The sequence below is a fragment of the Colius striatus genome, chromosome 10 (genome assembly GCF_028858725.1).
Source record: "Colius striatus isolate bColStr4 chromosome 10, bColStr4.1.hap1, whole genome shotgun sequence".
Taxonomy (NCBI): domain Eukaryota; kingdom Metazoa; phylum Chordata; class Aves; order Coliiformes; family Coliidae; genus Colius; species Colius striatus.
In genome coordinates, this window is record NC_084768.1 from 5,731,081 (window position 1) to 6,019,438 (window position 288,358).

A 288,358-nucleotide genomic window follows, 5' to 3' on the forward strand; every position below is an offset into this window, starting at 1 on the left:
GCCCATCTTTAAACTACAACATATCCCTCAGCACCTCATCTATGAATCTTTTGAATATCTCCAGGGATAGTGACTTCACTACCTCCCTGGGCAGCCCATTCCAATGCTGAATAACTCTCATAGTAAAAATGTTCTTCCTAATCTCCTCAGCAAAACACTGCTCTAATTTATACCCACAAAGTAGCTTACTTTGAATAGGAAGGTTTTGCTGTAAAAGATTAATTTATTAAATAGTAATTCATACTCTCTTAAAATTCTTAATTTCTGTGATGTTGGCAGAGATTTTTAAGAATTGTACCTATAAAAGCAATTCAGTAGCATGGCAGTTGACCACCTCTTTCAAATAGTCATTCCAACAACAAAGACATACTACTAGAATCATCTCATTCCTAACAGCACGAGCATCCACAGCTTCTCACCGGCAGACTGCAGGATATGCACGAGGAGATAAAAGATTAGGGAAGTGTTCAAGGAATTTCAGAGATTAAGAAAACTGTGCTTATTTTAAATTTTCAACAGCAGCAGATGAGACCCAGGTCAGGCTATTCAATCACAGTTCAGAAAATAAATTGCTTAATTTTCAAAAGCTTTCCATATTGATTTAACTTTGCTCTCGCTGAAGTCAGGGGGAACTACTAACAGGTTTTAGCGTGAGAGTCAGATGAGCCTTGAGCAACTTTACAAATCTGATCTTCCAACACTGCCACCTTCACCATTGCTTAATATACATTATATTCAAGTACACATGTACACAGTGTTTCTTGCTTTCTCTTCATGTCACCCAAAATGCACACATGAATGCACTCACAAACACAACAACCGAAACCAAAATTGTAAGTATTCATGTGATTTCTACTTGTGTGAGTTTCTCCTATTCAGGAAAACCAAAAGCAAAAAAAACCAAAAAGAAAAAACCTACCATGTACACAGTACACTAATCTATTTCAACTACTTCATAGGTAGTCCAGCAAACTTTGTAATTATGGATTTCTGAAAGCACAAAGCTCTACATACGTATCTGCCCCAGAACACTGTTTATAGTTCCACCACTTGGAATGACACCATTCAATAACCCAAAAGAACACATTTGTTTTAAAATAGGTACAGTGATGACTAAGCTGTCAGCGAAGGTAAGCAGTTACATTTATGTATTCCAGCACTGCTGATGAGGTAAGACACACTGTTCAGAGCGAAGTCCCTATCCTGACTGCTAACTGACTTGTCTCATGCTGGGATCTACACTCAACTCTCTGATTCTGAAAAGACATAAATATAATTCTATATAAACATATCAAGGGGCTCTGAGAAAAGGAAAATGCTGTGTGTAAAAAGCAGGCACTTCTGTAAAAAATCCAAACCAGCCACCTCTGCAGGATGCTATTGCTAGAGAATGAAGGCACTGCCCTCTTACAATCCCTCACAGCAAAAAGTCACTTAAAAAAATATCATACATTTCAGGCAATCAGTATCTACTGACCACTCCAGGCAAATCTCTCAACCTCTCAATTCCTTCAAAACTTGTAACACTTAGGGACACGTAGAGCTCCATTTGCCAAACACTCCCTTGACTGATTTGCTGGGGTCTGCATCTCAGAGTACAAGTTTCTGAGAATAGGCCCCCTCTCTGTCCCCTTTCTGTACTGTGTCACACTCCTCAGGCAGTCTTCATCTCTCCCTTTCCCTATTACTCTCAGAGAAGAGCATAAATTAGAATTGCTGCTTTTACCATCAAGAGCCAGGCCAGACCACCAGACTCTCCGACTTTTCATACATGCATGTCTTTCCCGGTTTTAAGGTTACTCATTGTATAATTGCAAAGCCACCTAACATGAAGGTTTTGACAATACAGTTCTTTTGGGAAGAGCAGAAAAGCCTCACTTACATATATACAGATGTGTACCTTCATGCAGGTGTGTGCACATGTATACACACACAGACACTGAAAATTCATCTCCCTTTCCCTTTCCTGAAGCTCTTTCTGGGCTTTGTTCTCACGGGTAAGTTCTCTCTCAGCTACACACTTTCCAATAGCAAACAATTTCTCTCTTACAGTTCACACTCATTTTTTGGAAATGTCTTCTCCTCTTTTCCCCTCCAAACCAGTTGCTTGTCCCTGGCAGGCTGCACAACAAATTTCCTTCCTCAAATCTTTCCAGTTGAAGTTCTTCATTTGCTCACTAAAACATCCTTTAAAGGAGTTTCTATAACTTTTCTCTTTATAACCTCCAGTCACCTTTCCACTGCTGCCCTTACAAGGGCCTCAGTCTCCAGCACATAAATTGAAAAACAATTGGGGTTTGTATATTTTATATACACAGATTATGCAAGTAACTTTTCAGTAATAATTTTCCAGTAATATCTCACTGTTCACAGTTTTTTTAGGTTTGCAGAGAAATTGGTTTGATGACACTCAGCCTCATGACTATATGCACTTGTCCAAGCACTGCCAGAGTCAACTGCCAGACTACAGCACTCTAAGAGAAATCCAAAGGAAATGTATGTAGTTTTCAGGTTTCTCCAGGACCGTCCTTTGTGTGACAGAAGCTTTTATGTTAACTCCCAGATATTTCCAGCAAGCATTTAACACTGATTTTGCTTACACAGGCAATATCCTGTTAAAGCAAGAGAATCAAAAGACCCTCTCTAGACAGACTAAGCTTTGATTAATCCTGGGTAGTTCCTCAGAGGTTAGAAACTCAGCCAAACACGTGATTTTGAAATTAGAATTGTACAACAAGATTAAAAAGAGGCATGCTATGCTAATATGAGAAAAAAAGATGTTAGAAAAGATACAGTGGGATTTTTTAAGGTCTAAAACAGAAGTTTAATTTAGGATTTCAGAGGTCAATATATCATAGTATGTGAGATAAGTTCAATTTATTGCTAAGATCAATTGGAGCTTAAAATGCTACATAGACATTTTTTGATATTGGATATGATGTTTGAAGTAGGTGTATTACTCATCATACTATGGATAAGTAAACTGAGGCGAAGGAGTTCACGTTCTTGGCTGAAATCACACAGCATTAAGCAAAGCCTACTTTAAAAAACATAAAGTACTTCACTTAGAAATTATTGTTGATGAAAATCAAGTACCTAATTATAATCAAGTAGTAACAAGTTAAACTGTCACAAGAGAGTAAAAATGAGAAACACACTGAAACCTGCGGGGCTGTTTTCTGGATGCAATGTATATGGGCTTGGAGTGCTTTCCAAATTATAAACTGTCATTAAGGCATTCTCTAAAATCAGGAAATACATCTTACAGTATCTTATTTGCCCAGTGCAGTCATCCCATCCCATGAAACTAAGATACCTGTTTATGTACATCCTGTCATGTTGCAATGCTTTTTTACCAGTTGAAGTAAAACTTCTTCATGAAATCCTGCAATTCTTTACAGAATCACAGAATAGTCAGGGTTGGAAGGAACCTCTAGAGATTATCTGGTCCAACCTCTTGCTAAAGCAAGTTCACTTGATCAAGTCACACAGGAATGTGTCCAGGAGAGTTTTGAAAACCTCCAGAGACAGAGACTCCACAGCCACTCTAGGTCAATATTTATTCTTCAAACATGAACTTTCACTGTAGACCCAATCCTGCAAGGTACTGAGTGCCCTCAGTTGCCATTTTACATTCACTTTGGTTTAGAAACTCATTACAATGTCATATTTGACTAAGAAATGTCTCGTGATGAATTATAAATTTATTTACAATAACAAAGCTCAAAAGGAAAAAAGCAAAACAAGTGAAAATCAGTGTAGATTCTGACACACAGGGCACTAGCAGTCTTTTTCATTTCACTGCACTGATGGAAAACGGTCTAAAGAAATCAAAAGAAAGACAATATGAGTCTCTCAGTTGAAAGTTCTGCACTATCAGGTCATTTATTTCCTTCTGAAATTGCCAGACTGACAACAAAATCTCTAAAGCTGGTAAATGTTAAGGGAAAGGAAGAATGTTGGGTTTTTTTCTTTGACAGTTGTGTAGTATGTAGGCATAAAGGGAACAGTGGACATGAATATTTTCAATGACAAACTGTATGAACAGTGAAGAAGTCAAATGTCTTTAATGCAAAGTCAAAATTTAAAAAGCTAGGTGATTTAAGAGTGAAAAAAGTGTGTAGGCACATACTGTGAACACAATTCCTCCCACTATATTACATCACTACATGTAAGAAGTTTAGCAGGAGTGCTTAGTGATTGTGACATTGGCATTATTTTCCTGTTTTGGTGCTGAATGTGTCATCACCTCTACAAATCAGAAGAATTAGCTATTACTACAAAGGGTGTTTACATTCTAATACAATGAAAAAGAAGCCTTGAAGGCTCATCCAATTAAAATAGAGTATGGGTTAATTAATTTTCAAGGTTAGAAGGCATCACTAGACGATTTTATCTGACCTCTTACATAACAGAAGCCTTAAAATGTCACCTGGTTCTCCTTGCAGGAGTCAAATGACAAAACACTACTGCCTGAGTGCACATCTGCCCCTATTCTTCAGAACTGTACTTCCAAAGATGTACAGAAAAATGTGTGTGATCAAAACAGGAAAATGAAAGGTTTTAATCTAAAAGGTAGTATCTCCTCTGTTTAGAGCAAAACACCATTTTTTTGGTACAAGTAACTCTGTAGCCAGCACTAACTAGACCACTTATTATTGTATCCTGTCCAATTTCTCATCCAAAATGGCAAGTGGTATCCAACATACACTGAGAGCCCAAGGATACAAGAATTAGAGCTGCAGTGTCTCTAGTGCAATGATTCTTGTTATGCAGTATTTGGGATTTGCTCCATTACAGAGAAACAGATTTACCGCAATTTGTGGACATTCATTCAGGCTTCAAGCAGCAGGTAAGTCAGCCCAGCCAGTGATCCATCACAGTATTTATTATACTAACAGAACGATCTTTCAGGTATTGTTCATGTGGATTTACTGACAGGAAGAACAAAAAGTAGTGTTGGAAGAACAAAGCTGACAGAAGGCCTGAGAGCAAACGTCCCCTTATGTTAATCAGGATGCCATAAATGTGAGCATTTTTGGCTGGTGCAACTTGTCTTGGTTAGCAAAAGGACAATGTTAAGATCTTTTTTTTTCCTTTTTCTCCATTCTAAGGTTCAGCACTAGTCTAACTTCAGAATTTCAAGACTGGCAAAGTTAAGTAGATTGGTATGCCTCCTACCAAATGACTTTATACAGACTCACAGCAAACACCCACACTTTAATGGTGGGAGTGGGAGGAACCAAATGTCAAAAAACTACAGGTCATGTACAGTTTTCAGTACAAAAACCTCCAGCTAATGCAACTGCTGACTAAAGAGAATAGTTTGAGACATATTTTTCTCAAGAACATTCAAATGGTCTACAATGGAGTTTTCCACGTTGCATATATTCAAGTACTTGTTTTATGTTTAGTATTTGATGTCAACAGTAGATTGTTTTGAGATGCACCTTAATTATATGAATAGTAAATATGATTGATGAAACTGATTCAAAATTCTATAATTAGGATGTGGGGGAGTTAACTGTTAAATTATTATAAATGTTAAGGACAAAATGTTACTAGAGTTCTATAAGCAAAATAGTTCTTCAGGAATGAAGAAGGTATGAGGGCTGACATTAAATCAATTAAGAACAGTAGGAATGGTAGGGAGTTTCAACATTTACACTAAATGTGTTAGAGAACTCTAAAGAAATCAAAGTGAATTAAATGTTATTTTAAATGCAGCATAACTTTGCACTTCTACCTTAAGCAGTGTGGAAAGCTAACTTTCCCTTTTAGCATGACAGGTAGAATTGTCACTTCGACCATGAAGCCATTAAATCAGTTTTTAAAAAGTATTTTGTAGATTCCATAACACTAGCATTCTAGAGAATCTTCCAGTGCCTTTTCACTGGCTAAAACTGCACTACCTGACCTTCTGATTAATGGCCCTGCCTCTTGCCTGTCATACTAACATAGAGTTTGGGGAATAGTTAGGAATCATCTGGAAGCAATATAATTTCTGCCTTTGTCTTCTTTTCTGGACGCTAATGGCTTTTAGTCAGTCTTCTTCACTCAATGTATGACACATGTAGCCACTCAATTTTAGTTGTCCATTACCTTCAAGCATTATGACAAGAACAAAGCAACTTAAAGAAGTTGAGTTCAGTTACATGTATTCCATTTCTACAAATCCTTTGTTTATAAGGTGCTGTTTTCTATTGTTACTAATGTTTATGTGAGTGCAACAGTATCTGTTACTAAGTAAAAGAGGCTGCTTAAACAAATATAAAAGGCCACAAGACCTGTGGATTCAACATTAATTGTACTGTTCAGTTGCTCTATGCATTTCTGATTTTTTTCCTACAGGTTATTTACTTTTTTAAGCAAGAACTGTGAAAGAAAAAAATCAACGACTATATAAAACCACAGTTGGAGGTCTGAAGTCTAAGGCCTAAGCACAGTACTTGATATTGCTTCCTGAAGATTATGCAAGAACAGACTATAGATAGCACTTGTAAGCAGAAAGTAATACATACATTTCCATGGATATTTCCAGGATCACTGATATAAACTACTAGAGGAATTAGATTCTATTAGGAAAAGTAACACCTGTAGTCCTTTTAAACAATATGTTTCCTCTTTAAATATTTATCACTGAGATGCAAATAAAACATCTGTAATATTCTGTAGAAATAATGTGTATTGGATGGCTTTTAGAAACATCTTTGACTGTAGTAACATTTTATTCAGTTGTACCAACCTGACCTCTGGTCAATGTCTGTACTAAGGCTACATTACAAAGTGTTTTGATTCTGTTTTTATTCCTCATATCATTTTATAGAAATAAGAAATCTCTCATCTCTCCTGATTAGGAGAACAATGAAATAGGAAGTCTCTAGGTACGACTAACCAATTCTTGTTGGAGCTTCTCTAGCCAGGCAATACAGTAAGGTTCTCTTTGAATTTAGGGGACACTTAAGTCTATAAGGGAAATGTGTTTCATTCTGAATGAACTGTACTTTGTGTGACTGGGCTCTGGTTGAGGGAAACAGCAATTTGCCTCTTCCCTAGTCAAGTTCTCCCAGGTCCAGCCATGCCTGTGAAATGATACTTGTAGCTATGCTTTTCTGTGTTAGCCAATGATGAGATGTTCTATCCTACGCTGTGGGGACACACATAGAGCCTAAAACCAGAGGAATGCTTATATTCTACCTGAAGATGGAATTTGCATTGGGTTTCAGGACACAGTGGTTTGTATTACCTGATACTTCCAGATGTACTTGAGTCATCTTCTTTGATTTCTTACCTTGGGCCAGACCAGGAGTAATGAGTATGCTCCATTCTGCAGGACATCTTTTCTTCCATTCCCAAAAGCCTAAAATCATTGAAGACCTCACTTCAGCTGGGCAAGACAATGAATAAAACAAACTTTGCTCATAAATAATACAAAACCTTGACAACAAGAATGTATCTTACCAATCTGAACTATCTAGCCATACTGCAGTATCCCATACAAAAGAGGCACCTTTCATTAAGGCACTAAAACTATATTTCACACAGCATGCTTTTAAACTCGTATCCATCTCAAACCACAAACTTGCAGTACTTGAAACAGAATGATTCTCCACTATTTATGTCTCTATCAGACAAGGAACATCAAGAGACACCTTATTTCTGAAAAAGACTAAACCTACAGGTAGCAACTTTTGTGTTGCGTTATATTTTCTCCATATTCCTTCCTGTCAGCCCTTCATCAAAACACCTCCCCACAGAGGGTGATAGGAAGTGCAGCAGTACAACATTAGCTTTGCTTTTCAATGAACAATTATCTCCTTCAGATGTATGTGTCTAAAGACACATTCAATAAAAAGTCCCTACTTTTCTCCTGAGTGCTGTCCTTTCTCTCTCCATTCTCTCAGATTCAAAATCTCCAATCATAATTGGGATAGAGAAGGAACCACTGGGTGTGTAAGCCTCTAAAGAAGAAACCTGTCCTCTCTGATACTTAAGGCTTCTCTGTTAATCTGAATCCAACAGACCAAATAAAGATGCTATCATAGAATCATAGAATGGTAGGGGTTGGAAGGGACCTTTAGAGATCATCTAGTCCAACCCCGCTGCAGAAGCAGGTTCACCTACATCAGGTCGCACAGGAACATGTCCAGGCGGGTCTTGAAGACCTCCAAGGAAGGAGACTCCACAACCCCTCTGGGCAGCCTGTGCCAGGGCTCCCTCACTCATAGTGAAATAGTTTTTTCTTATATTTAAGTGGAACTTTTTGTGTTCCAGCTTCATCCCATCACTCCTTGTCCTGTTGCTATCTACTACAGAAAAAAGGGATGTCCCAACCTCCTGACACCCACCCTTTAGATATTTATAAATGTTAATAAGATCCCCCCTCAGTCTCCTCTTCTCCAGACTAAACAGCCCCAGGTCCCGCAGCCTTTCCTCGTATGAAAGATGTTCCATTCCCCTGATCATCTTGGTAGCCCTGTGCTGGACTCTCTCCAGCACTTCTCTGTCCCTCTTGACCTGAGGAGCCCAGAACTGGACACAGGACTCCAGATGAGGCCTCACCAGGGCAGAGTAGAGAGGGAGCAGAACCTCCCTTGACCTGCTGGCCACACTCTTCTTGATGCATCCCAGGATGCCATTGGCCTTCTTGGCCACGAGGGCACATTGCTGGCTCATCTTTAGCTTATTACCAATCATTATCAATGCTAGGTGCATTTCAGCCAAGGCTCTGCATTCAAAGCAAGTTACTGTCTGTTCAGCTGCACTGTGCAAAGTTGTTGGTAGAACTGGACATAGGATAGTGGTATCTGTGACAGATCAGAAAAAAACCCCAAAACTTGCCATATACTGTCATGGTTTAGGCCTATCAGGGAACAAAAGACCACGATTAGCCTCAAGTACCAAAGACCTGAGAATTGCAAAGGGCAGGGAGGGCTGAATTGCCGCTTATGGTCCTGGACAAAACAGAGCAGGCTACTCGGCTTGGGGAAGAAAACAGAGAATAACTTAATCCAACACCAACTAAAGCATAGCCATAAAACCCCAAAACATAACCAACACAAAACAACACAGAATGGCACAAAGATGAAGAGCACAACCAGCCCTTTAAGACCACCTTCTCCCCACCTCTTCCCAGGCTCAGAACCCTGATCCCAGGGAGGGTCTTTACCTCCTCCCCCGCTGAACGGCTCAGGAGGGCAGGGAATGGGGGTTTCAGTCAGTCTGTTCCTGATGGTTTCTGCCGTTTGTCTCTCCTCAGGGCAGGTGGCTCCACACCAGTCCTCCCTGCACCTCCGTGGGGTCCCTCACACACCCGGCAGCCCTGCACGGGCAGCTCCAATGTGCGTTCATCCCAAAGGCTGCAGCTCCTCTCTGCCTCTCGTGTGGGGCTGCTCTGGGGCCCGCAGGCTCCAGCACGGCCTCTGCCGTGGCCGCCTCCTCACAGTTTCTCGCCCGTCCAGGTGCCCTCACCCGGAGCTGCTGGTGGCTCTCAGCCCTGCCATTGCCCTACATGGGTTGCAGGGGCACAGCTGCGTTCTTACCACAGGTTGCAGAGGGTCTCTGGTCTGGTGCTCCTCCTTCCTTCCTCCTTCTCTGCGGGGTTCGTGTGGTCACCTCCATCTTGTACCAGTCTCACACCTTCCCCAGCACTTCCAATTCCCGCCCTTAAGTAGTGATCGCAGGCCCCAGATTGGCCCAGCCCGGCCGGAAGTGGGTCAGAACCCAAGAGCCGGGGGAGAGTCTAAGAAGTCTTTACCAGGTCTTCACTGCAACCCGCTCCCCCTGTTACCAAGCAAAAGCTGCTCTTCCCAAAACCATGACACATACCCAAGGCACTGCCAGTCAAGTGAAAGTGCTCAGGTTCATCCAGACAAATACCTCAGGTGCCCTGAAGTCAGGGGAATGGTGGGTGGAAGATTATCCAAAATCTTATATGCCAGTTATTTGTCTTTATGAATACAGTTTTGTGGATGAATTTGGAACTATAGGTTCAGATATCAAAATAACACACAGAAATAGCCCTGTACAAGCAGTTATCACACAATGTGGTTTTATCCTCTTCCTGATGATGAATACGCTTGCCTGCAAAACCCCATGGCAATGTTCACTTGCAACATAAGTTAATCACACAGGCTAACAACAGGAGGTAAGTTTAAGTTCTGAGTATGTTATAGCAATAAAAAAATAATCAGTATGAATCTCTAAAGTTGGCTGCAGCGTCCCCATGGATTCTTACTGTTCAAGTTGCTGCTTCACTCCCACTTTATAGCAATCCAGTAAGAACTATCATCACCTGAATCATTCTGACACCCTATTTCCACGGATACTGCCTGCCTCTCCCTCTGTCCCAAATGCATTAGTCTGTTCCCTCAAGCAGATTGCTGCCACCTGAGCAAGATTTAGCTTACACAGGCCCACATAATTGCGACAGAGTTAATTTTAGACTGCTAAAGAAAGGCTATACATGATTGTCTATGTAACCATAACCAGCTCAACCACCTACAAAAGGCTAAAACCTGGCACTATTTGCCCAGCTTGTTTTTGTTGTTATTGTAAAACCTATAACACCCATTTCCAGCTTGAACCATATAAGAAACATCTATGTAAGAATCTGAAAATGCACAAGCTTTTTAAGTCACTGTTTCTAAAATATGGGACAGAATCAATCCCCCATTGTCACCTCTCTTTCCTCTTTACACAGTGTGCCTACATGGCTCACGAAAACACTTCATTATATTCACAGACCATGTAGCTATGCATTAATGCTAGCTTTGTCCTTCAGTGCAAAATCATTTCTTCTGACATGTGTGTCTTAGAACTCATAACAGAGACATCTGAAAACTGTGATTCATTTTAAAAATTTCATTCAAGAATCTGTGGCAAAATGAGTTTTCAAATTGCTTTGTGCAACGTCCACTGCTTTGTGCCTCCTACAGCCCTGGGTCACCAACAAGGGATTATACTAAAGGTTACTTCTTCTTCTGAATGTTGCTAGACAATTTCCATTTATGGCACACTAAATTTCAAGGTAAAAGGCATTTCATTCTTAAGGTTATTTACATGCTTAAATGCCTTTAAAAATTCCAGCCATTAAATATATGAAAAGGAATTGTTAAAAAATCCCAAGCTCAAACCAAAAACCCCAAGGGTATGTGCATGTGTCGGGTTGGGGGTATTAAAAATGCAGTAAGCTACTGAGCATTTTTTAAAGCAAAATGCTTTCTCATAACCCTTGAGAACTATATACTTGTGTATGTGTATCCCCACACAGACATACACAGTGAAATTAAGGCAGCTTGCCCTCATCTGCTCTGGTGCAGCTCTTTTCTAATACAATAATTGAGGTCACGTAATAGAAGGAAATCACACTAGCAGAGATAGATGACTCCTGTTCAGATGATTTTGGAAAGTGAGGGAGAAATAGAAAGGAGAATTACAGTGTAATGACAGAAATCAGTTTTTATGTGAAAAATTGGATGATGGATTCATATGACACGAGTCTTACCCAAAATCACCCTGTAACATTGGAAGGCGTCTACATTATATGTTGAAGGAGAAGATAGTTGTAGTGAGAGTCATTGATATCAAATGTAGAGAGGAGAAATAAGACAAGAAAATGAAAAAAAAAAAAAAGAGAAAGATACAAGTCTTTGAAAATATATACAACAAGTTGATGACAGAACTAGCTGGGTTGTGTCCCTCCCAACCCTTAAGATTCTGTGATTCTGTGATCCCGTGAACAAGTAACCTTCAGCATAAAATGCTGGGCAATGTAAGATAAAACCAAAATATGTTGAGAAATTTCCTAGTTTACCAAAAACTAACAAACACTGTGGATACCATGCAAAGTAAATAGCATTAGACAGATGAACAATGAAACTTCTTGTTCTAGTAATGTAAAACATCTTACCATAAGTGTTCCTAACAGTGTCATTTAGCATGAACTGCGGGGCTCAAGAAAAGCTGAATGGAACAACAGTAAGGTTGTCTATAACCTAACTGTAGCTAAAAAAATAGCTGGTGACATTTCCTTCTGATTAGACAGTGTCTGCATAAATTAAAGAAATATGATTATGTCAGGAACTACACAATAATGAAACTGATTTTCATATACCGTGAAGCACACTGGTACTATTTACTATGAATTAAGGTACATAAAAACTTTGCTTACTCTTGTTTTGCACCCAGCACGCAGTGTATACCAACCTGTCCAACTTCACATAGTAACCAATTGTGACTATTACAATCCATATAATTTATCAGATTTTTTTTTTTAAAAATTAAATCCAAGCAACACCTTTCCATATGGCCAATTAGTGAAGTCATAAAATGCAGCAAATATATGATGCTGTATTGAACATCTGTGCTGGTTATCCTATGGGAATTTTTAATAAAGGACCAAACAGCATATTGATGTTAATTCTATGTTACCGGGACTTTAAATAAAAAACTAAAATAAATAGCATCCATTAAACTGATCATACTGTTGTAACTCAAATTGTGTTTATTATGCTAATGGAACATGAAATTAAGAAAAAGACCTTTATGCCAGTGGAATTAATTAATGAGCTTTATGAAGGCATTGGGATGTAATTTATTTCTAGATAAGTAAGTCTAATTTGCAGTTCCATGGGTCTCTGCAATGCTGATTGTAATAGTTATTCCTGCAGATGTGCTGCTCACAGCATGTCTTTCCATTAGAACTGAACACCTCATTATATAAACTGTACCTAATTAAACATAATACAGTGGTGACTTGTTAAACTGGCCTTTTTAAGTCAGCAGCTGCCTAAGCTAATAATACCGTACACAAGATTTATATCATCTACCATATAATACTGATATTAAAATATACTGCCCAAGGGATTGACAACTAATTTACCAGTATGTAACAGGTACACTTCAGATTCTGCAATGGAGATTAAAGACTACTAGTCTATAAAAATCAAATGAATTAAAGTCTATTTGGAGTTCTAAATAATTATGAAAGTTTTTTAATAACTCTGTTCTTTTAACAGGTTATTTTTAAAACCATCAGCAGAGAATAATGCTTTTCCTATGTTATTTCTCCATATCTGATGGGGTGTTTTTCTTACGTGGTCTGAATTATTCCAATACTTGAAGACAATTAGGTAGGTGCAGACTCATTTTGTTGCAGGCAAAACAAAATGAGAAACTGCCAAGACAGATACGGTTACTTCTTTAACTTTGCAAGTTTGATTCTATGGCTATTACGTTCATGTCCTTTCCACCAACACATAGACATATCTCATATTCAAAACATGACAGTCTGTCCCCATGAAGTCTGACTATTTTGGTTAGAAAATGAGGTAAAAAAATATACTGACAACAGATTGATTTTTCTCATGAGATAAGATAGGAATATTTGAAAACTACACAAGAGTATTTTGGATGAACAATGCTTGCTCATGAAAACCTTGGATTCTGTATACACCCTGGGGTTTAAGATTTGTTTTCTGTTTCTCTCCAGGCTGAATCAACTGCCACTTTATGATCTAACGTAGACTGGCATTACTTTTGCTCTTCCTATTTTCCCAGTCTCTGTATGAAACAGATATGTTTTTCTCATAGGTATATGAGTGGAATGGCACAGCTATCCCTTTTCCCTCAGAAGCTTGTGATTACTCCTTTCCTCCTTGCTCAAGTATGCAAAACTGGCTCATCTTCCAGCAGCTCTTGCTCTACCCCACAACTGAACCATATGAAGACCTGTAAGCAGCCTTTCAAACTGCAGCCACCTCTCCTCTGAACAAAGAAATTGAGGCTCAAATTCTAAATATCTTTTCACATATGTCATTCCAAGCAATAAATTTAAAACCATACATAAATTTAGTCAAATATTTGAGCCCATTGATGTCCAGTATCAAGACTCAAGTTCAAAGTTATGAAACATCAACACATTTCCTCAATAAGCAGTTAAAGTTCCCAACAATATTCACTCTCTTGCACAGCCTTTTCTTGCACAAAGATGTTAGAAAACACACACAAAAAAAAGGAAATATGGTCATATCATTTGAAGCCCATCACTTTGTTTGGATTCTCTTCAAGTTTTGGAGGAAAAGATTCAGAATCACATCAGATTTGCTCCGAGCCACTTTCCCTGTCTTACTGAACACATAACAAAAAGACAGCATTCTTAAATTGACCGTTGCTTTATCTTTGTTTTCAGTAAGCTGTGACAATTGAAACACAATCCTCTTCTAAAGACTGCTGCTCTGATAGCAACCTCTGTCACTCTCATAAACCTTAATATCTGCAGCGTCATACTTTACTTTTAAGGTTTCTCAGTAAAGACAGTTTGACAGGCATTCTCCTCTTCTTGCCAGAAACCCTATATCATTCTGGACTGTAGTGTGAAATACATGAATCACTGCAAATTAAGGTAAAATTACAGTTTGTGCTAGAGTTACAGATTCAGAGAAGAGAAATCTGTCCTGTCTTAAAGTAACAAAAACATGTGCAATTTAACTTTATTGGCAGAAAATGAAGAGCAGGTTTCCAGACTGAAACACCTTGTACAGAACCAGCCTATCCTACCATCACAGAGGGGGTTCCTGGGGTGGAGCTGATAGTATGCTTGAAGGAGCACAGCACTCCAGGATAAAGAATAAACTAGGTATTTGTATAGAAACCTGTGATTAGAAGTAAAACCTCTACGGGAAATAATTTCATGTGTAGAAATTGTTCCATAATCACTCTGTTTGAACTCCGTCTTTACCAAGGCTGCATTTTAATTTCCTGGATGTCACCATTTACTTCATACTTTCAAAAGAGTCCTCCAACTCTCATCAAAAGTATTTAATTCTTGCTTGGGATCTTTATTGTTAAATCCTTTATTATAAAATCCCTGTACTAAAACAACTATCTTTAAAATAAAGGAACCTGTTTCAATTCAATAACTGAGCTCTCTTTTTTCACAGAAGTCCCATTTAAATTGCTTCACTATCTCTCAGTAATCAAATATTAAATGTAACATAACAGCAACATAATTTGCTGCGAGAGTAAAATTTAGCAGAATCAATCAACAATAAGAAAAAAACAAGAGCTCATGAGCACCACGGGTCCATTATAATTATTAATTTTAATTAAAGTATTCCAGATACACATTAATTTTCTTTGCTCACTACTTTTATTGTTTGACTAGCCTTGAAATGGGAACTACGGCACTTTGAAAAATGGGTCGAAAGACTCTCTTGTTTCACAACAGATTGAGTAGTTACGTCTCCATCCTCTGCTAAAATGTAGTAACAAATCACAGCTAAACTCCCCCATGACTCACCACAGATATTCTCTGCCTCTTAAAGCAACATTGAACTAGGAAAACATTTTCTCTGTACCTCCATCAAGGAAGCAGAAATGTCACCAAAGGTTTAATGTGATCTGAAGAACTGACCACGTATCGTCTTGAATTTGAAAAGCATTTTCAAAAGTGATGTTATTTTAACATTCGTAATCTTTGTTAGTGTCTCGAAAAAACCCTGTCACCACACTCCCCAACTACATACCGAGTTAAAAAACACTAAAGACAAACAAAAATCAGAAAAAATAGACCACAAACTTCTTCAATGAGATCACAAGAAGGTTTATGCATTTCAGTTAAACTTCAACTACCTTACAGAAGCAGATCACAGTCTCTTACTCTGCCTGGGTCTGGTCAAAAAAAGTAAAAATTACTTAGTGAAATTAAATATCTAATCTAGATAATGTGATGCTTACATGAGCTGAGCTTCTAAAACCTGAGAAAGTGACTCACGACAAGTCTGATCTTGTAGGTACCTGAGAAGACTGGCTTGAAAGTTACACTGCCTGTTTAACTTCTTTCTTTTATAGTTAAGTAGTACTATACACACAAGCAGATATCCTCAAAGCATAATAAAGATCTTAGACCATCACTTACAGCTGATCATCAACCTCCCTGTGAGATGAAGGAGGGCAAACAACTGGGATCATTCAAACAAAGTCTCTCTGAAACATTCCTCCCTGGAGGAAACTAAAAATATGCAATAACATGATGAGTGGTGAAAAAATTACCACGTATTAGAGACCCCACAAAAAGACAGTTATTTCAGCCAGTTGCTGCTACCACAAAGCAAAAAAAAACCTGTTGGATGAAAGAAAATGTTACTATGAAATTACTCATATATTTCCTCTCAAACTGAATGCAGAAGTTTATTGCCTGCTCCACTGAAGAAGAATTTATTCATAGATGTTCTAAAACTTTAATCTTCTTCTTGGAATTCTTGAATATATACAAAAAGACTGTTAAAAACTCATTACACATACCATCAACTGAAAAATCAGTATTACATGGTACAGCACATCTTTTTGCAAATAACTCCACAAAACCTGCCTGGGCGAGACAAAAACTCCCTGTCCAAGCTCAGGGTAATCGAAAAACAGAAGAAAAGTTCCATTCACTAATGCCTTGCACTATCACCAAGAGGACATTCATTTTTTTAAGTTCTGAAAAATAATGAAGCCCTTTTTTTCTATGAATATAAGCCTGTTATTTGGAGTTCATTTTGTTGCCAGAATTCAGATACTGTAATGCTGGGAGGTCACACACACACTTTGGCAGAACAAAACTGACGGGTTTGTTAATTGCAGACAAAGTTCCAGCACTAGTATCTTCTCAATTTTAACACATTGGGCTTCATTCCCCGCGTGTATACCTTAAAGAACACTAATGAAGCATTGTGTATAATTCAGATAGTTGCTTCTATTGGCATCAAGGACAGAAATCTACCCTGACTTCAATGTAAACAGAATCAAACCCTTCATGTGCGTATTAAATAAGGCAGACGTTTCTGTCTCAATCTTTCCTGCACACGTGCTTTCGATGCCACAAAGGAGATAAGACGATCTGATAAAAGTAATAGATGGAAGTACACTATTATCCATACCATCTCCATTATAAGATAGAAAAAACTCTTGTAGTGTCTGTATGTGTTACCATAAGCTGCAGTGAAAGTTGACCTGGCTTCTAGAGGACGGTTTTTTAAGCAGGATGCTGTTGCAGTTTTCAATGACATATTTTTCTACGACATTTCTCATGCCACGAAGGACTAAGTAGGTCTGCAAAACACAACGTAAATACAGCATCAGAATCTTATCCCCCAGCCACTAGCTATGAAGCAAATGTTTCAATATTGTTTTCTATATAAATATGAATAAGTAATCTCCTCATATTTTTAAGACATATTATTATTATTGTCATCATTGTCATTGTCACTGTCACTAAATAGAAGCATTACTTTCCTCTCTTGGGAGGCTCCAACACAGAATCCTTCTACAATATATTTTAAAAGCACTGGTATTTTGACTTAGATTTCTCTAGCTTCAGAAGCAAATTCTCATAGCACCAGGGTGAAAAACAGTAAAAAATCCACAGAATGAAGCACAGCTTCCTCACTGAAGGAGTATCCCTGTTCAGGAGGTCACAGATCCACAGTGAGCTATACAAGGGTGTATTTTGCACACCCAGAAGGCCTTCGTGGAGAAGACATGTAGGTTGTTCTCACCCAGATGGCATCTCAGGAGCATGCTACATGGGGTAAACCTAGAATAATCATATAACATTGTTTTCAAGGCCCAGAGCACACACTACTGAACTGCAATTTGAGACATTAGGAACTGCATTGGAGTAGTGCTACAAGACCTCAGTTAGGCATGTGTGATGGGCTCTGCAGAGTTTAAACCCCACAGAGAAGGACTTACATAGGTGGGGGAAAGGAATGCTACTGACTCTAGAAACAAGGGAATCAAGTCAGAAAGGATTTTGGCAGAAAACTACTGGATTATTACCCTGTGTGAAGGAATCCCAAGCCAACCAGATCCCAAAATAACACTTCTCCTTGCCAAACACCTCCTAGTCTCTGGCCTGCATCAATTACTGGAACACACACTGTAGTACTGAACAGCACTGGTGTCAGCCAAGTTATTCTTCCTGAAACTCATACCATCAGGAACTCAACATATAAGTTAAGGGAAGGACAGTTAGTGGGAAAAGGTAAGAGAAAAAAATGCAAGGAAGCCTTTGATTCCTCCTCTCTCTGCATAGTGGGCCAGACTCTCAGCTAATGCATAGCCTCATTTTCCCATTCATACCTATTGAGCTCTGATATTTTGTACAACTGCTGCATTTAATAGCAGTACTAAAGACAAATTTGTAGGCCCAGCCTTAGCACCTTCCAGACTCATACATGCATGTAATGTGATGAAAGGGCATAGAGCTGCCCATATTTCTACCCTCTGCCCAACCGTACAACTACTTCATCCACTCATAAGCTGAAGATTTGCTCCAGTCAACAAGTTAGGTATCAGGCTTAATGACTGAGTCTTTGTAGAAGAGCTCATTTAAATCTAGTAGTGAACACACAAATTCTGACCTTCGGTGAGAAAAAAGGAATGCATATTTGTGCTCCGTTTAGCTTTTACTGGTTTCCCACCTCTTAATACTCTTTCTGTCTTACTCCAAATTTTTAACTTTTGAATAACTACATTTGCAGCTCTGCTAATTTTGCTGCTCTGGGAACACAGCAAAATCTGGCTGCCACAACTGTGGTTCTTTTGTGTTCAAAACTGCATCACTTATGTATTTAAAAATACATACGATATTTATAAAGCCTACTCAAAACATTACCAAATTGTCCCATTTTCATGTTTTCATGACAATTTATATGTTTTCCATATGGGCAAGTGCCGACAATATGATACAAGCTTAATGGAACAAATTGTGGTTTCTCTTTATTGTCTTGGCATCAAAAATCCACACTTGCATAAAAATAACTCTCTCCACTATTTTCCAGGGATGATTTTTCATTAATGCAATATTAAGTGCTGCTCGCTCTCTCATTTGACTTGAAAACATGCCAGATATTTTCACTGCTCACCTTACCGCTGTATCTGGGAGCATTACAAATCTACAGAGAAAAAAACCAAGCAGCTGATATCCAGAAAGTGTAGAATTATTCAGATGAGTTTTCTATAACCTACCATGAGCTCCACAAAAGACTCGGGTTTGGGAGGGGAAAAATGCCTCACTCTTTCTATCTCCAGGTAGACAGAATTCATCCCTTCTACACTGCCCTTCTGTTTTCTCCCTCCAACTTTCCAGAAGGAAGAGTTAATGCCTGCAAGCATTAGGAGAAGGCTGTGTGCTAAGACACTAAGGCTGAAAAAGCTGTCAGTAAATTATTTCCTTAAAAGTTCTCAAAGACTCCAATGTGGCACTGAAAAGAGCTATTATTCCTATATTCCAACAGCATATGTACTTCAGCCATCTCCACCCGGTCTCTGCTGCCTCCTTCTCCCTACCTTACTGCAGAGTTGCTCTTTCCTTCTACTTTTCTCCTCCTCCAATTACTGCAGTCCTAATGTAGAGAAAGCTTTCCCTGACCTGAAGGTCCTCAGTGGGCAGTCAGATGAGCTAGCTTTCTCTTCATTTAATCTAGCTCCTACACACACTTCACAACATGACAGACATGTCAAATGAGCCATCCGCCGAGTCACTGACAGCAGTTTCTGGGCATAAGAGAGGCAGCTGATGGAGAGGAGATTGTTGGAGGGAGTCAGGAAGACAGGAAGCCATAGGTAATATCATGAGTGCCCTGCTGAAAACTGACAGCTTAATGGGCATGATACTGCTGGTTATTTTACGTACTCAAGTCTTGGTCCTGAATAATATACTTACTACTGAGAAGTTAAAGTGGAAAATAGATTTTTCCGGAGTTAATAACAAAGGCTAATGCTACAGAAGTTGTGGTTAACAGGCACCACCTCAGTCCCAGCCTAAAATGTTTTACTTCCTAAGAGCTGAATGTTGATGAAAGTTGCTGTGCTCATGGAACAAAACCAAGTTAATTCATCCACAGAAAAAGCAGTTGGCATGATATACAAACCTTCTCCTGGATGCTTCTCTCCAAGATAGGCATCGGGCAATCTGTTTAAGAAGTAGGTTTAAAATATAGCTGACTCAGGCATTCTCTGAACGAGCTTCCTATTAACTAACTAGAGATATTCAGCCACCAATTGGCACTATGAGGAGAAGAAAGCAGCACTTCCACCAACTTGTCTCTTTTGAGGTGACTCACTCCAGTGACATCGTTGTCCCTAGCCATACATGCACTTCCATTTGTAACTCTCACATCTGATGGGAAAAAATCTGCAGTGAGCACTAGAAAAGTGCATGGATTGTCACTTCCTTTTTTAGCAAGGCTTATTTTTCATCAATTAAGTGGGAAATGCACTTCAAGACAGTCTTATTGCCTCTGTACACCACCACATCATCCCATGCTCACAGCAAAATGACACTTCCATGAATGTAAATGTGAATGTAGCTTCAGCACAAGTTTCCATTGTTGGCATTCTGCAACTTATTGTATTCTGTTTATTTTGGCTCAAATTTTCTTCACCCATTGTCTTCATTTTCTTCATTTCATTACATTTCCGTTAAAGGAGCTTGTGGCTGAGGTCTAAGAAAGTTCAGCTAACAATTACTTTCATCTTGTTCCTTAGCAGGGTTCTTAAGGGTAGATCTCTCAGTGGCATTTATAAGATGAGCATTAAAAGGAAATAAAATGAGCTTCAGAGGATCAGAGTCTAACAATGACTTCTGTTGGTTTACTTCTGGATTGTTTTCATATTAGGTAGAGTATACATATATAGTCTAATTAGGACAAATTCTCTGCTTGCTTATGATCTCATCCTTTGCAAAATTGCCACACTAGGCTATAAATCAACCTGATGGTCACACGTAGTGTGGAATATCTCTCACCAATTAAGCAAGAGTTTTGGAAAAGCTCTGGATCCAAAAGTTGACATAATTAAAATTTTGGCACAGAGCTGAATATTCTCTATTAAGATGCACAGAGTAGTAGGCTATATTCTGCAGTGGTTCATTTATCACTTAAGCAGAGTCTTGATTAAACACCTGTCTGTTCTCCTTACGTGTCAACAGCTTGTATTTCAAGCAACTGATTGCTCGGTAAGATGGAGAAAGTTTGCAAGCAGGAAGCTGCTGAGTCTATTCTGTGAAATATAATAGAATTACTGGAATTAGGTAAACTTCCTGGAAGCTGTGTAATGGAATCCACTGCAACCACCACCTATAGCCTGAAGTCTTAAAGCTTAACAAAATCACTCATTTGGTCAAACAGCAAGTTGTCATCAGGCTATGGAAGTCTCCTACTTTTTCATGCACCATCAAAATCCATGCAGTTTGATTTTAAATTTTCATTTTAGTTCTTCATGATCAAAGTGATTTAATAGTCACAAAAATCATTAACCAAATAACCTTTTTTAATTGTGTTGCAATAAGATGAAATGCTACAGAATATTGACCACTGTTCAAACACTTTCCTAAGGAATTTTGATGCCTGGATGGACAAATGGGATTTTTTCCTCATAAGGAAATTAACACGTAGAAGAAATCTGTTTAGATATAAAATGAAAACAGCTATTTTCACTGCTTATTCAGGCCGAATTAGTAGCGTTAACACTCTCAGGGTAACCTGACCTGTAAACTACACCAAATGGAATTCCTGGCTTTTCACAAACAATTTGCAAATGAGTTTTTCCACATTACTGCTTATATATTTAATCAATTTCAGTTATGTCATAAGCTTCAAATGCTCTTTTTCTTCTGGAAGTTCTCTGCATTTTACCCTTAAAACTTGTTTTGCAGCTAAAACATTTATGTCAAAAAGTACTGATATATATGGTCACCAACTTTATGTGCCATATGCTACACATTTTATAAAATAGAACCACAGCACATGTATTAAAAAAACAACACTTAACAAACAGACAATATACGTATTTTCAGGAATGACAATAGATTGTGGTCACATCACTTTAATTCTTACCAGAAATTCACAGAATCACAGAATGGTAGGGGTTGGAGGGGACCTTTAGAGGTCATCTAGTCCAACCCCCCTGCAGAGGCAGGGTCACCTAGATCAGGTTGCATAGGAACATGTCCAGGCTGGTCTTGAAGACCTCCAAGGAAGGAGCCTCCACAACCCCTCTGGGCAGCCTGTGCCAGGGCTCCCTCACCTCACACTGAAAGAGTTTTTTCTTATATTTAAGTGGAACTTTTTGTGTTCCAGCTTCATCCCATCACCCCTTGTCCTGTTGCTAGATACAACAGAAAAGAGGGATGCTTATTAAGAAAATAAGCCAGAATAAAATCCCAAGTTTTAACAACTTCCCTACAGAAAGCTTCCAAGAGCCAAAGGATGCACTATGTTTAGGATTTGGAATTTAAACTGTTCCCTTCCAACTCTATTTTCTTTCAACAGATGTATTTGAGGTATACAAACACTGACAGTCTAGACTCATTTTTACATAAATTTGATTTTTCTACCGTAATTATTGTTTATATTGTACATCATTTAGGTATGATTATGTTATATTTAAGTATTCCTAAATTAATTCACATTAATCTAGTTACCTAAATTACAGCTGAAAAATTATTTTAATGTGACATCCTGTTAATTTTTTCCTTTGGTTCTTCAGCTCTGCATCCCTGGGGCAATACAACCATATCCCATCTAATGCAGGAGTTTCAAAGCTCCAACTCAGTATACAAAAAGGATTGTAGGAATTGCCATACACAATCAGAGGAATTTAGCCTAACAGCCTGTCTCTTGCAGGGAAGATGTTCCAGAGGAAAGTGGAAGAAACCCAGCAGTAGGCAGTAACAAAATATAACTTGCAATGCAGACACAATGGAAACAATGATTTTAAGGACAGATAATACAAGAATAGAGATTAAAAAAAGAAAAACTAAAGCAACAATCATAGAAACATAGAAGGGTAGGGATTGGAAGGGACCTTTAGAGATCATCCAATCCCGCTGCAGAAGCAGGGTCACCTAGATCAGGTCGCATAGGAACATGTCCAGGTGGGTCTTGAAGACCTCCAAGGAAGGAGCCTCCACAACCCCTCTGGGCAGCCTGTGCCAGGGCTCCCTCACCTCACAGTTAAATAGTTTTTTCTTATATTTAAGTGGAACTTTTTGTGTTCCAGCTTCATCCCATTACCCCTTGTCCTGTTAGATACAACAGAAAAAAGGGATGTCCCAACAGGATGCTTCTTTTACATTAGTTTTCATTCCAGTGATTCTTGATACACATCTGATATTCCAGCATGGGCTACAACTAAAATGACTTTTCAGGACATGGCTATGAGCAAGAGAGAAAAATGTGCATTTATTCTATATTGTGCTATTTAAATAGCGCTCTCCAAGTGGCCTGCAAATTTACATTTGGGGGAAATATTTGTCTTTGCTTATACTAGCTTAAATGAGTAGTAAGTCTGATTGTACTGCCTCTGGTTTAAAAGGGAAAGTAGAAATCAGCCATTATGCACCTTAGGACATACCTGCACAGTATGTGATCCACACAGAAGCTAATCATCTTCATCAACAACTGAATTGCAGAAATCTGAGAGTCTGTGTATAGAGAAAGCCCTGACAAAACCACAGTTGCAGAAGCCTCACTTCTCTTACCCTATCTAATGTAGAGTATTCCACTAGGGCTGAAAAGCCTGATTTTTTCTGCCCTCTCTAGACAAGCCTTCAACCCACACAAATCTGAGAAAAGAGACCTTGCATCCCCTTCACTGAAAACTTTCATAATAGTCCTCTTTCCTATCTTCCACGAGAGGTCCCTGCATAAGTGAAGCTACTTACTGAAGAAGGTTTGAAGTGAGCTTCCACAAAAAGCACAGATCTTTTGCAAACCTGCACCAAATCCCACAGAAAAGGGGAAGGTCTCCTTGAAGCACATGACACCAAGCCTTCTAGCACTGACAGGACAGAAACTCCACATAATAGAATTTTTTCAGAAAGCAATGTCACATGACTCAGCCCTGAAACCCAAACTCTTTTGAGCTCTACACCTTTTGCTTGTAGTTTACAGCACAGTCTAATTACATAATCACTTATTTGTCAATACATTTTTCCCACAAACTCAGGGACAGATGTAATACCACATAATATTTTTCATTGCCATAATTACACAGTATGTCTCCACTGACAGACTTTTATGTGATTAAATTCTCATCTCTCTTCAGCAAATAGTTTATTCTTTTAGTCAGCAGTCACATACTACAGACTATTTTTTTTAACCAGTTGCCTTAAGTTCCATTTCAAGATGAGATTTTACTTTGAAGTTAACTTAGCTGTATACACAGGTATCCTACAAATGCAAGTCACATCTCACAATGTTCTTAAGCTTGTTATGTGTCTGACAAGTAGAAAAACTATGCAACAACAGTGGCCAAAAAATATATATTTCTCAAATGTTTTCTCAGTTCTTGGAAACAAAAAAATACATCAAGAACAGATGGGGCTTTGAGCAACCTAGTGGAAGGCAGGGGTGTTGGAACTAGATGGTCTTTAAGGTCCCTATGATTCTATGATTCTGTAATTCTGCATCCAGATCATCAAACAAGCTTGAACATACCTGCAATGTAGAATAAACCTGTGAAGTAAACCAGCTGTGACTTATGGAATTATTCACTAGACAGTAGTCTGATGTTGTTGGATGAGCAAATCCATGTTTTGCTTCTAACCACAAGAATAGGACACAGACCAGTGGTTAGAGATTGTAGACATGAATGCAGATTTGGCTCATGTACATTGAAATCTGAGACAGATAATTGATTTGCATCTCTGGCATATACAAAGTGTTCAACATATACATATGTCTCTGGCATATACAAAGTGTTCAACAGCACAAAATGCAACATTATCTGTAGTGATATGATAATTGTGCTTCAGAAACTGTAGCTGACAATGTAGTCAAGAGTTGCCTCTTATGGGGATTTTATAAGTGTGACATTTCTTACCCTTTGAATACTTAACCTTACTCTCACTAGATGCTTTTACCATCAGGACTGTCGAAGGAATGTGCAGAAGAAAATAAAGTAGAAAAGAGTAGCACTGAAAACAATACTGTCTAACAAATTAATTAAAGCTGTACAATATTGATTGTAAGAAATGCATTGTTTTGCCATCTCCAGAAAACAGACTCAGAATATACAATAATAAACAGAATATTCCCATAAGTAGAGCTTTATTTATAGTGTATGTGAGAAAAGACTAACAAACCAGAGCTCTTCCTTATTGCAAAAGGAAAGTAAGGAAGGTGATCCTTTTCTTCCCTTTATATCTTTCTTGTAGAAATGAATAACAACCGACTTGCCTTTCCAATATCTTGTCTCACCTTCTTTAAGAAGCAGCGAGTTTGAGCTTCAAGTCAGGACAGATAATGTACTAGTTACTATACTCATTACTGTAGCCAAAGCTGATTTAAGTTTCTCTTTTCAATTTCTGTTTTAAAAGGCATATTCATACACTCACAGTATTTATATGGCTCAGACTCAGAATACATTCACTAGCTGGAGTTATTCTAATAGCTCCTTCCTCTCAAGGAAAGTTACTGCTTTTTTTAACTGAAATTTTACTTATGGAGTTCCTGAATTCTGCTCCCAGTTATCCCGTTTCTGCCTGATAGAAAAAAGCTGAACCTCCAGGGGAAAATGCTCTTAACTCAAGAGGCAAAAGAAAGGAGAAGTTCACTGAGAACAGATTCAGTTCTGAAATTAGGAATGTCAGTTCAAGATTTAAAAAAACCCCAAAATGTGTTGTCTTGAGATATGGTCTTCCTCTGTACGTAAGACAAGTAACTTTGAGAAACTGTTTCACTGTACCACATATGGGGCCCTGTAGGGCTTTTTCGAATGAAAGGAAAAGATAGTAGTGTGATCTGCAGGGGTGTCAACAAGAGTCTAATCAGACAACATTGGGGCTGCAGAAAGTAGGCACCTAACTACAGACCCATTACTACAAATGATGACAAACAGACAGAAAGAGCTTGGTTTAATGGTCAGACCTTAAAGTGAACTTGTAAGATCTATATGCAATAAAAAGCCTTTAATGCTTGTGCAGTGAAGAAGTTGATAAGAGAATCAGTGATATACAAGGGAATATGGAATACCACAGTGCTATTATAGTGTAGGTATTTCTAACAGGAATACTACCTTAATGACTTCTTTGTAGATGTTTTATAATGTAATCCATCACTGGAACACACGTGTGCATGACACATACAGTGTCATCCCTAAAAACAGGTTTAATCAGACACGTAGGCCATAAAGACTGGTGGAGCTTTGGCGTCTCTCACCTTTACACGGCTTTCTGTGACTGTGAGCACCTCAACATTTTTATAAATCTGGTCTAAGTCTACTGGAACACATGGACTGATTCCTAGAGGAAAGAATCCAGCTATCACACGTGTAGTTTCTTGTAAAAAGCATTTACTCCATCTCTTTCTAAACAAATGCAGTTCTGAAATATATCATACATGGGCACTTTAGATTAATAAACCTTTCTTTATCACTTCTCAAAAAACTCTGATCCCTTTTCCAAATAGAGAATATTTTTAAAAAATGGAAACCAAATCTTTGGAGCCCCATACACTTCAAAACATGAGTACCCTTAAAGCATTAAAGCTTAATCTCCCAGATCTGTAAAAACAAACATATTGCCTTAATAAATATTTTCAGTTGTGTGCCATGGAGAGTCTGCTGGCAGGCTCGTGATCCTTTACACCAAGAAAACATAACACAAAACTCTAGGGAAACAGAAATATACCAGTGCTGGACACACACTTGGAGGTGCTCACAAGTCTAGTGCAGATTGTAAAAGGTGTCTAAAGGAAATTGTTCCATTTATTACTTCTTATTTAAAAAGCAGTATATATGTTTGCTCAGAGCCTGGGAACCAAAGAACATATGTGTAGGTAAGGCAGAAGACTGAATGTTCCTCATCTGGCAGAATTTACCCACCCTCTTCACTGAAATCAAAGCACGGATGTTGACACACCCTTGAGTTGGTAATTAATCTTACTATAGATTCTTGTAATACCTGAGACATCACAGGATAGAATGTTGGTATAATAGTTCTAAATTGCTAGTACTTTGGATGGATTTTCTATTAAATATGACTACAGAAACTGGCTTAAAGTATCCTTCATCTAACATATATTATATCTAACACTATTCTTACAGGTTCAACCACAAACAGCAATTCAGATTTTTGTTTCCCACTGAGTAGAAGGGTAAAGGATCAAAACTTCAAAAGTGACCAATGGCATGAGATTATGAGTTCAAGTCATCATAAAGACACCTGATCACCTTTGAAAACCTAGAACAGACACCCAAATCACCTTCCACTCTTGAAAAAATACCTTGCTCTCTGAAATGACAAGACAACGAGCTTGATCCTGGTGGTCACATCACAAGAATAACGTAGAGAAAAATAATGAAGGTACTGAGGTGCCCATGTGAGGTAGATAATGTAACAGACAATGAAAAGGACAGAGTCCCACCGCTATTCGTATGCATTGACCAGTTTTGCCTTTGTGCTTTAACAGGGGACAGGCACAAGCTACATTGAGTGAATGACAGAAAGTTGCACTACCCACCACTCAATAGGTAAGAAGGGCTGTCTTGGAGCAATGGTGCACAAAAAAAACCCTTTGCTACTGCTCCTCCATATGTAGCTTCTTGCAGTGAAGTTAGAATGCATCTTTTTATACAAGCCGTGTTACAAGATAATTTCACCTAAAGAATAAACTCGTAAAAAATGCTCTTAAAAAAATGCCTGATCTATGTTTTCAGCCCACATAGATATTAAACCTAGTTTCCTAGACCCTGAAAAGCTAATTATGCATTCAATTAGAGTTTCTTAATAAAGATTAAAACTCTGAAGTCTATTACAAGCCCATATTTAATTCAACTGCCATTTTATCCATGCCATGAAAGTGTGAGTGGTAACAATGAATATAAATTATAATATATGCCATAGAGTGAATGCTATTTGTCCAAGTACGTTACTATAAAGAATTAAATTTTGCTATCGGTTCCATAATCTAGTTAAAATTGGTATTCTTTATTTGGTCTTTCAATGTAGTCCAATTTCCTACTTTGAAAAACAAATTCTAGGGAATAAAGAAAAGAGATTAATTTATCATTAAGACTCTGCTTAATTGAAGTCAATTCCGAACAAACTTGAATTCAATTTCTGCTCATTAAATTGAATGTGCTCTGCGTTTCTCTCTGCATTGCTTTGAGCAAGCAGCTGAGAACAAGGGACTAACATCAAAATTATTAAATTGAGGAGATTTTATTTGGTCTTCACATGCCAGAGCCGCTTTGATGAGGAGCTGTTTTGGCACTGAAAGGAAACGAGAGCAGCTGGAGGAAAAATCAAATGAAACTAAGCCTCGGAAAATTGAAGAAAACGCAAGCTTAATAATATTTAATAATTAAATTTCCACAAACAATAGCGGCAAATGAAGTAATCTGCAAAGTCTGTGAACTCATTTGCATAATTGATGCCGGTCCCCTGTAAATGAATAATGAAGATAATAAAAGATGTTGCTAAAAATGGGCACAATAACAGCAAATTTCATCAAGCCGCGCGCTCTGATTAATCTGCTCTTGCAAATCAGCAGCGAGAGGGGGACGCGTGATTGCCCGCGCCGCGGCCGGCACCAGGCGGCAGCCCGAGCCCCAGCCCGGCCCGGCCCAGCCGCAGAGGGTCACTTCCACAGCCTGCGCCCATGCAGAGAGCCATGGGCAAACACTGGGCTCGAAGCTGTGGTGAGACCCAGCCAGCCGGCCATGGACACCGCTTGTGCGGAGAGCCGCATGCTCTGCCCCTGCAGTGGGTTGTTACAGAGCTCAGCCTTTCCGGCTGCTCTGAGCTACCTTCCCGCCAGCCCCAGCCGTAACCTAGGAATGGTCTGCCTGGCTGTGCATCTGTTGTTGCCAGGTAGGGCCTTCAAAGCTGGAGGTCTGGCTGGGGCAGCCTGCAGCTTCTTAGTCTATCAGTTGTACCAGCGCTCATTGATTCGTAAGCATAAAACTGGCCATACATGTAACCATTAAACCTTCATCCCCTCATGGCTGAAGAGCGTGTAGCCCAGCACTGCTCAAGTCAGCTTCTGCTCTACACAGATGAAGAGTTAAGTGGCACAGCTGTGAACTGCTGGCCAAGTTGTAAGCTGTCTCAAATGTTGTTAGCCATAAAATAATACTTCAAACTTAATACTTGATTTACCCTGATTTAGCTACTACCACAAGGGTCCCACTCTGCAGATTTCACTGGTATTAATTAGTGGTTTTCACACGACTGGGATTTTCCTCAGATTGAAAAAAAAAAGATGAGAAACCAGTTATGCTGCTTCCTGAAGCTGATGCGTAGGCTGGCAGTAGACACTATGCACTGGAAACAGGAAAGTATTTCAAACAGTGATATCTTTTTACAATACAGATACTCCATATTTTTAAGCATTTAGAAAGAACTGTTTAGAAATAAATACTTGTTAGGATTAGTCATAGGAATATGTACGGGATCAAGCCCCAAGCTGTTAATCTGTAGATATAATTTAATATTTATTCTGTTGCCTTGAACAAGTGATCTCTCAGGCCACCAAACAATTGAGCTGAATGAGAACTTTTCACTCTATGTAATATCTAAGCATTTTATAGCAAAGGTATAAGATATTCTCTATTTTATCTCTGTTATTTGCTCAAATTATACATCCATTTTAACAACAACAATTTGTTTGACATTAGGGGCATGTATTTTACTACAGAACAGAAACTTCAGTACTAGACACGCCAAAGAAAAGCCTTTTATATCAGTCTAGTGAAAGTAAAAATAAAAAAGCCCCATTATTTTCTTGTGTTTATGGTCATTTGCAAGTTGCAGTTCAACCTAATTTGGTGAGCTTTAACCCATAGCACACCATCTTACTCCTTTAAACATAAAGGAGAAGAGCTGTCTGCCCTTTCTGGCAAATACATCCCTTTCATTTTTCCTTTTGCACTGATACAAACAAGTGTTTAAATCCAGTTATTATGTTTGTGTACAACACTACACAAACATGCAATACAGTGTGATATACCATAATTCACACAAACACAGCATGGGCAAACTGCATTCAGTACATACAAAAGCAGTTAAGCCATTCAGCCTAGAATGAGCAGCTTTTTCGTGAGCTTGACAAGGAGGGCAATAACCAAGCTTATGATACCAGCAGACCTGGACGGCTAAAAAAAGGTTTGATTGTTTTATTAGGTACATAGGGAATTCTTTTATTAGTGAAATAGATTTGATGCCACTATATGGAATACAAATCCATATTGGGCAGCTGGGGGGGATAGCTTTTAATCATATCTTCTTTTTTTTCTAATAATTGAGGAATAACTCAGTTCCCAGCCTAAATCAGGGCAGCCTTTGAGCTGCTACACATTCAGTAACTTTGTCTTTGAACCTAAGGATCCTCCTTTTGGCTGTGGATAGCTGAAGAACAACATCCTATGGCTGTAAGCACTAAACAGCCTAGAGCCAAAGGAAGTACTGAGGCACATAAACCAGCTTTATATTAACCAAGATTCCTCCTGCTAAACAGTACAAAGACCATGGAACAAGATTGAGGATCCTCAGTCTAACAGGTTTGTAAACCTAGGAGTCAAAGATGCTACTAATAAGGGAGACCACATTTAAAAAAAACAAAAACAAAACCAGAAAAGCCCAACATATGAATGGATTCCATTTCTGATGGAAGTGATATATTTGGGGAGAAAGCTAGCTATTATAACGAGCTGGGTTAATTATGTGAGTTTCAAGCAGATAACCCACAACTAGAATTATATTCAGACTTAAAGTGACAGTTGAAAGAGTTATGATTTAGCTTAATTCCCTTAACTTGGTGAAATTTTGAGTCACCAAAAGGACATGATGACTGCCAAGAGAGACGTGAAATAATGGAAGGGCCAAAATGATGAGAAGACAAAGCCGTGTGTTGTCATTTGCAGAATATGCATTATTAAATTCAAAGTGAAGATCATGGAAAGAACAGCACAAGTGTTGCATTCTGGGGGATGTTAAGAGTTGAGCTTTAGTAGTAGAATTATGAGGTGATTGTCCTGAGTGATAGCTATGAGAAGGAGGAAAGAGGCCACAGGCACTCAGAGTCACTGTCAACTACTAAGAGCATTCATGCAGGATATAGGATAAAGACAAAGGAGGACTTAAATGTGTGTCTAGATGCCAGGTAAAAGTATATTTCCATCTCTTAAATAAGTCAGCCTCATTTAAGAGATGAGATTTCAGATTTCAACATCAACAGTCATTCTTATTCCAAAAGCATATCCCAAAGATCCATGATGATTCAGTCATCAGAGCTAATGCCTGAACCTGTATTTCTCAGGACAGAAGTCTGCATTTCTTTGCAGCTGGCACAAGTCTCCATCCTTTCCATCACAGTCCAGTCTAGAAATTACTTTTCCTACACAAAAATATTCAAAACTGGCAAATACAATGCTTTCTCATCAATGATCATCTTCTGATAAAATATATTCTCAAATAGTTCTACTGTACAGTTACGTTGTAATGTCTAGTTAAAGGGGAATTAATAGTGGTTTCACAATAAAAGGTCTTTGAAAAAAGTAGTAATTCCACTGATCAAAGTTGGTGCAATTCTGATTTACACAGAGCCCAGACATATAGGTGCATCACTTGTCACAGTCACAGAAAGGTAGAAGAACTAAAATCAAAAGGCAGGGTTTTTTTAAACCTTTTTGGTTTGATAAAAGAGTCATAAGGAGGATTTACTGGAATTCTTAATAGGTAAATTTTACACTTTGGATATCAGGCTACAAATTGGCATATAGGACTCTACCAAGAATTTAATAATTATCTTGTATATCAGTTTGGGGAAAGGTTTCATTCAGTCATTTAAATAAGTGCAAAATAAAATACAGCTTGATGGCTTGCAGAAATTGTTATGCTTACATAGCAAAATTCTGATGTTAAAAATATACATTTGCCAGTAGTTAAACCCTGGTACTACATGCTGGTGATTCAATCACCCACTCCAGAATTTCTGCAGCACAGCAACAGAACTTGCATGTAGGGGTTTAACACATTTTTCAAAAGCAGGTGACACCAAAAGAACTGGTTCAAAGAGAACCTTCAAGCTGGAGGAGCACTAGTGTGAGGTTCTGAAGGAAAGGCAGAGAGCTGTGCCAATTTGCATGAAAAAAAAAGGTCAAACGAATTAGCAAATTAATGACAAGATTCTCCCCATTTTGTCTTTCGTCACTGCCAGATGGACCTCTCTCGCAGCCAAGGCCCGACAGTGGGATGCAATGTGTGACAGATTCAGAATTATTTCTATAGCCTCACTATCACGATTCATTATTTTGTGTAAAATACATTCAACGGTAAAGCTGAGCGAGCGTCAGTGTGTGTGAAACGAGTGTATTAGGGGCTGGCTGCAGTGACATTCCTTGTGATGTGGAAAGTTTGAAAATTATGTTAACAGGCTTCAACAACACCCTTTGCAAGCAGAACAAATGGAAGTTGTGTGGGACAGCAGGCACAGATTTTAAAAATCAAGACACTGATGTTTGATTTAAGGAGTGGTATTTGCAGTTTTCAGATAATCCTATGGGTTCACATAAAACTGATTTTATTCTGAAGAATCATCTTTTTGAGCGCTATCATTGTTACTCTGTTACAAGTCAATATCAAAAAACATCTTTGTCTGATGGTAGGACTGGGAATAGTTATTTAATCCAGTCCAGTCCAGTGACTCTGGTACATTAACTCAAGACCTGACCTTTGTTGATCAATTAAAAAGACCCTGTATCAGATGCAAGTGTTGTGATTGCTTTTAATACCCTACAGAAATCTTAGTCACTAAAAAAAAGATTCTAGTGTGCTATTCTCAGCATATTTCAGTGTGGGTATTTTTTATCTTTAAACATGAACAACCATGTTTTTCATTACTCACATTTCCATACAAAATATTGTTTAGCTCCCACCTCAATGAAACTGAGACTGGTGCGGTATCTGGGCAAACCTATGATCTAAAAAGGCAAGAACAGCTTTTATTAATATCTGTATTTTCTTTCCCTCCTTTTCCCTCTCCTCCTCCTTGTGATTCTTAGGATGCCTATACATTTCATGTTCTGTTCAACGTTCAAGTATGGCATCTACATAGACTCCATCCAGAGAGCATCCTGAAATATAGATCTTCAGCACATGCCTGTTTTGTCTCCCAGTGTTCCAAAGAAAGACTGACAGAATTTAGTAACTCCTGCAGGGAATTCTTCCACTTAAATTTCACTTGATCCTCACTGGCATCTTTCAGGTAGAAATCACTGAATTGATTTCTGCAATCACTGAATGGGTCTTGTGGGTTTTATCTGCATAGCCACTCAGTACATCTGGCCAAGGTCTTCATAGGCTAAGTCAACACGGGAAGTTGTGTTAGACCTTTTTGTGCCTTCTTTTGTACTCTTCAGCTGCTACATTTCTCTGTACAGTCGTAGTTAACTTGTCAATGTAATTTCTACGAAACCAGTTTTCATTGATCACTCGTACTGTTTATTTTCATTGCATCTTCAAATTGTACGTGATGGTGTTCCATGCTAACTGGCCCTGAAAACCACAAACTTCAGCTAAGTGTTCTTAAAAAGAAAAATTAAAAACTGATTGGCCAATGGAACTTCCACCATACTTTTGGGACAGATTTCTTCCTGTGGGAGATGTCTTTTCAAACCTTATATCATTACACTGTCTAGGTTGAGCTTTGTTGGAATTTTCATAGTTAAAATATTTATTTTTCTTTTTTATTTGCTACTTTCCAGCTTTTACTTGGACAGTAACAGAGAAGACAGGTAAAAAGGTGTCGCATAAACTTCTGACTAGGGCTTAAAGATTGATGGAAGTTATCACTAGAGATTGTATTTCATCCAACAAGTGTCGTAACAAGGACTATGGCTCATACCATCATGTATTTAGTCATAGCTGGCAACATTTGGTTATGTAACATGACTTTTCTTCGAGTAAAGAAGGAGATTTATTGTCATGCTATACCAACTTTCATATAACTGCAAGTAGCAATGTGCAATTAAAACAATCTTATTGGAAAGTTGTTGTTGAAGGGCTATTTTGCCAAAAAGTTAAACTTGCCATTTAATTGTACTAACAGTATTATATAGAATGAAGAAAATCCAAGGCAGAAACCTTTATCCAGAAATAGTCCTGTCACTACAAAACATTAGATTCTGGAACAATTTTCTCTATCTTGTCCAGCGTCTATTAATTCTAGGTGACACTTCCTCAGAGGGACAACATTAGACATTCACTTGTATGATCTTCACCTTGTATGAAGAGAATGAATAAAAAATGAAGTTCTCCACTATGAACTATTCCAGACTAGCTGTTTTCATTTTAAAAACTGTTTCTTTTACTTTGACAGTCTGAAGGTTAAATTACCTCTTCTGTTCTTCTACTGCTAAGCTAGTGGGAAGACTTGGAGCATACTGCTGCCTCTTAAGATGGTAAAAGGAGATGGGCCGTAGCCCAAAGGTTAATACTATTAAATGTCTAAATCATAGACTCATCAATAACTTTCTGACCAGTGAACTTTTTTCTATCAAGAGTGTAAAAGAATATGATATTTCCAGAGTTCCTGGAAATAAAAATTAATTAAGATGCTCTTCGAAAATCAACATTTTTAGTGATATATTTTGAATGCCGTGCAATGTTTCCTATGCCTTCCACACCACCTGACTACATCCCTCCAGTGCACATACTGTTCCAGAGGCAGAGACAGACAGGATTTATGTTCTTGTATGCTTTTAAGAATTTGATCTCCCTATTGGATTAACTGTCATTGCCTAAACAGAAGATGAGGTTTTCACCATCCCAACTATGAAAAAATGCGTTCAAGTGTATTGGTCATGTATATCCTTTTGTCCTTCTCAATAACAAACTGTAAGTAGAATTTAGGCTGTTTCTGCACCACAGATTTTGTAATTGCCTCCTCCACATCATTAAGCGAATCTTAACTGAATCCACATGGAAGGAGAATTCTGTAAACAGGGAGGATTTTTTTAACAAGTTGAAGTTACCAGGCATTTAGCTGAGACTACCAGGATCTTTGTGGGGAATTGCACGTGTCACTGCAGTCATATCACAAAATACATACATTGTAGTGGGCAGCTACGTCAGGAGAGACATACCAGCTTTTTCTAGAATAAACTTGTAAAGCAGACCAGTACTGGAGATCCTTGCTACTAGTTCATGCAGAAGTGAGTTCATAGCCTTTTGAATTATTTGTTCAGTCCGCTTGCTGATAAACCACAGCCTCTTTATTCTACTGTTTTATGCCTCATTGTTCAAAATTTACTTGCATATCGTGAAAGGCTGCTATATTAAAACTAAATGTAAATCTTAAATACACAAAACCCTATCAACTATATGCAGAAATCTTTTGAAAGTATATCTTTAGTTGGATACTCAGGCTGTCTTTAATTTATGCAAAGATAGCCTATAGCTAAAAGCTTTGTATATTTGTTTCCCTATGGTATTAGTATTCAAAAAATAGGACATTCTTTCAAGGGCATCTTATAAAAGCAGAACTATAATTTATATACCAAATTAAAGCTCATAGAAAATGTGTGCACTGAGGTATAGATTAACATATTTAATTTCAGTATTACCTGCAAACCTATTTTTTCCCATGCAGTGCTCTAATTAGCCATATAAAATCAAGTCTGTATATTGTAAGTAATTATTTTAGTAGGAGTAGAAAGAGAATCTGGATTAAATATATGGTAAGAGATAATATCTTATGAAAATTAATATACTCATTTGTATCAAGAAAAATGTGTTCTAGCTAAATTTTATAAGATAGTTTGGAGTTCAAAAATATCACTTGTGTAGAAGTTGTAGTTTTATAGTTACTAAGATGTTAGAGGGTGGAACTGCTTTTAAGTTCCTTATTAATGTGCCAGTGTTCATTCTTTGAAATCTACAGATTGTCACTAACTACTAATGCCACTTCATATTGTGAAAATGCTCTTATTATGAATATTCACTCCCCCTACAGTCAAATGTGTAAACTGTTAGTAACTCTGTATGTTAAGTTTTTCCTCCATAACTTAAATGCATATATCATACTTCACATTTTTACTTTTCTAACTATTCACTTGAGAGAATTAAATGACAGTCAAATTCAAAATGCAATTTTTGTTTCATCAGAATCTAAAAGTAATCCTATAAACAGTAATATTTTCTTTCCCATTTTACCCTCAAAAATTCTGAAAGCTAAATATGAAAATTATGTTTAAGTAATGAGAAAACAAAAAATGATCATGTGATAATGAACTTCAGCTGTCTCCTCCTAATGCACTTTCCAACTGTGATGGGATTCAGACAGCACAAACCATTTTCTAGCAGTAAGAGCATTTAGCTTATCAAGTTGCTGTAATTCAAAATTTTACACTCAATTTCAATTGTAGAGTCAGCAATGTATGCCATAGTTAAGTTCACTTTACAAAAAGGGTAACAGACCCAGACATTTCCTCCTCCTCCTCCCTGATCTCAGGATATCCCATGAAGACCAATACTAACCACATCGAAGTCTGATGCCTGTATAACCATCTGTGCCCTCCAAGAAACTTTTGCCCATTTCTTGGCACAGAAGTTGCTGTCTGACATAGCTGCCTTATACCTCCACTCTGCCCTGGGAGAATGATAGCAAGAAATGTTGTTACTTGGAAGGGCCCACAAAAAGGAGCAAGCAGATAAAAAGCCTTTTAGAAGAGGCACAAAAAAAGTGATTTATATTTTTGCCTTCCTGCCTCCAGCAATCACACAAGAGTAGCTAATGTGCAAGAAACTTCCTATACCTAGAACTATGAAGAAAAGCTTTCCCATTCTATGAAAATTCAAAACTTTTAAATGGTTTAATGTTTCATATCTGGAAACCAGTGACTGCTACAAAAATATACCGTGCACACAAGCATGTTCTAGTTCTTCCTTTAGTGTTCTTTCACATCCCAGTTGAGGGTCCTGGCCACTTGGCAGTCTGAGATAAGTTCTCAAACTTCCCACTGAAGCTTTTTCATCTTGTATAAACAGAAAACTTTCATAGAATGAATCTGTACTTTGATAGAATATCAACTACTGGCCAGTCTTAAGCAGCTGTTTTCAATACATCCGTGCATACATATATATATAAACTTATTTTATATATATATACACACACACACAAGCAGGGAAAACACATTCATGAATGTATAAACACACATATATACACATATGCAGGTATTCCTATGGGACAGTTGGATTTGGACAAGTCATCATCTCTAGTGAAATTCATTCTGTTTCACAAATCCCAAATGGTTTCTCCAACTCTAGGAGGAATAATTTCCAATCCTCTATATTAAAGTGCACAAGTAAATGTGAATAAAATATTTTTATTTAAAACTTCCCATAACATTGTAGGACAAATTGGCAACATGGGCTCAACCCAACCTCTAGAAATGTGTGGAGGAACTTCAGATGTGACAGCTAAACCATGCACTCAACATAAAGTGCAGTAGGAGTGACAGAAAAAGTGGCAGGCAAATTAAAGAGCTACCTGTGTTTTAGCAATTTTTGGTGACAGCATTTTAAAAGTTTGCTAGGCAATTGCTCTAAAATGACAGTGTGCTGCTCAGTGGGTACTGCACTGAGTACATAAAAGAACTTGTCAATAGCTATTTCAATAGGGACTTTCAAACTCAGAGGAACGTTAGTACACATCATTACATGATGAAAATATTAAATTCTTTCAGCTTTCACAGATGGAATTTTTCTGCTGAGTCAATTTTGCTAATTATCTCTGACATTTATGGTTATGGCATTAAAGTTACCTACTGCAGAGATGGTTCATTTCTACATGTTAGTTACTAGTGTGAGTCAACACGTATATTGTCAAAAGCAAAAAGCTAAGTATCCAAATACAGAGAACTTTAAGACCCAGTGATGCAGTTTCACATTTAATTTTCCTTCCTCATTTTCTCCAACTAAGTCCACCTTTTAGGGCACTTTAAAGAAATTATTTCCATGTAGTATTTTAAATGCATTTTCATCTTATTGTAATAGAAATTATGATAAGTGTGAGTCGTGAGTCCTTTGTTTCAAAGGAAAATTGCTTACAAAGCAAATAAAAATATGGTAATGTAACAGGAAATGTTCAAGTAATGTTACTAAAATATATTTTGCATCTGCTCTATATGACTTACCTTCTGGGTGTTTTTCTGTACATATTTGGTCAGAACTAATGTCATACCATTTTAGTATTTTGGAATATACCCTTGCATGAGGAGTTTAAAGATTCTCTGTATATTTCAGTGAAAATGGAATAAAGCCTAATATGGAATGGAATAAATTCCAAATGGAATAAAGTCCAGTGACTTTAACAATTACTACCTTAATCTTCCCAGCTAAAGTGACTAGTGGCATTTTTTTTCACATTAGCATGGATGATGAGGTGTTAGAATAAGACTTATCCAAACTTAAGTTTCTATCAGAATTATTTGAGTGATTTTAATGCCTGTGGTAAAAAATTTTAAACCCGGATAAACTCTGCTGACAGAGGGTCAAGAGACAGAATAATGCCGTTTTTCACTTCCATGTCACTAGTGTAAACCCATTCTCCTTTAGTGCTGTCCAAAAATTACCATTGCTGTAAGCTGGCCTATGTGAAGTTACTAATAAGAACCCAACACTAAAACAGATGGAAGAGAATCTGAGCTATACAAAACTATAGAATTTTTTTAGATGCTGAAAAGACTGTTTATGAGCCATCCAAGACTTTGTTCTATCCTACCAAACACATGAAATTTTAGGATGTAAATGTGGGGGGAAAAATAAATACCATTCAAGATGACTTCCTATCAACCACCTCAAGTATTTCAGATTGTGCTCTTTACCCAGTCCTTCATATAGATTTGCACTTTGCATCATCTCTTAACTCGTGTTTGTTTGCTTGACCTTACATTCTGCTACTGCAGAACAGAGTGAATTGGGGAGCCTACTGCCAGTCATATGTATTTTCAAAATTTCTTAAATATTTCTAGTTTTTAAAAGCAACATACTGGGGTAGTACTGGTGGAGCTAAAGTCAGTTTGTTGTATTTTGAAACGAAAGTGTTTTTCAGATCAACGCAATACATACCACTTCCTGTAATTATATACAGGCTATAGCTGGAATGAACAGCTGCCCCACACTAGTACGTGCTCAAACACAGGCTCAAATTAGTTTCTGCACTCAGACATGAAATACATGGGGAAGACATTGACTACAGCACTGGGTGTGATTTCGCTGATAAAGTCCACATTGGAACTCCAGTGCATTGGCTGCAGCATGGCACAAAGACCTGGATCTACCTACCTCAATCCCTGCCCTCTGTCTACAGACATTGCACTGTTGAGGAGTAGTTCGCAGTCTCTCTTGCACCATTCACAAAATATATCAAATTTTGCACCTTAAGATCGTCTTTCACTTCAAAAAACCAGTTTTATTCAGAGACTGCAACATCTAGATTCACTACAAATTAATACAGTCATCTGAAGCCCAGGTGTCCATTAGATCCTGCAAATCAATATTCAGGAGGTGTGGTATTCTGTTAAAAAGGTAACCTTAAAATATTTATGAAAATCTGACTTCAAAATTGTTGGGGTTTGAGCTACATAATGTCATTAGATTTTGACAAGTAGTTATATGCATAATTCAAACAGAACTCTAAACATCTGAATGGTTGATAGCTTTACCCTATTCGAGTATTCAAAGTCATCCTCATTGATTTTGTAAGAGAATGACCAAAGCGCAGAACACAGCAAAGAAATGGTGTGCTTTTTGAAATGATACAAGGGTTATAAAGCAACTGACAAAGTGATGCATATCAGTGCACATAAAATGTGTGTTTTGAAGATTTGTACCGTCTCTTAAATCACACACATAGCGAGTGAAATAATCAAAAGCAACCGTACAGAATTTAGATAATATTGACATTAAGCTGTGTGGCAGCTACTACATGCATTATGAAGTAAACCTAAACCTACAACACTAAGAAAATTCAGCAGGAAGAAAAAGGTTCTCTCCAATGAGTGAAGAAAAATTTGCAATAGACATTTCTCACTGAGTTAACTCCTCCCTAGTTACAACAGTCCAACTGAAGTCTAAAGAATGGCTTTTGTAACACATGGGCTCAGTCTACATTCAGGCAAAACTCCCAGCAAAATAAATGGGAATCTCTCCTATGGCTCTGATTATGAAAATGCTTCCACATGTGCCTAGCTTCAGGCTTAAGTAGTCCAGTTGAAGTCCAGAGGACCACACGCTTAAAATTGATCCCACATAAATTAGTGCGCTCAGAGCTAAGAGAGAGAGCACAAAACTGAGCCTTACATGAACAATGGCTCAGTTTCCAAGAGGAATTGCTTACAAAAACTTACATTAAGATTGCAATGTATAAGTCCTCTAGTCTCCTTTGAAAATCACTTCATTTGCCCCAGCTATTTCCTAAATAGTTCAGGGTTTCTGTGAACCAAGCAAAAAAGAGAACAGATATCCTCACTGACTTAACTGTTAACTCATGCACTATGTGAGTAGTTTTGATTCAGAGCAAGTTTCACACTCTATCAATAAATATCTAATATCATAACACTAGACTCGTGTTCATTAGTGCTTTAGTCAACGGGGACATTTGTTTGAAATGGCAACACACTATCACTTAGGAGGGAAAAGATCATTTTGTGACAAGCAAATTATTGCTGTATCTCATTATGTGTTATGTTCCTTTGCTGAGTTAAGATATACCGATTGCAAAGTTGTAATCATCATAATGTCATCAAGACGTTGCTTATATTTGAACACGATATGAGCTCACCGCCAGAAGAGCACATCATCACCTACCAGCCTGGAGAACATGGAAGATGCTGCTCTACAGGGACTCACGCAGAGAAAAAATAGTACCTACTAACACAACCTACTAGGAGATATATTTAGTAATTTGTTCCCAGGAGCTTGTGATTTTACAATTGAAAAGTGGAATATTTTGAGTCTCTGAGCCTGCAAGGAAAGGTATCAGCTTTATCCAGTAATGCAGTCTGTCTACAGCATCTTATTATGTGATAGCCAGTATCTGACAAAATTATACAAAGCTGCAAGCCTGAACCAGTTATACTAGACCATTTTGCTTGACTCTCATAGCGGAAAAGGCCATTATACCCATTTGGACCCCTTTTACTGATAGCCAGCTAAGTCTTCGTTTAATGAAAAATTATACCTCCTGATGAACAAGTCTTTGGATGGAACAGAATTGTCTCTTATAAACAGAAGTGTCACAAAGGGTTCAGTCTCCTACATTTAATGAACTCTCTCACATTAGGAGATATAGTATCTAATATATATAAATTTGGGGAAATTTCTTCTCATGTGTCTTACTGAAATGGGAGTTCTTCAGATATGGCTGGCTAGAAGGTGTTTCTATATAGATTACAAGACAGTGCCATATGACAGAAAGTATTTCTGTTGTTAAACCTTCCTCATAGAACTGCAAGTTCTTTTGTGACGTGAGAAAAAAAGGGTTTTCATCTGCCCCCTCAATGCCCTTAAAACACCCACAGATATGGTGACACAGAACTGCACAGCGATCCCTGGGACCTCACAGATCGCTATGAAAGGAAGAAATGTGCTCTCTTCTTGCCAAGACTACTGACTCCAGCAGTTGTGAAAGCTGACAATTTTTGCATTACCCCTTCTACTACACAATAAAATAACGTAACACATCCTGAAGAGTAAGCACCGTTTTCCTGTGCCCAGAACACCACAAGCATTTCAGTTACACCGGATCCAAAGACAGGTGAATCATTTCTTTCCTGCAGATCCTAATACAGTTTTCTTCATTTCTGACTAGCCAGGAGAAATCTGGCTCCAAAAATACTGTATCAAATGTTCATAATTGGACTGATCTAAGCAACCTTTCTTTTAGCCTGATGATTTACATGGCTTGCATCTGCAAATACTTTTCTACATACACTTCAATTGCAATTAGTTAAGTTCCATTTTTACTTTTTTTGGTCTTCAAATTATGTTTTAGTTCATCTATCTATATCAAATGATCAAACAGAAATTTTATGATTTTTTAACTACAAATAAAATCGTCAGTTACTGCTGTGTTGAGCAATCATTCAGCCACACACCTAAATGATGGTATTCCAATAGCAGTGCCCTAGACAGTCTCATCTAATTACAGATCCTTGCCTTTTAGGTTTTCTCCCCCCCTCAGTTACACCTGTGGAAATTTTATCACAAAGTAAAATGAAGAAACCCAGAATTACTAATTTGTTCCTAGATATTTCTCCAGCACTAACAAAACAGTTTCCAATGATGAAGTAGAAGAGCATATTGCCATTGTAAAAGTGGAACCAGCACTTATTTTTCCTTGAATATTTCCTCAGAAGTAAAAACAAAATAGGAAGGAAAGAACTGAAAAAATTAGGCTCTTTTCTTCTGAAGAGGAAAATATTTTTAAAGTCCATATAAAACTTTCACTAAAGGAATCTAGAAATGAGAGGAATGTTTTTTCATCAGGCCTGCACAGAAATTTGAGTGCAATTATCAATACTTTGCAATTAATTTCTGCTATTCTTTCTCCCATAAAAGCAGTGATGCACACCTATAGGGAAGAATCAAAGCATTCTTTAGATGGGCAAGTCTATAAAATCCTGCACTTACTCTCTAGTACCGAACCAGCCATGTTGGTATCGTCTTATTCAGCAAGAAATTCTTAGAAACGTCTTTGCTCGATGCTAAGGAGCAATGATAGTTCCATCTGACCAAAAGCAGTTCTGAACATCGGCTGAGAGTTCAGATGATCAAAAAAGCAATTCTCTGTCCCCATGCTCTACTGACTGTACTAGTCTTGTATGGGATTTTGTTGGACCCATACCGAAGAAGACAGAAACTTGGCACCGCAGACTTTAGATTAGGAATTCTGACATTCTCTCTTTCTTCTGACATGGGTAAAATAAAACATAAGTAATATCAATACTCTGCTGTCAGGCATTTTGAATGGAACAAAATCAGTAAAAAAAAAAAATCAGTTTTTTCACCCTGATATACTGCACTAACAAAGGAACTCCTCCTCATTTACATCACACTACATGAATGAAAAACTGGTATCATATATCTCAAAATGTCGCCTAATATTTGTTTTAGAATCAGAGATTAGAACACAAATATTTTTAATGAAATCTAAAAATAGAAGAGTGAATTTAAGCATCTACTTCATTAAGAACTAAACCTTCAAGGCTGAAAGACATGTCATTTCTGGGAGATTCCAAAGGAATCTAAATTTTTCACCAGAATTTTAGCATCATAGGAAAATATGACAGTAGTACATAATGATACCATGATACATGATATTATATACTGTCAGACAAGTTGGACAAATTACATCTGCTACTGAATAGATGTGGAAAGAGTCTGTATTAGAAAACTTCCTGCTGGGTCACAAACATACATCAGTAATGGTTTGTTTTCAGCACAAGAAAAATTGTCATTGTCATATTCCAAAGTGAGTGTAAATTGTTTTATTATAAACTCCCTGTTGGTCCCTGTTTAACTGAGAAATCATTCAATCTGAATTTATCTTCTCTCTGCATGGAATTGCTGTGTGTTGGTATCACCAAACTCTGCCTCAATAATAAAAACAGTATTCCCTTAAAAGAGAGACTGCATTCTTGATCTTAAGCAACCTTACATTAACTCTCACTTTGCCTCCACGTATTTTGATTTGCAATCCAAGGCTCTCAATGTGATTCTTGTTATTGACTCACAAGACAATCGCTACAAACTTCCACCACATTTGACAATTAGACTTTTATATTTCATGTGTATGTATATTAATATATAAATTCAAAAAACATAAAACTATTCACTATTTACATTTTATATTTCCTGTAGCTTCAATAGACAGAAAATCCTAGTCCAGATAAGCAACAAAAAATGTGCCTATTCCTGCTATCCTCCATTTAAATCACTTTTTAAATTTAATTTCCAAATAACCTGACCTGCTTAAACAACATGTCTTAAATGTACACAAAACAAGTATGTAGGCTTTGTGGCTCTCCTTTGCATGTTTTATTCTTCCAGCACAGTTTTAGCATCTCACGGAAACAAGGTAAGTGACAAAGACTCAAAGAGAACCATGAAACAACCACTCAGCCATCACAAAGGCTCTATTTAGCATGAGGTCTTATTGTTGTCTCCAGAAGCTCCACCAAAGAAGGGTCTGTTGAGGATGTAATTTTTCATTCTTAGTGCCATGAAATGTCAACGTGAAGCAAAATCAAGTCCACAAACTCTGCCACAAACTGCTCTATTAGGTCAACAACAGCACATCTGAGGAAAGCAAATTAATCTGAGCCCCAAGTAAATACTTACCTGCTAAAGATTATAAGTGTTATATTAGCATTTATTTGTATTGGAAATATTCTCAGCTTTGCTTTTGTATGTAAACATCTGTCCACACTCACAAGGGGACACAGTTATTTCAAAACAAAATAGGAAGATTTCTTCATTTTCCTTAATTGGCAACTACAAACGAGGCATCAGACAACACTTCCTACCCACTAATTTAACCTCTGAGGGATAGGAATATATTTTCTATTTTACCACTCTTCACTGGAAACCTGGAGCAATTTGTATATTTTCTTTAAAAAAGGAGGTTGAAAGTCAGGATGCTACTAGAAAATAAAGTGATTCAGTCCTTCCTGTATCCAGCTTCTCCACATTCTCACTCCTCAAAGTGGCAGCCAGCTCAAACACTGTGATCTGCAGGGGCAAACCAAACCAAGAGACAGGTGATGTCTCAGAAGAAATCAGGAAGGTAGAATTACTTCCCTAATTATGCTGATCAAGGGCATCCTTAAAGCATATAATTAATTCCTCTTTTACAGGAGTTTCCAGAAGAGGAAAACTAAGGGCAGGCACAGTAGAAGGGTGACTCCTTCCTTTTGTTACCATTTTTGGGTTTTTTTTAAATAAAGAAGCTACTGTTTACTGGGTGGAAAAGACAGCAGACCCTCCAAATCTCTTTTTATAATGGACTTTTTCCAGTTCCACTTACACACTAAGATTTTTTCCTTATCTGGAGAAAGTAGAAGCTACAAGTGGTGAAAAATGATAGTTTATTTCCAGGTAACTGTGACATCTGGTTCCAAATTAAGAAGGAAGTTTGCCTATTATTTTTCTGCATTATGCAGGATTTTAGGCAGTTATCTGGAAAGCAGGTGTTACAACATGGCTTATACTCAGCTCAAACTGAATAAGGGTTATTTCCTATGACAAGAATGAGAACCTGAGTTCACCACTGTCCTTTTACCTGAGTGCTCTTTTGCAGTTCAACATCCTGTGGTGGAAAAGCTGTGAGTGTTCCTGAAGCAGTCTGCTGCTCTTCACTGGCAGCTAGTATGTCCCAGAGTAGGTCCCAGCTAGTCTAGCTGTGGCTAATTTAAGAAGTCACAGGTGCAGCAATAATCTAGCAGCAGGAACTGAGTCATTGTTGATATTCTTTTGGATATAGGACTGCAGCTACTGGCTGATATCTGTCTTGGGTATGAACTTCCATCAGATCCTAGAAGATGAGGTAAATTTTCAGCAGGGACCTCAGAAGAGGGAGAGAAAATTTAGCTGTACTGTGAAATTTGGACATGTGTGGTATACTGTATTATTCTGGAGTTTCTCTAGCATAAAATGAGATAATGAGTATTTGTAATGAAAAGCAGAGGCAAGTATTCCTGCTCCTGGCTTGTCTTTCCTATGGGGAAAAGCGATATGTGAAATATTGTCAGATAGTTCGCTGTAGCTGCTTGATATCTGTTTATTAGAACCCATTGACGTAACTAGGAAGCATAAACATTACATTTGCCAATAAAACCATTGCTACAGAAAAGCACACATCATCACAGTTATTGTCTTCAAAAGGGTATGTTCAGGAGAGACTTACATTAGGCTGATCAATAATTTGTGAGGTTTCTGTTAAAAAAAATCAGTGTCTCGTGATATTCCAGCATAACTTTCATCTTCCTTTGGATGAGCATCTAAAAATGAAAGAAGAAATGATGCACTCAAATATAAGAGCCTTACAGAAAAAATAATTTCTATTAATCCAAGTCAAGAGCAATAAGTACACACACAACAAGTGCATCCAAGATGTGGTAGAATCTCACCTATTCCAGTGCTTCCAAAATCAGAAACCTCTTAATGAAGTGGAACTGTATAATTTGGCTGCAAAAAATGAGTGTTCACCTTGTGAGCGTACTGGTTTTGACTAGGACAGAGTTAATTTACTTCACAGTAGCTGGCATGAGCCTATGTTTTGGATCTGTGCTGAAAATGGCGTTGATGTTTTAGTTCTTGCTGAGCAGTTCTTGCACAGTGTCAAGGCCTTTTCTGATCCTCACACACACATTGGGACAGCTGACCCCAACTAACCAAAGGGATATTCCATACTATAAGGGATCATGCTCAGCCTATAAAGCTGAAGGAAGAAGAAGGCGGAGCATTCAGAGTGATGGTGTTTGTCTTCCTAAGTAACTGTTATACATGATGGAGCCCCACAGTCCTGGAGATGGCTGAACACCCGCCCATGGGCAGGGGGGAATTCTGTGTTTCACTCTGTGCATACGGCTTCTGCTTTACCTATCAAACTGTCTTGATCTCAACCCACAAGTTTTCTCACTTTTACTCTTCTGACTCTCTCCTCCATTCCATCAGTGGATGGTTGGTGCTTAGTTGCCAGTTGTTAAAATGACAGTGAAAAAAGCAGCACAAAGATCCCCACTAAAGGGGAGATTAGAGCTGGAGAATGCACCCTAGAAAACCAATACAGGTAAAATAAGAATAAAAAAGAACCAGCACACATTTGATCTCTGACAACTTTTGAAAAAGGACTAGTTGAGAAGAACAAAGGAGAAGAAATAAAAACAAAGCTTGTCTTCTGACATTTCTCTGTCAAGACCAGAAAAACGCAAATAGGAAAGGAAAAGCAATAGCTGAGGGTGATGTGAACACACTAACTGGCAGGCTGCAGAGTGAGTAACTGAAGTGACTTACAAGGTGAACAAATTCTGAGTGCCAGGAGAAATTACTTGTATGTTAATCATTCACAATCTGGGAAAGAATTAAAGCACCTACTCACTTCTCAATGGTCATCGTTTCTGGGGTTTACTGTGGTGGGAATATTATTATAGACATGGAAAAGCGTGAAAAAGTGTTAAAAAACAAATTTCCTGTCTCAAGTTCATTATGATCATTGTTCAACTAACACGAAGGTCTAACTAGAAAAGTTATACACCTAAATCTCTCGTTCCAGTTCAAAATTCAGATAGTCAATCTATTTCTTGCTATCTGTACATTTAAAAAAAAACCCCACATTTGGAATGAAAAATATCCTTAAAGGCAAGTTTAATGTCATGCTTTTTAGGGCCTTTTTTCTCCCATCTCCAACTTTCTATTTCTAGCTGTTTGTTACTGCATATCTGTAGTGCACTATAAACACTGGCGGGGAGGTGATGGGGGGGTGAAGGGGTTTGGAAAGGGCATCTGGTTCAAGGTTAAGATGAGATAAAGCCATAACTTGCTTTAGTCTTATCTATGTCTCATCTCAACTGTGCGATATGATCCTCTCTTCTTGTTGAGCTTCATTATCTGATTTTGATACTGTGTATCAGCTGACAGGCTTCATTGTTGAGCTTTATTGTTGAAACCACAGCAGCTTCAAAAGTTGGCTGCAATAAAGTATGGACAAATATTTAGGAAACCTAAGGAAATTGGGAAATCATTTTACTGAGTAGTTTTATGGTAACTATTTGATGACAATTAGGAGTCTTATAAATCGGCTTTTTGTAATAAAACAATTATTCTCAGTGAAATGAAGGTTTCTGTAAGCTCCGGTTCGTTCTTACCAACATCATACAAGTTTTATGTTAATACAGGCTATTAAATGGACTCTGCTGTTTGAAGTGCCCAATGAAACATTTTCAAAAGTAACCAAGTGGAGAAACAACATGAGCACAAGTTCAGGCTGGAAAAATCAGCAGCAGAAGAAAAGGCTTTAGGGCCTTTAAGGCAGCCAATCCTGTCTTTAGAGGAGGAGATGGCTAAAAATGTGGAGTGGGGTTTGATAAGATTTCAGCTGAATTCTGGAACTAATAGGTAGTGATAGTATTCCAGTGACCAAATTTCAAGAGGCTTTCAAGAGTTTCAGCTTTGTCCCACTTCAGTACAAAAGCAGTTACATCGATTCCAGAATACTTTTTGCTTCTTGCATCACAGAAACAGCTAACAACTGCTCTCCCATTGATTAAAGCTTCGAGCTTCAGCTGGAACAGGTCTGGAGGTGCTTACATCTAGTTTTATACTTCAGTGACTACTGTGCCTCAGTAAAGAAGGGCTACAGTTCGGATTTCAATCCCCTTCTAGTCTTGTGCCATTAAAGAAATCCTTGTTTTCTCTCTCCCACTAACCATTCTAAAATATCTTCTCCTAAGCACATGTGTTTGTTTATGAGAACACCTTCAAAGAGTTGAAATTTTGTGTTCAGAACAAAGGACGCTGCATATACCAGTAGATTCCACTTAACGTTGCTTCTACAGCACCTGACATGCTTTGTCAGAGCTTCTGATTTATAAAACTTACCAGAGGACAACCATGGGCCCAGAAATACCCTGAATATAAAATCTTGCTTCTGTCTGATTTGGTTTATACAATTTCTTTTGATTAAGCCTTATGAAGGTGCAGTGAGGCCTTCACTACAAATGTTATGCACCATGCAATCCAGCTGAAACGATTCTATCATTCTATGCAAAATCCGTAGGGTTTGTTATTCCACTACCCTTTTGATGGCAAAAATAGATTTTCCTAAAACAAGACTAAAAATTTTTTATGGTTTATCCCCTGCTCTGCTTTTCATTCAGCACCTAAACAGATATTCAAGGTAATTCAAAGCTTAACTCCACACATTACGAAAACTACCATTTAAAATTAATTTATGTTTAAAATGACCTATAAAACCTCTCTTCTAAACCTCAGTTGAGATATCAGTTGCTTGAATATATTCAACACATTCTAGCAGAATCCTATCACCTCTCCTGTTCTTATTTAATTAGGAATTGCTTTTGCCAGCCACAGGAGAATCAGAAGAGCTTTCTTTTGAGTTATTCACAAAGTGGTAAAATAACACACGCAGATAGAGCAGCTGACAATATAAGCAGGGTCAGTATTAGGACAAACTGGCCCAAAAGAGCAGCTTTTGGCATAATTTTAATCAGTCCTTGGGTGCATGAAATGTCATGGAGTTTCATATGAAATGAAATTATCCCTTTCTCTTAGCTTATTTCTGTTCCAACTAATCCTCTAACTCTTTATTAAACATTATCTTTACCATCTGCTCTGGGTGAATGTCCAACACCTTGCACAAGAACTCTGGGCTGATTGGTTTTATGGGCAACATGATCTGAGTTTTATGCACGTACTTAGGATTATGTCAAGGACAAAGAGGATGAATAATCCATTAACTATAATAAGCAAGAACCCATATCAGTGCAGCTAGAACATGTGTTACGTTTCAAAAGCAAAAGATGAATTAGAGATATGTGAATCATAAAATACCCATAAGCCAGGACCTTCTCTGTACTAGCCCATCATTTCCATACATACACACTCCACCAAACAGCATTTCTGGAAGTGATGTTTCAGTCTTGATGAGTCAGACTTTTTAGTGCTGCAATGGCATTTCCAAGCCTACAACATGCAAAGAAATAGTTCTGCTGAATTGGACGTTTCCTCTAACATGGAACAGATGGTAGCAAAATATCATGCACAGGTCTTTCAACCACATCTATATTGTCAATAATAGGATACTCTATTTTCATTCTTTTTGTAAGTCTCTAAAATAAATCATCAAAGGACAGCTACTGCTTAAAGTCCCAGCCTAAAATTGTATATTTTTAAAAGTAATTGTCAAAGTTTAGTCAAATGCTGCTATCAGTTAGTTCCAGTTATTGCTTCCACTCTCTGATATCACTATTAATCATAATGTTTAGTATAATGTGTGTCATCCTACCATGACCTCGTTTGCTGCAAAACACATCATTGTAAGAGTTTGGTTCCATGCTCACAACACTTAATGTACTCACCTCTTTCACCTTTATGTATCTGTTGCAATAATTTGTCTCCCTTTGGCTAAACTTTCAGACCAAAGTATTTACCCTCTTTTCCACTATAAAGGTTTACGATCCCATAATGAACAACAATTATGATGGTACCTGGTCACAGTGTGTATACTAATGACAGCAAATATCAGGACAACATGTTTTTATTCATCTTGCAGAAGGTTTGCACCAGGTATCTTTGCAGTACACTCTAAGATGTAATGACAGACCACTCCTCTAAACATTTTCAGCAATTTGTAGAGAATCCTTTGATAATATACTTGAAGTATACTTCACTGCTATATAATTTTAAACATGAAAGCAAAGATCAAGGCTTTCTACTGGACTAAGTCATCTGGATTCTGTTGATTTCACTAGAACTATGTTAATTTAAGCCAACAGTGGGATCTATATAGTTTTATAGTCAGTGACACAGTAAGGACTCTGAGAAAGGATATGCTGCTACAGACTATGAGAGCTGTCCACCTGAGAACTTTGACTAGCAACAGAATGCTGCATTAAACCCTGGTATTCAAACCTCAGTACTCTAGATGCTTCAGCTGATCAGGGACCTTGACTTCTTTACCTGCTCCTCTAGTACCACTAAGGGCAAAACAAGTAAGAGAATCACTGAAACTTTCTGCCACATACCATGCTCCAGACCAGGGCCCTCATAGCATATTGGATTAGAGGGAGATCAGATTAGACACTACTCATTTATTGTAAGAGAACCTACTCAAGTTGCAGACCTTAATCTAAATCTCAAGTGTGCTAGGCAGTAGGTTAAAATCTACACAGTAGTATGTGTTCTTGATAAACTTATTTTTCTGAACTTCAATACTAGTAACCAGCTTAGAAGGACACCTTACTAACTAAAAAAAAAAAGAATAATGGAGCTGAAAGACCCCAAAATAGCATTACATTACATGGCAAATAATAATCTAGTATCTAGCCACAGGCAGCATCCACTGGTAGCAATAGGTAGGCAAGGTAGGTTCCAGACACCAGATGCAACATTGAATTTTCCTCTCTCACTTTTCCTCTGCAGGAGTCCTCCACCCAGCAATAAAACAAAGATTCACATTCTACTTCATATCAAACAAGCACAAGCACAGAAGCCCTGGAGAGTGAAGAAGAAAGTGAAGGGGAATGGTATAAAGAGTGCTTCTATAGGCATTTCTAGCTGAGATCCCAGCCTCTAACTGTCATGACATTTTTGCCCCTGTCAGAACCACACTTGATTACTTTGAATTAGTTTAAACTTGCAGCCTCTCATTCTCAGATTTAAACAGCCAGTTCTTTCTGCAGTTAAATCTATTTTATTTTGGAATTCTTCTGTTTCACAGAAATATGTATGTGCCAGTGGAATAAATATGACATAATACAGCACATATTCTGGGTGTTGTTTACATTGCTGAAGTTAAATATGTTTATGTACAGAATTTCTCATGTAAATAATAAGCTGCATAACGTGCACATTCTTCTTTAACTATTCTTTGTGAATCCATCCAATCAGGCTATAAACACCAGTAAGAAATGAAAGTTTTCCAAATAAAGGTATATATAATATTCAGAGTAAATACCATTTAAGATAGGATACTTCTACTCCTGAGTAGACAGAAAAATAAGTTCCAAAACCTTAAGTCTGCTCAGAGGTCTGGGCCATTTACCAGAAGGCACTCCTATCAGCTTCCACCCTAACCACTGACCTTCAGAGGGTCTTCAAAAAGTACAGAATGGATGATTTTTTTGTTCCTGCTAATACTTCAATTGAACCTCTTCATATGGAAGAAATCAAAATGACTTTTCAGGTGTGCCTGTTGAAGAATGTCAATCCAAGGGAATTTTTTTAAGATGGACTTAGTATTAATTCTTATCTAAGAAAGTGTCTCCCTCTTGCTCTGAATCATGTACACACATACATGGACAATTTACCTAGGGCAGAAGGAGAGTGAGACATGTAACCTTCTCCAAAATAAAAACTTTGAAAGTATAAAAAGAGAGAAGCAAAACAGTAATGTAAAATTTTAAGGGAAAGAAAAGATTTTATACACATCTAACTGTTAGCATGAGTAATTCACAAAATGGATTTGGTTTAGGTTACCAGCTTTTATCCAGATTATCCAGACTATCAGCATCTGGTTTAATTCTCCTATGTAACCATCTGTAGTAATGTCACATGAAGGATTAGCCTTATCTGACATTTGTAATGAATATATGGATGGAAGAAGAGAATGGAGTGTGAAATGGAGTAAATTGTTAAAACATAAAATCAGGTGAAAACAGATCTTTATTTGCTGATTCTGATAAAAACTGTGGGGTTTTTTGACTTTCCAAGCATTAGCACATGTATTAAAAAAACAATGTATCATCCTCATTGATTTTTTTAAAAGAAAAGCAGGAAAAAAAAGATAATTTTTCTATTTGACCTTTTAAACATCACTAGAACATTAAATAAAAATGAAGCCTAATTCTCCATGTTTAGTTATGACAGATGGGTGTGATCACAAAAACATCAAAGGCAGGCTTATCCTAATCCTGTAAAGTGGTAAGTGCCTCCTGAAAGGTCCTGAGTGCCTTCTAATCCTACTGAGGACAGACTGCAAGTACATCAAGAGGTAATGGGAGTAAGTAACAAGGGTAATAGTGGGCTTTCCTGTCCATAGGAGGAACAATATGTATCAGAAAGATCTGATATGTTAGGAAATAACCTGATTTATCTAAACATAGACATCAGAAAGTGGGAAGATGTGTGTTTATTTTCCACTCTCTGTGAGCTTATATCATACGTACAGCATGGCCTTAGGCACAGAGCATGACGCTCCATCTCAGGAGGTTTCCCTTCCAGGCACTGTTATTTGCACATTATTGCACAGTGCCTCAGGCCAGTATCTTTACCTCTTGGCACCAGTGTCTTCTTTCCACAAACACTGAAATCAAAATGCCCTCTTCTCAAGAGATAGTGAAGTTGTGCAAAAGTGACAAGACGTAAGACTCTATTACCATAATTAGTTTTAATACATCAGAATGTATGATGAAAAAGTCATTTTTTGAAGCAGAAAGAAAAACTCAAATCCTAAGAAATGTTTTGATCTGGTGGTTCTCCCTTTGGGTGCAATTAAATATTCAGGATAGAGAAAATAAGAATAAAGGATCCTATAAACTTGGGGCAGGTAGCACCACCTTTGGAAGAAAAATTAAATTGGAATGACTGTCAATTAGGTCAAGTTTACCAAGAAAAATCTTGTCATTGGAAGATGGGGAGGTGAAAGGTTTAAAGAGAGATTGGGCTGAGCATTTTGAGGCTAGATGATATGAGAAGGTAGTAAATAGCAATGCAGGGGAGTGTAGCAGCTAAACAAACAAGGCACATTATGACAATGCCAACCACTCCTCAGTTTAAAACAAGTCACACAGCAGAAGTACCTTGTGCAAAATCACAGACAATATGTAGGGTAGCTTAAGAACTAAGCCTCAGATAGTTTTATCTCACCTGAATGAACTCTAGGATCATTCTTATTGGACATATAAGGCATGGATATCTTATTTCCTTTGGTGAAATTCAGGCCACAATTAATAGCTGATGTTCAAAAAGGCTTCTTCATACATGTATTCGTAGATGTCACATGTCCATGAGGTAGCTCAACACCTTTTTTTTCAGATATGCAGATTCTGCTGTTACCAGGCAGAATATGTCACTAATGACTACATTTAATAAATTTGTGTGAGACATATTTATAGCACATGCTGTATTGGCACCATTGCCCAGTACTGCATGCAATTACTTTGTTGTTGCTGTTGTTGCTGAGGGCCAAGCTCTAACAAATTAAATTCAGAGAAGGGAAATAGGCTTATATGCAAATGGAATTAAATGCTGACACAAGGATAAACCAGCACTGGATTTAGGCAGGGCTCTCCCCCTGACTTTTTAACCAATGACTAGATTTAAATTGAGCAGACAGATTCATCTTTGATTTAACTCTACTGTAATCAATGGAGCTGCAGCAGGGATGAATCTGGAGCAGTATGTTTTTGACAGTTTTCATGCCATGGCTTTCCAGAATGAAGTAGGTGAAACAGAATTGGGATTTTTTGCTTACAATTTACAAAATTATTTCCCCATCCCCAAATCCCTACATCAAGCAAATTAGTTAGTGATAAAAATGGATCAAGTAGGCAGCTGCATGCCAAACACCAACTGCTGACCACAGGCTCCATACCCACAAACCAAAGCCAAAATATTCGACCTACCTGTGTTCCAGAAGGAACTGCCTAATGGTGTAAGTACGGCTGGATAACTGCATGGTTTCTCTTCAATATCACTTCCACTGTATAAAAGGAATGAAATACATTTAATGTTTTGTAATATTAGTATCACAAAGAAATAATTGCTGAATTTAGAAAACTATGTTCTTTGGTGACCTCTAGAAGACCTAGAAAAAATAATGACTGTTGGTCTAACCAATTAAACAAGATCAATATTTCAGTCAACTTTTAGAACCTTTGGTTGCATTTTGTGCCTTTTTTACATGAGTGCTCCTTGACATGGTTTCTGTTCTTACCTGTGTCCACTGGCACTTCTGGAACCAATAAATTGTTTACCAAAATGCTTTGTAAATTAATGTAGGACCAAAGGATACTGGCAACATGCACCCTATACAGAACTAATGAGGAATGAGGGATCATTGCTCATACCAATCTGATAGACCCTGATTTTTTTGGCACCTTGCTTTTTGGCACCTAATCCTCTTGACTTTTCTCTTTCTAGTTTTTCATGCTACTTTTCAGCTGACAGCTTGTTGCTCATTCATTTACTCATGAGCCCTTTTTTTGGTTTTGAGGATCCTTTATTCAATGGGAAGTTCAGAGGATTTACAGTTTGTTATTCCACGCAGTCACTTCTCTGTATTAAAGCCATCAAATGATCCAGAGAACTTCTGTAGAGGCATGAAGTTTTACCCATATTGTGACAGTTTTCACTCTTACATTACTGTCTCTCACATAAAGTTCTAGCTTCTGTTTGACAGTAGACATATAGTGTTATTTTAGGTAACTGCTAATGGTCAACCACCTATATTTGAGGGAAGCACAACAGACTTCTTATGGGCTCCTAGGATGTCACCATCAGCCAAAGTTTGCAGATGGTCTGGCTGGAATACTACAGTAGTAAAGTGCTTTTTACTTCGAGGCCCACAGAGCCTCTGTGTCCAAAATAGGTAATTAAGAGAAGTCTATTGTCAAGAACTAACTTTATGAATTGAAAATACTTGTTAACTGCTACAGCAGAGTAATTCTCAGATGCAGAGTATAGGGACTATAGGTTCTGTAGGTAAAGAAAGCAAAGCAGATACATTTCAAAAAGCAAAGTAATTTCAAAGCAAGAGTCACTTCACATCAAATTGCCTTACATAAAAACAAGAGGTAAGAATCAAACAAGACAAATACCTAGGATTGCACTTAAATTGATGGAATTACTGATCTTTGTTTACATTTGCTGTTCTGTAGCAAATCACTAGGGACATGGCAGAACAGTGCTTATCAGCAGTGTCACACTAAGCAAAGATATAGCCTTTGCTAGAATCAGGTCTGAGGCACATATAAACAGTTCTTTCCTCAAACATATGCATTTCCTTCCCACCCATCAAAAAAAACCTAAAAAACCCAAGAGTTACACATTTTGCGTAATCAGAATTGCTTTGGCAACATGCAGCCTTATCAAAATATGAACAACCAAGAGAATTACTGTGCTATCGTGTATTTTAATGAGAAGCTAGTTCCAAAACAAAGAAATAAGTAAAAGTTTAGCTAAGCTATGATGACATAAGCTAATAAAAAGTGAGGAAACAAACCACTTCATATTATACATCCAGCTTTAAAAAGACAGATAAAAATACTATCTTTGCAAGCACATAAGTGTATAACTTGAATTAAATAAAGAAACTTGAATTAAACTGTATCACTTCAATTAAGATTTTGCAGTTCAGCTACTAGTGCCTTCTAGAACAGGAAGCTTGAAAGCCTGAGCATTCCCCTTTTTTCAGTCAGGAAAGGTTTCAAGTTTTTGCCCCATTCATATTTTTTACCATCATCCCATCATTGATAGTTTGTTCATTTCAAAACACTGAAAATGCTCCATCTAAAGAAAACCTTTTTTAGATGTTACAAACTGTATTATAATACTTCTAAGTTTTCACCATGGAAACTACAGTAATTTTCAAGTAATACAACTTTATTAATACTTTCTGGGGTTCTAGTTCTAAACGTTTTGTTGTCTTCAGTGATTCAGTATAATCTGGTAGCAGCATATCCTAGAGTATCCATTCTTCTTATGTGAAGATAGCAGACTTAGAGATGGTAACAAGGATTAGCATGAACTCAAGAGTCTAAGCACAATTAAGGTTTGTCTGTTACTTAAGAAGTCAAATTTGCATTAAACTGTCCCTTTCAATATTACTAATATTAGAGAAAAAGTTTTCAACTCAAGCATTAGAAGCCTAACTTCCTTTCTAGAAGCCTTTCTTCTTTCAACAGAAGAAGAACAAAGAGCATTTGAAAGAAAGAAAATTGCATCAGGCCTTATATCTGGCCAAAAAAATCTCGCTGGGTTACTATCAGCCTCACCGAGTAAAATTAACAGCTTGCTTGAAACTTCAAGGTAAGTAGACCATCAATTTTTAGAGCTCTCTTCTACACTAGCTTTGAATTTCTCTTTTTTGCTACCAAAATACCCAAATCGATTTGTAACTTCAAGACTGTTATTCTCCATGTGTTTCTGATGTGTGCAAGGAATCACTTTCAAAACCAGTAAGGGCACTCAAACTGAAAAAAGACTGTCTGTATAAAGAGTTAATCGGTTCACAGATGTCTTACAGAGTTTTGTGTTGAAGCAATAAATAAATAAACCAAAGGTATTTAGTATTCTTTAAAATGCCTTTCAGCTCAGCAGCATGACAGGCTGCTGTTGGGAGGGATCTCTCGGTTGCTCTGCTGTACTGCAACACGAATCCATACTGGGCTGAGGCGAGTGGCAGCTCCCTGTGCCAACCCCTTCGGCTGGCAGAGCTGGCTAATCACAGTCACAGCTCTTGATGGTGCTCAGATGGACACATCTTGTACTCAGAATACACCCTCTTCGGTCTTCCCCGAGGCTAGAACTTTATCTCAGTCTCTCACTCAAACTAAAGGATGTTTGCCAAAGACAGTTTGGGGAAGGAAGTAGTAAAAAAGGGAGTCAGAAAAGAGTCTTGTTATACAAAACAAACAAACAAAAAAAAGGAGGGCATTCAAAATATTCAAGCCTGTGATCATCATAGTCATCAAATGAATATCCAAAATTGAACTAAAAATGGGTTGATTGTGAGAAACTGCGGTGAGCAGCCGCAACATAGAAAAAACAAACACAAGTAAAAGGAATCATTCAAACACAGAATCTGAGAACCATTCAGCAACAGCATTCTACCACCATCCAATATGATGAAATACCCAGATCACAAATGCATAGTCCAAACAGCAGAGGGGGGAAGCAAGTTACATTTTCAACTCAAGATGAATCGTTGGATGGCACTGAACTCAGAAATGGGAGAGTCTGGTTGCTATTTGCTGGATTCTGTCTGACCTGTTATGAAATCTGAAGGGGTCACTACTTGATTCTCTGCCTCAGTACGCTCCATTCCTACTCCCAACTCTGGTGAGCTACAGAAGGTATGGATTCCTTCTCACAGTGGGCACATCTATGTCGAAAATGTTCCCAGACTAGCTTTATTCTCACTGGCCTGCTCAGCTGCCCTGAGTGCTTATTAAAAGGAGTCTTTAGTCATCCCAATAAGCACTCAGGATGTCTGGCAGATTTTTGCATCCTGTGCTATAGTCCATATTTCCTGTCAAAGTCCCCTGATAAAGTTTTTCAGCTGTGCCAACCAGTTCTTCACTCCCACCACTTAATTACAGCGCACAAGCCACTTCGTATAGGTGGCAGCACCTGGATCCCAACTGGGTCTCTTAAGATACCACTTCACAATACATAAAACTATGTGCTGCTGAAATACAAGCAACATTTGTGGCACTAACAATTTGTTAAAAGCCCTGCTTTTCTTCAAATTTGGTGTCTAGAAGCATTTCCTGCGATTCCTAGCAATCCATACCCCATCTGCCTAGAGTGTGGATCCCTGCAGTTAGTGTACTGAGCAGTCAAAGTGTTACTCTGTGCCCTCTACACCAGTCCCTGCAGCACAGACCCCTACAGGTAGCAGATGTCGCCTCCTTCTGCAAGCACTGCAACTGCCCCTGCACAGGTGGTAGGTCAATGCCAACAATATGATGCATATTTCTTGTGCTGAGGGGAACTGCATCTTTCAGGAATTATATCAGGCTCTGGCAAAAAATATAATACAGCTAGGGAGAACATATTTCAATATGAGTGAGCTAATTATAATTTTGGCTCCTAAAGCTTTCTAACAGCCAAAATATAAAGTCCAGCTGGCATGTCCTTCCGCCTGCCTGAAGGAAATAATCCCAATTTATAGCATAATCAAAAATCATGTTTCCATATTTTTGGGGTTTTATAAGTTACTGCCAATACGTCAGCCTATGGAAAAGCCTCAGCTTGCTTTCCAAGTGATGGAGTGCCAGGAAGAAAAAGTTTCAATGTATACACATTTTACTGCCTCTACATTGGTCTAAAAAGCATACAGGATTGCCTGGCTGGAAGTGAGGGGAAACGAAATATTAGTCAAGTAAGGACTCTGTGAACCACATAACCCTGTGCAATTAAGGGGCCATTGTTAATTTTCAGATTGCCATAAAAAAACATTGGAGAATTTGAGACAATTCAAAAACCAATTACAATAGAATGAAGAGGGGATTGGGTAATCAGCTGAAATGAAATCCAGCTCACAGAAACAAGATGTCGCAGGAAACCAGGCCTGAAATATGCTGGGAGAATAAAAAGCATATGGAACTGAGCAACAGTGCACACACAGTCTTTTAAGGACCAAGGTTATTTGGTATGAAGGCAGAAAACTGTGTTTTGCTAAGTATCCTGGGCCTTATTTATTCGTTTCAGTCTTTTATACACTAAAAACACTGAAACTAACACAGATGTACAGGGAAGCAGCTGTACGGTTTTCACTATGTATGTAGTAATAAATAAATAAGTATCTCTCAGAAAAAATATTATAGCACCACTTGCCCTGATAGAGCATTTTCAGTACACACCTGCAAGGGCAGATAAATTCTTCTATATCTCATAACCAAAACGCTGCACCACAAGCAGCAGTTTGTGATGATCAAAATGGCATTCATATCTCTATTTTTAAGTGATGTTTCTTTAGAGACATAATTAGGATTTTGATTACCCATGCACCAATGTAAACTAAATGCAACATATGAGGTTTTATTCACAAAAGGTAAGGCAACAGTCTTACAAACTTTATCAAAATGAAAAAGCCTCAAATAATCAACAACATTGGCCCTTTACATATGTAAGAAGTTTACCTAGTAACCCTAAATGACTTAAAGCCTAGACATGCCACCTTGATTAGCAATCTTGCAAACCAAGGACAGGAAACCACATTTACTCTCAGGCTAACAGTCATCTTGTGAGACCCATAGTACCTGAAGTGTTATAAAGCTCAACATTGGTTCCTGTCTCAGATTAGAAGTCAAATAGGATATGCCTACTGCCTTCTGTGGTGCACTGTGACTTAAATGCAATTTTCTTCACCACACTCACACACTCTACATTTGTATATTCAGGAATTCAATTTCCCGCAGTTTAAGTCAATACTTGTCCAAGCCATGCTGTCTGACATCAGCATCTAGATGGAGAGGACTTTGCTAGCTAAGTGCCTAAAGAAACTGATAGCTTCATCCATTTCTGCAGCTGCAGAAATTCTGTAACACTCTCTCAGAAGTTCAAAAATGTGCAAACTTAAGGCATGTTTTGGATGGCAACAAAGACAGAATGGAAACCTGCCTCTACACACACTGCCTGCTGCTTCAGCCTTTGCCCTTTATAACACCAAACACTTCAACTGATCCCTGTGCCTCTGATCACTATTTCTTGACCTCCTAATTAAACGTGTTACTACATTATTATGACATATATGTATAATGTGTATTTACGACAGATACCTCTGTTATAACGGTGAAGTACCTATCAGTCTCCCAGTGTTAATACCTGGCAACTACAGCCAGAACCCTGATCTTATTCCAGATCCGTGAGGATTTCCTCTTATCAGTTAAATACAAAATTCCTTACATCTTTATACCTTGACTGTTGAGCTATCTTAACTACAGGTCCTTTTGAGATAACACTTCTTTGATAGGGATCAAGTTTGTGGCCAACCAAAGCTGAGGAATAACAAGCATTCAGGGACAGGAATCGTACGGCAAATTTCTTGATAAGATCATATAAGTGAGGGCTACCAGCAGAGTGTAGCAGAGAAAACAGCCTCCTGTGTCCAGAGAAAGAAAATACCAGGCTACTGAGCTATATTTAGGGGCAGTGGCAAGGATAGGGGAAGACAGAATGTTCAAAAAGCCATCACTGTCACATGGTAGGAAGGAGTGGACTGGTTTCCATTTGGACAACAGCACCAACTGGAAAAACCACCAGAGGTTTAGCTCAGATAAGCTCTTGAGGGAGGATACAGTTTTCCAGGTCTGGGGCTGCAGGGATTGCCAAAGTTCCCTCCCTGGGGCTGGGGCAGATGGAGGCAGTGTCCTTGCTTGCAGCCATGAGCTGGCAGCATGTCTGGCAGTGAAGACAGACCATATCATCTTGGACTGTATTAACAGCATAATCAGCAGTAGACTGAGGGAAGGGAATAGAGACTCATCACTTGTTGGACCACATCTGTATGATTGTATTTTGTTTTGGTATCTCTGCCACTAGAAAGACACTGATAAACTGGTGAGGCACCAACACGGTCAGGGGCAGAATACATATGTAAACATATATGTTCTATTTAAATATATAGATATGAGAATAACATGGAGGGTAACTTACTGCATAGAAATTGCAATAAGCCTTTCACGACTCACAAGTGTGTAGGCTAGAAAAACATATAGTGATATGGTTGATGTACATTTTCATATGTTTCTCTAGGTGGGGTTTGGGGCTTTTTTTCGTTAGTTAGAAACAGGATACCAGGCTAAACAGACCTTTAATGTGATTCAATATGAAGCTTTTTATAAAGATTCTTTTCAGCTGTTGCAGTAACATGCTAAGTTTACTATCTCAAATATTCTCACAGTGTAACTGAAAAGAATATCAATAATTTTGAAGGGTTGGGATTAGCTCCTGTTTTCCATAAGGAAAGTATGACAAGATGTGCGATAAGAGAATCGATCTGGAGACATGGTCCGCAAAAATCTGAGAACTACCAAATCACTAAGTACTCAAAATTGTGTGCAAAATATGAATAAAATATTGATTTCATTAAAAATGTTAAGGACTATTTAATTCATCAACATTTTATATGTTTGCATATTTATTTCCAAATTTGCATATCTGTTTGCATATATCTTGTAAAGCTGAATGTTAATTATACTTTAAAATCACGTATAAATTGTAACCAAGAATGTCGTACGAATTTTGGAAATAAGAGACGTGCTCAAGTACCATTAATTATAAACTGCCATTTAGAGCACACTGGAGCAGACCTCATATTGAAAAAATATTGAGCACTTGACAAATAAAAAAGCAGCAAGAGTTATTAACTGGTCTAGCTGATTAAATGGCGTCTCCTACAAGCATAGTACAGAATTTTTTTCCCCTCCTCCTCCCTCCAGAGCATGGCTTACTTTTACTCAGGAAAGACAGCTGACAGTTTGCCAGCCAAGAGAAATACTGATATATACTGCAAGAATGATACACTGGTTTATCCTTTCTGTTTAGGGCAGATTTCTTTTCAAAGTTTTCTTCATATATAAGTGGCAGTTAATAATATGTAACAATAGAGAAATCGTGGACTAGTGTTAAATGAGGTGAGTTGATGTGATTTTATTACATGCTAATTGGATTTGTGAAGTGGTTCTAAGTATTTTAAAGAGCATTTACCCAAGGCCAAATCTCCAGCAGCTTCCAAAAACCTGGACTTGCTAAATATACAAGATGTGATGTTGTCACTATCACTTAAAGTGGCAATTAGAGACAGTCAAATTTCTAATAGTTTTAGGTATAAATCCAAGGTCAAGCACATCAGTAATCATTTAGAGCTAGGAGTTTCCTAAAAAACAGTTCCTTAAGAATATTGCCAAAGTATTATTTGCTCTTCTTAATTTGGGGAAGATAAGTAGGAGATCCACTAATATTGAAAGAGCAAGATTCAAACTTACAGTTTGGACAGAGAAGGCTTTGCAAGTTTATTACTGCAAATCAGCGTTGCTGTCCTTAACAGTTCACCGACAGAGAAAGGTAAAAATCCACACCTTCCTCTGCTCACTCCAAACCTGACATCTTAATTTATGAGAAGTTGAGTTTCCAATGATCCATCTGCTACGGAAAGTATATAAGCAGAGATGCAAACTCTGATGTGTCTTGTTCTGCTAGCTTTGCCTCAAGGTTGGTAACTTCAGTGCAAGGAGCGGAATGCTAGCCAGGAGCAGTGAAGTCTCAAAGTTGTGCATGCACTGTGCAAAAAGGACTACTTCCATCAGTTTTACTGATGTCACACATACATATTGAACTTGGCCTGCACAGGTCTAGTCTAACATTGGCATGTTATCAGCCATTCATGCACATTGGTCAAGCAATGCAACTTTCTTCAAATCCACAGAAACTTGTCTGCGTTATTTATAATTCCCATTAGAAATATAAATCACAACAGTGAGAGGGAAAGCCAAGGGATGCACCAGAGAAATACAGTTCTGTGGTTACCACTGTTTGAAAGTTTGATGACAGGAAAATAGCTCAGGAGCAGCCACTTTACACACATAAAACTCTCATTTAATTCTGTGTTCTATGAGACATCTATTCTCCTCACACATCCCTTCTTGAGCCTAAGCAAGTGGTTTTATTAGAGGAAAGACATACTCCAGCACAGATGACTATGGTTAACATTTAACCTTGCTTCTACCACCGTGCACCACTGCTCACACTTGCAGAGCTGAATTAGATGTGCGCTTTTAATAGTTGTGGATTTGTGGTATAATATATCAGTGGTAAAAAAATCAGGATCGACTTTCTTGCTCTCTGCAGGAAATGAATGTGAAACATCTGTGAGCTTTTCCTTTCAAATTTTCTAATTTCTTATTTTTTTCTTTCCTTTTTCACAAAATAGAAGAAGTGCCCTAATTGCTGTGACCTTTCATAAAATCACACACCAATATTTCTCACAGTAACTGATTCTTGGCTTTGGTTCTTTCTCCTGTATCATCCACCTAAGTATTTAAAAAACAAAATAAAACAAATAAAACAACAAAACATCCCCCCAAAAAAGCCTAAAAGCATAAATGAACAAAGTGTACTTTTGTCAATATGGCTCTGAGTTTTTAGTGAACAATAATTTCGTCCTGAGGTCAGCTATGTTTATGTAGTTGTGTGTGCAAAGTTAAGCAAGACAGTAAAGTGCAGACCTTGGAGAACAGTTTCTGAAATTGGCAACAAGCACAGCATTAAGCATGGCTGTATGGATTAAAAACTGCCACCACAGTTAAAAATGTAATGACTAACCTATCAGCCATGTGATGCTTTTCTTCCAATGCCCATGTCCTTCACCTACAACCATGGAACACTTCTTTTGAAAACAGGGAAAACCGAAAGGGTGTTTCTGCTTCTTGAAACTAAGACATTCCTACAGATAAAGAAAGGAACCTGACAGGGGCCTGTAAATTTCACAGCTGTAGTTTTCAATTGTAATGAGAAGCTATAGAGAATGAATTGTTATGGCATTGGATAGGAAACAAATGATTCTTCCTCCCAACAGACTACAGTCTAACAGTAACAAAATGCCATGGAAGGTACTAGTGACTATTAGATAACCCATCTGTTGATAATAGGAGCATTTTGCAGTTCCTGTAATACAAGGATATCATACCCATGTTTTGTTACATAGGGTCTAGAGCTAGATCTTTTTGTTTTAAGAACTAAGATCCAAATCACAGAATCACAGAATGGTCAGGGTTGGAAGGAGGGTTGTAATGATCACCTAGTCCAACCCTCCTGCTCAAGCAGGTCCACCTAGATCAGGTCACTCAGAAACGTGTCCAGGCAGGTTTTGAAAACTTCCAGAGAAGGACACTCCACACCCTCCCTGGGCAGCCTGTGCCAGGGCTCCCTCACCTGAAGAAGTAAGGAAGTTTTTCCTTAAGTTTAAGCAGAACTTGTGTTCCAGCTTTTGTCCATTACCCTTAGTCCTATCACTGGACACTAGAGAAAAAAAGTGTTGCCCCATCCTCTTGACATACACCTTTTAAATACTTGTAAGTATTAATGATATCCCCCCTCAGTCTCCTTTGCCCAGGCTGAACACTCCCAACTCCTGCAGCCTTTCCTCATAAGAAAGATGCTCCAGTCCCCTGATCATCTTGTAGCCCTGTGCTGGACACTCTGTCCCTCTTGAGCTGAGGAGCCCAGAACTGGACACAGGATTCCAGATGAGGCCTCACCAGGGCAAAGTAGAGGGGGAGTAAAACCTCCCTTGACCTGCTGCCCACACTCTTCTTGATGCATCCCAGGCTGCCATTGGCCGCCTTGGCCAAGAGGGCACATTGCTGGCTCATGGTTAGTTTATTAACAATCAGCACTCCCAGGTCTCTCCACAGAGCTGCTCTCCAGCAGGTCACCCCCAGACTGTACTGGTGCATGGGGTTGTTCCTTCCGAGGTGCACTTGTCCTCATTGAGCCTCATGAGGTTCCACTCTACCCAACTCTCAAGTCAGTCGAGATCCTGCTGAATGGCAGCACAGCCTCTGGTGAATCAGCCAGTGCTCCCAGTTTGGTGTCACCAGGGAACTTGCTGAAGGTACACTCTGTCCTCTCATTCAGGTCGTTGTTGAAGATGTTGAATCAGACTGGCCCCAGAACCGATCCCTGTAGAACCAAATGCAAGCCTTTGTTCCAAAATTGACAACTGCAGGGATAAGCTAAAATCCTGACTCAGTGCAAGGCACTGCTCAAACTCTAGTATCACTTTAGGTTTTTAAGTAGAGAATCTCTTTCGCTGACCTTTCGTGACTATAATTATCTGTTTTGGTAAACCTGGAAGTAATATGGCACAATGATCTAAAAGGATTGCAACCTATACTAAACTAATATAAATCAAACTTTAATTTCCTCTGCTCCTTTACATGGTTTGCTACTTTGCCATACACCAGCAATCGTATCAAATTTGAGACTTGGTAACTAATGTGTAGCTGGAAGTGGTATTAGTTAATAATGGTTTAGAATGTTCATATAGTATTTCACAGTTTGTGTTATCTTAAGTGTAGGTAGGTAATTCTCTAAGGTCAGATAACAACCATTGTAGTTTGGCATATCTAAGACCTGAAGGACTGACAGAGGTGAGCTAATGTCTTACTAAAATATTTGATTAATTATCCTCTTAAGTGTTTTAGCAGGGAAAAAAAGCTTAGCTTACTTAGCTGAAAGCAGGATACTTGCAGTCATCACTTCTTCATTTATGCAAAAAGTACAAATACCAGTGTTGGTGATTTTCACATGTAGCATACCTGTGGCTGGAAATTAGCTCCTGTCCTGTGCTTTCAGGTACTCTACAATGTGTCTCCTAGTCCTAGTTCCTCTAAAGTTGCAAAAAAGACCATGGGCCTTAAAAGATAGTCCATCAACTTTTGGACCAGCCTGCTGGCTGCAGTTGTAGCCATGAGAAAAAGTGACCTCAAGGAGAGTTTTCTGAATTGCTTCCATTTTACAAGGGAGCTCTCTGAACATAAGAATGATCCACAGAGGCAAAAAAAGGGGATGTGCCCTTTTTCTGGTTTGATATATTTTACAGATGCCAAGAAGATGTTGTTTTATGAGACATTTATGAGCTTATTTTTTTTCTTTTTGAAATACAAGGGAGACCAGGTTTTGCTCAGTGCTAATTAGAGGGGATGAAAGCACTGAATCTTTGTTATTTTTTTCTCATAACTGTTGTTGCTTAGTATTTGAGGCATACTGAATATACTTTTGTTATGTTTGTTATAAAAGACAATATTTTATGTAGTGTATTATCAATCCTGCTCCCTTCCATGAATTCTGCCTGGAAAAGTAAAATATATAGACAGTTTGTGGTGGCAGCCCAGCTTTTCCTGCACTCTGACATGCATTGAAAGCACTAAATTAACAAAAACTCCTTCAATAATGTCAAGATAGTCTGTAATCTTGAATAGCTTGATTTCTGCAACTATCAGGCTAATGTAAGTGTGATAATACTACTTCATCCTCAAATACCCTCTTCTATAGTGTGTAAGCAGTGAAGTCAGGATTGAAAAGGAAAGGCTGTATGGCCATTTTAACAATCCTCTTGCCTGCTTTCTATCTAAGTGTCAGATTTTCAATGGTCATCGAAACTCTCACTGCAGAGCCCATCCAAAACTCAGTAGCAATCACCTGCTATGCTAAACTTTGAGTTCTTTAAACTGACATATATGTCATTCTAATGTGACATTAAAATGAGGTTTATGGAGAGAGGGAGGATGTGGGCAACAGAAACCATTCACAAGTTGGATACAATAAATTTTGTACACAGGGTTCACAGACTAGGAGAAATTCCTATGGACAGATGTGCTCTAAGTAATCCGATCAAGGAAGGGGCAGAATCAATGTCGCTGTGTGTTTATTATCAGAACAAAGTCTTAACTACACAGTAAGAAGTTTTCCTTCTTTTCTTTTCCAATATTGAAACGTCCAGTTTGATGAAGATAAAGCCAATGCTACTGGCTTATTCAAAGATCAGTTGTACTAATAGAAAAGGCAAGAGTTATCTTGCTTTGAGAAGTGCCTGTGCAATATGTGACACCAGAGAGAGCACAGAGCTCAATGACACTCGTGCTTGTAGGATCGCTTAATTTAGCTGTGAAATATGAACACATTTATGGCTTTGTAATTCAGTTTTCAGATGAGTTTAGCAAGCTAACTGTATACACAGCCTCATTTTCAAACTTGCCAACTTAATTAAAAGGAACAGAAAATGAAGATTGTTTCCTTAATGCAAGACACTTTTTCTACAAGGATCGGTATATGAACGTCAATGTACCTATAGATAGCCAAAAGCATCTGTCCTTCGAGAACCGCAGCTGCACCTCGGGGTCCCCCGGAGACCTTTCTCATCTCCCCACCGTCGCCACTGGGGGGCGCTGAGCCGGCGCGCCTGACCGGGCGGCAGCGCCCCCGCGCCTCCCGCGGACCCTCCGGTGCCCGGTGCACGTGTCTCCATCACTCTGTGCTCAAGCACCTCAAACTTCACGGTGAAGCTGCAGCAACGCAAGTAAGTAAGTACTACATCTCACACAGAAACGTGGCTGCCATTTGGTGGTGCCACAGCCACGCTAGAGGCACTCACTACAGGGATACCTGCCTAGCTGTCCCGTGAATGTGACAGGGATGTGCATTGTACCAACACAAATTGTGACCCACAGAAGAGATTACAGCAGCAGTTTTGCCAGTGTAACTTCATGTACACAAAACTCCTACTGTCATAAAGCACAGATCATACTGCCCGTTACCCTGGCTTTCCTAGTTGTTACAAGTGACAGCAGTAGTGTGCTTTAAGATATTACACTGTGGGTATTTACAGGGGCAAAAGCTTCCTATCACTTAAAGCTTGGCTTCCCTGACCACTCATCACATGTGGCTCCGAGGCATCAGCACTTCTCATCTTGGTGGAAGGCAACCAGAGGCAGTTTCCTCACCTGTCCACCTTGTGAACAAGGACCAGAACATTTATTCCTGCCTCTTCAACACAGGCAAGATGAGTGCATTAGCATCTTTTAAGTGGCTGAAATAAAGCTCAGAGTTCAAAGTGCTGGATCTTTCCTAAGCATGCATAACCTGGACACTCAGTATACAAGGCAAATGTAGGTCTATAAGCATGGATTACATAAGGGTAGCTTGGCACTGGGGCAAGGCTAGTTAAACACTGAAATCTGCCTACAGAAACTGTAAACTCTTCAATACTGATAAATTCTGTCTGGCATATCATAGGCTTTAACTGACTCTGTGCTGGAGCAGGGGGACCGGTTGAGACAGGCTCTTCTCAATGACATCCAATGATAGGACAAGGGGCAACGGGTATAATTTGGAACATAAGAGGTTCCAAAGAAATACAAGGAAAAATTTCTTCACTGTGAGGGTGAGGGAGCACTGGAACAGGCTGCCCAGGTGGGCTGTGGAGTCTTCTCTGGAGACATTCAAAACCTACCTGGATGAGTTCCTGTGACACCTCCTCCACAAGGTCTTGCTCTGGCAGGGGAGTTAGGCTAAATGATCTTTTGAGGACCCTTCCAGCCCTTGAGATTCTGTGACTCTGTAATGCTGCAACATTCCTTCATCCCATATTGCAACGTCTTTGTGGCTACCTCCCTCTCAGCAGAGGAAAAACACAGGGAAATACAGACTGCAGCAAGTGACTCATTAAACTGTCAGTAGATGCCCTGTATTAAATTTTATGTATGAGATTCTTCATAATTTCATGGGTGCTGCTTTAAGAAAAAAAAACACAGTGAACTTTCATAGTGCTGTGGGAAGCAAAGTTGAACAGCATATCAGCAGTTATAGTACTGCATATGGACTTTTGCTTCCTCTTGGGAGTTGTTTTCTTCAGAAACAAAGCTGATTCCTATTTTCCACTTTGCCGATAGCTCTGTTTCTGCATCGTTTGTACTGCGGTAGGGACTATTGTTCACTCTTCCCTTTCTCCCCCATCCCTACATACCCCCACATTTCCTCTTTTCCAGAACAGAAGCTTTTTCCAATTACTTACAGAATTTCACAAAATTATAGTAGCTATCCTTATATAGTGATTAAAATCATGGACTAATTAGTTCCAAAACATACTTTCAATAGGGAAAGTATAATTGTTACCCAGGAGCTATGTCTCTACCAACTTTGCATTTAATCTCAAAACAGTCATGAGAGAAAAGCTGCTGGGGGAGAGGGGCTGCCATACCCAGTTTTGGTTGTGCTACCTGGGGTAAAAAACTATTTTATTTCAGAGGATTACTTCTGCAAGGATTCCAGAATCCAAATTTACTACAAGTTCTGGTTACCTTCACATATTCCCAGCTACTGTCTTACGGAACTACCATTTGGGATTTAGTTCACAGTCTGCAAGCAGTAATGACAGAAAATCAAGACAGGGCAGGCTACTACAGCTTAGCTATCAGACTCCTTGAAAACACACTATAACCTTTAGAAAAACAAGCTTCCAATAAACACAAGAAGCAAGTTCCAGTCTACGATCAAGAATTCTCTTATCTCTCAACCCTGGTTCACAGGCTAATGAGACTACTTTGAGAAAACTGTCTTTTAAGTGTCTCCCCTTTACCCTTTCCAGAATTGTGCAGGCTGTATGGCTCATTACATGTTTCTCTTAATACTGCCTAGCCCCAGCCACAATCTGCCTGCTTGCTCCCTGAGTGCAGGAACTCCTCACATCAAAGACAGAGAAGCACAGGCCATTTCAAGAAGGACAAGGTGGCAAAGCTGACTGACTCTACTGGGAGCAATTGTTATAGTTTAAGGGAAGACTACTCAGGAAGTCTGGAAGATGTAATTCCTGGGAGAAGGTAGTTCAGTGCTGGCTATAAGTGCCAATATAAACTATATGTAAGATTATTGTCATAATTTTTAAATTAAGAGCTATATGGTCAATCAAATTAAGAGCTACATGGACAATCTTTTAGCCTTTGCCCTCTCCCAAAGTCGGTATTTTGTTGTTTTCAAAGCTTCGCATCGACACAGTGCCGACCAAAGGCAAACACTACAAAATACAAGAACAGACCCAGCAGGTCACTTTGCACAACAAAAACAGAATGCAGAAGTGCTACAATGCCATGTACAACATTTCCAGGGCTAAGTAAAAAAGAAGACCATTTTAGACTCGGTGAATTCTCCTTAGCCTAGAAAAGGGAACAGATTCAGGCTCAAGCACTGGAAGAAAAATAGTGTCATAGAGTATTACATGAAAAAAATGCCTTAGCTAAACTCTGTAGCATTCTGTAAATGAAGATTGAATGAACAATTGCCAGCACCTGAACACTGAAAATGACTGTCTTTTGTTACAATCTCTTAAGAAAACAGCACACGAAACTGGAGGCAGATTTTTTTTTAATGTTTTATGATCTATTAGCTTGGTTTAAAACATCTAGATGCACACAGAGAACAGGAGTGGAGCACTTGAGTGATATGAGTGAGTTGTGGGGCACTGCACTACAAATCACACACAGAGACACAAACTGATCTGTGATTAGCACAGGAAGTGGAACAGCCCTTGATAATCAAGGCTCAAAATAGGATCAGACAAAGGCCAGAGCTCTTCTTTCCAGCAACAACCTTCTTAGGCAAAGCACCTCCAGTCCCCACCATTTCTACATTTACTTTTATTGATTATGCCTTTCTCTTTGAACAATAATTTTTCAAACAGTATGGTACAACTTAATTAGTACTGACTGCAAGCCTAGTCGAACTGCCAGTGAATCCTACAAAAGGATTTTCCATTTATATTAAATGGAGCTGCAGTAGGCCTCAATGGGCCAAATTTGCAGAGAGCACATCCCTGGTAAATATGGTCAACTTGAAAACAGTGGCACTGCTCATAGAAGTGATGATAATTTTGTAGAAGTAACATTCATAGGAAGGAAAGTGCTCTGTTGATAGCTTTTGTGGCACAAAATCACCTCAGCAAAAAAAGAATAAGGCTGTATATACTGAAGTTGACAAAAAAGACAAAAATATACCTTTCCAAAGAAAAGTAAGCAACTTTCCCTAAAGAGTGTCTTTGGATACCTTCTTATCACACAGTAGTTTCACTCAGCAGTTTCAATCATCTATCCAGCATGAAAATAAGTGTTATTCATTTCATAATGATTTGTGATGGCTCTGAAACAATAAAGAAAACACACAAATTACACCAATGCAATAAAGACTTGATTATGCAACTGCTTTGCCTATTTCACTGCAGCAACAAGGAAGCAAATAGAGACTGAAAGGAACACAATTTAGCAGTCACGCTGCAAAAGAATATTCTCTTGTGTTACTGGTTCAGCTACTTATAATAAATAACTTTGGTAAATCATTGTTATTAGGGGGACCTTATTTAACAAGCTACATCACAATGATCCTGAGACTAGTTTCGTGACTGTGCTCCAGGTCCAGATTTTCAAGATGGAAGTGTTTTGCTCTCAAAAGACAACAGAGTACTTTTACAAAAAGTATTAATTTTTAAGGAATCATCAATTCCATTTTTTTTCAGAATTATTATTTTGAAGTAATCTTTCCTACCTACCTTCCAAGTGAGAATAATTAAGCATATTAGAATTCACAAATATATTTTAACATCAACAGAGCCAACAGAAATTAAGTACAGCCTTAAACATGGGGCTTTTTCCTAAACTGACATCTTCCATTTTCAGATTAAGAAAAGAACAGATTAAGAACATCAATAATTATATTGCAGGCAGTTTTCAGAGTGTATATACAAGACATTCTACACAAAGCATGGCAATGTAATCATAGAATGGTAGGGGTTAAAAGTGACCTTTAAAGATCATCTAGTCTAACGCCATAATATACTTAGTTACTTCTTTTTTCCTGCTGTGGCAAGAAGACACTAACAATGCTGTTTATGGGGATGACAGGAGACAAAAGGTACCTTCTATTCACCTACACAAAATCTAAATTTAAGAGGTTTCTCTTCCCTTGTTCCTTTTCCTCAGAGCTATGGACCTTCCCACACCACTGTGGATGAGAATTCACCTTTAAAGTTTGAATCATTAATGCTGCTTGAAGCATCATTAAGTCATCCTTCACACCCTCTGGGCTGCATCAGAAGGGGTCATGGAGTACTGGTGCTGGCCCAGTGACAGCATGGCGAGCAGCCAGTCATTCTGCTATGGACTGGAGGGGGTTCCGGAGAGAATTTTAGAGTTCTTCCTTATTTCCGTCTCTCTCACAGCCCAAGATCTCCTGCAGAGTTTGCATGTACAGCCTACGGATACAAAAGCCTACACTCCTCTTGCTGTATTTTTTATGTTGTTGACTAACAGTTGTTTGCGCACTGAAAGCTTTCATAGAGTAACCAAACCAGCAGTAAGGTTTTCTTTATAGTTTCATGTATCTTAAGTGAGTGAACTTCTTTTGGACAAATCATGTCACAGGTGACTCCACAGATTTGGTAATTTAAGGTAATTCCTGATTTCCTTGCAAGCTAAGAAAAACAAATATAGGAATGAATCATACTATCTTGTCTAAGATCCCTTTTTAAGAGGAAAATAATCTTCTTTGTTACAGCTTCCTGTACTTTAACAGTTTTACCAATGAATTACCGGATTTGGTTCTGAAGGGTTCTTCAGCAAGGCTTGGAAAATTTGGACATACAGTAGGAAATAAAACCAAGTTACACAGGGCTTCCAAGAAAATAAATTAATCAGAGCTTGTATATAAGAGAAATAGGCAATATGGGTTAAGAAGGAAAAAAAAAACAAGCACTTTGGCATGGTACAACAGAAGTAGGGAATATCACCAATACATCACTCGCTCATGTATAAAGATCCATATGTAAAAGCTCACCCACAAACACACAACACACAAAAATGCATAGTTCTTTGAGAAATGGACTTTATATAATCTGATAGAAAAACTTTACTGCAGCACACTTGAAATAGATTTAAAATTATTGCCTCACTTTGAACATTTCCTGAAATGCACTGTAATATCAGTACAAAGCTGACAGCATCAATCAGGAATCTTCAGAGATGCTTCATTTGATTTTTCAGAGAGATGAGAAAGCAACAAAGTGACCGGACCAAACAATTCCAGATACTTACAGTCCATTAATCAATTTGAAATGAACTCCCTTTGTCTGCAGCTATAATGGCTTAAAAGACATTTCCTAAACAAATAGCTAATATTTTCCTTTCTATTACAACTGATCAAATTCTGAGACTTATCTAAGAATTTTTTAAAAAACACCAAACAAGAGCAGTATTGTTTTACTGAAGAGCATGCTCACAAATAAGAGATCATGGTTACAGAGGTTCAAATAAAGCTTATTTTTTTAAATTCCATCTGACCTTGGATTTGACAAAACTGTACACGGGTCAAGATTATGAAAGGGCTTCCATTAAGTGAAGTTATCTAAGTATTGTTCAGACATGTTTTTCAGGATGAAATACTAGCTGAAGTTTGTGTTTACTTCATCACTTTAACCTTGCTATTTGCACAGCAGATGTCTTCTTCACAAGACTGCAGAAGCTATTGACTATAAATCTTGATAAGATAAGCTGTTCATTCCTTGCTTGTCAGAGCACTCTAAGAAGTCATATAAAAGAAAACAATTACTGAACTGAGGCAAATACTAAATGCTGATCCTAGAGTTCTCATGGGGACTTCAATAGGACTTCTGTCCAAGTAAACCCAGCAGAATTAGAACCATGCTAAGAAAGTGTTCTGGTTTAGCAAGGAGCAGCTTTTGGCTTAGTAACAGGGGGAGCGGGTTGCAGTGAAGACCCGGTAAAGAGCTTGCGGACCCTCCCCCGGCTCCTGGGTTCACACCCACCTCCGGCCCGGGTGGGCCAATCTGGCGCCTCTGCCATCACTATTTAGGGGACGGGAATTTGAAATGCGAGGCAGGAGGTGTATGGGTGATACAAGATGGAGGCGACCACGCGGACCCTTCAGCCAGAGGAGGAAGGAAGGAGGAGCAGTAGACCGGAGACCCTCCTGCAGGCCGTGGCGAGAATGCAAGCTGTGCCCCTGAAACCTGTGGAGATCCGTGGCAGGACTGAGAGCCACCAGCAGCTCCATGTGAGTGAGCCCGGATGGGCGAGGGACTGTGTGGGGAGACGGCCATGGCCCAGGCCGTGCTGGAGAGCCTGCACATCGCAGAGCAGCCCCACACGAGAAGCAGAGAGGAGCTGCAGCCTTTGGAATGGGTGCACGTCGGAGCAGCCCGTGCAGGGCTGCTGTGTGTGTGTTACCCTACGGACTCGCAGGGAGGGCTGGTGTGGAGTTCACCCGTCCTGAGGATGGACAGACGGCAGAAGCTATTGGGAGCAGACTGACTGAGACCTCCACTGCCTGCCCCCCCGAACCGTTCAGGGGGGGACAGGGTAAAAACCCCGGGATCAGGGCTCTGAGCCCGGGAAGAGGGGAGGTGTGGCAAGAAGGTGTTCTTAAAAAGGCTGGTTGGACTTTCCATTGATGTATTACTCTGTGTTCTTTCGTTTTGGTTATGTTTTGGTGGTTTTTTTGGGGGTATGTTTTAGTTGATGTTGCATTAAATTATTTTCTGTTTTCTTCCCCAAACCGAGTAGCCTGGTCTGTTTTGTCCTGAACCTTAAGCGGCGATTAAGCCCTCCCTGCCCTCGAGCAATTCTCAGCCTCTTCGGTACTTGAGGCTAATCGTGGCCTTTGTTCCCTGATGGGCCTAAACCACGACAGAAAGTCATTGTACAAAACTCAATTCATTTGTGAAATTTAATTCCTAAGAATGCCAAAACTGCAGTTATCATTTATTCTAATTGTCACCATTTCTGAAATCTCAATACATAAAAAGCAGAATAAATGAGCACAGTAATTCAGCTACCTCTTTTATCCTTGCATCTACCTGTTCAGCCATCAGTGACACAACATGTAGCTAAAGCAAGAGTGAACAAGCCTGTATTCCCCATCCTATGAGGGAAGACAGTAGCCATGACTGCCAAATCAATAGTTTAAATTAACAAAAGCTTCCACTGAGTGCTTTCCACTATTTTTGGAAATAGTTTTGGAAAGCAGGTTCCATCCAACTTTCTGCTTTACCAAGTTGACTAAGGAAGGTTTTTTCCATGTACAAAAATAACACCAAACCAATGCAAGAAGAAGGATCGAGGGCTCAGACCTCCTAATAAGAAGAGAAAGGTATCAAAAATACACAGCAGATGGTATTTTGGACACATTGGTCTTCACCATAATGATTAAAAACCTACAGAAGGTGGACTGCCTTGCAGAAGTGGGAAGATTGTTCCTTCAGTTGGAGAGTTATTAACATGTTCAGAGCAAAGTTTCTAACTGATCCAAAAAGAGTTTGGCATTTTTTAATTTAAATTAGTTGCCTTCAGAGAACTCACTATAAGGAGAAAAGTCTAATGGATTTAATCTCTGTCCACAAGGTGAAACAGAAAACCACTACTCCTGTTATTTCAATTGTCTTCTACAAATGAACCTTCTAAAAATACAAACCTAATTTTGCTTTTACTTACGTGACGTTAATGAGCTGCTCCTGAACTTTCTGAAGTTGATAAGCAGTCAGGCTATTTTTTAGAGCAAAATTGACTTTCTGTGGGATAGTAATTCACTAATGCTAAGCATCAAGAGATGCATTGTGATTCAAGTTCTTTTTTATAAGATGCCGTGCTTTGGGTTACAATATTCTACAGCCTTTAGACATCTGGGAATTTCAGAACAAACAGAAAAGTTACCTGCAATCCCACCTTAAAAGAAGACCTAATGGATAAAATAACAAAATAATTGGCCAATCACACAAGAATGCCATATGATAGTACCACCCTTAAAGTATATGTACATAGGGACAGGCTTCAAAAAACAACATTAGAATTACATATGCTGTTCAGATAATTTGTGTACACTCAGTTCAATAAACTGCACTTACTCAATTCTTACAGAGGATTTTGCACTGGCAAGACCACAGTCACCACTTGTGTTGCAGGTCAGTCTTCTTTGCCTGCATGCTGTTGTCAAAGCCTTTGAAAAAGCAGTTTCCCTACTGCACTTTCTGAATTAAACAGAAGTTACAAAAGTATGCAAACTCTACTACATCCCCTTAATACTTAATTGGCTATTGAATCAGACAGTGAAACCAAGCAAGATAATATCACTGATTGAACTGATCTGCTTGGATTGTTATTTATCACATTGTTCTCCAAGTGACTGCAGAGACTCAGAACACATAATGAAGAGAGCTATTCTTTGGTTTCTTAGAATCAAAGTTCAACAGATCTGCTGCTGATTTTTTTAGCTCCCCCTCTCAACTATTCCAAATTGCTTTTACAGTAAACTAATTCTCATTCATTTTTGTCAAGACTTCATTTTTACTAAGTTAGAAAAGCATGGTGTATGCTTTCAGAAACCTCAGGGTCCACAGTTTTCCATATTCTCATATAAGTGATAGACCCTAACATCTGTATGACCCAAATATTGTTTTGTAACTGCCACACACAATAAAGCACTTGTTTTGAGGGCATTTCAAAGTCACTTCTTCCATACAAGAGAAGAAAATAGTCACAAGATCAGATATGTAACTTTCTGAGAACAGGAAGTTAAATAGTGACAATGTGGGCAAGCCACAGAATTAGGTCTGCAACCAGAAAGCATTCATAATAGATCTAATAATGGCAGACTAAATAAACGTGATGGTGCACATGAAATTCATGGTGCAGACCTATTTGCAGGAGAACATGCACAGAAGTAAGTAATTTCTGTCTTGCAGCAAATAAACATGACATAACAACTCTAAAGGAGACACATTTTAAATTGAGTTAAACATCATCTATCTATACTTCATAGCAAAACATCACATTAGCCTTAGCAAACAATCTCATTGATAAAAAATCATATGCATTACTTCTATTTCTCTGTAAGTTAGATGCAGTTCCTTTAACCTTGTTGGACTGCTACACTGCCTCCCGGTACAGTTTTTGTAATATATCATGAGGCTGTTACCTGTTAACAGATACAAGATCATACGATTCAGATGCATCCGCCTTCCAGACTCATAAATTGTTCAAACACAATCATTCTCAGCTTGTAACGTGGATTTGCACAAGATGTACTGATATGTATAGAGCTGTATTTGTATACATTTCTCTGCCTCAGTTCCCAGAGGCTTTTATTGAGGCCTTTAGTCAGAGGTTAAATCCCACCTCTTGCATGTTGCTGGCACCATATATAGACTTTTTCCAGTGAAGTGTTATTAAATAGGATCTATGTGCTTCAGAAGTACATTCTTTCTCTCTGTTGGAGCCTCATCTGACAAGCACTGTTTTCTCCCCATCTCTAGCACACACACATATTTGTTAAAACAGTAAATTATTTTCATGCAAGTGAGTTGGTATCTTTTTCCAGAGATTTGGATACTTCCTATAGCATATTCACTTCACTGACTTAATTCAGATGTTAATGCTTGTAGATAATACTTCTCCAAACCAGATACACTTCCATGATCTTCCATGACCTAAAAAGCAGACTGAATATGCTATTTTAGTAGACTTTTGCCTCATTGCAATCCCTTTTTATTTTCTACTCCAAATCAGTTGGCATGTTGTTGGGGGGGCTAATCAGTAGCCAGCTGAATATGAGGCAGCAGTGTGCCCAGGTGGCAAACAAGGCCAATGGCATCAGAAGTAGTGTGACCAACAGGACCAAAGAAGTGAATGTCCCCATGTACTTGGCGTTGGTGAGGCCACACCTCAAATGCTGTGTTCAGTTCTGGGCCCCTCACTAGAAGGACATTTTGGTGTTGAAGCATGTCCAGAGGAGGTAACAAAGCTGGTGAAGGGTCTGGAGAACAAGTTTTATGAAGAGCAGCTGAGAGACCTGAGGAGGCTGAGAGGAGATATGATCTTTCTCTACAACCACCTGAAGGGCAGCTGTAGTGAGGTGGCTGTCAATCTCTCCAGTAATATATGACAGGACACAAGGAAATGAGCTCAAGTTGCAGCTGGGATGTTTAGACTGGACATTAGGAAGAATTTTTTCACCACGAGGGCTATTAAGGATTGGAACGGGCTGCCCAGAGAGGTGGTGGAGTCACCATCCCTGGAGATATTTAAAAGACACATAGTTGAGCTGCTGAGGGATATGGTTTTGCTTGGTTTGGTTTGGTTTGGTGATGGATCTGGCAGCATCAGGTGAGTGGTTAGACTCGATGATCTTAAAGGTCGTTTCCAACCATAATGATTCTACAATTCTATGAACCCACTTCCTACTTACATTTCTACCTTGGGACAATAGGACAAAATTCAGTTTAGAGAATCCATTTGGGTTTTTTTAAAGGCAATTGAAAAATCCAAGAGTCCCAAAAGCCACTAAAGTTTTCCTAATCTGCCTGGTTCCCCAGCCGTCTGTCTGTCAAGTCTGACAATAACTGCTGTGACACAAGTCTGCTAAAGAAATAGAACACCACAAACAGCCTGTTTAATGAACTAGTGGGAAGCTCAGATTAGCAATAAACATGGGAAGTGTGAGAAGTCTTGGCAAAAGCCAGTGAAAGTGCCACTTTTCTGCTCTGTACTTGAGCACTCCTTTTTATTGGATACGTTCACAATGGAGCAGGGAAATTCAGAACTTCTACATGTGGATTCATAGGTGTATGTCAATGTGATTCTACCTGTCCCAAAGAAAGAATGCTTTATTCTGATTCAGATGCTCTTCTTCTAAAATTTTCATTCATAACTTCATGGAAACCTGAATGCAGACATGGAGAGCTTGCTGGACTGGAAATACTCCTTTCAACGTGGACTTCTGCCTTGGTGGCGGTAAATCTGGAAAGGAGCACCAAAATAGTCCATGATCTGTATTGCAGTCACAGGGGAGATGTAATGGAAATTATTTCAGATTACCTACAATATTGGAACTGAAATTGTTCCCAAAGTCCACACACTATCAGAGGTTAAAAACCAAAGAAAAAACAAAATCAAAACAGAGTAAAACAATTGAGTAGAACGCTTTTTATCTGTCAGTATGGAAACAGATGTAAAACAAATAGTCTCAAAAACCCTGGAGTGTTCACTACTGTAGGATACACTTAAAAAAGCTAGAAATATAAACTATGAAAAATCATCCCTTACAGCTGAGTTCCTCACCCACAGGAAAAAGCTGAATTGTTTCTTCACCACCTCCAAGAAGATACCTTACCATGACCAGAACAATTTTATCATAATTTTTTTTCCTAGGAAGAACTGTGTGTCAAACTGAGGAAACTGGCATTGATTAGCTGAACCATAAGCCATTTGCCATGAATCTCTAACATTGCCCAGCAATTCGCTCCAGAGCATAGAGATCTACATTTGTAGCATACAAAACCAAAAACTTGTCAATTGAATCTTGATAATAAAAGAAAGTTGGGTACTTTTTAAAATGAGATGTAGGTAAAATGGAGTAACATATGGCTAGACAATATTATGAAAAGCCATTATTTCAAAATAAATATAGACTGATTGCCAAAGCAGCCAGGGCAAGAGCCTAACCCCTCTCAAAATTACAATAAGCATTAACTCCTTTCAAACCAGTTACAAGCAAAGATGAATCCTTCCAAATCAGTCTCCCTTCCCAATAAAGACATTGTTCAGAAATACTAAAAACATGCAATTGTGTAGGTCAACTGATCTTTAATAGACAGGGTACATACTGAAATTAGCAACACTAACCAAATTCATGTAAAGTTACTGTAAAGGGATCACACAATTTCAAGTGACAAAATGGATGAACGACATTATTCTAGACTAAACTGTCCTTGGAATGTGTATTTAAAAGTACTTCAAACATTGTAATCATTGAAACAGCACTCTTTCTTTTCTCACCTTTGCACTTCAGTAGACACTCCCCTGCGTTTAACCTTGAAAGTCACCAGTTTAAAACAAAAAATAGTCACTGGTACGTCTCCGTTTCCCCAGTCCAACAGAAGGAGCTGCAAGAGTCAAGGCTTTTTGTTCCATTTTCTCAGTACTGCTGTAGATGCCAGTACCAGGGAAGGAACTCAGCCACAGCAACACCGATAAAGATGATCTCCAAGAACCACATTCTTCAGAAAGAATAACCCAAAATTCATCAGGGATTAGAAGAACGCAGGGTACACCTAACTGGCTTCATTGTCTAAGAAGGCCTCAGTTATATCAGAACCATGGAAGATAAAAAACATCATTCCAGTTCACAGCAACATTGTTTGCTCATGCACTGTTATCAGGATGTGCTACCTTGTATTTCAAACCCTGTATTTCAATACTCTATTTCAAACCCTTCAAATTAAAGACAAAAGTGTAACAGCTGAGGTTGAAATGCATGCTGCAAGGAAACTTTTGCTATCATGTAGGGAAGTTATGTGATATTTAATGGGTTCATTTGCCTGGGAAAGAACAATAGGGACAGTGATCTGCAATTTTAAATGACCAGTCGAATTGGGGAAAGGAAGTTTTGACAGGTGCACTACTGGAAAAGTAGTTTATATTCTATTATGCAAGTGAATAACAGTCTTGGAATAAAATGCAACTCTTGTAGTGTTATAGAACAATTTCTTAAGATAGAAGTATTCAGATATAAAATGAGAAGTAGTGAGAATTTGCCAGGAAATTAAAGATGTATAAATTATTTATATAGCACATTAATTAAACCTTAAAAATGAGTGACAAGAGTAAAGGATAGAGAGTCAGCACATCTGTTGTTCTCAAGAACAGGCATCTTTTTCTTTCTTTTAATCCAACACTTAACATTTAGTTTTAAACTATTGTAGTTCTTCTCCTTGCTTTTAATTTTTAAATATTTTTGGGTCTCTGCAGGACTTCAGCTGCTGGTTGCACAGTTTCGTCTCCACTCAGAAAATGAAAAACATAGTGTGCAATGAACCTGAAATGGATTCGTGATCATTCATTCTTCAGTGACTGAGTTCCCTTTAAAGCCAGCTGCACAAGGGATCACAGCAGTGGGCAGAGGGAAACACGTAAGCTTCCTCAACACCTCCCTTCTTTTTCATCAGAATGTCTTTTCAAGGTGTGCACATGAAGATGGCATCACAGATGTCTGGATTAAACCCTTCCTTTAACTTTTTTCCATTTGAATTTTCTCCGTATTTTCATTTGACTGGGGAACACAGGGGTTTTGCCTTCACTGGCATAAGAATTTCAATTGCTTACAAAGTATACTGACATTAACAAAGCATCCAGTTAGTTCATTATTAGTATGAAACGTACGGTATCAATGCACGTTAAGGTTCTACCTGCAACAGAAATTCATCTCATGTTAGAATGTGAGGTACATCACTTGTACTCAGTACACGATTCCCTGTGAATTTTCACCCTTTGACAAAGCAGCAGAGACTGTACTTTTATTATATTAGTTATTTACTACTAACAGCATCTCTTTTTCCCTCACAGCCCCAAGGAGGGCTCAAATCAAAGGTATTAAGGCACTAAGACCAAGTTCTCAAAAGCAGCCCACACACTTGGACACATAACCTTGCTTCTGTTGAAGTAAACAGTAAAAATCCCTAGAACTAACTGGAATGAAAATCCAGGTTTGTAGCTTGGCACACGTGGAGTTCCCTTGGCAGAGGAATTCCCATGGGAAAAAAGAAGAATTCTTAGATTCTTAAAAGGAATGATCATTACTAAAGGTTCATAGTCAGTAAAGAAAAACTATCACTTTTAGGAGTTTGCCACTAGATGGAGCAATTTAATATTAAAATTAACATTTTAAAGCAAAACCTCTTGAATCAACTTTTGGATCTTTCACTAATACACTTCTCCCATTACCATTTTTTTAACGCTAAGGACACTTAAACATACTGTGTCCTTGCAGATTATGGAGCTAAGAAGTTCCATATGCATAAACACAAATGTTTCTATAGTTTACCTGTATTACATCAAAGACTGGAAATAGTAAACTGCAATTCTAAGGCACTTTAGCCAAACTGTCAATTTCATTTATCCACCAATCTACATCACATAATTTTGAGAAGCATTAAGAAATATTACGCTGTTTATCTGAGAGTTATGCTCTCTATTCACCACAGACACCACAACTTTTGCCAGCAAAGATTACTCCAAACCAGAAGCCTTAGGCTAAGATTCAGGGTAGACTTCACTATTATATATTTAGAACTCTTCTACATTTTAATATCAAAACTGAGAATTAAGAAGATTTTGTGCTGGCACATGAGAAAAAGAGATGACTTCATTACCCTGAGTCCCAATTTACATCAGTTGTACCTCAGATCCCTGTAGAGCTATAGTGCCTTCTGCAAGTGCAAGACCAAAAGTTGAACCTATGTCTACTTAAATTTCAAATGTTAATTTCAAGCAACAATTTACAGTCACTGCTATCCAAAATACTTCCTGGTAACATCCATCTGTACCTCATAAAGGTGACGTGTATGTTTAAAAAACAAACAAAACAACAGTGTTGTTGCTGAAAGTAGCTCTGAGGCACCAAAGGAAGTAAATCCTCAATGATTACATGGGTCTTACAATCCTTCTTAAATACTGGATTTGCTGGGAAAAGCAGAAGCAACAGAGTTAAGGACAGCTCACAAATGGCAACCCCCAACTGACCTCAGCTTCACTTTTTTCTTTTAAATGACTTCTGTTGTATTCTTATGAAATGTTTAGAATTTTGGAGTATGATTTGATAATCTGAATGTTATGAAAACAAATGATAACATACTGTCTGCTGTGTCTTGAGTCTCCGTGCCTTCTAATAGAGTATATAACATTAGCCTGCCTTTTATAGGACTTCTCTAATGTAAATCAACTTCTACCTGCATAGCAGGTATAAATAAAAACTGGATTTACTGTTGTGTTTAGGTCCATAGTGAAAATACATGCTTTTAGTGTACAGATGTGGTGCTTTCTTCCAATAATTGTTATTATTAACAATTGTGACTAATAAAAAATCCCAAACTTTAAGCTCTTAAGGTGTTTGTGCACTTCTCTCCTACAGAATTTGACCCTAGTTCCAACATTACTGAAGATACATCATTGACACGTCCCCATCATCTCCATCATTATTATGATCCCATTCAACTCGGGTCCAATCAAGCTAAGCTCTCCTACCTCAACCATATAGTCTTTAAGGACACTTAAGTTCACGACTGGCCTGCTATACAGAACTCAGGATAGAGAGAAAGAATATAAGATAGGAGGAGGGTAAATTTTATTATTTTATTTTTAACTTAGTACATTTCATTTCCATGCTTTGCTCCATCGCTGTACTTCTTCCAGTGAAGTGGAGGGGAGTGTGGAGTTTAAGTTGTGTGCAGGGAACAGACAGAAGAAAACAAAGAGCTAGTCAAGAGGGAAAGAATGACAGTATGCTGAATAAGACATTCCATTAGAGACATTTCTACCATTTGTGTAAAAGCTGCCTTCATTACAACTAATATGTCAACATTGCAGCAAGCAAAGAGGTAAATGAATGTAAAGAAAATCCAGGTTATCACTTTTCAAGTATCAAGCCAGTACACTTTAGCCCTCTCCTCCATTAACTCCACCTCAGTGTTTCCCTCTGTCTCAACTGTTCCTTGACAGCACAGATAAAGAAAACAGATCAAGGCTCCAAAACATTTTTCAAAATGTTCTTCAGTAGTTTCTACCCTCCTTTTTCTTACAAAGAAGAAAAAAGTCCACTAACTGCAAACTACCTGCTAGGCAGCAAAAAACTTGAAAGCAGTTTATATTTCTACTAGGATATTTCCTTATGGTCAGTATAATGAATGGTTCAAATCCAAGGTGATAATGATAGTGTGGGATTTCACCAAAAGCCTTTCAAGGCACTTTGAAGCTACTTAAACCAAATTAATTCAGCTCAGTCCTTTAGACATCCAATGTTCACTCTGTAACACAAAAACAGGCTACAAAAAGCAAACCACTGTTTAAAAGAAAATGTATTACACTTTAAAAAAATCACTGATATCTATGTATCTAAGCAAATTAAGACATGCACAAGAACTTAATTGTTGCTGCTCTTTGAGACACACCTAATCATTTCACTTTTCAGTCAGAAAAGCCAATCCACAGTTAACTTTGCAACCAGTCTCCAGTACAGGAATCTCACCTAAGTCTTTCTACACTGTGTAGGCAAACTGAGAATGCCAGCAGATTTATTCACACCAAAAGAAAATGCCTTTGAAGATCTTGAAGACACTTGAAAGTTAAAAAAGCATCCCAAACAGAACTGTGAAATTAACTTCTCTGCTTAACTCTATTACAGCCATCCTACTCCAAAGGCGGAGTAGAAATAAAAACAAAAGAAAGCAAGAAGGGAAAGAAGAGAGATACTACTCTTATTTCCTCACTTACACTTAAATACCATTTTATTAAGTGGAATACACTGTAACAAGCAATCTCTGAACCACGGAGCTCAAAAGCAGTAGAACTTGAAACAATGCAATGTGAAGCTTCACTAAATTACATGAGAGCAAGTTTGTTTGCCATAACATGAGAATAAAAGAATTGGGGGTGGGGCAAGACAGCGAGTGAAGAGTAGGAAGAGAGAAAGAACATTTTTGTTAACAACACTAACATTTTTTTGAACGTCTTTCTCTCAGCATAATTTGATGCAATTGTCATTTTCTCTGAAAGTTGTTAGGCACTCTCCTCTCCTGGCAATGTCAGTCCCAGCAGAGCAAGGAGAATGCAATTAGAGCTAGCTATAAACCTGCCTGGTAACTCTCTAGTTTCAAGTGTTCATTAGATGAAGATAGATCTGCCCTTTTAATTCAGAGACATTGCATACTAAGTACAAGTTAATAACTACTTAGGACTTCAATCCCTGACAGAGTTACATATGCAGGCTACTGTCTCAGAGGAGATAAAGACGTTGGGAGAAAAGACAGCCTTCAAGTTAATCATGACCAAAAATCATTACCATCTAAGACTGAGTGTCTGATGAAGTCTGTTTCAGGATCACTTGACATAGTTGTTTATAATGTCCACAAACATATTAGAGCTAAAGAAAACTTTGATGTACGGACATTACATCACCAGACACGGCACTGCGGCTGTACATGTTATCAGGCAGAGGATTAGTTCCCATTTCTGACAGCCTTTGCTGTAGATTTCAAAATAACAAATTAAAATTGGTTGAGAGAAGTACACGAGTCACACACATTAACTTCCACAACACAGAGTGAGACCAGTCTGTTGGCACCATGATTCAGAGGAGAACGGACGCAATCTTCCGCCTTTTGCACACCCTGCTGGGAGCTGCTAGCAAATATGCAGTCCAGCATTGCTGGCAGCAATGCACTTTCCACAGGCAGCTCAAATCTCACCTTAGAAGCATGCAACAGATATCCTTGCAGCAGCCTTTCCAGCACATATCTCCTACTTAGGTAGGTTTCTCTGGGGATGCCCATGTCTGTCTCATCCTTTGCAACACATTTTCCTCTCCACTAAATGCAGACTGTGACTTCAGCTATGTTGTGACTCTTAAAATGTTTATTTTATATTTGCAAAGCCTTCTGTAGGAATTTCACTTTTGTAGAATCATGGAAAGTTGCACTCTAAAGGTGCATGTGAAAATCTTTCCATTATCTCCAGAGCTCCAATTTTCTAGTGTCTATTCAAGGCAACTTTAAGTCACAGCCACCTATCTTTCTTCAGAATAGAGCAATATATTTTGAATCACTCTTGAGTACATTTTGCTTTGTTTTTGTAATGAACTAAGGTACTTTCCATCAGCCACCATTTGAATCAATGTGCTTGCAAATGACAGAAATAAAGCAATGAAATCAGGAACCATCCAAAGGTACAGTTAACTTGCTTGTACTGATCTCTTATCTACATTCATAGAAAATAGAGTCTTGATGTTACCAATGCTGTACCAGGCCCTGTTCACTTCTGTGGATTCAATGAAATCACAAGAGTCCATCTGTGCAGAGCTCACTGCAGAAACAACATGGAGTATGTTAAGCTTGATCCTATAATCAAGTTTAATTAGAATCACTGGGACTTAGCATAGGTGTAAAGATCCATCATGTTGATCCACTTGTAGGATCATAGCCTTAATGTAAAGACATAAAGCATTTCATTATTACTTCAAATAATCCAAGTTGATCTCCTTTAAAGAAATGAGGTCTGATCTCACAGCTGCTTCTGCACAGGTAGGACACTTCCTCTCCACAGGGTTCCACTGATATTAACTGGCATAAGGCAGATTTTCCCTTGTAAGAGACTGAGGGAAAAGAAGGAGAGGAGGCAATAACAGGAATGAACCTCCTTCCCCTGGAGCACTCTCTTCTCACTGACTGCAGGCCTTCCCAGGGCCCAGAATTAATAAAACAGATACTGAGATAAGGTTTGTTGTACTCTGCTCCTAGTAACATCTGTCTACTGGGCTGGGTGATAATAAGCCTGCATCTAGCCTTGGGTAATAGTATGTAAACACAGAAGACAAATTTTAACTAGAAAGTGTGCAGCAATTGCTAGCAGGGTTATGATTACATCACAGTAATCCACTCAAAAGTTACATGATTAGCCATGTAATTAAAAGAGTAATAAAGGAATAGCTTAAGAATACGCAAAATTGGAAGGCACCAGAAGAGCTAAATAACTTACATTGTCATTTTAGTTTTCTGTTTATGACAAGTCACCATCTTGTCCTCTTCACTGTCAGCGATACATCAGAAAAAGCCCCAGAGAGCTCTCATGCTTTCTCACAGAAGCCTTTTCTTACATGGAATTCCCTTTAAGAAAGCTGAGCAAAAGGTTGGTATTAACTTCTAAGAAATACTGTGGAAGAAGTGAGTTTTCAAGAAAGGAATTTATATTCTGGAGTTAAATACATTAAAATGATCCACACATTTGACTTTTCTCCTGTTCAGTATTTTCTTTAATAAACACTATCTCCTGTTCCATGTTTTCTTTAATAAACTCTATCAGGTTGCTGGTCTAAGATTATTTAATTTTTTTAATATCAAAGTTCAACACAGTCTAAACACATTTATTTCTAAATCTCTTGCAAGAAGCTCTTCAAAGTAAAGCTTTCTTCTACACCCACAGTGATTTGAGAAGCAAAACAGGAAGATGAAAAGTACTATTCTTCATTAACATACTATTTTTTCAACATCTCCAGGCTGAAGTAAACAAACAAACAAGGCAAAGACATTCTCCTCTATTTCCTGTGCCCCATAGCTCCAGGATTTCACAGTTTTCAGATGATCCAACCCAGAAGGCCAACTATGGCAATACAAGACTAACACTGTCATGTCTGGAACTCAGAGAGAATAAGTGGTTACCTTATAAAAATCTGTTGTGTTGTGCGTTTTGGTTTTATTTAACTCATGTTGGAGCTACATTTGTTCAACATATTTGTCTTTACTCCTAAGTAAAAGAAGTTAAAGAAAAGGTTATTCCAAAGTAGACTAGAACTGTGAATTTCAACATTCTCACTTTATGAGAGAAAGAAGCATTTCCTTTAACAGGTTTCAATATTACTTGATTTTTTTTTTCTCCACCATCAAAAAAGTCACCAACTCCTTGAGCTTGTTCTGTGCTTAAAAAAGTGATGGGATGGCCTAGTATTGCTGTCCTCACTCACCTACTAACATAACACATGTAGAATGGTATCTAATTTCTTCCTTCCAAGGAGTTTCACTTCACCTCTATACCCAAGCATGTCTCTACACTCTTGTCCCTCTAGAATACATCACTAATTTAAGCTTCTGGTTAATGTTGCTTAAGTAAAAACTTTTTCCTGGTAAGAGTCCTGCTGGTAGTTCGTGCAATAATACAATAATTAACACCTATCTAGTGTTCCTCACAACAACATACACTTCACCAAGTGAAGACAAGCTCTTCATTAGATGATAAACAAGATTAGTTAGATCTATTAAAGAAAACCAACAACAACAAAAAAAAAACCACCTAGATTTTGCTTACAATATCCTGGATATTTTTCTAGAGTTCTGTACTATGCTCAAGGGTTCACAAGGTGTACTTTGCACCACTTGAAACACTGAAAGTCTCAGCTGCTTACTTTTACAAGTCTTTGGGACAAAGACTTTACTAACACAACCTGAAGAAGAGAAATAATGAAAGGCACTGCCAATGTTACTGACATCCCTTTCATTCAGTTTGCTTTCCTAGCATGCTAGTAGAGTGTAGGGAATGAGCTAACAAAATAACGGCTGAAGAAACAGCGTTCAGATATTTTAAGGCATGGGCTGAATTCAGGATTCCATATAATGCTGAATTTTTGAGCCTCGTATACTTAACTGCCTTCTGTTTTGAGACTCACTCAGAATGTTCTCTCTTGCTCAGTAACTCACTGTCACAGTAGTTAAATGTAGAGCTACAGTTGTCCAGCACTGCCTGTATTTTCTAGACTCTGGAGGAAGAACAGTTACCTACAAGAGATAGAACTAGGTTAATGTTTTTTCTCAAACCGGTTACTCTTTAGATTCCTGTAACACTACACTTCTGTCAAAGAATCTAGGACTTAGCTCTTCCAAGTTGTGTAAATAACATTGGGAATACGAAAAAGATTACAGGCCCTTTCTTGACAGGGATAACAATATGTTTCAGGCAACACTCAGTACGGCGGCTAGGTTAAGCATGAACTGAAGTCAGCTGTTTGTTTTAGACTCTCAAAGCCTAACTAACTTTGTTGATACCCATTCATATATTTACAGATTTTTCTCTAGGGCACGATTTGTGTTTTCCTCTGACCACATCTAATAAAACAGACATGCTAGCACATTGACTTTTACTCCTCTGCAATGTGAGCAGGTGAGGAGCTTCAGTAATGGATCACATCCACCGCTGACAAGTACACAGAGTTACTAAGTCACAGTAACCCAGTCAGTCCTGATAACTTCTCTATATCCTTAAACATCCATTCTCAAAAACAGTTTAATTTTAAATATACTTCAGCATCACTCTATCATGTACAAGATGAGAAATTACTGTTTAAATGTCTTTGTGCCACTCACCTCCACTTTTTCCACAAAATGTCCAAAATCACACAACGCTCCACAAGTAAAGCCAATTCATGCCTTTTGACACATGCTGCACAACTAAGACTACTTCATACAACTGACAGCAAAGCTGTGCTAGCATAAACTTTACTGGACAAGGTGAAACTGACAAAAGTTTGGCCAGGAAGTTTGGTGAGGAGTAACTAAGACTCCTCTACACAGCCTTTTTTACAATTGAGTTATATGAATGAAATTCTTCTCAATAACCAAGTTATTTAGAACCAAGGAATTTACAGTGACTACAGAAGGTGTATGCTTCAAAAATTTTACCCCAGTTCTATGCCAGTTCCTGATACAATTTAACGTAACGTACAATTTAGGTTCAGATGTAACACATTTCTTTGTGATATCTAAGACACGTTCCCCTCACTGGCTGCTGTCATGTACTAATGCAGCAGCAAACAGCAATTACATTAATCTTGCATTAAAAAACTCTGTTAACCCCAGATTTATGACTTTTCAATATTCAAAATAATGACTGTTACAGCAACTGGCAGGTAAAGTTTTCCTCCTCTCTGCTTTTACTTTTTTTCTCCCAGCCTGTAATTGTCTGCCACACAGAACAAGAATTAAGCCATTGGCTTCAGGCAGACTAAGTCTATATGTAGATTTGTGTATATGCAAAATTATGAACTATATCAATGTATCTACTTCAGGCATAAGTTAGTGAAAAACTCTCATTCCTGTAAAGACGTGCACCGTTACCTTAGAGTTATCTTATTATTTCTTTTATATGAAATTAACTGTGTGTGCATGTTCAGAAACTTATTTTATACTGCATGACAGTACTTCAGATTGTCTGCTTTGTTTGGTGCTCAACAGTGGAACATACTTCCACTTCTTATACAGAACACTTTAAATGTTTCAAATTTGCTAGCAATAGCAGTGGTAATTAAATGTTTACCTCTCCTATTCCTTTTTTCCTCAAAACAGAACAAAAAAGACCCCCAATCCTCCAAAAGTTAAACTTGTGGTTCTAGAGCAAACAGACCACTATTGGCCTGTAGCCACATAGGGATGCACTAGCATAAACCGAACAAACACTGACACTTGCATGAAGATGAATCCATCAAAAATGTCTCACCTCATCCCAGTTTGACATGGACTGTACAGATAAAATCAGCAGTTTTAATTGCTTCCACACATTGTTTTGCAGGAATTCAATTAGCCTAATGTAAAACCCAATATTAAGGTGGGAAAAGAATGTATGGTGTGTACATGCTAGCCAATAGAAAGCACAGGTGAAAAAAAACCTTAAACGGCCACAGGCAGGAAACTGAGAATAAACGCTACTGTCACATGCTGCCAAGAGGGAAGAGAAACCATTTCCTCCCAGACACTCAAAGTGACTTTGAAGCTCTCAGCAGCTTATTATTCTGCAGACTAACTGTGCAGTGCCAACCCCCCACAAAACACACCAAGCGGCCCACGTAGGTATGTTTTGCCCTTTAAAACTATGAAGAACGGTATTAACAGCCCCCACTCACCACAACCTCCTGGGCCACTGCTCCCGGTCCCCGGGGCGGCAGGTGGCTGCCCTCTCTCCGGACGCCTGAGACAAGCGTGACCTTTCCTGAGCTAGCTGCTTTTGCTAACAAACTCCCAGGTGGCTTCACCTGTCTCCTAGGTCTGGCGGAGCCGAAACCAGTAGCCCCTAACACCAGGGATGCGCCATGCGCCACACGCCCCCCTCCTCTCCTCTCCTCTCCCCTCCCCTCCCCTCCCCTCCCCTCCCCACCCCACCACACGAGAAAACGACGGGACTCGCGGCGCCGGGGCTTTACAGAAAGGGAAAAGGCCCCTAGGGGAGGACGGCGAGGTAGGAGAGAGGGAGGGAGGTGGCGTGGAGCTGACAGGGCCGAAGGGGAGCGCTGCCCGTCGCGCTGCCGGCTGCCCGCGGGGGGCGGAGCGGGGCCGGAGCAGGCCGCCCGCTGCCTCCGGGGAGCCCGCTCTTCCTCCCCACACAGCGTCACGTGCTCCGGGAGCCGCAAAGCGGCCAGGCTTTTGCGACAGGGTGACAGCCAAATGGTGCGACATCCGCGGCAGCCGCAGGAGCAGCAGCCGCGGCGGCCGAGCGCTGCCAGGGCCGAGCGCCGCGCCTGGGCGGGGGAGCGCACCGCGGCCCGGCGGGGACCGCTCCGCACCGCGCCCCGGCGCGACCTCCATGAGAGGAAGGGGGGCGGCGGCGTCCCCTCCCGCATCCCCCTGCCTGCTCCCCCCGCCTCCGATGCGCCCTTAGTCCCGGCCCCGGTCCCGCCTCCCTCGCTCCCCTCCCCGCCGGCGGCGGCGGCAGCAGCAGAAGCGTCCAGGTGCGGACTTCAAACCCCAGCGCAATGGCGTCCAACGCGGCCGAGAGGGAGATCCTCTTCACCGAGCTCCAGGTAAGCGGCGGCGGCGTCCCTCGGGGCGCCGCCCAGCCCCGCGCCGCTTCCCCTCCCTCTCGGGGAGGATGGAGCCGCCGCCGCGCCCCGCCGCCCCCTGCCCGCCGCTCGGCGCCCACCCCGCCCCGCGGCCGCGTCGGGGGGGGGGGGGGGGGTAGCGGAAGCCCGTGCCCACCCCAGGCCTCTTCCCGCCGCTCTCCCCCGGGAGCGGAGGCGCCGCCGCCCGGTCGTGGCCCCACCCCCGCTGCCGGCCGCGACCCGCTTTTGTCTGCGCTCGGCTCCCTCCTTCCCCGCGCCCAGCAGCCGCGTCCCTCCGGTGGGGCCTGCCCGGGGCTGCGCCCCCGGCCGCGGCCCCGCCGCCCAGAAAGCGCCCTCCAGCAGCGCGGGGGTTGCCCGCTCCCGCCGGCGGAGCCGCTGCGATGGCCGGTAGTTCTCACCCCCCGCTACCGCCGCCCAGGCACGGTGCTCGTCAGGGCCGCGGCCGTAGGGACTCCCGGTAGCCACCCCACTGCCTGCGTCAGGGTCAGGCAAAGAGCTTTTCTCCTCTACATCGCACCGCGCAAGAATCGGGGCAGCTTCCTCTATGTAGGCCTTGAACCGAGAGCCTGTGAAGAAGAAAAAATGGTTTGACTGACGTTATTTGTCTCGCCGAAAAAGTTCTTGTCGTTACAAAAATCACCCACCAAAACAGAAAACCAAAGCCAAACAACAAACAATTCCCCGGCACCGTAAAAGCTGAAAACTCATGTGTTTGTTGTTTTCATCCCGGCAAGTTGCCCTTGTCTATGCAACTGTTACTTTCCTGCTTGTCAGCTGCAGGGTTAGGTGCGATCCTAGAGCTCCCCTTTTTGTGCTCATCTTTAAATGTCAGCTCAACCTGCTAGCTCTTCCACTTCCTTGTCCAGAAGAAAGCTTGGTACTTTTTTTTTCCCTTTTCTTCTGTTTTTTTTTTGTTTCACATATACAGCACTAAATCTATCCAAGTTGTTTTGGTTAACCAGGCAAAGAATGTGTCTCTGAATTTATTAGTTGGACAATTAGCCAAAGTAAGAAGTCCATAAATGGAAAGATTGAATTTAACACTCAACTAGAAATTAGAATGGCATGCTTTAAAAAGGAGAAATAAAATTTCCTGTATGCTGTTAAGTTTTCCTGTAATTTAAAATGTTAGCCATCAGCTCACTTGAGTAACAAAGGAAAAGGTGGCACAAGAGAGGTGTAGCAGCCTACTTAGTATCGTAGCACATGAGGTGGCTGAAGGCTAAGAATCCATCTAAAATGCTGAACTTTAATCAGTGGCTCATAAGTGTCTAGGAAGAATTGCTATGTTAATACAAACTTGATACGATGATATATAAGCTGGTAAACCTGTTTGAAGTGGTTGAGCTGTGTGAATAAGTAACTACGGTAGTGTTACAGGTAAGCTAAATGGAAGCAGAATTTTTGTAGAGGTACTGAGAGTAGCATTCATATTAAATTGAACAGAAGAGTGTCTTGGATTTTTTGCTTGTTGAGACTGATTTGTTGTTGGGGTTAGAGAGGTTTCATGTTGATTACTTTTTCCTTGGAAGATGAGGGTGACAGTTGTATTAATTTTTTACTATTAATTTTTTGGTTTACTACTGATTTTTTTAGATTCTTTGATTGCACCGTCTCTTCCATTCTCTGTGCTAACTTCTGTATCAATATAGTTCCTTGGGCAAGACACAAGGGTTATGAAGTTGATGTGGAGATCTTAGTTGGGTTTAAGCTAACTTTTAGGTGTTTTTAAGTGGAACTTCCATATCAGGAAGAATCACTGTAAAGGTGGTGAGTTCTTTTGCAGTGACATGTGTTAGCAGTGGAATATAAAGGCATCAACTTCATTTTTCTAGGGAATTCTTCAAATTATTCTTCTTATAACTGTATCTAAAAGTTTCTTTAGAGTCATGTTCCCAAAGTAAAGGGAACTACGGCGAAGTGTGAGACAACGCCATTTTGCTCATGTTTCTTCAGGATGAAACTTCCTCAATCTAAAGAACTGTAACTTAAAAAGTGCTTATACGTAAAATGAGCCTTTACTTGCCTATTGCAGTCTTGCACAGAAAGATGAGGAAGTTGTAGAATACATGTTTAAAGGTTGAAAGTGTCACGTAGTTGGGCTGCTCTAGATCATGAGCAATAGGTGGTTTAGGTGTTTCGCTAAATGAAAACCTACTGAAAACAAGCTAAACCCAGTGTTAATCCTAGACTTCATCCTTGGAATGGGTGGAACCTAAAACATCAGTCAGTGATCAATATTGCTTACTGACATCATATGTTCTGCACTTGGTTATGATAGCCCTGCATACTCCAGCATGCTGTAAGTAGGTATCTGTTAGGTTTGGGTCAAGCTGAGAAAAGTGGATCAGTAGTCATGAATCAACTGAGCTCTCCTGATACAAAGACTGGCAAACTTTCACAGCTACTAACAGGAAGTTAAGAGGGTTCTGAGAAAATATGAAAAACAAAAGGGCAAAATAGCCAACAGCTAAGAAGAAAGTGCTAAAACATAGATGTGGTATGTGTACTTGTTTCAGAGTGTACTGGGTTTCATTAAATGGGCCTTAGACCACAGTTCTCACACTGATAGTTCCATATTTTTTTAAGGATGGCTTTAAACACCTCTGCTAGCAAATATCCACTAGACATTTCTGTCCATTTTTTTCGACAAAATATTTTCTCCATTCATCTGTATCTTACTTTAAACATCTGACAGACAGTTAATAGGACATGGAAAGTATACCTTACTTCCAAATTTTTCACCTAAGTTTGTTCAAAGTGAAAAATGTAACACTCAGTCTTCAGTAGTTAGCAAATGTATGGTACAAAATAAACCTGACAGTGAACAAACCCTCTTTGTTAGCTTATTCTGTTTCTTAGATTCACCAGAAAAATTACCTGATTAACAAAGACTGAAAAATGCCATCAAGCCAGCTTACCTTTTTACCTCCTTTTATCTCCAGTACAGGTTCTTTTGTGGGAGAGGGAAGGATATTGGATAAGAATCAGTATTGCTGATGTTGCCTTCCCTTCCAAAATTCTGCTGTCCTTCTTTAGGCTTGCATCCTTTTAGAACTTTTTCTAACAGATAAACTACCCTCTCCAGTGCTTGCTTTCAGGTTAATTGCACAGTCTTTAACTCTTTGCTTCCTGGTGGAAGTGACAACTCTGTTTCCTCATAAAATTAAGCTTTAACTTACGATGCTGTAGACTGTTAAATAAGACATCCATGAGATAAAATCTTTTAAGTTTTATATGAAAAAGATGATGTGTTTTGGGGTTTTTAATCATTTTTTAAAACATTTTTCTGGAGGTAGTTTGGGGTAAGAGAAATTATTACTTAAAGTAGTTACATGAAGCTATTATGTATACAAAGTGATTGCACTTTTGTGCTTCTAGGTGTTCTCTATGACTTTTTTTTCTAGACAGCAATCTAAATGTTTTAAACTTTAGCCTTTTCTTAGTAACATTACAGGATTTATTTTAAGAAACATTTTGGTTCACTCAAAGTTGTGCTTCTAAAACAATAGATGTTTAATGCTGGAAAGAAACCTCACCAATATATTACTTGACTTTATTCACTTAAATGAAGTTATTTGGTCAAGACAGAATTCAGGTTATTCCCTGAAGTAAACAGGCACATAAAAGACTCGTTTGCTTCAAATGGGAGTGTTAAAGGCTCTACTTGGAATGAGTTTTTTCAGACTGTTCCATATATTTCTAAAATTACAAAATATTGGTGAAAATATCCTTATTTCTGTATTGGTCAGAATAAGAGATTTCTTTTTAAAATGGATATTTTCTCCTAATGGAAGCCTTAGTCATCTGATTCCCTAAGATGCTGTACTCGGGCATCTTGAAGCATAAATTTCATTAGAAAGTCATGTTTAAAGGCTGTTGGAGCTTTTTTTAAAGTAGTGATGATCAGTAGCACAACTGAAGTACGTGTAAATTACACTTACACGGTGGCACATCTGATATAGTTTTTAGTTTGTTTTATTTTTCCATTTCATATCTGGGACAAGAGTATTCATAAAATTAACATAACTCAAAAGTGCTCAGTATTTTGTGAGAATTATAAATGTTGGACACCTGAATCTTAGTTTACACAACTGTGTTTTGTATATAAATGTATAAAGTCATGTGCTTGTACCTAGCCACGTTGGTTTAAACTACTAAGCAGGACTCGGAAGACCTGCATTTCATTTGTGACTGCTCTCAACTAGGTGACATTAGGCAGATGACTTTGCTTACTCATGTCTCAGTTTCCTCATCTTTAGGATAGAGGTAATGATGCTTGCTTTTCTAGAGATAAAAAGTGCTGGGTATTTATTATTAGCCATGATCAAGTGCCTAAGGACACCTTAAAAAGGTACAAGTAACCTAATTAATCTGTTTTGAACAGGCGTTGTAATTAGACTGAACACTCAGCGGTAAGACTGCTTTCAAATACTGTTCAGCTAGGACAGATTAGCCTCAAATAATTTTGAATTACTCTTGTTTCCTCAGAACATGAAAATATCACATTCAAGTGAAAATATTTTGAACTACTCTACTGCAGATTAGACATGAAAATGTGTTTACAGCAACTTAGGACTTCTCGAGTCCCTACAAATGCTTCCAGAACAGATGGATTTAGGGAGGCACTTCAGCTTCTTTTTCTATTTGTGGATATATATTGCTCTTTAAACAATACTCTGTTCAAAACTTGTGTTAATAAAATATACATCCTGTTCTCAGTGAAACACAGTCCTTAAAATACCTTTCAGTAGGTGCAGGGGTGGGAGTTTTGGTTTTGTTTTGATTTGGGTTTTTTTCCATCTTCTGAATCCTGTCAGTCTGCTTGTAAACATAGGAACTTGTATGTGATGTAAACTTGTATGCATTTGACTGAATTTTCATCGGAGCAGATGTTGTTTTAACTCAAATTATTAGTGATGGCTACTAGAAAAGTCTAGTTATAGTATGTGTAATAGCTCTACTGGAACAGTTTTATATATTGTGAATGGTCATTCATTACAATGTAACCTAAAGTCTGCAGTAGAATAGCTAGATAAACATGTCCTTTACATTGGGAAATGGTGATTTAAGGGCTTAATGGTGGGATTAAGGATCTCTTCCTCACTGTCTCGGTGCTTTGCTGAATTAGAGACTAAGGCATTACATGGCTTCTAATTACATTCAGAGCAACAAAGCCTTATGTTGTGTTATATGCAGCATGAGGGTCTCTGCTTTTTGGTTTTGTTTTTTTCTAGAAATCACCTTGTACAACTGGTACAGCTTGGTTCGTTAGGCTTTTTGGTTTGTTTTCTCTGCGTGGATCCAGTAAGTGAATGGATTCAGGAACAGACTGAGCTGAGGCATCTCTCATAAGATACGGCTCTGTAGCAGTACTTCGAAGCTTTGATTATTAATGCTTGGTCTGCAGTTCCTGGCACAAGCAAAATAGCTTCTTTGCTAGTGTTTTGGGGTTTCAGCAGGGAGGGTGTTTATTTTAAAATAAATTAGATTTATGTTGTAGTATCTGATCTGTGATTTCTTTTACTTTGAGATACTATTTGAAAGTACTACATGGAAAGAGAAACCAGTGGTTAACAAAATGCTTTAAGCCTGTCTTTATGGTAACATTGTATCTTAGTTTGTTTATTTAAACTGCAACATTGTAATTATGTCACACTGACACCAGTGCACAGGATTTTTGTTACCAGCATTTTACATTTACTGTTTACTTACTGTTTGACTGCACACTGCTAAGTTGGGCTACCTGCGTGGCAGCCTGAGCATGCATCCTATGGAGCAAAGTTCTGCTCTGTGGGTTTTCTCGTGGTGATTTGTGGGGCATTTTCCTGAACCTTCGGGAGTTCCGTGGCTTTGTGTCAAACTAACGGTTTTGTGTTATCCATCAAATGCCAGTGCAACTTCTGGCAACTGCTGATGAGGAGGTAGGGCTGAGTTCTGTGGTGAGAAGGTACTGTAATATGAACAAGATGGTAGTAGTGTGCAATTGCAGGCTTATGTTCAGCTAAATGGACCAGCTCTGCTGGGAATTCTGCTGCTGTTGTACTGTAAGCAGTAGAAGAGGCTGAAATGAATCTATTCAGGCTCATGCATTTGACTTGACAAATAAGGTGAGTTGAGAGAGTTCATGTGATCAGTTACTATGGCTCAGTTATGAGACCACCAACTGTGGCTACCCACAGTTCTGATCTGATCTGATTTTTAAGAGTAGGCCACACCTTCTGTTGTTCTTTGTTAAGTACAGAAGCAGTTTCCTATACTCAGTATCAACATTATGCCTCCTTTGGCTGTAGTTTCGCTTTGCTATTACAGTGGTGTGCAGAGCGCTTCATGATTAGATGTACCATGATGGTAAAACTGTGCTCTTACCCATATAGTTTGTTACTTCTCCTAGACAACCAGGGGAAAAAAAACAGGCCTATTAGCATAAGTGTATTTTGCTAAGACAACTGTATCTATTCTAGAGGTCTAATAAAAGGTTATTTTATTATAAATTACATATATAGCTATCGGGTACCAAATGAGAAATGATTGACTGGGAAGGGCTGGGCTGTGAAAGGTTACTCTATGCTGGATTTTCCCATTCTTTTATTTTTTTTTGTGCCATAAAGAAGGGTTGATATGTGGCAGGACCCAGGGAGGGTTTACTTTGGTCCATTATGCAAATCAGGAAAACTGAGCTATGTTGGTAAACACCTTAATGTGGACATGGCTAAATTAGTTAACTCTGCCTCCAGTTCCTCTAGATTTCTTTAAGCCTTATTTTCTTTATTGGAGATATACTGGGTTTTAATTACTTCAAATAAGTACACATCATAGAGCTTGAATCAAAAGCCTGTAATATCTGTTTTATGTCTTTAATAGTACTCTGGTGCTGAAGCAAACTGTTTTTTCAAACATTTGCTATCCTGCAACATGGTAGCAAGGCTTCTAGAGTTTAAGTTTCCTTTAAACACAAGAACATGTTAACCTCAAAAGGAAAGAAGTGCAACCAATTCTATTTCAATTGAGAAGCTCAGGGCTTTCCGCTAACTTTCCACAATTGTTATTAGAGTGTCACAAAATACAATAAGCAGCAGATCTATAGCTAGGAGAAGGCATAATTAAGTCTGCAATACCAAGGTGCTAATAGTTTTTGTCACAGTTCTGAGATAAATCACAGGAATAATGTGAGGCTCTGTCTGATAGTGTGTTAGAAACAGATCAGGCCAGAAAAGAGAATTTTTCATTTGGATTACTGCTAGTAGTCATTTTCTGAGTTAGAGCTGGGCCTTAAACACAGAGAACATTGTTCAACTCTGGAAATGTAAGTGCTAATATACCCTTTTGTTATCTCATGAAAGTTAATACTCAAAGCATTACTACCATGTACTATTTCTTTATGAAATTTAAAAATGTGTGCATGAACGTCATAAATACATAGGTGACAACTTTCTATGTACTCTCATTTGTTAGAGGATAGAGATAGAGCATTAAAAGGAATGAGAGCTAATATTAGGTGTAGTTGTTATTTAACCAGTTTAGAAATAGTACTTGAAAATAATTGTGGTGAATAGCTGTTCTGAAGTTATTTTTCAATCTATCCATATGTAAATATCTTTTTCATATATTAACTTCACACAGCTTTTGAGGAGAAATTGAAAGTTAATCATTAAAAGAAGCAGAAAAAGAAAAGGAGGGGCTTTTAAGGCCCAAGCACAAACTGGCTATACTTAAACAGGAAATAATGATATGGTTTAGTATGTTACTGGTGCTACAATTTGCTCATAAACTTAGGAACTTTAGTCAGAAGTATATTCAGTTTAGATTTTTTAGTTGCGGATCACAAAGACACAAGGTAGGTCTGTGATGTAAATTAAGGACAGAAAAATTCTACTTGGTTCATTGACCATACCATGTGCTGGAACTGGGCTTTGGCCATACAGATTTGAGGCTGTTCTTGAAAGGTATCCAACTTTGTCAGATGGTGCTGCTACTGAAAACAAACGTGTGGTTTGTTGTGTTGCTTTACATTTGCACAGACATCTATATGGTGATCAGATTTTATTGTTAGTCTTGTTTTGGTGGGTTTTACCCTCTCCAACTTAGTATTCAACCAGATTGGGTTCATAATTGAGTCCACTATGTGGCTATGTAAAGATTTGTTCTGGCAAATATCGGTGAATGGTCTAGGGCAGGAACAAACTTTAGGGAAGAATAGCACTGCTGGTTCTTTACAGTGCATTTTTTTTGCCTTTAATGCTGATTTCTGCAGTAAAATGTCAGATTACAGGCTGAGACTTGCTCTCATATATGTGGCTTTGAGCAAGGGACTGTGAAGAGAGTCCAGTTCTTCTGCAGATGAATATACAGGTGACGAGCAATCCATGCACTATCTGTGGCAATGTTTTTCTGGCTTCACATCCTTCAAGTGGCAGATCTCTCAATGCACCATGTGATGGTAAAATTCTGTTTGTCTGAGAAAGCATTGAACATGGAACTGGCTTGGACATCATGCATGGGTGGAAGAAGTAGTTTCATTTAGTTTGATGTCAAAGGTTGAGAACAGTGTTACGGTTTTGTAGCAGTACTCCAGGCAAATATGGGGATATGGCCACAACTGTCTTTGTTAGCTTTCTGAAGTCACTGTTAAAACCTTTTACATGCTTGAGGCAAGGAGTAATTTTGAAAAATGTTACTTCTCTAAGTTGGATAAAAGAAAAAGCAAGTATACAGTTGAAACAGATAGGATCCAGTTTTGGAGTGAAGCCAATTTACTGTGCAAATTACGCTATAAAATTACTGCTCATAAATATACCGCAGAGTGTGAGATATTACAGTTTGATATGAGTACTTGTGTCAGTTATAGAAATCTTATAGAGTAGTTCAATAACTGTGAGCTATTTGAATATGTAGTAGGGAAAAAACCCAAACAATGGTGAGTTGAAGGTTTGTAATACCAGAATGCCCCTTAATGGTCACGGGAGTATCAATTAAAGCACCACTTAGAGGACTTCCAACTACTGTGTAGAGGACTGATGATGTACTTCAGAGGTCTAGCCAGATTAGGTGGAGAGAGGAGGGCCTGAAAATGTGGTACAGAAATAACAAGTTTGAGTTAAAGTGATTAGTGTTTTCAGAGTTCAAATTTTGTTGAATTCCTTTTCAGAATTATTAAATCTTCTCCTTGTACACATCCAACAAACTCTGGGTGTATTATCTTCTTAACTTGGCATACTTTTCTTTGTAAATTTGTGCTGCTGTGGTGAAGGATTATCTTTAGAATTTACAAGGAGAGTGGTTTTGATGATTTGGTGTGTTCCAAAACTCTCTACTACAAACAACTGGCCTGTTTGTGTAAGGTAGGCGAGAAACTTCATGTCACCCATTAGACAAATGGGAAAAAAATTGCTTAGTTTCATTCTTCTGCCTACCATTCTTGTTTCTCTTCTGCAGGGGGAACATAACTCCTCTTATGATGGATTTTAGGACTTGCACTGCTAACATCACTGAAGTTAATAGATAAGGGATTGAAATTGCTCTTCATCATTGTTATCCATATTATATTATGTCTTGGATTTTTAAGTAACCTAAGTCCAAAAGTCTCCAAAACTATTGTTGAGAATTTAGGAGGAATGCAAATTGGCAATGTATCCTTTTGCTTTTTACAAGCATAATATGTAAAACCATTCACTGCTTTTCTCCTTTGTGTGTTTATGTATATGGGAAGGCTTTGCAAAAGAATTAAGTGTAATGTGTTGTAAGAGGATGTTTCCTTTATAGACAGCTCTGCATATGGCATGACAAGATTATTTGTCTCCTAATTCTCATATAGGCTAAAATTATAAGACAAATGATGATAAGGAAATGTCAACTTTTCTTAAAAACAGAAGACAAAAGCACATTATTAACCTCTGAAGTTGTAAGCATGAATGCTGCTGACAACCTGTCTGCAGCAAGTGCAGAACTACATGGGCATGAGAAGGTGGTGGGGAGACAGAACACGGTAAATGAGATTCTAGCAGAAGAGTGTAAAAGATAGTTTTCCGTAACCCAGAGTGAGGGAAGGGTTTCAAAGACTTGTATTGGAAAGTACCAAAATAAGCATACTACGTATCTAGAGAGCATTTTAAAATCAGCAAGGCCTTTTTGTAGGATGTTCTAAACTTAGCGGCAGCAGTAGGAAAGTAAAAGTACTGTAAATCGTACATGCCTGACAACTAGTGTAGCATTCTTGAACTGCTGCCCATTTAGGACTCTGCAATCTCCTTTAATGGAAGCATGTTTTCTTCAATATTTGAGTTTGTTTGTTGCTTATTTATAAGCTCATATGCAGCTGTTTTTTTAGGCCAAGAACGACTGGATGTTAAAAGTTATCATTTGCAAATGATAATGTCTGTATTATTAGAGATTCTCAGAAAGATCTAGAATTTGTGTCTTTGATCTCTCCTTTCCTGAATAGATAGAAACATATCATTTTGGAATTCAAAACCAATAGTACTTTAGCTTTAGAACAAAATAATTTCTTTCAGAGGGTTTTTTAATTGTTGTTCTTTACTTCTTTATTCATGCCAGTTAGCCTGAGTCAATCTAAGAATTCCATCCATTGAGAGGAAAACATAATCAGTTCTAACTATTCATCTTTATCCAGTTTGTTCAAACATCATTCCTCGTCACATAAGGCACTTCACAAAGTAATATGTAAATCTGACTTTTTTCCTTTCCGTTTGGTATGTGTGCTTTTCAAATGCAATTATCATCTGTGGCAAAGTACATGATACTCATCAGCAGCTAATTTTTGTTTTGGGGGGCAAACTTATCTTGCGTTCTGCCCTTTGTTGTAACATACTGTAAAATGCAGAAAATTTATTATTGTTAATTTAAATTATTCAGAAATTGATGTTTACCTGTGTTAGGATTAAGAGAGTGAATGAATGTATTCTCAAGCTTTAAACTAATTCTAACATTTCAATCCATAGTTTCTGAAGTGCAGGAGGAAAAAAAATCAGTCTGCTATAGTGTGTATTTAGATCATCTTCAGTTTTTCAGGTTAGCAGTCAGCACTAATATTAAAGGGCTCTTTTCTGAAGTGTTTCTTTTTGATAGGACTCAGTGACACAGTCAAGGCAGCAGCTGCCATACACGTGGGTATTGGTTTCTTTAACTCCAATTTGATTCTTGAACCAGATGACCTGGGGTATGAAAGGCAGGCAAGGGAGATGCAAGTGGTCTCTAATTTTTGTAACTCTTTGCTTTCTGTAATAGACAATATTGTTTTATGGACTCAAAAGTAAGATTTCCTTTCCTTCGCATTTGTCTGTCTTCCCATTTATTCTATTTATTTGAATTAATTTAGTTCCAATTTAAGGTTTATACAGTACTTCAAACAAAGAGATTTTTTTAAAACTTAACTACAGGCATCTGTATTCTGAATTTATTCACATACATAATTGAATTCTTGTTGATTTCTATCTAGCATGTACTATTTTGTGCAGATTTCTTTCACTAATTTTTGTCTTGCGCTTTACTAACCATATATATTGGAAATGTCAGATGTTTCTAATTACTTTTATGAATTTTCCCCACTGTTATAAAATAAGCTGTCTACTGTCCTGAAGTATTAAGGAGTGTCTTTATCATATAGCAATGAATATACTTGAAGCTTAGTACCATGGTCAAGTAAATCTAGGAATCCCTGCAAGTCTTGAGTTACAACAGCAATGAGCATTTTGGTGGCATATACAGGGAACAGTCAGGGATGTCACTTCCTCCCTCAAGGACAGCAAAGAAAGGAAGAGCTGCCTGTGATCTGATATCTTCAGGAACTGGGGAGAACCTGTGTCTAGGCAAAAGCACAGGCTGTACCCCAGAATGTGTATAATAATGCTGATTCAGTGTGTCCTGGATAGGTCAAACAGTGGGAAGAGTGTGAAAAAGAAGCCAGCAATACTCAGAAAGGTCAGAGAAGTGTACAGTTAAGAGGATGCTTGCCTGAACTATATATAGTATCTTATTTTGGAAGATGGTGTGGACAGATTGAGACTGTACTTTATTTTTGTATAGTTACTTTTTTTATTACAGAGTCTGCTGCTTCTTTTTCTCCTATTTCTTGCCATCTTTAATAGAATGCTTGAGACCCTCAAAAAACACACACTCCCCTCACCCATCAACGAATTTTCAGACAAAAGTTAGTTTGTAAATTTTTGTCTCCTGCAGATGACATGCTTTAGATTAGCTAGCTCATTATAGAGGAATACATATTTAGATACTCCTGGGAGTGCAACAGGTTAAACTTCAACCATAAATAGTTTTTGACTGCAGTAATTTCTTTCTTTAGCTTAAAGGCGTTCTTCATGAAGGTTTTGCTGAATGTCACATCTAGAATGTTTTCTGCAGCTGTTGGTTATTAATAAGGCAGAATATTCTACTTCCATTTAACATATTTTTCATGCTGCTGTTTTGATTACTAACTAAAGTACTTCTAAACTGAAATTAAGTGGGAATTTTTTAGCCTCGAAGACAAATGTCTTGAAAGTCATATCAAAATTGCTTATATTGGAATATTTACAACAAATATTCCTAGAATATTTTTTAAAATCTTAAGGGTGTGTTAAAACTGTGTATATATTCCCTAAAAATAGGATGAGGCTTATAATATCAAAAAATGGATCAATTTAGGATAAGTAGAAGTACCGTGTTTAAGATTCCATTTGTATGATTGATACTGGAAAATGCATAGAATATGTGTGTAATCTTATCCATGCTGAAAAAGAAAGATCATTGAAATCACTAACAAATATGCCTTGTTGTGGGCTTTCTGAGTACTCAGCAGTATAAAAAGCCAAATATCATTCCCCTACTTTAATGCAGTTGTAAGGTGAGAACTCTGCCATTATTATGTAAACTTGGGTTTATAGCTTATCCTTTAAGACTTATGTTTATAGACACATCTGTACACTATGTATTGGAAAGCTGTTGTTTTATGCTGCTTTATTTCTGTTTTGTTACAAGTCTCATTGGTTATTTGGATAACTGATGTTTCCTATTTCAATTTAGCTAGTGTTGAAACTGCACTGATAACAAAAGCTAGATGGAAGAGATTCCTACACATATATATATGAGAAATAGCCAGCAGCTTACTTAAAAAATAGTACTGAGACTGAACATAAAGAGTAAAACTTGTTAAGTGAGCATTAGGAAATCCTTCAGCTAAAATCCTAGATTTTTATTCTTGCTGGCAGCTTCATATAAATATCAGAGGTTTATATTGGGTCATAAGAAGGTAGATTTGGATTACTATACTGCAGGTCAATGGGGGATCAGGGCTTCTAAAAACTAAGAAAATGTGGAAAGTTTTTAAAACCAAAGCTTTAATCAGATTTGTATTTTTTAAATGTAAATGTATTAGGAATTTTCTGTAGTCCACATAATCAGTAAGTGAGTTCACCTGCCTCTTTTTCATTGCTATTGCATACAAAGCAGTTAAGTTAGGAAATATTTTTTTGCTTGTTTCTGTTTCTTTGTAACTTGTCTAATACCTAGGGAAATCTTAATAAGAAAATGGACGTTAGGAGCCAGAGAGAAATTTTCTACCATATTTTATGGGTCAGAGAAAGAAGGATTGCAAAAACACTAATCAAATGCATCACAGCATACATCAGTGATGCTCTGTAAAAGTCTCAGACAAATGGAGATGTGAAGTAATACTTCTATAAATAACTCTGTATTCATCCATAAACTTTTAGTGGAGAGGCTTGGAATGAGATATCTGCTTCTCTGCAAGTGGAATTTTGGGTGTGGCAATACTTATCCCCAGTAGTGAAAAGTGTGTTGGTTTTTTGTTATTTTGTTGTTGTTGGTTTTTTTTAACTGACACAACTGTAAAGATAAGGACAGGATTTAAAGATACTTTTCCATCCTTCTTTTGCTGCTGAAGCTGACAACAGGAGCAGCATTTCGAGCTAGTTGGAGTATAAGGATGTGAATGTAAGTAACTTCAGATATAATAGACAAAACTGCTTTGAAAGAGTTCGCAATTCTAGACTATAAAGACATAGTTCCTTGGTATAAACATAGCAAACATATCCTTTCCTGTAATAATGGGTTCAGCTACCAACCTGAGGAACCCATAAGCTGGGGTGAAAGTACTGTTACAGAGTCCTAGAAAGCAAAAAAATCTGCTTCCTCCACCAAGATCTAGTATTTAGCCACTTGGCCTTTTGCCTCATAAAACAGATGTTAGTATTATCTCTGATATGTGTTGTTGCATTTATAATGTACAAAATAGTTGGCTGCTAAAGATGATGGCTTAATTAGAGTGGAATGTAGACTCTCAGCTCTTACATTAGTTTTGCAATGCCTAAAAATAGCTCTTGTAAAATATAGTAATGTTAAATGGACTGATGGTTGTCTGTGCTGAAAGCTGGAGCTGCCTGAAATGAATTTTTCAAATCATATTTATCCCTCCCAGAAACTGAGTTTCTTGTACATTCTCTCACTTTTGTGCTTTTCAGGTTAGTGTATTATTCTTTAACAGTGTTCCAGCACATGTATGTGTGATCAAGACATTCATGTTTACTAGCTGAAAGTATCTTTTACATCATTTCAATTATTTGAGATTTTTAACCTACACTGAAAGAACAGAGAAGTCTCAAATTGTGATGACTTGGTTTTGTAGTAAGGTGTTTTAGCATTCTTCTCTTGTAGTTCAGTTAGAATGTGTACCACTTGTTATGTTTTACCACTTACAGATGTGACAATAGCTGGTACTGTAATTTATGGATGAGCAGAATTGTCAATCTGTTGCATTATCTGTGATAGATAATAATACCTTTTAATTAGATAAGATAGCTATTATCTATTTCATTCTTTATCATCATAGAAGAAAACCAGCTTACAAATGGGAGTAGACCTGTTTGGCATTAACTGTTAATAACTGGGGTTTGGGTTCCTTGTGGTTTTATTTCTAAGTTATTATTATTTCTAATTTATTAAATTTCTGCCGGTGAAGAAGTTTTAACCACACATGTTTATATTGCTGTTAATATTACTGCCATTAAAAATGCATAGTTGCAATGTCAGCTTTACATTAAAGTTAAGTGTATTTTTTGGATACATACTCAACAAGGTGTCACCTTTGTACAGTGTGCATTGTGTTTGAGGAGGAGTTATCAAAGTCGTAAGGCGTGATTGTGACTCATGTCTGTTGACTGACCTTTTTACCTTTGGTAGAAGAGATTGTCAAATTGAGTGTCATACCCTGTAGCTTGGATAATATGGTAGTAGTATTTTTTTCTAGCATCCTGAGCTGTATGTGTGATATTATTCTGTTATGAGTGTTAGAAAAGGAGGTTTAATATTTTATATTATAAAAACAGTAAGTATTTGTATTGGGGCAGTATAAAATTATACTGACTTTCTGTAGCAGCAGAAATGCTTTATTTTGGATGTTTGCATTAACACATGCTTTAACAGATAGCTTACAAGTCATGTTTTGTTTGAGGAAGGGGGAGAATATTTCTCTCTTGTGGACAGATCACTAGTTTCTGTATTACTTGTACTTAGAGGAAAATTCTCCACACAGCATTTGCGTGACCTTAGCTTTATCTTAAGTAGTTTTGTTTATTTAGTAAGTTGTGTTGGAATTAAAGCATTTCAGAGCAGCAAAACTATTGCTCGCACCAAACTTGAGCTAAATGTAACTACAGAGGAATCAATCAAATTAAACCAAGACAAGTCTAGTGATAAGAATTTCTCTCAGAAAAAAACGTGGTTTACTGGCTAGCAGTAATTCAAAATAAATGTCTTTACTTCTAAAGGAAATGGATACCATGCATACCTATATGTAGGTTTTGGCAAGAAAATGGAAATACACACTTTCTTTCTAAAGTACATGCCGTATATATCCAAGAAATAATTCTAGGCCATTAGAAGGAAGTTGTTTATATGTCTACATGGTTCAGAAAATTATGGATGTTCCTATGAAGAAAACAATAACTCCATGTTTATTTGAAAGTGCTTAAAATAATAAACAAATAAAACAACCCAAAACCCACCAAAACATTAATAGCTTTCAATGCTTATTTTTGCTATCGATTTTGAACTTTTAGGATTTTTCTTTCAAAGCAGCCTCAGAGTCACACACAGATAGTAATTTCTCCACTATTTACCAGTCTTCACATTTTTATTTGTGTGATGGGATCTTAAGAATTTTTCCCCAGTGTGTCTGAAGAGAAGGCTAAATTTTCCAGATCAAATTTGGAAAACCAAAACAAGTTTGTATGTGGAATTCCTGTGTTGGCAGTAGGAGATATGACATACATCCACGCCTACTTTCACTGCACGGTCGAGTACATTAAATGTACTGCTCCAGTTTGGAATCTGTGACTAAGGGAAATATTTTCTTAAAATACATTGTGCTGCTTTGAACTTGGTTGTCTTTTGTTTATTGAATTGTCATTTAATCCACATGGTTTTCATACAATCATAGAATAGAGTTGGAAGGGACCTTTAGAGATCATCTAGTCCAACCCCCCTGCAAAAGCAGGTCAACCTAGATCAGGTCACAAAGTTTTCCTCATCTCTTAAACTGCAGTGTGTGTATTTATCACCTTATGAATACATACTATGATACCATTACAGGAACGAGATGAGACATTAATGTTTCAGTGCTTCTACTGCATGCATCTAGGTGAGGTTGCATTTTAGGGGGTATTACTTCAGTCTTCTTGGCACAGTTTTATGATACGTCATTATTGGAGATCCTTCCAGCATGCAGTGTGGTATTAACAGTTCATAAAATCTTTTCCGCTGCATCTTGAAAGAGCTTGTTTATATTGTGACATTTAATAGAGCTGCTTCTACTGTGTGTGGTCTGCTTGAAATCCTATTAATTAGGTAAAATGCAGTTTTCTTACGAGTATGTATTCTGCTGCTTTATCTTGTTGTACTAATTCAGTTAATGTAGCACAACTGATAATCCTTAGTACTTCACATGCACTTAAGAAACTAAATTAAAACTAAAGCAGCAAGGTCTTACAGAGAATGGAGGAGTGACATTGTTGCAGGCATGTTTTCATACACTGTTCTTGTCCCTGGACACATGTAAACAGAAGTTGTGACAGCAGGCACCATTCATTGTAACAGGGATTTGTACTGTTTCTTTTGCACAGCTGAAACTGGAGAGGGTAAGGTTTGTTTCCACTGTGCTGGGCTCCATTGGAATTTTTTGGCTGGGAGTAGGGACTTGAAGTAAGAGATAAAAGTTCGGAAAATGCTGAAGTGTCAGTATCATGCCTGTTGCCAGAATATCTAGTCACACTTCCTGGATACTGTAGCCATCTGGTGATCTCAGATTCAGGTGTTCATTGCCTGTGCTGTGCCATAGCCTCTGACAAGTCCTCACAATCATGAGAAAGGTGATAGTGGGGATTTTCTTTTAATGTCATGTTTCTTTGTAAGCTTCCTTGCAGATCCTTCTCCTAGCATAAAACCATCAGGAGCTGTTACAATGAGAAGCAGATGAAGGCAGCATTTCTTAAAATATTTTCCTTCCCTTCCATGCCAAGGAAATCTTTCTCCTGTGCCCCTTTCTATATGTTGGCACAACACTACACAAACACAACTTTCAGTTCTTCAAGCAAGCCTGTGCTGCTGTTGGAGCACCTTTTGGGGACCATGCTCTTTGCATTAGTAGATGCTGGCCTAATCAGGGATTGTTTGTGGCTGGCAACCTAGATGTTAGCAAGGAATCCCCAGGGGATTTTGTTACCTGTTTAGGAGGTGCAATGTTGTGGCTGAGGCAGGCCACACAGTTTTTCATACAGGTGTTGTAGGACCAAGTGGTGCAGCCCAGCAGCTATTGCATGATTAAAAGCAAACATTCCTTCTGCAGTGTTCACTGGGGCAACAGCTGAAACTGGGAGAGAGGGGCAGAGGAGACCAGCTGGTTGAGGATTGCAGGTTAATCATGCTTATTCTAAGGAACACTTTTTTTTTTCATCTGTTTCATCTCTTTGAGATGCAGCCAGGCACTCACTGTTTGCACACAGGAACCGAGCCTCATTTCACCAGTGTCCTACTTGAATTCATCCACGTATAATGCAGTGCACTATGGATATTTGTGCCTTAAACAGCCTTTTGCAAAGCAGGGAGCTGTGACTTAGATTAAATTTAAATCCTGATTTGCAACATGTTAGCACAGCAAACTAATGCCAAAATCTATTAAGCCTCCAAAGTTTTTTTTTGTTCTTGACGTTTTGTGGGTGCTGAGATCTTGACCACAATCACATTTGCTTCTGGGCAGAAGGAAATAGTCCATGTAGTTCCAGTAATCCAGACAAGCCGACACATCTGGTTTTATGAATGACTTTAGGGGAGAAGGGAAGTTTGCAGTTGATTAACATTGTTCTTAAAATCAAAGACTGGTGTAGTTTCAGGAATTACTATAGAGAGCTTCAGGGACCTTGGCAATCAGCTCAGAAAAAACAACATTTTTTTTCTTAAAAGATTATTCAGAAGATTATACTGAGAGACTTGACAAATACAAATATATACTTGCAGCTCTTAAAAATGAAATGAAAAATGTTTTGTATTTCTGGAGTATATTAACTTTTTAAGTATACCTGATATCCTATTTTTATATTGAAATTAGTATGCTTATCTTAAACAGCCAAGCATTTTTTTTACTATACTTGTCAAATAGATTTACTTATTGTGTCTACTACTGTCCATTGAAATAGATGCTAAAATTCAAGAGCACATAAAAATGAATGTTAATAGCTTTAGGAAGAAATATACATAATTTTGCTGTGAGTTTTGATATGGTGTTTGTGCGTGAGAATTCATCGTCTGCTAAGCATGCTGTAGTGTAAAGCTCAACTTACCTTTCTATAACAATTCCTACCAGAAATCAGCGATCTAAATTCTTGCCCTATTCTATATTCTCTGTGGTGAGTACATGGAGTAACATAATGCAGCTCTACTGTGCTCTTAGGTGCAAGTCTTTGGGAGTTACTCATGCCCAGGATTTAGCATTATATTTTTCTTCTAAGAGGCTGCAATTTGAGCATCTAATTTTGATTTGGAACTCATTTAGTTTACGCAGGTTAAGCAGATTCTCTGATATGTTCAACTTCACACTACTCTCTTTTATTCAGCAGTATCTTTTCTGTTGTTAAGCAATTTAGATGTTTTCTTCTTAAATGGGAGTTTGGTTCTAAATGCAGTATGGCAAGGCACCTGCTTCACCAATTATTTGGCTCAGAATTGACCTGAGGAAAAAGTATGGGAGCCCCATGGGTTTTCCTGAAAAACATTAGTACCCTCTTGCACCACATCAGCCAGAACAGACTCTGTGTATTATTAAAAGGCATACTCAGACCACTAGCCATTATTTTCAGCAATTATACTTAAAACATTTCCCAGGAGTACAGAAATTGAAGACTGGCATCTTGAATTCATCTGTGTAAATAGATAGTCTTTGAGCTAGCAATCAAAGTGAGGTTGAGTCATGAGGCTGTTGCAGTAGGAAAGAGATATATGTGGGTTCTTTTTTCTCTTTTTTTTTTTAACAGTGTTATCTAATTTGTGGTTCTTCAAAGTTTATTGTAGTAAACGCAGCTTCAGTTTCATTACATGCTGAAATGTTTCAGAAATCTCCAGTCTGGCTCATAAACGTGTATTTTTAAACATGCATTTTCCCATTGCAAACAAGTATGCGCTGCTTCCTCTAATTGTGTTCCACACAGCCCAGCAGCAGGTTGTTGGGAGCATCGCTGGGTGTCTGCTGCCCTTTGCTACTGCTGGGACGAATAAGTAGGTCACAGGCAGCCGCTGTGGCAGAAGGATGCTATGCCGAGTGGTCTGCTCCCAGGACCACCCAACAACGATTGGCTCCTCTCTTAACCAGCAGTCAAAACGCTACCAGAATGAAAAAGAAACTCGGAGTAACTGGCTGCCTATTCTTTTGTCTCAGGTTTTAGTGAAGCGAGGCCTGGTCTCTGTTTTGCCAGCAGGAGTGGTTTAGTCATTATCTGCTTCAGAGCATTTCCACTCTTAAGATATTTTATGTTAAATGATTTTGGGAAGGAGAGTAGAGGAAGTGGCTGTGCAAAGTCCATTGATGTTTCCTTGGCTTAGAGGACTTGAACGATTCTTCTGTCTTTGCACCCTGCAAAGGAAAGGACCTGGCCCCCACCTCCAACCATTGTTTCTTTTAATGTACTTAATTTTCAGGTTGAGGGGACAAAACAGGTACCTCTGAATGGATGTGAGGCTCAACCTGGGAGGGACTTTATCCAAGTGGGGAAAATATCTTTTTGAAAGAATATGCAACTCTAACAAAAGACTTGAAATAGGTTGTTGTCAAATAAAGCTGGAATAGCCTGTGTTTTAAGTCCCTTCTTAGTTTAAAAGCAGAGTTAGAGCATCTTGAGAGGTGCTTTTCATAATGGAAAAAAACCCCACCTCACTTCCCTCCCTCCACTATTAGGCGTCCCATCTGATTGCCTCTGTCTTGGCATTATCTCTGCTTTAAAATGGAGCTTTCTTGAGGCTGCTCATCTTTCCAGCATGAGGATCCATCTCAAGCCTTCTTTGCATCCCAGCAGCAAAACACGTCAGCACGGGAGCAGAACAACTGTGCTTGCAGAACACGTTTTTGCTCTGTACTTACAGTGACCTTCAGGGTTACTGAGTGCACAGTGGCCTCCTTGGAAGACTGTTTATTTCAGTGACCTTTGTGACAGGTCTAGGTAACTGGGTGACAGGATACTTTTAGTTCAAAAGTATAATTAACTCTGAATTGCAAAAGACAGAGTATCATCCTTAGCTTTTGGGGATAGTTAAAGATGCATACTTAAACACATAAGCAGAGCGACCAACTTCCAGTTAGCATCCAAACCCATTGGATTCTTAGGTGGCTCAGAAGCAGATTTAAGAGAACATCTCTATATCCTGAAACCCTGAAGTCCAGGGACAAAGCTGCTGCTGCGACTGTTCAACCTGAGGAGAACTTTAATCGCTGAAAATGTGGAATGCAAATTAGTAATGATCATGGAGACTTAATTTCATTGAAGCCTTTTTAGAAGCTCTATATCTGGAGCAAAGGTTCCAAAAAGCTAGTTATGGAAGAACATAACATCCCTTTAACAGGTGGGATGTAATGCTTGTAGAGGCGTGAAAACCTCACCAGTAACAAGATACGTTATTGTTTCATAGACAAACAATTAGCTGAAGTCTCTTTGGGAAACCCTAGTCAAGAAAATGTCTAAATTATTTATATTTTAATTACATTGTTCTGTTTGACAAGTGGCATAATTTTGGCATACTTAGGTGTTACTGGAATAAGGAATAAAGGTTTTCTTTTGGTTTGGGGGATGTTTGTTGTTTGCATTTGGGGTTTGTTTTTTTACATTTACCACTTGTCTTTCTGTTGTGATCTTTGACAAGTAATACCATGCTTTGAAGGAGGTAGATGATGAGATTATGTCTAGGAAGCTTACAGAACAAGTGCAAAAAGATTGTGATTTTAAAATGCACACTTTTTTATTTACAAACACAGTTTTGATCTCTTGTTTTTAAAGGCTAAGTAGTAGTATGCTAATCTTGCAGCTTTTTTTTTACATTGTAAATTTTTATGTGTTAGACAATTAGGAAAATCACAGATGTGAGTGGTGTTATGGATATGAACCTTTATACTGGCTGCTCATCACTATTGATTATTCCGAAAAGAAAGTTCAATCTTTTTTATATGCCTATATATGGAAACAATGTCCTGTATTTCCCAGCAAAACTATTAATAGCCTCTGCAATTCTTAATAAATTATTTATTTTAATCTGCATTAACAGAAATTTGCTGTGAGAATCACTAATGCATTCTAAGTATAAACTTAAGTGACTTCTTCCGCTTCCATTTCTTAACTCACATGGTCATTTCTGAATTGCTTACTTGTTCTGTTTTTCAGAAACAGACAATTTCTGAGGCAAGATGATGATTCTAACCACTTTTAATGCTTAGGAATCTTTGAGTTGCTGATTTTTTTTGTCCTAGAGATAACAACTACGGGTAGAAGTGATTTAATAAGAGGGGTTTAAAGATGATGTAGTAAAATTGTAGTTCAGTAGTAGATTTGATCTTGCATGTGGAAGGCAGTGCTGCTGGATTGTGTGCAGGTTGAAATAGTTTGACAAGCCATATCTGTTGAACTCTATGGCTCAGGCACAACCTTCGTGATCCTCAATTCCCCATTTTCTTTGAAAATAAGGCACTGTGGACTGTATCTAGAAATCATGTGTTCTGAAACATTCTTGCAGTTTGTTAGCCTGATGCTTTGCTGCTTGAACTCCTTCCTCGATGTTTTCTTTTACTGTTTCCTCTGCTGTACTGTTGGTGTTTCCAAGAGCAAATGGTGATGGCCACTAATTTTACATATAAAACTTTCAAAATTTAATCATTCCTTCAAATACCTTACTGTCCACCAAACTATTTCATTAGTCTGACCAATGTCTTTATTGGTTTTAAGAAAATTTACTGGAATTTGGTGTATTTACAAATCAGGCCACATGAATATATCTGGAATTACAATGGGGTCAGATTCCAGCTTCAGGAAAGCCCTTTGATCTTCATTCACTCGGCTGTAGCACAGACTTCTTATGAGTCCATGTATAAGACACACAGGAATTCTTATTACATATGTGTTTAATTGTATTTGTACTTTATTGATGCACCAGCCCTTTGTACTCCTACTATGTAAACGTACACTAGGCACAAGCGTGACCTTGTACGTACTGGTGGTCTGAAGACTCTTCATCCCCTGTTCCCTTGCTACACCAACTTCATAACTGCAACTTCTTCATTTCAAGCTAGCTTGCCTGCACAAGATAGTAAGACTTCTTAAATTATTGTGATTTTTTTTTTTTAAGTGAAAGGCTTTACTGGAGGGATTTTTTAAAAAAAGTCTAGCAAGGTTATTTTTCAGTAACATCTTGACAAACCTTTAGAAAGATGTCAGCATTTCTTTAAGCATTTGCAAACATCACAAAGGGGTTTTAAACTTTTTTTTTACAATCCTTAAAAGGAACCTGTTCTAATGAATGTATAAAAACTCATCATAGATAACAGTTGTTAGAAGTTAGTCTTATTTCATATATTCATTTGGTCTATTAAAACACACAATTAAATCTAGAAAACTGTAAAAATGAGTCATTAGCTCTGAGGCATATAACTGCCAGGCAAGCAGCTGTGACAAATCCAGAAGTATTAAAATTTCTTGGTGTTAAAAATAGGCATAGTAAAGATGTCACAAAATTTTAAATAATTCTGTTGTAAAATAGAGCTCTAGTTAACATGTAATGTCTTGTGAGGTTGTTGCTTCAGGCCAACATGAGTGTAGACCCGTGGTTAGTAAATGGTCTTACAAAGTGAATATTTAATATACAGAGGCCAAAAGCCTAGTCATTTTAAGTGTGCAGCATGTGTTGTCAAGAAACTGTATTTCCTGTTAGTTACATTACTATTTTTGTTTCTAGGGAGATGCCAAAAGTCTTCTAGCCTCTGAGAACGTGAGCACTGGCCAAAAGTTGGACTTCTCGGATACAATGGTACAGCAGAAGCTGGATGAAATAAAGGACCAAATCAAGCGGGAAATAAGGAAGGAACTTAAAATCAAGGAGGGAGCAGAGAACCTGAGGAAGGTCACAACAGATAAAAAGAACTTGGCCTATGTGGACAACATTTTGAAAAAATCCAATAAGAAGTTAGAAGATTTGCATCATAAGTTACAGGAGTTAAATGCACACATTGTTGTAACGGATCCAGAAGATGTTGCAGGTACCAAACATTACTGTGAAATCAATTTTTCCTTTTAGCTTAGATAAGCTGTATCGCATTTCACTTGAAAAGCTTGCTCTGGGAATGAGCAAATCCATAGCTGGTGAGTTTATTACTATGTGTGCCTGTTTGTTTTGATTCACAAAGAAGTGTCCAGTCCCTTTGAGTTTTGAATTGTTTACTGGGGAGCACTGTATTTTACAGACTACTTGATGATGCTCTAAAGACAAATTTAACATGTACCAGTTCTTCACTTTCAGTTATTACTATATTAATTGTTTTTCAATCCCTGTAGTATTTCACAATAGCCTTTCACTGTAAAAAAGCAAATTTGAGTAGTTATTTATTTTTTAAAACTCAAATCTGACTTTCAAAACCTGATTTTCTGTTACACTGTTTATCTCACTAACTTACCACACATTTCTTCCCGTAGCAATGCTTTGTCAAGTCTTCAGGCTTTTTCACAGTGAAGCTACCATTTTAAAGACTTTGAAATTGTTTTCCCAGAATCACAGAGTGATTGTAATTAATGGTTTTAATTAGTATTTTCTCAGGCGTGGCAGTGAGTCAATACTAATTTTTAATGTATTTTTAAAAAATACCAGGCTTGGTATTTTAAGGTGGAATGTAGTGAAAGTAAACAGTCCTTTTGCAGCTTTGTGGTATAACTTGGGAGATAGTGCCAGCTTGGTGATTTCACGTTGCACAGGCTCTTTTTGGCAAAAAGTTAATAAATGTACACAAGCTGTTGGAAGTGTGTGTGCAGTGAATGCCAAGCCTTAAAATGCTTGTGCAGTAGAATAAAAGGTCGCAACATCCTTGTGAAGAAAGGTTGGTCACAGTGAGAGTTTAGGAAAATGCTGGCAGGTAGGTGATGTCAGCAATTTGTCCTGTATGGGCCTGTGACATGCTGCAGAAGTGTTAAAGTATCCGTGGTGGCCTGCTCAATATTCTCTGAATTCTCTACCTTTTTTGCTTTTGGCCTTGCCGAGACGCAAGGAGCAGAGGATAGCTGGAAGTAGTGAAGCAAAGTAGTTGCTGCAGCGTGAAATGGGAATGAATGCAATAATACATGCTTCATAGATAGATAGCAATTGGCTTTTTAGTAGGCGTGAGGCATTCTGTTCCATGTTGGCTAGGGTTTATGAAACCTTGCTTCAGTTGTTGACAGCAGTGTGGCTTTTAAAGGGACAGATAGAGTGGAGCAGAAAGAAAGTTGTTTACAAACTGTGTATAGACAGAACATAAAAATCTGTGTGGACATAAATTTGTGAAGTTCATTTAGCAGTAGACCTTGAAAAGTGGACGAGCATGGAATGCTCTTGTTGGAATGCCCCCTTCCAGTATAGCATTTTAAAATGAGTTTATGAGCAATATTTTCCTTGTGTACGACTCAGGAAATGCAGTAGGCCCTAAGAAAGCATTTACTACTTCTAAAGAGATGATTTGGGTACAAAGATTTAAATAATGTTGTTGGTTCTTAGTGCACTGCTGAAAGGGTCAGCAGTGTTCAGTACTTTTGTGAATAACTGTTAGAAGCCAGGCTCGTCTTGTGTTGTGTTCAAATACCAGAGACTCCATGAAAGGATTAAAGGATAAAAGATAAAGCTTTATAAACTCGTGCTTTTCTACCTGCTTTTGATGCATGCTAAACTTCATACTATGTTTTCATTTCTAATCCATTTTAAGTGTTAGTGGTAGATAGCTTTTACAGTCTTACTTGATAATTGAAATAGACAAGAAAAACACTTACTGATGCTGTTAAGTCTTTGTTCTCTGTATAGTGTCACATCAAGTATTCTTATATAAAGCCCATTTTAATAGAGTAAATTGCATAACCTCTGGGGGGAAAAAAAAGAGTAGTCTATAACTCTTTTTAGATCAAAGATCTGAAAGGAGCCACCCTCCAAACTTAAATGTTTGAGATCATTTTTTATGCTGTTTGCTTTGTAATTTACTTGCCTGTCTCCTTCCTCATTCACGGTCATGGAGGAAAAACACTATCAGTAAATAGTCTGTCTTGAGAGTGCAAGTCATCTAGGTGGTAGTCTGATTTTTCTTAATACTTGAAGACTTAGGTTTGACTTAAGGTATTAGTGAGCTTAGCCTTTACAAAATAAGGTTAGAAATATAAAATTCTGATTATATAACATGCCAACTGTGTGAGTGTGTGTATACACACATAACATTCAGCAAATGCATAGATATATAGCCTGAATGGTCACTGCCATCTGACAGAAGATGGAGAGGTCACAGGTCTGTGGAGAAGTCACAAATATCTCACTTTGGGAGTTTTTACTTCTGCTTGGGATCAGCAGTGAATTTAGTAACCATTTACTGATGAGTTACTGAGCTCTCCAAGTAGGTGCATTGTTCCAAGAGATGAGCTTTGTTCTCAGTTACAGCTTACTACTTTATCTCATGTTTGATCTTTTTCTGGTCAGTTAGTGACAAACAATTTAAAACAGAGAAGGAAACATATAGGAAATTGTTAGACTGTACAGAGCATGAATGCTGAAAATAAGGTAGAGAGTGTTCAAGAGCTGCAGGAATCAAAGTATGTGTTCTCTTTATGTACTTCAATGTTTTTTTCAGGGGTGGACCTATATTTTTTCCCCTGTCTTCTGAAGTATAGTTTGTAGGTTTTTGCAGGTTCTAAGTAGCTAAGTCAGGACTGAGATCCACTGAGAAGTAACACTGAGGAAATCATTGCCTACAGGATGATGATCCTTTTGACCCATCAGAGCTGAACTCTGGAGATTTTTAGAGTATGAAAGCTGAAAGCTTTTTTTGTTTTTATGGACATTTCTTTGTCCATAATGCTATAGGAAGTTACTTGCACAACTATTTGAAGAATTGGTCAAAAAGCTGTATTGCTGAATGTGAGGGTAGATTTCGCAGTGGATGTATGCTACAGAGGCTACTTTGAACGTAACATAGGTTTACATTATGAGGTCCCTCGTGAATCTAGATTTGGTTTAGAGGTAGGACTTTGTACCCACACCTGCCCTTATCATGCAGTCTATTAGTCATACTAAGACATGGTGTTTAAAACTTTTTTAGGTCAGAACTTAAGCAAAGCAGAGTGCAGCAATACGAAATGAGTAAGACAAGCCTGGTGACCATTACTGATGACAAATGAGAGTTTTATTTTAATGTGTAGCGTGGGGATGATTACTTCAGTTTTAGAGATGAAGGAATTTTGTATCTCAAACATACTTCTTCACAGCAGCACAGATTAATATTCTTTTCATGTGCCTATAAAATAGCAGTAGAGAGTGGGAGTTTTAATATGACTCAGTGAGGTGTAGGATTGAAATAACTTACCTACAGCAAGTCACTGATTTAATTAGGGATATAGTTGATATGTAGGATATATATAAATTGGGAAATTAATCCATTCGGTGGAGCTGACGTAAAGGTGAATAAGGAGATGAGGTGATAGAAAAACCTTTGAGGAAATTGAGGAGACTGGATAAAACATGGAGAACAGGAAATCAAAAGGACAAGTTCATGGCTCTTCTTCTATTCCCCTAACTGAGTTCTAAGCTGCCCCCTCTACATCAAATTTGTCTGTAGATGTCATGCAAAATAAATTGTTTTGTTTAAGAATGACTTCCTGACAGGGGAATGAGAGAGATTGTTTTGGAGATCTCTTTGTCCCTACAACTGACTGTCAGACACCAAAGTGCCCACATATGACCAAGGACTGGAAACTGGTAGAGATAGCAACCAGATCGGTAAAGATAGTGACTTTTTAGACAGCAAACTCCACCTACAAGGCTCATATCCATAGGAATTTTGTGGTAATTTTGGGGAGCCTTAAGCAGAAAAACATTACTGAAACAATTTGAAACAATCTGCTGTCACTTGTTTAGTATTTAAGATTAGACAAAATTCCAATTCCAAATCAGAATTCATTGAACTTCAGAAGTTTCCAGGAGGTGAGTGCTGGATGCTCTCTGAGTGCAGAGAACTGTCCAGTGCTGCCTTGGGTTTGCTGATGACTTCGTTTAAGTGCTGATGCAACTATCTGACTCTGAGAAAGGCCTTGTGACCCCTCTTGTTCTGCTCTCTAGCAATGCCTAAACAGGCATCACAGGTATTTATATTGGGTATGATACTGATGAGGCTAACTGCAATTAAATAGACTCAAATAAGATTAAAAGTAACTATTTACCAAAGGCCACTTGCTGCTGATGAGTAGCTTAGCAGCATGCTGCAGAACCATCCGGGAACCCAAATTCAGAAAGCTACATGGGATCCTAGATTGCACACCAGTCGACTACAGTCATGTCACCACTCTAACAAATATCATTTTGACAAGAGTGCTGGTAAAAGGCAATTTAAAAGCAAGGAGCTCTTGCTAGTGAGCACTATACAAACTCAAACTGAAAAGACTTTCAGAAGAGCAAAGATCACAGTTAAGATAAACATTTTGAACTGGAAACTGCCATTGTCCTGATGTAATGCAGACATTTAAAAATTCAGTTAAACCCTCACTAGTAACTTATTTTAAGTCTTGTGAGTATATTTTCATAAAAACAGGATATTGCAAGGGTGGGGGAAGCAGTACTGCAGCTTTTCCAGCAGTCTGGATGTATGGTAACAAGCTGCACAAAATTTGTTAGTGTAAAGCAATAACACTCATAGTTGTTCAGCAAAAATAACATCTTAGTTACATTAAATTAAGGCAAGTTCACTTGAAATGCATCTGTTACTTCACTTAATATTCATTTTCAAGAAGAAAATGGCTGGGGCACTAATCTATAGCCCAGGAAAGCTACCGGTGTCCCATGCAAAGCTGGGATTTGAATGCATCCAAAATGGCAAGTCTTGTACTGTTCATATTTACCAACAAATGCGGCAAACAGGAGACTCTTATGTTCCCCAGTCCCTACATACCTACTTGAGTGAAATATCAATTTGGGATGAGTACTTAACTCTTGTTCAAGTTGAAGCAAATACATAACTCTCATTGTTTGCAATTATCTGCGTGAATTTATTACTTATATGAATTATGAAGATGAGTAAATGTCTCCAGGTGAGGTTTGTGTCCCTCTGTATAGTACTTTACACAAATACGGATCAGAGATAACTAGTCATTGATTACAACTTCAGTAAACATTACAAAGAGAGAGGGAAACAGCTGATATAGGTGTAGCTTGTAGTGCTGCTGCTCAGATTGTCAGTGCTTTCCATAATAGGACCAGTTTGGCTGGCTGCTTTAAAACCTTAATCTGAATTCTGCTATAAGAAGCTGCCCCAGGCTGCATGCTAAATTGCAGTGGGGTCAGAAGGGAGAAGGAATCACTTGGAAGCCATTTATGAAAAGCTGTTGGTAATTTTTTTGTCTTAAAGATTTCTTTTTGTTTCTTTTTAAGAAGCCATGTTTGGGAGTTCAGTGAGAGGCTATTATGCCTAAAGGCAAAAAATTATTTCTGCTGGGAAGAAAAGTTTCCTTTGCTGCTGTTTACTACCAAAGCATGTAGTAGAACCATTTAAACTAAATGGTAGAGAGTGGTTTAGGTCCTAAGTACAGACCAACTCTTGAGATGACCCAGGTACGTGATGTGGTTGCACCTTCACAGTGCAGACACGCAAAGGAAGATAATAACAATGGCCTGGGCAACCTGAACCATGGTATCTTTAATTAGTCCTTGACTGGCAACTTGTGTGTTGTTTTAATGCAAAGGAAGTCTGCTTGTGTGCATCTATAAAAGTTGTGAAAACAGACTTGAGGAGTCCCACAGTCTTCTCAGGGATCATCAGAAGGTTGGGTCTTTAAGTAAGTGGCAGAGGCCTGCGTCTAAATCTAAAGTTGGTAAATATTCATTTATATGATTAATCTACTCTACAAGGAGACTTGACACTATGACTTTCAAGTTTCACGTTTGTTCTCATTTTGAGTAGATTATTAGGTGAAGGTTAGCTCAATGTGAAGACATAAGTGAGAGGAAAGCACATTGTTAATCCTTGCTTGATTAATAACAGATTTAAGGTAAAGCTGTTCAAGTGCAGTTTCGTGTAAAAAGCAAGCCAAAACATCGAGGAGAGAATGAACAACAAACCAGATGAGGAATAACACAGCCTTTTGGGGGTAGCTTGTTTGGGTTTTTATAAACATCTGGTATTTTCTGTACAGCCTTTATGGTAAGAGTCTTGAAGCAGCTTGAAGGGTGAATTAGCAGAAGAGGAAATTGAAAATTTTCCTTACTTGCAATCTGTATGTAGCCTCAGCAAAGATGGCAAATCAGGAGGAAATTACACAGCAAACTGGAAAGTAAAATGCATTACATCTCCAAAATTAGTCGTCAGAAGCTTCTGCAGAAGAAACATGAAATGTCAGCTCAGACATTTCTTCCCCATGACACCTCTAATTAATAATTTGTAATTTCCTAGTGTAATGCCCATGTTTTCTAACAATTGAGGGTTTTGGGAACTTGATCCATCATCCTAGTTTTAATTCAAGGAAAATGAATTAAAATTGGGCAAAAAAAGACTGTACTGTTGGTATTGGGTAAATGTTGTCTTATGGGAAATAAACTGATGTCACTTTCCTGTAAGAAAGATGTCCTTTCAGTTGTTAGGGTAGAAGAAATCAACAATAAAAGAACACAATTACAGTGGACATAATTTATCCTCTTTTACAAAACATTTGAAAGAGAAGCCATTGGGACTGTTAGGGAAGATAGTTAGCTAAAGGGACAGCCATGCAGGAAATAGTTAAGTACTAGGAAATAGTCCAGTGGCCACTTATTTTCAGTTCAATACAAGCTCATGTCGCAGAAGCTGAAATATAAACCAGTAATTAATAAACTTTTCTGGAGGAGGACAAAAAGTTAAGGATAATTTGATTGATAAAACTAACTTGCATTCCATTAAATTAATCCAATGTAGTTGATTTGAACACAATATTGTCAAACAAACAAACTTTATCCTTCCCACAGATCTCAGTTGTTCAATAACCTGTCTATTATCCAGTTATCCGAAGGTTCTGTTGTGATTCCAGAGCAAAAATAATTCAGCTTTACAGCTAAGGGAAAGGCTCATTTTATCTAGTCTTAATTTTGACATGTGTCTGCAGTGTTCACACTAGAATCAGTAAGGATCTGCTTAATATTTGTATTTAGACCATGCTCATTGATATTGAGTATTATCATCCAAGCTTGTGTTTAAGGTACTTAGGTGTAAAATCAGGAGTGTAAGAAAGCTTAATGCAAAACTGCATGTTTTAATTCATTCAAGAAATTCAAGAAGAAATAAATCCCCTTTGAAGTGAAAATAGACCTTGCAGCAAACCTGCCTACTTTGCCCCTCCCGGAAATGATTCATGTGAATTAGGACATGTGTAGGAGTCACTAGGCTTTCATGAAGCTTTTCATGTTAAGGCGCATTTGCAGTGCTATTGCAAAGTAGCTCTGGACAGGAGGGTCGTTCTTAAGTACGATGTTCCAGCTTTGTTCAGACTGTAACTTAATAGAATGGTGTTTTTGATGGGAGAGGTTTGGGTTTTGGTTTTTTCTGTGGTGTGGTATTTTTGGCTGTGACTTTTTTTTCCTACACACATTACATCTTACCTTTAATTCACAGACTGTCCTAGAACTCCCGATACTCCAAATAGCGATCCTCGTTTTTCTACTAACAACAGATTGATGGCCTTAAAGAAGCAATTGGATATAGAACTGAAAGTGAAACAAGGAGCAGAAAACATGATACAGATGTACTCAAATGGCTCTTCAAAGGTAAGGCTTTAAAGAACATGAAATGGCTGTGGGTTTTCATATTGATGTGGTGTGAATGTACAACGTGTAAACAGTGTGCAATTTCAGTATTTTTCGTTTGGGAGATCTTTTTGTTATGTCAAATCTGCTACAAAGTGCTATACTATTTGTTGTTGTGGTTTGATACCAAATCAAGGGATTGTTTTATCAATTTGTCCACATGCAGTTCAACCTAAATAACAAATCCGGCTTACTAAATTTAGTACATCTAGTAATCTTTGATCATGTGTGATTCTCTTAGCAGCAAAGCTTGGTATGACACTGACCAGGATCTGATGCTTTTCCTAGCTCCACTAAAAAAAAAATCTATTAGTTTAAAGTTGTAATGTGCATGATTATACAAAAGGCAGTGTTGCCAGGAATGCTTCTGAAATGATTATCGGATTGTAGTTGGTGGTGGTAAAAAGATTTGGACCAAATATTTCTTTTAATATGTATAGTATTCCAGTAGATCTGTTACAATCTGCATTAGTGCACATGCATATAAAATATACAAAAAATACTCTTGTTTTTTTCTGCAGAAGCATCATATTTTACAGGAAACATCTGATAGCATCAAACTGAAATTCATTAGTTACTCATTACCCATTCCTTCAATTTACTAAATCATTATGGAGATGAATTTCCAAACTAAGGGGAAACACAGGCATAGATCTAACAAATAGTATGTAATAGCTTGGTTAGATGTTTCTGTGTGTAGACAATAGTAAATCAAATAGAAATGTTTTAAGTTCTTAACTGACTGAGCCAACACTTAACTAGGTCAATGACCTTGTTAAAAAAGTACTTGACCTGAAGAGTAAGTATCTATGAATTGTATTGCTACCCCTTATAATTGATACTAAGCAGAAAGTGGTGCAGAGGAGTTTTGTGTTTCTGAGTGAATTTCTGCTGAGGACTGGTGGAGAGGCAGATTACTCTGTTTTTGCCTACTGGATGACTTTCTTTGTAGCGTAGTAAAATTACAGCAAATGTTGTTCACTCGCAGAAGAATGAGTTTAGACTAGATGTAGGTGCCATCAAGCTCGTTCTGTCCCAGCAGTCTATCTGTTAATCCAGCTAGTACTTTGGTAGCCTTATCTGAAAGTGACCTGTAACCTACTAGCCTGGGGCAGATGGAAGAAATATCTGGAGTGCGCCTTATGACTAAGGGCCTGGGAATGCTGTCCATGCACCACAGTCCCTCAGCTCCTGGAAACCCTGGAGTCTAAATCCTCTGGGGCCATATACTTAACATCAGGTACACTTAAAAATAATAATCAGCTGACCCAAATGGATCTAAAGATATACATGAATTATGTTCCTAATAAACCCTCAGTAAGTAACCTTATAACAGCCTGAAAAAACTTAACTAAGCACTCAGGCTATAATATTAGACGTTGTTAGCAGGCTTTGATCAGACTAGGTAGAAAGGGTAAATTCTGGCTTGCTTTAGGATTGAGGCATGTAATTAAAATTGATGATTGAATCTTGTATTTGCAATTGGTAAATGCTTAAATGAGCCTACCAGATTGGGTGCATATAGTAACTGGGCTGGGGAGAGCAAGCTGCAAAACACGAAAGCATCACCAGCTGCCTCACCAAACAGGATGGAAATGGTGCGTATTTGTTCTCTCATGTCCTTCATACTCGGTACTGAGTTAACTTGGCAGGTTTAAACTGTAGGATTGAGCTTAGGTTTTAAAAAGCAGAGCTTAAAACAACTCGGGTATATGGATGAGGTAGGCAAAATGGGCAAAAAAATCCCACTTGCAATTCTTTTAAAAAGTAGTTGCAAGACCCTCTTTAAAACATATTGAACTCTTGTATGGCCTTTATTGAAATGTACTATATCATTTAATTTCCATTTTGTTGTAAAAATTTCGTATCTTATTTTGATGGAGGAAGGTCATCATTTGTTTCTTAAAAATTAAAAAGCATTCTGTTAGTGGCAATAACACTGTCATCTCATGGGAAGGTTTTCCCTTTGTGCTTAACTCTACTGGCTTCGGTAACATTCAGCTCAACCTGTTCGTACTTAAGTGTTTCTGAGACTTGGATCATCTTTCTTTGGACTTGTGTGGATTCTCTGTGATCCCACAACAGCTTTGCAGATCCATGTTACAGGCACTGTCAGCTCTTTACTCAAGAGATGCCTTGAAATACGTTGTATTCAACCTCCAACACTAAAAGAGCTGCTGAGTATAACACATCCATTCTGATTCTGAAGATGGGATTTGCTCTCTCTTGAAAACATAAAGATCTCTCTATAATCCCAAATTGACTCTATTATACAAGTTGAAGGGCTGATGTTGCCCCTAAGCAAACAAATACATTGCAGTAGGGATATGAGGGACAATCAAGAGCAGCAAGATCAAAAACAAGATCAAAGTAAAGGTACAGACAAATAAACAGCATATTTATACATTAGAATGATGTATGGCTAAGATTTAATACAGGATTCTAGAGTTGCACGTAATCTGTTACTTAGGTCCTGTACTTTGCTGTCACAGTGGTTGTTTCAAAAGTTGACATTTGTATTTGAGAGGGCATTTCTTCAGGAAATTCAGTGTTCTCATTAAAGGATTGGACAGCTAACTTGGAATCTGAATATGAAAACTAGTGGTGTCTCTCTGAAATGTTGATTAATACTTAAAACCAAGGGTTCTGAGACTATGGTATGTTGAGAGGGCAAAACTTCTCCCCAAAGCCAAAGCCTTTTTCTGTGTATATCGTGATGTATCTACCCTGCAGAGCATAGGGCAACATGGAAATATCTGAGTAGCAGGTTAGGCAGGAGGTCATAGAGGAGCCTGATGAGGGTAAATGTTTTTTCTCACAGTATACTCCATGGTGTCAGTATTTCTAGCTCTGGGTATCTGCACTGTGCTGCAGTTCTTTGTCTTGGTTGTGGTAAGGGAAAGAATTTAATTTCTTTAACCTTAAATAATTGATACTTCATTATAAAATTAAAAATATAGGTATAAACCATGTCAGTGGGAAAGTAACTTATTAATGAGCTTATTGAGTGGCCACAAAATTAGTTAACCAAAATACCCTTTGGGGTATAACAAGTGTGATACTCATCTACAATGACTACTATTAATTACTGTGATTGATTAGTACTGCACAGCCAGGACAAATAGGCTGCCTTAAATTTTATTATACTCCTTTTTTTTTGTTCTTAGTGCAAGTCAGATCACCTTTAAGTTGTCTGGTAATTCCCAGAACACATATAGGAGGCCATGTAGCAGCCATAGAAGCATATGCACAGTTTCACACCCAAGAAACATTTGGTAATCCATGGTAAATCAGATCTCCAGGAGCTGGGGGACAAAAAATAGTATACCTGAGAAATGTATGGCTGGCTGGCTGCACTCCTGACAGTGAAATGCTATTATCAGGTAGTTTGAAAGTTCATCTTCTGAAGTGTTCTCTTCTAAATTGCTTCTTGCATTACTGCTTCTGAAAGCAAAAATTGTTTAGATTAGTTTATTTAGGTGAAAAGTCTTGTACTTCAGGTTGCTGATGAATTGTGCTCTTGAAGTAACACTTGTATGTTATGTATTTATGCAAAAAAATCTTCAGCTTTGATTTGTTCAGGGAAACATTCCACAGACTTCCAGTGTGCTGTGTAAGATAACTTCATCTTTCTAATTTCAAGATTGAAAATCAGCTCAAGTGTGTATCAGCATAATGATTGTTGTATGACCTTAGTTTAGCACATTTGTTAAGAGTTTTCATTCTCATGATAAACTTCAGTCACTCTACATAGGGTGGAGATATTTTGCACTTCATATCTTGTCCTTTCTTTAGTATCAGCTTACAAAACATTGATCCACACAGGTAATGTTGCTGGACCATGCCTCCTTTTTTCAGCTTTAATCAGATACACTTGCCAAAGGAGTGGCTCATAGTCTTTAATCAACCAGAATATGCCTCTGTCCTAACTTAATTTCAACTAATATCCTAATGTGATTAGTTGAGTTGTTCTGCTATACCAAATGAACCACAGAGATTTGTTTCTTCTTCCTAAAGCATGTGGGTTTTGAAGCTTTTTTATGTGTTTTGCTGCATGAGGAGTTTATGTTTCTGACCTGTTTGTTTGTTTGTTTTAATAGGATCGAAAACTTCTTGCCACAGCTCAGCAGATGCTCCAGGACAGCAAAACAAAAATAGAAGTTATAAGGATGCAGATTCTCCAGGCAGTCCAGACCAACGAGTTGGCTTTTGATAATGGTGATGGAGTAGAAAAGAAATATGAATCCTTAATGTCAAAATGCTGTGTTGATATGTGCCCTTATGGACACAGAGTTGTCATAAATTTCTGGTGAAAATGTTACACCAAGCTTGCATGAACCAAAAATAGTAGGAGACTAGGCACACCATTGTGTCTGTTAGCATGCCAAATGCATCTGACTTGGAGCAAACTACCTTAAGCATAATGGAGAGAAATACAAACTCTTTTCATCATCCTTTTTATACCTTATGCAGTCTGCTTTTGCTTTGTGGTCTTCAGTCTCCCTTCATGCATGCTTGTTTTTGTCTTTGCAATAAGTAGTAATTTTCTTTAAAGCCTAAAGTTTTTTCACTGTCCCAAAAACCAGCCAAAAAGTCTAACACAGGTACAAAGCCTGCCTGTCATACTTTAAAAGATTGGCCTTATTATTAATGGGACACAGATGGAAGCTAATTTTAGCTGTCTTTTTGGGATATTTAGGCTAGATTCAGTAGTAAACTATTGCTTATAAAGCAACAAAATCGTTGTTTTTAAAATGACTAGAAGTACTCATGCTACCTTTCTGAAGTAATTTTACACTTGCATTTCTTTGGAAATCTTTTCTTTTTTAAATACCCTTGAGCTCCAATAGCATGAGTGCCCTATAAAATTGTGGGCATATGAGTACATCTCTAAGTTTTGAGCTTGATACGTTTCTGAGCGTTGAGGTTGTATAACAATGCTTGCAGTCAGGGCCTGGATATATCCTAGCTCATGAAAAACTTGTGTGTGTGTTGTTTTTGTGGGATGTGGGAGGGTTGGTTTTCTTTAGGTTTTTATTCAAGCTAGAAAGGCCTTTGAAATGCCTTTTTTCTGTTCCCACTACTCTCAGAGCTTTAAACAGAAAGGAATATATCCAGGAAACTTTCCAATTCTTTTTAGGAAACCTCAACACTGTAAGAAGTGGCCATTGGAATGGTTAACCCAAACCATTGGGGAAGGCAGTGTATGGGACCTCTTATACTCTGTGTGGTGGCAGAAGCCAGGTTCTCTGGGATTTGTATGAAGGAGAATTATCAGAAGCCAATCAGAGATCTGCTCAGCTCCTGGGCAGTTTAAAAGACAAATCCTCAGAGCATGGTTCAGAAATGTGGACGCCTCACAACCTCCTTCTTGCCAGCTGAATAATGTTTGGGAGATTTGGCTTTTGCCCCTTACTTCCCTGAAGACACATTCTTTGTCTTGCATCCTCTAGCAATTATTGCCAGTCAAGGGGTAGGATCTGTTTATTGGATTGAGGCCCTGATCAATTACTTCTGCCTTCAGATGCAGATGCTTTTACTGTTGCTTTTACTATGTGCTGTAAGGTTTTATTTGAACTCCAGAATGTGCATCTCTCACACTGTTTCTTTATCTTTCCTTTTTCCCTCCTCTCTGGGGTTGGCATTGGTATGGGGGAGGGGTTAGCAGTAAAGAAATTAAACATGGGTGTGATCTTCAATGCAGATTGTTTGGTTTTATCTCTTTGCAGCAAAGCCCGTGATAAGCCCCCTGGAACTCCGAATGGAAGAGTTGCGGCATCATTTTAGGATAGAGTATGCTGTAGCAGAAGGTGCAAAGAATGTGATGAAATTACTTGGATCTGGGAAAGTTACGGACAGAAAGGCACTTTCAGAAGTAATTTATGTCATTACAGCTTCTTATCCTTTCGGTTTTTCCTTGGAAGAACATTAAAAAGCAATTGAACGATTTCCTCTTTTGTTTTTATTATTTTTAAAAGGCACAAGCAAGATTTAATGAATCAAGCCAGAAGTTGGACCTCTTGAAGTATTCACTGGAACAGAGATTGAGTGAACTTCCTAAAAACCATCCCAAAAGCAGTATTATTATAGAGGAGCTTTCATTGGTGTCTTCACCCACGTTAAGTCCTCGTCAAAGTGTAATATCTACTCAAAACCAGTATAGCACACTGTCCAAACCAGCAGCTTTAACAGGTATGATTTGTGGAGCTTTTTGTTATCATTTTATTAAATGGTTTAAAACAAGTCTTTAATGCCAATTTCATTTCTTTCTGGACATATTTCGTTGTTGTTCTTTTCCTAGACAAAGGCATTTCAAATTTCCAAGTGGCTATGCACCCCAAAAAGTGCAGATAGGTTTCTTTGGTTTCTTTATTGACCTTTTTATAATCCTGTAGGTGATGTTCACTATGGTACAATATTACTAACATTTACTTAATGCCTTTCATCATTGGATTACCACATTTTAAATGTAGGTGAGTATCATTATCCCTGTTTTAGAGATGGGGAAATCGAGGTGCAGAAGGGTTAAGTGGCTTGTCCTGGTCATACAAGTCAGTGGCAGAGCTGGAGATAGGCACTCAGCTTTACTCCCAGTCCCTGTTTTACCCACTGGACCACTCTGGCTTCCTAGAAGGTGAGATTTACTCTACTAAAACACACATCATATTTCTAAAGTAAAGAGGCAGATCCTGCCAAACGTGCATGGAACTGCTGAAGCCACTGTTGATTAGCATGAATTGCTTTCCCTGCAACTAAACATGGAGATATTTTTTTAGAGACTTAGCCTACTGTGAGGGAACAGCACAGTTTTGATGTAAGTAGGAGACTTTGGGAACTTCTCCTAGTTTGGGTTCACCTGGAACTGTTGTCCTTCATCAGAAGTAAACTGTTGCAAGAGATGAGCCATGCTTTACCAAAGCTCTGAAACATTTGCCTCCCAGTGTTTTTAGTGAAAAGCAAATGCTTTTGACTACTTGAGGGTATGTTGCTTTACTGAATTTATTTAATAAATGGTCACATAAAAATCACTAGTACAAATGGGTTTGGTGTTTTTGATTTGTTTCCTAAAACATTTTACATGTAACTATTCAACCATGAACAGAGGAAGTGTATTGCCAAAAAAACCCTGCAGTTCAAATGTTACTGCAGTGATACATGTCTAACTGAAACCAGGACTTAGTTTTGAAGTGCTGTGTGGTTATATTTGAAAACAAAAAGAGGAACCCTTCTGCTGAGCTGAAATAATAAAACTAGGTGAGTCTAGTTGTCTTCCATTTTGGTTCAGGAAGGGTAAAAAGCATCAGGACCTCAGCTGAGAGGGGAGCTTTTTATATCATATGGAATCACAAATGGTCAGTGACCATGGGCAGGAAGTAGAGTGCCTTGGTTTTAAAACAGCTTTTTCTTGTTTTTCCTGTAATACATAATCGTGGGTCAGATACATTCCAGTGACAGATTACCCCTCTTTAAACATGATTTGCTGACACATATGAACACCTTCTGACAGGAATTATCAAAATGGAGCTACAGCCTCGTGAAGCTCTTCATAGTTTCACTTTCATATTGGCTACAGAAAGAGTCTGTGTACTGAGCTGGGTTTAAATGAAAGGTGTCTTTGTGTTTTGCCTCTAACACTTTGGGGAAAAATAAATCAGTGCTGCTGTCATACTTTAAGGACATCAATAGAACTTTCTGGTGTGCATCCAGTCCTTATACAAGATTAGAGCCTTTCTGCTTATTTCCTTTTTGTTTTCACCTTCTTTTTTTTCTTAATCCTGAACAGAGTTTGGGAATGGAGGGTTCTCTTTTAACCTGTTTTGGGCACCAGTAGCATCTTCATAGCCTTAGCCATAGGCCAGCAGCCTTCATAGCTTAATGCTTAGCTGGCACTTCGGGCTGTTACTTCCCTCCAGGATGAGGTTTCTTCTCACAGTAGTTTCTTGCTGTCTGTTCTGTGGGCTAGAGTGTTGCCAGAGCATTTTTAGGCCACGTCTGACTTAAGTTTCTGTTACAAAAGAGTACTTTTAAGTTTCACATTTGCTGTCAAAAGAACACGGCGTTCGGGAGCTGCAGTTCTTGCTGTGACTGTAGGATTATGAACAGGCTAACAGTTAATTTTGTTAGTGTCAAGGGTGTCACAGTTTTGCAGATGCTATCTTGTGCAGGATGAGGTAAGCCTACCATTCTTGTAGCCATTTGTGGTATTCAGATGTTTCTGTGCTGCTGGAGGAAACTCTTAAATTAGAACAGCAGCCTTTATCCATCATTTGGTTAAAGATGTAGATTTTGAAGAGCAGCTTCTCAGCTCAGCTTTTATTGATCCAAATTCAGTCAAGTCAGAACAATTCAGTGATTTCAAACTATGTACTAACCCACGTTCTACTTCAGCATGCAGCAGGCAAGTGTGATTTCTGAATGTACCTTAAACAAATCTATAGTTGCAACAGTCAGTGTGTTCATTTTCATACTGGATGCATCATTTGGTAATTAATTGGTTATATAAAACTTGTGAAGTCTCTGCAAGGGCCATCGTTTCAATCAGAAACTTCAGATTTGTCATCCTAAAAAAATGCCGTTGCTTACAACTGCAGTCAGCTGGGTTCTCAAGTGAAGAAAACAGAGGTACTGCCATGATACAGAACAGACATTCATTTTGTGTTATTTTGGTGAACTGTTGCTCCTTCTAGAAGGTCGAGTCTCACGTGTTTCTCTTCCAGTGCTTATTTTCCCTCTATTTGTCTGTCTTGTCATTTGATTTCGTCTGATATTTGTTAATACCCTGTGGGGTTCAGAGTGTGGATTACTGCCATGAATTCATCATTAGTCATCCACTTTGCTTACTGAGACTAGAAATCTTTGACAAATGATGGTGTGTTTTGTTCTAGGTACCCTGGAAGTTAGGCTAATGGGCTGCCAGGATATTTTGGAAAATGTCCCTGGCCGATCAAAAGCCACATCAATTACGCTGCCTGGATGGAGTCCAAATGAAGCCAGAGCATCTTTCATGGCCAGAACCAGTAAAACTAAAACTGGGATGAGTAGAAACCTGAAAACTGATGACTTGTCCAGTTCAGTATACTCTTCTTTTTATGCATATCTGTTTACATTCTAACATACATGCTGTGTTCTGTAACTTAAAGTACTAAACTGATTTGAAGCCTTGAATTTATGTGTTTCTCCAGCTGTGAAGTTGTTTCAAAAAAGCAAAAACCAAACAGCCAAGAGAAACACAACCACACTATTATACACATAAGAACCAATTAAATCTGAGATTACTTTTTTAAGGGAAACTTACTGAAGATTTTCTTGTTTGTGGAAAATCCTCTTAAAGATTTAAGCTCTTTGTGTGCTTTACTTACAGATGAAGTCTGTGCTGTACTGAAGCTGGATAACACTGTGGTTGGTCAAACCAGCTGGAAACCTATTTCCAATCAGTCATGGGATCAGAAATTTACACTGGAACTAGACAGGGTAAATGTGGCCTTACTTCATTGACAGCCATTGTAGATTCTTTAGATTAATTCTATGTTGCTTTTATTCTTTTTCCTCTTGTTGTGACTATGTTCAGGTTTCATAAGTGTAATGGCCCCCATCCTTAACAAAGTGAGCTCCCTGGGGTTAAGCTGTTACACTGGCCTGGCATTCCAGAAATGTTACCTTTTCTGACCTACAAACTGACATAATATTTTTCTCCAAGGTCTGCCACTTAGCATCTTATTTGGCTGTGATAGGTGGCACTTAAATGTTTACTAGGATGATAACTTCTCATTATTAGTAAATTCTAAGATCAGATAGAGTTTGAATATTTTGTTAAAGCTGTGTCACAGAATTTTTGTAGTGCTGCTGTGAGATGTTCTCATGTGAAGCTTATCAGGAGTGATACGTTGATTCACTAATAGTTCTTGCCCAGAACTTAGTTTCTTGGAGAACGCAAATATTGAAATGATATTTTATGTTTCTTTCTTGCCATCTTTTGAAGAGTTCCAATATATATTTGAAACAAACAACAGGGGGGTGGGGGAAGCCATCTTCCTGTTTTTGCTCTCTTGCTGCCTCGCCCCACCCCTCTGAGCCCCAAACCAGATCCCTTCCATCTCGGAAGGAAGCAGTTTTAGCAGTTTTAGACCTGCAGGTAGAGAAATTCAGATTCTAGTTAGCAGTAGTGCACAACAAAAGCCCTAAAGTGTGGATGATTCTCAGATTAAGACTAGAACCAAGTCAAAAATTAGTAGTTGCTCCTACCTAGTTGCTCTAGTATGTGTCGTGTTCCCCATTTAAGAACTCAATATTAGATGCATTTTGGTGCCAGAAAAGGACCTTGCTTCTGTGCATCCTTCCGTATTTGAAATGCACAGCCCACACCTCATAGGTTGAGGCTTTTTATCTCTTGCTTTTTCTTAACTTTTGTTTCTTTTAAAACCTACAGCATCATAAAAGGACAGTAAATTGGTGCATGCTGGTAGGAATAAGTGATGCTAACTTCACTTGCTAACACACAATGCTGCTGTTCTGTTGTGTCACAGGATTCTTCATGTTTTGTAGCAAGTGTATGAGACACTCTAAGAATATATAAATCCTACAATGTAGAGCAGTAGTTCTTGTTAGTTTAAAAGTTTTGGCCCCTCTTCATGACCATGTTACAAAAACTATGTACTTCTAGAGGTGCTGTAGAAAGTCTTAGGTCCTGATGCATATGCAGGTACTGAAGTGTCCCCCCAGCAGCCATGAAATGCAATTGCTGCTTGTAAATAACATGGAAACCTCGTGAAGTTGAGGTTTCTAAACACAACTAAAAATCGGAGCTTGACAACTAGTCAAGAGCAGATCTTGAACTAGCACTGTTGATAGACTGGCTCAGAAAGTCTGGTGACTGTGACTCCTACTCTTGGGTGAATTTTACACATATGCTTTTATTTGGGTGCTGGTGATCACATCTGAGCTGCAGGGAAACACTGCAGGTGTCCTAGTGAAAGCTTGCTCACTACAGCTAGTTAGCCCTGGAACTCTTCTAAAGCAACAGCTCTCATCTTGATCCTTGGGTTGCTAGATCTTAGGATTGTACAGCAGTAACTGTCAGAGCAATTAACAATTTCCTGTGTGTATGTTTCTTGTTGTAGTCACGTGAATTAGAAATCTCAGTTTATTGGCGTGACTGGAGGTCTTTGTGTGCAGTAAAGTTTCTGAGGTTGGAAGATTTCCTGGATAACCAACGGCATGGCATGTGTCTCTATCTTGAACCCCAGGGCACTCTGTTTGCAGAGGTAAGAATGTCCCTTTGAAACACTCTTGAGCACACGTGCAGGTATTATATTGCAGAATAGCTGAAGAAGCTTTTCTTAACTTTGAAGAATGCATTTTATACTGAGACTTGAATTGTAACACACATTATTTGAACCACAGGTTACATTTTTTAATCCAGTCATTGAAAGAAGACCAAAACTCCAGAGGCAGAAGAAAATTTTTTCAAAGCAGCAAGGTAATTGCTTGATACAAACATGTAAAGTGTAAAAACTCAACAGATCTGTGACGTCTTTTGTACAGACACCTAGTATGTGCCTGTGAATAAAGCCGTTGATAGTAAAGGATTTGCCATAACAGCAGTGGCACAGGCTGCCCAGAGGGGTTGTGGAGGCTCCTTCTTTGGGGGTCTTCAGGACCCACCTGGACATGCTCCTGTGCGACCTGATCTAGGTGAACCTGCTTCTGCAGGGGGGTTGGACTAGATGATCTCTAAAGGTCCCTTCCAACCCCTACCATTCTATGATAACATTTACAAACGCTTTGGTTTATAATCCCTTAGTATGCATAGGATTTAATAGCAAATCATGAGGAATTGCTAAGGAATGGGACAAATTCAGTTTCTTCTTCATAAACTACAAGCTGATTAATATGAATTTTTTAATTATAGCTTTGGTAATAAGGAAATTACTTGCACTCTATTTTCTTTTTTCACAATATCCACAGGCAAAACATTTCTCAGAGCTCCTCAAATGAATATTAATATTGCCACTTGGGGAAGGCTGGTAAGAAGAGCAATTCCTACAGTAAATCACTCTGGCACCTTCAGCCCTCAAGCACCAGTGCCTGTGGTTACTGTGCCAGTGGCTGATGCTCGCCTTCCTGAACTAACACTGCCAGCCAGGTAGGTGACAGCTACAATGTTTAAGTACTTTTCATAGCAAGAGTAGCAGGAAGATGCTTCTGTATGTAATGTGTGTTCAATCTGTTTCTTCTGCAAGACTGTGGACCTTTCAGTGCTTTAATTTTGGATATCCATTTTATATGCACATACGAGATTTGTTTTGGGAGAAGCCTACATAAAGTGCCATTTTAAGTTTGTTTTCATACTATTAAAACAGTCCCTGCTGTTCACTGAGGAGTTCTTTGTTTTCTTGACAGTGACTCTCCTGTAGCCAAATTGGATTTTGAACTTGAGCCTGAGCCTCCACCTGCTCCACCCCGTGCATCTTCCCTTGGGGAAATATGTGACTCTTCCTCTGAGATAAAGGTTCCTGAACCATCTCAGGCAAGTAACTTTTGACAATTTGGGGCTATACAGTTTAACAAGGTTATAATATTGGCATCCTCATTATTAATTTCTTCCCTCATGTTTCATCACATGATTCCTCAACAGACTGCTCCAATTCCTCTTAGTGGCAAACTGTTTCCATGGTCGGTGTGTTTTAACTCTTTGTCATTATCATTGGTTCCACAGAAAAAAAACAAAAGCCCAAAATCATTGGAGTGTTCAGGAGACAATGAGTTTACTAACAAAGAGCAGAATGACTGGAGCAATAGGTTTCATCAATCTGTTAAAATCTTACTTATCTGTATCATCCTAAGGTGTATATCATTTTAGCTTAGGTAATTCTTCTGTTAAGAGTTTCACGTGCTTACAGTAAAATTCCTGCCTCCATTTGCCTTGACAGTCAGTTATAAATTCTTTTTCTTCACAGGATGAAGTAACAGCTTTTGATTTTGAAAATGGCAGAAACAATATTGTCCCAAAACTCCAGCCTGAAATAATCTGTGAGCCTGATGCTCCCCATTCAGACATAAAATACACCAACACGCCTGAAGATAGAAGGTAAAAATGCAGCAGTTTTGCTGTTGGTGTGAATAATAGTTCTTCATGTTCACAACTCAGGAGATTTTTGCCTGTTTGTTTTTCTTTTATTTACATAGATCACAACAAAGGTTTCAGTTCAGTCTGAAAGATTTCAGATGTTGTGCTGTACTGGGCAGAGGACATTTTGGAAAGGTAAATGTCAGAAAGCTATATCACACATCAACTCTATATCAAAAACTAGATCCATCTGTTAAATGAATCCCTTCTGTTTTAGGTGCTGTTGGCAGAGTACAAAAACACAAATGAGATGTTTGCTATTAAAGCCTTAAAGAAAGGAGATATTGTTGCCCGTGATGAAGTAGACAGGTCAGTTGGTAAAATACAGTACATGGATTCTGTAAATCCATTGTGTTTTCTTTGTGCATGCAACACAGCTGAGTTGTCACCTCCCTGTTTAGCTGGCTGCTGCAGTCTTTCTTCTGGGGCAAGGAGGGAGCAATGCAGTCCAGGAATAATTGTCCAGTTTAGTGCCCCTCTGCAGCTCTGCACCATGCTGTGCTACAGCTCGGACTTTAAGCTGATCCTGGTTTTCATTTTGGTTCTCTTGCAATTGTTTATTTACTCTAATTACTTGTTCTATAGACTCCCACCACATTTCAGGAGGACAGTGACTGTTTTATTTAATAGCAGAAAAACCTATGATGGTGTTTCTCAACCTATAACCTACTGTCATTCTTTAACCATCACATTTTCCCCTCAGTCCCGTGTGTATCCACTGCTGAGTATTTTTAAATCCTTTGTCCAAAACCTGAGGTTTTTCTTTCCATGGGAGTAAAGTGGCAGTTGCAAAACTGTCCAGTTCTGGTGCAACAAGGTGCTTTTCCAACTGTTTAGTAATGACTGCATTCACTTGACTTGCAGGAAGAAAGATAACTGTATAAACAGTAAGCTGCAAAGTAACCGATTGGCTTCAGGAGAAATAATCTGGAATGTCTGTTGATAGATGCCTTTAATATTGTTACTGTTTTTCCACCTTATCTATTTCATACAATTAAAATGAAAATGGATTGAAGCTACTGTCACATGATGTCAGGCTGGAGTATTTGGAAGGAAAATTGGCAGGGAACAATTCTCGTGGCCTAGAGGTTTCCTTGTTCATTCCTGAAAGCTAAATGTAACTTCACAGAAGTCCTGGCACGAACCTAATCTGTGTGCAAGTATCAAATCCTCTCTCTTTAAACAAAACATGTTCTTATCTTATCCTGAGGAATGGAGGGGAGTGGGAAAAAGGTGTGACTTGGAGAGCTGAAAAAGTGTGTCTCAGGGTTGAGCTTAAAAGTCCTGACTTTCTGTTGCAGCTTGATGTGTGAGAAGCGAATATTTGAAACTGTGAATAGTGTAAGACATCCCTTCCTGGTGAACCTTTTTGCTTGTTTCCAAACCAAAGATCATGTCTGCTTTGTAATGGAATATGCTGCTGGTGGGGACCTGATGATGCACATCCATACTGATGTCTTCTCTGAACCAAGAGCAGTGTGAGTATCCAGTCCTTTTTGTGGCATTAAGTGAAGGGCATCGCGTTCAGGGGGTGAGGACCAGGAACTTGATCACTATGTGCCTCTGTTCTCTCATTTCAGTAAATACTGTTTCAGTTTTCAAAGGGTCAGAAATTGTAACCGATTTGGGATGCATCAGGAAGAGTGTGTCCAGCAGGGAGGCAGGTTCTCCTCCCCCTCTGCTCTGCCCTCTGATTCTGTGTTTTTGTTAGAAAGAGACACATATGGGTTTAATGTGCCTCAATTTATCTGGAATTGGAAAATAGACACAAATATTGAATGGTTATAATAGGGCTGGGTTTTTTCATTACCTTACAAAGCTAAATGAAGAGTTAAAATAGCAGCCAAGGCTAAAAAAGGAAAGGATAAGCCAAATTAGAAGAGCTTCAATGCAGTGGCAGTGAACACTGCAGAAAATTTGTCTTCCAGCCCAAGAGCACACATTGCAGCTCAAAAGCAGCAGGTTTAAGCATTTTTGCCACGTGGCTTTTAAGCTCTGACCTTGTATAAAACTAATCTGTACCCAAAAAACCCAATTGATAATCTTCAGGGGAGGGGTAATGTAGCAGTAGTGATGGACTTCACATTCTGAAAAGCAAGACAAAGCCCCATTGAAATTGTAACTGAAACTTTTTCAACAGATTCTATGCTGCCTGTGTGGTTCTTGGACTTCAGTACTTACACGAACACAAAATAGTGTACAGGTGAGTGGTCACTGACCCAACAGACCCGTTTCAGCGGTTCTGGATAGTGCTGCAGAAACATCAGTGATGCAACTTTGTTCTCAAATGTCCCTTTAGAGATTTGAAGTTGGATAACCTGTTGCTGGACACAGAAGGCTTTGTGAAAATTGCTGATTTTGGTCTTTGCAAAGAAGGTAATGGCTCTTAAATTTTCTTTCTGGGGACATTCCGTGGTCTGTCTTACTCTTGACTGTTCCTTGAGACTTTTGGGCTGCCAAATGTGTATGGTGTGTGCTTGCTTCCACATCATTTGAAGGAAAAAAATACACCTGTGTACAAATGTGGAGATGGGAGGAAGTTCCTTAGCAGGGAAATATCAGGAGCATCTGAGCATAGCCCTAGTTTTCAGTTGTTTTGTCTGTTGTGAGCATCACCTGTTCTGGTTCCTGTTTGATCATATCCCTGTTTATTAGCAAGGCATACTGATGCACTCTACAAATTAACAAAACAACCATTAGGTGTTTTTCCTCATTCTAAGCATGTGGCCCCTGCACAACGTAACCAAGTGCTAGTCTCATCCACACCTCACACTTACAGTCAATCTGGAAAGAGGTATCTGCAACTGAAATAGTTGCAAGGGTTCAGTGTACAGAAATTACATGCAAAGGGTGTTATGGCTAAACTTAAAGACATTGATCCTAAAAGGGATGCCTAGATGCTAGAAGGAAGAGGCCATCAGCTCTGGCAGGAGCTAAGGTGTCAGCTGAAGTTGCTCAGGAGGGGTTTGGTTTACTTTCTGGAGAAACAGTTTGTGGAGTGGCAGAAAATACAGCCTGTTTTTCATTAACTGTAACTTTTCAGGAATGGGATTTGGAGACAGAACAAGTACATTCTGTGGCACACCAGAATTTCTTGCTCCAGAGGTGCTGACAGAAACTTCCTATACCAGAGCTGTAGACTGGTGGGGTCTCGGTGTGCTCATCTATGAGATGCTAGTGGGTGAGGTAAGTTCTGGTAAGATACAGTGGAGTCATAAAACTAATCTGCTTTAAAAGTCACAAAACTCAAGGTGCCAGCCCTTGCTATGTTGAGCCTGTCACAGCTGTATCAGCACTTGCCTCTACAGTCTGCATAGGCACACCTGGCTTTACAAGGAGCATCCTAATGGGTCTCATCCAGAAAAGGTATTCAGTGTGGAGCAGCTATTTCCCTGATGCTACTGTAAGGTCAATGAGTCATGTCATGAGCTTGAATTATCAAAGTGAATGAGTTGTAGTCTAGATTTTTGTTTCAATTACATTCTTACACTCTGTCATGGTTTGGCCCAGCTGCTGCCACAGCAGCACCACAACAGCCTCTCACTTCTGACCCCCATCCACCTCCACCCTCGTTAGGATGGCAGAGGCCCCAGCGAAATGGGAGGGAAAACATAAGCAAGGATGTTGTGGATGGAGACAAGGGCAGGGAGGGCTCACTGCCAGTTACTGTTCTGGGCAAAACCAGCTCCAGTGCTCGACTTAGAGAGGAAAGCAGGAAAGCTTATTCTACTGCCTACAAGAAACAGAACAAAAGCAAAAAGGGAGTAGAATGATGAGAAAATTAAAACCAGCACTTTAAGGTCTCCCTTCCCCATCCCTCCTTTCTTCCCAGGCCCAGCTCACTGCTCCCCATCTCTCTCCCTCCTCCCCCCTCAATGGCTCAAGGGGGCAGGGAATGGGGGATGTGGTCAGTCTCTCACAGATGGGCTCTGCCGCTTCTCTCTTCTCAGATGAGGGTTACTCCTGGCATTCTTCCCCTGCTCCAACACGGGGTTCCTCCCCCAGGACACAGCCCTTAACAAACTTCTCTGGTGGGGGTTGTTCCCAGCAGCTGCGGCTTCTGCCTATACAGGGTCCCTCACACGGGACACAGTCCTTGGTGAATATCTCTGGTGTGAGTTCTTTGCCACAGCTGCAGCTTCTGCAGATACAGGGTCCCTCCCTCGGGACTTGGCCTCTTCTGTGCATAAGTTTAATGAGCTGCTTTGGTGTGGGTTCTTCCCACAGTTACAGCTTCTGTGAATATTGGGTCCCCCCCACAGGACAAGGCCTCCTCCAGCCACAGTCACTGCCCCTGGCACAGGGTCTTTAATGAAGAAAAACACAAACACATCTGTGCTTCACCAGTCCTCTCCATAGGATGCAGAGGAGTCTCTGCTCCAGCACACCTCCTCCTCTCTTCCCTCACTGACCTTGGAGTCCAGATGGTTGCTTCTCTCTCTCTTCCCACTCCTTGCACCACCAGCAGCTAGAAAAGAAAAGGAAAAGACAGAAGAACAAGAAGAAACAGGAAGCAGCCTCCTCTTCCAGCTTCTTCTTAAAAAGTGATCATGAAAGTGCCTAATTGGTTCAGCCCCAGAAGTGGGTCTGGCTCAGAGCTGAGGAGAGGTTTAAGCAACTTCTTACAGGAGCCATCTTTACAGCCCCTTCCCCCTTACCAGAAACAGCTCCATGTCAAACCATGACACACCTTAAATCAAATTATAGCAGTGGCACACTAACATCACTGTCTCTAAGCAAGATCCTACAGCACATCTGGGGTTGGGGAGCTCAGTTTCCAGCACACATGTTACTGTCACGTGTGGATGTGTGCTACAGCTACAGCACAGTCTTCTGCTTTCAAATGCTTTTGTGGGGAAAATAAACTCTTCATCTCCTGTAGTGAACTGTAATGGATAAAGCTGGATAGTAGTGAAAGATATGGCAACCACAAAACTGGTTCCTGTTTGAATTACACATGCACTAAACCAGAATGCCCCAGTTCCAGGTAAATGAGCTGGCATAAATAAATTACTGTTGAATAGTTATTTACCACTGCACATAGTGCTTTGCCTTCTGGTTCACTTTGTTCTAGTACCTCCCAGGTAGCACAGTGATGGTTTTCATGTTAAAAAACAGAGGAAAAGGAAACAGATTTGCTTATTATTGTGTTCCTTAAAAAAAAGAAGACATTATTCAACTTTCTTTCATTTCCTTTCAGGTAAAAAAAAGATGAAAGCTTGTAGGGGTTTAAAAACAGTTTGAAACCCCCTGAGGTGTAACACACTAAAGATGCTACAAAATGTGTTAGTCCTGACCATGTTCCTTGTGAATGGCAGCTGCTCCAAGCGAGCTGATCTGTACTTCCCACATTCCTTGTGTATCTTCTGTCAGAGTTCAAAGGAGGTCCCAGTTTTGGGTGTTCCTACTCTACAAGCACACCTTTAAAGCATAGTCCCTCAGTAAGAACTAAGGGATGATACCACCTTGCCTTACGCTTCTGTCTTCCTTATGACAAACTACTGTTTCTGAGCAAAGGAAGACTTTACTTGAGGGTGTCTTATTTCAGACTGTCAGCTGAATATATGCTGTTTTCAGTTCTAAGTGATTGTAAAGCCTGTTTAACAGCATTTGTCCTATTAATTTCATTACAGTCTCCCTTCCCTGGCGATGATGAAGAAGAGGTGTTCGACAGTATTGTAAATGATGAAGTAAGATACCCACGATTTCTGTCTACAGAGGCCATCTCTATAATGAGACGGGTAAGAACATCATCATAGTAATAACAATGTTACAGTAGTTCCCTTTTATCCTGTTTCCTTTTGTGAGGAACAGACCACTGTAAGAACCCACCGTTAAATCCCAGAGTTGCTTCATCCGTGCCGTCGCCCTCAGTGCCAATGACCAGTGCCCTTCCCCTTCATGCACGAGGCTCTGTTTCTCCCTGACCTAAGGTTCCTAGCTTTATCTCACTAGAGAAGTTCAGGTCTCTCTGGCAGGACACTGCTGCATTGATCTGTTTGGTAGATTAACATTGTCACATGAATATTTTCTTTCTAAATCTTTTTGGTTCTGTGCCAGCTGGGGCAGGGAACGTCGTACACACGGCAGCTGTAATCCCACTCTTGCCAAAGAACAGCTCATTTTCTTTAGGATTGTTATTAGTGCTATTCCTTAGTGTAGTGCCTCTGCTTATCTAAAGAAGATGCCTGAACCTGTCTAAGTTAGAAGCCTATGACAATTGATAAAAATGCATTTACTAGAGGGGATTGAAGGCCTTTAGAAGCAGCCTCTCCACTTAGATAGCTGACATTGAGCATCAGTCTAGCACTCAATTCAGCTGCAGCATGTAAGTTACTGCATGTCACTAACTCCTGTAAGCATTGAAGCAACAGCATAAATATTCTACAGATTAAAATGGTAGCTTACTCCCAGGGAGAGAGGAAAGAATGCAGTTTCAGGGCAGTACCCAGGGAGGGCATTTTCCCTGTGAGAAGGAGTGTGCCCACGTGCCAAGCCCAGGGGACTGCCCCGCCGCACCCAGAGTACGTGTGCTGCGACCTTTGTGCTCCCACTCTGCTCCCGTCTGAGAAACTCTTACCTTAGACAGGGGACATGATTTGTGATGGCTGTGCCAGCCCAGCCCTCTGCCCTGGAACAGGGGGCTGCTCACAGCAGCAGGACTCACAAGCGGGAGCTCCAGCTTCTGCCTTCACTGGAAAACCCTTTTCTTTGGCTGGGGGTGTGAAGCAGCATTCAACCCTCTCTGGGCAAGTCAGCTGCTGTGATAGAGCTGGGCACAGAAGACAGCAGCATAGTCTGAGAACTACTGTCTTATGTCAATTCTGTATCCTCTCCAGCCTGACACCATTACCTCTGTGCTGGACATTACCTCTACAGCTGGCCACAGGTACCCAGAGCTGGGGCTCTGCAGGGAGCTCAGCTTCCAGTGTGTTCATTCAGGGTGGGGCTGGGGCAGCTTCAGGCATCTCCAACAGAGCACTGTGAGCTCCAGCAAAAGGCTTCTCTTTTGCTTTGAAGACCAAGAGTTCTCTATAGGTCAGGCAGTTTGTATTTCACTGTCCATCTGGTCGTGCTGTTGGCTCTTGTACAGCAGCACTCCTTCCTCCCCCTCCCCGAATCTTTGCACTGAAATGGTGTCTGTTTTGTCAGCTGCTGCGAAGAAATCCAGAGCGGCGTCTTGGAGCTGGAGAGAAAGATGCTGAGGATGTGAAAAAGCATCACTTCTTCAGAGTGAGTACAAACTGCACTCATTTCTAAGGACACTTAAGGAGTAGAGACAGGAAACTAAACCTCAGTTGGTTTCTTTTACAGCTAATAGATTGGAACGCTTTACTGGCCAAGAAAGTGAAGCCTCCTTTTGTACCCACCATTCGAGGACGAGAAGACGTTAGTAATTTTGATGATGAATTTACCTCTGAAGCACCTATCCTCACTCCACCCCGGGAACCAAGGATACTTTCAGAAGAAGAGCAGGAAATGTTCAGAGATTTCGATTACATTGCTGATTGGTGTTAACTCCTAGACACTGTGAAACCCCAGCTGACTGGCTCACAAGAATGCCTCTCTCAGAACACCGACCCTTCAATTGCTCTCTGTGCCACCTGTAGCTTCTGTTTTTTTAAAATCACATGAAGATCCTTTTAAGTACTGTTTTAACACTCGTGAAGAGTGGCCTCTTTGTATATTGTTTTTTATCTGAGCACTGGAAAGCAGATCTATGGAGTTCTTAAGCTGAGTTGGTGCACCCAGGCTGTATCGAGCTTCCCCCACACGGACACAGGTGGATCTGTACTGTCTCACTCTCCTGCAGCAGATAACATCACCTTTGAAGTATCTGCCTTAAGTGGGAAAAGCAGACTTTGAGCTAGGGAACGGCTTCTCTCTGCTCAGCACCATTGGGATAGAAGCTTGGGACGCTGGTGACTCTCTCACAGAACGTGGTTCGAGCTGGAGAAGGCAAATGATTCCAGTTAAAGATTCTCTCTCGTGCGGTCTATGAAACTACACATTTCTATGTACACCTTCCTCTTGTGTTCTTAAAATAACGGTATTGAGAACAGATATGCCTTGTTTTGTAAATTTTCTATGGTATTTATTAGGAAAAATGCCTTGCCTTTGAGATAACAACAATGTAAGTGCTTCCAGTACAAACAAAAACCCAGAAAAAATCCACGAGGTTTACCAAAGCCACTTGCCAAACAGTTTTGCCTTCAAGCTTTTTAAGCATAGCATAAAACCTTGGTCCACATGAAGAATGTAACGAGGACGATGCTCAGTCCGACCACTGGAGCAAAGCCTCTGCAGGGCCTGAGCCCCATCCCGTGCTCCAGCCCCCTCCCTCCTCCCATAGCTGCTGAACAGCATCATATCACTTCTAGAAAACAACTTAAGGGTTTCAATGCTCTCACCATGTAGAGTTGGAAGGTGTAATGTATTCTGATTTCCAGGCAAGCAATTTAATTACACCACTTAATTAACTTTGTACAGTGGCCAACTGAACAACATCAAACTCAGTGAAAGACAGACGTGTGTCCATGCAGGCCACTGAGCTCCCAACCTTCGATTGGCAGTGAGGGGGGAAAGCAGCAATATCTTCTAACAGAATGTAGACATATTTTTTATAAAAGCAATGTATATTTTGTAAACCCCTGAACACTAAAACCTGTACCTCAAAAGCTGAAAAGTAATGGAGACCAGACACTGTGCATAGCTGTAAACCGAGACCTATTTTTGGCAGCTGGTGTGCTGCAGCAGGCAAACATTCATCCTTGGAAAAGAAATTTCCCACGTGGAGCTGATTGCATGTGTTATCTCACAGGTTGATCCGAGCCAGGGGGGTGCTGGTCATGGGCTAGGACAGGGAGATTCGCACTCAAAACTTGCTGATTTGTCATTCAGAGAATAAAGGGGAAGCCAGCGAGCGTGGAACGCTACGGCATCGCTTACAGTCACGGACACACCTGCAGGGTTGGGCAGGGGAGAGGCTTAGGGACAGAAACCCCAGTGGTATCAGGGCTAAATGCACCCCCTTCCTCCCAGCCTCCGTGGCAGGGGGAGGAAACGGGGGCCACACTCACTTCTTTCACATTTTAATTCACGAGAACCAAATCACGTTCCTCTATCTGAAACCAAGACTTTTGAGGTACAGTCAGCTCATCCTTTTCCGGTTCCCAAATATATATATATATATATGAGCATCTAACAGGGTGCTTAACACTTATGGAAATGTCTTCAGAATACCTTTTTGTAACTACAGCCTGTACAGAAATCTTTTTTAATCGAAGCAAATCACTAAAAGAAAAAAAAGGAAGAAAAAAATTAGAGGGCAGGGTGTGCTCCCCAGTTAAGCTGACAGAAAGCACTAATTTTATCTCTGTAGTTTTTTAAATATTTTTAGGCAGATTAAGATTTTGAACCCTAGATTGTAAATATATTTTGCTATACTTTATCTGTATGTGGCTGCTCAAGCACTTTGTAAGGAAATTAGGAGATTTGAGAATGGTACACTATGCATTCAAATGAAATGTGCCTTTAACAAATGTCATTCGAAGTGTTTCGCAGTCCTTCGTATCACAAATTAAAGTTTTAAATAGAGAAATTTGTAAATGGTGTCCAAAACGTGATGTTGCTGTTTCTTAAAGTGACTTGTCACGGTTTCTCCACAGGTAACTTAAGCAAAGAACTTGCAACGGGGAGGGGACTTACAGAAACCCTGACTCTTAGGGGTAGCTCAGCCTACGGCCGGTCACTTCCAGGCATTACCTCTGAGCATCCTTTGCGAGGCTGGAAGGCAGCAGGCTCCTCAACACTGTGGCTACTGCAGTCTGGGCAGCTTGGTGTTCTGCTTCTGTACTTGGCTAAGCCCTCCTTCCAGGGAAGGTTGATTGCAGAGGACATACAGGCAGGCGCCAAGATGTAGTCTCTGGTAGCTGAACGGAGATGCTGTGCCCTCCCCTGGGTGTGGGGGAGCAACCCCTCAGCCCTCCCACTCACTGTGGAGCCACCTCCCACCAGGGGCCAGCAGAGAACCCAAAACCCTGTGAGCACCTGAACCACAGCCCCCTCCCTGCCTGCACTGGCAGCTCTCCTGGCCCTACAGCCTTTGCTCCCACTTACCTTCCTGTGCTCCCAAAGCTGGGAATTAGCCAAAGCTGGCTGCCGAGCTGCCCTGGCCTCCTATCCCACACACACACATGCAACAGGGCTACATGCAGGTATTCCAGCCAGGAACACCCAGAGCTCCCTTCTCAAGAAGCTCCTGCAAGAAGCCTGCTCCCCTTCTGTTTCACCAAAGGGGCTGTAATTGCCTAAAAATTAGTCACAGTGTTTTTTCCTGGAGTGCTTCACCTCACCCATAGGCTACTGGGACCAGCAGTAACTGGTTTTTAGACTCTTACCTTCCCTTGCTCGTTGCACCTCTGTGGGCTGTGCAGTCACCACCCACTCCAGGCCAGGGAGGCACAGAAACTGCTGCTGGAATTGCAGGAAGGGGCCAGGTCAGGCCAGGACAGCCAGCCACTGCCTCCATCTGCTGCACTCCAGAGCTCTGCACAGCCATGCTCCAATTTCAATCCAGAAAGCTTTTGCTCTAAGTAACAATTTCAACTGCACACAGCAGAGGCCAAGTGCTTGTGCATAATGCCTGAAAGCATTTAAGGCAAGAGCATCATCGTCAGTTTCAGCTGTTTTTAGCCTGCATGTAGCGGATTTCCCAGAACGACAGGTGCTGGAAAGCACCCTCGGGTAAAAGACCTTTCCCCTCTGCCTTGCCAAACCCCAGCAGTACAGTTAACAGTCAAGCCCTGCTTATTCAAAGCACGGCAGCTTCTCCCACACGGGGTGGACACCAGAGCTCACAGCAAGGCATGGCAAGCCCAGGGAACAGAGAATGTTGCAGCACAGCTGAAGGAAATAAGTTTGGAGGGACTGTATTCTAATGACTAAACCACCAAGAACATCTCCTTTACCAGCAGCAGCAGTTTTTCCTGCTAGCCAACAGCTTCAGTGCTGTAACAGAACCCTACAGCCTTTGTTACTTGTTTACAGAAACTGCTGAAGCACATTTCAATGGTCTCAACTGACCAAAGAGGATTAAAGCTCAACCATCAAGAACACAGGGAGGGCCCCTGACAAGCACCAGAACTCAGCCATCCCACGGGCTGCCCCCCAGCAGCCTGGCCCAGCCCACCCTCAGCTGCTCACGCTGGTAATTCAAATCCATTTGCACCTGTGACAGAATTGCCTCAGGAACCAGACACCTCCCCCTAAGTATATTTGTTGCTCTGAACACAAAGGGACACTGTCTCACTGCCCAAAGCTGAGTTGGAGGAGGGCTGAGTAACTTCTGGCCTTCCCTCCTCAGCTCCTGGGGCATCACTGCAGACAACCCCACACTCTGCTGGAGCCACAGGGGAGCCCAGCCCTCGCCCACTGGCCCCAGGCCCAGTAGAACCCTTCACCAAAGCCCCTCCTAGAAGTACTTGTTACCGTCACACGCCCAGTACCATCATCACAAAGGTGTCAGGAATTCGCTTTAGCTGCTCTGTCGTTACATCAAACTTACAGAAGCAAAGCAGAGAGTCATCAGTGAAAATGAGGGGGGACTCCACCAAGAACAGGACTAATTGTTCCACAACCAATCTGAGAACCTGCAGCAGCAGTTGTGCAAATACTGGAAGCACAGTTCAGCAGCTGCTTGCATTCTGGGCTGAAGGCAGCCCCACTACTGCACAGCCAACCACCACTTCCAAAGCCACACACACTCAGAGAGTAAAAATTGCCAAGGAAGCAACCATTTAAGCAGCCTCGTGAGCCAAGGCATGACTCTGCCATTCTCTGGCCTGCAGTGCAGCCCTCACACGAGGAGCAGTAGGTGCCCGTCAAGTTGCAGCGTATTCACAGGGTGGTGTTTTTGGAAAACAGTTTATTTGGGAATTACATCATATTTTAAATTTTCCAAAATACATCTTGCTAGAGCCCTACAAAAGAAAGCTAAATAAGTACAACAATATGAAATCAAGTCTGTTGCAACAGTCATTAAATATTTACTTCCACTAATATATACATACAAAATGCCACACAATGAGCTTGTTTACCCTTGGAATGTGTGCTGCCTTCCAGCAGTCAACGTTCCTCCTCCAGTTCCACAACATGAAGACTCAATATTAACACTTTGTACATCCTTTTATTATAGGCAAAAAAAATCAAGTTTGTTGTTGTTGGGTTGGCTTTTTTTTAATAGAAATTAAAAGCAATTTCACAGCTGGGGTAGCTTGTCTACTGGGGTGTCAAACTTGAAGTCTGCTGGGAAGAGATCTGGAGCTCGCGGGTAGATGAGCCTGTACGACTGTCTGATGGTAACGTCAGCCACACCAGCAATATCACCGATTTCTAAGGACAAGAAGTAAATCAGTGATTAGTCATTTGCACTGAAGTAAAAGCTAAAGGAACCAGCAAGCAGAACTTACTGAGCAGCACTGTACACTTGGGCTCTTTCAGAACCCTCCCAAGCCTAGTAAAAATAGCTGCAGCCACAGTGACTGGTACCATGCAAACAGAAGTCTGTCTTCTCTTGTGCCATAATTCAGGTTATGGTATCAGTCTTGGAGTAACAGCAGTTGCAAATTGGCAGAGGGCCAAGAGGGCAAAAGTCATTAGAAGTCTCTACTGAAAACTCTACACATGCCCAGCAACAGTCTAATGAGACATAGAATCATAGAATGGTAGGGGTTGGAAGGGACCTTTAGAGATCATCTAGTCCAACCGTCACCTAGATCAGGTCACATAGGAACATGTCCAAGCGGGTCTTGAAGACCTCCAAGGAAGGAGCCTCCACAGCCCCTCTGGGCAGCCTGTGCCAGGGCTCCCTCACCCTCATGGTGAAATGATTTTTTCTTATGTTTAAGTGGAACTTTTTGTGTTCCAGCTTCATCCCATCACCTCTTGTCCTGTTGCTATCTACTATAGAAAAAAGGGATGTCCCAACCTCCTGACACCCACCCTTTAGATACTTATAAATGTTAAAACATCACCAACATCAGGATTTTGGGGTTTGTGCTTTACTTGATTACAAGCAAAAGCAGCAACACACTTGGGCATAGACAAGGAGCAACACCTTCAGTTAAAAATGAAATACAAGGACCTTACAGTGCACAGAGAAAGACGCCAGAGGCGCAGAGCACTGTTTAACAAGCACAGCAGACACTCGTTTGAGATGCACAGAAACTTAAAATTCATCCAAGATTTAGTGTGTTTGGAATTAGAACCTTGAAGTGCATGAAGCCTTCAGCATTGTCAGAGGCCACGGAAGGAGGACAGAGGCAAGTCCATGACCACAGCAGGCAGCTGTACCTTGTTTCACCCATTGCTCTCAAGGGACACAGCCCAATAGCCCGAGGCACAACCCAGGGTGAGCAAGGGTAAGGCCCCCACTGCCTGCTCCCTCACCTGCCCAGGAAAGCCCAACACGAGGAAAGCTCCGTGGCCAGAATAAGCTGTGACTGCTGCAGAACAAAGCACCACAACCTGACAGATAAGGCTGCTTTTAACCTAAAAGCAGCTCTCCACTAAAAGAAATCATTCCCTTTTTAACACTTCTCATCTGAACTGGATTAGACACATCAGCAGAGCTTCCACAGCCACCTACCATCCCTAGGCTCCCCTTGGCACACCAAGTTCTAACCACTACAGCCTTGGCTCCCTGCCTTCACTGCCTCACACAGGCCTGATTCTCTGGAGCCCCAAGGTGACCTAGGCTGCTCTGAAGCTCCAGAACTTCCCTGACCTCTTTGCCCAGTTCCTTGGGGTTACCTTCCCAGAAGGGAGGATGCCAACAGTGACTGTTGGCCAAACCCACTGTCCCATCTTAGTCTTTACCACAGACTCACAAGCAGCCAAGGAGCAGGGACTCATTTAGGCAATTCCCTGGCTGCCAGAATGGACACAGACTCTAAAGTCACAGTGCCACCTGCAACAGTCTTTGGAGTATTATGAGCCAGCAGCGTGCCCAGGTGGCCAAAAAGGCCAGTGGCATCCTGGCCTGTATCAGAAATAGCGTGACCAGCAGGGCCAAGGAAGTGATTGTCCCCTTGTGAGGCCACACCTCGAATGCTGTGTTCAGTTCTGGGCCCCTCACTGCAAGGACATTGAGGTCCTGGAGCATGTCCAGAGGGCAACAAAGCTAGTGAAGGGTCTGGAGAGCAAGTCTTATGAGGAGGCTGAGGATGTTCAGCCTATAGAAGAGGAGGCTGAGAGGACACCTGATCACTGTCTGCAGCTACCTGAAAGGAGGCTGTAGCAAGGTAGGAATCGGTCTTTTCTCTCCAGTAATGAATGATAGGACACGAGGAAATGGCCTCAGGTTGCACCAAGGAAAGTTTAGACTGGATGGCAGGAAGAACTGTTTCACCAAGAGGTTTGTTAAGCATTGGAATGGGCTGCCCAGGGAGGAGTCCCCATCCCTGGAGATACTTAAGACACACAGATGAGGTACTGAGGAATATGGTTCAGTTTAGTGATGGGCTTGGCAGCGTGAGGCTAGTGGCTGGACTCAATCTCTTAAAGGTCTTTTCCAAGTGCAATGATGCTGTAATCTGTAATGCATTTTAGACCACCAGATTGTACACATGCAAATAGTAGCATGAGTGAAGTTCGTCATGCTCACTGGTCTGTTGCACTCAAGAATCCAACTCCTAGAGCTGGAAGAAAGGGAACTTTTCCATTTTGGGTAGTGGGAGAACGTGGTTTTGTCCTTGCTGTAGGCAATCAGATTGGCAGCTCACCACAACTCCCAGAGCCCTCATCCCAGCTGTACATTAGCACTGAATTCTTTCAAGCAGCAAAACAGAGGGGCAAAAAGGAAAAACATTAAAAAGTGAAGCTGTACCTTTTTGTGTCCTTTTCTCTGCAGAAGCTTGTGATGCCATGTAAATAGCTGCAGCTGCCACAGAGATAGGGCTTCTCCCAGGAACCAAGTCTAGCTCCACAGCTTTACGGGCAATGTGTGTTGCTGCCATTTGCACTTGTTTGGGAAGACCCAGATTGGAACAGAATCTTGACATGAAGTCTCCAGTTGTAATGAGATCAACGCTGGTTTCCAGAGCTTTCAGAATGAGTTTGAAACACCGGCCTATTTCCTTCTTTGAAATCCTGGACACTGCACATATTTCTAAACAAAGTAAAAACTAAACATTAGGCTTGATAGCGTTTGCCCCCCCAAAATAACCATCCTGAAGGCCACCATTGCCACGTAAGCAAAGCTTCCCAACTGCTTTAGTCAGTGCACTTTTTTCATAGGGAGCTTGGGGAAATTTAGCACCCAGTGTCCCAAAACAGTTGTATCCTTTTCAGGGAAAGTTGCACACTGCAGAAATGGCTGGTCCAAATCCAGTTACAGCAGCCCCATTCCATCCTCCTTCAACCAAAGCAATACCTTTGCAGCTCCCCCAACACTCAGAAGGAGTTCCAAACACTAAATTTACTTTAATACATTAGGACTGGAAATTGCTTGCCCAAGAGCCTGCTCACTTCACAGACATAACACATTTCCAGACCCCCTTCTCCCCTCCCCACCAAAGTTGAGCTGTGGCCCAAAACAACCAATTCAGCAGAGTCCAGGAGTGAGAAAACCAACCTCCTACAGTGATGGTAACTAGACTCTTACTTGATAGCCAAATTGAATCTGTATCACTGAAAACTTACCTTTAAACGTTCTGGGAACACCCTCTTGCCTGCAGGCAATGTAGAGACAAGCAGAAGCAATAGCATCATTACTCCTTCCCTTCAGGCTTTTCTGTTCATACACTTGCTTGAATAAATTATTTGTTCGATCCTTCAAAGCAAGAAGACCAAATTTAATTAACTCTAGGCCATTTAATTAGCAGCAATATCAAAAATTCATGTGTTCATTATATTATGCTAACTAAGTCAATGCCAGAACAATTTAAGGAAGGGAGATGTGAACTTACAACTATATTTCTAGGGAGGTTGATCCTGTCTGCCATGTTCGTGATTTCTTTGAAAGCATTCATCATGGCACGGTCAGAGCTGCTCATAGTCCTGCGGTTTTGGTACTTGGAATTCCCAAACTCATCAAAGCTTGCTGCACCTGTGCCCTGAAAACAAAGAATTTATCGTCACTAGAAGGCAAGAAACTTCCTCTCATTTCAAGGCACTGGGTTGGAACAGTTGTGCAGATGCCCACATCACACAGCCCAGCACTGTTCTCAGTGCCCAGATCTGCACTGGGCATGTCTCAAATCCTGGTTTGCTTCCCAAGCACTATAGGTTATGGGGGATTTTTCTTTCCCCATGTAACAATGTTTTAAGAATAAACTGACCGCTACATAGCCAACGTGTACACCTCAGTACTCCTGCCATCAGCACAGAGGTCCGAGAGCAGACTTTGTGCAACTCCCATGTTGTCTGGGCTGCACCTGCACTGTGGCAGACCAGTGAGTCACAAACACAAAGTGTTATGGCCAGCTGGAGACCACTTGTTACAGTGATAACTCAAATATGAACAGTCAAAGAGAACATCCACACCAATGACCTATTCGAAAGCAATTCAACGCTGTGCCTGGGAGCAGTTGTAAGCCTTAATTGCAGCAAAATGTAAATATCTCTATATTCTGCCTTTACAGGGAAACCACAAACTCTTAAAAGAAAAGCCTGAGGTCTTAGAAGTAGTACGAGCCACCAACTCAACCTCACAGTGTCAAAGAAGCTTCCAGCATGTATTTTCTTCTTCGTGCCTCACAACCGACAGTGCAAATTGCACACTTCTACTATATCTGCTATCAGGTTTTGCCAACAAAGAAGGTCCAAAAGGTTTAAAGTCTTCAATTAGCCAGTCTGAAATGTGTCTTTAATAATGCCATGTCAGATTAGTAATAGCTGATGACAAAAACATGGCCTATGAGTTCAGAAGAGCAACATCTGTCATTTATATTGTCTACTTCTGCATTTGCTGTCACAGTGCGTGGGGCCACGAGTTCTCTGAAGTGGAAAATGCTTCTTCACAACAATTCCATGTCATGAGTAGAAATCTGGGTTCTGTGAATCAGCTACTATCTATTCCTTGCCAGTCCCTTCAAACAACTTAGCTGGGCAGGGGCATCCAACTTTCACTGCAGACAGATTTGGTCATTAAACTGGTGCGGTGGCCACTGCAGACACAGACAGCTCCACTCTTCTGTTTTGGCAAAACTGGCATCAAACAGATCTTGATCTCTGGCTGGCTGCTAACCTGGCTACTCACATAGAGTTGTTCAGTTGAAGAGGCAGCCATCTGTTGGGATGCCCAGGAGGTACAAGTGGGGCCAGGACACAGTGAGCTAACCCTGGGCACTACCTCATTCCTCTGAGCTGCCCAGATAGACAGAACTCGTTTCTTCTTCCCTGATCCAAGTCCTTGAGAATTGCCCTTCTATTTTAAACCAGTCTCTAAGTCTATCTCTCTCCCTGGTGCACATCTGCATTTAATTCATGTTCTTTGTCTGACACTGGTGTGCTCACTACTGACCGTTCACTTGCACCGTTCCACTTCCCCCCACCCAAGGACTCCAGTTACAGCCCATCTGTGATGAGCCCAGTGGGTACCTCTGCTGTCAACACCCACACCTGTGGTTCCCACACACTTTGCTTCCGCTGCAGAGGCTGAGGACTCCAGCACAGAACCCTCCCTTGCAAGCTTCCCCAGCCCCTTGAACAGGCCCTCTATGATGGATACTAGATTCCAAGACAGTACTTGGGTATTTACTTACTCCTCTAAACTTTCTTTCAGGTGAGAAAACCATACAGAAATTATTCTGGCACCAGCACAGCAGAAGACTGCCCCAAGGCAATCCTCTTTGACTGGAAAAACACCAACTATCCAAAGGTTCCCAGGAAGGTTTAAAGGTAAACAAACGGCAAGAATCAAGCACAACAAAACTTCAGGCCACAAGGAGCATTACAAACATCTGCAATATCAGCCCTTCCTTTCAGAAATTATGCCAGAACAACTTCCCTTGGCCCAAAATACATCCAAGTCTCAGGTGAAAAGGCTCCTTCCTGGCCATCATTTACACCTCTGTTCCTTGCAATGCATTCCGTCTACATCCATCACGGTCTCCCAGACTAGCACTACACAGACGCTCACAGCAAACGCATGGGCTCAAAATCTTGTAGACAGCAGAAGAGTGACCACAGCTAGAGGCCTATCAACCCTGAACAGCAAGTTTCCAGCCCCTGTCTGTTCCAGGCTTCATGACAGATAGTCATTTAGCAGGAAACACTGCTCTGCCCTAAGGCCATCTGGTATTCTTTTTCACTACAGGGACTTTCCCTCACCAACTATACAGCACCTAAAAGATTTTATGGGTTTCTGTAATGGCTCTCCTTAACCTCTCATTTCTCACTGGTACTTATGGTTACCTTTTCCTTTGAACTTTTGCTTATGCACATTGAAACTCCTAATGCAGCGGTGGGCAAGTACTGTTATAGCCAAAGGATCTTACCCCATCAGCACGAGCACCCTCCCAGAGCACAGCTTACACGGCTCACAGCTACAAAAGGGCTGGAAAACACTCCTCCATCTCAACTGCTTCAATAAACCACAGCGATTCTCCCAGCATTTGCTGTTTAAATGCACCATCTACTCTCCTTCTGCAGCTTTTGAATGAGGGGCAATGCCTTGTTGGCTTCAGCCCCTAACAATCATGTTAGGAGTCCCTCTTCCTTCAAGGAATAAACAGAAGCCACAGTTTTAACTCAAATCAAATAGACTTTAAGAACTGTGTGGTTTACTGTGGCCTTTGAGACATCTACTCACCCCATCTCTGCAAGAAAGGTACTAGTCAAAGTCACTAGTTCCACCTGCTTGGCTTTCAAACAGAGCAGGCTCATTATACAGTCTGAAGGATTCTTTTTCAATCATCAGTCCCTTGCTGTCTTGCCACTGCTTACCCATACAGCACTTCCAGATCCACACAGCCTGACAACAGCCACCTTCCTTTCAGATCCAAGGATAGCAATTCCATACCAAGAGATTGCATTAGCTTCTTGTTCAACCAATCTAAATTCTCTCATAGTTGCAGTCACTACAGTACACAACAGATTAGCTACCAAGGGTGACAACAGACAACTTCTTCCACAAGTTAGTTAGCAAATTAAAGTCTTCTTTAGTTTCACAGAAAAGAGTTCTTGATATCAAAGCAGACCTAGAAGCTGCTTTAGTTACCTTTCTTGAATTTCACATGAGGATTCTAGAAATAACTGTAACACTCTGGCAATCAAATCACAACTAATGTCAAACTTCCCTATGTCTCCTATTGATCTACATTGTCATCAGATCAACTGCAGCACACAGTATCTGCTTACAGGGACAGTTCAGTGCCAATATCCTTAAAGATCTGCCTAAAGAATGCAAACCACTTCCACCACAGCCAACTATGTTATTCATCTTCCTCTTCACAGACAGATTAATCTCTCTTCCAGCACAAGCTGTTGCTGCCTCAGACAGATGGCTCCCTTAAGTACTAAAACCAATTAGGAACTAATCCCTTTGCATGGGCAAAGCAGCCTCTCTTTTGCTGCTAGCATATACAGAACACATACTGTCCCCCACACCCCCCCTAAGAGTCCCAAAGCAGCACCTCCCCATTTTAAAGACGAAAGAGTGACAAACCACTCTGCAAAGCAGAACTGGACTCCTTCCTTTACTATTTCAAGGCAACAGCCAGTCACTACTGTTGTAACTGGCAAGTCATTCAAACTCCACCTCCACTTGTGTTCCCAGAGTCCTTCCTTTCTGGGCTTTCTACAACACAGGTTGTGGTTCAGGGATTTTTGGTGGCGTGGGTGCTGTGAGCGGTTTTGTTTTAAAGACTCTATTACCTGCACCTGTACCTCAAGTAGAAAATAATCTCTCTGCTCCCTGTCCCACGCAAAAGGCTACAGCAATCTCTGGCACACAAATCAGAGGATTGCTCCAGGCCATTCTAAGAATTGTTGCTAACTGAGAAAATAAAATCTTAGCTTGCTTCATTCTCTGGAATTCATGAAGGTTGTTCTGTACTGTTAGACACTACTCATCTTTGTCACGACCACCAATTTCACCCTTGTTCAACCACTGTGCATATCTAGGTCAATCCTGCTGGGAAGCCACTTGAGAAGACTGCTTGAGAAATGTGCTACTCAATTGATCTACTTATCTTTGCTGCAAAAATCGTGCCCTTTCTGCACTGGGGAACTTTCTTCAGCATCTCCTGATATAAGCCATTCTCTTCCTTCGAAATGGCTGAGGAAAAAGTGCAGCTCCCACTTCAGTTCATGCCAATGAGCTGACATCCTGGAGCCCCTGCTCACCAGGCAGACAAACACAGGAACTCTTGTATACAACACATCCTGATTTGTCAAAGATCCCCAGCTTCCCGTAGAAAATAAATGTGTCTCTTCTGTGATTCCTTCCTGAGCAACTGCAACATCCACAGCCAGTCAGACCGCCTCCCTCTATATTCTCCAACATCATCCTGGCAGTTCCAGTACTTGGACATTTTTACCCACAGTCTCATAGGTTAAATCATGCCACACTGTCATTCCCATATCTTGTCTTCACTGAATGGCACTCTGCACTACCACAAGTTTGGTCACGTCTATTTTGAGATGCTCTGCTTATAATCATCTCTGAAGACTTTTAGTTTTCATTGAAAAAATAAACTTTTTGCAGACATTTATGTCTTTAATCCTCTCACTGAGGCTGCTGTCCCTCTTATTCTAGATGAGGATCTGCAGCTCCAGAGAGAAGAGGGTTAACAGCACAAGTCACTGTTCACCTGGATACAGATTCTATCTTCAGTTGAAACACCTTTTGCCTTTTCAACACACAGGTTCCTAAAAGAGCTGAGGCGGTCACCCTTCCTACTGAATCAAACTGAGCTCCCAGAAACAAACCCTGTCCTTACATAGTCCCAAATTGAAACAAGAGTGGGAACCTGGACCAAACAGTTCATTTCTCCATCTATCTATGAAGGTGTATTTCAGACCTTCACCAAAGTGGACCAAATCTACGACAGAAATCCAAGCCCTGAGGAACTACAATCTTTCTGGATCTATAGAGGTGACATTAAAACTCCAGTGACTTCTACAGCATGGCTTCACAGAGCGACTTCACAATATCAACTTCTTTAACAGTGCAATTCAGAAATTCCCTTGCCTGAACAGATTCCAAAAGTCACCATAAGGCATCCTAAAATCTGATGAGCAACAATGCTTGGAGTTGGCCAGAACACAGGCATCTACTTGGACAGTCCTTTCAACAGGAGGTTTCTTTTCCACCAAAAAAGATTAGCTGTCCATATCAGTATTCACCAGTCAACTTCATCTCTTCAAAGAGTTATTGGTCAAGAAGTATGGTGCACACTCCCCTACATGCATTCATACATACTTCATCACAGCAACAACACTGGAACAAAAGCTTCTGAGAAATCCTGGTGTGCATGTACCACAACGCACAAAGCAGCAATACATTTTTAATAGTTATTTATCAGCAACCAGATCACCTTTCATGAAACATTCAAGAAATCTACAATAAAAAAAATCTATTTGGATCTTGCAGTAGAAACCAACATAAATAACAACAACAAAAACTTACCTGAGTCACTACTTCATTACAGGGAGTGCATTTGCACAATTAATCTTGCTTGCTCTCTCCCTTATCCTCTCAGCAGGATAAGCAGGGAACAGCAGGACATGGCTGTACTGCTAAATTTCAACTCAGATATACAGTGAATACTTTCTTCTGGAGCACTTGTACCATGAAAGAGTTCTGCATTTAGTGCTTTAATATTAACTGGAAGCACAACACTCAAGTAGATCTCAGGCTCTCCAATACAAATCTAATACAGATTTTCTTGTTTGAGTTGGGCAGTACTAGCTATTGAAACCAAGTGTTTGTTATTTCAGAACCATCTCAAATACAGAGAAGTAAAACTGTTTCTTTAAAGAGTGGAGCATCAGCTTTTCTATTTGTAGCAGTACCCCAAAGAGTAGCAAGTAACCCCATAGCACCAGGAAAGAGCCACCTTTTACACCCATTGAAATGTAAGAGTTCAGTTGAGACAAAATCTCTTTGTAAATACATTCTCTGAATAGTTTCCCTATGGACATACAAACATACACTTGACATAAAAACACTCCAACTTAGTATAATTTAGTATTTTAAGTGTTACCTTGCCAATCATTGTACTCAAGTCTCCGTCGCTCAGCAAAGGATTCTGGGTATCCCCGACTCGAGATGGGTCTTTTGTTGCTTTGTCATTGCTGAAGGTTCTCCACTCTGACCCCACATCTATGACCCGGTCACCTGAGTTCACAGAAAGCAACAGTCTGCATTAATGTAACATTTCAAATATTTCACCAAGCATCACCACTCTATGAAGGCAGCCTGCTGGCATTCTCAAACACAAACGATAACTTGCAGGACAATGTACCAACAGGTTTGGGGTTTGCAAGTTAGGTTGAGGACAACATGAAAAAGAAAGGAACTAAAGCTGCAGAGAAAACATAAGTAACTAGAGAAATACATCCAGAATACAAAGAGTTACAGTTATCCTTGGAGTATCAGAGGATCTTCAACACACAAAAGGAATCAACACCTTGATTTCAGGCTGGAGGTCATGGTTGCCTACAGATGTTTTCAGCACTTAGACAAATGAGTAAGTTATGGTAACTTAACAAGCTCTCACACATTTGCAATGTGTTCTAAGTGCACATGTGAATTATCTATCATGCATCATCTCTTTACTGTACATCACATCTGCACATGAGCTCCAGGTAGGTCCTTGATACCCTGAAATATGTCACCTTCAAACCCATCATAGAGACATTTTGCAGTCAATTCCTGTTCTTGAGGAGAAGTCTGACCCTGCCCAACTCCATTTATGATGCATGACAGTATCAGCACACTATATATACACACACACACACATACACAGTTATTTATTCAACTCCATTTACCCTGTTATACCTGGAAGACTTTAAAAGCACAGATTTGGAATAAGCAGAAAAAGCACCAAACCCATATTCTCAAGGAAACAACTTTCCTTGCAGTTCTCTGTTCACCTCACATTCACCTAAACCTTTCCTACAGCAACTTTTCAGACTGAGAAATAACTAACCAACCTTCTGATACAGGCAAAAGCCCTACACTAATCACAACCATACAATCTTTAAAACAACAAACCAAAACCACAAAAAACACCAAACAACACCCCCCCCATCCACACAGACACAACCATCAAAACATCCCACAAAACAAAAGCAACCTCCCCCCACTCCCTGCTGTTGCCTGTGGAGTTTGTTCTATTCACAGGTCTGGTAAGAGCTGCATCTTTACAGTTTTGCCTCCCAAGCAATACTACAGAATTTTTAAGAATATATGTACAGAAAAGCACAAAAAGAACCCTTTTCTCGATGTTTTGCTGTAAAATAGATTACAGTTCTGTGTAGAAGAAACTTCCATACAATTGTTACCCTGCTTTGCTAAATCTGAGGAAAAATTTACTATTTATCAGTGTTTAAGTGTGTTGTGACAATAGCACTGACTGCATGAAAAATTTCCAGTAGGGAAGTCTTAGTACAAAACCACGGTGGCTGATTTAACCTGGTGAAACCCAAAGCAGACGGACAAAAGCACTCCGCAAACAATGATAATGCAAGATAGGAAGCTGAAGAAAATGCAGGAGCAATGGACAGACATTGTTGTTCTGAATAAGGAACTTTATTCTTAACAAAGTTATGCAAGGAATATGCTTGAAATTGAAAGCTGTGACCAAACCACAAGAAATCACCACAACCAAAAAAAAAGACATTTAGGTTAGAGGCATTCTCATCAATATTTGCCCAACGTGCTCACAACTACGCTCCCCCTTTATTCACTGCTCTAATGAAAACCAAGACGGGGTAGGGGGGGGAAAAATCCTCCAAAAATTAGAAAGTTAAAAATATAGCAGAGTAAAAGGTGACACAGATGCATTCTTTCTGCTACAAAGGTCCCTCCTCCTTGCAAGCTTAAATTAGCAGACAGCATGCTCCTCCAGCTCCTGGACTCTCTGTAAATATTTGAATCAGTAATGCTCCTTCTATGGCTTAGCAGTAACTTCACTTTTAAGACAACCCCTCAATACTGTTTACAGCATCTAAAAAAAGCAAAATGTACTTAAAATTCTGGCATAGTATAAATAGAACACTGAGTACAGGGCAATGATGTAATATTTTTCCACACAAGTGGGAATGACCTAAATGACTCACCCAGGGATCTGCCTCTTGTGAGTTACAAACTATTCCCGCTCTAACAAAAAAAGTGTTATATCACTGCCTGCTTTGGCAAACTTGTTACAAACAGAGGATTGAGACTACTATTTCAGAGTGAGAAAAGATTAAGTAGAACAGATCACTGAATATAAAACATTTGTGTAATTCAAATGCAGTATGCAAATATCTTTACTTTGCCAAGGAACATGCTATTGCAGAAAAGAGGTTTTTCTGTCCACTCTGTGTCTTATACAGAGGTCCTAGGTCCCCCTTTCAATTGGCTCCTATAAATGCACGATGCAAGCTAGAAACATTAATAAAAATGGAACAAATAGGGCAAAACATTTCCATAGGTGGAAAATATGCTCAGCTACAGGCAGCTAATTATCCCATTCACATCGCCTTTACTGTTTTTAACTATTCAAGACAAAAAAGACTTTGGAACTGTAATGCTAGTACAGATGCAACTAAGCCCCACCCTAAGTGATCAAAAAAAACCATTAAAACACAAAACTCAGTTTTACAAAAAGCAGTGTAAAGAATTGGCCTTGAAGAGTGGCCCTCAGATAACACTTCAAGTCCTAAACTGGATTTGCTGGGTCATAGACTACTGACTTGCTTTCCTGAAGCATCTGGAAAAATGGGTCCCAGGGTCAAACATCAGAGCTCCCACTAAGTACCTTAAGAAACTGTCTCTGCTCCTCTCACATCATTACTGTATTGGTTTTGGCAGCAGTATCAACCCAAGATAAGTGTGGGAGTGGCTGCACATTCCCTTCACTACTTCCTTTTGAACAAAAATAAGCTTTGCTAGCAATGGTTATGTTAGATACTCCTTTATTTCACTTTCATCAAACAGATGAGTTCACCTCCTCAGCTTCCTCCTCTGAAGTATGTACAAAACACACCGCTTACAGGACAAAATCTTTGTGGAACCCATCTCCAGACTGATAGCCAAGGGCATCTTTCTGAACCGATGATTTTTCTCTCCATTGCCCCATTTCATTTCACAAATCATTCTTCCAGTACTCAATTACTCTTTCCAATACAGTCTAACAGGCTAACATACAGGCTCTAGTGGAAATACACACTCCAAACTTGGCTGACTCGGGTTGCTCACCATCTGAAAAGCTCATTTAGTGAAACGCAGAACTGTTATTCAGAACGGAAAACCTCAGACCAAGGTTACTTCTCCTCACAACTGCCAAACGCAGAGAGCATGCGCCATACATGCAGGAGTAAACTCAGGGCAGCATCAGAAATTAAAACATCATTGCAAACAGTTTTTCACAATTCCACATCACATATTATGTATGGTTACTCTCTGCTTAAAACAAAGGAAAATGCTTTTAGTCAACAAGGCCTGAACTTGCAATTAGATATTTATAGAGAAATAGTATCAGTTATTTTAATGTTGCACCCCACCTGCAATAACTCATCGTAGACAGGTATTTTATTCTCTTTTTGCATGTTGTATCATCCATTATATTAAGAAAATATGGCTTCAAATTGAAGAGGTTTAATCAAAACAAGAAACTGAATGAAATTCAAACCACAAGTGATGTTGTCTTCCATATCCTGTCTTGAAGCAGTTCCAAGACAGTGCGTTACTAAGTCTTTCACTGAGGAGCTCTAACATTGCATCAAGTTCTATGTATTATGAACTAATATTTTCATCTTTACATAAATATGGTATTAAAGTTTATTTGCACTTTGAAGTACCAAAAAACCTATTGTTTCTACACAGAACGTTTCGCTTTTACAGTTAAGGAATCTGCTGCCACCTAGTGAGCACATAGATTATACTTTCAACTAAAAGCCTTTTACAATGCTTTTTAACTAAAAACATAGAATTACGATTGATTTCTGTGAACTCTTTATTATAACCAGAGTAATGAGGAGCTGAGGTAAACTACAGTGACAAACCAAGAGAGCAGACTAGCAGCTGAGGAGGCTCCTGGAGACCTGAACCTGCACGTAGCCACGCTGAACCGAGGTTTCTATTTTCCAGGACAGCTGGCAGCCTCTTCTCCTACGGAAGATGCTCCAGTCCGCAAATCACTTTTGCAACCTTCTGCTCGACTTGTTCCAGCAAGTCTCTCTCTTTCTGGTATTGAGAAGCCCAAAGTCAGACACAGTACTCCAGATATCTGCTCCTCCATATTTTATTTATTAGCTTACATAGTGCCTCATGCAGTAGTACTCAACCTTACAGCCACCAAAATATAAACTTTGCTGCTTTTTTTTTCCTCCAGTTTTCAGGTTTAGAATTTCTATTGAAGCCCAAATACATTAAATGTTTCTAAAGAATAAACTCATGGGGGGGGGGGGAAAACCCAAAATGCAAACACAAAATAACACACCACAGCTTTACAAAGGCACAGCTTTTTCTCAAAAATGCCCAGCCTTTCGTAGGATAGTAATGTTCTTTGCAAAATGTTATCTTGCTTTCAATAAATCATCAATGCCACAAACGTATCATCACCAACTGCAACACCAGCCTATTCACAAGGCTCAGCTGAAATAATAAACAGAACCAGAACAGGCCTTGAGATGTTAAACAAAACAGAAGAAAAATCCACAGAAGACTGATTACTTTCTAGACACGAACAGCACCGTACCAGTACCTAAAGACAAGTCTCCTGCATATCAAAATGATGACAAATTTTAAAAAGACTTCAGGGCTTCCTAAGCCACCAACATGTAATAATCTTGGAGGAAGCAAAAAAAAAGTCAAAATATTAAACATATCTGGTGGACAAGGCTGGTCAGTTGAAGTTACACCTCTGCAGTACTTGTAGCCTTTAAAAGACAAACACCAAGCTCAAGTACTCGTGAAGAATGCTCCAAACTACAGAATCTCAATGAAAAATGTTGTGCCTGATCTACACTTCATCACAAAAATAAGAGGCTTTGATATCTTCTTCTCTCAGAGGAGTTCAGATCACTTCTAGCCCTTATTTGCCATAAATTACTTTGCCAATCTGAAAAAAGCATTCCCTAAATCAGATAATTAAAAATGTTACTGTTATTCCACTAGGTATTTCAACTAAAGAATGCATTCCTCAGAGTGTCTTTTAAACACCTTTGGTTCCTGGCCCAGAATCCACTAACTAGAAAATTTCCTCCACCCTCTAGAAACTATGATGCTAACAGCCTGACAAAAGGCTCAAACTTTGGACATCTACAGACTGAATTACTGCTGAAACAGCTAGAACCATCATCTTTGTCTTTAAAGCTGAAATGGGTTAGGCTGAAAACACAAAGTATCTGAAATGCTGACTGAAGAAAGTTAGTGAATTACTTTCTTCATATTATATATTCTTAGCACAAATCAAGCATCCGTGAATGCTCACACAGAAGTCAACTACTCTGAATTTATTTAACATATCAGCGTTCTTTATAATTAGCTTTCCTGTGGATGCAGTTTTATTTGTAAGGACTAACTTCTGTCAGACACACTTCAGTGCTCTGGACACCAAGTGTGGAAGCAGTAACCAGATATAAGGTGTTAACACATCCCTATCTTATTTAGAGTATAAATCCAAATACTAAAAGCTTTTTCAGCATTTGGAGGTACAATGATACTGGAATAGAGCTTTCCTTTGTTTTTCAGAAAACAAGCTCTATATATACACACAATCAATACCACCTAATGACAGACATCTTGAGCAATAGCCCGGCCAGCAGGGAGACAATCATCAAATCCCTTCCTACTTGTTTGTTATATGGTAGTGGAAAAAAATAAACATCTGCAGTACAGTTAAACCTTACTTATTCTTCACAAATCATACCTGAACTTAAGATGCAGTATTCAGATTTCAAAATCTTCAGAAGCATTAGCCAACTAAACATTTGGACAGAATTTTCTAACAGTCTTACTGTTGACCACAAGCTACTGAATGTTTTTTTCCCTTCAAAATTCTTTAACTTGACACTCAAGTATACACAGCACATGGAATAAACATCTCAATATTGTTCATAATCTGATTGAAAACATTACACATGCAAAGATGCCCATAAGCTGAGGCTATCAAAAAAGACCTGCCTACTGAAACAGAGCTAACCAGTTAAGAGAAAATCACTTACTCAATAGTGAAAACAAACTCCTCACTGCTCCAACTCCTGCACACTTAATGAAACTACATAGAAGTTCAAGGAAATCCTTAGCTCAGAATGGTATTCCCATCTAGCTAAGATGCTACACAGCTGTACATGCCACTAGACTTATCCTCCCCTGAAATTCAGCTCACCACCTCGGCTACATCAAGAAAATTCATTGCTTGGTATTCCACTTTGATTCTGCTTTCTTCAGCCCCTTCTGGCACATCAGCTGACTTCCAGCTTTTTTACTGCCTAAAAGGTAGCAAGCAAAATATTTACCTGTCAGGAAAGAGAATTTACTAGCCTTGGGTTCTTGAACAAAATGCTTCTCCCCGCATCAAGTCTGTCTGAAGAATGAAATACAGTCAACATGTTAGAGGAACACAGAACTACTTCTCCAAACCCTAAGAACTCCACTCCTGAAGTCTCCAGCCAGCACATGAACACCTACCATACCATGTATCCTAGAATGCCTTGGAAAAAAGGCTGTAAAATAAACCACGAGACTTATGACAGCAGATAAACTTGGCCTGTAGAGTTTCAGATACATGTCAATCCAGATTAAGATCAAAATTCCATGGATATCTGCAATTAGGTCTCCATCAGCCTTTCATGCAAAAGGCAATTAGCAGGAAGAAGTTAACAAGTTGGAAATGGTTTCCTTTAAAAGATGGAACACAAGTTAACCCAGAGAAGGCAACAGTAAAAAAAGCAGATCAGTCTTTAGTAGACTGAAGCTGTATTTTGAAGCAATAATAAAACAGCTGCCAATTTCAGTTGCACTGATATTGCAAGATCTAATTGTTTTATTATTGCAGAGCAAAACAATGTCATTTATTTAGAACAAGTAAAAACGTTGTGAAAAGAAAAAGCAGCATACTGGACTTAACTTCAATTTTGAATCTTAGAGTCATAAAGAACAAAACAGCTCTGATTAAAAAATCCTTTTAAAAAGCAGTGCTTCCGATATGCAGCTCTGCCCAAGACAAGGAATTCAACTGTTAAAGAGATTAGCTCCTTCTCTAGCCTCTTGCTCTCCCAAACTTCTCCATTGCTTCAGTCTTTCAGCTACTGACCTGACAGATGCAACTTCAGTCAAAACACTAATAATATAGATTTCATCTCTTATTCCCAGAAGACTAATTACAAAATCCCCAAATTATCTATTCACCAGCTATTTTATCCTATGACAGTTTAGAATTGAATAAACTCTCAGTCTTCCAACAAATGTGAAACTTTAGGATTTTGCCAGAGCAAGCAAGAAAAACATCAAGTGGAAATAAACTTAGTTTAGTCAAATACTCTCAACTCTGACTTCAGACAAACTGTACTAAAACAAGTAAGATCAGTGCAGTCACATCACTATGTACTTTACAACAGTACAATAAATGCACAAATTCAGCATTCACCATTCTGCCCACATATACCAGCAGTGCTCGGCAGACACCTAAAATCACAACATTTTTTAATAAACCTATAATGTCTCTTTGGCTACAGAATACAGAAAGTCTTTTGGGGTTTCTCATTGTTGTAATTGATTTCCTTCAGTGATAAATACCTTACTAACCTTCAGCTCACCTCAAAAGATATTCTCAGTGGGTCCTGTTCACATCACCTACACATCATGACCTACGTAAGCCTTGAAACACAAATCCATGACTTCCCTGTATAAGAACATGAAATGAAATCACTGCTCTCGTAAGTGGAACACTATCATGGACTCTGCAACAAATACATAAAAGTTTTCTCATTTGGCAACAAAATTTTGCCTTTGCTCCTTTGAAACATCCCTATTTCACACACATCTCCAACAAACTGGTATCAGGAACTGCATCTGGTTTTCTCCTCCTCTAAATTTCTTACCAGACCAGAAGACAAAATGTTGAACATTCACACTTCTGTTTGGTCATGCACTCTTCTATCATGATTCTTCATCTGACTTAATTGGTTTTTCAAACTAGCTGTTAGATGCCCTAGCTAATGAATTGGACATACAGAACAAGACTGAATAAGGAAAGCAAAAAAGAACAAGAACAATCAGCACAAAGACAGCAAATGTTAAAGCCTTTAATGACCAATCCATAGAAAGGCTTCCTTAAGAAAACTTGCATGCTTAAAGAAAAAACACTTTTACCCCAGCAGTAAGCAAAGCTGTGAAGAGCACTAACACCATTTTAAAAATCCAACTTGGCAAAAGTTTGCATTGATATTCTAATTTGCTCATAAAAAAATGCAGACAAATAAATCTCCAACGTTATTGACTCACAAGAGATCAGAGAGGAAATCTGTAAAGCAAGAATACTACATAACAGAGGTATATGAAGTGAGATTTCCTATAAACTCCAACCTCTTAAAAATAAAACATATCAAGTAAAACCATTCCCTTTTCTTCTAAAGCCAGATTTATCTTAAAAGTTACGAACTGATCAACATGGGCTTTTTTAAACTTGGGTTCAACTTTCTTGGCAGCCATGCAAAGAGCTGAATGTGGACCAAAAAACTGTTAAGAATTTAAAGCATAATACCATATTTTTAAATGAAATATCACTGTGGACATTTGAATTTTTAATAAGCAAATTAGTTACCTTTATCAGAAGTTATGTAATTTAAACCAGCCCTTTTTTTAACAAAGAAACTAACAATCTCCCTAACCATTTAAATGGTTTCATAAGTTTGAAGGAAACTAGTAATCAGGTTGAAATATTTTAATGTTTACTTCAATAAACTATGTGGAAATTTGCTTTTTGCATTAAGAGAGACATATTTTGCCCATCTGGATAAATTAGTGGTACTTTTAGCCTTATGCTAACAGCTGTATGAAAATGTTTAATTTAGTGCAAGACAAAGGCCAAAAGAAAACCACCACAGTCTAGGAAATATCAACATAAAGCCATGTGAAACTTTTAGCACCAGTGAATGAATCGCCTAAACATGCAATCTCAAAGCAGAGCATTTTCTTTTGGGCGTGTCATGTCCAAAAAAGCCTTAGTAGAATTAAATGAAGTTTAAAGTACGATCATAACATGAGCATGAAAAGTTTCCCATGCAAAATGAATAAGGATGGCAAGATGCACTAAAAGATGCTAACCCTACAAAAGATACCTATGAATTAATATGCAGCATGTTCTATGACAGCATGATTCTCTTTCTATCTCTCATTCCAGCAAAGACAATATCTAAAAAGTCTTTCCCTTGAAATATTCCATTCTACTCAGAAATACAGTTTAGCCTGTGGAAGTTGATACACAGGAACCAAGTAAGAGAGCTCAGCAAAATTCCAGATGAAAACAAAATGGATGTTTAGAAGTAATTAACAAAGGCAGGTGCTTGCAAGGAGAGAAAGATAAATCCTTCACAGTACAAGATAACCTCTAACTAATGGAAAACTGAGATTTTGATTGTTTATAAATGAATTGTTTAAATATTTATTAAAACGTGAAAACAGTATTTCAATTTACTTATTGGTAGAATACTGGACTAGATGGTACAATATTCTAATAAAAATACTACAACATCTTTTAAGTTTTCAATCTTCAAAGAGTTTGATTCGTTTCATAATACAAGAAGTTACCATAAGACAGACTATTCAAAACACTAAGCTTTTAGGCAACAGAGTATCATAAAAGAAAGCAATTAGGCATCGAGAAGAATCCATTTAATATTCAAATTGTCATACACTATTTTCACAGGAAAAAAAAAGTTACAAGCACAAGTTACATGACAATTGATAAAAACATGAATAGCTACTTACCAACTACTAGCCCACACTCAGAACAAATCATATCACCAGCTCTGTAATCCTCTACTAAAATGGAATCTGGATGATTTGGACAAGTCACTCTCGGAAGTACATCCAAACTAAGAAAAAAAAATCCATGGTATTAATTACTTTTAATCAAGTAGGTTGCACATCCACAATCATAAGAGTTTCTTGATGCAAGAAGCACTTTAATAATACGAATTTACAGTGATTTCAATGATAGAACATGAACCCAAGTGTATGAATACCATCTTTTATTTAAACTCTGTAACACTGCATTTGACAATCAAGGCTTCTGGTCATCCTAAATTCCATCCACAAAACCACATCAAGTTAAAACATCAAAAATCTACATAGCAGACTTGATTAAGTGTGGTCTACCTCAACATTTATCACTAAGTGAAGTTCCCTAAGAAGTGAATGGTGATTGCTTCATTCCAAAGGAGCATTCCCACTCATTCTAATCAGATCAATATTACTTACCAGATCCCTAACTCGGATAGCAGTGCATACACAACATGTATTTCAGGAAAATAGCTCAATCTACCACTGTTCAGCTTTCAAATATTCGAAGAAAAGGTCCTGTTTTAAATTAAGCAACCCATTGTGAGATCTTAACAAAAGACAACCAATCAGATCACAAAGGAGGATTATGTGACAACTGCTTCTGATAATTTAAAAGTGGTATTAAAAAAACCCTATGAAGTATTATCACTATTTAACACAACAGCTTCAGTTACTCACTAGAGTAATAACCAATTGCTTCTAACCAAACATTTTCAAGCATCTCATTCAAGCTACCAGCGCCTAGGCAGTAACTATTAAAACCAATAATTTCAAAATAGAAATTATATATAAACACTGACATTTCGCTTGAGCTAAAAAGCAGAGTATATGGAAGTCAATCACAAAAAATTTGTCTGAGTATCCACCAACTCCAATCTGATCATGCCAAAAAATACCCCCTAATCATTGCAGTCATAGAAAATATTAAAAGTTAAATTATCCCGATTTTAGTCCGTTTCTACTTGTCCATTAACTTCAACCTCACTGGTGCAGTCCACTTTAATTTACTTGTTTTTAAATTTCTGATGAGTCAGAAGTACAAAAAAAAAACTAAAACGTTTTAATCCAGCCACAGTTCAGAAAAACAGCCAAGACCTGAAACCACAACTGAAAATCGTCACTATTAATAATAAAGTCTCCAGGAAAAAAAAATCACTCACAAGATCTTCAGATCCAAACTATATTCAAAATACTACATAAAAGTTCTTTAAACTACTTCCCTTCTCACTGTTCCTAGCCAGTAGTTTCATATGACAAGACAAAGTTGTTGACAAAGCATGAATCACCTGACACTTGGCATTACACAAAAGGCTAGCGACACACTAAGCAAAAGGAAAAAAGTAAAATCCAGAAGCCTGAAAAAAATACTGTGTTCTGCTTCAGAATTTACCTTCACAAAACGCTGTAAGAACTAGTCTTCCTATTCCAAGTTTAACTCGTTTATCCAGACACATGTACTGTACCTCCTTGTAACATATAGGCTCAATACGCTAAGCTAACTCTAAGGAAGGAAAACGCACAGCACGTGTGTAAGCTCAGCAAATAGCTCCCGAGTTGGAGTCATACTACGAGGAAGCACTCCCTGGATCCTAGGACAGGTTCCACAGGAGTAATAGAGTCAGTTCACAGTCCACTCTGCAGGCCTTCCTTCATTCCTGACTTGAAACAAACCTTCGATGAATCTCCAGGGGAAAAGTCTAATTGACAGCCCAAGACCAGTTTGGGCACTGACTAGTGCCGGTACGGATTTAGGGTGGGAGCACAAGAACTACTGCCAGGGCCCGATAATCAAGGCAGGGAGCAGCCACCTCGGCTGGGAGGCGGTGAGGGGGTCGAGCGGCGGCCGCAGGCTGCCCGCCGCCGGGCCGAGGGCAGCGGGGTCTGGGCGCCCAGGCGGGGCCCGCCCGGGGGATATGGCAGCAGACGCTCCGTGCCCCGCCGCCGGGGCCGCGCTCCGCGGCACGAAGGGAAGGCACTGCCGAGGGATGGGCTTGGCCCTGCGGGGAGAAGGGCTAAAGCACAAGCGCCGGTAGGACCGAGCTCACGCTAACGAGGGGCTCCATAATCAAGTTCCAAGTCGCTACCAAATCGCCTACGTCCTCGCGGTGCGCTACCGACTAATAACGCCAGGAAGAACCGCAGCGGCTAGTCGGGCCCAGCCCGGCAGTCCCGACCTCCGGCCGGGGGCGGCCCCTCAGAGGCCGCTCGGCCCACACGGAAAAGCCCCAGGAGGCCCGGCCGCTCTCGGCCTCTCCTGGCCTCTGCCACTCCGGGAGCCGCACACGGGCCGGCCCCGAGAACACGGGAGTCGCGCCGACACGGAGAAACCGGAGCCGGGAGAGGGCAGCGATGGCCGTTGGTTCCTCCCCAGCTGGCAGTCCAGGCAACGCGGCCATTTTATCTCCTGTGCCGCGGACAGGGAGAGATGGCGGAGCCCCTCTCTCCCGCCTCCTCCCTCGCGGCCCTCCTCCTCACGGGCCGCTCCAAGCACCCAGGCCGCCTCCCGTACCGGCTCGTAGACGCCATGTCGCCTCGCCGCTGCCGCCGCGCCGGGAGCAGCGAGGCGGCTCCGCAGCGCCGCTTTATAGCGCGGCAGCAGCGGGCAGGGCCCGCCCAGCGCGCGCTACCGGCCGCGCGAGGGGACAACCCGAGGCGCTGCGCGAGGCGTGTGGCGGCGGCGCTGCGCTGCCGAGGAAGCGCCAGGCCCCTGCCGCCTCGCGGGCTGCCACCGCGGGAATGGCGGGGCCGTCGTGAGCAGGGAGGCCCCGGGGACCCCGTCACCGAGGGCGGCTTAGAGACTTGTTCTACAAGGCGGTTTTGCGCTACTAAATTAAATGATGCCGGGTACCGTGCGGCAGTGGGCTCAACCCCCCAGTCACTGACAGCGCCCGCTCTGCGGGAGGATGAGCTGCAGCCTTCCCCCACGGGGAAGCCGCGGCCCAGCGCCCAGCCCGGGGAGGGGGAGCAGAGCCACCGGCTGCAGCCCACGTACCTACCGGCGGGACCTGCCCCTGCCTGCTTGCCCTGCGCCACCGCACAGCTGCAGGTGTGCCTCCAGGTCAGCTGTCCTCAGCAAAATCCAGCAGTTCCCTGAAATACCACTGAAACCGAGTCTGAGCCAAACCGACGGCGTTTGCACAGAAATCTCTGGGATAGGGCTCATCCCGGCTCTGGAACAGAAACTAAGCAGAGATCAATTCCCAGAATGAGGAAGAGAAGTTTAGTTCCCCCTTAGCGGCATCATCTGCTAGAGCTGTTGCAGACTGCCACACGCCGACTCGAGCACGAGAGGAATATGTGCCTTCTGTAGGACCCACATGTGTTGGCAGAATTCCCTGGCTGCGACTCAGGGAAGTCCTTGGCCAACAGGCTCTGCACAGCCTGACTCAAGCAGACACACACACACATGTCCACTGGTTTGTGTGGGTTACACATTACCCCACACACTGCTGCATGATGTGGTCTGGTCTCCTCCAGTCTCTCCCTCTTGCAGGCCACCTTGACCACAAATGTTAGGCCAGTGAGAAGGAAAAAAAACACCATGGAGAAGGAAAACCCCAAAACTGTTGCAAAACCAAAGTCCTCCAGCACAAGACTCTAGTCCAGACTGTAATTCCCCAAGAGCCAGATTATCTATACACAAAATTAGTCTGTATATTGAGCAGCAAAAATAGGTTTCCAAGCCCAAGCTGTAAAACAGTGGAGAGAAACCCAACCAACCAACCAAAAAAAACCTCCAAACCTACTCCTTTGGTCAGAGCCTCTCCTCACTGAGAGAGATAAATAAGACAGGAGGGTCTACAGAGTTTGGCAAGTGCTATTACTTCAGTGCTTTAAATTGATCAGTACTGAAGTCCTTGAACAGTTGTAAATTTGCCATCCATAGCTCCACCATATAACGAGTATTATTCAATTTGCTATCTCAAAGGAAATTCAGCAGGGTTTAAAAATTCTCTTAATACTTGTTAATGTTGAGTCAAATTCATTATGACACAGCTTCTAAACACATTTCTGCTGACTGAAATGCTGCGTGCTGGTCAAACATGGGCTACTTGGAACTTGCCAATGCATTCCTTAGATTTAAAACAATATGTGCCTTTTGGAATAAAAGGAAGCTGAACTACTAGAAGATAGAAAAGCTAAGATATAAATCTTCTCTCTTTCCATTTGCAATGACATTTTCCACAAATGCTCTCTTTTGCTGGCAATCACCTTTAACATCGGGTCTCTCCTGACCCTGTTCTCATTAACTAGAATTGAAAGAGTTGCATCTCCACCACAGAAAGACATTTTCAGATGTGTTGAAAAAAATATGACAGATCGTATCTCGGCATTTCTTTAGTCCCTGTCTGCAGCGTTTTTTCAAGCACTTTGTCCACAAGCAGCAAAAAACAAAAGTGGTTGATGTGGCTGATGGGAACACCACTATTAACTGCCTGTCAACATCATCATCATTTCAGTAACTTACAGGAAGTTCACTTTGCTGTCCCCAGCTCTATCTATTCTTTCCCATCACTACAGTTACAACAATAATCCTATTTAAAAACTTACTTAATTGGTCATTCTGGAGTTTCTTACAATTTCACCTGAAGTAATAAAAGCATGTAATTCAACTGCAATTCTTACACTGCTAACATTACCAGCGTCATCTCAGCAATAATGCAATGGGATATTCAGATGCCTCTGCAAACACAATGGACAGCACGTTAATGAAAACAAGTCACTGTTTCTTGTACATCTAAAGGTCCTTTGTAAGGGTTTGTTGATTTAGCCAACGGTCATTTTGTTAAAAACGCAGATGTCAGTCAAATCCCTCAAAGGAGCAAATGAAGGAAGCAATAAATAGCCAGAGTGGCTGAATTGTGCTTGGTACGTTCACTCATCTGTGCTGCATCTTACGTTTTCAGACGTCTGATGAAACAAAAAGATGAGCCCATTACAGCACCTGGGCAAAGGCGGAAAAAAGACATTTAAACTCCTCAAGACTAATGGAATGGGTTCTAGAACATGAAGGCCATGGTTTAACCCCAGCCAGCAACAAAGCACCACACGGCCACTCTCACTCTTCCCACCCCTGGTGGGATAGGGGGAGATTTGGAAGTGTAAAAGTGAGAAAGAAGCTCATAGGTTCAGATAAAGTCAGTTTAACAATTAAAACTACACAACAAAAATTGTCAAGAGAAAAAATATCAGAAGAAAATAAAACCCAAGAAAGACAAGTGATGCAAATTATAACACATGCTCACCATGAACTGACAATATCCAGCCAGTCCCTGAGCAGCAGTCTTCCCATCAACTTCCCCCCAGTTTTATTGTTCAGCATGAAGACATATAGGCTGGAATAGCCCGTTGGCCAGTTGAAGTCAGCTGTCCTGCCTGTGCCCCCTCCCAGATCCTTGTACACCCCCAGCCCACTCCCTGGCAGGGCAGGATGAGAAGAAAAAAAGGCCTTGATGCTATGCAAGAACTGCTCAGCAACAACTAAAACATCCCTGTGTTACCAACACTGTTTTCAGCACAAATCCCAAACAATGCCCCACAGCTGCTACTAGGAAGGAAATTTGCTGTATCCCAGACAAAACCAGTACACATGAGTGAGGCTCTACACCAATACACAAGGCAGAGCTATCTTTAAACGTTGGCCACCTGTGTGTCCTAACTCCAATTTGTGCTTTAGCAGGCAAGATATGGGCATACCAACAGTCAAACAACACTTGAAAAACTATTTGGATGTAGTTTTCCTAATTTCCTCTTCTGCCCTGCACATAATTTTTCTTTCATGCATATTCTAAACTGATTTTACACTGGGTGTCCCCTTTGCTGATCAAAGTAACATGAGCACATTATATCAAGTCTTGGAAGTAGTGAAGTGCTTTTTTCCTTTTCTAGTTCTTTTTACAGAGCAAAAACAATGTGAAATTGTGAGTGGAAGAAATCTCAATACCTTATTGCTGTTGTGAAGCCACATAACCCAGTTGTGTATATGCATGCCAACAACCCAACTATCTCAGGCAACTCTGAGATTGTAGAAATACGGGCTTAAAAACTACTTAGAGAATTGTGCTCTGTAGCTCTCTCTTATCTTCAAGAGAAGCATGATGCAATGATCTTTAAAACTTTTCTTACATCACAACGAGGAAAATAATAATACTGTGTAAGGTTTAACTGCATTGAGAAGCACCTGTTTTAAAGACAAGAAACCAACACTCAAGTATTTTATTATTTTGCATAATTTCAGAGGCTCATCAAATTAGGAAATTGTGATTCACATAACCATACAAACATTTCATAGAAGTCTACATTTTTATCATGTATTTATGCTAGAAAAAATTGCTTAATTTTATCAAAATTACTGTTCAATTAAAGCAGCAGACTATTTAATATTTTCCTTTCCCAAATTATCGTGCAGCTCAAAGACTGTTCCATTGCCCTCTTGGTTCCTGCATCAGCACAGCTCTCCAGTGCAACTTAAATAAACAGATCTTAAACTCCTTGGAAAATACAGTGTAGATTTCACAGAAAATTAGTTTCTTGTAGAAGTAGTTCCTCTTGGAATTTAATGTAGGAATTTGTACATGAAATTCATGCTGATATTTCAGTTAAGTCATTTTAATTAGTAAATTGATTTACACAAAGACTACGTACCGCTTTAAAAATGCCAGCCAACCATCTTGTGGTGAGATTCAGGGAATGGCAGTGGAAGGCAGCTACAAAGACTATGGAAGTCCCAGCTACTGAACTCCCAAATGCTCAAAACCAAAAAGTACTAATGAAAAAGTCTAGCAGCTGTTCTTACAGTCCAATTTGTATACTTGTTTTTAGGGCCTGGCCTGTGATCACATTCTGTGATCACACAGCATGATGGAATTCAGTTAAGGTTCCAGCTGTGTGATCACAGAATGTGTAAAATATCTGCAAAACTAGTTCCTGAATTTGCTCAGGCATTCCTCCATAAGCTGTGGGAAGAATAGAGAAACAATATGGAGAACATAACACACAGCTTTGAAAGGTTACTTGCCTGGACTGCTTCTGCTAATAGGAAACCCATTCACAGATGAAAAGATCGCAGAGAGAACTGAAACAGGAAGCAGCTAGAAAGGAATTCTCCATACTGATCTCTTTTGAAACAGTCCCTTATCAACTGAACTTGAAACAAAGTTAGTCGAGCTCCACAGCTCAGTATAAGGCCCATCTCCATGGTCCCCCTGTATCTGTAGAGTTGAAATAAGTTTGGTGTGAAGTTAAAAGTGTTGTGAGCACGGCAAGAAAAAGGGTGACAGGATTAATTATGTCACTGTGCATCTTTTTGTGAGGGAGCTTCAAAAGTGAAGTCATCTAGTTTGCTTTGCAGATTCATCCATCAAATAAATAAATAAGGAAACAGACATAAGAAAACAGAACTCCTATTCTAGATGCCACTCTTATAGTTTTGTAGAGGACTGAGTACTTTCGGAGCAGCACACATGACTACTGGGAGAAAATAAAATTATGCAACTTAGCACTTCTCAATGTTGCCTACAGTATAAATACTGTATTGATTTCACTCAAACACTTTATTTAACCTGATGCAATTTGTGCATGGACAGGTAGGTAGGTAGGTATGTATGTAGAAAGTCACTGAGGCTACCTAATGAGGCATATCTTGATTCTTCTCCACTGCAGGCTACAGGGTATCACAAACCACAATGTTTAAGTCTCACCCCTAGTTCCTACACTATCTCATACCCAAAATGCCTCCCACGTTTTTCATCTAGGTTTTAAGAGAGCAACATAAATCTAAGTTCTAAAAATGTTTGTCTTTCAGTAAAACAAGTGAATCCCACAGATTTCTTTTTGTTTTTTAAGAAAAGTAATTGATTTTGAAGAGACTGAAAATAACCTCAGAGTTGCATTACACGTATTTCAGTAAATCATTGGTTTCACTCCTCAGCAGGTGGCAGCACAAAGTTGTTTACAATGTGATACTAATTCTCAACTGAGGAATTTGTTCTTTAATTTGCAGTAAAAAAGCCTACTGTATAGATAATCATACCAGACAGAAGAGTTAATACGAAAAATCAGACTGTCTGCTTATTCCAGTTCTTCAGGATCACTTCAGCTGCATCTAGTGTGCTGTCTTTCTGCAAAACAAGGAACATTACTATTACTGCAAGTACAGAATTCTTGAAAATAGAGTAGCTATCATGACTGCATCATCCCAAATCGATATTTGGTGATTTCACTTGCATCCTGTAAATATATCAGCCAGTTTTTCATTAGCAGCTATAGCTACAGATCTAGCTTACACAAAGAATTCAATGCTGATTCCTTGCAAATATTTATTAGGTATATTTAAAAGATAACATCTTTTTTAACCTTTCTACTACCAAATTTAATGAAAGCAATGTTTCTTATATAAATACCTGGCATTTATGCAGTGATATACTTAATTCTCTAGTCTTTATGTATACAGTCAGGACTGTTAAATCTCCATGCAACCAAATTGTGCTGTGAACGACTTAAACATAATCCCGCTACACTTAAATGGTAATCTATCCACTTGCCAGTTGTGTGGCTTGGCTACAACCTGGTGAGTCATGCAAGTAGTCTTTAACTCAACATGATTACTGCTGTTCCTCTGGGCAAGCCACGTTTACAACTACCAAGTTTCATTCCAGTTTACCTCATAGTCTTTATATTTCATCAAAAGAACCAAGTAACACAAGCAGAAACTCCCCTTCATTACTGATTCAAGCTAAAGCTCCAGTCTTTCTACTAGAACAGTTAAGGTGTTGCACATGTTCCATTATGCCAACTCTAACAGAGCAATGGGGAAACATTTTAGGGCTGTGCCCTTATCAAAGTTTGTGTACCTGTCCCCAAAATCTTTCAGTCTTCTCAAGAACAGATTCAATAGGAGAAAGAATATGTGGAAAGGAGGTGCTTACAAAATGGCAAAAGCCATCCAACTCACAAAACCTCCTGCGCCTTTGTTTTCTTATTTGACAGTGTGAAACCCTACGTATGTTGAGCCACGTGATCTAAACTTGAAGGTGATCACTGTTGTTGGAAACTGAAAGGGCAATTCTTCTGTACAACTATTCTCTACTCTGGATTACAGAATTCACCTAAATTGATAGCATACCGTGTCACTCATTTTCAGTGTCACCATTGGTCAAGAACAGTTTTAAAAAACAACACAGTAAGCTAAAAAAAGCCCACCCACCTAGGTGTTTGCTGCTAGTTGCCCTTTTTAGCCATGCCACCCACATGTATGATTTCAGGTCCCTCAGCAAGAAGACAGTTGAAGCTACTTTGTGCTGAATGTTACACCAAGCTAACTTCCTGTTCCTAAAACTGAGGAGATCCTGGGAAAATATAACAATCAGTCCCTTGCAGATTTTGTACTGCACCGATTTTTAGGAGTCTTAAGTCTTCTCAGGACACAATTTTACCTTAATGAAGCAAAAACGTATGTACTTTTCAAACTGCTTTTTTGTCTCAGGACCACAAAATGCTGAAAGAGGAATTGCTGACAGCTTCTGAAACATAAACCAAAAATATTATTTGCTTATTTTATATATGTATATAAAATCTGGTTTATTGGTGAAGATTTCACTATTTCATTTCTACAGCTCTCCCTCCCAACGTGTGAGGGAAAGACAAGATTTGTCTCTGTATGCACTAGCTAGGCTTAACTAAATTCAAATTACTCTTCTTGGGCAAAACATTTCAAAGGTACTTTTGTACAACTAGCATTTGAGCATGCTGAAAGAAAAGTGCTGGGATGTAACACAAACTACAGTGTACATTTTCTGCATATTTAACAATGTTTAGACACATCCTTACCATCAGTTACTACAAACACCAAATAATATTTTGAATGGAATATCTCTACTACATAATAAGTATGGTTGCACTGCTCTTGCTTTCAACAGAAAAGTATTTCTAAAACTAGAGTATGACTAAGACTCCTTACCTTTGATGTTATCATCCATCTGACAAAGTTATAGTCATAAGGTTGCTTCCCATCTACATCAGACAGATCCACATCTGAAAACAAAATTGTTTTACGATTTTCAAGACTCCACTGGGAATGCAATCATTAACAGCACTTCATACTTGATACTTAAGAATAAAGATATATGCTTTTCCTTTAGAATGCCATTTAAAAATTATAACTATTTTAAATATAGACCAACAGATTAAACGTTTCCATTCTGACCCCAGCAATTGCTTTCCATTCAAAGCAAACTGAAACACGTAGCTCAGAAGCAAGCCATGCGGTGCTCCAAGTCATCCTTGGTTGGTGTTATTGAGGATTAAGGACTCTTTGAGGGTACCAAAGAATGTATTTACTGCACAGATAACAATGAATTTCCAAAAAGTTTTGTAAATTTTGCTAGCATTTTAGTGTTTAGAAACCACAATGGCTCAAAGAACCTTCAGGTTATGACTTCAGATTAAGATAAACAAAAAACGCACCCCAAATCAGAAAGGGGAAAATACAAATGGTCCTAACCCAGGTGCTTGGCTCTCAAGCTTCTTCATCCTAGACATTTTAATTTTATCCACCTCCATTTTCCTCCCTAAAACCTTGCCAAAGCTTTGCAAATCATGAGTAGTTAGGATCACAAAGGCTTTGCTGAAGGTTATAAAATCTACTTCCCAGGCTAAGGTCAAACAGAAATTTTTAGTCCCAGTTGGTATTTTAGACGTTATGCAAACATGACATGAGGATCCAGTTTAAAATTAAGTTGCATTTTCAGATTAACTATATTATTTGCTTTCCACACCCTTTTAAATCAAATTCATACTAACTTAATGTAGAAATGTCAACAATCATAAAGTATCCTCCATCTGGAATGATAGGCTTCAGTCCAGCTTCTTGAAGTAGCTGAGCCATCCGATCACGCTTCCTTTCCAGCTCTCGAGACAGTGAGTAAAAATAGCAGTCTGGGTCATCCATGCGGTTATAGTCTGTCCAAAATGCTTGTGCCAAAGCCTCCTGGAAACAGAATCAACGTTCAGCGTACTCATGGATTCGCAGTAAACTCCCAGACACTCACACATTCCTATTGAAATCATGCAGGGTTGTCTTCAATTCTGGCCCTTATTAAGCAAATCAGCATGTATCAATTACACAAGTGATGTCCAAGTGTGTCAGTTGTTACTTTGTGCTGCAGCAACATCCAAAACACCAAGTCACAGTCTTTGACACAAGGGTCCAAGTCTGAACTGAAGCTAAGTTTAAATTATTGATAATAATGTATTATAGAATCCTAGAAACTACAAGACGAGAGAGTGCTCAGTAAAACAAGACCTTACTGCAACAACTTTTAATTGTATTTGCCAGGGAAGCACTAAGATTGCCATGTTTTATGCACAAAGCAGCAGTTTGTAGGTGAAAGATGAAAAAAGCTGCCAGACTGCAAGACTCTGATGTTTTACTTTTTTTTAGTGTCTGGTGAGCTGATCAAATTTGTCTCCTCTTCTTGCACCCAGAATATATATTTTAGTAACTAAAAATTCATTGTTGTGATTATTGTTTTATTACAGTGAGGCCTACAATTCTGCTACACCAGAAAATGACCTCCTCTGCCCCATCTGTACCTACCTGTAATGGAGTTGCACAAGTATACAGTGTATTTTGTTGAACAACTTGCAAATGCTTGATCAGGTTCTGGGGGCCAATAGACCAACCAAGCTAAGGAAAGAAAGCATGCACATTTACACTTACAGTGGTGTTACTAACAATTAACAAAGAATTTAAAAGTAGCCAGTTTTTCTGGTCTCCAGTTTTTCCATTTTAAGAGTTGATAGTGAATTTGTTCAGAGCTGGTTTACAAGAACTTGGCTAAATGATGCCATTATGCAACCTGATCTAGGTGGACCTGCTTCTGCAGAGGGGTTACACTAGATGATCTCTAAAGGTCCCTTCCAACCCTACCATTCTAAATCTAAATAAAAAATAATCTTGAATTGAGAGTTACAGTTTGACTTATACCTATCTTTCCTAAGATAATGAGCAAACTTTTAACTCTTCATATAACAAGGGTTAAAAATCAAACCAAACATTTATTAGGAATGTTATTCCTTATCATTTTATATTATTTCCATCTTATCATGTCCTGTGTCAAAGGTGGCTTGAGCATAAACCACAAAGCTCACTACTGAATCACACATGGCACAGTTCAGTTTAAATACAGGTGATAAAGAAGAAAGAATTTAATTGCCAAATGGTGAAATGTTTTTCGTTTACTTTCTGATATGTATTTTAAAGTAAAATATTACCTTTAAGCTTTTTACAGAAATACAAGCCATTATTACAATCTGAAAATACTACCATCAAACTGGAAAGTTAAAATATGGTGATACCCCTGTTTTCTCCAAGAATCTTGACTGGTTTTGAACAAATCATACAGCGTTTATTTGTTTTGTATTGTTTTGTCACAAGAGCTTATTAATTGAGATACAAGAGTAGAATTAAAACGTGGATGTTCAAGATGAGCAATTGCTCCAACTGAATGCAATCTTCATGTTTTGGAGACACAGAGATTTGCCAGAAGCTTTCAAAAGACAGGTCATAAAATGGATGATTTTAAGTGCAATAAATGCATTCTGTTATTTATATAACTGACCTTTTTTACATTGATTCCTCTTACCTTCCAGCCAGTTACACTATATGTTTTTCCAGCACTTCCTATAGTTATTGTTCTTTCCCACATACCTGGCAAGGTAGCTGTATATAAAATAAAATTAATTGAGTACAAGTGCACTCACATATTCCATGTAGTTAGAAAAACTGTACTGCCCCTAGTTCAGAGCTGTATGCTGAGGTATCATTGCAGTATATTAAGCAAGAGATGAGAATAGTCTAAAATTATTGTTAACACATGAGAAAGGATATATGGGCCAGCGTTTTTCATGTGTATGAAAAGAGAGTATTAATGAAAGGAGAAAGAAGAGGCATAAAATGAGAGGCACAGCTTGAAAACTACATGTTAGCTAAAATGCATCATTATTTGTAAGAAAGCTAGGATCCAGGAAGTAGCTACCCATCCATCTCAGGACAGCATTACTTCTGATGCCTGATAATAGCACCATTTACAACGTTAACTCAGGCACTGCAAGCCATTTTAACAGAGTTGTCCAGTTCAGTGTCACTGGCTGTCTCATACATCAGAAAAAGAAAAGAATTACTACGACTTCTAACCCAGAACCAAACACTGTAAGAATCAGAAAGCTAGCCAAGTGAGTAAATAAATTGTGTTTTGTTATAAAATTGGAACAGGCCTCTGACTGACTGTCAATAGCAGCTAGCTAAGGATGTCTGCAAGGATTAAGGAATGCATGGAGGCCTATCTATCTGTATTTATATCTGGAAGAAGACCAAAATCCTGTGTTTTCTTTTCAAGGACAGGACATAGCAAAGGTCTCTTCCATCATTTGCAGTTTTTTTTCTGTACACTGCTTTAGAGGTGCTCTATTAGCTCTGTAACTTAGTTCATTTTCAACATAAACAAATAAATCAAGATACTCGTAAGTACGAGATAAAGTCAGACATGGTCATACCACCACTGCAACTGCAGTGGTCAACAACATCCATTTCCCCCTCATTGGTACAACAGAACCAACGAATCTATCAACTGTTAGATCCCCTCTCTAGGGAGACCATGGAACAAAAATGTTTCAAATAAATCCACCAAATTTCATGAGGAAGATTCTGCAGGAGTTATCTTGCACTAGACACGACATTTGAAAACATGTATTGTGTTTTTGAGTACACTTGCCAAGAGCAGAAACAAAACAGCAACAAAGAAACTCATATTCCTGTTAGAACCACCCATATACACTCAACTGCTCTGTGACCTTCAAAACAGAAAGGCAGTTTTAACAGATGCATCCTCTAGCTAGCCAGGTCGAGAGTATAGATCACTTCCTAAAAGCAACCCAAACTAGCTCTCACATACTGCAAAAAGAATTGAATTTCAAAGCTCATGCCCTCTAGTCAGACTGTTTTGCTATATGGTCATAGGAATTCAACCTTGGAGATGGAATGTAACAGTGTTTGAAACAGCAGCAGCAGCAGAAGGGCACAGTGGAAGAAGCAGCTCCACTTACTTTACAGGCAGCAAGTTTTAAATAGAGAAGGAAATTCCTCGTGTCATCTGGCAACATCATTATATGACATCATAACCAAGTCTGACTACAATTCAAAAACTAATGAAGTGAAAACCAAGACATATAAGCAGCCTGTCACCTGTGATGGCACTCAGCTTGTTGAGAGGCTTGTCCAGAATCCTCAGTTATGAGATGCAATCTCTAAACCTGCCAGTGCAACCCTAATCATTACTTAGAGGAGGTCTATGGTTTTATGGAAGTCAGATAATGATGTGAAACGTGATGAAGTGCTCTGCACTACAGAAAAGTGCTTCAGTGGCAGCACAGGGACTCTACTGATTTTATGATCTATGGCTAGAAACCTCCATTAAATTGTACTAAGGAACCACCATCAGACTCTATAAATCAATGCAATATCCCTTTTGCATCTCAAAAGATGTGTCACTGCATTTGATAGAGTATGTAGAGGTTAATATGGAAACACTAGAGTTTTTAAATAGTGAAATAACACATGTACTACTTCTTGTATTACTTCTCATAGGCTTAAAAAAATATAAGAAAAGTTAAAAAGAAGAGATCTTGTTTCTTTTACTGAAATATTATTATCTACAGTGTTACTCTGAAGGTTTTATAGTCAGTTTAAAACTAAAGATAATATCAGAGGACCTGTTAGAGAATATGCACCTAAATAGGGGTAATGGACAAAAGCTTTGGAGGTTTTCAAAACCCACCTGGATGTGTTCCTGTGTGACCTGATCTAGGTGGACGTGCTTTAGCAGGGGGGTTGGACTAGATGATCTCCCTTCCAACCCTGACCATTCTGTGAATTGTCCAGGCTTTAACTTGTATTATTATTACATGGTATTCTTACATTTTATACCAAACTACAGAATGCCTTTTGTTCAGTCAGAAATGTTTTATAGTATTAAAACAACAATACTGATATTAATGGACAATAGTGTTACTGTGTCTGAAGAATTCACCACTTGTCCAGTAAGATAAAGTGTAACTGACAACATGAGTGTTCGGAACTGCTGCCACTGCAAAGGAAGATGGATTACTTTATACCACCCACAGAGATTTTAGTTCTGAGGACAGCTATTTGCATGAACCACCTGTTAACTCCATGAAGAAAAATCTAATTGAACTCATTTTACTTTGCAATTGGGCTGTGATAAGCCACACATGATCAGTTACTGTGGTAACTTGTTAGGTTGCACTGACTCAGATCACTATCACAGAAATGTACCTCAGTTATTCCCCTTCTTCCACATCTGAAGGTCTTCAAAGGCATCACTATCAAGACACCACAACAGCCATGAAATCAGGCCACTTTCAAAACAGATTCATAACTTATCCACGGCCAGTACAGTGTACTGCAGTTGTATAATCAGCAACTGTGTAGCTAATTATTATCACAAGGTCATTTAGATATAATTTACTTTTTACTAATTATAAGATTAATTTGGTACAATGATGTAGCTCCCACTAATGGAAAGTTTCTTTTATTGCCACTCTACATGTATGGAACTAAAGCACAGAAGCAAAGTTATTCAGCATTCAACCAGTGGCAAAGCCAGGAAAAAAAGCTAAGCCTTTTCACATCTGAGTCATATTTCTGTCTCTTGTCTCAACTAGATGTCTCTATTACAAATGACAAAAATGTGCCTTCATTATGGCATGAAGTACATCATATCAGATAGTTCACGCACAACGCTACCATCAGAAACAAAACGTCTCTACACCTAAGAAGGAAGTTTTAGACTTCAGACAGCTCAAATACATCAGCAGGTCCAAACCAAGACCACCACACTAGCAACTTTTACATAAATGATTACCTGTAGCACTATAGGATGAGGAAGGAGTTCAGTTACTTGCGTTAGATTCACTTGTTCTGAGACAGTGGGAGTGATTCCACTAACTTCAGTGAAAGTTGCATCATGGCTAACAAAGTTACTGAATAAGGACAGGATATTCAGATGATCATAACGGACTTATGAGCATCAAGCCCACTGGTTTCTATGGGTATCTGCTCCAAAGTCACTTAGATGCTTTTGGAAATTGTATGGAAATTATTCATTGAAATACTTTTCAGGAAAGGGAGAGGTCTCCTCCTCAAAATAGTCAGTGCTTGAAGTCTGAGCTCTTTTTAGCAACCATTACCTCCAAGAGGCACTTCTACAACATCACTGCACAACTACTCCAAAGATGCCATAAAAAAATAGTACCTATTTTAATGTGTTTATTTCCTTTATACACCAGCCATTCATACACCTCATCGCTGATGCACAGGGTATCATGTTTAATACAAAGATCAGCTATTACTTGGAGCTCTTCTCTGGTAAACACCTGGGAAACAAGAAAGTAAGAGATAATGCATTAATCACAGTATCAAAGGCATAGTCTGAAATGACAGTAGTGTTAAACCAGGACTCTTACCTTGCCTATAGGGTTGTGTGGAGTATTCAGAATAATAGCTTTTGTTTTGGAATTAAATTTATTTGCAAGTTCAGCAGGATCTAAGACCCAATCAGCACTAGATGCAGAGTTTCCATGATTTTGCTAAAGAAAAAAAATAATTATGCATTACTTGAATATAACATGTTATAGTCTAAACAGAGGTGCCCAACTTGTCACCTTCAGAGACTTTCATAAGCATACTTGACAATCTATCTGATCTGTCCTAGGAGAAGGCACTTCTAAGAACAAGCAGGAAGCCTAAGAACAAGGTAAATTATTAAAACAGTGGCTGTCCTCTCCTGGCCATTGGCTGTTTTGAAGCTTCCCCAGGAACTGGTTTCCAGGATCTGGTTACACACATGCTGATTATAACAGTGTGTAATGCAGGAAGCTTAGTCACATGACGGTAGAGCTTATGGCCTCTCAGGCACTAGAACAACCACGTGCATGCTTGACTGGAAAGACTAATCACTGCTGGAGAGATTTGGTGTCTTTTCCTCCTCATTGTCCATATGAAAATAGCCAAATAGTTAAAAATCTCCACCACACTGGAGTTGCTATAGTATTACACAGACAACAAAAGTTTGGGCCAGTTGCCACAGAGAAAAAAGAGCATTGCCACAGTAACTTTGACACCTGCATATTACTGGGAGAAGGCAAGACCAAAAACAAGAGTGTGAAACAAAATACTTGGAACAACTGCATCACTCAGAATGTCCCTAGAAGGAGGGCACCCAGAGGAATCAGTCTCACCTACTCCCACTGCAGTCCTGGCAGTTTTGTCACTCTGTGCTACTCTGTTTTCACAGTGTTCATGCAGCGGTCCTGTCTAAAGAGCCCCCAGCCCTCCTCATACAAGGCTGCCAGTCACCCAAGGCAACAGAACCTCTTGAAAACCAGCAGATACAGAAATTGCGCTAATATGTGATTCTCCTTCCCTTATTTGCACCGAAAACATTCTGATCAGCTCTCAGAGTGCACAAATTAAAGTGAGAAACATTGTCCCACCTCCTCCAACACTAATAAAATAGTCTATCTGCTTTGAATTATCCCTGTCTCAGACTCACACTACAGCAATCTGTCTCATTTTTATATAATTGGATGTTATGGAAACTACACAGGAAAACACCACCTGGAAGGTGTTCATCAAACTGTATTGAGTATAGATGAGAAACTTTATACAATAACGTTTAAAAAGCTACTCACATATCTCAGTGGGATAAAAACAGGCTTTGCACCCGCCATCTTTACCATTGGTTCATAACAGTCGTAAAATGGCTCTATTATTATTACCTGAAATTACAATCATCAGTATCAGAAACAGAGAATTTACCACGCATTATACCATTACCTTGCCAGGTTTGCTTTGGTGGGATAATTCGATAATGTTTTTTTGGCATTCCATACTGATGTAACATTGTACAATATTTGTCCCTTCTGAACATCATATAATAATGTCTTCAGTCTAAACATGATAAGCACTGCTTGTTTTTGACAAGACACACAGGCTGTTCTTCTGTATTTGAACATTACAGCTATTAAGGTATAATAGTAGGAATGTTTGAGTCCTGTACATAGGTTTGAAGGTGCAAGGCAAAGATGAGATATAGCAAGAGCAAATTGTTGAACCACAGCACAGCTGCTCCAATTCTGTCCCTGAAATTCCAGGATTTCCAAGTACCTAGAAATCTCAGGAGAATGCTTAAATCCTCAAATTTTATCAGAAGAAAATGTTCAGGTAGAAAAATAGGACAAATTAAAGGAAAACTGCTAGAAAATAGGAAAACAGGAGAAAAAAGAAAAAAAAACCCATAACACACAAAACCCCAAATGCCAAAATAGCTAATAGCAGAGAACCATTACAAAAATAGAGTAGTATCAGAGCAACAGGAAAGGAATATATTATACATGTGAAACCAACAAAACACTTAAAGCAAAATGCATGGCAGTACAAAAAGTTCTTGTCCACTACAGATACAAATATTTCCTCCCAAAATGACTTTTAATATCATTGTCAAAAACACAGACATCAGTAGTGAAGGGATGAATCATCACAGGTAGTACAGCAAACTAACAATCCTTTCTTTAAAGGCCTTTCCTGCTTTTCTATGCTGCTACCATGCAACGGTCCAAAACAGGACTTGATAAAACAATGGTTATTCAAACACCAACAATACTTTGCACCATCTCTGTTGCAGACAACAGCCCACGTTTTCTCAAATTAGAAATCAGTCAATATTGTGTCACCTAAGAGTCATAAAGAAACTGCTACAGGTACCGTAAGTACGAAAGAAAGGAGTCTGTAAGTTGGTGAATGATAGGAAGACACCCAAAGGATAGTCTCCTGATGACAGCTTCCAGAACTGTCATCAGTGCTACAACTGTAACAAATCAAAGTAATGGAGATCAGAAAGAAGCCCCAACATTAACTCCTGTTTCACAGTGGATAAATCGAAATCAGGCAAATGTTCATTTCAGTGACTCGCACATGAATATTTTAAATTAAATCTTACTTCATCTCCCTCTTCAATTAGTGCCTGTATTGTACTAAAGAGAGATCCATAAGCTCCCACGGTCACCAGGATATCTGTGAGAGGATCAATCTTTCTTCCACAAACTTTCTCATATACTTGAGACAAGGCTTTCACCAGCGAGGGATGTCCCTGTGGAAAGCAAATAAATGCAACTGCTTGATGTGTTCCTGGCAATGTACAAAGCCTAGGTTTGGGATTTTTCACACACACATTAAAATAATACATTTTGAAATAGAAAAATATGAGATGAGCTCTCATCTCATGGCTGTTAACATGTAGCATGGTTTAAAGTTGTTGCACATTATGTAGGAAAAGCAGTTTTAATTCATTCATATCTACCAGGAAATTCCTTCTGTTTATCTGATGCTTTTTACTTTCTATCATTATCACATCTCAAGATAGTTCCAGGTAGCCCATAGGAGAGCTAGCACAAGAAACAGAAGGGAATACTCTGACATGAATTCATTCTCACATCCTTTCCCACCTGCCTCTGTTTCCATCTGAAGGTTGCTCTGTTATCCTCATCTTTCAACTAAAAATTATCCGATGCAAGTGGAATCTCTTTATTCTGTCCATATACTTCTGACAAACAGTACTTGTGATGTGAATGATGGTTTATATAGTCACATCCCAAATCTCAGAGCACCATTCACCATTTGTGTCCCCTGGTGAGGCCTCATCTGGAGTCCTGTGTCCAGTTCTGGGCTCCCCAGCCCAAGAGGGACAGGGAACCGCTGGAGAGAGTCCAGCACAGGGCCACCAAGGTGATCAGGGGACTGGAGCATCTTCCTTATGAGGAAAGGCTGCAGGAACTGAGGCTGTTTAGTCTAGAGAAGAGGAGACTGAGGGGGGATCTCATTAATATTCACAAATATCTAAATGGTGGATGTCAGGACGTTGTGGTATCACTTTTTTTCTGTTCTATCTAGTGACAGGACAAGGGGTGATGGGATCAAACATAAAAAGTTCCATTTAAACATAAGGAAAAACTATTTTACTGTGAGGGAGACAGAGCCCTGGCACAGGCTGCCCAGGGAGGGTGTGGAGTCTCCTTCCTTGAAGGTCTTCAAAACCCACCTGGATGCATTCCTGTGTGACCTGATCTAGGTGGATCTGCTTCAGCAGGGGGGTTGGACTAGATCACCTTGAAAGATCCTTTCAAACCCCTACCATTCTGTGATTCTGTGATAGGGACATGTCAGTTAATGTACACCTCTCAAAATGTGCAAAGAAACAAATAGGCAACAAAGATTACACACAATATTAAAATAAGAAGGCATCTTCCTGTTTACTAAGGAACACTACAGGTTTCCTGCTGTGAAAAGTTTTTTTCTTGTGGGATACTTGGCAGAAATAAAAAAATAACTCCTTGAGAAAATGCAACTATGTAACAACAGTCCTTCTCTAAAATAACAAACACTGCACCACTACACACAAGGCACAAAATCACAAATGCTACTGTAAACAAAAACATTACCTTCAATTAAAGCTTACAAGTCATTGTTGATTCAAATGACAGCCATTTCTTGCCAGGAGTGTATCAGCTACACAGGAATGCTGCACCACCCAAGTCACTGTACAGGCCATAGCCCTCAGTCAATGAGAGGTCCAAGCGCCGCAGAGAGCTGAGACAAGGTCTCAATTATCAGCTGGATGTGCGTCACTCGTGCTCAGCCCTCCCACATTTGCTACCACAAACACTTGTGTTCAAAAACCTTAGAATTGCAGAAGTTTGCAGAGGAAGTGCAAAGGCTGGAGATGGTAATATTAGTAAACATTCCTCTCTAATTACTAACTACAGTGTATCTGCAAACATTCATAATTATCATGTGAATTATCAAACTAACTGGAAATAAAGCTCAAAATGACAGAAGTAACTATCGAATCATTGCATGCATTGGGAGACACTGTACTTCTGCTTGATTTGCAAACTGCTCTGGAGAATCTGTCTGTGACTATTTGCCAGAATGTAAACTGTAGCTCATTTTCTCTGTAATCTTTCCCCGTGCACCGAGGTTCCTCCAAAACCTCATCTGCCAGGTAAGTAAGGACTTTTCTGGTACTTTATGGAGTGCTTTATGGTGTGTGATGAACATACTACTGCTTGGCTCAGAAGTTCACTAAACCCCAGTCATGTTTTATGTGTGTCTGACATAAAATTGCCTTATATTTGAGAGAGAGAGAGACAGAGTGTTTATATTTTTATCTGTTAATGTATCTCGTACTTGTAGAGACTCTTTGCACATAGCTGAAGGTGATTAACCAAAATGACCTGAAGATGGATGAACTGAGACTACAGACTCTGAGGATTTTTTTCTTTCTTTCTGTTCCTGCTCTAATAGGCCTTGGTGGCCCTGCCCAGCCTCACTTAGGGCCTGTACCCAGAACAGTGCCCCTGGTCCAGAGGCTCCATTCAAATACTATGCAACAGGGTTGCTGGTCTGTTATTTAGTTACACCCATGCCTGCACCTGGCCATAGACTCTGCTGAAACTGGCCCCTAGCTGCAGATGAATTTTGTGGCTTGACCTTAGACCTGCTGTGTCATCCCTGACCTGCCCAGTTACGTCTAACTGTGGTTAACAGTGCTGGGCCTGATCTGTGAACTGACTTCGTGGCTTGACCTTCAGGCCCACCTCACTACCACAAGGTTGTCTGGTGATCCACGCTAACCTCAGCCACCACCTCTGACCTGCCTTGCTCGAGTACTGTGGGACTGGGCCCCAATTGGTGAGGCCTCTGCCCTGCTCACTGGGATAACTTGCCCTTGAGTGAGCTGCTGGCCACTGCTGCTCCCCATCAGTTCTAATGCATTCAGACTCTCATAGAACAGGCAAAAAGATATGCTGAAATATATACACAGTATATATAATGTTTTTCTATCCCTTTTGCACAATATGGTAATCTAGAAAAATATTAGATAGACTCCTTAGAGTCTTCTAGTAATCCTGACACATGATTCTCAATTAGGCAGTATGGTCTGCCTTTACCACAAAATGAAATAAAGACAAACCAAACAAGGAAGTGGTCATACTGAGACAGTAAGGGTACTTCAATATCCTGCCTTGGACAATGACAAATGCCAGACAATCACACCCAGCTCAAGACAAATTATAAAAGCCAAGTTATGGAATGGGTGGTGATTATCTTCCAGGGGCAAAAACTTACTGTTTTCATCACTTCCTAACCTCCACTGAAATATACTAAATGTTACGGGTAAATCTTTTCTTGATCCTAGAGGTGTTGTCTCAATGGTATCAAGTATTTCTTTCTCATTCTACCACTATCTGATCTGATTAATGTTTACACTGACCAAAACTGGAAGTAAATGTGTAATTTACAGTCTTCAAACTGAACTGACTCTTCAGAGACAATCTGTCCCAGGTATGCTCCACCATTTTGGTGTTGCTCAATGATTCTGCCCTGAAGAAGCCTACAGAGAGGATGTTCATTAGTAGCAGCTAAGCCTACTGGATCAACCTAATTTGGAATGTAACAGTATGACCTACAGATAAAAACAATTTCAGGGAAAGTTAATTATTTTTCCCTTTGGCATGTTCTCCACTGAACTTGGGTCCTCAAGTTCCACAGTACTTACAAAGCCTCGAGTGTACTGGTTCAGTCTGTCAACTGCTGCTGCCTTTGCCAGTTCTTCTTTAACATAGCTGGGAGGGGATATATCAGGAAGGCCTTGACCAAGATTAACAATTGAAGGGTCTGCTGCCACCTTTGTAAATTCAATCCTAAAGGGAACAAAAAACCCCTTAAACTTAACATAAAGGTTAAAATATTTTTTTTCTTTCATTGGCATTAAAAGGCAAAAATGTATTTCACTTTGCTGCATTCACTGCAGTGGAAACAGGTGTAAGTACAGTGCTCACATGGAGAGGTGGGAGCTGTGACAATGGTAAGTAACCACACAGGAGCCAGATGGAACCCAATAAAAGGTTGATTTTCTGTATCCACAGAACAACTTTTCCCCCAGCAAAACTGTGCTTAGATGTGCACATACACAAACACACAGGAATTCTAGATATGGGCAGAAATGCCATACCTCCTTGCAAAATTAAGTAGATCTTGTTAGAACAGGCACATTAAATGATTTAAAGGGTAGATTCTATCAAGTGAAGATATCATTTAAACCTCCCAGTCGCTCCAGAGATGGGTTTTTTTCCAAATGTTAGGCAACAGAGTGTTTAAGGCTGTTAATTAACTGTTCCTAATAGCCTGCCAGACATACACTTTAGGATTCTTGAATTATTTTCTTAAACTCCCTTCACAGATAAGCTTTACATTTTACCCTTTCCTTTCTCCTCAAAACAAAAGAAAAACAGCAAAACAAACAAAACCAAGTCCAAACACAACCAGAAAGTCCACATAGCCTCATGGTTCTCTCAAAAATGAATATAAATTGCTAAAAATTAGTTTGAGTTACCAAAACACCTCTGTATAGATATATTGTAGTTGTTTTGTGTGGCCAGGATTTGGTAGCAGTGCGCTACAGGGCTGGCTTTCTTAAACAAGGAGTTGCCAGAAGCTTCCCCAGTATCTGACAGAGTAAATGCCAATCAATTCTAAGATGGACCCACTGCTAACCAAGACCTGGCCTATTAGCAACTGAGGTAATGTCTGTGTGAATAATGTACTTAAGAAGGGGAAGAAGTTTCTGCAGAGATGCTAAATTGCACAGGGGATGTTAAACTGCAGAAGGTAGTGAGAATGTGAGAATAACATCTCCACAAACACCAAGGTCAGTGGAGAAGGCGGGGGAGGAAGTGCACAGGGACTGGAAGAAAGATTCCCCTGTGAACTATGGTGAAGACCATGGTCTGGCAGCTGTCCCCCTGCAGTCCATGGAGGTCTACAGGGAAGCAGAGATCCATTCACAGTCTGTGGAGGACCCCACACTGGAGCAGGTGGATGACTGAAGGAGGCTGTGACTCCATGGAAAGCCCACACTAGAGCAAATTACCGGCAGGACCTGGGAGAGGCCCGTGGGAAGAGAGCAGCCCACACCAGAGCACGTTTGCTGTCAGGACTTGTGACCCTGTGAGGGACCCACGCTGGAGCAGTCAGTACCTGAAGGACTGTTCTGCCAGTGGATGACCCATGTTGGGGCAGAGTGTGAGGAGCTGCCCCCTTGGAGCAGTTCGTGAGAGACTGTCTCCCATGGGAGGGACCCCACAGTGTAGCAGTGGTAAGTGTGAGGAGGCTTCCTCATGAGAAGAAGCAGCAGTAAAGTCCATCTGTAATGAACTGACTGCAACTACCATCCCCTGTGCTACTGCGCTGCTGTGGAGGGAAGGAAGGAGAGTCCTGGGAAGAGGGAGGGGTGGGGGGGGAGTTGTTTTAAGATTCAGTTTTCATTTCTCATTTTCCCTACTCTGTTTTGTTTGGCCATTAATAAATAAAACCATTTCTCCCCAAGTTGAGTCTGTTTTGCATGTGATAGTAATTGCTGAGTGATCTCCCTGTCTCCATCTCGACTTACAAACCACTCATTATATTTCTCTCTCCCTTGTCCAGTTTAGGAGGGGGAATGACAGAACAACTTGGTGGGCATCTGGCACTCAGGGCCAAACCACCATACACATACATACATGCAACTAATATAAACCCAAAATGTTGTGTTCATCAACTAACAAAATTCTCTATTTACCAGCAATGACAATATTGCTTTAAGACCAATTTAATATCTACAAAAAAGTGTATTAAAAACAATTACCTAAATTATAAAGACAAGGCCTTAAAAAGGAATCTGTCTCATTTGGTAAGCACAAATCTAGTGTAACTGAAATACATTACTCAACAAAATTAACATTTACATTTGAAAGTCAGCTATATTGCCATACCCAAGAGTTACCCTCTTCTTACATGGTCTACTAGATGAAGAGAAGCTCAAGAATAAGAGTTAATTCATATCTTTAACAGAAGTTGGTTCACCGCTTCTAAGCGGGCCCCAAATACATTTCAGCGGAGACAGTAAGTGTTATCTACCTTCTTATTGGCAATAATTATCAACATGGAAAGAAAATATACCAGCCAAAGACATTTTCTGAAATTTGCAGATATTTTCCTTTTACTTACCACACATTGCTATCAAGGCCTTCAATTCGTCTTGTGTTCTTGTGCCTGAAGGCCATTGTCTGCAAGATCAAAATACACAGACAGAAGGGTTTTGTTGAAGAACACAAAGTACCATATTGTTAGATTCTGCATGACAAACCCTCCTTCATGCTTTCTCAAATATATCATTCAGCCAGCTGAATTCAGTAGCTACACAAAATTAGAGACGTGCTCTTTCATTAAAGCTTCTATAATAGCTTGAATTCAGGCTAAGAAGAAAATACACAAAAATGCCCTAAATTCTCATTCATCATTATCTAAAGCCACTGAACTTTCAGCAAGGATGGAGCGAAGGCATAATTTAGCTCAATAGCTTTAAAAGATGACCTAAAAAAAAGGGTACATACATTCTTCTTCTTTTCTATGTTACACTAACAACTTAAAGACTGTGTTATTTCTAGCCCAATTCCTGCTCAATCCAGTTTGGAAAGTGCCCATATTCAACGTAATTTTATTTGTTAAATTGGTGGGTAAGAGGAAAATAGCAAAGACATTTCCTATTTTCATTCAGACTTTTAAAACTGTATTTACTTACAAGCACAGCAAAACTACATTAGAACATGTTTTTGCTGTATCTTCAGACCTTCAATTAAGGTCTTGGAACTGCTAAAAAGAGAAAAGAAAGTTACAGGGAAAAAAAGCCCAGATTTATTTCTGTGCACAAACAAAAAAGTGCAAGCCTATTTCTATCTTTGTAAACCAGCTTGATACTGAAAAAAACCCCCACTGCACAGGAATTATCTAATCCCTCAGTACTCCAGGCACTCCTGTTTCTTTGAGACAAACTATGGATTTTAGTGACTTTTATCATTGCTAGCTAGTATTATTGTCTGGAAGATTCAAAAAAAACATACTCTAGATACCATAATCTGAGGAGGAAATGTCTGTGTTACACTCCATTTCAACTTTGAATCAATGAGAACTACTGACAGTAGAAATATTATAGAATCATTTTGGTTGGAAAAGACCTTTGAGATTATTGAGTCCAATCACTAACTTCACACTGCCAGGACCATCACTGAACCGTGTCCCTCAGCACCTCATCTATGCATCTTTTAAATATCTCCAGGGATGGGGACTCCTCCCTGGGCAGCCCATTCCAACGCCTAACAATCCTCTTGGTGAAACAGTTCTTCCTGCCATCCAGTCTAAACTTTCCTTGGTGCAACCTGAGGCCATTTCCTCGTGTCCTATCATTCATTACTGGAGAGAAAAGACTGATCCCTACCTTGCTACAACCTCCTTTCAGGTAGCTGTAGACAGTGATCGGGTGTCCTCTCAGCCTCCTCTTCTCGAGGCTAAACATCCTTATCTTCCTCAGCCACTCCTCATCTTGACTTGCTCTCCAGACTCTTCACCAGCTTTGTTGTCCATCTCTGGACACACTCCAGCACCTCAACATCCTTTGTACAGTGAAGTGCCCAGAGCTGAACACCGTATTCAAGGTGCAGCCTCACCAGCACCGAGTACAAGGGGATAATCACTTCCTTGGCCCTGCTGGTCATACTATTTCTGATACAGGCCAGGATGCCATTGGCCTTCTTGGCCACCTGGGCACACTGCTGCCTCCAGTTCAGCTGGTTGCCAGCTAACACCCCCAGGTCCTTTTCTTCAGGACAGCTTTCCAGCCACTCTGTCCCACAGGCCTGTAGTGCTGCATGAGGTTGTGACCCAAGTGCAGCACCCGGCACTTGGCCTTGTAGAACCTCATACAATTGGCCTTGGTCCATCGGTACAACCGGTCAAGGTCCCTCTGAAGAGCCTTCCTGCCCTCATGCAGGTCTGTGCTCTCGCTTAACTTTGTGTCATCAGCAAATTTCTAAGAGTGCTCTCAGTTCACTCATCCTGGTGACCAGCCACCAACTGGATTTAACTGCATTCACCACCACTCTCTGGGCCCGGCCATCCAGACAGTTTTCTACCCATCTCTGAGTACATCCATCCAGGCATATTTGCACTCAACCTGGTTACAGTAATGAACTACTATAGAAAAAAGGGAAGTGCCAACCTCCTGATACCCACCTTTTAGATATTTACAAATGTTAATAAGATCACCCCTCAGTCCCCTCTTCTCCAGACTAAATAGCCCCTTTTATTTGTCCTTAGAAAGAAATCTATTAAAATAACTAGACAGGTCAAGTTGTACTTCTTGACACAGAACAAGGAAGAGTCAAGGAGTTTTGACTAAGTAATCTGTACTGTGTCTATTCTAAACATAGATGGTTTAGAAGATTAATCCAATTTTTCAGTGTGTGTCTTGGTAAATATGATTCATGTTTGGTTACGTTACATAAATACAAATAACCCAGGGAGTATTTCCACTGAGCCCTCCACACACATCTTTTTTCACATGCTAGACTACCACTCATACCGTAAGAAATAAAAACTCTCACCTTGAATCTTTCTAGCTAACAATGAGAATTCCATATGCTGCCATGGGTAAATTTGTTCCATTGACCATCTCTTCTTGAAATTGTTTCAATTCGCTAAAACTCACAGGCTTATCAACTGCAGGACTTTTATAATTAACTATAACATAAATCTTAAGTGCATTAAGTAATGTTCCCTAGCTAAAAATGCACTGATAATTACACCTTACAGCTCTCATACTATTTTAAGTTTAAATATTTAATGATTCAAATCTTCCTATTTTTTCCTGTGCCTTGAAATTAGTTTAAAATCAGAATAGCTGGATTTGCTTTAGTTTCCAGGGTTTCACAGATTCAGCTTAAGGTGAGGTTCATGTCCCTCATTACTTTGAGAAAGCAAATCAATTAATTGACATTTTAAAATAGTATCTTAAGCAGCATTCATTCTGTCTTCCAGAAGGTAATGAGAATTCTTAAGACTCTTTTTTCTTTTAGACTAGTTTTGTCATCACTTGATAATCTTCAGGCCATTTCTAGGGGCGGGCATAGGATTTCCATTTCAGTTATTAAATTGTTCTTATCTCCACCCACAAATTCTACTTGGTTTTGGTTCTTTTCCCCATCCAACCAGGGGAGGGGCAGGAGGAGTGAACTGCATGGCTGTGTGGTGCTCAGTTGCCAGCTGAAGCTAAACCACAACACGCAAATACACTGGCAACAGTGCAAAATTAGTGCATGTCTAAAATAGTTTTAACTATGAAACTGAAAGAATACGTACTGCAGAGGCTGAAAGTTTGATGGATCTGGAAAGCAAATCTGTTCGTAGTTGGTATGTTCTAGTGCCAAGGCAACTGAAGATTCGTGAAGCAAAAGACATGCCTGCATAATAAATAAGTGACCTGAAAAAAACTTACAGATTTCAGCAATGAGTTTCTACATATCACTAAGCAATTTAAAAATATAAAATCCCCTTCTCTTCCCTTCAGTGGCTTTGTTTCACTAAAATAAGTTCTACTAGATTACCACATTTTTAAGTGTACTCTCAACTGACAGGGCTGCAAAATGTTTCTCAATATGATCTAGAAGGAAGTTTTCCCCTATTTGACAGCACTGATCTGCTTTTCAATGAATGATAATTCAGACTAAATGCAACTCAAGATTCAAGGTCTGATAGAATTTTTGTGAAAATGTGTTTGTGTAATAAAATTTTCTCTTACAGTTGCCAATTTAGACAGAATCAAAAAAGAGCTCAATTTTTATAAAGTCAGGCATCTTTAAAACTGGTCTCATTTTCAAATGTTTCAAATCAGTTATTCTGAAACAGAGATCATTAAGATCACCAGTCACACTGGAGAGACAGGTCTATGCACTTTATATAACAACAGTAAGTTTCGCCACAATGACTCGGCAAACATGAAATATTTTCCATGGCAGAAAGCAGACAGCCAGAAAAGACATGCCTGTGTGCAGTAACAGATCATTCAGTGACTAGAGAAAATGTGCCCTGTTAATCAATAATTATAAAAAAGAAATAAGAGCTGGCACTTCAGGCAATTACTTTTAGAATGTATTTTTAAACATACAGATTAGATGAGATCAAAATAACTGGAATACGTAAGAGAAAAACATGTAAACCGTGGACCTATGGACCTACAAACACTGGAGCCATAGCAGTATCATTATTAACTTTGCTTGCCATAATTTACTTATTAAAGAATAGATAACCCCTGCTTCCCTCTGGACTTTGCTACCCAAAAACGAGAAGAAAACCAAAAGAAAGAAAAAAAATATACAATTTGTATACTAAACACAGGAATGTAATTCCCTGTTAAAACAATATCATGCAAGCCTTGCATATAGAAACAGAAAAGGTATTTCTATGTCAAAGTAAAATATGAGGTTTTTTCATTAAGAAGAATGGGTTTAATCCAACAAGAAAGTATTCTTTACACATTCAATGTGAACTATTAGAAAAGGTCAACTAATACTCTCTTTTAAGGATGTCTCCCTGAATGAGTTAAGTTTTAAAAGTATGTTGATTTTTACTTTCTCTTATTCCAGTGCTACAAACTCCGTCTCAGTCCTGAAATTAGGGTGATTCTCACACAGTATTGAGTTGTGGCTAACTCAACTAGACGCTCAATAATATCCATGTAATCCCATTGCCTTTAGCAGCCTGCAAGTATACAATTCATTGACACTTCCTTTATGAGAAGAAACACTGGGAATTCCCTCAACTCTGCTGGCCTGAGGACCAGCAAAAGTAAACAGCAATTAAATCTCTGACATCAGTCAGCAGATACTCTGAAAGATACAAAAGACATCTGTTTACAAAGAACCTGTAAATACATTTTTCATTATTTCTCATAACATTACTTGGCATATTTGACATAATTTGTAATAATACCTGTGTGAAAGCAAAAGGTTTGTGAAGGCCTCTGTCTCTCTGTTCCTTTTTACAAAAACTACTTACGTAACACACTGATACTATCTCAAAATTGTGACTTTAACAGTTAACACTATTATCCCATGGCCAGACCAGAGACAGGATTACTCTTGTAGCACACAGCAAACACTTGCAGTAGTTAGCACAGGGAGACAGACACGCACATCTCTCTCTGTTTCTTTGTATTGAGGAAAGGTAAAATGAAATTAAAAACTTGCATACAAGCAAAATTAACTTGCAACTTTTGTAAAAACAAATATTCATAGCTGTAAATATTTCTATCATTAGTGTTATGCTGCACTGCAAGAAAGCGTTTGGCAAGTCATTATTTGACACAAGGCAATCACAAAAAAACCACACCATAGCATGAGGAGCGGTAGACCTGTATCACTGTGGCACGGTCAGTCTCTGCAAGGACCTGAAATACCTGAAGTAAAACATGACATCCACCTTCAACACCAAAGAAATGTAGAAATTGTGAAAACTTTAGGAAGGCAGCAATGGAAACAGTATTTTGCTGACTAGCCTCACAAAGGAAAGACGAGGCACTAGCATGTAGCTTTTGTATTGCTATATCTCCACCTTTGTGACACTCTTCCAGAAAAATGTATTTCTTCGTACTCAAGAGGACCCAGAGACAAAAATTACTGACCATTAAATGGGAAAGCCTCACATAAAATACTTTTACACCTTTTTGCTTTCTAAATGTACCTCTTCAACACTGAATATTTCCATTTAAGCTACTGTACAGAATTTGTTCAAGGAGTCAAAGGCCTCCTTAATGTAATCAGATACTCTGCCACATTGATCTCAAAAAAACCCACAAGACTACTTTTTTTTTTCCCTCCAATGACACACATTCCCACTATAATTCTACAAGACATTAATACATATCATGAGCTCAAGAGACTTGTTTACTGTTACTTTTAGGATGAGTGCACGCTTAATTATTACCTTTGTATGTGTTTCGGCAATGACCAAGTACATGTAAGACATCAACAAGATGTTACAATGTCCTAAGGTAAGTTTTTCTCATGGAGACTGAAAGTTTCTTCCAGCTGAGGAAAGTTACACAGTGCTCAGTAGCTACGGAGGTACTGCAAATCCTGTCTCAGCTTTCTTAAAAGTTTGCAAGGTCCTTCAAACACAGAACATGAACTGGTCTTTGTCAGGGAATTAGAAGGTTGGGGTATTTTTGTTTCTTAGTCTTATTAATGTCTCTTTATTCAATCTTGGAGCCAGGCACTGGCTTTTTGGCCAAGAGTTGTGTCTGTTAAACTCAGAAATTAAGGGTTAGGAATATTGCTCATCTCATTCTGATTTTCAGTGCTCTGAAGCATTCACGCTTGAACTACAGTCAGTCCTCCTGGAATTCAGGCTTGCATATGCACAGAAAAAATAAAACACATTAGGAGTAAAAAAAAGGGTAACAAATGGCTACTCTGACAGCCTCCTTTTTTTTTTTTTTAGAGGAGTGGAAAGTGAGGAAGGCTACCAGAAAGGTCAATACAATAAATGGTTTTTAGTGGGGCTGGAAAGAAGACACATTCTTCTTGTTAATCTGGTTTAAACTCATATTTGGTGATTTAACCTAGACTGGAAAATATAGTTAGGCTTTGTCATAGGAAACCTATGAAGACATCTGTGTATTAACAATCACTTAACAAATGCTATGCTTTATAACCACTCCAGCCCAGACAATACCTGAGTTGTAAGCACTTCTGCTCCCTTTACAGCTGTTCAGCCTCCTGATCACAAGTGTTCTGACCTTGGATGCCACCATACTATTGAGGCATTTTATGAAAAGTGACATGTTCTTAATGAATTGATTTTTTTTCCCCTTCAAAACTAAAGGGCAAATGCTGCTGTCTCTTCAAATTTTGAGCTTCAGTTATATCACCTCTATAAAAACAACGACTCTGAGCTTGAAAGATTTATGGTCATACTCCTTATACTGCTGCATTTCTCCCATGTAACAAGTTATCTCATTTTACTGAGCAGTTTCAGCAACAAGTATTACTAGAAACATAGCAAATCCTTCAGCCACCACAATAATGTAAGTACAATCTGTTATATGTGCTTTGTTCGTTGGATATGCAAACCTGGGAAGCCTTTGAAAGACTGTCTCTTCATGTCTAGAGGATCAAGAGAGAAAGAAAGGCTGACACCATATTGAGATCTTTCCAAAACTTTTTTCTACCATTTAAAAGTAAAAAGCCAAGAGAACTGTTGCTAAAATTGATGGAACTCGGGCAAGTTTTCTTACGGAGGACACTGTACATAAAAACTGCTTCAGTAATCGACATTTTTGATTGAGTAATCAACATTTTGTCATTTCTTCTTCCATATCCTACATGGAACAGAGAAAACTGAGTGCGGAGACAGAGATTTTAGTATAGGGAATGAGAAGAGCAATGAGGTTGTCGCAGTTCCTTCTTACTTTTTTTCCCCTCTCATGTAGCAGCTTTGCAATTAGCCACTTAATATTGCAGTTCGGCTTTCACTGACGCGTTCTGCCCACGCTTATTTTCAACCTGAAGCACTCTGCGTTTGCAGCACAAAATTTGCTAGGCCAAAAACTACCAGGCCCTGGCAAACCTCCCGCCCTCACCGACAGCAGCGTTCAGCAGCGGGAAAATGGCTGGCCACGGCACGCTGCCGCACGCCAGCGCTCCGCTATACCGCGCCCCCGGCACGGGCTCTCGGCCGCTCTCAGGGCCGCGTAACCAGCAGGCCCTCGGCACACAGGCCCTCAGTGCAGAGTCTCCGGCCCGCGCCACCACGACTCACCGCCGCAGCGCCGCCTCCCCCGGCAGCCGCGCTCCCGCCCGCGAACGGAGGGGCGGAGCGGGCGGGGCGGAACTAAGGCGCCCGAGTGCTCCGCCTCCGCTACCACCCTGAGGGGCCGGCGGGCGGTCGCCTGCCCGTAGCCCGCGTGTGCTCGATCTGGCGAAAGGGCGGGAGATGCATGAGGGAAATGGCGGCCAGAGGAGGAGTGAGGGCCGTTTGCTCATCACTCGCTTGAGGCAGGGCACCGGCCGCACCCTGAGAGGCTGAAGAGAGTGTGAAGTTGCGTGGCTCGAGATAGGTAGAGTCCTGGCCCGTGCCCGGAGCGGGAGGGTGAGCGGGAGTGGGCTGTCAGCGCAGGTTTTCTGCGGGCAACTGTATACAGGTGCCAGAGCCGCCGGGGCAGTGAGGAGCGCGGCGCGGGCTGTGGCGCCCGCAGGCACGGCCTGGAACGTGCGGTGTGGCGGCAGCGTGCCCTGGCACGGGCACTCGGGCCTCTTTCGTGAGAGGAAGGTAATCCCCAAAGCGCCACGGTGCTCGCACCAAGGTAGGCCAATGAGGTCTTGTCAACACACCATGCGGGTGAAAAGCTTCTCCTAGGTGAGAGGTCTGCTTGCAAACTAAGGCGCAGCAGGTTGGCTGAACGTCTTAGAAATGCGTCGCAATTTCCAAGTTCTGGTGGATTTTTTTGGTCAGAACTTGAATTGCGGTATTTCTGACCCCTTCATGCTCAAATAGTTCTTGGTATGGAGGTACGTGCACGCATATATGTAGCATCTCCTGAGCAACATAGTCATTCACTTGGGATAAACATGGCTCTCTAGTTACTTTATTGAGGCTGCCTTTCTGGAAGGATTAAGTGTCGAAATCAAAATTAACCCCTTTCAGGAAAATAATGGCATTTTTCCGATTTCTTAAGGTATTCCACAGAGTGACAGAATTTGCATTTCTAAGGTTCCCCTTCACAACCAGGACAGAGACTTGCTCCATTTGTAAGTGAAAAATTTCCCTCCTCCTCACTGTTTGATTATTCGGTTAGGGAAAAAAGGAAAAAAGGTATTTGAAATATCTTTGCAGCCTATTTTTGCTGCTTTTATAAAACTTTTAAAACAGCTTTTTAAAAAAACAGTTTGCCTTAGTATCAACATCACTGTACAGAGCTTTGGGAAAGGTTGTACAGCTCCAATTGATTTAGTATGCTAAATAACATTGTGGTCTTAATGTGCAGTATCTCTGACTGCTGCAGATCTGAAAGAACCTCACAAATCAGATTTTTACAAGGGCTGGGACATGATAAATGCATTTCTTGTTCTAAAATGTCCAGCAATATAGATAAATACAAGAGCTGTATAAGCCAATAAGAAAACACTTTCTATAGCAAGTCTTCATTGTTGGGTTTTTTTAGGTTGACGCTATAAAGATGTCTAATGTATTAATCGCAGAGATGGACTAGCAGACAGAACACAAGTATTACCACATAAAATAGAGACATCTACTATGTGGATATTGTTACTGTGTGTATTGTGTTATATATATAATAATTAACTACATTTACATAAAATGGAGAGCTGATTGAAGAGAACAAGTTTCATGGAATGAACTAGAACACCTCTACTTGGATGTAGAAATACTCTGACAAAGACAGAACAAAATAGCAAAATTAAGAAATGTGTCCCAGATATTCTTTATGATCCTAAATAAGATGCAGAAAGAACATTACTCTTTCTTCCTTTTTTTCCTGTCGTGCTTTTTGAGAATGCTCGTGGTCTCCTCCGCGGTGCTGCTGCTGGCAGGGGACCTCTCCAAGCATCCACCGGAGGGCAGCAAGTCCTAAACCTTGCGGTGTCAGAAGGCAGTTCAAAAAGGCAAAAAAAAAACCAAACCAAAAACTTTAGCCTTCCGTTGGCCATTCGTCACGTTGATGCCCATATTTTTCACAGAATATCGTGTCCATAGCAGACATCCTGGGGAAATCCATGCAGTGTATCTTCCGGGCTTCTGCACCACACCACTGGTCCGTTGATATAGATAGCTGAAGGGATGTTCTTAAGATACTGCTGATTCATTCCGGGCTTATGAAACAAGCACTGTTTGAGTCCTTACCCTGTGTTTACCAGATCAGCTGAGGTGGTGAAGAATAAAGACGGTTTTTAAGTCTCGTCTGACAAAACTGGCTCTGCAACACACGTGATTGAATCCTGTTGGTAAAACAGAACCTTATGAGCACTTGGCTTAATAGGATCCACTGCCATCTAACACAGCAAAGGAAATACTGTCTGCTCTTTCAGTTACAATTCTGTAGCATCTGGTTTTAGTATCAATTTCAGCTGAGTAATTACTAAAAATGTACAAGAAGTCCAATTTATGCAACAAAGTCCACCATAGCGACAGACCACTAGTTTCTACCTATACTCTCTAGCTTTTTTTTTTTTACTCCCCAAATTCTCCCCCAAAATTAGCAGTTTCATCTCTTTAACTTAATGGCATTTTGTGGTTTAGGCAGGAAAGGCTCACCTTGTGTATCAGTCAAAAGGTCTCAAAGGAGGCTTGTCTCAACAGCATTATCAAAACTGAGCAGTTCAGTTTTGCCATGCTTTCAGGAGTATGATGGGCCAAAACTTCTGTTCCAAAGATTGCTGACTTAAAAGTGTTTTCCAAGTTCTGTCACAGCAGGGAAAATAGGAACACTGTAATTTTCCCAGCACCTGCATTAAACATTTTAAGCTTTTCTTTTAAACACCCTAAGTATCTCATACTGGTTTTCAGTTTAGAAGCATCTCACTCATTTTGTAAGTGCACAGTAATGTGTCCTGAATTTTTTATAGAAGTCTTGCATGGCTTGTCTAGCTGCTAAACACATTCTCATTCATTAGAAGTAAGAATTAGTGCATTTTTAGGCTTTCTTTTCATGTAACCCAGCTCCATCTAATTTGTGAAATAGGAATGCTAGTCAGGAATTTCTACACTTCAAAACAGATTAGTGGGAGGCAGTTCAACTGAAGAGGAGAAAACTATTTGGCAGAACTTGGATGCACGAATCACACTATTAACAGTCCATACAAAATCAGCTGACTTTGCTCTGTTTTGTCTGTTGCAGTTTTCTACCCTAGCTGCAGTAGATAAGACTCTAATAAACCTGTGTCTTGGTAAAGCCAAAGTAGAGATCTCAACCACAAAATTTCAATCATCTTTCCCTTGAGACGTAGCCAGTACTTTCCAAAGTGGTGTTTTACAAGTTGTAAAAATAAAACCTTACACATGACAGTTGAGAAATGCACATATATGCTGTTATTTCCTTTTAATATGTATTTAGGGCTCTGAGGACTTTTTTGTCAAGAGGAAAAAATTAAATAACTTATGGGACATACAAGTCTCTGACATAGCCTTGTTTGCTAACAGGAAATGGATGAAAGCCTGTTTTTCTGATCACAAAAGCAACTGGGCAGCAGAAAAATATTTTTGCTCACAAATCCTTTTCTTAGTATCTTCTCCTACTTCTTTTCTTCCTCAGAACTGCACAACTCTGCTGTGCTTACAGACCTGTTTCCCTAGGAAAAGCAGTGGAAGATACGCTGATGCCTGCAGTGGTCTGTGGCCAGTCCTGTACTCATGCCTCTCAGTAGGTTAGGCAGGACACCCACACACCCCTTAGCCATGGATAGTTTGGAGTCTCTCGGGTGGGAAGTGCCAGCCCATTGCCGTGCTGTCACTTCACCGTCTGCTGTGTTGTGGCTGTAAGCCCTGTTCAAGAAAAATAGCATGAATCTTGTCTTTTGCAAATATTTGTTAAAGGGATGTTCTGAGAAATTAGTGTGCCATCTTAAATGTAATGTCTGATAACACAGATGAAGAAATGCAGCCCAAATATCTCACAGGCATACCTTTGGGCTTCAGAAAGTCCAAATTCAGCCAGCATCTGGATTGGCGAGGAGGATGTGGCTATCAGAGTGCTCCCACACTGTGTGGCTAACACTGGATGCGTCAGAGGAGCCTAGGAAGCTGGAAATACTTCAGTAAGAATTTCTTGTATTACTCACAGTATGCAATATTAAGCAAATGCATAAGACTTTTCAGTCATTGGGGGTGAGCTGTATGACTCGTGTCTAACTACATTGTTTTATTATTAAACATCCCAAATACGTGCCAAGGAACTCCTCATATCAGGCTGTGCTGTATGCATTTATTATATACTTTGATTCTCATTCAAAAATAATGACCTTTTCTTTGCCTGGTAGGCTGCACTGTAACGATTTACTTAATCAGATAGTAGCTACTGTATATGCTTGGCAGTATTTTTAAAATGGCATCATAGCCAATTAGTTTGATGCCGGAGTTCAGATTCTACAGGCTTTATTGCCTCTAAAGATCTAATCTTCACAGGTGCTGAGAGCACTCCAGTTTTCAGTGACCTCATACTTGTATGTCTCAAATACAACTGCTGAGGTGGTCGATAACTCTAGCATTTCTTAGTGGTACCTATAAACAAATTCCTATTCATTTATTTGGATATTCTTCCTATTGCCAAGGCTGATCTTAAATTTCTGAACCTTTCATTTCTGTATAAAATGGTATGTTTTTATGTTGTGAAGGTTTGTGGACAAAATTAATTTTTATTTCTCTTTGTGGAATCAAGCCATTAATAATGAAAATGTGTATGACAATGGAAGCATTTTCTGACAGATTCCAGAGGTGCCTTCTTTGTATTTAAATTTGAGTAGAGATACTTTTGTATAACAGATGATTTTTTGTCTTCTTTTTCCTCTGTTGTCTAGAAAACAGAGGTCAAATTTCTGCTTGAGATGTAGCAGTGGAATGTTTTATTATTTATTATGTTTTTCAAACTCTGGAAAGTGATCCATGACATTTTGGCTGACAGGGTCTACAAATAGTGCAAAACTGATGTTTCCACCTTCTGGAAGGATATTGGGACTAATTTTTTCAGATAAATCACTGGCTAACCTCAAAGTATACATAGAAAAGAAGACTGAGAAAAAAGGAAGTCCAGAATCACAGAATGGTAGGAGTTGGAAGGGACCTGTAGAGATCACCTAGTCCACCCCTGCTGTAGAAGCAGGTCCACCTACATCAGGTCACACAGGAGTGCATCCAAGCGGGTTTCAAAAACCTCCAGAGGAGACTCCACACCCTGCCTGGGCAGCCTGTGCCAGGGCTCTGTCATCCTTACAGTAAAGAAGTTTTTCCTTAAGCGGAACTTTTTGTCTTCCAGCTTTTGTCCATAACTCCTTGTCCTGTCATTGGATGTTACAGAAAAATGTGTTGCTGTATCCCCTTCAAATACTTGTAAGCATTAATGAAGTCCCCCCTCTGTCTTCTCCAGGCTGAACAGCCACAGCTCCCACAGCCTTTCCTCATAAGGAGGGTATTCCAGTCCCCTTATCATCTTAGTAGCCCTATGCTGGACTCTCTCCAGAAGTTCACTGCCCCTCTCAAGCTGGGGAGCCCAGGACTGGACACAGGACTACAGATGAGGCTTCGACCAGGGCAGAGTGCAGGGGGAGGAGAACCTCCCTTGACTTGCTGGCCACACTTTTCTTGATGCCTCCCAGGATGCCATTGGCCTTCTTGGCCACCAGGGCACATTGCTGGCTCATGGTTAGTTTATTATCAACCAGGACTCCCATGTCTCTCTGCAGAGCTGCTCTCTGGCAGGTTAACCCCCCGGCCTGAACTGGTGCATGGGGTTGTTCCTCCCAAGGTGCAGGACTCTGCATGAATGTGTGCTGAAAGACAAATAAATTCCCTTTAGTCTTTTGATTTAACAACTTCTCTGAGGATCTGGGTCTGCAAGGTACAGGGGAGATCCTGCCTTATTGTAAGGACAAGTTAAATAGGAAAGCGCTTGTACTGGTCAGTCCCAAATTGTGTCTTTTGAAATTATGCAGCTTAAAGAAACCTTGCAGGTGGAAGTGTTTAAACTGATCAGGTTTATTTTGGTATCACTAAACTGAGGAGCAGCATCACAGATAAAGCAGACTTCTGAGGGAGTAGCAGCTTCTGGTGAAAAATTAGCTGAGAACTATTATCAGGAACAGGAGGTTCTTGGAGGAGGGTGACCTTCGTAGGCTGTCTCAGTTGAAATCAGAACTGTGTGTCTGCAGCCTAACAAGTAAAGCAGCAGTGATTACATAAAACACCGCTACTGGAGGAGTTGTGATTTCTAACATGTTAACCTCCATAGCAAGTACAAAGTTTTCTCCAGACAAGTGCTGAATTGACTAGATATGCAAGACTTCGCAGGAATGATGGGCAAACAGAAGGTGGCATTGATGAAATATTTACTAGGTATAAAATGTGTCTACCTCTGTGCAAAAAGACAAGACACACTTAAGACACTTGAGAAGAAACAAGATATGCATAAGAATACATTGCAGCATGTTTCCTGTATTTTCTGCAGAAAATTATGTGATGTAGAGCTTCAAGTGCTGCAATCTTAATTGTATTTTTTATGACTTGAGCAGAGGCAAAGCGTTTGTAAACAATGGGAGGAATGGTATTGAAATCCCAAAGCACTAATTTGTTGTTGTTGTTGTTAGTAGCATTCTAGCAGAAATACAGCAATTATTAGTGATGTAGTATTATGTGTTAGCTGTTAATGCCTGCAGGGCTACTACAGCCAACAAACATTTATTTTCTGTTGAAAGCTCTTGGGAGACAAATACTCATCTTTAGTTGCTCTGTCCATTTGGACTGCACCTTAGAAGTTTTCTTGGAAAACCTCTCAGATAAAAGATTCAGAATTAGTCAATAAAAAGGTCACTAGATGGCAATACCATCTAAATGAAGCAGAGAGTCATCCATATTCTTCAGCATTTAAAAACCAGCTAATGACTGCATTGCTTCTGCCGCCTTATGCTGGGGTTGTTTTACATTTCCTTTCCCTGTTTCTGTTACTCAGGATGTCTCTTGATCCTGCCATTCTGCTTTCTTTATTCATTTTCATTCCTTATTTTATTTCCTCTCCAAACTCTTTGAAAATATTTCCTATATGATCTTTCCTAACTAGACCTTCAGTGTGCTCTGCACAGAGTTTGTTCTGAACGCAAATGAGGAACCACCAGCCACATAAACACACGTTTCCTGTCTTCTAATGAAGGTTTATTCTGGTTATTCTTAGTACAGCTTTCAGCACTGTTACCTGTTCTACCTTTTAAGATTTAATACTACTTTGATCCCATCTTTTCACAGTTTTTCTACGAAACATCTCTCGTCTCCCTTTTCAAAGTCAATTTCTCTGACTGGGAATATTGGTTTAGGATTATAGCTGCATTTTCTACTCCTCTTCCCCCATCTGTAGCTTATTTACCATCTTCCTCTGTTTTGAAGCCCACCAAAAGCTCTCATTCAGTAGAGTATCTGAACAGAATCTTTGTTCAGCAAAATGCTTAATTACATTTTTCAGTTATGTTTGTACGAGTGAGAAGCATAAGTAGTACTGCACTAGGACCAGCTCCTGTCCTCGAGGAGAGCAAGAATTAAGCACAATCTTACTAATTCATGTCAGCTATTCTCTCTCCCCTTCATCTTAACACTTCCCCTCCCTTAGCTGGGGACAGTAGTCCAACCATTGTATGATTCCAACACAGGACTGCTGTATCTGAATAAGGTAGTTTCCATACCCTCCCCCCTGTCCCCAAATGTCCAGTTGTTGCTTGCAGTTTGTAACAGATGGCCAGATGAGCAGTGTGGCACTCAATTAAAATTCACTGTAGCGCTATTCTTGGTTTCTATTAGAGCCACAAAAAGTGCAGCCAATATTTCTTGAAAGTAATCTTTTTTTCTACAAAGAAATGCCCATTGGTGTGGGTAGAAGGTGTTTTAAAATACTGACTTAATTTTATCTGGCATGAGCCTCCAGTGGACACTTAAAAGTTGTCAATTAAAATCAGCAGAAGCTGTGCAGAACTCTTTGCCAACAACACATCTGTATATATCCTTTGCTACAAAGTAAGGTCATGCTAGCAACCCAATAGACCATACATCTTTGGGCTTTTTTATGCTGCCTGCACTGTAATGGGCCAAAAATTTGACATTAAGAGGTTGCTGTTGTTTTGTCTGCACTCAGTTCCTCAGAGGTAGACACAGAAAATAGGTAGCAGCACGGACCAGAGAGAGGAAAAGAACGTGCTGTCTCCTCAAGTGTCCAGTGTTTTGCAGGCTGGCCTATGTCTGGGTGGTGTTCTTGGGATACCCAATGGTCCCGATGAGTTTTCACTGAAGTACATCCAGCCAAGGATGTACCTCCTACTATGAACTACTGTAGTGCAGCTCCAGAGCTGACGTGCCCAGGGTTTGGGGTGTATATGAAACGGCAGACTGTGGATCCCATCCTGGGCATGTATAAGAACACAACGTCTTGGTGCAATTATACTTCACCATAAAGATGTAGGTCTAGTCTTGTGCCTATACAGTTGCCGCAGGGAATTTTTCTCATTTGTGGGGACTGGGCACAGCCTGGAATATCCTCCAGATTACAAGGGGGACTGTGCAGTTTGGGATGACTGACAATCTTGCTGCCTAATCACACAATGATTTGGAAACATCATCATCCAAAACGATTTGTGCATGTGTTTGCTGGCGAGTGTAGTGACCATGTTGCCTTGTGGTCTCCCTCGGCGGTGGTGGTGTGTGGCATGTTTGCTCCAGGTGTGGGAGTATCTGAACCATTAACTCAGCTACACAAATTAGGATGCTGGTTTAGCAAACAAGGCAATCAAACCTCAATAGCATTAGAAGGCTTGATTAGTGATGTAAGTAGTATTAGACATGCAACACTGCAAAATAGAGCTGCTATTGATTTTTTGCTGTTAGCCCATGGTCATGGATGTGAGGATCTTGATGGAATGTGCTGCATGAACTTAACAGATCATTTGGAATTGATTCATGCCAGTATACAGAAGCTGAGTGTCCCACTTACAGGTGTCAGATGGGTGGAGATGGTTAGACAATGTGTTATCATCGTGGGGAATACAAGGATGGTTAATGTCGATAGTTAAAATGGCCATGTTTATTTTGCTGATCATCGTAGTCACATTAATGATTGTATCTTTGGTTCTGAAATGTGTAACTGCTATGATTGAAAAGGCTGTAAAAAGAGGGTGGCTGGTCCAAGAAGAGAAAGGACCATTGTACCTGAAGGAAAATGGACGTGGCCCACCCAGACTTTGGTTATATGAGAAGGTAAGCTGCATTAGGCTCAGACGCAGGCCTCAGACTTTTGCTATATCAGACAGTCAACAATGGGCCTAAAGAATAGACAAGGACAAGTTGCTTATTAGAATGTAGATATGAAGGCAGCTGTGTGTGGGAAAGAAACTGTGTAAGCTTAGAATAGAAATTAGATAAAGAAGGAATTAGGTAAAGGAATGTAGAAATTGCTACTATCAAGATATGGTCATAGTTAAGCTTAGCAAATCACATTTTGCTATTTGGCACATGAACAGAGCATGATAGACTAAGCTATCCAATCATAATAGAGTACATCATGTATTTAGAAAACAATAACATATAATGTGGTTGATTGCTAAAATAAATGGCTTCTGCATTGATCATATTGGTCTGATGTGTAGCCCATGTATCCTGTCCCACAAGGTGGTCCCTACAGCAGACCCTAAGATTCCCAATTTCAGCACTATCTACAGCTTTGAGATACTTCTTTCTTGAGCAGAAACTAAATTGATATTCCCATCCAGTTAATGCTGGATTAAATTTTTGTGTAGTGCCCAAAGCTGTAGAGAAGGAGCAGAGGTCTTGCCTGGGCTAGAGGCAGAGACATTGTGCAGGTCCCTCTGGTGCAGGCAGAGCTGTGGTGCTCACCGCTCCAGCAGAGGGAAGCGGTGGTCTGCAATACCCGACCCCGCAGGGCGAGCCAGCCGGGGCATTCCATGTTGGAGATTCTACGCTGGTTTCCTAACATCTAAATATCAAGTTAAAACAGATCAGAGGAGTTGGTGATGTGCAACTAAACTTTGTCAAACTGTTGCTTTCCAGTATCTTAGAAATGGCTGTGACAAACAATTAAGATGTTCGAGCTTGAAGAACAACCCCATGCCATTATCATTTTGTGATGTCAATAGTGGCTACTCTTGAGGTCAGATTACTATCAAACTACATCACCCTGAGTAGGAATTATCAACCTAAACCATATACCAAGCAGATGCATTCCCCATTAGGCTACCAATGGGACTGTGAACTAGGGAAACAAGCAGTCTTTTTTTATTACAAAATAAACGTTTGCATTAGTGTTTCTGTGTGTTTGGATTAAAAAGTGAGCTTCACTTGGCTCTGTAACTGGTTTCACTTTTGGCTCAACTTGCTCAAATGCATTTCAAAACAGGCACAAAACTATGATATATTTAATGGCTTTTAAGGTGAAACTAATAATAGCTAAATGTCTACTGAATGCAATTTGCAAATGATTTTTTTGCAAAATTTAAGTGTCTGTGCTGTTTAAATGAAGGGGGGTTTGTACAGCTCTGAAGAAAAGTATCTTGGTGTTTTATGGAGGAAAAGCAATATTTTGAAAATAGACCCTCTTTCCAGGAAACTCATGCCTAGACAAACAATAAACCCTACTGTAGCAGAGTGAGTATAAGGAGTAATGTAATGTAAATAGAATTGTGAATAGATTCTTGCAATGAAGTTGCTAATGTAGCAGTATGAACAGCAACATTAGCAATGAATTCTCAATTAGCCTGATTTGTTTGTGTGACTTAGAGGGGGGCAGACACAGCCCCTCTGCCCCAGCTATTTTCAGAAATGTAGGTAGAAACCAAATTTTTCCTGCAGGCTCCCATCAGAATCAGCCTCCTCAGGCATTTGGAGGAGGAGGAGGCTGCACTGCCCGCTAGAAGAGGAAGTCAAATAGGAATGTCAAATGAATCTGTGATTGATTTTATAAAACACTGTGCCTTTGTTAAGTTTTAAACAATGTGGTCAGGTTTTCACTGGAAGGGCCACGGAAGGGTCTTGCCGTGCAGTAACACGGACTTCAGTCAGTCCCTTGCAAGAAGCGGAGCAGACATCGGCTGTACCTGGCCGCAGAGCACCTGGTGGGGAGCAGCGCTGACTGTAACTGCGCGGTGACGTTCCCTAGCATCCCCCGGCCCGTACGAGCCCTGCTCCTTCCGCTCGCCCCCGCGGGGGCTGGGCTCGGCCGCTCCCGCTGCCCACGCAGCTGCCCCCGGGGCCGCCGTGGGACCCGCGCGCCATCCTTCGGCCCGGCGCCCGGACCCAGCCCTGAGCGGCGGTGCCCAGAAAACCGCACGCCCTGTCGGACGAAATTGCCTCTTGCAACCGCTACCTTCTTTATTTTGTTGCTAAACCGCCGACAGGACCTGCTTTCTCACCCCTTTCCCCCCCTCTCACTTTGGAGGCGCTCCATTCGTTTAAATACCGGCACTCAGGGGGCGGCTGCTGCCCCAGCCCCGCGGGGGTCGCCGCGGGCGCGGTACCGGGAGCGCCCCACGCTTCCGGCGGCAGCCGGGGAGGGGCCCTCAGGTGCCTCCACAGGTGAGCGCCGTGCGGCGGGAAGAAGAAGGGAGCGGGCCCCGCGTGGCGGGGGGCTTTTGTCCACTGCAGCCCCCTCCCCCGCCCCGCGGCCTGTCACCGGTTCCGCCGGCCGCGCCCCATTGGCTGGTGCGGCCGGTAACGTGACAGCGGCGGCGGGGCGGGGGCGGAGCCGGGTCCGAGAAGTGCCGGTTGGAGCCGGTGCCTCGCGCTGCGCTGCCAGCTGCCTCGCGGACGGAGCGCGCGGGCGGCGCGCGGCTGCGGCGGCTCAGGCAGGCGGGTGGCGCCAGGGCGGGCAGGAGGCGAGGCGAAGCGGGCAGGCAGGTAGGTAGGCAGGCGAGGGGCGGCTGTCGCTGACAGGTGCCTTGCTTGCCGCGGCACGGGAGGGGGGAGCTTAGCTGGGAGGAGGCAGGACGGAACGGGGCTTTCCCGGGGCAGCGCGCTGTTGGCCTTCCTCGGCGCCGGGCGATGTTCTCGCGTCCCTGAGGGGCCGAGGTGCCCCCGCCACCTGCGGGAGGGAAGGAGGCCGGCGGGGCGCCCGGTACGGCTCTCCCGCCTGTCGGGCGGCGCAGTGAGCCTGCGCGGCGCCCACCGCTTTCCTCGGCGGAGCGCTGCCGTGGGGCCGCTCACCTGCCCGCCTCCCCGCATGCCGGCCGGGGGAGGGGCAGGAGCCGGGTGCGGGGTGCCGAGGCGAGTCTGTGCCTCGGCTGAGGCCTGGCGGCCGCCCCGCTTTCATGCGGGTGGAGCTCGGAGGAAAACCGTTTTTTGATTTGCGTAACCGACGTTTACCCGTGTCCTCAAATGACCCGGGGCGCTACAGGTCGCCTGGGGCTTCCTTCCTTTGCCTCGGGCTCTGCGCTGCCCGGCGGCAACAAGCTGCCCCTTGGCCTCAGGTGTGGCGGCGGTACCTGCCCTCGAGCAAATGGCAGACGAGTGCCAAGCCCCGACTTCTCCAAAAGAGAGGAAAGACTTAAACCCGGTGTTAAGGCCTTGAAAGTACTGTGTGTGAAATAAGAGGCATCCTCTTCTTTGTTGTCCTTCTCTTTTCCAATCTCTTGCCAATGTGTTTCTCATGCCCAGCAAGACAGTAGTCTTGTAACAAGGGCTTTCTTGTGTGGTAGCTTTTACTTGCATCCTAGCCGAGTTGAGTGACGTAAGGCTTATTTTGTGCTGGTCTGTTCTGTGGTGAAATTGAGGCAGCTTCCTGGCTTCAATAACGAATGTGTTTCTAGTGAATACTGTAATTACCCAGTCCTGTAAGAGTAATTAGAATGGACTTCCCAAAAGCTTAATTTCATGTGAAGGTTGTTATTAATCATGCTGATCAGGTCAACTGTGTTTGCACTGGCACCCAGCGTGGTCACTTAAAACAATACCTTTGAGGTAGTGCTGGAATAAGCTAGGAGCTATGTAGTCACTTGCAGTTTCCAGTATTTAAGCTACATGTTCTACTGAATCCCAGCTTTCCTTGTTTGTTTGCTGAAGTGATAAGGTAAGGTATCAGTTATATCGTGATGTCTTGGACTACCTTACTAGCAGAGAGATGAAGATTTTCTTGTTTGACTTTTTCTACCCACTGTCGAAAGTTTAAGAAGCCCACAAGACTTAAGTGTTGAAATCTTACAATATTTCACTCATATAACTTATTGCCTGTCAAGTATATTGTGTGTGTTTTCTTTCCTTTGTGTAACTTGTCTGTCTGTGTAAGGAATAGAAGAGCTCTCCTAAGGAGAGCTTTTGTGGTGCTATGCAGGGCAAGGGACACGAAATGGGAGCAGAAAGAGAATAGCTGTAGTAGAGAACCAATAGTTAAGGTAATAAGTTAAGGGTTTTTCCCACTCCTTAAAACATTCTGTTGTAGCTAGATAACAAAATGTTTGTCACAGGGTTTTACATTAGCATACATTTTACATTAGTGTCACATAACTGAGTTTCAACTTGAGTGTAGAATTTGTGTAACTTCTAAAAATTTGCAATATTAACATACCTGTTCATTGCACTCATGGGAGAAGAGAATTGCTAGTCTGGCATTTTTGGTTTGGTTTGTCTTCCCTTTTCAGGAAAATAGAATTCTCATGGGAAGAAAAAGAAAATTGCCTTTTGTTTCTTGCCAGATACCAGTACTACTGCTCTTTGAAGGTGATGAAAGCATGTTGAGTAAACTTCAGGGAGAGACGAACAATGCTGAAGAAACATCTACCAGTATTTCAGCGTTGTAAAATTAACTTTATAGAGCAGCATGTCAATGCCAAAGATGTGTTTTTATAATGGATTTCTGAAAGGAAAACTTACATTCCTTTAGCTACGGTGTCTGCTCTGCCTGATGTGCCATGGGTAGTGAGATTGTGGCACTAGTAATGCTACTTCAGCTTACAATACTACTGCTAAAGCCATAAAGCTTTACTCAGCTGGATTAGAAATGGATATTTTATGTGACTAAGGGGATAAGTTGTGGTTTATACTGGCCTCTGTTGCCTATCTAAATGTTTCATGATGCAGTCTGTATTCTGTGCTCTAACCTGTGAGCTCTATTTACCCATTGTATAGGCATCCTTGTAACAGCCATTCAGCTATTGAATTGCCAATAGTGTTATTCTGCCAGTTGCTCTTGCAGTTATGCTTTTAAAAGATGTTAGAAGTCTGTGCTGTGGTTAGGAAGATGTTTGGTTCAGATACCGTAGGTAAACATGTCAAAGGGTGAAGAGTGTAAAGTGGAATAAAAACTCTAACATTTAAATATACTGTCATTTTAATGTTGAAGTAGTATAGATTACATGTTGGTTTAGCAACATAATAGGGTTTATTTTTCATAATTGGTGACAAGCTGTGGTATGCATTGTCTAATACGTATTTGTATCCTGTATGGAGCAAGCTCATAGCAACACATCACAAACTTGTAGCTGTCCCTCATGGTAAATGCAGCTGAGATGCTGTGGCCTGCACTTTACTACTTCTTCCCTGTGGGCAATCTGCCTCATTTGTCTGAACTCTTGTTACAAATCGCATGGTCCTAAGTTACTGATAACTAAACTGCTTACTTGCATGAACTACTTTGTATATATATCTCCAAATCAGTTTTACTGGATCTGGTAAGTGAAGTTCAGTTTATTATGGTTGTATTGGATGATTCTTTTCCGCAAGAGTTTTCAGTGTTCTGCAAACTTGTTCTGGATTTAATTTGTAGCTAGCTGAAATAGAATTGTGATTCAATATCTGGATAAAGTTTCATAATACTTATGAATAGTTTCCCCAGTTATTCAATTTATACTTCCTGATATGAAAAGACTCTATTTTCCAATACATGGGAAAGAAGACAAATGATGCAGCTCTCAAGGAAGCTCTTGCAAGTGGGCTTTAGGTTATTGTGCTGGCACACTCTCCTCCGATGTAGATCCAAGAGGATCATGAGCCTTTCAATAATCAGAAGAGAAATGTGGAGAAAACTTGTGATGAAGTATCTTCAATTTAATTTTCATTGGTGCCATTCTGTTTCAAAATAGTACCTTCATGCATCCTGAATTAAATTACATGAGTGCGTTTACAACAGAAGTGCTCAACTCCTCAATATGTTCTGGTACTGTAAACTGGAATGCAATTTCTTACACTAAAATTTGAAATTCAGTTGGTTGTGAGAAACCGAAGGGATTAAAAATGCCAGTCAGGGATCGAGTGATGCCAGTAAGCAATATAGTAGTAACACAGTCTGTTTTTGTTGCTGCTAATTGTTGGTAGGCCTAAACCATTGTTATAAACACTTTGTTTCTTTGAGAGATACTAGTTTAAGTTGTGGTTTTAGTTGACTATGGAAATAAAGTTTCAATTGTCACAGCAGCTATAAAACTATGGTCATGTTGTTTACTCAGGCTTAATGAAAGTGACATTGATTTTAAAGCTCATGCTTAAAATGCTAGGAAATGTAACCCCAGATTTCCCTGACATTACTGCATTCATTTTCTGTGGAAAAAAAATGGTATTCTGAGTAGTTCCATGTTTTTAATATTTATTCAGATATTTTCTGATAGCTGAAGTTCATCTGTATGTCTGTGTGAAGGTCTACTGAGCTGGAATTTAGGAACTGCAAATTTAGACTGTAGTGCTAAAGTATTTATCCTGTAAACTAATTTTGCCATCTGAATGAAACCAAAATCTTGATGTGCGTTTGTTGTGTCCAAAACCTTTGAAAAAGAGAGGGCATTTGAAAAGGTCTAAATAAAAACTGTTTCTAGGTTGCATTTAAATTATAAACCAGATTATATGAGTTGGAAATAATGGGTCAATAGAAGTGTGAAAATGCTTATTACTTTGCTAGTGCCTTTGCAGTACAGGAAAACTGGTTTTATTAAATATTAACTTTGAAATACTAACTTTACAATGTCATTCATTCTGTCAGGAAGGTACCAAAACATTGCATTGCATTGTCAAAACTCAAGTGCTTTACTGAACTGAAGTTGTTGAAAATAGTGTCTACTTTGCTTCAAATTATTATTCAGTTTCTTACAAATATGAAGCTGTTTTTTTTTTTTTTTTTAGTTCAAAGTTATTAATTGATTCAGGTGATAAAACCTTGGCTCTTCTTTAAGTTATTAGACTTGGCTTCATACCAAAATGTGATTTTCTTGTACTAGTATCTCAAACTTGGCAGTTTGGTCTCCTCAGACAGCCTTCAAAAGGAAATTTTGTGCAGTAGAGGCTATGTTGCACAGTTTACTTGGTCTTGATGGAAGTATAAGGTGCTAAGCTAACTTTGTGTTCAGGAAATGAAACAGGCTTACTGGAGATTTAAGCATGATCACCTGTATGTCGTTCTGAAACAGTATTGTTCTGTGACATGAGCATAACACTGCTTTCAGCTCTCATGATTGCATGCTTATGTGGGGGTTATATTTCCCTTTTTCCAGCAAGTGGAAACTTTATTGGACTGCCATGAGTTTTCAGATATGAGGGATAGTGGCTTAGCCACTTCATTCATCAGTTCTCTCAGGACCCGCAGATGTATCTCATCAGGTCCCACGGACCTGTGCACCTTCAGGTTCCTTAAATGGTCTGGAATCTGATCTCCTATAGTGGAGGGTTCTTTCTTCTCCTAGTCCCTGCATTTGCCTTCAGTGCCTTGAGTGGTGTGGCTGGTGAAGACTGAGGTAAAATGTCATTCAGTTCAGCCTTCACATTCAGCCTTCTCCATGTCCTGGGTAACCAGGTCTCCCATTTCCTTCTGGAGAAGGCCTACATTTTCTCTAGTCTTCCTTTTATCACTGGTGTACTTAAAAAGCTTTTCTTGTTGCCCTTGACATCCCTGGCCCTGCTTAGTTCTATCAGGGCTTTTAGCTTTCCTAACTTGATCCTTGCTTGACTGGACAATTTCTTTGTGTTTTCTCCCAGCCTACCTGTCCTTGCTTCTGCTCTCTTGAGGCTTCCTTTTTGTGTTTGATTTTTTTTTTTGTATTTAGGCATTAGTATGTAATTTGTACATATATACAGTATATGGGATATACACACTATGTGCGGTGGGAAGTTTCTCCCTCTGTCCTTTAACTTTATTTAAAGATGTAGCTGGTTGCTTTGTGCAATTAAGTACATAATGCAGAGTAATGTGAACAGGAAGTTATTTAAGATTGAAGGCATTGTGTGGACAGCATACTGTCTGATGGAGGATCATAGAAACATAGGATCATAGAACAGTAGGGATTGGAAGGGACCTTTAGAGATAATCTAGTCCAACCCACATGCAGAAGCAGGGTCACCTAGATCAGGTCACATAGGAACATGTCCAGATGGGTCTTGACCTCCAAGGAAGGAGACTCCACAACCCCTCTGGGCAGCCTGTGCCAGGGCTCCCTCACAGTAAAGCAGTTTTTTCTATTATTTAAGTGGAACTTTTTTTGTGCTCCAGCTTCATCCCATCACCCCTTGTCCTGTTGCTAGCTACAATAGAAAAAAGGGATGTCCCAACCTCCTGACACCCACCCTTTAGATATTTATAAATGTTAATAAGATCTCCCCTCGATCTCCTCTTCTCCAGACTAAACAGCCCCAGTTCCCGCAGCCTTTCCTTGTATGAAAGATGTTCCATTCCCACAGGCCTCCAACTCAGTTCTGTGCCGTTGATCACCACTCTTGTCATTCAGCCAGCTCTCGATCCACTTCACTGTCCACTCATCCAAGCCACACTGCCTGAGCTTTCTGATGAGGATGTTATGGGAGACAGTGTCAAAAGCCTTGTCATCAAGGTAGATGACGTCCACTGCTCTCCCCTCATCTAGGCAGCCGGTTATGCACTCGTAGAAGGCTATCAGGTTGGTCAAACAGGATTTCCTCTTGGTGAAGCCGTGTTGATGGATCAGTGAAACCTATTGCATTTATGTTTCAGGTGAGTTTGTAATTGACTGCAGTTTCACAAGTGTTTATTTTCTTTCTTTGGGATGGGGAGATTCTTCAAAACCATGGGTTTCAGGAGAGTGTGTACAAGGAGAGTGCTTGAGTTTGAATCAGATGCAAACTGAAAACCTGGCTGTTGTCATTTTATTTATGTTTAGAACAAACATCTAGAATCAAGTGTTTCAGTATATTAGGATGACTTTTAAGAGTAACTGTCTTTCAAAAAGCTGCTGCTTCCGAGAAGAGATACAAGTCATTGCTGAAAATCTGAACCAACTTTTCCATGTCAGGACTAACAGAGGGAAATCAAATGTGTTGCTGTATTGCTGCCCTGATAAATATATTTTCCTAGATGCAGTTAAAATCTTGTCTGTGGAAGTAATAATATTCCCTTCTGGGAAGTTTTTCATTAAACTTACGAGAAAAACTTAAATGCAGAACACTGGGTTTTGACCGTTCTTAAATCTTGTAGCTATTTTTGTGTGTGGTAATTATTCTTTTTCAGAGACAGAATGTATTTGATATATGTGGGGTTTTTTTTTATTTGTGACATCACTTCGTGTTTCTGCTTTTTAACATCTGTTATCCTAATAGGACACCATTTGGTTTTGGCAGTCTATAAATACTGACAAAACACTGGTCCCTTTTCAGGCTGAGTTTTGGATTTATAACTTATTGTACTAGATAACTGTTTATATTTTAGGAACATCAAAACTGTTCTATCTAGGATAAGCAGTATAAATACAAATTCATATTTCTGATATTAGGCAAAGGTGATGATTGTTTGACCACTATTAGGAAAAGTTTTAGCATGTGTGCTTACAGCTCTCAGATCCTAACAGAACCTATAGTACAATCCAGAATAGCCTCTCTGATTACTGAGTAATAAGAGTTATTACTGTATAACATTGCTCATTTAAATACTTTATGAAGAATAGGAGAAATGTTACCATGGTTTTATAGTTGAGGAATTTGAGGTAGAGAAACAAAATTACTTGCTATTTGACTGTTGGAGATAACGTGGTTGTTTTAGCCCTGGCTGGGTGCCAGGTGGCCACCAAGTCATTATATCACTCCCAAATCTAACCCCTTCCTAAACTGGATTGGGGAGAGAGAAAAATATTAGAGGTTTGTGAGTCGAGATAAGGACAAGTAGATCACTCAGCAATTAGTGTCACACACAAAACACTCAACTTGGGGAGAAATGGTTTGATTTATTCACGAACAATCAGAACAGAGCAGGGAAATAATAAATAAAATTAAATCTTAAAACACCTCCCCCACCCTTCCCTCTTCCCAGGACTCTCCTTCCTTCCCTCCACAGCAATGCAGTGGCACTGGGGATGGCAGTTGCAGTCAGTTCATTACAAATGGACTTTGCTGCTGCTTCTTCTCAGGAGGAAGTCTCCTCACAGTTACCACTGTTACAATGTGTCTCCCTCTCACGGGAGACAGTCTCTCACAAACTTCTCCAACATGGGTCCTTCCCATGGGCTACGGTTCTTTGGGAACTGCTTCAGGATGGGGGCAGCTCCTCACACCCTGCCCCAATGTGGGTCATCCACCAGGAGAACAGTCTTTCAGGTACCTACCAACTTCTCCAGCGTGGGTCCCTCACAGGGTCACAAGTCATGACTGCAAACCTGCTCTGGAGTGGGCTCCTCTCTTCCCACAGATTAACAGGTCCTGCCAGGGACTTGCTCTAACATGGGCTTCCCATAGAGTCACAGTCTCCTTCAGGCATCCACCTGCTCTGGTGTGGGGTCTTCCATGGGCTGTGAATGAATCTCTGCTTCCCTGTGGTCTCCATGGACTGCAGGGGCACAGCTATCTCGCCATAGTCTTCACCACAGGTCACGGGGGACCTAAGCACCCTCCTCCACTTCCTTCTCCACTGACCTTGGTGTCTGCTGAGATAATGTTACGTTCTCCCTCCTTGTTGCTGCTGTAGTTTAGCATCTGTGCAGCAATTCCTTCCCTTTCTCAAATACGTTATTCACTGAGGTGTTAACCTCCATCACTAATTGGCCAGACTTTGGTCAGCGGTGGACCCATCTTAGAATTAAGTGGCATCGGACCTATCAGCTACAGGAGTAGCTTTTAGTAGCTCTTTGTTTAAAGAAACCACCCCTGTACACACACATACATGCACATCTGCCAAAACCTGGCCCAGGCAAAACCACTACAGATAAGCATACCTATTAACTGGATTGGGTACGGTGATTGTATTGGAAAGTAGTGTTTGAGCTAGGAAAATGTGTGGAATGGAGGTTCTGAATATCTTAAACCATTGACTTTTAGTATTCTGCTCCCTGCAAAACTAGCAGGACTTACTTACACCTTTGTCTAAATGCAATGCTGTTGAACTCTGTAGGACCTTTATCTAGAAGTATCAAATCAAAGTGTGAACGTGCTTTAGTTAATACATCAGTATGTATGGTATTACATCACCCTTTAGTGAGTTGGGTTGATAGCCTAGTATAGCAGCATGATATCCCATGAACTACATTATCTGCCTTCTTAAGTAGTATTTGCAGTCCACTTTGTTTTGCTGTGGCAGCAGCACTCCTGGCGGTACTTGATAAATTAATTCAGAGCTAGTGCAACTGTGTGGGCATACTCCAAGGCTCCTCCTTCTGAGAATATTTTCTTATTTCAGATTTGCTTCCTCTGAGATTTTAAGAGTTCTCTTGGCTATTTCAAAGGTGTCTGATTATTTATGACTTATTTATGAAAAGTACACTGAAAATAGAAGGGAGAGTCTTTTGCTAAATAACTGGTTTACAGTGCTGTCTCTTGTGCTTTACTGCTTCTGAAGACTGAAGATAATAAACTCACTAAAGAATCCGTTAGTAGAGGAACCTTGTGGTATTTAAGTTGTGAATATTCCTGTTATCTTTCTCTGCTTTGCCTTGTGATGTTCTGAGCATAGCAGCACAATGAATAGACATTGTGAGTATCTGTCTGACTTCTGGAAACTAAGGGGATAGAAAATTAATTTTATTGTAGTGCTTGTCTTGGTATACAGAATTAAATAGATTCCATTGAGGCTTGCATTAAAGTGCTGGAGGATACTGCTGATAGCAATGTCTCATGGTTATGTATTCATATTTCTCAGCATGAGATACCCAGGAATGTTCTTACAGAAACAAAGGCATTATATGTGAGCTTGAAAATCTAATTTCATGCAGTTGGAAGTTGTCTGAGCGTGGTAGCTATGTTAGTACTGGGATGGAGGACTTGATGTATTGTTGTGTAAGATAGTTTCTAGGAGAGCTATAAAAAGGTACAGATACCAGTCCCTGTCTAGACCTTTTGAGATTGCTTTTGGTTTAGTTTTCCTTGCTTAAGAAAGAATTAGGTGAAGAACCAAGGAGACTTAATGTTTAACATGCCAAACTTACTCTAAGATTTCTTTGGAACTTGGAAGTAAGGACTGTTTGTAGTATTGGTGTACTATTTTTGTCTTCAGCAAAGCTTCACTGATTTTAAAACCTAATTAGTGGATGGAGGAACAACAAAGAAGGCCTGTTCTTTCAGGTGTCATTAAAAGTGTAATCTGTGCCACTTCCCTGATAGCTTCCATGACACATTTTTGACTGGAAAGTTTGACAGCATGGCATACCTGCAAACATATCTGGAGTGAATGGTCTCCTCCCACACTGGTTTAAATAAGAATTCTCTGAGCACAGATGGAGTGAATGGTCTCCTCCCACACTGGTTTAAATAAGAATTCTCTGAGCACAGATGGACTATGTACTTCTGTCCTAGTAGAAGACAGATGTGTTTCCTATGCTGTATTATCCCTTTCTTCCCACACCCAGTGTATTCTCAATCCTCTTTTCTTGTACTAGAAAGCCCACTGCTTTTTGTCCACATTCCTAAGAGCTGCTATTCCTTTGAGCATCCTTAGTCTCACAGTTCTGATTCTGATTTTGTTAACTTTTTCTAAATGGGATGCTAATGCTCTTTAGGCATCCAGATTATTTGGTTTGTACAGGAATGGGGCCCCTGTCTGCTACCAATGTATTCTTGGGTATTACTGGAGGACAGCCTTTGCTGCTCTTAGGGCTTCATCACTGGCATATTCTTCCTAAAAAAGAATTAGTCCAGGTAGGTTTTCCTCTCTCTTCTTTTGGTTGTTTCCAACAAATGAGCCAAATTGGAGCAAAAAAACCTTTGGTCCAGGTTTGAATGGGGTTTTTTTGTACACGTCCTTACTACTGCAGTCCCTGTAAGTGTTAAATCTTATTTTTATCTAATCTACCTTTCATGTATTCAGCATGGCTGTGACCTGTCTCTTTTTTTGTGAATTGCTTGTATATTTTGTGAAATCACCAGCTTTGTCTTAGTTGATGTAGTATGGAGTCACTCTGAAAGTTGTTTTCTGTAAGCTCGATCCAATCTCATACATCTGGCTTGTTTAGAAAACTATTGACTTTATCAAAGAAATGCACCTACTTTGTCTGGCAAGTTTTGTTTCATTTTTACTTCTATAACTTGAGCATCAGATTTTTTTTTTAAAGAAAAAAAAATTAGTAGATCTATAGCTGGACTTGTTTTATTCTCCAACTATAAATGAAGTTCATGATTATATGTTTATGTCTGTGATAGCATGAGCCACTCTCGGGAAATGTTGATCATTTAAGTATTTTGCTGTGTATAATGTAGTCTAGAATCTCAGTGCTCTGTCAATCCTAATTCACAAAGTCTTTAACATTTCATTAAAAAGAATGATTTGTCTATGAAGAGAGAACTCCTATGGGCTTTGAATGTGCTTAACTTCAAATTTATTTGTAAAAATGAAGTCTCTTGTACTGCTTGGGTGCTGCTTCTGCTTGTGTACCCGTGTCCCCTTTTTGAGATGTGACAGGAACTGACTTTGTATACTTCAGTATAGGCTATCTAATGCCAAGCTTAAAAATACATTTCTGTGGGCTTTTAGAAGTGTATAGATACTTTAGATGTAGGAGGATGCATGCCCTTCTCCTGTTTACTCAATACTGAATTTTCTGTTTACTTGAAAGTGTTAGAGGGCAGAAAAAAGGGAAAAGGAGGCTGACAAGATAGTTCCGCACTTTGAATACTAACCTCTGTGCATTGAAGGTGAACAAGATATGATCAGACTATATGTGCCACATAACAGATATTTGAGACTTGTTCCTTCTTTCAGGTTTTATGGGCTTCTGAATTTCAGAAGTAACTTTCTTGAAAATAATCTATGTAGCTTGTGTTTTGCACCAAGAAGTGCTGGTACCATGATGATCTCATTAAGAACAATACCCAGACTCTGCAAAGAATCACTTAAAATGCTTTTTATTGGATTTAACGCTATAAAGAGTAGTATTAGATCATCTTGTGTCCCTTTAGAAGCTGGGAACATAAGTTGCAACATCAAATGAGCCTTCAATCCTTGTGCAGCACACTGTGCAGACCCTGCCTGTAGAAAGGGTTACCTCATTTTGATTATCCGAAGTATTACAGAATTTTCTTGAAGAAAACAGCTCTGTGCATCACTTCTAGTGTCAACTAGGAAAGATGTTCATGGGAGCACTTCTGTATCAAGGCAGGGATGTGCAGGAGGTACCAGATGAGAGCTGCCTGTGGACTCCTCTGTTACAAGCTGGCCAATTTTGTCCTGTGGTCAAGAGATCTGTAGAGGACAGGCCTGGGCCTGTTAACTAGCCAGGCTAAATCACTTACACCTTGAGGTGCAATGGCCGTCCAGTCAGAACTACTACAGTTGGTTATACTCTTTTTAAAAAGCCTTATGAGACCCCCTTAAGGAATTTGCTGTGTTTCTGTAGAAATTAAGACAGACTCATGATACCAAAGCTTTTTGGTTTTTTATTTTGTAATACTAGTGTGGGGCTTTGGTCTCTTTCTATCTTGTAATTTTCTTTTTGAAGTGATATATATGAAATGTAAATTAGTGGAACAAATAAATATCTCCTTTCTAAAAAGAATGCTAGAGTCTCCAGTGAAAATACAAATTAAGTTAAATGATTAATTAAATAGTAGTGTGACACAAAATAAGTCTCCAAGTGAATATACTCTTTGGATTCTTTGACAAACCAATAAAAATACAAAAAGCCTTCTAGATGGGTGTTTGTTTCAGTATTTGTTTGTAATCACTGTTTTAGATGCCAATATGTGTCTTAATATATTTACATTTGTAGTTTAAAAGAATTAAAGGGATGAGAACACAAGCTGAAACTGAATTCATGATCTGGAAAACCTGCTACAGTTTGACTGCAGGTTTATCTTAACGTGTCCTCAGGGAAAAAGGAAATTACAGTGCTGTAGTACTTGTCCATGTAGTTCTATCAGGTGACAACAGAAGCATGACTTCAGGTTAACTTTTTTTTTTTAATGCATCTCTTGAGTTGGAAAATAATGTTTGATCTTAAACTTGGGTTTAAACAGAATATTTTTCTTGTTAGTACTGGTCTTTCTAGGTTATAGTTTGTGACCTTCTGTCTTATCTAGAATACTACCCTTAGCACCTTGAATTTAACTTAAGGAGAGAGCTGGAGAAAGTGCTTGTATCAGTTAAAAGTATGTATGTCTGAATGTGAATTTGTGCTTAAAATTACTCTCCAGGGTAGAATAGTGTGAAATAAGAAGCACATTTTACATACCTTTTCAATACATAACTTACCATGCAATTTCATTACAGAGTTCAATCCTCAAAAGTGTTGACTCGGTTTCTCCTTTCCATCCACTATTGAGAATTAGGCTCAAGTAACTTCATGCACTTGGGCTGACCTCACTGATGTGCTTCATTATGTGGCCTACAGGTATGTAATTTTAGCTACCTGTGCAACCAGAATTGTTGAAGATGATATCCCTAGGGAGTGTTTGTCCAGTGACATATTTTACTACCGAAGTTTAAGTCTTTACTTGCCTTCCTTGAATAGAGAAAAGGCTTAATACTTGCACATTGATGGCATTTAATGAGAAATTGACTTAATGTGGCTCAAGGAACACTGATTTTTCTGGAGCACTGCAGGCAGAGGTTAGAAATGCATACTGTAGCATCTCTAATACTGCATAGTTGGATTTCAGGAGTAAGTCTTGTGTTTCTAAAGCAAATCAAATTGGAGTAAAGGTTAGTTTAAATTAGACTTCAAGATAAAGTATTTATCTTGTGTTAGGTGTACACAATAAAGGAGGTAATAGAATAAAGATGGGTATTCTGAGTTTTGGCGAAACTGCCTTTAAGGTGCTTGTTTTCCACCTAGTCTCTAAGGCATTTCGTGTTGAACCTGGGAATGTCAAGCTTTTGGGTAACTGAGGAAACTATCTAGCCATTCACTCTTATTTCTCTCAGCTTTCTGAATGTATGGTAGCAGTAGAATTGTGTTTAAGTTGCTTAGTTTTGCAAGACTTTATCTGCTATATAGTGTTACGTAAGCCCTCTTCTCGAGAGAGCAAGGACTGCTGCTTAAACAGCATAAAACTGCTATTACTGTTCCATATCTTATGTTCAGTAGTGTTGTCTAAGAGCAGGAGTGCCTAAAGGTGAGGCCTCTAGTTATTCCAGACACAGATGACTGAGATTGTCTGTAGTTGTAATTTTGATGATTGTTTGAAAGGACTTTGTCTCTAATTTTCTGAAAGGTTCACGCAGAAAACTTGTAACAATGTTAGCACAGCCTTGAATATCCTACAATTACATAAGCAGTGACCAAATGACAGAGTAATGCAATGTCAAGTAACCTTTTGGCAGCAGGAAAGGATGAGGGGAGGTGTTGGATGCATATAGTTTTTCAAAATTATAGCCTTGTATTTATCGTCTGGATATGTTTCTGTTGATCAAATTTAGAAGTCTGGCAGTGACTAAAAAAATTGCCTAGATATTGGAGATCTTTATTACTGTAGTTTTCTGTCCTATGTCCTTATACTGGTCTGGGGTAATGCTCATGAACTCATCACTTAGCCTGAGGCTAAACTTCTGTGTCTCATCTTCTAAGAAAGAGATTGAATTAGGTCACTTTGAAAAGCTTTTATGGCTTTGATATGGGTTAAAAGCTGCTGGAGATGAGATTTATCAAACCCATTACAGTTCAGCATTATTCCATTTATTAGTATCTTTTGGCACATGGCTAGGATTTGAAAGAAACCTGTCTGAAGCAAAACTATCATTAATAATTCACATGTTTCTATTACCCTTGTATATACTGTACTTCTATAGGAAGCTTTATTTCATATACATAGAATTGTAGAAAATACATGTTAAGACCACCAGAGTTTAAAGTGAATGCTTAAGATTGTGACACTTGCTTTCTGCTAGAAAGTGTTCTAAATCTGCATCAAGAATGTAACCTTTTTTTCTGAGCTATGTGATAGAGACTAAGCTTTCCAAGGCAGGGAAGTGGCAGAGTGTTTTATAGCAACAGACCTTACAAAATTACGTGGGTCAGTCTCGCTTGGACTTCTCAATCTGTATAAAAATAAACTGCTTCTTGTTGGAGCATTATGGCTTCACTTGAAAAAGGTGTTATATAAAAGGGTTATACATATTCTCGAGTATACCAATATGTTTGTAATAGAATTGGCTTAAGTTTTGTTTTCGCTTTTTCTTTCCTGTAACCTCTAAAGAAAATACTTTATTGAGCAGGGTTAACTGTTTCCTATACTCTGAATTCTGTCCCTTATACTCAAGAGCCTTGCTTATTCCCCAGAATAGGTCTGTTACCAGGAGAGTGGTGTTCTTTGTATGAAAGTGCAAAGGATATATGTGCATTATTAAATTTTGGTACTTGTGACTTTTTCTAATATGCATTTAATTAAATGTTAGTATGTGCCCAAGTCCCTGATGAGGTTTATCTATTTGTCAGGAAAATAAGTGCTCCCACCCTTACACTAATTAGACCTGTCACAATATTTTATACTTTCAGCCAATTCTCAGTGATCACTTTGACTTTTCAAATGTTTTTCTTTGTTAAAAAGATGCTGTTTATACCTTTTGCTCTTAGTTAGTTGAGTCATTCAACATATTTGTCTCGAAGCATCTTCTTTACAACTCGGAGGTCTCAAGGCTTTCATTTTTGTCACAAAGTTCAAGTGACTGGTTTAATTCTAGGTTGGAAATGAAAAAGTACTTTTGATTTTTCTGTCTACATTCAAGTCAAGCATATTTGGCTTCAGTTGAGACATAATCCAGATACTTTTTGCCGGATTAAAGCCTTAGTTTAGATAAGTTTAGTACCTTTTTTTGCTTTTACACCTACACATTTATATTCAAACTCCAAATAATTATACCAAGAGAACTTATTTTAAAGGTATTTACAGATGTGATTTTTTTGTGGATGGAGCTGAATGAAGAAATTGCTATTTCTTAGCTGTGGTTGGTATCTCAGCCGCAGGACTAATAACTTTATGTAAATGCAAAAGCTGTTGAGCTGAAGTGACTTTCGGTGCTTAGGGGCAATGACAGTGGCCATTACTTTTGCTTTGCTTTAGGGCAGGAAAATCAACTTTCAGATGGTGATCAAGTAAATAATTTTGACAGAGGTGATACCTTAAGTTATTCTATTGAGATCTTGTAGATAAATCTCTTGCTCATTAAATGTTGGATCTTTAAAACAATGCTGTAGGAGGAGTAAGGAGTTGTTCTAATACAGTTATTGGGAATCCAAATACTTCATGACTTTATGACAACTTGTTTTCTCTCCAGGACTACATGGTAACCATTGTGCCCTTCAGTTGCTTTCCCTCAAGTGGGCCTGGTAAGTTCTTGACATTCTATTAAAAGTAGTCTTGTCTATGCAGGAAGAGTTAGCTTATTTTCAGCCATTCTTCTCTCTTCAAATGGGAATGTGGAGTAAGAATGAAGTTCTACCTTAGTTCAACTGTTGTCTTTTTATAACAGCTTCTTAGCTCTATTTGAAATTGACATGTCCAGTACCAGTATATTATGAATATGAGCTGGCAGTGTGCCCAGGTGGCCAAAGAGGCAAATAGTGTCCTGGCCTGTATCAGAAATAGCAACAAAGCTGCTTAAGAGTCTGGAGAACAAGTCTGAGTAGCAGCTGAGGGAGCTGGAGACATTTAGCCTGAAGGAGGCTGAGGGGAGCCTTAATCGCTGTCTTACAGCTACCTGAAAGGAGGTTGTAGTGAGGTGAGTGTTTGTTTTGTCTCTCAAGTAACAAGCAATAGAACAAGAGGAAACAGCCTCAAGCTGCACCAGGGCAGGTTTAGATTGGACATTAGGAAAAATTTGTTCACCAAAAGGGTTGTCAAGCCTTGGAACAAGCTGCCTAGAGAACTGATGGAGTCACCATCTCTGGAGATATTCAGAAGATATGTAGATGTGGTGCTTAAGTACATGGTTTAGTGGTGGACTTGACAGTGCTGGGTTGATAGTTGGACTCAATCTTCAAGATCCTTTTCAATCTAAATGAATCTATGACTAAAAAATACATACAAACAATCCCCATTGCTTCATATCTGCACTGCTTAAACTTTGTAGTAAGTTTTCGCCAAAGCTCATAGTTACTGTGTTATTGCCATTGACACTGGAGAGTTTGTTTCAGGATGTAAAATATGGGCCTTGTTTGCTTGTCTGATAAATATTCAAGATTGTGACTGAATTCTACTTCTTGAAGTCTTGCATGATATGCATTTTATTTTCACATGGTTTATTTTGGAGGCGAGTACTTGCCAGTTGAAGTTGATTAGCTAGAAGCAGTTTCTTGGGGTTTTTGTGTTGATGTAACCATGCAAAACTTTGATTTCATATTCTACATGATCATGTCTGAGTGTTCTGTTCCTTTTCATGTAGCTGTAGCAATGCAGAGCTTAATGGATTCTGATGCCTCCAATAAAGCAGCGGTTCTAATGAAAGCTGCAATATAGTTGCTCTGTATTTAGGTGAAGCTATTAAAAATAAAGTATATTCCATGTTTTCCCCTTCCAGAATGAAGACAAATGTAAAGATGGCATGTCCAAGGAATTTTAAAAGATGTAGACCTCCTGACTGAGCAGTGCTGTGTATTTTATTCTCTTTAGTAAAGTAAGTATGAAACAAACCTATGCTGCTGCAGTTAAGTGTGTATCTTCATGTATATGATAATATTGGACAATAATAAGTTGTGTTAGCTTCATTTTTATTCTGTCAGTATGTTTAATTCCCTTTGTGGGAGAAGATGGGGAATTTCCTGTGCATAAGTAATGCAAAACTGATCTTTTGAGAATTTTTATGTATTCTTTAATTGGGTAGAATGGTTTAATCTAGTAGAAAATTCTAAGTTACAAGAGCCATCATTAATATATTGCTCTGATTTTGGAATTCTTCATAAAAGAAACCATTTTTGCTATATAAGTTTAGGACAGTACTGAAGGACTGCTAGTAATGTGTTGGGAACTTCTTTAACTTGAACCTGCTTGTTGCTTCTACTTGAACAGTACCTGAATGTTTGGTCAAAATACACTTTCTCCTAATCTCTGTTGGTGGTCTCCCTCTTCATTTAAGTTTTTGCATCCTAAGCAGCCTTCCTTAAATAAACGATTTCTAGAGTTAGGTGCCAGGAGTTCTTGGATCTTTTTGCTATGCTCTGAGTGCTAGGACAAATGTTACTGTTTTCACAGTTTTAAATATGTGTAATAAGCTTTAAGTGTTTAATGGTGAGAGTTGTTTTTAACAATTCCCTAAGGATGTCTTTCTTTTTTCTTCTACCAGCTGTTGTTCTCTCACAGGTGAAAGTCATGATCACGCTAACAGAACTCAAATACTTAGCAGATGCCCAGTCATCCTACCACATACTAAAACCATGGTGGGATGTCTTCTGGTATTACCTCACCATGATAATGCTGTTAGTTGCTGTGCTCGCTGGGGCTCTCCAGCTTACTCAAACCAGAGTATTGTGTTGTCTTCCTTGCAAGCTAGAATTTGACAATCATTGTGCTGTGCCTTGGGATTTAGTTAAAGCCAACCTTAACATGTCGACTAGTTCTACAGCGCAAATAATCATCCCGCTTAAAATCCAGAACGATCTCCATCGGCAGCAATATTCCTATATTGATGCAGTGTGTTACGAGAGACAACTTCACTGGTTTGCCAAATTTTTTCCCTACCTAGTGCTTCTGCATACTTTTATTTTTGCAGCTTGCAGTAATTTCTGGCTTTACTATCCTAGTACAAGTTCCAGGCTTGAGCACTTTGTAGCCATTCTTCAGAAGTGTTTTGATTCTCCATGGACAACGCGTGCCCTCTCAGAAACAGTTGCTGAGCAGTCTGTGAGGAAGTTGCCAATAGCCAAATCAAAAGCAGTGGTTTCATCACCTGGGAGTTCAGTAGATGTAGGGGCCAGCAGACAGTCCCTGCCTTATTCGCAACCTGGCTTGGAAACAAGTGGAAGAGAAAACTCCTCAAGTGTTCTTGACAAAAAAGAAGGGGAACAAGCTAAAGCTATATTTGAAAAAGTGAAGAAATTCAGAGTACACGTTGAAGAGAAAGATGTCATATATAGAGTGTATTTGAGACAGATTATAGTGAAAGTCATTGTATTTGTAGTAATAATAATTTATGTCCCCTACTATTTATCATTTATTACACTTGAAATTGACTGTGCAGTTAACGTTCAAGCCTTTACAGGCTACAAAAGGTACCAGTGTGTTTATTCCCTAGCAGAAATTTTTAAAGTTTTGGCTTCATTTTATGTTGTTCTAGTGATCTTCTACGGCTTAACTTGTACTTACAGTTTATGGTGGATGTTAAGAAGTCCACTTAAGCAATATTCTTTTGAGAAGTTGAGAGAGAAAAGTAATTACAGTGATATACCTGATGTAAAGAATGACTTTGCATTCATTCTTCACTTGGCAGATCAGTACGATCCTCTTTATTCCCAACGATTCTCAATATTCCTGTCTGATTTGAGTGAAAACAAACTGAAACAGATAAATCTTAACAATGAATGGTCAGTGGAAAAACTGAAAAATAAACTAGTAAGAAATTCCCAAGACAAGATTGAACTTCACCTTTTCATGTTAAATGGTCTTCCAGACAGTGTCTTTGAACTGACAGAAATAGAAGTCCTAAGCCTGGAACTTATTCCTGAAGCCAAACTTCCTGCAGCTGTGACCCAGCTAGTCAATCTCAAAGAACTCAATGTTTATCATTCATCACTAACTATGGATTATCCAGCAGTCGGTTTTTTAGAAGAAAACCTGAAAACGTTGCGTCTGAAATCTAGTGAGGTGGGAAGAATTCCATTTTGGGTCTTTCATCTAAAAAACCTACAAGAATTGTGCTTAACGGGATATTTCATGCTAGATCATCACAACTCCATATACAACGAAAGCTTCCAGGGGCTAAAAAACCTGAGATCAATTCACTTAAAAAACAACCTTTCTCGGATACCTCAAGTGGTTACAGATCTTCTGCCTTCTTTACAACACTTGTCTATCAACAATGAGGGAAATAAACTGATAGTGTTAAATAACCTGAAGAAGCTGGTAAACCTCAGAACCTTGGAATTAATCTGCTGTGATTTAGAGCGCATTCCTCATTCCATTTTCACCCTAAACAATTTGCATGAAATTGACTTGAAAGAAAATAATCTCAGAACAGTGGAAGAAATAATTAGTTTTCAACATCTTAAGAATCTTTCTTGTTTGAAATTGTGGCACAACAGTATTTCATATGTCCCAGTGCAGATCGGTGCGTTATCAAACCTGGAACAATTGTATCTTAATTATAATAATATTAAAAATGTTCCATTGCAGCTATTTCTTTGTAAAAAATTGCACTATTTGGATCTTAGCTATAATAAGCTAACCTCCATCCCTGAAGAAATCGGGTTTCTGAGCAATCTGCAGTACTTGGCGTTGACAAAAAACCATGTAAGTAGAACTTTGAAATACTACTTTAAAAAAACCATTCCTTTTGTAACAGCCTCTGGTTCAAAATGCTTTTGTGGTGCAGCTTTACCCAGTAAAGCTGCAAGAAGGAGTGGTGCTTGTTTAATTACTAAAACTTTTTTGTCATCAAACCTTGTGTAATACTGAGTAAGTACTATCCTGGTTTACAGCAGCTTAAGGGCTCTGATCCAGAGATAGTGTAGGTTAGGATAGCTGCAGGAATGTATTTTCTCTTTCCCTTCAACTGTCCTATGAAGTATTTTAATAGAAGTAAACTGTTAACTTTTTACCTTAAAATGTCAAACTAAAAAGCTAGAGTGAATCAACAACTGGTTGACGAGCAGCTCAGCTCTCTGGTTGGGAAGAGGGAAATAATACTGGCTGGTAACTTCAACAGCAATGCTTGTCTGGCTTGTTAGTGTGGGATCTGGGCTTGTGACTTAGAACTTCTTTTGAGGTTTATAATTGTTTTCATTGGTGAGGTTGGTTGTGGATATGAGATCCATACTGTGGACCGGCACTAAGGTACCACAATACTGTGTAGATAACTGCATGTACAGGTTTTACAACACAGGAGCTGCTAATAATCTGTGTATTCTTCATTAAGTGATTCTTATGAGATATAGCCTATTTATCTCCCCTGCCACCTGTACATTTGTTTGCATTTGTGTGCGTGCCTCTGTGTGCTGCTTCTGTGCTGATGTCCTGACTTCTGTCAGTAGCTAAGCATCTTCATAGCAAAACAAGTATATAAAACCATTGTAATGTTGTCAAGTGCTTAATTGCATAATGACAGAAGCATTAAAATCTTCCCTTTTCTTATCCTTTTGTACAAAGAGGGGGCTTTTTACGCTAAAATAAAACCAGGAAATGTCGAAACATGCAGCTGCACATAGACTAACAACTTCTAATGTGCTTTTATTTTTTTCTTTCTTTCTTTTTCTAGATTGAAGTGCTGCCTGATGGATTATTTCAGTGCAAAAAGCTGCAATTTCTTCTTTTGGGAAATAACAGTCTGATCAATTTGTCCCCTTATGTGGGTCAGCTACTGAATCTTGTTCAGCTAGAGCTCATTGGAAACTATCTTGAATCGCTTCCTGCTGAACTGGAAGAATGTCAGCTCCTGAAGCGGAATAGCCTGATTGTAGAAGAGAGGTTGTTAAAAACACTTCCACCTCGCCTCAGAGAGCGTTTGCAGGCATCCTCAGATAAGTGCTAAGTTTAATGTGAAACTGCATCATGGCATTCTACAAGCCTTTTACTTAATATCTCTCTAAAGATCTGTATAGTTGGAGAGAAGTAAAAGAGAGATAACAGTTTACAAATCAGTCTTAAACTTAAATGCATTGGACTGAGTAGATTGTATTGGAAAAGAAAAAACTCAAACAAAAATTGCAGCCTTTAACAGGCAATCATGTATCTGAAAGATCTGACATGTTAGTTGTTGGTTGGGTTTGGTTCTACTGGTTGGAATCATTAAATGTTTATGATAGTATTGAAACGAAAGAGTTGATTGCCTGGCTATAGTGAGAGTGTATATACTTCTTTTCCTGGGGAGATTTTTTCAGTTCATAGTGATAATTTTCAGCAGTTTCATCTCCTGACGTATGAGGTCTAAGAACTGTCTGGAACTAGTTTCTAAATCTGAACACTTCACTGACTTAGAACATGTTAAAATAAGGGTTTAAAGAATTTGAACAGTTCAACTGCATGTGGTACACTGAAAAATTACTTTAAGTATACCTTAATTTTTAAAGCTTTTGATAAGTGCTGAGCATTAATTCTATAATTGTGGAAGATGCAATTCGAATATTGCTATTAAAACCAGATGGACAATTAAACCACTTTCAGTATTTTGTCTTAAAAATAGTAAACACAAAATGAACTGTTGCCTAGAAATTGGGAGCAATTGGAAGATTCTGGAGTAACCGTTGTGCACATGTACTAGACAACAAGTCTTAGTGCTGACCTTCATAGCTAATGATGGCAAATGGAACATGATCTAGTTGCAAAGTCATCGTCTTCTGTATGTTGTGAGCATCCTAGATGTTAGTGTAGTGTATATTGCTGTTTAACACTTTTATGATTTCTTATTACTGACTGCCTCAGTGCTTCTCCACACCCAGTCACTGTATTTTGGTGGCTGGGGAGAGGGTGGAGGAGATTTGTGTTAGGTAGGCACAGAAAGACACAGTTTAAACAAACCAAATAATCACACAGTTTATAAGCATTTGGGAGGGAAAAGCAGAATGCATTATAAGCTTTGCCTCTTCTAGAAATGTAACAATTTCATAAATTATAGTGGTGGAATGGGCTCTTATGCCATCCTTAATACTTGCAAAACTGGATGGAAATAAAATGGTTTCTGACTTCATTATTCTGCTGTGCGCTGTTTTATTGTATTTCTTCAAGTCTGAACTCCCATGATGTTTATCATGTTTCCTAAATAAGTTATGCCTCTGGGGAAAATGAGCATGCTTTCCAAAGACTGGTTTTGGGAACTTGAAAACTTTTCATATCGTATTAAAATGGATCTCAGTTATGGGTTAAATAGATGAGGTAAACTCTGCTCTTAATAATAGTGTGTTCATCAAGTGTGCTAACTATGCATTCCAGTTTGTAATAACAAATCATCACAGATAAACCAGTTTTAGTACTAGATTACTTTTAGTCATCTCTTGCTTCCCTTTCAGGACTGTCTTTGTTGAGAGTAAGGTTTTAATTTTTAATGAAAATGCTAAAACCAAGACTGATCAACATGGTAATACCAACATGTCTCTACAGTAGTATTGCAAGAGGTGCAGGTCTAATAATTGTACTGGTGTCATTCCAAAGACATTTGAAGCTAGAGCATTTTTCTCAGGGAACCAAAATGTGGTGAAACTACTACTTTTTATGTAGTTCTAGTAGTACTTGGTGTAAACTGATTTGCTGTGTTTATGTGCAGACCAGTGCTGCTGGAACAGTCATTCAAAGTGTCTGTATATAGCTCTTCCAAACTCTTCCAGCTAGTTTTGAGTTGTGTAATAGTTAGTGGGAGCTGACATGATTCACAAACAGACCTAGTTGTGGTGGATATGATTAAACCAGAGTAAACTTGCACCCCTGCAGCAAAAGTTTTGTTATAATTGCAATAGGTCTGTCAAGACTTCGTAAATGAGCATTGAAGAACACTTCAAGCCAGAAGCTGACACGTGACACTTGCAGTCTAGTAATTTTAAGAAAGCTTAAGCAAACATTTTCTTTAAAAGCTTCTTTCTAAACTGGAAAGCTGTGTTGAAAAAGTTAAATAAGCAAGTAACTGGCTTGGCCAGGAACTTCAGCTTTTTAACAGTGCATCTGTCCTCTTCCATAATCATCACAAATGGTGGAGGCAAACAATTAAATGTGTACTTTATGCTGGTTCTCTCAGAGTGAAATAATAGAAGTAACTTGGAGAAAGGTACTTAATTTCTAAAATGTGTAACCTCACACTAAGAAATGCATAAGAATACAAATGCTGGTTTATAGGTTAAATGAGTTACATTTTTTGCAGATTAGAATGGGTTTTTTTACTCTACATCCCCTCCAGAGGGTTGATTTTTACTTTTTTTCACTGAATGTTTGAGATTTTATAAAACATCCAGACAAAAGCCAGAGATTTTAAAGGCTAGAATCTCTAGCCTTCCTTTCAAATAAAAGTGTGCCTTTATTCTCCATTTTGTACCATGAAACCTAATCCTAGTGCTTAGAATTGAGGGTGGAGACAAATGTAACTCTGAATTTCTTGAATTCACTTCAGCCATGACCTTAATACTCACTATTGCTTCAAAATGAGCAGATTTTCAGGGAATTGATTTATGACTCCACTGTCCTAAACTTTGTACAATAAGTATTGTTGCTGTTGAGTCTTTGTATGAAACAATCAATTCTAATCAAAAAAAGGTTTCTGAGCTTGTTTCCGTGTTGTATTGTGCTTCAGACCTTTGTATTGTGACCTTCCAGATCGTGAACATTTTTGGAAACATTAAATGTTTTTGCATTACAATTCTATGAACTGTTCTTTATTTTCCATATGAGATGTTGCTCACAAATCTGCTCCCTGACAGCTATCTGTGCTTATGTGCTAGCAGGTGTACCTTCCACGGGAAAGTGGAGCAGATAATGAACAGCGGTGGGAAATTAATACCATGGTCTGTATCAAAGCAGTTCCAATGTTCTGTGCTGGGAGAGAAGCTCTAATGCTGATTAGAACTAAGCTTTCAGTCTTAATTGTTGTTAAAACACCTTTTCCAAGTCCTCCTACTTCAATTTTTGTGAGCTGGGTAAATATCAAATGCAGCCTGGAATTGTACTGGGAGAAGTGGTCTCTTCTTAGCTCTGCACACATAGCTGTCATGCAGCTAAACTGCCCAAAATAATGCTGCTTATAGTAAATCATCAGTATGTTGCAAGAATTGTACATTGTGTTATTTCAAGAGATGTGCGTGGAATAGTGCCTGATTGCTTTTTGTGGGAACCTGGGTTTGGCTTCAGGTTTTGAAGGTATGGAAAACCCCAGCATGCAAGTGGTGCTGTATGCTCACATGCTACCTCCTTATTAAAAATAAGAACCATTCTAGCAAGTTTTATGGAACTGTGGCCCTTCTTGGAGATGAAATGAAATAACTAATAAATGTCAATATTGAGGTAATATTGTTAGTAAGATAAGGCAGGTTATTCTTCAAGCTGTTGTTCCATGCTGCTGTGGATCAATGTGGTTTGTTCTCATGGCAACTTATTGTTGTTCTAATGATTTTTTTTTTTTAACCAGTAGATTTACATCATGCTAACAAACTTCCGTGGTATGTAGTCTTTTCAAGAATATGACCCAAAGTTCCTTCTGTAATCACTTATTAGAAGTGACTCTTTCCCTCTTCCCTTTCCATGTCATCAAGTGCTGGGATTACAGAGAGCAATACAGAAGCAACTGGTAAATTCTGCTAGCAAATACATGGATGCAAATCTTGAAAGCTGGAAGCAACGCATGTCATCCTATGGATTATGTATACTGAGGATTTTACAGAGCTTTGGGTATTTCTGGAGATCAGGAACTGATCAAGCTTTCATGCTTTATTTGGCCTTATTGGGAGGGGAGAGTCCCTCAGATGTGCAAGTGTAGTAATGCATTTCCCAGAGAGAGTAAAGAGACTGCAGTTTATGTGCTGTAATGATGGAGCTGACAACTAATGTAGGCTGTGGCAACAGAGGAGGAATTGTAGTTAATTGATTGGAAAGAGCAAGCAGTGATAGTGGAGTCCTGCATGCTTGTAGGATAGAGCAATGTCTTAGGAATTCCTGTGTCTGGAGAAGTAGCCATCGTGGCATTAAGTGAAGAGTTTATCTTACTCCTTTAATGCTAGGACACGTAGGTGATGGGAGGAGGCTGTAGCAACCCACTCCAAAAAAAGGGTTTAATACTCAGTCTAGTATGTTTAGTAAATGAACCATTACATCTTTGTTTCGTTGCTCTCTCATGTTCTTCCATTTATGTGGATATCTGTTCTCTCTTTGTCCAACTTATAATAATTTATAATCTATTTTACTGTTTTACTCAACTGTACTCTTTGCTTGGCAGGAGTTGGCTAAAAGTCTTTCAGGTGGTATGGATGTGCAAGCCATATGCATTTAACACTTTGAGAGGTGGAGAGGATGAAAATTAGTCTACCTATACAGAGAGGGGAAAAGAATACTCAAAGTAACAGGGGAGATGTCTGGGAGATCATTATTACTACTTAGCCCAGCAAGGCTATTGGGAAGTATTACTTGCTAGTAGGCACTTGTGACAGTGTAGTACTTAACACAGTGAGGTATTACTTTACAGTGCCTGTGAGCATGCTGCTGAACAGGTAAATTCATTATTGGCTATTGCTTTTTTCCTCTTACAAAGATGTTATTTATAAATCTACTGCTGTTATTTCTAAAACTTATAAAACTCTGAATAAAACTTATTTCCCCTCCCTCATACTTTTCTATGTGCTGCAGAACCAATGCTCTTGTTAAAAGGTGTTGCAGAGCAACTAACGTGATTAGTATTTGAAGTGTGCAAAGATGAAAACTGTAATGGGAAGTATGTAGAAATAGCAGTCACTGCTGTCTTACTGGCATTGCAAGTCAACAATCTCACACATCAGAGTTAAAACTTTAGTATATGGATGGTAAGGGAGAAAGGAGGAACATAGCTCACTACTCTTCATTGAAAAATAACCTGCAAGTAAATAGTGAATGGACTGAGTATTTTAAATCAGTCTTGCTCAGTAGCAAAAGTGCATAAAATTGTGCATGAAACAGTTTAATTCCTCTGCATCAGCATGAGGGGAGGTCCCAGTCCTTTGGCCCTGTGGTCTGACTGCATCAATGTTTTGGCTTTTGCTGGACCTTATGCTGAGATGATTCAATGTAAAAATTTGGCAAAACACTACTACTACTTAGTACTTAATGTACTAGTCCTCTGCTGGTTTAACAAGCTAAATTAGTTTCGATATGATCTGCCATGTACCAAAGTCAGCAGGAGAACAGGACAAAGATCAGTACCTCTTAGGGTGCAACTTGGCATTTGCTTGCCAAGTAATTATCCTTGGCTGCTGCTGCTTTTTTTTATAGTACATTATTACACCAGATAGTCACGACTTCTTCACATGGGCTATAATATGTATGTATGTAGCTACATGTATGCACATACACAGCTATTGGATGCAGATATGATATTCAGCAGGTTCAGGATGCAGTGGAATACTAAATATGTTTCTCTAAAATAAGGTAGTCATGAAGTGGAAAGTGTAAGACTAGAAATAATAAAAAACCTCTCTTCAAGAGTTAGTAAGTAGTGTCTTGAACTGATCTTACTGGATAACATGTGCTTAGTTACCTTGGCTCCTGAAAATTTAGGAGTAGTAAGGAAACTAACCAGACTTTGAAGATGTGTCACCCATGATAATGGGTGTCTATGTGGGCTCGTTAGTGATCTCATTAATCTTTAACATTGTCAGCTTTCTTCAGGTTGCCTATGTTTTATCTGGAGTAATGATCTGATTATGGAGCAGTGATAGCAGTTTCTGTGCTCCTTTGAGGATTTTCTGCTACTGAGGGATGATTCAGGTTCTGCAGCAGCAGCTGCTGAACTGTTGTATTTTAATCTATGTTAAGGTAACTCAAAGATGGGAAACTGCTATGGCAGGAGCTAGTACAACTGTTGTAGAGCAAGCCATTTTCACTCCTCAGTCAGTTCCTCACACTTGACTGATGTGAGGTACTAGATACTGCTGAATTAATGCAGTCTGTCTCATTCTAGAAAACTCAAGAAGTAACTTGAGGGCTGGGCAGGGACTGATTCTGTAAAGTGCTGAGTTCTTGAGTAACTGCTTAGTCTATGTGCGTGGCTTTCACCCAAAGCCATAGGGAGTTAATGCTATTCAGACCATCCCAAATAACCATTTCTATTCTAAAAAATGTCTTGATAAAAGGTGCTTGTAAAACAATTATGTTCTTCTATCAAAAAGTATGCACGAACAAGGAAATGGATAACAGTGTTCTGTTTTAAAAATTGGCTAGAAACAAGCAACAGTGTCAAGGGAAAGGACATACAAATCTTATTTGATGTAAATCTGCTTTTAGGCCGAGTGTGTGTGGTTTTGCTAGCCTGAGAGCTAAGGCCATTCATTGGGTTTAACTGACAATATATTCTTTCCTTCACTGGTTCAGAGAAAACTCTGATAAACTTTAGGTACAAAGTCCTACATTTACTGAGTCTTACTTCTAGCTGTAGTTGCCTGTTTTTCTGGATTTAATAACACTAGCAGCTTATAAAGAGGGATTGGATTTCATTGCTGTAAATGTACACAGATACATTAAGAGTATAAACAAAGCTTCATATTCCATAGCAAAGGAGCCTGAAATTCTACATGGAGTTTCTCGTTGCAGTAGGCTACAATACACAGTTACATTATTTATTGTGTTAAGATGGAGGCTTTGAATAAGTTAAGCTCACAATAAAGATTAATAGTTGGTAGAGTAGTACTGCTGGTATTTTGATGAAAAGCTCTATTTGTTTTATACTGCCCTGCTCTTAGTTCTTAATATATCAAAAATGTTTGTGCTGGAAACGTGCAACTGTTGGTGAGGAGCTGAAGCAGTGTGCAGATGGGAAAATGGAATATGCACACGAGCTGAATGTTCTTGAGTCAGCAGTGAAGGAGCAAATAGTGCATGACAAGCTGTCTTTTTAAGACTTCAGGCTTAATCAGTTCAAGATCTCGGTCATTTGCTTCCCTTGAAGTATTGCTCTAGGACCTTGCAGACTTCATGAAAACAGAACTGGAGCAGAGGACTAGTCAAGGTTTGTGTATTTTTCTTCCCTGAAAAAAGATGGTGTTTGTTTTTTTTAAAGGAAAACAACCAAGCCATGCTGCTGGGATTAATAAGGCTTTGAGCTTATCGTGGTTTAGGCCCATCCAGGGACAAAAGACCATGATTAGACTGAAGTACCACAGACTTAAGAACTCCCGAAGGACAGAGAGGGCTTAATTGCCAATTATGATCCTGGACAAAACAGACCAGGCTACTCAGCTTGGGGAGGAAACAAAACTTAATTTAATCTGCCTTGAACACAACAAACAGAAATATCCAATGGAAAAATAATGCAGGGTAGGATGAATGATGGAAGTGCAACCAGCTCTTTAAGATCACCTTTCCCCCACTTCTCTTTTCCAAGGCTCAGAGCCTCAAACCCAATGTCATTACTTCTTCCCCCCATAAGCAGTGCTCGAGGGCAGGGAATAGGGGATGCAGTCAGTCCTTTCCTGATGTCTCTTACCACTTCTTCCACTCCTGAGGAGAAGTGCTCCTGGCCAGCCCTCCCTTGCTCCAGCTTGGGGTCTCCTACACACCGGGCAGCCCTGCACGGGCTGCTGTAACCCCAGCTCATCTCCTCTGGGATGGGGTCTAAACTGCTCGCTGTCTCTGACCTGGAGTCTCCAGCTCTCACCCCCTCTGGCACAGGGTCTCTGCTGCTCATCACGGGCTGCAAGGATGTCTCTGGTCCAGCTTCACTCTGTCTTTTCTTGGCTGCAGGGTCCATGTGGTCACCTGTATCTTGCCCTTCCCTTTCATCTTCCTCCATGTACTTCCAATTCCTGACCTTAAATAGCAACCACAGAGGCACCAGATTGGGCCAGCTGGGCCGGAGGTGGGTCCAAACCTCAGAGCTGGGGCAAAGTCTGAGAACTATTTACAGGGCCTGCACTGCAGCCCCTTCCTCCTGTTACCAAGCAAAAACGGCTCCTCACAAAACCATGGCAGAGCTCCTTGAAGTTGCCAAGTGCCAGCCCCTCTTGCATTTTTCAGAAGTTTCTCTCTTCAAGGAAGGCCTTTGTGCCAGTTGATTTCAGCTCTGCCTGTTCTCATTAACTGTCTACTCTTGAGTTTTAATCATAGAAATAATTGCACAGGGCAAAGGAGTCTGCTGCAGCTTCTAGATGACAGTGCAAGTTATCTCCCTTGTGTCTGGGTAAACATTCTTTTGGCTTCTGTATTTAGGGCAGGGAGATGTAAAATTGCTGTGGCTTCTGCCTCCCCCAGAGTCCAGCTGTTCATAGAAATACAGCCTGGTATGTAGGAGAACTCATGCTTGTGCTTGCATGAGAGAGATGGGAGGGGCACAACAGGACCAATTATCTCTGTAGCTGTGCCAGTTTTAATTGTTCATAGGTAGAAACATGACCTATATGGTGGCCATATCCAAGTGTAAAATGTGGAGTAAGAAACACACAGACTGGGAAGCAAACTCAGTAATTCTCTCGAGGCTGTCGCTGCTAGAAAGAACTGAGCTGGCAAAGAGTGCTGGAAGAAAATACTATTTGGAGCGGAAAGCTTTGGTTGTAGGCCTCAGTGTCTCCCAGCGTCAGCATTTCTGGTTGCATCTGTAGCATTTATTTAGCCAACAGCTATATTTGTGCTGTCTTTATAGGGTTAAGCCAGTGGCTGCTTTGACAGTTACAGAAGTCCATAGGTAAGTGAGGAGGAAGTAGCACTTCCTCATCTGAAGTAACATGCTAAAATATCAGGGAGTTGTTTTAGTGTAAGCTGTCTCTACTGGCACTGAATCAAATTGCCAGTGAAGCATGGGAATGCATCCTGCACAGCCCGGGTCCTGACACGTTTCAATACGCCAAGTAATGTCTTTGCCTTTCGCTCCCAAAATGATGCTTGTCCTGAGGACATCTCCAGTTGAGAGCATATACACTGAGCAATGCCAACAAAAGGATTGCAGTGAGTTAGGAACAGCTACACAAATGTGTGAGGTATGCAGATGTGATTAGTAAAAATGAAGATACTTGAGGAAGTGTTCAGAAATAATCAGCTATACCCAGACAGCTAAACCAAGCGTTTGCAGAGAACACTTACCTTGTGCTACTCTCCTTGCTATTTGGATTTTCATGTTATTTTTTTAAATCTCCTATTTAAATGCCAGTCTATTTCTGCTTTTAAATGCTCTGATGCCCCTACGAAAGGCATTTCTAATGTAAAAATCTCCCTCCCACCCACGGGGAGCCTCAGGCATGTTTTACTTTTCACCTCCCCCTGCCGGTGCTATTGCATAAGCAGACGAGTACTGTAACATGACTTCAGGTATGGACAATTTCTTTGAAAAGACAGTTTAGAAAATATTGCAATGAATTAAACACAAAGCACAATTTCAGGTGAGTTTGGACGGAAACACATCCATTGCTGTGTGCAAAGCAAATGCACTGCCCGAGCAGCAAAACAATGAAGTGAATTTCTTATTTTTTTGTATTTGGGTGGGAAAATGTGCATTTTCAATTTGCTTTGTTGCTGCCAAGGCCTCTTTGACCAGTTTTAAGGCTAATCAGTCCAAGCTGAGAAGTGAGGAGTGGTATTAAGATGGATGTTAAGCTCTATTAGAAAAGTTGTATTAAATAGAGGAAAAAAATATCATAAAATGGGAAAAGTCTTTTTCCATTGAGAAACAGCTACCATACCTAGTTCTAGAGGGACTATGAATTATGGTAATTTTCTCCCCACTCCAAATCCATGTCAGGATAGTTACCTGAGAGTGTTCTTTGTGCACTTACTTTTTCTTTTGCTTTCTGCATGGGACAGTATAGTCACTACATCACTTGGACTGTGTCACCAGCTTGGAATGTATTCTCAGTCCTGGAGTTGTTTTCTTTCTCTAACCTTTTCCTGAATATCTATTATTTTCTTTATATGCCTTCGCTGGGAAGTTTTTTTTTCTTCAGTTCTTTTGAATAAGTGGGAAAAGAAGACGCTTGTTATTTTGAATCTGTGGATAAGAACGGAGTGAACTCCCTCTGGCATCATGTATTGTTTTCTGGGTTTATTCTATGAATGTGCAACATAATGTGATCTACATGATTTTAAAACAAAATTGAGCAAATAGTTTCATTATGTAGAAAGGGTAAGTTTTAAAATGCAAATATCACAGACTGCCAGTATTTAATTGACTAACAATATTTCCCATTACTAATAATCTGGCAAAACGTTGCAGCTAACGGGTTGTGTCAGCTCAGAAACAGACAGTGGGTTGGGGTGTTCCTCGGCTGTTTTGCTTATTCACAATGAATCACAATTGTCTCCTCATGCTTCATTTCTGTGTTTTGAGAAATCAGTTTACTTCATTGATTCCAGCTCAGGTCCCTTCTTAACCAGCTCCTCACCCTCTGATTTTCTGCCGGGGTTATACCATGAAATCTGCCTCTGTGGGCTGCTTTGTCCAGCCCTTCCACTCCGTCTGGGTGTGTTTTTTCTCTTGAGAAAAAGTACAGCTGTACAGCTCAAGGCATCCATGTACAATCATAACGACTTGAAATCTTTCTACTTGCATAATTTAGACTACACAGCAGCCTTTCTGAGGTCTTGGTTTGAGCTGAGGGTTTCTGTTCCATGGAAGGGATGTGTAATTACCTCCCTGAGTAGGGTGACTGTTCTCATGTGCCAGCTTTAGTGTAATTTCTGGCTAGCTGTTTCGCTGTGATCTTGCCACCAGGTATCCCCAGTCTAGTCACTAGAGGTCAACATCATCATCTTCTAATAGAGCACTACCATGTAATTAAAGGATAGTCTTGCTTGTAGCAGTTAATTTCCCCGATTCTGCCACTGTCCAAGGTTAGGAGAGCAGAAGATACAAAAGAGGAGTTAGTTTCTCACAGTGTGGGCTTTTTAAAAGGTATCAGGAGCAAGAAAAATAAATCTGAGGGCGTTTGCCTTTCTGTGCCTGAAGTCAGTTTTGGTGTCTTGGGGAACAATGGCAAAGCCAACAGGGTAGAGTAATGAAAAACACTTTTCTAGAGCATTGCTGTGTGTCAGAATTGTACATTTTCCTGCTGTCAGTACAACATGCACTCCATCAGCATCATAACTCTTGGTGATCCCTAGGATTCTCCAGATTCAGAAGCCTTGTCTTTATATTCCTACTGAGAGACGCTTTTTACTGTTTCTAGCTTGGACAAGCATACAGTCTATTTGAAGTCTCTGACAACTGTTCCATGACTGTATGGAAGTTAGGAAAACTGAAACAAAGGAGGAAGAGCCTAACACTGCATCATTTCATAAGTAGCTGAAGGAACGATGTCTGGCCTACAGATCAGTGTCCCTGAAGATTTCCTCATACTTGGGGTATTTAAAAGTGACCTCCCTCTTACAGATTTTTCTGATGTTTAACTTAGTCTTGCAGGCTTTCTCTTGACAGAAACACTTACAAGATCTTTTTTCCCCTAGGTAGCCAGTTGTCTATTTGTATGCAGTTTGAAGTAACTCAGTTTAGCTGAGACTTTATTCTCTTGTTAAATTTGTTTGAGGTAAACCAGCACATTCAGTATTTAGTAGGGGGATAACACAGATTGTATCATTTCTATAATGCTTATTCCTTAGCTCATTTCCTGTGGGAATATGATGTAAACAGTCTCCACCTTAAGAAATCTGCAGAAGCCATATTTGTTACTATGAATGCAGTATCCTCTGGGCTAAATCTACCACTCTGTGTTTAATGAACTTTGAAAGAGTTGAAGAAAGCAATGCTTTTAGGAACAGCATGGATCAGAGTTTCAAGAGTGCACCTATATACACCAAATCTTTCAACTTTTGACTTTATTTACTAGGTCTAAGATGAACGTGGAAGATGGACCTATACAAAGGCAAGATTACCTGGCTGATCCCGAGTATAATTATCAAGGATAACTGAAAAAGTCCTAGTCAGGATTTTCATTGTTGTTGCTTATGGATAAAGTTGCTCATAATTTCCTGTGTTTCAGGTCTTCCATAAAATCATAGCACTCATGTCACTTGTAGAACCTGAGTCAGTCATGTGTTTTTATTTGTTAGACTGGAAGACACAGAAACAGTACTTCACAAACTCTTTTTTAAAGAGGTTTTTTTCCCCATAGGAGTTGTCTGAGAAGACAGTTGTGCTGTCAGGAGACTTGCCAGGAGAGGGAATGCAGGCTGCCCTCCATTCTGCCTGGTCTGCTGTGCACTGCTGTCTCCTTTCTAGCTAATGCAGCTTGACTGCTTCTAAGCTATAAGATAGGCCCCATGGGATGCACCGGGCAGTACTCCCTGTACCCCCAGGTCATTTGGACTAGCTCAGCATCTCTGTAAAGTGGTGTCATGCTGTGATGTGGAGACTGAAGGCCACACCACTGAGGTGGAGGTAATGGCAAAAGATAGGTGCAAAAGATAGGGTGCAAAAGTTCTGTTCCTATTTTCTGGATTAGTAGTGGACATGGCAGTCCTAGGTTAACAGTTGGACTCATAAAGGTCTTTTCCAGCCTAAACAATCTGTGCAGAGCTGGTCTGTCACCTTTGATAGACTGACACTGCTGTGTGTTTTCCCAATGGCAATCTGGAGAAGGGCTGTCTACCAGGCACACAGTGCTGCTCTCAGGGCTAGGCTGAAATTCCACAAAGCTGGCACAAACTGATGATGATACTGCTGAGGGAAATGGCTCTGCTGCCCTCTCCTCCCTCCTTCCCTCCCCCCATGTGTGCAAATGTTTCTGCAGACAATGTCTACTTGGGTAAGCTAAACAGGCCTGGGGCAGAGGCCTCAGCACTAGTGTGCTCTCTATTCACCCTGCAAATTGTGGTATGGTCTGTGGCACAGCTCTGGGCCACTCAGCACCCTTCCCAGCACAGGCCAGCGGCTGTCCCGCTGCTGGCAGTTTGTGTGTAGTGCTGTTGATAGCAATAAGGGAGTTCAGCTGTATGGACACAGGCCGTTCCTTGCAATAAGTAGATATGAAAAGTAACTATAGTATCTTGTCATTGTTCTGTAAATCTGGATAAGCTGACTGCATAGCTGCTTGGCCTTGGACTCATAGGTTTCATATTCCTGCCCCTCTGTTTTTGCTGGACAAAAAAGTAAATGAGTAGCACAAAGACAAGAGCATTTGGAAACATGTGGCATGAAATGCTATACCTAGTTTTTGTGTTCCATCCAAGCATCTTTGTATATGGTGGAAAGGCCACCTGAAATTGGAAGTATGCAAACACTGAACAGTAACCACGATGTCACCTGGGTTTGACACTTGATATTTTATTAGAAGTTGCAGGCTTTACTCACCAATAGCCAGTGCCAGGACCTGAGCTGTGCTTGACAAAACTAAGAGGCAAACATGTCCAGGGTTGAAGCCATACTAGAATTTGCACTGCTAAGAGTCAACTTACTTCATCCAGCATGTTGGTGCAGAAGTTCCCTGAATGAAAACAGCAGAAGGCACTATTTGAAGGATTGCTTTCATTATATCCAGAGGCCAAGCTTTTGCACGTGCTGTGTGGTACTTTGAAACTGCTCTGCTTAACCACTGAATCAGAGTAGCTTCTAGGCAGCAGAAATGATTTCTTAATGAACTTGAATGGACAGGCTTCCTATTGCATTTGAACACCAAGGTGCGCTGCTCTCCTTTCCCATTAGAACTGCAAAGTTCACCTGCCTCTACGTAATTATTGCCTTTTACCTACCCATTCCTTTATTATTGCTAGATGGAAGCATGGACATAGAGCTCTTACCCTCTCCATTAGCACTGCATTCAAGGTAAAAGTGGATTTGGTTTCATAAGATAAAATCATGTATTGGTTACACTTAATGCTGTGATAATTTTCTACTGCTTCATTTCAGGGTTTGCTCTTAATATGTAGCCTAGCAAAAGTCTTCTAACATGTCTGTTTTCTTCATTCTTTTATAAGCTAGAAGAGTCTAGTGGTGCAGACACTGTCAGCACTACCTTTGTTCTCTCTTCATACTTGTATTTCAGACAATAATCTCCGGGAAACAATCCTATTCCTGGAAATTCATCACATTCCACAAAGTTGTGTGGCCTCACTAATGGTGTTCTTCAGCTGCTTCAAGTGATTCAGTGGAACTTCCATTTGTGTTTGAGATTCCTGGAAGGTTTGTCACATACAGTGCTCTAAAAATGCAGTAGAGCAGACGAACAAAGCATAGAAAAATGCACAGTTCAGTCTCTTATTATTAGCCAGTCTAAATGGGAAGTTGACTACTGCGAAGTTGGCGTCGTAAAGGTCTTGAGTGTGCATATATAATTTTTAGCCTCCTGCTGAACAAAGAGTCATTGTACCATATACAATGGTCCAACCAACAGCTAGACCAAAACAACTTGCATAGATGTTTCATTTGTACTATAGTAAACAATCTTACCTCTCATCTCAGCTGCACGCAGACTTGGCTTAGTATGTAAGCCTCTGTGTGTGTGTGTATGCAAATACACACGGCCTCATTCTAAATAGTGGGATAGTTGTTCACATAGACAGAAACTTTTGGAAAGGCAGCCTGGACTTTTTGGACAACTCTGCAAATCACACCTACCAGAAACACCTACAACTGTGAGAAGAATGAAGCCCTCAGACGACGATATTTCAACTATGTGAACAGCTCACAGCCACAGCTTGGAGGATGATACAAAAGTACTTCTAGAAGTAATGATAACGAGACTTGTAAATGGGGAGTCACTGGCCTAGCTGAGGTGTAGTCTCAGGGGAAGGCCAACTGTTAACAACCTAGGAAAGCAGAAAATAAAAATGAATCAGGTGCATGCTGTGTTTATGACACTTGAACAGTTGGACCGCAAGTAACGTAGGCCACTGATGGCTGTTATTTATACCCTCTCACCACCAAAATCTGTTCCTGTCTTCCTAAACACTGCTCGACCCTGTGAGGTTACCCACTTCTGAAGCTGTGCCCACCATGGCCTTTGTACCAAAGGAGTCCTGGAGCAGTGAAGTACATTGTCTTTTGGGTTGTTCCTTTACTGAAGTAGTATGAAGTACCCAGAGATGAAACTGTAAACCATCCCTCATTTTTTGTGGGTTTTTTCCCCCCATAGTTGGATTCAGATTGATTCCTAGTGAAGTGCAAGGCTCAAATATAGAATTGAAAAACAACAGAGGAAAAACCCTTTTTTTTTAGGTGTATGCATCAAAATGGGGGCAAGTCTGAACACAGCAGCATAACTGCAGCAGCGTCAGAGGCATTCCAGGTAGGCGACTGTCAGCTAGTGAATAAGCACGGAGCCCTGTGCAGGATGTATGCCCACTGCCACTGGCAACAGCTCTGTTGGCCCAGACCTGTCATGTGTGAGCAGCAAAACGTGTGACCATTCATCCTGTGCGTGGGCCCAGTCTAATGATGCAGGAGGAGGTTGGGAGCTGCCTTCTGCCATCGCAGCAGTGACTTAAAGAATCCCACTGGTAGCGCACAAGAAGGGTGACATGGAGATTTTCATTCTGTTGTGCCTCTGCAGCTCCCAGTGTGGCCTGGGAACTGTGCTTCCACGCTGGGCATGAAAACTCACCCAGAACATGCTTTTACTGCCTAACACCTCAGTGATGCTTAGCACTAGAAATCAAAAAATGTGATTATCTGACCAGACTCTTCTGTATCAGGAAGCCCATGACTCTTACAGCTACTGAGCTCATACGGGAGCTGCCAAACAACACTTCCCATTTTGTTGCTTATCAGCCAGCTATGGCTGTATCAGATAATCCCCTTTGCAGGTAAGTTATTGACTAGCTCATCCCCAGTCCCCTTGAAACATCCTCTGTCCTGCCAGGCACCAAACCTCAGAGAACCATTTAGATGTGTAGCTTTTTCAGTGTTGATCTGTTAGATTAGCACAAAACATTGTTTAAGTTTAGGCAGCCAAGGCTGCTGCTGTATTTTAGCATCTTCTAATTTTAAGGATCTGTTCTAATCCGGACTCTTTCCCAGCTAACAAGGATACCATATGTCTGATTAGTCAGGCTCCCATGCAAAATAGGAAGTTAAAAATTCCAGCAGATTAACAAACATTTCTTTAATTGCTTATTTTGAGGTGGCTCTTTTAAACGACCACCAAAAAAAACAAGAGACCTGTTTCTCAAACATTTATTGCTTACATGTGTCAAAGGACATCTTCATTAAGAACGTGCTGTTTGTCATTTAAAATGATGATTGATTAACACAGTTTGCCAGCAGCAAAAGGATCTGCAAACACCTGTTTAAAGACTGTGGGCAAAAAGGGAGGTAATTCAGTGGCAGAATTTCATTCTGGGGGGGAACAGAGAAAAACATTCCAAGCTGAAGTCTAATGACACTGAAGGATGAAATGTCCAAACCCAAACCATGATGCAAAGGGAACTACCACCAACAGCCTATCGTATCTTAGCAGGATATCAGCAAAGGGAAGGAGTGCCGTGGAACCAATGACAGTCCAATGCACCACTGGAGCCCAGATACCTGTCAGGATAGGTCACTGCTTTGGCAAGAAGAGAATTCCCTAAAGGTATAGCTGCTTTCTATTAATTTATAGGCTCTCTGCATAAATTTGGTTGTAAGCAGTCTGGCTCTGACAGTATCACAGTCTGGCTTGCATGAGGGGCAGAAGGCTGTTGAGAAAATCAAGTATGGGAGAAAACCAAACACTTGAACTAAAGCCATCTCTTGGAGTGCTTGAATGAGGGAAAGAGATGGTATCCATGTAGAAAAAAACAAAAAGCCTGCATGTATGTCAGACCAGCATTTCAGTAGAGAGCCTCAGGGGGGACCGAGAGTTGGAAGAAAGCTGGAAGGCAGGACCTGGGGCAGCCTCAGCTCTCAGTTGGGGACAGTAAGCATGGTAACTGAGTCTTGTCCTATATCCTCACCCAGAAGTGTCTGTCCTTGCTCCTGTTTTATTCAATCATACCCGTAAAGGTGCATTGGTAGTAACAAATGCCTCTTATTCTGAAAGTAGCATTTAGTAATTATGAGGTTCTTGTGAGCTCTGGCTGATGGGCTGTATCCCCCTTGCTTCATGTGAGGTACCCCACTGGTTACAGCGCACCTCCAATCAGACAAGATGCTGTGTGCCATGAAGCACATGGCTCAGCGCTGTAATAGCCACACCAAGTGCTGCTGCATTGCTCCCCAGTTAGGAAGAGGTTTTCAGACAGATAATGATGATCAGAAGTGTAACAGAGGTAAAGCATCACTCAAATCCAGAGCTCTGGTTCAGCCAAAGGTCAGAAAATGGGAGTTGGTCACTTTTCTTTTGGTATGTCTTTACCTCAGTTTTCTCAACAATACAAGGTATGTGGAGACAGTTGTCAATAGCTTCTGTACAGAGAACCAGTTGGGTCCAATTTTTCCCTGTAATTTCACAGTTTTCATCGTAATCATACCAGTGATGAATGTGGAACCTCTTAGGAACAACAAAAGAGCTCATGAGAGTAAACATCCTTCCAGCATTTTCCTTCTGATTAAAGTAGCTTTTAGTACATAGGAAATGCTGCAGGCTCAGAAAATGCTGAGTGTACTCTTCACCTTGCTCTGCAGCTTTGCTTCTCCTGCCCAAACTCAGCCCATAGCATCCATGCAGTAAGTATTTCCAGTGCACTGCTATTATTTAAACATCTGCTGCACTTTAAACAATACTAATCTGGGGGGAGAGGGGTTAAAATGTACAACTAAAGAAAAGCAAACCAGGGGGAAAGATAAAATTTGAGTGAAACTTCAAGCACCTAAGAAACACCAGTGCTATGAAATAATGAGTTTTGGATTTGAGCTGAATCAAATCACAGCAGCAGTTTTTCAGTACTTCATCTGAAAGCAATTTAGCTCCTCTGTGTTAGCAGATTATGCTGTTTTCAACAGTTGTTGGAAAGATGACTGATGAAAAGCATTTTCATTGTGGGTGTTTCCAAATATAGACAAAGCTCTCGCACTCAACCTCGGTTTTTTGCCCCAGTCTCTCCTGCAGGAAGCTGAGAGGAGACGTGGTCTGTCAAGCTTTGCACAGCACCATCCCCTCAGCTCCCACTTCAGACCTGCTCTTGGGACCTCAGACTTTGGGGTATGGCATAGCCTTGAGTTTTTCAGGGTGCATCCTCAAAGTATCAAGGGATTGAAGAGATTAAACAAGAAAAAAGAAAACTTTGCACAGGAATCGGCAGAAGGCAGGGGCTGTATCCCGGCAGCTGCTATGCTGATGCTGAGCAAAGACTTCAGGATCAGGCATCCCAAAGGTGGATCACACCTGGGATTTGGCCCATGGGGGAGATAACTATTATGTGTGTCAATGTCCAGCTGGGTTTGGAGAGTGATCTGTGAGACTTTTAACTCTGGTGCAAATCAGCACTCTTCATGGTTCTGCTCGTGGTAGTGTTAAGTACTGCAAGGTAGCACTCAGTAGCAGCAATAACTCCTGGAGTTTGCAAGTTATGAATGACAGGACAAGCAACAGTAAAGGCAAATTCTGCAGTTTGCAGTAATGGCATTTCTTATGTGACCTGTCCCACGTTCCTCTGGGGTCAATGAAAAACAGAGACAGCCTGAAATCAAAGTATGTCCAAAACCTGCAGTCATGCAGATGGCTGAGTCCTCTTTCCATCCCACTCTAGTAGCAACAATACTTCCAGTGAAATAAATACCTCCAAATTACTTCAGGTTTCACTTGCTCAGATAAATAATGCAGGAATTCACAAAGACATTAATTTCTACAAGCAGCAAAATCTTTCTAGTGGAGCAAATGTACTTGGAGCCCCAACTCTGTTTAATATCAAACATGAATTTTTGGGCCTTCTTCCACCAGAAGCTCACATACCAGAACTGCACTGTGCCTCCATCCTCAGACCCATCAGCTATAGTTATCTATGGACCATGTTTTCTATTGCAGTATCAGTGACCTTGCCTGTAATTATTCTTCACAGAGGAAGCCGAGCTCAGTCCTCTGAGTACTGCAGCAACTCTGAACAAAAATAACCCCAAAGTCCACAACAGGAAACGTTAACAATGGCAGGATTACTGGCCACCATGTCACCATAAAATAAACGAGCAATTGCGAGGGACTTCAGGGAAAAGCAGCACCATGCTGAGGTAATGGGAGGGACTGACTTATGAGAAAAGATTAAATGAGCTAAGCGATGACGAAAGGGTGAACAGACAACTGCATGCGAGTGTTTGAAAGAAGAAACCATCCAGCACAGGGAGGGATTCTCTAAGCTGCTGCCAGGAGTTAACAGTAATGGAAAGAAACCAATAAAAGGAAAATGAATGCAGCAGTCACCATAACGGTTTCTGTAGCTCAAAAAACAAACCCTGTGCTCCTGTCCATACGGAAAATGTTGCTCATTTGTCCTGTTTTATTGCTCAGCCATATCCCCTAAAGCGTGGGGCTAATGCTTAGAATTATGTAACGGTGCGATATTGCTGAAATCTTCTGGGCTGGTGGCACTGAAGGGAGCTGTGCCAACAACCTCTTCCACCTCCTGCCAGACTCAGACCCTCATTTCTTGAGGTGCCTCCGAAAAGCAACTCTGCAAGGCAAAGCACTTAAGCAAATATTTCAGTCGCACAACGAGCTGAACTCCCACAGCTGTAAATCACATCAGTGATTCCCAGATGAGGAACCTGAGCCTGCCCTCAGCAGTTCCTGAAGCAGATGGGTCAGAAAGTATGCGAAGTGGGAATTACCCATGGCAGACCTTCAGTCCACATCCCCAGGCAGTTAATAGTTCTGCAGCAAACCAGCTGTGATGCCTCATGTTGTATTTGTTTCCATTAACTCCCTCCCAGTGGGCTTATATATTTGTATTTCTTTGTTTACATATTTATGCTGTCCCTAAGGGGATAGACACGCTATGCCTGAGGTTAGGGGAAAGGCATTAGAGGGCAAGCACCTCCCTCTGATGCAGAATTTCTCCCGTCTCTTCATTCCGACAGAGATGTAAATCTTTCTCGGAAATGTTGCACAAAAGTCCCATAAAATATGTGGTTTCTTTCAGCAGCAGTTTCTAGTCTGTGCCTTTTGAATGGCCAGGCCAGAAGTTTGTGTTTCCAATTGTCACTCTTTGAAACACTTTCCTATTGTCAATGCAAGTCCCGGGCGCTTTACAGCCTGCTGTCTTTATAGCCTTTCCGCGGCCCTGGGTGCTGCGGCGGAGGTCTTTCCATAACAATTTCTGCTGTCACTCTCCAGCCTCCGACCGCGGCCGCTCGCGGGTCCCCTCCACCCGCGTTACCTCCCGCGGCACCCGCCGCACTGCGTGAGGGAGAAAACCCACCTATCCCCCAGCACAGCCCGGGTTCGCCGCATTCCTTCGGCCAGCTCCCACCTCGCAGCTCCGCGCGGGGATGCCGCGGGCCCTCCCGGAGGCCTCGACTGCCGGTTACCGTTAGCGGCCCCCTTCCGCCTGGCGTGCGGGGGCGGGCGGAGCGCGGCCGTCCCGCCCGCGGAGCCGGCACGCCCGGAGCGCCGTCGCCAGCGGTGACCGCCCGGTTCGGCCGGCGCCCCCCAGCCGCCGCCGCCTGCGTCAGACCGGGGACGTGGCCCCGCGGCCCGCGGGGGGCGGAGCGGCGGCGGGCGGAGCGCTGCTGCGGGCGGCCTCCCCGCCCCGCCCGGCCCGGCCCGGCCCGGCCCGCCGCGCTCAGCGCCGCTCAGCCCCGCACCGCGGTATGGTCGCGCTCCCGCCCGCCCGTCGCCCGTGACCGCGCGCCCTCCGCCCGCACGCACCAGGTAAGCCCGAGGGCATCGCCGTGGGAGGGGGCCCGGGGCACCGCGCGGGGACTCAGCCGCGGCGGGGCTCGGCGCCGCGTTCCCCGCGGGGGAAACGGACGCGGCCCCAGGCACCGCCGCGGGAGCCCAACTTTGGGGTCGCCGCCGTGTCCTCACCCGCAGAGGGGCGGCGGGAAGCGGCCGTGGCAGCCCCCTCCGTCCCGCCACGCCAAATCCCTCGCGGCCCATCGCACCCCGCCCCGGCCCCTTCCAGCAGGGCTCCTCCGCTGCCGGGCCACGGCTCTCGGGCGGCCCCGGGGATGCCCCGCGGGGCGGCGGCCCGGGGCCGAATGGGGCTTCCCGGGAGCGGGATTGGCGGCGGGGCGGAGGAGGCAAAGCAGTCGCCGTGGAAACGGGCGGCTCGAAGGAAGCCCTTGCTGGTATTTTCCCCAAAGCCATCCCGCGTTGCGAGGAGGCTGCGAGCAGCACGGGGGGGCGGCGGTTCAGCCGCGCTCCCGCCGCGCCGCCGCCGGGCAGAGGGGCTGCGGCCAGCGCCGTCCGCCGGTCCGCCCGCCGGTCCGTCTGTCCGTCTGCCCGCCGGTCCGTCCGCGGGCGCTGCGCGGGGTCCCGGCGGATCCCTGCCGCCGGGTCGGGGGTGGGAGCGCGGCCCCAGCGGCACCGCCGGGCTTCGGCGTTCGTGCCTCTGTTTTCAGAAAGACTTATAAAAAACCCCTAACCAATCCTGATTTTTAAATCGGTTTAAAAGCAGCTCTATCTTGTCGCAGTGTGATGGGCGGTTGTGTTCGTTATTCGCCAGATGCGGTTTGTCTGGTTCACTGGAAAGAGTTGACCGAGGAACACGAGAGGCTCCTGAAAGACTGTCAAATGTGTCCTACTAGAATTTCGTTAGGTTGAAAATGTTTAAAAGCGGGGGGTTTTATGTTAGTATGTGAGTTATGGCTTGCCTTTGTAATTTTTCTTTGGTCTTGGAATATGTACTTTCTGAGAGGAAAGGCTCAGTGTTACAAGCAGCGCTGCTTGAAGACACGTTTGCTCCCCTAGAACCCTATAGGCTTGAGTGCTCCTGTGAAAAACTGAACAAGATAATGGAGAGAAAGATGGCAACGTGGGAAATAAATGATCATTTTAAATGTCCCTTCCCAATTCAGCCAAGTATGCGTATTTCCCCTCCCCTGCTATAGCAGACCTGCTATCACATTTCTTTTTGCCATGGGGAAAGCAGTGGGGCAGGTAGCACTTGCTCACGCTTTTCCCGGAATTCCCTTTTTGTCCCTGTGGTGCAGAGCCACGTTGGGAGCCAGGCTGAGCGCAGTTCTGAGTCGGCCCCTCGCTTTAACCTGGCCTTGGATTCTTGCAGTCTCAACGAGTGTCTGTGCCCAGCGGCTGCCAGCGAGACACAGCAGCCCAGTGCTGAGCACCTGTGGTTTCTGAATCATTTCCTCTTCCAGTTACATTCGAAGTTTGCTAAATGTGTGGCAGCCGTGATGCTGTTTTCTCCCAGTCTGAATACGAAAGGGCCCTGATGGAGATTTTACTGTAACAGTACTTTCTGTGGGGCTTCTGTAATGATTTACTCTTGGGACCACTCTTGGAAATAAATTTTCTGATGGAAAGGCTAAAAACCTGTGTACTTTGTGTGCCTGGTATTGGAAGAGGCCAGTGCTGCTTGTCAGTGACGAGCAAAATCAGAGGCTGATAATTCTTCCCCCGGGTTCCTTGCCTCAGCACTTGCTGCTATCTTGCGCTAAGTTCCTGTACCAGTTCGAATAGATTTCCTGAGGCAGCCGCATCCCACCTCAGAATCTGTTTTTTGAGGCCCTCGGTAAGGGGCTGTGTCTGTCAGCAAGGCAGCATCCGTGCCGGGCAGCAGAGAGGGTTAAACAGCGTGCAAGTGGCCTGAGAGTGAGGCTGAGGAACACAGTAAGACCGAAAATAATGAATTGGGTCGGGGAGTGCTGGGAGGAGCAGTTCCCCTGATTGTCCACTAACCTCGGTTGCAACTGGTTGAAGTGGCCCCTATTGACTGCCAGAAAGACACTTCCCTGCCCAAGCCTTTTGGAATGCCGCGGGAAGTAAAACAAATTTCAATTACCATCCAAACAATTCACAATAACAGGAGCTAGACTTTAACTTCACAGGATTTTTTCCTCTTTGAGAAAATTCAGTGAAAAGATATTGTCCTCTTTGTCAATAGCAAGGGAGAGGCCATACATTAAAGAAAACCCTGACAATGAAACAATTTAACTCAGGGAAAAAAGAGAACCCCAAAATGCTTCCCTTAAAACCTTACTTAGTAACGCAAAGAAGCTATTCTTCTTACAAAATGAATTGTCAGAAGAATGTTAACAAGTGTTGGATTTCACATACCCAACATAATGGAAACTTTTCTCTCTTCTGCACCCTTTAGCTTTTTGCCCAGGGATTTTGTGTGACAAAGCTGATGCAAATTCAAGCTATAGTGCAAAAGAGTTTTGTGGGGGTTGTGTTTCTAAGATCTCTTCCCCACTGGGAAGATGTTAAACACGTATGAGTATGTCACTGCATTGCTTTCACTCATAATACAGGGCAGGCATCACTGTCTTCCCACCCCTGGCAGGCAGTGTCTTAGAGCTCTTGTTAAGCCTGAGAGACCCTGGACTAGCTTTCCTGCACTGTATTAATTTTACACTTTAGTGCCTAACACAAGCAGCTAATCAGGCACAGCATAAACTGTATAACCACATCACCCAGAGAGGCTTGGACCAGGGTGATTTTTGCTGGCGTTTTTTTCCAATGTGGAAGTTGTGTCTGCTCTGTTTCCATCCCCCATGAAGAGCTGCCTTACAAATCTGCTGTTTCATCGTGTCAGATTTTGAAAAGGCAGGATAGTGCCATGTATGTGCTTTGCACATTTTACCTGTTTGTTTGGGAGAACCCCACATTAAGGTACAGTGCATGCTTTTTCTTGGTGTTAAAGCAAAGCAAAGGCCCCCTCCAAAGCACAGAATGGCACCATTCTCCATGGGAAGTTGCTGACACTGTTGTCACAGCAAGCATACAAATTTCCACTGAATTTGAACCAGCATATGTGAAAACATTTGGTCATGTAGAGTGGCATTAAAAACCCCATTTCTCTCTGTCAAAGCTAACTTCTCCATTGACTTTCAGGTGAGTAGCATCCAGCCTTTTACACTAACTTCAAATCCTGGGTTAAACTGGTCTGCTGAAAACGGGGATGTCAGCTCACATCTCTCTTCAGTGGCAATAGCAGCACATAGTGATTTTGTATTGATGGGAATCCAAAATACAACAAGCTGGCAATAAGACTGCTGAAGTGCTGAGAACATTTCTGATTTTATGTATGCATTGCTGAAGGCAAGGTGGGAGCTTGGAATACTTGTGTGCTCTGGAGTGTATGGTGAAGGAGAGCACAGGTTAAGCCCTGCCCTGAGCATGCCACAGTGTAAGATCTGGATACACGTGTGTTTTACAGCAGAATGCAACAGCTCCGAAGTGCAGGTTGCTGTCAGAGAGCAGGTCTGATGTTCTGAGCGAGCACCATTAGCGATCTCATTTCCCAGTTGGTGTGAATGCTTGATGAGCTGTCCCAGGGTAGATAGCTTTCAAGCAAGCTTGTAGAATAGGATGGATGTTCACAGACTGTATTGTTGGAAAAGGCCTTTATTAAGTGTAATAGGTAAATTCTCTTTTTAATCACCCGATGATATAATTTCAAAGACTTGGGCACCTGCTATAGGATGATCAGAACCACTTCCAGCAACTGCTTTGATCTCAACAAAGTCTGAGAAGGCTGTATCCATCAAAGTTGGCCTTTCTTTCTGTTTTTGTGGTGATGCAACAGGTTTTTTGGTGGAATAAGTTTAGATCTAATGCCTCTTTGGTGGACCACGGCTGGATACTGCACTGAAAAAGTCCAATAGAGAATTTAGGCAGGTAGGTTTGTTTTTCCACATCTGAAGTTTATGATCTTTAAAACTCATCTGTTAAGGAATCAAAAGTTATTCTGATTCTGTAACTATCTGTGTTTACCTTCAAGTATGTGCAGATCACATCCATTTTGTGGGCTTTATGTTAGTCTTATTGTTTCAGGAGTATGGATGAGACTATGAGCTTTATTTTTATTATTGAGGACTTTTGTCATAAAGAATGGTTTGAGGGGGAAGGAAATTCATCAGCTGTGTTTCAGGCCAATAATACCTGCGTGTGTATCCAGGCATTTTGGGATCCATGTTTTATGGGACTATCACAAAGTTTAGAGAGCTCTGTTGTGTAGCATGGAAGTGGGAGCAGAAAAGATCCTTTATGCGGAAAAGTCTCACAGATTGTGAAAACAGGCATTTCTTTAATGTTTTTGGCTCAATCACTGCATAAAAAGTTAACTAACTTTTCAGATGATTGAGCTGCTTAAGTCTCAGAATGGACCCTTTGTGCTTCCTGTCCCAATTAGGAATTAATTTTTAATTATATCAGCTGAGCATTTTTTATTATGAGCACTTGTATAGCCTGAGGCCCCTGACTGTTCTTTTGACAATGAATAGCACTGGTTTGTGTAATATTGTCTGTCCTGTGACATTCTGCATCATCGATTGTTTCTTGTCTTCGTTACACGAGTATGTTAAATAAGTGTTGGTGGAAAACCTGGTGTAATTTTGATTAACACTCGATGTGTTTACTTTTCTCAATCATTTAGACACATTTCAAGAGTACTAAACTATCACTTACTGAGCAGTTTCTTCCTCAGTGCCTTGGTTTGCTGTTAAAGGTTTTCGCTTGCATTAGGAACATTTTGCAGCTCTGGAAAGAGGGCTGGCAGCTTGAGGGATAGCCCTGATAAACTAAGAATGTTACTCCCATGGTGGAAAAATGGCAAGTATTGCCTTTGAAGTAGTCTTTGACATGAAAATGCATCAAGTGTTCTTTTCTTTAGATTTGGACTAATAACTGAGCAAAGCCAAATCTCCACACAGGCCTATGTGCTCGGTACAGCAAGAACTCCTGTTGATTTTACTGAGACTTTATCTAGCAGAATTTGGCCCTGGACATTTTTTCTGTCTTCAGTCCAACCAAGTCTAAGTCAAAGAGCTACTGACAATAGGAAGTCTTTTTTGGTGTGTAATACATGAAAAAGCAGTATGACTCAATTGAAACAAACAACAAGTTTATTGTCTGGGATCTGTTGCCAAAGCAGCACTTACTGTATGTGTAGGTGGAAATTGCACTGTGTATTTTGAAATGCAGTTTAATAAAGTTACTTCCTCTTTACGTCCTTTATGTCTTCTCTTTACGTCCCCTACGTCTCCTCTGAGTTGTGGATTCAGGCCTTGAGCTCCCGCTGCTGCAGTGGATGGTGTCAGAAGCAGAGCAGGGGGACTCGGTGCTGCCTCTGAACTCACCACAGTGCCTCCTGGGCATTAGGCAGAGGGGTAACTGAAACCTAAATGTATGCTGGGTGCTTGTAGTGTGGGCGTCAGGAACTCAGAGGGAAAAGAATAAAAAAGCAAGTTTCTGCGAGTTATACCCTTTTCACAGAATCTCAAGAGGTAGAAGGGACCTCGGAAGATCATCCAGCCCAACTCTAAATCGCTGGTGATTTGTTGGAATCTTGCCAAGCCGGGGCACTGGGGCAGTTTTCCAGGAGCTGGCTTGAGACTATGTTGGAGTTGAGGTGGCACAGCCCAGTCTCCTCCAGTCAGTGCACCTGGAAATGAGACCCTATTTCTCTGCAGAAGGGCTGTGACCATGCAGGGGCTATCCCGGTCAGGGCTGCCTCCCTTTCACCTGCATTGGCACAGCTGCAGGCTGTAGCTCCTGTGAGGAGAGCATGGGTTGCACATGTTTTGTAGGACACACACACTTGTGGGTGCTGGGATATGATGTCTTCTGTGGGATGATTGTGTTGCATCTGCTCTCCAGGTTGCAAGCTAATAGGAGCTGTGACACGTAGTTCTGTTCATGTGTAATATGAAGTCAAATTCACTCCAGTGGCTTTGCGGGGACATATTGACGTTTTAACAGTTTAGACTCAACCATTGCAGGGAACTGGAAAAAAGCAGTATGTTATGATTTTGTAGTACTATTGATTCATATTTCTCACCAAAGGTAGTAAATGAAGTAGATACCTTTATGTTTTGCAGCTGGGGAAGTGGTGGTGCGTTGGGTCAATGTGGTGGGAAGCACAGATAGCCCATGGCCGGGTCCCAGTGGGGACTCTTGGCTCACGCTTTGTTTTTTCTCCAGGCCATGTTTCCTTGCTGGCCTTAGCCCCAAGAAGATGACTTTGTTTGAAAATACAGTGAACACATGACTTTTAAAAATAAGTGTTTGGATGCAAATGATTTGTTTTTAGTGGCTTTCCAGTTCCTGAACATAGGATCTATGTTTAAGCAACAACATCGTTTGTTTGTATTTCTTCCTTTAGAATGAGCGTATTTCTTCCTATGAAAAATCCTGCCTTAGAGTCAACAAAAAGCAACTTCTTGTGTTTGAAAAAGTGTCAACACATGGTACTCCCAAATAGCCAGCATTTTGTATTTCAGGAAACACCAGTAGCTGTAAAGCCTAGCAGGGAAACTAGTCTTCTGAAATGCCTCAAATACAAGGAGGAGTTTGTAGCATAGGTGATATCATACATTACACAGAAACTGACCAAGCACCTACGCTTACTAAAATGATGGATTTTTTTTTGGTCAGTGCAAGCATAGAGCAAGATAACGACCAAAACAGAATGTTAGGGTAGTTCAGACATTGCTTCACTGCATGTCCAATGTGTGTGAGAATACACAGATAAGGATGGAACATCAACTTCTGGGGAATTAGGAGTTGCTAATTCTAGCCCTTATCATCCTATTTCTCCCTTAGTCTAATCTTGGGTTTCCAGACTTGGTGCTTTGTCCCTGGGTCCACTTTTAGTCACTCCACTCCTGGTTAGGTGACGAAGTGAAGCAGATTTGTTATCTGTGATCTGTGGTGCCAGCATGGGCAGTGCCAGGAGCTGTGAGGGGCTCCTGGATTTGTGCTGAAGTGTTCAGTTGCTGAAATCAGACGATACATCCAAACCCACAGTTTACAAAGGCTTATAAATTACCAGCTGCGGGCAGCTGTTCACACTGCAGTAAAAACTGCATCTCTGGTACACAAGCCAAATTTTGGGACATGGGAAGTCTGGAAAGTTTAAAATAAAAAGACAGAAAGTTTTGTGGCATGCACAGTCCAGTGTTGTTCCCCTAAGCTTGTTGCTAGAAATTACTGGCTGGATCTTCATTTAAATTTTGTTTTAAATTAGGCAGATTTTTCCTTACAGTCATTTTGGTGACCCAGTCCTAGCCAAAAAGAGAGATTTGGCAAAGTTATAATCAACAGACAATAGGAGCAGTGATGGTAGTACCAAGCCTATCAGCCCTGGGCAGAGGTGACTGTGGCTCTGAGCCCTGTGGCTCTACATAGACCAGTGGTTTTGTTTAAATTGAGTATTTAGGAATACATTACCTGAACCTGACTGCAGAACTCTCTTATCTCTGCTTATATGACTGTCTCATTTTGCCATTAGGCAAAATAAGAATGCAAAATTCTGCTCTTCAGTGCTGCCTCAGGCCCTGTGCTGAGAAGTACTTTAGCTTAACTTCAGCTCCTGCCTCAAGGTGGCCAAGGCCAGACAGCATGGAACCACCTGAAAAAGGACTTTATAGCATTTATGCAGAGTAACGAATGGTTAGAGCCAAGGACAGCAGGCTGTGGTGTTCAGGATGTGCAATGCCATGTCCCGTGTAAAGCAAAACCCACTGGAGTGCTGGCTGTGTGCACGCGCTTGCAGCACTCGGGCTCTGCTGAGTCCAAGCAAACTGGGTCACAGGCTCATCTGTTGAATGTGTGCTGTGCTCTGTTCCTTTAATGAAGATGAATATGCAATAAATCATGTATGGTAACCAACTCAGAGACCTACTTGTGGCACTATCCCCAAAAGGCATTTCGTAATTTATCCTAACACATGCAGTATGTTTAAAACAGCATGGAGGGCGGGTTTTGCCCAGCCCACCATTCTCCTTTCAGCCCATGTCTGATATGAAGGATGAAACAGCCCCAGCTTGAGTTGTCTCTTGACGACATCTCAGCCTTAATCCTTACCATTGTACTCAGCCAGGCTCTTCACACCAAGGGAAAAGCTCCTTCCCTGTGGGGGCTCGGTGCCATGTCCATAGCATCTGGGATTTGCTTGGAATCTGTACCATTCTCAAGAGGTGGTGGTGCTGATCCTCTGTCTGGGAAGGGTTGTTGTGGTTCCAGGGAAATGTGGTTCAGTGTCAGATGGCCAATCATTTAAACATCTTCTCTAGTCAGCTTAAGAAATTACACAACTTTTTATGCTTCCCAGTTGTAAACATTACTATTTCTGCAATGTCATCTCTCTCCTTCTGCTACATTCCTTCTCCTTTTTGCTCTCTGGCGTGTGTTACTCATGCCCTGCCCCTACGGAACCAATAAATTCTGGATGTGAATTGCCTGTATGTCACCCAGGGGCCTCGGTTCTGGCGTGCAGCTATGGTCATTCCTCTAAAACAAGCGATGGATGACTGTGATTGCTTCAACACATGCCAAAACGGTTGAGTAACCACAACTGCAAGAATAAAATAGCAGAGGGTTGGACTTCTGGTGAATAACACCTGTAGGTTGGCAGACACAGCTCTAGCAAGCCCTGGTCTCCTGCCCACAGCACATGAAGCAGCAGTGATGCTGCTTCTCCATTGCACGAGGGTTGGCGAAGCCCTTGGGTTTTGCTGGGCAAGGAGGCCATAGCTGGGGCACAGGCTGGCTGGTGTCAACAGGTAATAAAAAGTGTTGTCCGTGGAAGGGCGCAGAGTAGTCGGCAGCTTTACCCACAGCATGGTGCGGGTGGCCCGGTGGCCATCTTGCCATGGCTGGGGGTGGTGGTGGGACCTGCTGGGAGTCTGCCTTGGAGAGGATTGCATGCTACTGGACCAGCCACAGGTGACATAAAGGCAGGGCCTCTCAGGTAATTCTTTCCATTTCACTCATTTTTAATCCGAATATCTCAGCAAACTCTGTCTTGAAGGCTGAGGTGAGGCAGAGTGGGAGCAGCACCAGTGTCTGCCCACTGGCCAGCAGCATACCCTCTGTTTCTGCTAAGGGCTGCTGTCCGTCCACACAGTTACACTCCATCAAATGAAGTCACTCTGTGGAAACCTGCTTTAAAATAGCAGCTGTCACTTAGGAATACCTGGAAGTAAAACCCAGCCAGAATGGGTTTAATTTGGGGTTGTACCAAAGAGGCACTTCTCCAAAGTGTTAACAGGTTTTTTTCTCTGTAAAGTGTCTCTCAGCACACAGGATGAGTACAGCTTGATGAGGGGGTGTATCACACACACCTCAGACAGGTCAAGAGTATAAACTTGTATGTCCCCAGGCACTTGCCCATCTGGCCTGGCGCGCCGTGTCTCCGACAGGCGTCCCTGTGGGTTGCTACAAAGCAGGTCACAGAGGCTCGGTGGGCACGAAGCCCCAAGCAGCAGCTCACAGCACCTGCTTGTGGGGCATCAAGCCAAGGCTGGGGCTTGTGTCAGGGCTTCACTGGCTGCCCCCGAGCGGCTTCTGAGCCACCAGTAGGCAGGAAGCTCATTCATTCCTTTCACGTCACACTGAGGGCCCCGTTTGTACAGCATACTCATTTTTCTCCTTTAGCAGCGCTGCCAAGGGACAGCAGCATCTCCAAACTGTCCCCAGTGTTTTCCCTTATTCCCTCTGATGAAGACCAGTTGCTGAGAAGCTGGTTTTCTCCACAGTGCAGCCGTTTCACAGTCATCCTTTGATTAAGTTTCTTGATTTATTGTCTCATTTGTTTCCGATACTTTTCTCTCCAACTCGGATCTGTTCATTCCACTTGGCTCTTTCAGGTTGCATTGTGTCTCACACCTAATAGCTTATGCATCAGCTGATTCCCCTAGTTAGTTTTTCTGCTGGAGTGAAATATCACATCTTCCTTGTACCTGGATTCCAGTGTTTCATCTTATTGTCACATATTAATTTTCACTCATCAAATTATCTCAATTTCTTAGGAAACTTTAAATAACTTTTTAAAACTCTACTAATTTCTCTTCCCTCAGCTTTTTTGGGGGGATTTTATTTGTTTGGGTTTTATTTAATCTGGCAAACTCTTTTCTGCAGCACTACTTAACAGCCAGTACAACTTCTTTTAACTCAAGTTCCTTTTTAAATTTCCTTCTGGTAGCCGACTACCAGGTGATTTATCTCAAGTGCCATTTTCTTTTCTCCAGAGACTGGTGATTATTAGAAGTGCAGGAGAGACAAAAAGAGAACTAGGTCTGATTTGAGTTGAAAAAAAGGATCCAATACTTCGAATTCAATATTTCCTAAAGTAGGTTAGAATGGTATTTAACTTGTCAGACTCCACATTTCAGCTAGGATATATTGTGCCATTAAATAGCATTTTGAATGTGAGTGAACTGAAATTAGTAACACTTAATTTGCTCCAGCTGAAACATTTAACTCCTTCTGTCTCATTGTTAGAAGAAGAGATAAGAATCTACAGTAGATGGTGTGCTGTCCCAGAGGTGGTTGTGATTTGGGCTACAGTGTGGCTTTCTCAGTGTCCTTGTTTAGATTTGTTTAAATGCATGGTTGACTGAAACACTTTCTCTTCTACAGTTGTAGTTTGTGCCTGGTTTAAATGAGTCTGACAGTGGTGTGGCTTTGGGTGCAGCAATGGGGAAGAGCCACGTGGACCTGCTTTGTCTTTTCTGAAGCCTAGAGCCACTGCCAATAGATGTCCTTTCAGTCATTGTAGAGGCCAGAATGGAAAGGAAGCTAGGGGGAAGAAAGAAACAAGTAAAAAGAGCTTTTGTGTCATTCTGTTCTGCATGCAGGTAGCAGCAGTTCTGGCAAGCCTAGGCTTCTCTGCACTTCTTTCCAGCATTTTCTCTGTATTGCTAGTGCAGCAAGGGGAGAAGCAATAGGGCTCCTGCACAGCATGCTGGAAAATGATTATGCAGCGACTTCACGTCTGGTCTCGTTTTAAAGGTTCCCGTGAGTGTCTTTTTTCTTGAAGTTAAAAAATATCATCTGTCATTAGGCATTGTTGGTTTATTTACTATTATGATGTGCCATACTGTTGCCATCATCCAGTAACGTTTTGTTTTACTGACAATACAGAAAAACCTAAGTGGCAGACAGATTTTGCTGTCTGGTGTTGGACTGCAAACCTTCCACCCTCAGAGATGGGTTTTCTAGGGAGGCTTTCTGTATGCAGATCTCCTCTGCTTGGCCCATTAACCAGAGTAACAGTATGTGCATTCTACTAATGAGGAGTTACACTATGCAAACAGCAGCCTCTAAAGGGAACAAGGGATCAGAGCAGCATGTATTTCTGGTGCCAGAAACTATCTGCCTTCATCCAAATTCCCCACACATCACTTTAGAATAAATAAAGCAAATATGTAATACAACAAAGATCCCTAAAAATGCAGAGTGAAACCTATCAAATGCAACAGCTAAATTAATTTTTGGTCTTTAGAGCTGTCCCTGCGTAGTAATTTGCAAGATACTTTACAGTCCCATCTGGTGCTAGGTGCTGCCCTTGTTTCAGTGCTGCCAGCTTCTGCAACGCTGTGGCTCAGATCCACAGAGTTACATGTCTGACCAGCAAGCATTTGGTCTCCACAGGTTCTGAGGCACGTAAGCACTTGTTTTCTCAATTCTCTGCTGTGGAAAACATGAACCTGTCTTACCTGACACTCAAATTGTCTATACTTTTGGGAAAAAAACCCGTACAAAGAGGACTTCTAGAGGCTATAGCATCCAAATATGAAAAACCACTCATAAGCCATTATTATGGAGCAAGGGGAAGAAAGAAAATGCTGTGATTTTTGAAGTAATCTGTTGATATTCGTTCTTGGGTGTATTGATGGCATTCCAGTCAGCTAAGTAGCCTCGGACCCTGACCCAACAGTGTACGTGTTACAAAGCTCTGAGCAGCACTGCTGCATGGCAGTGGATCAGCCAACACTTGTATTGGTGTCTTCCTTTATGAGTTTTCTGCATTTTTCAATGCTTGATAGAAAAATTTGTAAAGCTCACCAGCAGCTACTGCCAGTCACATTTTCTGTGGAAGTAAAGAAGAGGCGAGTAATTCCTTACCAACAGCAGTGAAGTGCATGCAGGTATGGAAGAGACATGAGTGCATGATGTTCCTTAGCTCAAGAGCTGCCAGCGAAGCATTTCCTGTCCCTGGGTTCAGCTAGACGTGTGCTTAAAGAAGTTGCATGGAGCATCTCTAATATATGAGATCCACTTTTTCTACCAGTCCATCTAAAAGAAAAGTGAAAGGCAACAAAAGTTTGTCCCAGCAGCTCCCCCAGCTCTTCTTTGCTGTGGAGATCTACCTTCCCTGATGTGTCTGCTGAGCCTTTGCAAGACAGACATGGAAAAATCAGAATTGCTGCTCCTGGCTGCGTGCCATTTAATAATGATGCTGCATTCCTTTGCCACCACTGCGGCAATTCAGGCCTGTTGGCAGGGATGCTGCCGAGCCTCTGCCCCGGCTGTGTGCAGTCAGGCTTGTGTTGCCACTGTTTTCGCTGATGGCATATTAATTTGCAAGTGCTGGAGAGGACAGCCTGCCATTCTCTTGGGGATCACCAGCCATGCAAGAGCTGTGTGCAATTTCATTTGGCATTGTAGTGTGTTGAGAGAGAGAGTCTCCTGCCTGGCCAAGTATTGCTTAAAGAAACACTGAAGGGTTGCAAGAGGAGAGGGGAGCAGGGAACAAAGTATAAGAAGTTTTTATGCTGCCCAGAAAGCTGCAAAGCCCCAGCATAGCTACTAACCCAGGTTCATTTACAGACCTGCTGTACCTGCTGAGGACCAGCTGGGCAAGCAGAGGCACAGCAGTCCCAGAGAAGGTGTCAAAGTGAGTGTCCTTCCACAGGAGTATGGCCAGTATAGTAGGAATTAGTTATCAGTTCTAGGGATGGCTGTATGCTTGGGATGAATGGCAGCCGTAGGGGCTGGAATCCTTCCCTGCCGGATCCCCGACTCGGAGCGAGTGGAATCCACACGTCCCTGGGCAGCCCGTCAGCGAGTGTGTGCTTATTGCTGAGCCTGCGCACGGATGGATGGCACCAAACTCACTCCACTTTAGAGTCCCACTCTGCAGCTGCATCAGGATGATAGACTCTTCCAATATTACTGTGATACGAAGTGATTGTGGTGAGCATTTACAAAGCTAAAGGACAATTTTTGTAAATTGCCTTTGGGAGTGTTTTTGTCACGTTCCCATGCAGATTTATCTTTCCATCGTAACTTGCTGGGGAGTTTCAGTCCTGGTTTGATCTCAGGGATTCAGTTACACAATACGCTGTAGGCTTTAAAATCAGTTGCTTTGCCTGTACATGCTCATGTGTTAGCTGATTTTTCAGAGGAGGTGATGATGTAAGCCTAGACATCTGAGGTGAAGATAAAGCCCTTGATCTGCCTGTAGTTTTGGTTAGCTGAAGCGCTTTAGCAACTTGTACTCAAGACAGTAGATTTAAAACTGCAGTGAGTATGCACACAAATATTCCAAAGCATTCCAGAAACCACTATGAATAAAATGGAAGTGAATGAGACATGATAGCTCAAAAGTCCTGTGAAATTTGAGTGCAGGACAAGCATTTTAGCCAGGTTTTTGAGATCAAGGCTAATGTTTGTAAAGCCAAATGTCTCTGTCTACAGAGCAGGTTGTTTTTCAGGGATTCAGAAGGTTTTTTTAAACCATTAGATATGGCTGGAGTCGGTGCAGAGAGCGATTTGCTTGCCTGTGTGGACAGGACTCCCATCCTGCTCTCCTTTCCTCACAGGACCTGCAGGGGGGCACACGAGCTTCCTTCTTCTGAGGCAGGGTGTCAGGGGACAGTAGCTGGGAACTTTTATGCCACATCCAGGGTATTTCATATCCAGAGCCATCTTTCCGAAACCTCACTGGAGTACTTGCTGATGGAGGCAGAGAGGTGCAGGCTGCAGGAGGCTGAGCACTGGCCTTGCTCTTTTGCAGGACGATGATCCCCGTGACGGAGTTCCGCCAGTTCTCGGAGCAGCAGCCGGCGTTGCGGGTGCTGAAGCCCTGGTGGGATGTGTTCACGGACTATCTCTCTGTCGCCATGCTGATGATCGGTGTCTTCGGGTGCACGCTACAGGTAACTCCAGCAGGACGGAGCGAGGCGAGTGCTCTCGGGTGCTGCAAGGGCACCGCAAAAGAGGAAGGTCCTTGGAAGGATGGTGTCACGTCTTCTTTTATCTCTTCAGTTCACCATGAGCAAAGCAAAAATTTGCTGATCTCAGGATTAAAGCTGTTTAGGTAGCAACATCAAATAACACAGACCAGACTTTTAGCAGCCATAAATCAGCAGAGCTGCGCTGAGTCGATGGAGCAGTGCCAGCTGAGATAAGAGCTGTTGATTTGGCTTGTGCACAGATGCCTGTTTTCACCACAGTTTGGCATCATAAACCAGATGATTGGCTTAAATTCTTTTTTGTTACCGTTTTTCAGTTTAAAAGTTTGGAAAAGTAATGTTGTGATTTCTGTTTTTCTTTGGCAGATGTTGATAATCTTTCTGTCATCATGCTTCAGAGATTTGAAATTAATGTGCTTATGTTATTAGCAACCCCCACAACTAATATCGTGCCTCTTCAATTCCAAAGCGTCTCTGAGGATGCTTACATGTAAACAATTGACGTCACTGCCAATCACCATTAGTTACATTTTGCTAAAGAGCCAAAAGCTAAAAAGAAATGGAAAGTTCTGTTTGGGATGGAGTCCAAAAAAACAGAAAGTTATAGGACTGGTTCAAACACAGATCTCACGTTTCTTGACATGACTTAGAAATGGACCTAAGGGGACATATTGACAGAGCTCGTGTTTCAGGGGAATTTGTTCACCTACATGGCCCAAGATCTTCACATACTATGTCCCAAATTTCATGTGAAATCAGATGTAGTTTTGCCTGTATTCTCTGCTTTTAAATATTTTCACCTGAAAAGATACGATGTCCTTGTTGAAAAAGCTCTTTATATAGGGCTGAGTTTTGCATCAGTAGCTAAGTGTTTGGTTAAGCACACAAAGCACAAAGCAGAACATCTGTTATTTTGAAGTTTACCTTTTTGGTTGGATGAAGCACGTGGAAAATAACATGTGGAAGCACTGCAAAGAATTGGCTTTTTTTTTTGTATGCCAACCTGTTACCAGAGGAGTGAATCCAGGGTGTAAGTAAGGGTGTATCAGAACAGCATTTAAAGACAAAGATTAACTGCAGGAGTTTTTGACATGTCAACAGTTACAGCACTGATAGTGTTCAAAACATGTGGTCTCATCTCAGCGTCTCCCTGCACTGGGGTGGATCGCTGAGGAGGTGATTTTGGTAGCTCTTGTTATATACGCTATGTTTAGTGCTTTCAACAACCATAATGTCAAAGAATATATCTACACTACACACACTTTCTTAGTTTGGGCTAATCCCAGTTAGTCATTCAGGGCAAATAGCAGAGCTCTTTGGTTTATCACATTTAAAACTCAGGCCTTTAGGGAGCCTTGCACTGAACTCAAACTGTTATCTCAAGTTAAACCAAAAGTGATTGGTCCCTGAAGGAACTCTGACATGAGTTTTTTAAAATGTATGGCCATCCCAAATTAAGAAAGTTGCTTTTCTCTTTGCATTATAGACAGCCTCAAGGACAGAAAGTCAGAGCTACATTTTCCCCCCCAAGCTGTGCGGTATGAGAACTCTATGTATATGTATGAGAAACTGAACTACAAGTTGTATCTGTGCACACACACAAATGCTGTCAGTTCTCCATTATCCCTGTCTGTCTTTATTGAGACTGAAGATTAAGTATGTCCCAACATAGACATGCCCACATTAGCCCTTTGTCAGCCAGTTTTGGTGTGCTAGGACGTCACAGTGTGAGCATACAGCCACATGAATGCAGTTATGCTGCATTCAAGCCTAAGCTATGTTTACATCATGCAGCCAGGGTGAATACGCCTGGCAAGAACAGCCTGTCTCTGGAGAGAGCAATGCAGGAGATCCCTGCTTTTTGCTGGGAGCATTTTACCCACAGTTTTTGTTTTTCTCGATTACCTCAATGCCCTCTTACTCGAATTATGGAAGGCTAACATAGATGAAAAGAGGTGATCTAGTTTTTGACATATAGAGCTAGTGTCAGGAATAGTAGCAGTAACAGCACAGCCTGTGGGGCCAAGTGCCAGGCTATAGGGAGGAATGCCTGGCAGCTGGAGGAATTCCAGGGACCACTACCCATTGGTACTGCTACCATTGCTTGTACAGCAGTTTAAAAGGTATCTTTTTGTGTGTTTCAGGTCATGCAAGACAAGATAATATGCCTTCCAAAGCGCATACAGCCTTGCCAAAACCAATCTAATAGTTCAAACGTGTTTAACACAATCCCAGATACAACCCCGCTTCCTCCACCCAGGCCCTCCACCCCTCCAGCTACGGTGGAAATGAAAGGACTGAAGACTGATTTGGACCTTCAGCAATACAGCTTTATAAATCAGGTGTGCTATGAACGTGCTCTGCACTGGTATGCCAAGTACTTCCCCTACCTTGTCCTTATACACACGCTGGTCTTCATGCTCTGCAGTAACTTTTGGTTCAAATTCCCTGGATCGAGCTCCAAAATTGAACACTTCATTTCAATACTTGGGAAGTGTTTTGATTCTCCCTGGACGACAAGGGCCTTATCCGAAGTGTCAGGGGAAGACTCTGAAGAGAAAGATAACAGGAAGAACAACATAAACAAGTCTAATACTATCCAGCCAAGCACCGAAGGCACTTTGGTCAAGACACAGTCTTTAAAATCAATCCCTGAGAAGTTAATTGTGGATAAGGGAACAGCTGGGGCATTGGACAAGAAAGAAGGTGAACAGGCTAAAGCCCTGTTTGAAAAGGTGAAGAAATTTCGATTGCATGTTGAGGAGGGCGATATACTGTATGTCATGTACGTGCGCCAGACTGTGCTGAAGGTAATTAAGTTCCTCATTATTATTGCTTACAACACAGCACTTGTCTCAGAAGTTAACTTTACAGTAGTCTGTAACGTCGATATTGAAGACATGACAGGGTACAAGAATTTTTGCTGTAATCACACAATGGCACACCTGTTCTCTAAACTTTCTTACTGTTACCTGTGCTTTGTAAGCATCTACGGCCTCACATGCCTTTATACGCTCTACTGGTTGTTCTACCGCTCGCTGAAAGAATATTCCTTTGAGTACGTTCGGCAGGAGACGGGAATCAATGATATCCCAGATGTCAAGAATGACTTTGCTTTTATGCTCCACATGATCGATCAGTATGACCCTCTCTATTCCAAACGATTTGCTGTCTTCCTCTCCGAAGTCAGTGAAAATAAACTGAAGCAGCTGAACCTAAACAATGAGTGGACTGCAGATAAACTGCGACAGAGGCTACAGACCAACTCCCACGGCCATCTGGAGCTACAGCTTTTCATGCTCTCTGGGCTACCAGACACCGTCTTTGAAATTACCGAGCTGCAGTCGTTAAAGCTTGAAATAATTAATAACGTCATGATACCAGCAACCATTGCACAGTTGGACAATCTCCAGGAGCTCACGTTGCACCAGTGCTCTGTGAAGATCCACTGCGCTGCCTTGGCCTTTCTGAAGGAGAACCTCAAGATTCTGAGCGTCAAGTTTGACGACATCAGAGAACTTCCACACTGGATGTATGGCCTCAGAAATTTGGAAGAGCTCTGTTTGATTGGCTCCCTAAGTCACGATATTCCTAAAAACATTACGCTGGAGTCTTTTCGGGAACTTAAAAGCCTTAAAGTTCTTCTGATAAAAAGCAATTTGTCCAAAATCCCACAATCTGCAGTCGATGTTTCAAGTCACCTGCAAAAACTGTGCATCCATAATGACGGCACTAAGTTAGTGATGCTCAACAACCTGAAGAAGATGGTCAACCTGACCCAGCTGGAATTGGTTCATTGTGATTTAGAGCGCATACCTCACGCAGTCTTCAGCCTTCTCAGTCTTCAGGAATTGGATCTAAAGGAAAACAACCTCAAATCCATTGAAGAGATAGTAAGTTTTCAACATCTGAGAAAACTGACAGTCCTGAAGCTGTGGTACAACAGTATAACGTACATCCCAGAGCATATAAAGAAACTCACTAGTCTCGAGCGGCTTTACTTCAGCCATAACAAAATAGAGGTTCTTCCATCCCACCTATTCCTATGCAACAAGATCAGATATTTGGATTTGTCTTACAATGACATTCGCTTTATCCCACCTGAAATAGGAGTTCTGCAGAGTTTACAGTACTTTTCCATTACGTGTAACAAAGTGGAGAGCGTGCCAGATGAACTTTACTTTTGCAAAAAACTTAAGACTCTGAAAATCGGGAAGAACAACCTGTCTGTCCTGTCTCCGAAAATCGGTAACTTGGTGTTCCTCTCCACCTTGGATATTAAAGGCAATCACTTTGAAATCCTCCCACCTGAGCTGGGTGAGTGCAGAGCTCTGAAGCGGACTGGTTTCACCGTGGAGGACACCTTGTTTGAGACGTTGCCTTCTGATGTCAGGGAACAAATGAAAGCGGAATGAGCGACTTCCTCCTGCTCAGTTTGACACGAGTGACGCTTCTACCAAATCCTCTGCAGAAGGTGCATACTCCCGATATGCATTTGCTTGGTCATTATGTTTTGTTTTCTTTTTCAAACAAATCCTTTCTGTACAAACAAATTTGGAGTAAGGAGTACCTATATTTTTAAATAAAGCTTTCTCGTATTTTTTCACTGTTTTAAGATATTTTTTAAGTTGGTTTTGCCCTGAGAACACGGGTGTCTGTAACTTAATTTTTACTGGTAAAAGTAAAGGGGTTTATCTGCTGAATTCCGTTTTTAACTGTTTTATTTTTCACCTAATCCCAACACGGGAACTGAATGTTTAAGTTGTATGCTTTGGGTTGCATAATTTGTAAGAGGTGATTATATTGTCTTCCTGATTATTGTTAATCTCTTAGGACATGGTCTTCAACGGGTGGTGCTGCAGGTGTTGAATGCCTTGTTTCCTCTTTTCTTCAGTGGCAGTAGGTGTTCAGCACCTAACAAGATCAAATCTGGGTTGACCGTCCTTTTTTATTTATGACATGGTTTTCTCAGAAGGTCAAAGCAGGAGAGGTTCTTTGTGTGTTTTACCGAGTCTGAGAGAGCATGCAGAGCTCCTCCAGGGCCTTTTGGCATGTTTAGCCGAGCTGTCCGTTCACACAGCGAACTGAGCAGGACACACTGACTGTGATTGCCTCTCTGCTAAAGTCACAGTTCACCAAGGACTCAGGACCAAAGTGACTCACGTAGAAAGTTTTCCAAACAGTGCAAAGGGATGTGGCTGCCCGTTTCCTCTTAACTTTAACGGAAGGGGTGCAATGGACTCACTGTGTTGGAAACCTCAACCCAGCAAGATGAAACCTTACCTTGAGTAACTCCCATCCTCCACTAAATGCCCCATCCTGCAAGGGAGAAAGTGCTCTCTGCCTCGCTCAGTTCACTTCCCCACCTGGGTGTTTGGAATCTTGCAGGAATGAGGTCCAAAAAAAGTGCAATCGTATTTAGTAAAGCTTCTGACAAGGAAATAGCATCTGTTACGCTCCCTCCTTGAGCCTGATTATCGTGTAACCAAGCCCAGCACGGGAATATTTGCAAAAATGAGATTAAATGTGTACATGAACTTCTCAAAAGTTCAGCCTACCAGAGGACAGTGATGAAGACTGTGTTTTCATCTCCCAGCTAGTAATTAAATCAGAAATCATACAGTTGGAAGCCTGCTTTTTAAAATAATGCAATAGCCTGTAATGATTATGCATCAAGTTGGGAACTTCATCCTCTGAAGCCATCTTCAGTTGTTTATTTAATCCAGCCATTTGCTTGCTTCTAGGCAAGTTTGGCAGGCTAATATAAGCTAATAAAAAATAACCATATGATAGTAAAATATTTGCTGGGAGATCTCTTCATCCTATCCAGCAACAGGTATCTGAGTCAGATGCAGGCACTGGATAAATGCTTCGCGAGAATGCCTAGGAATGAGTACTTCTTTCTCTAGGGAGCAAAGCTGTTCATAAATTGCAGAGATGGAGTTGCTGATTGTTTGAAGTTATGTAAAATAATTGTCTGATGATTGTCAGGTTGATTGCTCTAAATGTTTTTTATCTGCCATTGCGTGTCTTGAGCTACAGTTAATCTGAGTTCTTGAGCTTGGTAAAAAAAAGCATACTGTTGTTTTAAGAGTCTGACTTAAAAAGGAGGGGAGACAAATGAGAACTTCCTCATTAATCCAGGGTGTGCTATGCAATCTGGTATGTGGGCTTGCCACAGTACCAAGTCAGACTTACTTTTTGCGCTTGGCTATGTTCTGGAGAAGATCCATGTGATTAAAAATGGGTCAGGCATGAAGGAATCAAAGCAGGCTTTTTTAAAGGGGTTTGATTTAGTTCTGTTAAAGACCTATAACGTGTAACTGATGCAGCTGTTTCCAGAGCTACTCTTAATCGTGTATGGAATGCACTTATTGGAACAGCTTGGCAGCATATTCTAAGTGTATTTCACTTTGCTATAGTGTGAGGGAGAGAAGTGTTTCGTTGCTCATATTAACCTAATTATGTAAACCAAAGTGCTGTTGTCCCTGATGAATGTAAACTGTTTAAAATGTCCAAGTAATCGGTGGAGCTGTATAGTTCTCTTACTTACATTTGAAATATGAGATTACATTTAAAGTTTTTTAAAAGAATCTTTATATTCCTAGATGTAGCATTTTAAATCCCTAACTTATTTTGTGTCTGATGTTGTTTTCATGTGCAGTTTGTGGTCTGTTTTCTGAGTGGGAGTTATGTACACCTCATGACTGAAGGCTGGAGACTTGTTCTATGCCATTTTTGTAAATACATCACTTAGGGGATGTGGGGATTTTTGTTTGTTACTTGTTATTCTTATACCAGTGCAACCCCTCATGTGGACACAGTTACATGAGTATAAAGTGCCTTGTGCTGGCATATCTTTATTCACTTTGTTAGGAATAAACTATACCGGTCTAAGCACTTTGGCACTAATAACTGTATCTTCTCCAAGGGTTTGGTCTGCTGAGACAGCCTCGTCAATCCAGCAGCTCTCTGCCACCCAAAAGGAGCAGTTCCTTCCTCCTCCCGTGCTCCCTGTTCCTTCCAAACTGTTCCAGCAGCTTCTCCTGTACCTTTACCGGTCTGGTCATGGCCTGATGGCTCTGCAGGACAAATTGATCTTTTAAGCCAGCAGAAAACTAATCCAATTTTTTTAATTTAATTTAATTTTCTGCTGGATCAGCTCTCCAAAGGATTGTACAGACAGTAGGGTGGGAGTAGCAAAGAGCCAGGCTCCAGGAAGGAGAAAGTGGTAAAAGTCACTTTGGAGGTGCTGAGCTGCAAAGGTCAGCTCCTCTTCTTGCCAAGCCATGTGCTTGGAGAACTGTGCTGTTGCGCAGCATGGCTTCTGTGGGTAGGCAACCCTCAGACTCGCAGTGAATGACAAAATACCACATTACTGTTAATTGCTTAAACAATGAAACAAACTCAGGTAGCTGCACTGTTGACTTTTCTAAACTTCTTATTGTCTAGACTGTGGGGTGTATTTTCCAAAACCATATTACAGTATTTTAGAAATGCATCAGCTAAGAGAAGATTGTTTCCTAACTCTGTGTGACATCCAGGAAAATATGTAAAAGTGCCATATTTACTCAGTGATTCATGTACTGCTCACACATATATTCACATACAACGCACAGTAGACTTCTCTGTGACTTCTCTGTATTTGACTTAGAATGGATGGACCTTTTGTGGAGGATGCTTCAGGCATGGTTTGTGTATATACAAAGAGTTCATATAACTACTACCATTAATCAGATGCCTAACAAGTATGACAATTCCAGAATATAAGCAAGGCATTTGACATTATTGCTCTGAAATAACATGAATCTCCCTTGGTAACGAAGCAGAGATGACAGGGTACATCGAAACTATGGCAACTTTAATAGTGCTTTAAACCTGAAAAGCAAATACACTTTGTGATCAAAATCTGGAGATTTGCATCTCCCCCTTTGTCAAAACGAGGATGGATATTTGTGCTGACCTCTTCTAGCCTGGCCAAACTCTTTTGCAAATTCTGATTGGCAAGTGCCTGCTCCAAGTCTCATATCGCATTTCTGGCACTACCAATAATTCATGTGCTTAAGTGGTGGCGAGTCGTGTGAGGATGCCAAGGAAAAACTTACTTGACCAAATGGACAAACTTCTTAATTCTGTGGCAAGAATCTTAAGATGGTAGTGGACCTGCATAGCGTTACATTACAATATAGTACACCCAGACAAAGTGGAAATAAAATGCTCTTTTGTAATAATGAACACTGTCAGACTGCAATGTGGTTATTTGCTTGGGAAACGTTTTGGTTCTGGGTTACCTAAAGATCAAACATCACCATCTTTTAGTTTTGATCCCTTGGGAGGGAAGTCAGGAAAATATGTTCAAAAAACCATCATTAGACTTGACAGGATTTGTAGCCACATGGTCTTGCTTCCTGTGCACCTCCTTCCACCCCCTTCCCCCGGCAGCCAGCTCCACGGCCAGCGAAGACGCCATCCCCGCGGGAGCAGCTCCCCGGCGCGGTCCCTGTGCTTGGCGCCACGGGGTGCGAGGGCTGCGGCCGTGCCCGTGCTGCCGTTGAGCCCCTGCGTCTGACGTCGCCCCTGGGAATCTCCTGCGGAGGGCAGTGGGCTCGTGCTGCCTGTGATTGCCATGGGACGTTTTCCTCATTTCTCTCTTTTCAGCTGGCAGCAATAATGTGTTTCAGGCTTTTCTTTTTAAATACACTGTCCGAAGATGGAGCAAGCAACGCTCCTCTCTGGTCCTTGTCGTTCCAGGGAGGTGAGGGAGCGAGCACAGCAGCCTGAGTCAGTTTTGCCTCTGGATGAGGCCTGTCAGGGAGCTGGTACAGGGGACACACTGCCCCTGGGCACGGGGCATCAGGAGGAGTGGAGGAAGCCTTGCTGATGGCACCTGCTCTTCAACTCCAGGCTGTTCCTTCTGAAGACACAGAGGGCTGGGAAAGCTGATCTGCTCCTTACAAACCTGCTCCTTCCCACTGGCCCTGCAGCAGATCAGTATCTCAGGGCCACAGGAGATACCATCTTGGGGCCGCACCTGGTAGGAAGGGAATTACAGCACAGGCGAAACTGCCACAGGGATCCCTGGGGCGATGAGATCACAACACTGGAGCACATGTCCTGTTTATGAAGTGTGCTGGTGGCAGGAGAAGCTCACTGCCCAAGTTAGTTGAGCCCTGACAAACCCCTTCCTTTCAGTTTCCTCAATAGGTGTGCTGAGGAGTGGGAGTGAACTGGAGGAGATACTGTGTCCTGAAAAACCTCCACCCTGCAGCCCAGGGGGCTCCCAGGGCACAACTCCACTAGCAGCTACATCATCTGATTGCCAGCAAGCAGCAACACTAGAACCAGTTTGTCCTTCAGTTCATGGCAAATAGCTACTGGGAATTCCCAATAATTATGATGGTTGGCTTGTATATCTTCATATACTGCGTTTGGAAGCACAGATGATGATAAGAGGTTTGCCATGTCTGTCTTATTTTCTTTGGAGCATACATGAAGCCCTAAAGAGATGAAAAAGAAGCAGTTTCTGTTTCTCCTTAATTCCACCTTTGATTGCCTCAGATATAAAAAAGGGCATCCCTTTTTTATATTGTATCTATTGACAGGACAAGGGGTGATGGGATGAAGCTGGAACACAAAAAGTTCCATTTAAACATAAGAAAAACTATTTTACTGTAGGGTGACAGAGCCCTAGAATAGGCTGCCTGGGGAGGGTGTGGAGTCTCCTTCTCTGGAGGTCTTCCAGACCCACCTGGATGTGTTCCTGTGTGACCCGATCTAGGTGGACCTGCTTCTGCAGGGGGGATTGGACTATTTGATCTCTAAAGGTCCCTTCCAACCCTGACCATTCTGTGATTGTATGATAGTTGTCATTCCAAGGGTGCAGGTTTTTCCCTACTGCTGCCTCTGTCCCCATGAGCAGTGGGTGTGTGGGAGCGACAGCAAAGGTCAGGCCGTGGCAGGAGCAGGTCTGCAGGAGGCGATGGCAAGCAGGGCAGCTTGGCACTGCACAGCAGCTCTGCGGGTTCACCTCTACCCATAGGGACTCACACACCCCAGGCTCATCTCCCAGTTTCCTATCATGCATCCTGCCCTTCATCATGTTCTTTGTAGCACTGGGTGCAGAGAACGTGACAGACAAATCTGGACTGGATCTGTCCTGTCAGAGAGGGCTGGTGTGCTGTGGAGGAACATGAGGTTTGGCAGACATGGATGCAATGGATGGCAATGGCCCCAGAGCTTCCACATAAGGATTCACAGACCAGCATGAGGACCTTGCTCCAGTCCTCTGGCTCCAGGCATGTTTGCAGGAGCTCGTGCTGACAGAGAAGTTGTGTTTTTATCACTGTCTTGATACAAATTAGGGCATGATGAGACTGGGCAGCGGCTAACAGCTTTCTCTCTAGCAAGGAAACTGTGAGGCTGCATATGGTGGTTGATGGAACCACGCTGGGTCCTCACACAGGAGCTGTCTGGAGGTGGGCAGGCCTGAAATGGAGCTGGCCTTCAGAGCAGGGCTTCTGCCACGTGTCCCAGGGCAGGGAGAGACCAGAGGTTGTGTTTCCAATGAAAAAAGAAATACAATAACCTCAAGGAGTGCAGTCATCACAGCCAGTGGGGTTTGGTTGCTTTTGGCCAGGGCTGGATTCCCAGGTACTACCATGGGCAGCACTGCAATGTCTGTGATCTCAAGGCATGGAGCTGTGTTGGGTTTGTGTGGAGCTCTTTTGGCTTGGTAACAGAGGGAGGAGGCTGCAGTGCTGCCCCCGTAAGCAGTTCTTGCAACTTCCCCCAGCTTCAAGTTTGGACCCACCTCCAGCCCAGCTGGGCCAATTGGTGCCTCTGCCATCACTATTTAAGAAGGGAAATCTGCAGCAGAAGAGGAGGTGGGAGGAGTGGGACAAGATGGAGGTGGCCATGCAGACCTTGAAGTCAATGAGGAAGGAGGGGAGGGGCAGCACCGGACTCCTGCAGCCTGCAGTGGCAAAGGCAGCAGCTCACCTGTGACCCATAGAGGGCAATGGTGGGACTGAAACCTGTCTGCAGCAGCGGTCAGGGATGGCACCGGCATGGGCTGTGTGAGGCGAGGGCCATGGCAGTGCTGGAGAGCCTGTGGGCTGCAGAGCAGACCCACAAGAGAGGTGGTGGGTGCAGGGCTTCTGGCGGTGTGAGGGACGCCATGGAGGTGCAGGGAGGCCCCGGTGGAGTGAGCCATTGGGAAAGGACTGACTGAAACCCCCGTTCCCTGCCCCTAGAGCCGCTCTGGGGGTGAAGAGGTAAAGACAGGTCAGGTTTCTGAGTGTGCGAAGAGGGAATGGGCGAGAGGAAGAGGATCTTAAAGGGCTGGTCAGACTCTTCCTCATTGTGCCACTCTGTGTTGTTTTCTGTGTCTTATGCTTTTGACTGGTGGCAGATTAATTTTGGTTTCTTCTCTAGTCAGGTAGCCCTGTCTGTTTTGCCCTGGACCATAATTGGTGACCAAACCCTCGCTGTCCCTGTGGATTTCTGTGAGGCCCTTGGGACCTTTTCCTTCCCCCCTCCCACCATGGACAGTGGCAGGGGTGGGAGGAGAATGGGTGAGTGATTGTGTGGTCCTTGTGCCCAATTGGGCCTAAAACCATGACAGGAGTAAAATTACAGGCAAGCATCAACTGTTCTGTTGTCAAGCACAGTTTTATTAGCTCCTCTTCTCTGCTGCCAAGGCTTATAAAGTTGCATCTAAACCAAAGGGCCTGGATAGCACATCCAGCAGCATCCTCGATGTGGCACAGTGGCAGCTGCATGGATGTCAGGAATGGTAATAGCAGGATGGTGCTTCCTTCCAAACTGATGGCAGCAGCCAAACAGGACATGAGTGACTGTCTCCCTTACAGCACTGCAATGTTTAGCTTATGCTGAAGGTGGACCCTTAGCTACTTCATCAACTGATAGATCCTCTGGGACCAAGATAGAGGTGCCACGGGAATTTAGGACTGCCAGAGGCACTGAGAGCCCCAGAGCAAGTAGGGATTTCAGTGAGGAGTCATGTGCTAGTGCATGTGCTGCTGCCAGCCAGGTGTAATACTGCAGAACATGTGCTGACTTGATTTGTTGTGCTTTTACATTGCTTGAGTAAAACGGCAGCTAAGCTGTCTGTCAGCGATGTTTTGTCACATGAATTTTATGGACTTTGGTAAATAAGTGCTGATGTTTTGCTGAATTAAAATTGAATTTAAATGTAACCCTTTTCTCTTGCCAGCTGGGGTCATGTGGCACTCAGACTGGTTTGAGGAGACTGCCTGCAGTTCTATTTATTTAGTAAAATATTTTGGCAAAGCCATGGCATCCTGTTTCTTTGCTGTGAGCAGAGAGGCGAAAGTAGTTAAAGAAGCATAGAACTTCAATACAGTCACAAGGTTACCCTTAGGAACAAGCTGCTGGCTCAAGCGAGAAGCTAAAGCTACAAGTCTAGAACAAGTTGCAAATGAAACCACAGAGCAAAGTAATCCCCTTGGCAAAGAGTGACTGGAAGGAAGCTCAAGTTCCAGGGGCAAAGGCAGGCTAGATCAGTGTTGGTGAGGTCTGCAAGCTCATTTATCCCTGTTTGTCCCTCTCCCAAGGCACACGATGCTCTGGAGTGCAGGGCTGGAGGGTGAGAGGGACAAGCTTGCCATGGTGGGGTGCAGGATAGCTGGAAGGAGCAGAGCCGCCTCTCTCTCCTGTGTTTTGAAGATGACGCTGCTCATGAGGCAGTTTCTTTGCCCACTTGGCTGCAGCATCTCTGTGCTGGGTGTCCTGATTAAGAGACTACCAGGCTCGAAGAGACAGAATTTATTGTTTTCTTTAAATCTAAGAAATCTATTGTTGCATCCCCGCTGTAAGGTCTCAGTGTGCAACCTGCATCCTTTTGGGAATGTATTTTGACCCTTCTCACTGTCACCACCAGCATGTCAGAACCTGCATGTGGACTCTGAGCGAAGTATGACATGGTAAAGAAGTCCCATTACAGCTGTGCTCTCAGCTGGTGGCTACAGTGCCCCCTGTGAAAGCAGCCTAACCTTCAGGGGATTTGACCCCTATAGCTTCAATGAGATGAAAAGAGCCTACAAAGCCAAGGACCTGAGCGTTTGTTTCAAACTGGACAGCTTATCAGAGGCATGAACTGGTTAAATGGAAAAGTAACTCTCTGATCTGGTGTAAATGGCTTTGCAAAGCCTGGCAACTTGCCCAGTAGAAGAGCAGTGGAGTGGCCTGCTAGCTCAGGGCTGGATCAGCCGAGCAGCCAGCACTGGGTCCTCTTGCCCAGCAGCCCCTCCCAGCACGGACGCCCCGAGGAGCTGCGGGACGAGCTGGGAGCACAGGCTTTGCTTTTGCCAGCAATTATTTCTGCAGAAGTTGTGAAAGCAGAGAGGAACTGCTTCCAAACTGCTGATTGTGCCCAACATCAGAAACCAGCTGTGCAAGGAGCTCGCCTTGGGCGGTGCCGGTATCGGGGCTCCTCAGGCACCAGCAGCCCAGCTCTGCCACGGGAGCCGTGCCCTGCACAATGCCTCCAGAACTGTGGGACCCCTTTCCTGGCACCATAACTCACACTCTGTCGTGAGCACCCAAGTACTTGTGGGTGTTTTCTTCAGGAAAGTGAGGCTGGAATTCGGTGAGTGAGCAACGGAGGGATCAACAGGAGCTTGAGCTCGCACCTGCTCACCAGTGGAGGTTTGCCATGAGGCTCCCAAAGCAGATCTTCCATGTGAAACCCAAGAAAAGCACATGGAAGGAAAACTCGTCACTCCTCAAGCATCTGAGGGAGGCAAATATGAGCTTGCAGGCCTGGAAGAAAGTGAGGTAGTGAGGGAGGAGGCTGCTGCGTCCCCTGGGGTGTGATGACAGCCATGGTGGGGAAGGATGCTGCTGGCCCTGTGCTGCAAGTGTGGCTGAGTGCTTCAGGGGTTCTCATGGCAAACTCTTCATCGGAGAGTGAAGGACTTTGCAGTCATTGAAGGGAGGGCTGTGGCCTGAGGAGCGAGGAACTGGTGAAAAGGTGTTTTGTTGGGACTTGGATTTCTCCTGAGCTTGTGTTGACACCAACAGGACTGGAGCTTTCCCTTGGCAGGGAGCAGGAAATGGAGGAAGCAGATGTGTTGCCATGGCAATGCAGGGAGCAGACACCATCCACACAAGCCTCTTTCTCTGCTGCTTTTCAGCCCATGCAGAGCTTGCACCAGGGACTGGGAAGGCCCATGGCTACCTCTGGCTGTGCAAGGTGGTGGGACAGGGTGACTGCAGCACCCACAGCAGTGGCCAGGCTGCAGCATGGGGCTTCCACTGCTGCCCCCCCCAGCTTTGCCACCAGGACACTGGGGTCTCTCATTGAAAGTAAAAGCCTGTATTTGCTGAAGCTTTTTTTCCCCCCCAGCTTTGCAGCTCTGATTCCCATTATGTAGGCTTCAGGAGTCCTCATTCATAAGGACATGGGCGGCTAAGTCACGCTCTCTGGGGGAAGTTACGCCCAAAAATGCAGCTGCTCAAACTTGTAGATTTCAGACCTGATTGGTTTTGTGTCCCAGATCTTGCAAAATATTTATTGATGTGGTTTTTTTGGTCAGAAAAACATCCTGTTCCTTTAGCAGGCCAGTGGATGACAGAAGTGGTGAGCTTCCCAAAGCTGGTCTCCCCCTTGTGCTCCTGCACCCCAAGGGTGGAGCACAGAGCACCAAGGATTTAACAAGCCTTAAAACACCAGGAATGACAGCCACGTGGCAGAAGCCAATTGAGCTGCTCCTAGTATCACTCATAGCTCTCCAGTGCTGCAGCTGTGTTCAGTCCTGCCAGGGACCTGTCCTGTCTGTCTCAGTCTTTGGCCCAGGATATTTTAAACAGGGATTAGAGGATGAGGATTAATCGACAACCAAACTACTCAGTGGTCTGCAGGGATAGGATGTTCGGTGGTACAAATAGGTCTTTCTGCCTCAGCCAGGCACAGGCTGCTTCCTCCTCCTTCGGCTCCTTTCTGCATCCTTTGGCTGGAAGGTGAACAGTAACAATTATGCGATGCTCAATCCCAAACAGCCTAAAGGAAGCGAGAAGATCCTTACCCAAATGATTTACAGTCAGATACCAGCATCCCTAGGTGTTGAAGGGCCCTTGATCCCAGAGGGTGGATATAGCCCTTTACACAGCACGGGCCAGCTGAAAAATTGTAGACAGGATTTCGGCATGGGCTGAGACACAATCCAAACAAAAGCAAGCAATATCTCTCCAGGTCATTAATAATGTGTGTGTGGATGTTTTCCCTCGACAACAGCACAGTCAAGACTTAGCCTTATCTAAATCCCATTCAACCAGCTTTCCAAGAAAGTTTTAAAAAGTGACTGGAAACTGCAGCAAAATCCATCCATTTGAGCTGTAATTTCATCCAGTACTTGTTTAGAAGAAGTTATGCTCAAGAGATCTGCCTAATGTATGAGTGTGTTTTCCTTACACACTGCCTGCTGTGACATTTTTCCAGTGGAGATCACTCAGCTGTTGGGGATCTGTGATGATGATGATTTAGAATCAAGGCCAGCAAGGAATTCAGACAGAGTGTAAACAAATGGCCAAGGCTGCCTCCAGCCCAAGCACATTTCCTTTTTTCACACCCTTTTTCTCCACAGCATGGAAGGCTCATAACACTCCATGAGCACATGTTTACAGTTGCTCAGTTCTCTAAGGGAATCCTGCATGAAACCACCTCTCCTATGAGAAATATTTCTCGGTTTAGGAGCCTTTGAAGCCATTGATGTTGCGCTTCTACTAGTCCTGCAGTGCCCTCACTGGTTTTGGTCCCATCTTTACACGTGCCTTGGATGCTCTGGTTGCCTTCCAAGATACTGAGATTGGTTCCCTGTTTTTCAACAACAGTGTTCCTGAGCACTTTTTTTCCAGGTCTTTTGTGTCTTATTTGCCATGGGTGCACAGATACTGCAACAGATGCCAGATTGATTATGCCCTGGGAAGACACTGTGGTTTTTTTCCCCATTGCAATCTACTTGGAGAAGTTTGTTTATTCTGCAACATTTCAAAGCATTCAAATGGAAATACTTTGCTTTCCCTTTTATGGCTGTGGAAAAGAGAGGTGAGAGCTCAGGGTGTGGGCCTCTTCCACAGTGTCACTGGCAGCAGATATGACTGAGGCTGAGGGAAGCTGGGGCACACAAGGGTAAAGGGCAGGGGCTGAGGAGCATGCTGAGAACTGCAGCTGGCAGAGATAGCAGGAGCCAAGAGGCCTCAGCCCTCTCACAGCTCTGGCTTGTGCAGCAGTGATGAGTGATGGTCTCTCTCTGGATTATGACTCTTTCTAGGGTGAAAAAAAAAGCAGAATTCACTAAAGATGCTGCTGAGGTAAGGCAGGAGAAGCCTCTCCTTCCCTTGCTAACTGGACACACAGTCAGTATGATGCCAGCCATTGCCTCAGAAGGGGGGTTTTGCCTGGTCCCCTGTGTGGGACACCCATGTCAAGAGGGCTCCCTGGGACAGCCCCTTCCAGGGCTCGAGCTACTCATGGAAGTCAGAGCCTGGTACCTGGCATCTTACTGCTCTCTGAACAGCCACCCTGTGACTCTCTGCCAGGCTTGAGGAAGCATTTGAAGCTGACAAAACATGATGCGAAATACTCCAAGATCCTCAAAAAACCCCCACTGATAAAGTGACCTGTTACAGCTTGGCATCTCATCAGGCTTCCCTGAAAGTCTCTCTCACAACTCCATGAGCAGTACCACAGGGGTGCCTGTGCCAGGACCCAGCTGTGCGCTGCCCCAGGGGCTGTGGGGCTGTGCCTGGGTCCCATGGGGTGGGAGAGCAGCAGAGCAGCGCATGGAGCACAGAGCAGCCCTCCCTCCAAGGTGGGAGGCCTGTGTGGTTTCCTGGGGCAGGAAGCCTGGGCTCCCATCCCTTAGGGTGTCCCTGGGTGGCTGCAGGGAGCACAGCAACCCTGGCCCCAGGGTGAGTGCCAAGGAGGGCTACAGGGACACAGCTGCAAATGGCAGGGCTGCGAGCTTGGGTGGAAGAGGAAGGAGGTTTTCCTGCCACTCTTGGCTTTTGTTCTTTCTTCCTAATTAAAATCTGAAAGGTATGGAGGGAAAGCTCTTATCTTTGATATTGTTCCTCTTAAATCCTTCTCTTTTTCCCTCTGTTTTCTTCGAAAGGTTTTTTATGCTCTTGCCTCTTTCCCAAAGCTTCTCCCTGTCCTTGTTTCTCTGTCATTAAAGGGGAAAAAAAAGTCCCTAAACCAAAAACAACAACAACTAAAATAAATAACCCAGACTTACAGGAAAAGCTCAGCTATTTTTGAACTTCCTTTCTCTAACTTTATTTCAGGCTCCCAGTGTCTTCTGCCACCCACTTCTGGGCTTGGGCACATTCACAGGCGAAGCAGAGAGGTGCAGACTCACTAACTGAGACACACAACCTCCCTCCCTCCTCCACTGCTCAAAGAACTTCCCCCAGGGAGTGGGGAAAGGGAGATTGCTGCTGTTGTTAAAAAGCAAAGCCGTACCTCAGCTAGCCAGTAAGTTCTTGTACAACCAGGGTATGTAAGCAATAGTTCAAATGCTCACCAAATCAGAGACCTCAAAAACCTGTGCCATCAAAGCAGCCCTATATCAGTGCATCTTAATGGGTGTGCTCAATTCATGGGCTGGTAACAGAAAGATGAGCAACTATCAGGTTAGGCACTAAATACTGTATTTCTGTTTCTCAGTGCTTGCTCACATGCTGCTTTTTTTTCTTGCTTTTGCCTTCTTTTTCCTACAAAGCCAATTTTTTGGCCAGGAGTTTCGTGGCTCATTGGGTGAGTGAGTGCCTCACCTCCAATTTGCTTTCTGCAGCTCTTTTGCATTTGGATCCTCTATTAATAAACAGTCACTTCCTTTTACCTCCCTGTGGGACTATGAGAGATCCTGCCAGCAAAGGGGACTGAAAGCATCGTCTTTCCTCCACCACTGAGCTGGAAAGAAAAGCCTCCCACAAAGCCCAAGGGACATGGTGTTTGTAGGAAGCTCGGCTCAGAGGGGGTCGGGGCTGGCACGGGGATGAAATGATGGAGCACAGAGGGAGCAGCAGGGACACAGGTGGCTGCAGAAGGTGCTGGCTGGGGGGACAGCTTCTCCTCAAAAACATTCTGGAGACATCTCATGCAACTCTCTCCCCCAACTCTCTCCCCCTTGGTGCACAGAGAGGAAGAAATCTCTATAGGCTGCCAGAAGTGACTCACGTAGAAGGAAGAAGGTGGATCTACAAAGCAGTCTACAAATCAGGACTGAAGAGCTGTACCTTCCTCCTCCTTACTCTGCAGGAAGAACATCAGAATTGAAAGGCAGCTTATTTTTGGTGAAACAAAGTGCAAATAGCTGGAAGGCACCAAGTGCCTGATCTATTTATAATCAATCCAGTGGGAGGTTTAATGTGCATGTTTTCCTAACACTTCATAAAATATCTGGCAAACACAAGTGATAAAACCACTTATGTTAAAAATTCTGTGGCTTCACTTCTTCAACAGGCCTGTAACTGTGGGTCCTGCTCTGCCTGGGAGACCATTAGGGGAGACTGGAAATTTGGAGAGTTGAAAAATAAACACTCAGACAAAAACTCTGTGAACAAATCTTTCGTGCCTCATTTCGAGTCATTACAATGCAACACAGCCAGCTCTTCCAAGGTAATTCCACATCACTGTAACAGAGAGTCAAAGAAATAGAGATCATCTTTGAAAAGGGCTAATCCTCTTCCCCTTCAGTCACCTGAGCAGAGCCAGTCACTGTGAGGAAGCCCTGAAATAAGCTGAAACTCTGCCTGGGGAAAGGGACATTTTTCAATGTCCATCTACATTCACAGAAGCTTACCATTTATTTCACAGTGGCTTTGAACACGCCTGGGAAGAGAAGGATGCAGAGAAGTGGGAAGAAGCACTTATGCTCCTCTTGACATTTACTCTCCAAGGCCTTCTGTAATAATTCCAAAGTGTGGCTGAGGTTTATCTGCAAGGCTGGCTCATGGTTAGCTTGTTATCAACCAGCACTCCCAGGTCTCTCTCTGCAGAG

The 288,358-nt window shown here is 40.7% G+C and overlaps 5 protein-coding genes and 1 long non-coding RNA gene across 14 annotated transcripts; 3 read left to right on the forward strand and 3 right to left on the reverse strand.

Annotated features, from left to right (window-relative positions):
- Positions 1–78,618: 78,618 nt before the first annotated feature.
- LOC133626231 (uncharacterized) lies at positions 78,619–90,750 on the reverse strand. Its single transcript, XR_009819375.1, has 3 exons — positions 90,566–90,750; positions 86,659–86,797; positions 78,619–78,873 (listed from the first exon to the last, which is right to left on the reverse strand). It is a non-coding gene; the product is annotated as an uncharacterized LOC133626231 (long non-coding RNA).
- A 404-nt stretch (positions 90,751–91,154) lies between these two features.
- Positions 91,155–145,826, forward strand: PKN2 (protein kinase N2). The gene is made up of 22 exons (XM_062003411.1): positions 91,155–91,459; positions 115,007–115,307; positions 122,901–123,052; positions 127,192–127,309; positions 128,821–128,966; positions 129,070–129,283; positions 131,977–132,159; positions 132,453–132,562; positions 134,209–134,352; positions 134,492–134,567; positions 135,056–135,233; positions 135,491–135,617; positions 136,048–136,178; positions 136,277–136,352; positions 136,435–136,526; positions 137,519–137,695; positions 138,358–138,420; positions 138,517–138,593; positions 139,261–139,403; positions 141,851–141,958; positions 143,370–143,450; positions 143,532–145,826. The coding sequence occupies exons 1-22, from the start codon at positions 91,412–91,414 to the stop codon at positions 143,733–143,735; spliced, it is 2,949 nt and encodes a 982-aa protein (XP_061859395.1). The 5' UTR covers positions 91,155–91,411; the 3' UTR covers positions 143,736–145,826.
- A 2,416-nt stretch (positions 145,827–148,242) lies between these two features.
- Positions 148,243–171,044, reverse strand: GTF2B (general transcription factor IIB). Of its 2 annotated transcripts, none has more exons than XM_062003609.1 (7): positions 170,951–171,044; positions 168,367–168,473; positions 158,429–158,562; positions 152,186–152,332; positions 151,920–152,049; positions 151,105–151,386; positions 148,243–148,610 (listed from the first exon to the last, which is right to left on the reverse strand). In XM_062003609.1, the coding sequence occupies exons 1-7, from the start codon at positions 170,965–170,967 to the stop codon at positions 148,477–148,479; spliced, it is 951 nt and encodes a 316-aa protein (XP_061859593.1). In that variant the 5' UTR covers positions 170,968–171,044; the 3' UTR covers positions 148,243–148,476. The 2 variants fall into 2 exon arrangements, with proteins under 2 accessions (XP_061859593.1, XP_061859594.1); XM_062003610.1 differs by lacking the exon at positions 170,951–171,044 and adding an exon at positions 169,832–170,653.
- A 3,642-nt stretch (positions 171,045–174,686) lies between these two features.
- On the reverse strand, positions 174,687–201,303 carry KYAT3 (kynurenine aminotransferase 3). 5 transcript variants are annotated; one of them, XM_062003485.1, is made up of 14 exons: positions 201,269–201,303; positions 196,811–196,911; positions 193,625–193,683; positions 191,136–191,280; positions 187,518–187,667; positions 186,211–186,297; positions 184,984–185,106; positions 184,773–184,893; positions 181,086–181,162; positions 180,038–180,127; positions 179,242–179,428; positions 178,400–178,473; positions 177,876–177,962; positions 174,687–176,561 (listed from the first exon to the last, which is right to left on the reverse strand). In XM_062003485.1, exons 2-14 carry the CDS (start codon positions 196,907–196,909, stop codon positions 176,499–176,501), a joined length of 1,362 nt encoding a protein of 453 aa, XP_061859469.1. In that variant the 5' UTR covers positions 196,910–196,911; positions 201,269–201,303; the 3' UTR covers positions 174,687–176,498. The 5 variants fall into 5 exon arrangements, with proteins under 5 accessions (XP_061859469.1, XP_061859470.1, XP_061859468.1 ...); XM_062003486.1 differs by having other exon boundaries at positions 177,876–177,959; positions 196,811–196,931; positions 201,269–201,296; XM_062003484.1 differs by having other exon boundaries at positions 196,811–196,931; positions 201,269–201,296.
- Positions 201,304–212,772: 11,469 nt separating this feature from the next.
- On the forward strand, positions 212,773–235,406 carry LRRC8B (leucine rich repeat containing 8 VRAC subunit B). Of its 4 annotated transcripts, none has more exons than XM_062004089.1 (6): positions 212,995–213,115; positions 225,846–225,966; positions 228,849–228,900; positions 230,091–230,186; positions 230,853–233,014; positions 233,979–235,406. In XM_062004089.1, the coding sequence occupies exons 5-6, from the start codon at positions 230,879–230,881 to the stop codon at positions 234,249–234,251; spliced, it is 2,409 nt and encodes an 802-aa protein (XP_061860073.1). In that variant the 5' UTR covers positions 212,995–213,115; positions 225,846–225,966; positions 228,849–228,900; positions 230,091–230,186; positions 230,853–230,878; the 3' UTR covers positions 234,252–235,406. The 4 variants fall into 4 exon arrangements, with proteins under 4 accessions (XP_061860076.1, XP_061860073.1, XP_061860072.1 ...); XM_062004090.1 differs by lacking the exon at positions 212,995–213,115 and adding an exon at positions 219,107–219,158; XM_062004092.1 differs by lacking the exons at positions 212,995–213,115; positions 225,846–225,966 and adding an exon at positions 212,773–212,794.
- A 19,566-nt stretch (positions 235,407–254,972) lies between these two features.
- On the forward strand, positions 254,973–274,015 carry LRRC8C (leucine rich repeat containing 8 VRAC subunit C). Its single transcript, XM_062003851.1, has 3 exons — positions 254,973–255,075; positions 269,135–269,276; positions 271,457–274,015. The coding sequence occupies exons 2-3, from the start codon at positions 269,139–269,141 to the stop codon at positions 273,725–273,727; spliced, it is 2,409 nt and encodes an 802-aa protein (XP_061859835.1). The 5' UTR covers positions 254,973–255,075; positions 269,135–269,138; the 3' UTR covers positions 273,728–274,015.
- Positions 274,016–288,358: the final 14,343 nt, after the last annotated feature.

Excerpts from the sequence above, each read along its gene's own strand:
- LRRC8B (XM_062004092.1), top strand. The coding sequence starts at position 230,879 with ATGATCACGCTAACAGAACTCAAATACTTAGCAGATGCCCAGTCATCC. Across the intron at positions 233,015-233,978 it reads TGGCGTTGACAAAAAACCAT|ATTGAAGTGCTGCCTGATGG; the intron begins GTAAGTAGAACT and ends TTCTTTTTCTAG.
- GTF2B (XM_062003609.1), bottom strand. Across the intron at positions 152,050-152,185 it reads ACCTCCCTAGAAATATAGTT|GATCGAACAAATAATTTATT; the intron begins GTAAGTTCACAT and ends CTTGCTTTGAAG. Across the intron at positions 148,611-151,104 it reads AGAGAAAAGGACACAAAAAG|AAATCGGTGATATTGCTGGT; the intron begins GTACAGCTTCAC and ends TCTTGTCCTTAG.
- LRRC8C (XM_062003851.1), top strand. The coding sequence starts at position 269,139 with ATGATCCCCGTGACGGAGTTCCGCCAGTTCTCGGAGCAGCAGCCGGCG. Across the intron at positions 269,277-271,456 it reads TCTTCGGGTGCACGCTACAG|GTCATGCAAGACAAGATAAT; the intron begins GTAACTCCAGCA and ends TGTGTGTTTCAG.
- PKN2 (XM_062003411.1), top strand. The coding sequence starts at position 91,412 with ATGGCGTCCAACGCGGCCGAGAGGGAGATCCTCTTCACCGAGCTCCAG. Across the intron at positions 115,308-122,900 it reads GGATCCAGAAGATGTTGCAG|ACTGTCCTAGAACTCCCGAT; the intron begins GTACCAAACATT and ends TTTAATTCACAG. Across the intron at positions 136,527-137,518 it reads GCCCGTGATGAAGTAGACAG|CTTGATGTGTGAGAAGCGAA; the intron begins GTCAGTTGGTAA and ends TTTCTGTTGCAG.
- KYAT3 (XM_062003485.1), bottom strand. The coding sequence starts at position 196,909 with ATGTCTTTTGCTTCACGAATCTTCAGTTGCCTTGGCACTAGAACATAC. Across the intron at positions 186,298-187,517 it reads TAATTGAAGAGGGAGATGAA|GTAATAATAATAGAGCCATT; the intron begins GTAAGATTTAAT and ends TTGTAATTTCAG. Across the intron at positions 176,562-177,875 it reads TACGTTTTTGCTTCATTAAG|AAAGACAGCACACTAGATGC; the intron begins GTAAAATTGTGT and ends CTTGTTTTGCAG.